This window comes from Myxine glutinosa, chromosome 7, assembly GCF_964187855.1.
Source record: "Myxine glutinosa chromosome 7, kmMyxGlut1.1, whole genome shotgun sequence".
In the NCBI taxonomy this organism is placed as follows: Eukaryota; Metazoa; Chordata; class Myxini; order Myxiniformes; family Myxinidae; genus Myxine; species Myxine glutinosa.
The window spans coordinates 41398042-41686399 of record NC_136267.1 but is presented as its reverse complement, the minus strand read 5'-3'; the positions used below and the strand labels follow the sequence as shown (position 1 = coordinate 41686399).

Below are 288358 nucleotides of genomic sequence, written 5' to 3'. Positions count from 1 at the left end.
CCCTTGCCACACAAACTTGTATTTCTGTCCCTGCCTACCCTTCACCATTCTCACACCACTTCCCTTCCATCTCGTCTCTTGCACACAACATATGTCCACTCTTCTTCTGACCAATACTTCCACCACTTCTCCTGATCTCCCTGTCATTGTCCCTACATTCCATGTCCCAAACCTCAGAAACCGATCTCCACTTCGGGCTGTACCCTGCCCACATGTAGTTGTAATTGTCATGGTTCTCTTTTTGAGGCAATGTTTTTTTATGGCCGGATGCCCTTCCTGACGCCAACCCTCTTAGTCGCCTCCTACGACACGCAGGGATACGGCGTACCTATTCTTATCCAGGGTACACACTGGGAAACGTTTAAAACATGGAAATCCTGGGGGGGGGGAGGGGGGGGGATCACCGCTGCGGTTTAAACATATTGTAACGAATGTGGAAACGTTACAATGTGAACGTTACAAAAGTATGGTAACATCCTCGTAATGTAAATAATGGTCGCAGCCGTCCTCCTAGTTAATTCCATGAAACTTACACGCAGGTCACGATATATCTTTTAAATAGTGTATTTCCTTATTCCATGTAGGCTAAATATGTGTTTCCCACTAGATTGACTTTGCATTGTATCAAACAAAATAAGCGTAGGCCCTTCCAATTTCCCCAAACATCTCCGCTCTCCAAAGTTCCTTTCAAAAGGGGAGTTGTTTTCAATCCCGCAGGCCGCCATTGCCCATGTGCTTTGAGTCGGAGAAGAAAGGCGTGTCTCCACCTCGTCATAAGAGGGAAGGAGTGAACCAGCCCTAACAGCCAATCAGCACCGCGGTGAGCGACCCGGTAGGCGTGCCCTCGGAGCCGGCGGCTTGATTTCGCCCGAGGTGATAAAAGCAACTGTAAGGGACTGCTTTAGGAGATGACCTGGGAGATGAGCAAAGAGGCTGCACCAAGAGGAGCGGTGAGATGCGAAACGCTCCAAGCCAAAGAGGAGAGGTACTCGGCAAGGAAACCAGCTTTGGAGAGACGCGCTGAAAGGAGGGAGACGGCTCCACCACAAGAAGAGGAGCAGGTGTGCCGAACCAGCGCGTGACGTCTACCGCAGCGGATACGCGACGGAGGGTTTTCCCGCCAAAACCGCGAGGAATTGCGAGCTGCTGCCTCCCGACTTTGCCTCCCTCTCAAGCAATCCACCTCAAGCCCTACCTGCCTGCAATATCCCCTGTGTAAGTGTGAACGTCCTGTCCTGCTCGTTGTCTTGGGGTTAAGTAAAAATGAATAGTGTAAGTTAACGATGCGCTGTGTTACTGCTTCTTCCATCCATTGCTTGTGTGTGTATAATAAATCTGTTCTTCCTCCGTATTCTTCTTCTTCTTTTTCATTCTCTTTCGGTCGCTTTAGAGGTTTCCCGATTGAATATCTGTGGGGCGATCTGGTCAACGTCGGGTGAAATCGGGTTCTAATCGGGGAGTAACTGTTCGGACGCGGTTAAATACACCACCGCTCGGTCAATATAACATCTAAAGCCGCGTCGGTAACAATATTTAAATAAATATTTCAACAAAACCATGAAAACAATCTGGGAAAAGTCTCTAAGTGAGAACGTGGATTTGAGAAAGCAGGAGCAGAGGTGAAAGAACAAACGAGAATATAGGGGGTGGGGCACAAGTCGAGACGAGGAGGCCGCACGAGACACCAGGCCGCACGAGGCCCAGACAAAGAAACGACTAATTACACACAAATTTGCAACAACTACAAAACCAAAACCAAATAGAAACACACAATAACACATACACAACAAAATACGCAGCGGAAATTTGACAAAGAAACGAACGGGAAAACACTCAAACTTTGATGCCGTGGAGAGATCAAAGCAAGCCCCGTCGCTCGAGGGACCGGAAGCGGAAGCTTTTTGGCTTATAAGGAAGCCAATATATACAGGGACAGGGGACAGATGAAACATTTCTTAATGACGTGAACACGTGATCACGAACAACGTGGTCAAAGAACGAACGAACAAATAAGAACGAAACGGATAAGAACAGAAAAGGGAATATTTGTTTTGGGGTTTGTTTGTTTTTTTGAGTTGGGATGAAAACAGAGACAGAGACCGAACGTGGAACGTGAAAAATAGAGACCGAAAGGAATTGCGAGCGCAATCGAAGAAACCACTGAGACAGAAACAAAGCATCAAGCCAAGGTCAGACACGGTAGCCTCCTCCTACTAGTCCTACACTTGGCGTCAGAATATGCGACACGAACTGTACCGACGATTCTGTACACAGGTATGAAAAACCAACACCAAGAATACTATTAGAGACACACCAATAGTTACATACACACCGAAAGAAAGATAAAGTTTCGACCTGTGGTAAAGCCGGTATTACGACAAAAACACAATTGTGAAAAGTTACTTATTAACTTCGAAAGCGTGCGCGCATGCACAGCTTTGAAGAGACGTGACGTCACGTGACTTCCCAAGACGAGAAGAGACGTGAAGAGACTTTGAAGAGATTTAAAACGTTAGACAAGTGGTCGATGTTCGGGGAAGTTAGGGGGAGAAGAGAAAATCTAAGAAATAAGCAATACAGCGAAGGAAAGAACTTAAATTCGCAGAACACCTATGGGGGTAGGGAAGCCGAGATAAACTAGGCCGCGGACGTGGTGAGACAGAAAACGATTAAATTATACAAAAGTTTGCAAGAATTGCAAATCAACAGCAACTGGAAAACACCCTGCAACACATGCACAATAAAAAACGAGTAGAAATTGAGGAATACACGAATGGAAAAAATTATTTAACTTTTGCTGCCGTCCAGAGGTCGAACACGCTTCCTTGCTCCAGGGACCGGAAACGGAAGTCCCGTTTTGTGAAGTGAAGATTAAATGTGAAGTATGGTCTCCTTCCCAGTTTTAGTATGCATTGAGGCAGATAGAGTAAGGGTAGGCCTCATTGAAGCCTGGAATGCCATGTCATGGGCCTAGGGCAAGTCTAGCAGGCCCGAGGGAGGATCTGGAGGGCGTGGCTGATAAGTAGCAAACAGCCAATGGGAGCTAAAGGGGAGTGGCCAATAACGGCGGCCAATTAGAGCTAAGGGGAGTGACTGATGAGGGGCTGTCACGACCCGTGACCCCCAGCGGCTAGTGGTGGCCCGTGGAACATTCTAGTGGGGCTCCGGGGGCTATAAAACCTGGCCCGGACCCCCGAACTCTCTCTCTGTCCCGGGATTCTGAACGCGCTCTCTGCCCTGACGACCTCTGCCTGGACTCCCTGCACGTGCGCTTTGCCTCGCTGGCTTTGGGACACGCTCCGTAGATTCCCGTTACGTGCACGACTGAGATCAACGTCCCTGCCGCGAACATCCACGGGGGGAAACGCCCAACGAGCCATCCAGGCGAACTGCACAAAGCGGCCGCGCTTTGTGCGCATCCCCCTCTTCCTCCCCTTCCCCGAACGAGTCTGAGGGCCCTTGTCTGGGAAAAGGAAGTAAGGTGGTTAAGATTCTCCTCTGTGTCCCTTTTCTATCACCATTGTACATTTGTGAATAAATCCTGTGGTTTGTTTCCAACTTGGCCGTTTTCGTCCCTTCACCATTGGCCTCGCATTGCACGAGTTAAAACCGCATTGCACGGAACAAACAGACATACATATATATATACTAGCTGAGGTACCCGGCTTCGCCCGGGTTGAATAAGAATAATACAAATATATGATGAAAAGAACATGCATATTTTAGAGCAATATCACAGTACATTTCCTACATGACGTTTTGTCAATTTTCAATTTCTCAAAACCTCTTGGTATACAACATTTCTGGTTTTCTTACTTGGTGCCAAGACATAAAGATTGCTTGGTTTTCCAACCCTCGAGCAGCCCACGTACAGCTGGCCATGGGAAGTACCCGGCATTGCCGGGCGGGGGAAGGGAGGGGAGGAGGAAGGGGAGGGGAGGGGAACGGGGGGGGAGGGGAGGAGAGGGTGGGGAGGGGAGAAGAGGGGGGGAGAAGAGAAGAGGGGGGGAGGGGAGATGAGGAGGGAGGGGGAGGAGAGGGGAGAAGAGGAGGGAGGAGGGAGGTGAGGGGGGAGGGGGAGGGGAGGGGGGAATGGAGGGGAAGGGGGAGGGGGTGAGGGGGGAGGGGGGAGGGGAGGGGGAGGGGAGGGGGGAGGGGAGTGGGAGGGGGGAGGAGATGGAGAGGGGGGAGGGGATGGAGAGGGGGGAGGGGAGGGGGGAGGGGGGCTTCGCCCGGGTTGAATAAGAATAATACAAATATATGATGAAAAGAACACGTATATTTTAGAGCAATATCACAGTACATTTCCTACATGACGTTTTGTCAATTTTTAATTTCTCAAAACCTCTTGGTATACAACATTTCTGGTTTTCTTACTTGGTGCCAAGACAAAGATTGCTTGGTTTTCCAACCCTCGAGCAGCCCACGTTCAGCTGGCCATGGGAAGTACCCAGCATTGCCGAGCGGGGGAAGGGAGGGGAGGAGGAAGGGGAGGGGAGGGGAACGGGGGGGAGGGGAGAAGAGGGGGGAGGGGAGTGGAGGGGGGGAGGGGAGAAGAGGAGGGAGGGGAGGAGGAGAGGGGAGAAGAGGAGGGAGGGGGAGGAGGCGAGGGGAGGGGGAGTGGAGGGGGAGGGGGGAACGGCTAGCTTGGCAAGCGATAGCAGGATTTTTACTTTTATTTTTACCTCAATGAGGGCTATATATATATAGTCCGTGCTTGGAGCCTTCAAGTTCAACATAAAGTTTTTTTAGGAAAAATAATGCAGATGTATAACAATCCACCAATGCAAGTTCAGAAATGAATGCAGATCCTTTACTTTGCGATACAAACGCAATTCCCGCCATTTCCACTCACGATCAAGGCCTCCACAGTGACCACGCCTCTTCTTCCTCCTACTTCGTCTCACTTATTTCACTCAAAATGCACGAAATTCTGCCGCATGAAATTATGCAGAGGCCTCGTCGGGATATAAGGTAGATAAGGATGGCGTTGTAACAGAAGAATCAAAATTAAAGTGGAAGAACATAAGGAAATGGGAGCTATTCTGGACCCACAGCCAAACCCGACAAACCATTGCAATACACCCCGAACGTCTAGCGCTGCCACAAACTACACCATGGAATTGCAGCTGGCACGGTTTTTTTAAACCATTGATATTAAAATAAAACGTAGCCTAAAACCACTGGGATTTTATGCTGATTCCGAATCTGTGTCTAAAACTTTTCTCCGATGTGTAGTTCTTGAGTTATAAGCGGACATCCAGACAGACACACACACAGACACTCCTCCTTTATATATAGAGATATATATATATATATATATATATATACATACATACATATATACATACATACATACACACACACACACACAAGTGAAAAAAAATGTATGCTAAATTAAAAAGGCAATGTATGGATGACAAACTACAGTCTAACAAAGGTCATAAACAAGATAGGGATGATGTTGGTTTAGAGAGTAGCTAACAGTATTGCCATCACATAATCCCTACATCACTGCCTCATTTACATTTCATCAATTACTGCTTCAAACTTCTACAAACATTTCACTGGTTACCACAGTACTTGGTTACTCTTGTAGTGTAGCCACATACTAAGACTCTACAAATTAGCAGCCCAAGTACAATGTTATAATATCAGTACATGGTCATCAACTTCTTACAAACTGCATGGATATCTCTAATAACAGCATTCTATTATAATTATCTGCATTTTTGATTGGTTACTCTAAGTTGATAAAAAAGAAAAGTAGGAAAGACAACTAAAGCTGCAAGAAGTCCCTGAAATGATATGAGCTTCTAATACTTTTAGCTAGAGGATAACCCCCACTCAAGCAGGGAAAATGGCCTTAAAATGCCTGTCGTTGTTGTGTGTAATATTTTTAACTCGGCGTAGCCCTCGACAAGTCTGGAGGCAGTGATGTAGGGATTATGTGATGGCAATACTGTTAGCTACTCTCTAAACCAACATCATCCCTATATTGTTTAGGACCTTTTTAGACTGTAGTTTGTCATCCCTACATTGCCTTTTTAATTTAACATAAATTTTTTTATTCACTTGTTTCTGTAATTTTTTACAATGTGGAATAACACAATGGTATATGGTACTCAGAGGGTACCCAATCTTGGAGCAAAAGTGCCAAGATACCTTAGTCAGCAATGTCAAACACTGCTCATGTGTTCTTATATTGTCTTACGTAACCCTGACTGTATCTTGCAGCTCTGTCTTATTGCTCGTTTCTCAAAGAGTAATGTCTTCATCCAGCCTCAGGCCACACAATGACCTGCACTTAGAAATGCCCAAAATAACTGATCTGGTTTCCCTTTAACCAATAGGGTGGGGACAGAGGGAAGGGGCGGAGCCTATATCAATTAATTGACCATTGGCCACTTCAGGCGATGCAGTATGCCAAAACAAAGATGAAAGGAACACTAAATGTCAGTTCAAATATTTATTAAACTAGGGGACCTGTTGGTCCATTGGACCAAATTTTAATTGGGGACTTTTTGATCTTTGGATACTTTTGGGTCTTTGGGGACTTTGGGGACTTTTGAGTCATCAGGGTCATCTGGGTCTTTTTGGTCCTCGGGGACTTTTGGGTCATTTGAGTTTTTTGGGAATTCAGGGACTTTTGGTTCATCGGGACTTTTTGGTCATCTGGGTCTTCGGGGACTTTTGGGTCATCAGACACTTTTTGGGTCCTTGGGGACTTTTTGGTGATCTGGGTGTTTTGGGTCCACAAGGGACTTTTGGGTCCTTGGGGACTTTTGGGTCATGTGGGTCTTTTGGGTCATCAAGGACTTTTGGGTGATTTGGGCCATCGGGGACTTTTGGGTGATTTGGGTCATCGGGGACTTTTGGGTGATTTGGGTCATCGGGGACTTTTGGGGGATTTGGGTCCTCAGGGACTTTTGGGTCATATGGGTCTTTTGGGTCCTCGGGGGTCTTTTGGGTCAAGTGTTAAAGGGTCTGCCAAGGTCTAAGGGATCAAAAGGCACATTTGAATAGTACGTAATTCATTAATAGACGTGAAAAAGTATGACATACATACACGCACGCACGCACGCACGCACACACACACACACACACACACACACACACACACACACACACACACACACACACACACACACACACACACACACTTATAGGAGATTCAATTTGAGTGGATTCCTTGTTCGGGCTGTTTTATACGACGGCATAAGTGACACACCGACGTAACGAATCTGGCGCCAAGAAACCGTGAATCGAGAAGGTTTATTGATCACGTGATGCTTTTTACCTTGACCTGCGGCTAGAGGGTTCGTGATCATGTGTCCCGTGTGCGGTGTGTAGCACTGGTACCTCGCTATTATTTTATTTTCATAAATGCAACAATGAAGAACAAGGCATTTCCCGAGACATGATATTTCTGCTGATATTATTTGATGCCACATAACATTATCACGCATAATGCCAACACTGAGGCAAATATGTCTAGCGGCTCCGCCCCATCAAGCTGATTGACAGTCATAGCCACGCCTACCCCAGTCCTATTCTTTTACATAGGAATGTAGTTTTCCGTAATTTTCGTGGAATCCTTTCAAGCTACGAGAATTATAATACCAAAGGATGTTGCAGGAAGTAAAACTCTGTCGAATGGTAGCAGAATCATTGCCATTGATAGAGGCAGCTCGGAAGATTATTATCATTATTATTATTATTATTATTATGAACAAGAAGATTAATTCCCGGGTTTGAGCGATCTCGTTATTTTGCTTTATTTTGCTTTTGCCTTGGTCTGGAGACCATGGCCTACCTGGACAATCAGCTGAACAGACCAGGTAGGCTCTCATATGTAGCCTAAGCGAGTTTTTTAAGATACTCCAACTTTAGTTATGTATGTAGCAGATGGGAGCGACATTTTTTTCCGCGCCATCCCTACATAGAGTACTGCCGTACTCTCTGATGCATATATATATATATATATATATATATGTATGTATGTATGTATGTATGTATGCATGAATGTATGTATGTATGTATGTATGTATGTAGTATACACACACTTATATGCACACGAGACATCAAATTTATGTGATTGGGAATATTCATTATACTAAACAAGCACAGCCAACCAAAAAATAAAAATAAAACCAACTCTCAGATTTTTGCTGTGAACTGCAAGAGCAGGATTAGCCTCAGGCAATGTTTCGCTTGTGATCCAGAAGCCATGTCAAGCCAAAGCGAACCATCTGGCATGCACGACCATTTTATAGGGCCACTCTCGACCTACTTGCAGTCGCGCACGGAAACATGGAACCCATATTTTTTGTTGTTGAAACAAAAAGGCCACATTATCATCATTGGGTTACTGCTCATTGTAATAATAATAATAATAATAATAATAATAATAATAATAGTGTTGTAATGATGTGCGTGGGTGGTCAAGCCCCTCCCCTTTTCCGATTGACATACTACCGATTGAACATCTGTGACAACAAAAGCAAAAAAAAAAAAGTTATTTTCTTTACGTGTCCGAGTTTCCTCATAATAGGGCATTCTTTTTATTATTTTTTTGAGCAAAAGCTTATTTATAAATGCTAAGTGATTATTTCATAACTGTACAGAATATAAACTTGCAAAAGGCAATGCAATTAAAGACTATAAAAGAAACCATGACATCACTAACCTTCTCTCACTGAGCCAGTGTGGTTAGCCAATTGATTCTCATTGTAAGAAGTATATTGTGGGAAGCCTTTTGTGTGCGACCAAAAGCCACGTGTTGGCTTGCACTGAGCTTTATTAGTGTTTATCAGTTGGTTGGATATTTCTCGGGCCAAGTTGCGATCAGGGAAAACGGGCCGCTGCTCCAGCAAACTCTCCACTACACGTACAGCTTTGTGTAAGGCTGCATTTTTCATATCTGGAAGTTTTCCTGTTTCCCTCAGAGTCATCCTCTCACCACCTGACAACAATACAAGAGTAGACAATGAAGCTTTGGTTTCTTGGATTTGTCAAGTCTTACATCTCATCCAGTTAAAGTTTAAATACAAAGCTACATATGTTGGTCAATCCTTCACACTAATCTCACCTTCGGAAATTTTTATCTCTTACATAAATAAATCTTGGAATTTTTAAAGAAAATAAAGTTTTCCAAAAACCATTGAATTTATGAGTGCGAACAATTTTTTTTAACCAGTTTTTAAATTTCCACATTGCCTTTGCATCCATGTCTTTACAAAAGCAGGGAAAGGAAGGGAAAAAGAAATAATTACCTCTGCCATTGTCAATGGTTAACACCTCATCCGTTAAACTGCTGCAAATCTCTCTCTTGGTTTCCTCTGCCTGATAGTCTGAAGATCCCTGTTCTTCATCATCCATCAACTTGCTCTTCTCATAATTAGGCACCTCATTCTCAGTGTCTTCACTTCCAGAATCAAATAGTGTTTTCCACTTGTTTTGATGACTATTCACTCCAACTCCAACGCATTTGTATTTGCACAACTTTTCTTGCTTTAAGCATTTGTTTTTCTTCTTCATCACTCTTCTCCTGTCTAGCTTTTTCCTTTGAATTAGCTTTGCCTCTTTATGGTCGTGCTTAGTGGTGAGAGCTGCAGGATCTGAACTAGAGGTGGAATTTTGGGAGGAACTCTGCCTTTTCACAGGAGGCATATTTAAAAATCTGTAATTTTCACTGTCCATTGCTTTATGACGATGCATAATAGCCAGGTTTGAAAGATCCATCGGTGAATCAATTCGCTCCACGATCACCTTGCAAAGAAAAACAGAAACAAAACAAAGTTATGCAGGCAATCAAATATCATGGGGAAAATATTTCAGGGAATCATTCACTTTTGTGACCACCGTATTAAAAACCACCTTTAGAGGCCATTTTTCCCCGCAAAGCAGGGGTTGGCCTTTTTCGGGAACCATGGTTGTTGTTGTTTTTTGGTCCCCTTTTTGAAGCAATGTTTTACGGCCGGATGCCCTTCCTGCCACCAACCCTTTTTGTCGCCTTTTACGACAAACAGGGAATTACCAGTGAACTGGTTCTCAATTTGCCGACCTCAGAAGGATGACAGGCTGAGTCAACCCCCCTGGTGTAAATTCAGCGATCGACCGGGATTCGAACCCAGGATCCTAGGATCCTAAGCCGGCACCCTAGCCGCTAGCCCAACACCACCGTATTATAAATATATAAATAACCACCTTTAGAGGCCATTTTTCCCCGCAAAGCGGGGGTTGGCCTTTTTCAGGAACCGTGGTTGTTGTCGTTTTTCGGTCCCCTACCATATTGCAACTACATAATATCCTTACATGTTGTCAATAAATATATTTAAATAAATCTGTGAAACTCGTCAAGAGCATACTGTGCACAAAAGAGAGAAATATGAAGAAAGAAAAAAAACAACGAAAATCGAGTTATTTTGTGTTAGATTTTACCCAATCACAGCGCATGCCTTATGCACAATCCCCGCTGCAACTCTTCCAGTAACCAATTACGCATCTTGTTACATTTACGTGACACTGCACAATATGGGGACCCACATGTCGTCCATGTCATCTATGTCATCCAAGGCCGATGATTGTGAAGGAAAATCTTTGAGATTTTGCTATATGCACACAGTGGACATGCATGGGAAAGTTCTTTCTTTATCCGAGAAAGGTTTTAGAAAATTTTAGAAAATAGAAAATTCTCCGAGAAAGAGTGTGCCCTGCTTTGGAAATAATTAGATGGGAGGCCAGAAAGTAAGATCGCCGTGCAAGCAGACAGCCTCGAATTTGATCGGGTCAGTGCTGTTCGTCAAACAACATCTGGTAATCACAACCGGAATAAAGTGAAAATGGAAGCGGAAACACTAAGGTAGAATTTGTGATTCGGGGCTATCCACATGTATTGCAATGTTTTAATGATTGTCTTCATCTACTACCAAGCCCAATAAATAAATATGATACTTTGTTTGATTACAATAAATTATATTTAATGTAGAAAATATTACCCTTTTTCTCATTCTAGAAAACGGCAAGGTCGGGCCGGCTATCACACAGACTGCTAATTTTGAGAAAACACCCTCTGAAACAGAAAACCCCTATTGTTATTACCTTCGCCAGAGGAGAGGGTATTGTATTTGAGTCCGTTTGTTACTTGGCAAAAAAAATGTTTTTTTGACAAGTATGTTCATCACTCCGGTTTGTGTGTTTGTTTGTGTTTGTTTGTCTATCCGCTCACTTATACTTGCCTACAAGTCACAATTTTAAACCGATCTTCACGAAAATTCACCAAATGGTAGAGTTCGTGGTTCGACAAAATCCTATATATTTTTGAGGTCAAAAGGTCAACATTGACCATAGGTCAACCACTTTTTTTCAAGTTTCTAAAATCCTCAATTTTCATCCGATTAACTTGGAATTTGAATGGGATTTTCATATCAGCAAACTGAATTCAACCACCAACTATTTTTGACATCAACATAGGCCAAAAGGTGAACATAGGCCAAAGGTCAACAATTTCAAATTTCAAAAATCCTCAATTTTCATCTGGTTGACTTGAAAACTGAATAGGATTTGCATATCAGCTTACTGAAACCAACCACCAACTATTTTTGAGGTCAACATAGGCCAGAAGGTCAACATAGGCCAAATTTCTAAAATTGTCAATTTTCATCAGATCAACTTAAAACTTTGAAGACGATTTGCACATTAGGTCACTGAATTCAACCACTAATTATTTTTGAGGTCAAAAGGATGCTCTACTGAGTGCCATTCTACTTTGTTCTGTTTTGCCAAGTGTCGCTCTATGAGTGATTTTTCATTTATCTGTCTGTTTGTCTGTTTGTTTGTCCGCACAGAATAAATATGATTTTCTCTGCAACTGTTGGTCCGATTGACAGAAATTTTTCATCACGATGAAATTTTTTGAGCATCATCCAGGGATAAATTGGTGGAGAGAAAAAAAATGATGACGTCATCAGTCACGTGGTTTGGTCGCCATATTTGTTTTAACACAAAAGCCTTAAAAACGAATGAAAACAAGTCCTGGCGAGGGTCTGCAATCTCTGATTGCTCTTTCTAGTTATTTGTTTGTTTGTTTTGTTTTGTTTTTTTGCCCTTGTATTTTACTTATCGAGGGATATTTAACAGGGTTTTAGGGATAATCGCTCTTTAGCTCAAGTCTACGTACTTTTACACTGAACTGGTAACCTTTTTTAGTCTCATTTGTTTGAAGCTACAATTTTAAAGTATAAGAATTTCTTCAAATCAGCGGTACCAGAAGATGGTTCCATTTGATTTGTGATAGGTCAATACATGTTTGTTTTTGTTTTTTAATGAGTGGAAGACAGGTCACAAACGTGATGTAATAGTCAATAGTTTGAATTCTGGATATACATGAATTGTAATTAGGGCAAACATTACTACTGGTTTGAGTATTATTTTCCTCAAAGTGTTTTCAATCTACAGTTTAACCAATGCATGTACATCGTGTATTTCTGTAATTAGCAGCGACAGAAGCTATGTTACTAGCATTCTCAGTGATACTTAGTTTTCTTCCTTTTGTCATGTTATTTTTTTTATTTTTTTTGTAATAATGCTTGTACATGTGTTGTACTGCCTTTAAATTTCGTTACGATTATAAATTTTTAAGTTTGTCATCTTACAAAATCAAGTTTGATTTAATGTGTGTCAGACAGGTTAATACAAAATAGAGCAACAGTGTCTGATATTAGTCAGCAAGTAATGGAGTTTATACTTTGTACCATGATCTAATGCAGTTGCTTTGTTAAATTATTTTTTTCAATGCTCTATTGCCTAATGATAGATCAGGTAATTACACAAGTAAATATCCCTTGCAGGCATACATGATCATCCCTCTGATCATCATGTACACTTGTAAATAAACTTCTAAACTAAACTTTCTAAACTTCTGAGCATTTCCAAACTTGTCGAAGCCAAAGTTAGAGCACATCGATATTCTGAAAAACAATGAAATTTCACATGTGGTCGGGGAGAAAACCCTTCGATTAGTAAATTATATTTTTCGTATAATCATATTTCAAGACGGTGTAATGCTGGGAAAAATCTCCACTACATGTACTATGTTGTACGTAATGAATTAAGCATTAACTTTAATAGAGCAGATTACCCCAGTACGTCAGTGATCACATCTATAGGAACACCACAAGATTGGCTTTTAAATAAAAAATTAGACACGGAAAAAAATTGTGGGGGATTAGTGTTCTATTTTCTCACTCCTTAACCTGAAATCATGACTATCAACGCATCCCTCGGACAGGATGTAAAGCAATATGTCTTCTTAGATCATAGCCAATATGCTTGCGATAATATATTTGGGGTTTCATACTCAGGTTGTACTTTATTTGAGCAGTAATTCCTTGAAAACAGTCATTCCTAATTGTACATGTCCTCTCTGGGACACAAGAAGGTGACAAACGCAAATTATGAAATTTAAAATTGTGAATACTAATTAATGTGAAAGTTTTATCCTTGACGACTTTGTGTGCTTATTCACTCTATTTTTCTTCACCTGTCATCCAAATTTCATGTAGTTGCCAGTTGGTGGTTGCAAATTTCAAGAAATAGAGCTCTTAATGCTTATTGCATTGCAGTCTAACTATAAGAAAGCTGTTGATAGTGTCCCACATTCGTGGATGATAATACCGGTGTGTACCCCGGTTTAGAATAGGTACACCGTATCCCTGCGTATCGTAAGAGGCGACTAAAAAGGGTTGGCGTCACGAAGGGCATCCGGCCATAAAAAAAAATGCTTCACAGTCAACCATTGACCCATAAATCAGAACCCATAATCGAGCATGTGATGTTTCGCAGCCAATCATCAACCAATAAAGCTTAGTGTTGGCTTAACGGTCCAGGTGGCTGGTTTAATATCTTAGGGTCACGAGTTCAAGCCCCAGTCATGCCGATGAAATAACACAAGGTGAGTAGACTCAGCCTGTCATTCTTCTGAGGTTGGCAAAATGAGTACCAGCTTAATGGTAACAGGGGCACTGCATCAGCAGCACAGCCACACTTCCAGAAAATGATTCAACCAGCAGCCACAGGCTGCATACGAAACAACATCGATCGATAGAGAGTACAAAGAATATGCATTTGCCTCTTAGCTGTGTCGCCAAGGTTTGAATCCTGACCCAGCTATAAACTGTCACCCCGCTGTTTCGCAGGCAACTTCTTTTGTCAAATAGCACAACCATTTACATTCTACCATGTGCTCTGCTAATGGATCACTGCAAAAAACGCAGGACCACAATGTCTCAATCAATTGCAGCTTGTTGCCTCATTTGTACAACTACCGCATATTAATGTCAACCACTAGAAATTTTGATGTCTCTTGAACCAAACAATTGAGAATGCAGAAATCTGTGATATTGTACCTTCTTGGCCTCATTGTTGCTGTGATTGGCCACACAACTTGATTTCCCTGCCGCACATGCTTTCCAATCCTTGGGCATTGACAGCGAACTTCTGGAAATGATCTGTGATTTCTTTACATTTCGGAATATGCCCGGGAGCCGGGTCAATCTGTTCTGTGTAATGCAACAGCTGTTGTCACTCATATTTGCTTTATTCACAGGGATTTTATGGTCAATCTCTTTGAGAGAGAACAGGTCCTTGGGCGGCCCACGTTTGCTTCGGGAAGATGATGCAACCTGCGATGCAAGAATATATAGCAAGATTTGTCATCATTCCCACTTTTCTCAACAGGAAATAAACAGATAATAATGATTCTTTAAACAATCACATTTTAAGGTAGTTGGTGCTGATAAACCTCACATGTAAAATGTCACACTTTCAATGAGAGCAAGTCAAAATGTTTTTCCCCTGACCAAGAAGACAAACTCGGCACAAATGTTAATGCTTGACAGTGTAATTGACAGACATCATCCCTTTCTCTTGGGTAGGTAGGTTTCCTCATCCATTATTTAATTGGAATAGAAACCACTTCTGTCTTCCACATCGCCCCACCCTATCCCATCTTCCCCATCACCTCACCCCTCCCAGCTTCCCCTTTACCCTGCCACAGACACCTGCTCCCTCTTAAGCAGAGATCCATCCCACCTTGTCTTCAGTTATCATACCCTTCCTCCCACCCATGATACACTGAGTTTGCGGTGAGGCATTTGCCTTGAATCAACTTGCCTTCTCTTCCTGGAAAGCAAGTCCGACCAAAGGAAATCTCAGACTACTCCACAAGGTCTGCAACTAGTGTATGTTCACTCTAAGGAGAGCCAGAAAACATCTGTCCAATTCTCAATAATCAACTTTCAAACACGTCTCCCTCCTCTAAAACCTGGTGGCACTAAATTAAGTCGATCTCTGGATTATGCTCCCCCTCGATCCCTCCCCTCACTTCAAATGGCACCACAGCAGACTCCACCCGTGATATCCGAATGTCTCAATTCTGCATTTGCATCCAAATATTTTGCCCCTAACCCCTTGCTCTCTGTACACACCCTACCCACTCACACCAAAATAATCCTGGAGTCTGTGGCTTTTGCACTGAATAAGGAGGAGAGGTTTGTGGCAACATTTGACTCTGATTCTGCAACTGGACCAGACGGCATCAGTCCACAGGTCCAAAACTCCTGCTCTGCTGCTCTATCACACCTTCTCTCTATTCTCTTCACCCTCTCTTTTGCTCAAGGTCATCTGCCTTCTGCTTAAAAATCAGCCAACATTACCTCTACACAAAAAGGGTGCAAAAACAGAACCTTTTAACTGCAGACCAATCAACCTGCTCCCAATCATCAACATGGTCATGGAATCCATCATCACTCCTGATATTAAATCCTTTGTCTTCTCCAATGGCTTGATCTCTGATCATCAATTTGGATTCAGACCAGGGCATTCTACTTTGGACATGCTGCTTCTGCGGTCTCAACAATGGATGGAGGTCCTCAACACCAAACAGTAAATCAGAGCCGTCTCGCTTGACATATCTCATGCCTTCGATACGGTCTGGCACCCCGCCCTGCTCACCAAACTCTCCTCTTATGGTATTTATGGAAATCTCCAAGCATGGCTCGTGGACCTCCTCTCCTGTCGTCGTGAACGTGTGGCTCTAAATGGAATTCTCTTACGTCCTCTTCCTCTCAAGGCTGGAGTTCCTCAAGGCAGTGTTCTGGGCCTTTGCTTTTTCTGGTTTTCATTAATGGTCTCTCCGACTCTCTGGAAAATTATTTCCATCTCTTTGCTGATGACTCCACCCTCTGCCGCTCCATATCTGCACCCTCAGATCGACAGGCAGCAGCCTCTTCACTCTCTGCAGACCTGGACAAAATCGCAAATTGGTCAAACAAGTGGAACAGGTCTTTCAATCCTGACAAATCTTACACTCTATGTCTCTCCATAAAGACCATCTGGAAAACCCTCCCATCTACATTCTCAACAATCCTCTCAAAGAAGTTCTGTCACTCAAGCTTTTGGGTTTCACTATCTGCCGTTATCTTTCCTGGGAAAACCACAATTCCAAACTGGCCTCCAATGTGAGTTGCCCACTGGGCATCCTCCGTCATGCGAAGTCCTTTCTTGGCACACCTCAACTCCTCACCACATATAAAGTTTTCATCCACAGCTTGATGGAATACTGCTCCCCTCTCTGGGCTGGTGCTCCAGCCTCACACCTAGCTCGGCTTCATGCTGTAGAAATCAAGGCTTTTAGAATCATTGGTATCTCCCACGATGAAGCTGATTCTGAAGGTCTTTCACTCTCTCACCGCAGGCAGGTTGGTGTTCTTTCTGTCTTCTACAGACTCCTCTCCGGCCTAGCTCCCCCTGCTCTGCCTGTGCTCTCTCCCCCAAATATTCCTGCAGGATGCACAAGATCTGCCAGCAACCCTCTTCTGCTCACCTTCACTCTTTCATTCCTTTTTTCGCACCTCTGGAACAAACTCCAACACTCTCTTCAATCCCACTCCTTCCTCAAGGTCTTCAAAACAGCTGTTCACCACCATCTCTCATCTTCCCCCATCCAAAACCATTTCCGTTTTCTTTCCTGAAAGTCCTAGTAGTCGTAGTAGTGTCCATCTTGTTTATCCCATGTACCCCACTCCAGCCCTACCTGGTCTCCACTGTTGTGCTTCCCTCTCTCCCCCTCTTGTCTCCCGCTCCCTGTATTATATGTTATATGTCTCCCGCTCTTACACAGGCCCTGACTTAGTATCCAAATATATATATTGTCATGTGACTGCTCTCAGTTAGCATGAGGAGAGTCACGGAAGGCAATCGAGCATTACTCCTGGGCGTTCAGTTCAAATGAGGACTTTATATATCTGTGCCGGAGGAAGAAAGGGAAGGGAAAACTGAAGCTTACCTGTGGTCCCGCCGGCGATTCCCGAACCTGCAGAAATAACTCAAACAAAAACGGGTTTAAAATGTACAAGGAAAATAACAAAAGGATTTATTAAAAGAAAATACCGACAACAAGAGAAACGCGATGCTGAAACTAAAGTCCTAAACGAGATGTCCCCCACACCAGACTTGAACACAGACGAAGGGAAGAATAAACTGGAAAATAATGGGGTGTGTGTGTGCACTTAGCTCTGATCACTGGTGGGATCTCATCAGGGTCTGCGAACGGGTCCGGAGATCCATGCGCGGGAACACGCCCAGTAGGCCTCGATGGTTTGCCCTTGTTCACCAGACCTCGATGCGCCCTGCCGCGTTCCAACGACCAGCAGCGCTCATCCATGCGGAGAACCGCAGTTCTCGGGCTGCGGCTCTTCCTGCTGCCTCTGCACGTCTCCCGATGGTGTCTCTGAACACGGTCGGTCCGACCGCTTCCTAGAACCAGTCGCCCACGCACAATCGCTCGTGAGGTCCGGAATGTGAACAGGCACAAGAGCGCGAGGGAGAAAAAGCAAGGGTGCAAGAGGTCGTCGAGGGCAAGATGAAGGCGTGAAGGGCAAAAGGCAAGAGAGAAAATGTCGGTCCGAGAGTTCTTTTAGCTCCCCCCTCTGACGTCATCAGCGCTTCTTTTCCAATCTCCGCAGGCCAACACCACCGGCCCAGCTCTTCACCAATCAGCGCCGCTTCTTGCTCGCCCTTCTCTCTGCCAATCAGTGAGAGCCTTCTTACTCCGCCCTGGCCAATCACGGCTCCTCAGGGCGTGTCTTCGGCCTGCTCGACCTCGATGTGTGCTTCACAATGGTGTAATTAGCGGCATCGCTCAATGTCCTGGCTTCCTGGTGGTTTTTATTGTTATTTAGTGTGGTTTAATGGCCATTCTAACTGGTGTCCAGGGTGCGGTGCCAAAAAGGATAAAGGATAGATCACTGAGGTTTGACAAACAGGGGAATTAACATAATCCCTACAACTAGTTAACACAAGGGCCATCCTCATATGTCCACAATTATTCAATCTTACGCAACAACTGGCTAAACAAAACTTTACATCAAAAATTACAAAATTGACAAACATCAGATTTGGAATGCCTCTAATCTTTGGAAGTTTCACTTTAGTTTCCCTTTCAGTAAACAATGACCTGGATGTCTTCCTCCTCAACAGAACCAGTATCTGCTTGGCTCCGGTTTGTTGTGTTGTACAGAGAGATTCTTCTAAAACATTGGTCCCTCTTTCTGCGGGACTGGCACCGCTTAAGTTTATTCTTATTCAGCATCTTGTGACACAGGGCCATACCAGGCTCATCAGATTTCTTGTTGCGCACATCCACCTGCTTGATGGGGGTTGAGCGAAAAAGAAAAGGTCAAGGAAAAGTTGCTCAAGTTGTAAAGTGATGTATCCTGCCTTATTATATATTTCATGACATAAACTTTAACCTGCTAAAAGTACAATAACTTGCATCCAAACAAAGAGAGAAATATCATTCCTTTGGCAGTGTGTGCTGTGTATTTATTGTGATGCTTTGAAAACTTTGTTAATTACTTTTTTGCCTTTGGCATTTCATCATCATCAGTCTCATTATCATGTGCTTTCAGGATACAGGGTTTGATGCTGGGAGCTCAGTGGCTGGATATCAAGAGCCATATTTGTGACTCCAGCTGAGTTATGAGTGGTGTTCAATAGGTTCTCGCAATAATCCAAGCTGTCAACCTTTTCATTATTTAAAATATATATATATAGTTTCCCTTGACTTCCATGGATTTGTCTTTCAAACCATCATACTAAAATACGCAATCTGGTGTCTTTCTGTCTAACGCTTTTCGATCATGATACATTCGGTCGTTACTTATCCAATCACAACCAAACTTGACAGGAGGACTAAGGGTCACACAATGTTGTTGTTGCATGTTGAGGTGTATATCCATGTTAAGTTAGCTTTATCGTGGCATTTTTCCAAGGATGCTTCTAATAACAAAACTAATGACAATAGCATAATATTAATGTTATTACAAAACTAGAGCAATGCGATTGTGTCACCAATATGCCTCCGTGTAGTCCCTGCCCATGACAATGGGTAGATGCCCTCGTTCACTGTCCTAAAAATAAACAAGTTTCATTTAAATCCTTTTAGCTGTTTTCAAGTATCCCATTTTTACCAGACAGGATAGATTTCACATCGATTGGTGAAGCTGTTTCAGAGATGGGATTTTTTTTAATTATCGGCTTTCAAGCTAATATGACTGCCAAACCACGTGACATATGACATGAAAATGTACACTCTGCATATGTATGGGTAGGAATTCACATTTGTAAAGTTTTGTGTTGATCGGATAAGGTTTGTTTTTCTATCCAAGATGGCTGCCAAATAACGCAATCTACGACGTCATCATTTTCAAACTATATGTAACAATGATATTAGATGACATTTTAAAAAATTTGTATCAATAGGGTAAGCGGTTTCAGAGATATAATTATTTAATACATTCCTTCAATCCAATATGGTTGCCACACTATGTGACCAATGACGTTTTGGTGATTAACTTTTAATGTGATTCGTGATCAACGTGACTTTCGCCATGACTGGTCAATGACACACGTAAAGTTTCGAGTCAATCAATTTGGTGGTTTGGTAGAAGATGTTTTTTTAAGGTTTTAAGTTAAATACAATATGGCTGCCAACCAATGTGACCTATGATGCCATAAATTTAATATTTCAATACCAATGGGTCATAGATCATATGCATGCAATTTCAGTTTTTTAGGATAAGGCATTCGATTAAAACATTTTTAGCTGGTATACCACTTCACCTATGATGTCATCATTATCATGCTTTTGTTCCTCATTTGGAATACTTGACTATGTGCCAAGTTTCAAATTTTTCCATTCAGCGGTTTCCGATAATTTTTTCTTTATTTATTTATTTGCGTTCAATCCAAGATGGCTGACGTACGCACCTGATCGAAGATCTACTGCAGTTCCTCCCCCCTCCCGAGGACACACATACAGAAGTAAATTTTATTGTCGGGAACTTGGAATGGTGAGGCAGGGTCTGATATTTTCAATGAACTGATCTCACATAAGTGATGGCAACAATTATTTCCAATACCACCCCAAAGACACCACTCATGAGCGCGTGTTATTCCATGTAAATATGGAGGTTTCATTTCACTCGTTTGGCCACATCTTGGTTGGTTTAGTCAATTCTTCGTCATTGGCCATGTGGGTGGGACTTCAAATGTTGACATGGATAAAATAGTCACTGGGGGGGGGGGGGGGGGGTTGATCAGTTCCAGGTTGTATGTTATGGAAGGTGAGGGGTTTGAGATGAGGCACCTGCTCAACAACGCAGTCCAATAAAGCAACCAATAAGAGACCTCAGGTGAGGTCAGGTGAGGTCAATCAGGTGAGGCTAGATGAAGATCTTTTAACCTGCTCGTTTACAGGTTGAAGATCCTTCCTGTTATCACCTTTCACAAAGTGCAAAACCTTTGGTGGTTGGGTCTTTGTTGCTATATTTCTGACACCAAAACCTCCTCAGGTGCAGTATCTTCTCTATTGGCCTACCTTTATTATCAAACAATATCATGCCATCTTTTATTTAATTTCCGATTCTTTCGGGTTCTATTTGTATATTTTTATGGTAAATTACATAAAGAATGGCTGCACTGTGTCGTGTTGGCAATTCGTTCACAGATTTGCAATGAGATTGGTTGAGGTTTCACGTAACCTGCCAATGAGCAGAAATAATAGTCAGGTTCACTATGTTTTTTCGTTCAAAATTTTGGTAGATTAGCAAAACTATACATTTTTGGAATATTCAGAGCATGAGGAATCCAAAAATTAATGTTTACATTTGCGTAGACACCTTTGCGAAAATGACACTCAGGACAGTGATGAAGATCTGTAAAAGCATATTCCTGAACGGTATAGACCTCGTAGATCCTGTGTATAGGACTTATAGTTCAATCTGATACTACCTATAACTTCCTATAACAGCCTATAACTTCAAAGGACTTGCAATATCATGTATTATGTAATACAGTTATATCACAAATATAAAGACAATGGTTTTCAATTACCTTTGTTTGTTGCTTTTCTATAATCCTGAGCACTATTTTGAAGCCTTTATTGGATTCCTTGACCCAGAAAACATAGGATTAGCATATTTAATTAAGTCTCTAGGGTGACTGGAAGCCGAGATCGCGCAAAATATGTATTTTATGGCGGCCATTTTCAAAATCCAAAATGGCGGCCATGCAGGTGTCTGTGCAAATGCAAACATTGATTTTCAGATTCTCCATGCTCTGAAGATTCCAAAAATGTACAGATTTGCTAATCCCAAAATTTTGAAAGAAATTATATTTGTTAACATAGTGAACCTGACTATCTTCATCAGTCATCACTGTCCTGAGGGTCATTTTCGCAAAGGTGTCTACGCAAATGTAAACATTAATTTTTGGATTCCTCATGCTCTGAATATTCCAAAAATGTATAGTTTTGCTAATCTACCAAAATTTTGAACGAAATTATATTTGTTAACATAGTGAACCTGACTATAACGACAAATTATGGATTCATGGGGTACGAGATCACATTCTCTATAGTATAAGTCTACACTATCATAGGCAAGGCCCAATAAATATGCCTGGGCCTCCTAACAACTCGGCCCCTCATGGACACCACAATTATATTAACAATATCGATCATAATAAGCATCGACCTATTCGTACTGACTGACTACTGTGGAACAAATGAGGAAGGCCATTTTTACCTCCAAACAGACAATTTAATGCATTATTATTTTATAACTATAATAATCAAGCAAGCGGTATTTGTAATCAAAATAAATAATTAATAGTAATTTGATTAATAGTGCCGTATTCAAGATCCAGGAGAAACGAGACGTACCTCTGCTTCAATATGGAATAATAACGCCGTCACGTGATGTAACAAGCGCTGCTTTCAGAACCTGTATTTCCGGTTACAAAAGTGTCCCTTGGATCTATTTTTTATTTAACATCAATAAACTCTGTATTAATATTAATTAAATGTAGTTATGATTTAATGGTAAAATAGCTGTTCGCCAGTTGGAAAAAAATTCCTCTTGTGAGCAACCAAACGTACCAATACACCACCCAAGTACTGTTGAAATTTTTATAACTGCAAAACTGAAAAACAAATCCAATCAATACAAATAATTTGATAAATGAATGTAATCAATTTTAATGATGAAAATAAATTACATGTTGGTGGCTCAATGTAATTCCCTCATTTGCATATTCGTCACTGCTTTGACAGGATATGTGTGAGAGGGAGCGCACTGGTCTTGAACTTTGTGGTATGAGTTCACGGAGGTATATAATAAACCTGGAGAGCCAATGATGGCTGTCAGCTGAAGCTAGCGGAAGTTGCTTGGCGGCCATATTGGGAAGCCGATTGTGTCTGCGTCCGTGTTTGATCTCACAATCAGCTGATCTCACAATTTCTGATTCATTTTGGATGCTTACCGACTGTAAGGAGTCTTATTTGTGAACGCGCTGTTTCAAAATGCCACAGTGTGTTGCATTTGACTGCACAAATACCTCAGGGAAGGCCTCCACATGCACATTTCACAAGTAAGTGACAAACCGCGATCGCGGGTGTTCTGCTTTTTCAGTTTTTGGCGTGGTCACGGTGGTGGGGCTAGGTAATTAAGTTTCAATGAAGTTTGAACACTGTGTTTGAATTTGATGATGTTAGACCACGCGCAGGGTGTGCAATACGACACAGATCTCAAATATAACTGTATTGTGTATTCACTAGGGCTATGTGAGTATGTCAGACTGATGTCTGATTGACTCATTCATTGATTCAGATTGAAGTATCGAGATTGACTCGTCAGCTCGTGATCATTGTCAAGTGATTTAATTTGTGATGAGCTTAACTTAATTGTCCAGTCTACTACTGTCAGGGTTTCCATGCCCTCCTGTGTCACTCGTGAGCAGAAAGAGCAAATGGGGGTTACTTGTGGAAGGTACGAAAGTCCGACACATGGCAAACATTAGCAGATGAAGTTGTATTTAACTATACATATGAAACTCAAAATATTATTTTGATATGGAGTCGTTTTGACTCAGATGTTTTGACTGCCCTCTGAGGTTTTGACCCGCAACCACATTTTGTGACCACAACGTATTTTGTTTCAAGGTTTCCAAAGGATAAGGACTTGTGCTCCCGATGGACATCTGCCCTGAGAAGGGAGTCCTTCTACCCCACCCCAGGCACCACAGTTCTGTGCAGTGATCACTTCAATGAGAGTGACTTCGACAGGACTGGTCAAACCGTCCGACTGAAGCCGAAGTACTCGAAGTACTCGATGCATGTCACATGCTTAAACTTGCAAGAAACTGTCTTGGATCCATGAAAATGATGGAGGATGGCAACAAAAAAGTCATCGCGTGGAAATACATCCAGGCACTCTTTGATCTGCAGAAGAGGGAAGGCTTGCGTCTGGGAAATAAGCTCTCCCGGAAACGCATCGAGTGGAAGAGCAATGTCATGAAGGTGGACACAGTAGTCTAGTAGGAAGACTAGGTCCCCCTGCACCCCCCGGAGATATACTTCTAATCAGTGTTTCTAGATTGGAAACAATGTGTAGAAAATGACTAGCTATGGCCCCAAGCTGAAAAAATGTCCCACATACCATTTTTATGCAAATTACTGCTGCCATTATCAAAAAAACGATTTTTGACATATCTCAGCCAATATTGCAGATAATTGAAAAATGAAGGTGTCTAGACCCATGTTTTGAAGGGCATAGATCATGATAGAACTATTCATAACATGATTACATGTGTCTATGGTATACTAGTATGCATATTAATGCTGTAATTACAAAATAATCAGTTTTACAAATGATAAGGATACGTTAATACTGCAGATAACTTAACATGGTACATAAGGGGTCTAAACCCAGGTATTTTCAAGGTTAAATGTCAACAAGATGCTCCTGAGTCTTGCATAGGGGCGGGACATTGGCAGTAACATTGGTACCACTCAACTTTTCTTCCCACCATTGACTTTGTATTGCGAGAGATTTTCACTTGCTTATTTAAAGGTTTCTCACCCAGCCCACGTAAAATCTACCAACTCCTGCTGTTAACTCCCAAACATATTTTTTTATGTTATCCAATCACAGTGCAGAAATGACAGACTAGAGATCCAAATTAGTGCTGCTATAGCTGCCATTTTACATTTCCATCCATGTAACATGCGCGCTCGCGCGCTCGTATCAATTGGTAATGTCGCGCGCTCGTATCAATTGGTAACGTTGATGTTATTGAATACCTCAGTTGAAAGTTCAGTCTTCCATTCCATCTGTGTGTTGTTCTTGGTATTCATCCTCCAATCTAGCCAGGTAAGATGCTAACTATAATGTTACTCACACTCTTGACTTCAGTTTCTGCATGAAATCATAAACAGGCAGAATAACAGCTGAGCCAGCTAGCACCATGTTAGCTAACGTTAAAGCTAGCCTCATCTATGTACAGTATGTTCCTAATGTCGGTGTAACTTAAACTTTTGTTAATGCCAAACATGAGACATATCTGTTGACTTCTGTATATGAATTGAACCAGAAAGAGGCACGACAGCTGAGCTAGCTACAGTAACTTAGCACAATGTTTCATTGGCCTAGATAGCTAACGTTAGTGTGGAAGAATTTAGATGTTTTAGCTATTAGCACTTTTGATGCCACTAAACATGGTTTAGTCAGCTAAAAAGTACCCTAGTGTAGAACATGACTCAGAACCTCTGTTACCTCACTGAAAACTCAGAGCCTCCTTTCACAGGCACTTTTAACATCATTCGTGATTTCTTATTTGTCATTTAACAGTGATGGTAGACATCGACAGCAAGCATGCCCAAAAGAAAACGGAGTGTAGAACCTGCAGCCCAAAGCTCTCCTCCTACATGCATCCTTCATGTACCATCCATGTCTGATCATGGGGATTTCACGCCCCTCCGTAAAATTAAAGGATCTGCTTCAGAAAAACTGCAACTGCTTCAAAAGATCCGGGATAGACGTCTCAACCAACCGCATGACTCCCCATGTCGTATGCAATCAGTATGTGATCAGATCCCGGCAACTCTTCCTGATGACCTAGAAAGAGTAGGATATCACAGCAAGTGTTATAAGCACTTTGTCCGCCACTTTCATCGTCTGGGAGATGATACAGAACCAGGGCCATCAACCTCATCATGGCATCACTCTCCTCGTAAACCAGGAGGTTCTGCTGAACCCATCTTCCCGCCAGAGTGTATATTTTGTGAGAAAGTTGAGACCAAAGATGCTCATCGCAATACTGAGAGGCCTACAACCTTCCCATCCTTTAAAAACAAAGAAAATGCATGGGAGCAAATCGAAACACGGGCTGAGAAAATGGGTCTCTATCGACTCCATCGAAAGGTGAAAAACAAAGACCTCTTTGCATGTGAGGCCAAACACCATCCGTCATGTTTTAAAGCTTTCCGCACAGCATTCTACAACTATGAGCGTGCGATTCACAGAGCCGAAGCACCAAAGGAGCAGGCTTGCATGTCAGCCGCCCATGAAAAGGCATTCAACTCAGTACTGGAACACATTCAAACCCAGGTCATCCAGCAGAATAAAGTTCTACAGCTTTCTTCCTTGCGCTTGCTCTATGTCGAGGAACTGAAACTGAATGGATATGAGAACTCAAATTATCGGTCAGAGAAACTACTGAAACGCCTACAGAATGACCCAATCAAGGAGCATATCCACTTCACGAAGGTTGATCATGACAAATGTGATGTCATTTCTTTCTGGCTTGTGCACAGCTCAAACATAACAGTTTCCAATGCTCTCGCACGAGCATTCACACTCGGAAGCACAAACAAGAACCAAAATGTTGCCCTCCAACTTCGCCAGGGTATTCTACAGGCTTTCAGAGAGTGTAAAGACCAACCATGGCCACCAACAGCTGAAGACATGGAGCTCAATCCTGAAGACATCCTACCTCCAGACCTTGTCCGCTTTCTCAGCGTGCTAATGACTGGCAAGCATCGAAGAAGCATCGCCAACTTGTCAACGTCTCTGAGCTGGCAGAATCCCTGGGAGAGGACTACTGTGCCACTCTCCTGGGGTACTATGTGTTCAGCGGAGAAGACTGCACCAGTGCCTTCAAAGGGAAGGGAAAAGTCGGGCCCTTGAAAAAGCTGGAGAAGAATCCCAGGTTTCACAGGGCATTCGGTGAACTGGGTGACAACTGGGATGCCAACCCTGAGGTGGAGAGGCAGTTAGAAAAATTCACCTGTGTGATGTACGGCCAGAGTCGCGAGTCATCAGTGGACATTGTCCGTGCCAAGCTGCTACGAAAAATGGTGGGAGAGGACAAGACCCTCACATCCAAGTCCAAGGTTGATCTGGCTCGCCTTCCTCCATGCCAGTCTGCCCTGAAGCCGCACATCCAGCGTGTGAACCACCGCGTAGCATTGTACAAAAGAGCCGATCAACCTATCATCGAAAAGCCAAAACCTTATGAGGAGCAAGGATGGATAAGGACTGATGAAGGACTGTTGAAACCAATGTGGTCCAGTGGTCCCATCCTACCAACCTCACTGGTGGATCTTCTGAACACAGGAGAGCACGAAGAGGAGGAGGAAGAGGAAGGAGAAGAAGAGTTTGACTCTGACGATTTCGATGAAAATGATGATGACTGACTCAGTGTAGAATCACTAATGCTAATGATGTTTATCTAAAACAAGCAAGAGAAGAGTGGTCACATTGAGTGCTAGGACTATTTTGACAGTTGTAATATTTAGAAAAATAAAACTTTGTGTTAACGTCTGTGTAGACGGACCTTAATATGAGTCTATTATTTCGTAAAACTGTGATTATTTTGTAAATAAAGCACTAATTAGCATACTAGTATACCATAGACACATGTAATCATGTTATGAATAGTTCTATCATGATCTATGCCCTTCAAAACATGGGTCTAGACACCTTCATTTTTCAATTATCTGCAATATTGGCTGAGATATGTCAAAAATCGTTTTTTTGATAATGGCAGCAGTAATTTGCATAAAAATGGTATGTGGGACATTTTTTCAGCTTGGGGCCATAGCTAGTCATTTTCTACACATTTTTTCCAATCTAGAAACACTGATTAGAAGTATATCTCCGGGGGGTGCAGGGGGACCTAGTCTTCCTACTAGACTACAGCTGCTCAGACATTGAGCACTAGTGTGGCAGATGCAATTCGGTTTTGCAGGGACACTTTGCAACTATCAGAATTTCAGGGCAGTGAGGCTACCTGCCAATACATTGAAACATTGGACAAACTGTTTGACATTCTAAATTCTCGCAATCCATTGGCACGAAACTACAAGGCACCACTCATGACATCACGAGAAGGACTTTTCCTGCCATTCCTGGATACTGCCTACAGTTACTTGTCCAACATCAAAAACATGAATGGTCAAGTTATGACCAATACGCGTTTGAAAACCCCCTTCATTGGTTTCATGATCTGCATAGAGAGTGTCACAATTTTGTATTTCACATATGTCAAACCTGCCTCATCTCCCCTGCGATACCTGCTTACGTACAAAATGAGCCAAGACCACATTGAACTTTTCTTTGGAGCGGTCCGCATTGCATGTGGAAGTGGGAATAACCCAACGGCCCGGCAGTTTGTTGCCGCATATAAGCGCCTCTTGATGCGACATGACATCAAGTCTGCAAGTGGGTTGCCCTTTGTCTGATATGGCGAGTTCACCAACACTTCATGTAAATATTTAAACTGTAAAAGATGTGTTGCATGAGATGTCTATATCTCCGCTCCATTATTCATGTAACAATTACCATGTCCTGTTGAACGTTCCATTGCAACATGTAAGTCTTGTATGTTATGAATAGCAAAAACTTCCGAAACCCAAGAATTGTGTGGGTTAACTACATGACAGCGTTTCATGTCATTTATGTGACTGGTTTCTAGCATCTCGGTAATAGAAACATACACATCTTAGTTACAATATAATGACTGAATTAAGTAACATCATATAACATGACAACAAATCAGATCTTTATATTGAGGAACATTATAGAACAAGCCAAAGAATGGCAAACGACGATGTACCTCAATTTTATAGATTTCTAGAAAGCTTTCGACTCCTTGCCCAGAGAAAGTCTGGGTCATAATGAAGAAATACAGCATACCTGGAAAATTAGTGAACCTTGTAAAAGCCCTTTACCAAGACTTTCAATGTGCGGTCGTCGACCAAGGTGAAACAACAGAATGGTTCAAGGTGAAGACAGGAGTTAAACAGGGGTGTAACATGTCAGGATTCTTATTCCTACTAGTGGGTGATTGGGTCATGAGAAGGACGATAAAGAACACCGAGCGGTAATTTTGGGCACTTTTTTTTCAAACAAGCTCTAAACCATTGGATTCCCCAGGAAAAATGCGTCTAGAATCAACTTCAAACTTAATGAACACCATTTCCTTAAAGAACGGGATTCTGAGCCCGAATATCAGTTCAAATATTAGTATTCTATATTAATTAAATAGTCGGCGGTCCTAAAATTCGCTCCAGCTGCATCATCAGTGCGCCACGCCTTTGCTTTGACAGGCTTTGTTTACAAAACAATCGGCTTCCCAATATGGCCGCCAGACTATTTCCGGTGGCTTCACGGCGGCTAATGCTGCGAGGTGGCCAATTGGCTCTCCATATTATATACCTCCGTGTATGAGTTACATTCACTGATCACTGGACTAACTGTATGGGAAGGTTTACATTGCATGGTCGAGCGATTGCGACGCCAGGCGGCGGCCATATTGGGACACCCAAAAAGTGACCCTACTGCTACTTAGGTTACACGACAGCTATTCCTTTTGTAATGGTCGTTAAGAATGATCTTATTAACATGATTCAAAACCTCTCTGTAGCGACCGGCTGTTTTGCACGCAATGCCTTTCATGATTAAAGTGTGACTAGTGGGCGGAGCTGAGTTTGGAAATCACCCAGTTGGGCGGAGTTTCATCTGGAGCTTTCTGTGTCTGTGACATGATGCTGCCACAATATTTGAGCCATGCGGTTTTGAGTCGATAGGATTTTTCCAGCCACCTGGGCCCTGTGCACCTGGTGATCTTTGCACCTCCATATTTGTTAATCCTTTATTGTTTTCACCCTCCACATTATTGTCTCTGTTTGATCGTATTCTGGGTGGCGGTTGATCCCTGAATTTTGACGTGCAAAACGGTTCTCACTATTTAAGGTGCATAACGGTTCCTCTTGTGCTGTATTGGCCAGACCTAATGGCGGCACCTCACTCGCACAGCCGGACGAACACACCCCGAGTGCAACAGACGTGGCGGCCCACAGAAGGAAAGATGTCCTGCAGCAAAGGTCAACTACACCAACATACAGACAATGGAAAGAAAGATTGATCACCAATGGAGGAAAACCAAGCGAATCCTTGACAATCTTCAAGATGCCACCAACAACGAAAACCTGATCCAAATAGACCCTACCGATGCCCGTACGATGCTCCAAGCATAATCAGACACCCATTCTGAATTAAAAGACCTGTATGCTCAACCACAGACTGGTGAAGATCAGGAAAATGCCTTTCACACCAAGAAGACCTATCTTGGGAACAGTAACTACGTCAATGGTGTCATCACTTAGGCGTTGGATAAGATGTACTCCATTGCTCGAGAAACCAGATCAAGTATCTCTAGACAATCAGCATTCTCCACACGGAGCCACCAGTCATCGGATACTCCGAGCCCAACAAAACAGCAGCTGGGGAGAAAGCAGGCTCCGACGCATTCTGGCAGCCCGAACAAGAAGAAAGGTGTGGTGTCCTCCGGACCTTACCCCAACAATCAGCTAACGATCAGGTAGCACAGTTTTGCGACATGACCATCACTGCTGTTCAACCTTCACTGACCAGCCAACTCCAAATTCGGCCCCATCCTTTGAGGAGCAGCAGACAACAATTCAGACTCGTGAATAGTATACTCAAAAAGTCATCGTCATCTCCTCCCCATGACGTCATCAGACAAGTCTAAGGCTGAATCAGAGATTTCTCCCATTTATATAACAGGCGAAATCACTGACACCATTGCTCGCCAGTACCAGCCAACACACGAACCAGATGTCTACGACGGTGACCTGATGATGGCCCAACCCTGGCGCTGTTCCTTCTAGACCATGGTCAACCAGGTTCGGGAGCCCGTTATGCAGAGACTCACCTTCCTTGCGAAATACACCAAATACAAAATGGGACGGCTCATCGACCGATTTCGACACCACTACATTTCCGATCCCAAGAACGCCTACGAAGAAGCTTGGAAGGAGCTTGAACAGATGTTTGAGAACAAGGATTACGACTCAAGTAATTGAGAAACTCACTCATTTCCCAAAGTTCAAGGCGGATGAAAACTGCATGCTTCTGGAACTTGCAAATCTGTGCACAGACACAGTTGCACAAATGGATGATTTACCTGGCTTCAACATCCTCAACACACATTCTACACCTGATTCTAGAAAAGATACTGACTCATATCCACATTAATTTGAGAAAGCAAACATCAACATACAAAATAATAAATGGCATCTACCTGTCAATCACCATACTCACCAAATTATTGAGAGAGAAGGCCATACTCCATAATCACCCCAAATTATACCTATCTAAGCATCAGAATTCTCAAATGAAAGAAAAGTGTAGAACGCAAAGAAACTTCAATTTTCCCCTTTGTGTCTAGGCAATGTCTACACCTATGAATTTGGAACCGTGACGACCAATCACAAGACAAGCTGGGTCATCATCTCATTAAGCAGGAAACCCACTCGAGAGAGAAAGGACTTCCTCAAAACCACAGGTCTCTGCTCCAAGTGTGGTGACAACTGCATATTTAAGGACTGAAACACTGAAATGCAGTGCAAGACATACAAAAGCAAAGAGCACACCTCCTTCATGCATGAAATTCCAAGACGAGATGGCAGGAAGACCCAGAATGAAAACTTGAGGGAAACTCCAAAACCACGGAGGCGAACACAAAATTGACCAGGTATTTGACATGTCTCTTAGCACGATCTGGTTACAAAATTGTCCAATGCAAGATCTATTACTAAGATCGCCCCTCAAACTCTGTCTTCGGGTATGTGGTACTTGCCAACCAGTCTAATACCTGCCTGGCAGATCCGGAACTATTTGATTCACCAAATCTCCCTTGTCCGATATTACCTGTTGACCTGTCCATATGCAGCGGACATAGAGTCAAGGGAGAAGGAAGACGTGCAAATGTATTGATAGTGGAGGCCCAATATGGGAAAAGGGAATAAGTCCCGATGATCATCAATAATCCTCACATCCTCGGTGATATGAGCGAGATCCAATCGCCGGACCAATGTTTACAGTTTCCCCACCTCAGATCATTGGCGGTCAATGTTCCAGAGCCGGGGGAGGTCGTCAACATCATCCTCTTCATCGAGAGAAACTGTCAAAGTCCGGAACCAATCAAAGTAAGAGAATCATGAAATGGACCAAGAGGAACACCATGGGCCCATCGCACAGATCTTGATTGGGCCATCTCTGGCCAGGTCTGCATGAGTGGGGCAGAAAGTAAAGCTCACACCTCCGTTAACCGCATCATCCTTTAATCACACCATGACACATCACAACCCAAAATATGTGAAAATCACATCTATGTGAAAGAGATTCTCTCTACACCTCGCCAGAACAATGCGACCACAAATACATCTAAGGGTGGAAAGCACGGAAAGAGCAGAGGGTGCAAGACCAGAAAGGATGTGGTGGAAGACAGAGAGACCACAGACCTGTCTGCAATGGCGAATTGATAGGCCCATAGACTCAGCTTCAGTGCGGGAGATCCCAATGATATTGAAAGCTTTGGTTTCTGCAGTGTCAAGCTGAGAAAGATGTGAGGCAGGGGAGCCAAGGGAGAGCAGTACTCCATGAAGCTGCAGATGAATGCCTTGTAGGGAGATAAAGGTTCAGGTGTGCCAAGGAAAGACTTTGCATGATGGAGGATGCCCAATTGGTGACTGCCTTTGCAGGCTAAATTAGAAATGTGGTTAGTCCAAGACAGATCATGGCTGATACTAGTGATAGTGAGACGCAAGAGTTTGAATGACTGAACTTCCTCAAGAGTATTGTTCAGAAAGTAGATGGGGGGAATAAGTGGGGAGTTGCCAGAAAGCTCTTTCAGAGAGAGACAGAGAGTGTGGGATTTGTTAGGATTGAAAGATCTATTCCAAGTGTTTGACCAGCTTGTGACATTTTCAAGGTCTGAAGAGAGAGGGAAGAGGCTGCAGCCTACCTGTCTGAAGGATGAGGGATGAAAAAATAGAAGTAACAATAAGAATACAAAAAAAAAATGAAATACACGTTTTAATAATACTATCAGAGTACCCACCCTCTGGGTGGCTGGAGATTTTGCACTACTTGCTGAAAAAAGTACAGTATAGTCTGTATATTGTGAGATGACTCTTGATGTTTGTGTGGTGTGTTTAAAGGGTGTAAAGGTCTTAAGGACCGAATAGGTTGAAGGGATACAAAGAGTCTATAATGGTTCTAATTGGTATATTCCAATAGTGGTTGGTTCTAAGGAGTTTAAAGGGGTGTAAAGGTCTACTGCTACAGTATCTAAATTCTCAAGGGGTCTGAAGATCCATAAGGGTCAAAGTGGTCTATTCTTAAAACAGGTGTCTGCTTCTAAACAGTCCATTGGTTGTAGTATCGTTTTGAATCCGAATATGGCGCCATTTTTGCTAACATAACCCCCCAGCCATTTTGCTAACATAACATAACCCCCAATCGCTTGCTCCGTTTGCCGAGTGGCTTGCAAAGCGGTGGATACGGAAGGACTGGCTTGGCAAGCGGTCGCGATCTGCTTGCTCATGGAATACCTCTGGTAAATAGTCTCTAATTGGTGGTCTTCTTTTGGGGTTTTTCCTGTCAGCGCAACCCACTCACACTTGCAGACCTGCGCAGGAAAGTGCTAGATTTTGTGTTGTTGCAACGGTTTAACTTACGAATTTCGTCACATACTACTGGCCACTTATATCAACATGTCGTACAACTATTTTGACAATCTTCCAAGCGAAGCTAAAGAGAGATACGAGACCAAATTATCGGCAATTGGCCTTGCATTTTGTCCGTACCGGTTACCGGCAAGTGCGTGGATCAACGACCCGACGGCCTGGCCGGATGTTCAGTTCGCGGATGTGTACATGTACATCACGAGCACACCAGGTATGGAATGTGTTATCTGCTAATAATATTTCAATTTATTGCAAAAAAGACCTTTACATTCTTTATAAAGAGTTTAAGTAGTTCAGCTCATACTTGGCAAAAGAAAATCATGATCTTGTAGCGGTTGCCGCTGAGCATACACAATCGCCTTACACCTGCCGAAGACGCAACCAGGGAGCGATCACTGTACCGGGCTCGCCCAGGCCACCCGGACATGCCCAGACTCGCCTTTCCCAGGCATGCCCGGACTCGCCTTTCCCGGGCATGCCCAGACTCGCCTTTCCCGGGCTCGCCCAGGCCGCCCGGGGACGCCCAGTCTCGCCTTTCCCGGGCATGCCCAGACTCGCCTTTCCTGGGCTCGCCTAGGCCGCCCGGGCACGCCCAGTCTCGCCTTTCCCGGGCACGCCCAGACTCGCCTTTCCCGGGCATGTCCAGACTCGCCTTTCCCGAGCTCGCCCAGGCCGCCCGGGCACGCCCAGTCTCGCCTTTCCCGGGCAAACGCTCCAGCATGACGTGTTTGATTGCATATATATATATTGCTGCCCGATAAACGGGCTTTTCAGAGTACCCGAGTTTTGGTTTTCCTCAATAAAGAAACTCGGATGATTTCCCGTCTTTTGTCGCGTCAATCCTTTCGACTCGCGTAGGAGCACAGCTCCTTCAATCTAAAAATGAAATTAATTTGTTAATTTTGTGTAACTTTCTGTCATGTTATGTGTGCAGTTTGTTCCTGTGACATGTAATGTATTCCAGACTGAGTCTGTGCAGATCTGTGTGCGAGTATGATTCGGTCTAGTAATGTTGAGAAGATTGTCAAACCGGTATTTGGGGGAGGGGGCGGTTGAGGGGATATAGCTGTCCTACCAAAGGCTAGACTTCGTACTCTTTTCCTGAAAGACTTGCCCAAATGTTACTCTAATGTTCTCTCCAATCCAGGCGTGTACACACATCAAGCGATGAAGGCTTATGTCACTGGAGGCCCATCGGTACTTCACTGCTGGCTTCATGCAGACAGTACATCATGTCAAGTCTGCAACAGGGTTGATTATCTTGAAAGCTGATGTACATCCATCACAGCGGGCTAATGACCCTTCACATCGCCCATGGCTAGCCACAAACAGTGATGGAGTAGTGCAAGCTGCCCACTGCACTTGCATGGCTGGGTAAGTTTAAAAATAAAACTATTAATTTTAACTTCAGTTAGTATTTTCATTACATTGTAGCGGTTGCCGCTGAGCATACACAATCGCCTTACACCTGCCGAAGACGCAACCAGGGAGCGATCACTGTACCGGGCTCGCCCAGGCCGCCCGGACATGCCCAGACGTGCCTTTCCCGGGCATGCCCGGACTCGCCTTTCCCGGCATGCCCAGACTCGCCTTTCCCGGGCTCGCCCAGACCGCCCGGGCACGCCCAGTCTCGCCTTTCCCGGGCATGCCCAGACTCGCCTTTCCCGGACTCGCCCGGGGACGCCCAGTCTCGCCTTTCCCGGGCATGCCCAGACTCGCCTTTGCCGGGCTCGCCCAGGCCGCCCGGGCACGCCCGGTCTCGCCTTTCCCGGGCATGTCCAGACTCGCCTTTCCCGGGCTCGCCCAGGCCGCCCGGGCACGCCCAGTCTCGCCTTTCCTGGGCAAACGCTCCGGCATGACGTGTTTGATTGCATATATATATTGCTGCCCGATAAACGGGCTTTTCAGAGTGCCCGAGTTTTGGTTTTGCTCAACAAAGAAACTCGGCCGAATTCCCGTCTTTTGTCGCGTCAATCCTTTCGACTCGCGTAGGAGCACAGCTCCTTCACTGGTGACCCCAGACATGGACACGGCAGTTACCCTTAAACTGCCTACATTCTGGGAGGCTCACGCGGCGGTTTGGTTCACCCAGGCGGACTCCCAGTTTGCCCTGCGAGGCATTACCGCCGACGACACCCGCTTCCACCATGTGGTAGCGGCACTCGGCTCCGCCACCGCGGCCCGCGCCCTGGGCCTCCTCCAGCACCCGCCAGCGGCTGACAAGTATGGCGCGATCAAGACGCTCCTCCTTGACGCATTCGCCCTCTCACCGGCAGAACGCGCACGACACCTGCTTGACCTGCCCGAGCTCGGCGACACGCACCCGTCCCAGCGAATGGACTACATGCTCTCGCTGCTCGGTGAGCACTCCCCGGAGTTTCTTTTCCGGGAGCTGTTCCTCCACCAGCTGCCTAGCCAGGTACGCTTCGCCCTGGCAGGCACGCAGATCACGGTGCCCCGCGCCCTCGCCAGGGAAGCCGACAAGATCTCCTCGGCAGGCCAGCACATCGGGGCGGCTACCTGGAGCCCGCCGCCGTCCGAGGCGATGCCCATGGCGCCCGAGCGCCCGGTGCGGTTGGAGGCCGAACTGCCGGTGCAACTGGTGGCCGCCACGCCGCGCCGACCGCTTCCAACACGACTGCCGGGGCCTCCACCTGACCAGGCGTGGTGTTATTACCACGCCAGGTTCGGACAAAAGGCTCGGACATGCCGACCCCCGTGCACTTTCGGCAAGTCGGGAAATCGCCGGGCCGGCATTCATTACCAGCCATGAGCGCCGGCCACTTGGGCAACTTGCTTTTCATCAAGGACAAAGCGTCCGGGCGGCGTTTTCTTTGTGACACCGGCGCCCAACTGAGCGTCATACCCGCCTCCGAGCAGGACAGGCAGACCGCCGTTTGCGGCCCCTCCTTGGTCGCTGCCAACGGATCGGCCATCTGCACCTTCGGCCCGCGCAACGTCACCCTCTGCTTAGGCAGCCAGCACTTTAATTGGACCTTTGTGACGGCAAGCGTGCCCATGGCTTTGCTAGGCGCCGACTTCCTCTGCGCGCACGGGCTGCTGGTCGACGTCAAACGGCGTCGTCTTGTCAACGCCGAGACTTTCAGCTCCCTGGCATGCACGATGAGCAGCTCCGCGCCGACCGAACTAGCATGCACCCTCCCGGCGGCGAACCAGTTCACTCGCCTGCTCGCAGAGTTCCCGGGCCTCACACGGCCGACGTTTTCGGCCGTCGCAGTGAGACATGGTATCGAGCACCACATACCAACTACGGGCCCGCCGGTCTACGCCAGAGCCCGCTGCCTCGACACGGCCAAGCTCGTCGTGGCAAAGGCCGAGTTCGACGCGTTGGAGCACCTCGGCATCGTGCGGCGCTCCGATAGCGTGTGGGCCTCGCCACTGCACATCGTGCCGAAGCCGGGGGGCGGCTGGCGCCCATGTGGCGACTACCGCCGCCTCAACGACGTTACCACCCCCGACAGGTATCCGGTCCCGCACATCCAGGACTTTTCCGCCCGTTTGGCGGGGCGGGTCATTTTCTCGAAAATTGACTTAATACGGGGATACCACCAGGTACGTGTCAGGCTGGCCGGCGTCCCAAAAACGGCCGTCATCACACCGTTCGGCCTGTTCGAATTCCTGAGGATGCCGTTTGGCCTCAAGAACGTGGCCCAGGCGTTCCAGCGCTTGATGGATGGCGTGCTGCGTGACCTGCCGTTCCTCTTCATCTACGTGGACGACATCCTCGTCGCCAGCACGTCCCGGGCCGAGCACCTCCTCCACCTCCGAACACTGTTCGGGCGCCTCAGCGAGCACGGCTTTATCGTCAACCCGGCCAAATGCCACTTCGGCACGACGGCCATTGACTTTTTGGGCCACTACATCACCAGGAACGGGACCGTGCCGCTGCCAACCAAGGTCGAGGCCATCACTGAGTTCCCGCGTCCCCGCTCCATCAAGGCCCCGCAGGAGTTCCTCGGCATGGTGAATTTTTACCACCGTTTCGTGCCCCGCGCTGCTCAGCTCATGCGGCCCCTTTACGAAGCCCTCCGGGGCAAGCCGGCCAAGCATGACGTCGTCTGGTCCGCAACTATGGACGTGGCATTCACAGCTGCAAAGCTGGCCCTCGCCGACGCAACGCTGCTTGCTCACCCGGTGCTCGACGCTCCCATCGCCCTCACCACGGACGCCTCCGACTATGCGGTGGGCGCCGTACATGAACAATGGGTGAACGGGGTTTGGCAGCCACTCGCTTTTTTTAGCCGGCAACTCTGGCCGAACGAGCTAAAATATAGTACATTTGACCGCGAGCTCCTCGGTCTATACCTGGCCGTTCGCCATTTCCGCCACCTCCTGGAGGGCCGCCCGTTCACGGCTTTCGTCGACCACAAGCCATTGGTTTACGCGATGGCCAAAGTCACGGAGCCGTGGTCGGCCCGCCAGCAGCGCCACCTCTCCGCCGTGTCGGAGTTTACCACGGACATCCGGCACGTCGCCGGAAAAGACAACGCCGTGGCCGACTGTCTTTCTTGGGCCAGCGTGAACGCGGTCCACCTCGGCGTGGACTTCGCGCTTATGGCGGCCGACCAGACCACCGACACCACGGTGCACGCCCTCCGGGCGGCGGACACGGGGCTCCGCCTGGCCGACGTCCCCTTCGCGGACACTGTCCTGCTCTGCGTCGTCTCCCAAGGCCAGCCTCGCCCCGTCGTGCCTGTTATCTGGCAGCGCCGCGTTTTCGCCTCCCTCCACGGCCTTTCCCACCCGGGCCGGAAAGCTTCCCAGAAGCTGGTGTCGGCGCGTTTCGTCTGGCACGGACTTCGACGGGACGTCCGCGATTGGGCCAACGCCTGCACGGCCTGCCAGCGGGCCAAGGTCCACCGCCACACCTAGGCCCCGCTGGCACCTTTCACCGTGCCCGAACGGCGTTTCGACCACGTCAACGTGGACCTGGTGGACCCCCTTCCCCCATCACAAGGTTTCACACACCTGCTCACCATGGTGGACAGGACCACCAGGTGGCCGGAGGCCATTCCCCTCGTTTCCACCACCACCGCCGACGTGGCGCAGGCTTTCATCGCCACCTGGGTCGCCCGTTTCGGCGCACCGGTGGACATCTCTTCGGACCGCAGTCCGCAGTTCACCTCCGAGCTGTGGGGCGCGGTCGCCCGCAACCTGGGGGTCAAGCTCCACCGTACCACGGCCTACCACCCCCAAGCCAATGGGTTGTGCGAGCGTTTTCACTGCTCCATGAAGGCCGCGCTCATGGCCGGCCTTCAGGACGGCAGTTGGGCCGACCGGCTGCCGTGGGTCCTTTTGGGCCTCCGCACGGACCCCAAGGAGGACCTCCAGGCATCCACCGCCGAGCTCGTCTACGGCCAGCCGCTACGCGTCCCGGGCGAGTTCGTGCCCGACGCTACCAGTCCCTGGTCCGCAGCTCGCCAGCGCTCGGACCTGCAGGAGGCCGCCCGACGGTTTGCCCCCGTGCCAACTTCCCGCCATGGTGGCCCCCAGTCCTACGTCCCCCCAGCGCTTCGCACAGCGGAGTACGTTTTTGTGCATCATGACGCACACCGGGGGCCACTCCGGCCGCCGTACGTCGGGCCCTTCCGGGTCCTGCGACGGGACGACAAGTCTTTCGTCGTCAACGTCGGCAGCAGGTCGGACTGGATTTCGGTGGACCGCCTCAAGCCGGCGCACGTGGACGTCGACCAACCACCACGGTTGGCCCTTCCCTCCGCGGCGAGGCCGCCCCCCGTCCACGGTTCCCCCCGCTCGACCACCCACCACCACACCGGACCCCCCCCCCCCCCCCCCCCACGACCCTCCAGGGGTCGCTTCGGCCGGGTCATCAGGACCCCCCTTAAATTGACCCTGCCGGTGCAAGTCGATTCTGGGGGGCACGTGTAGCAGTTGCCGCTGAGCATACACAATCGCCTTACACCTGCCGAAGACGCAACCAGGGAGCGATCACTGTACCGGGCTCGCCCAGGCTGCCCGGACATGCCCAGACGCGCCTTTCCCGGGCATGCCCGGACTCGCCTTTCCCGGGCTCGCCCAGGCCGCCCGGGCACGCCCGGTCTCGCCTTTCCCGGGCATGCCCAGACTTGCCTTTCCCGGGCTCACCCAGGCCGCCCGGGCACGCCCGGTCTCGCCTTTCCCGGGCATGTCCAGACTCGCCTTTCCCAGGCTCGCCCAGGCCGCCCAGTCTCGCCTTTCCCGGGCATGCCCAGACTCGCCTTTCCCGGGCTCGCCCAGGCCGCCCAGGCACGCCCGGTCTCGCCTTTCCCGGGCATGTCCAGACTCGCCTTTCCCGGGCTCGCCCAGGCCGCCCGAGCACACCCAGTCTCGCCTTTCCCGGGCAAATGCTCCGGCATGACGTGTTTGATTGCATATATATATTGCTGCCCGATAAACGGGCTTTTCAGAGTACCCGAGTTTTGGTTTTGCTCAATAAAGAAACTCGGACGAATTCCCGTCTTTTGTCGCGTCAATCCTTTCGACTCGCGTAGGAGCACAGCTCCTTCAACATCACAGCTACTGAAAATATCACTTTCTATCAAGACTATAGTATTTCATATTCATATCATTTACAATAAATTGGGCCATGTAAGTACTTAATATAATTTTATTTTGTCTCTCCCCTCCAGGCTTGGCGAGTCCTGTTCACACGTTGCTGCCTTGCTCTTCAAGGTGGAGGCAGCAGTTCGTTTAGGGCTGACATCAGTGGCCTGTACAAGCAAGCCGTGTGAGTGGAATAATTACCACACGGATAAGGTTCAGCCAGCTCCAATCCATAACATTGGTTTCTACAACCAGGATGCTATCAAAAAAGTGGATTTGAAAAAAAGAAAGAGACGGCCCACATCACATATGACTCAGCCTTCTGTAGATGAACAGCAGAGTTTCCTTAAACTACTCAGCACCAACGAATGCCCTCCTGTTGCCCTTTCACTATTCTCGTCAACTTCAGCTGCGTTCGAGTCTCAACGGATTCTACCACCAACACCGCATCTGCCATTGACATTGTGGTCACATTACAAAGAGACTAACAAACAACTACATTCTGCAGAACTGAAAAGAAAATGTGAGGAACCAGCGACATCTTTGGCAGTGAACAGAAGCGAATCTGAATTTTTGGAACAGAAAACTCGACTCCAGGCAAAGACCACCATCTGGCATGAACACCGAGCTGGTCATATCACTGCCTCTTCTGCTCATACCATCCTACACACTAACCAGGACAGCCCAGCTCCATCCGCCATCCTCAGATTGACAAAAAATCGAATCCTTCAGAGATACATTCAGCCCCCCTCATTTATGGCCGCAAAAAGGAACCCGAGGTATTCCAGTTAGCGGGTCAACTCCTCGGACAATATCATGAAAACTGTGAACTCTCGCACTGCGGGATGGTGATATGCGAGGACAAGCCATGGTTATCAGCATCGGTTGATGGCATTGTTAAGTGCTCCTGTCATGGGACAAGGATTTTAGAAATCAAGTGCCCGTATTCAGCAAGGGACAAAGAAGCAGAGGAATTTGTTTATGACAAGGCATCCTACATGTATGGTGGACACTTGAAAGAGGAACACCAGTACTACACACAAGTTCAGCTAGAAATATATGTTCACAATGTGCAGGCCTGTGAGTTTGTTGTGTATGTGAAAGACTCTCTTCTGCATCAGACAATATTGTTCGCAATGATATGTTCCTCAGCAAAATTCTGCCAACGCTTGAAGGATTCTGGAAACGTCACATCACACATGAACTCCTCACAAGATGTGTAGAACATGCAAATGCACAAGTTAAGCGTGATGAACGGATATATTGCTATTGCAGGAAGAAGTGGGATGGAGTTTCTGTTCTAGTTGGATGTGATGGGAAGTCTTGCCCGTTTGAGTGGGTACACTTGAATTGCATACGTCCAGCTAAGAGGACAGCACCGAAAGGCACATGGTACTGTAAGAAATGCTGCCACGAAAAGGAAATCCCCGCGAGGGGGGCAGAGGTCCCACCAAGTCGACGTGGACAGCTATCGACTTCCTGGGGCACCGCATCACCAGGCACAGGGCCATTCCTTTACCGGCCAAGGTGGAGGCGGTCAGGAGTTTCCCGCACCCCCGCACGATCAAGGGGCTCCAGGAATTCCTGGGCATGGTGAATTTTTATCACCGCTTTGTGCCCCGCGTCGCCCAGCTCCTGCGCCCCCTGCACGAGGCCCTCCGGGGGAAGCCGGGCAAAGGTGATATCACCTGGACGGAGCAGATGGACGCGGCTTTTGCGGGCGCGAAGCTGGCCTTGGCCAACGCCACCATGCTGGCGCACCCGAAGCCCGATGCACCAATCGCCCTCACCACCGACGCGTCGGACTACGCGGTAGGCGCGGTGCACGAGCAGTGGGTGAATGGTGCTTGGCAGCCACTGGCGTTTTTTAGCCGGCAGCTCCGCCCGCACGAACGCCGGTACAGCACCTTCGACCGCAAGCTTCTCGGGCTCCACCTAGCGGTCCGACACTTCCGCCATCTTCTCGAGGGCCACCCGTTCACGGCCTTCGTCGATCACAAGCCCCTTGTTTTCGCGATGGCCAAGGTCGCCGAGCCGTGGTCGGCCCGGCAGCAGCGTCACCTCTCTGCCGTGTCCGAATACATGATGGACATCCGACACGTCGCGGGTAAGGACAACCCGGTTGCGGATTGCCTTTCCCGGTCCGTCGCACACGTGGTCCACCTCGGGATCGACTATGCCCGGATGGCGGCGGACCAGACCGCCGACCCCGACATCCAGGCCTTTCCGACCGCCGTCACGGGCCTCCGCGTCACCGAGGTACCGTTCGACGTCGCGGGCACTGCCCTTTTGTGCGACGTCTCCCTCGGCCGGCCTCGCCCCATCGTGCCCGCTGGCTGGCAGCGCCCGGTTTTTGACGCCATCCACGGCCTGTCCCACCCGGGCACGAAGGCCTCCCAGAAGCTGGTCGCGGCAAAGTTCGTCTGGCGTGGCCTCCGGAAGAACGTCCGCGAGTGGGCCAGAACATGCCTCGCGTGCCAGTGCGCAAAGGTCCACCGCCACAACCAGGCCCCGTTGGCCCCGTTTACGGTGCCCGAACGTCGGTTCGACCATATCCACGTCGACTTGGTGGGACCTCTGCCCCCCTCGCGGGGTTTCACCCACCTCCTCACCGTGGTGGACCACACCACCCGGTGGCCGGAGGCCGTGCCATTGGCGGCGACGGCTGTGGCTGATGTCGCGCAAGCTTTCATCGACACTTGGTTTGCCCGGTTCGGCGCCCCCTCGGACATCTCGTCCGACCGTGGCCCCCAGTTCACCTCGGAGCTCTGGGGAGCGGTGGCGCAAGGGCTCGGCGTCAAGCTGCACCGCACCACGGCCTACCACCCCCAGGCCAACTGCTTGTGCGAGCGCTGCCATCGCTCGATGAAGGTCGCGCTCCGGGCCAGCCTCCGTGACAGCAGCTGGGCCAACAAGGTCCCCTGGGTCCTGCTGGGCCTCCGGACGGCGCCCAAGGACGATCTGCGCGCGTCCTCGGCGGAGCTGGTTTTCGGACAACCGCTGCGGGTACCGGGCGAATTCATCCCCGACTCCACGGCACCTTGGTCCGCGACGCAACAGCGCTCCGCTCTTCAGGAGACCGCCAGGAGGTTTGCCCCGGTGCCAACGGCGCACCACGGTTGCCCGCCCTCACACATCGCCCCGGAGCTTCGCACGGCGGAGTACGTTTTTGTCCGGCACGACGCCCACCGGGCACCGCTGCGGCCCCCGTACGACGGGCCCTTCCACGTGCTGGAGACCGGGGACAAGCATTTCACCGTGGACATCGGCGGTACTCCAGATCGCATCTCTGTGGACCGCGTCAAGCCGGCCCACCTCGACCTGGACCACCCCCTGCAAGCAGCTCTGCCTCAGCGTCGAGGCCGTCCCCCGGCGGGTGGACCCCCGGCATGCCCCACCCCCGCTGTCCCGCCACCCCCCAGCCCTGCACGCATCGCCAGAGGGCGTTTCGGCCGGGTCATCCGACTTCCCCGCAAGCTCACCCTTCAGTTGCGCGGGAATTCTGGGGGGACTCGTGTGGCGGACACAATGCCGGCGGATCATAATTCCGCGCACCAGTGGGTGACGCGAGTGACCGGGCGTGGAAGCAAGGCTCGGGCCACGCCCGGAGCAAAGGAGTCATGAGGCTTAGGGGTTTAACTGAAATACATGCCCCGCTTTTTCGGCCGACCGGCCATGCCCGAGGGCAAGGCGTGGCCTCGGGATATATACGCGGGCTCGAAAGTCGAGCCCGCCCAGTGCTTACGTGCGAGCCTTGAATAAAGTGTTTGGTTTTGTTCAACCCGTGGTGGCTTACCTTCTTGGCAAATGAGCTGTGTGTGCATAGCACCACACTATTGAAGTGCGGTGCTATGCGCATGACTTGTTTGCCAAGAAGATAAGCAACAACGCGGGTAACCAAAAAGAGTCTTTATTCCAAAGCTCAACTGTAGCACTGAGGTGCTCGGGGCTGCGCGCCCCGTGTATATCCCGAGGCCACGCCTACCCCTCGGGCGTGGCCGACACCCTCTTGGTGCGCGGAATGATGTCACCGCGCCAGCGAGCCATCGTGCCCGCCACACGCGCCCCCCCCCCCCCCCCCCAGAATTCCCACGCACCTGAAGGGTCAGTTTGCGGGGCAAATGGATGACCCAGCCGAAGCGACCTCTGGCAGCTGGCGGCGTCTGGGATGCCGGGATGTCATCTGGGATGCCTCCGGCGGCACCTGGGATGGGTGCAGGACCGGGGGGGGGGGGTGCGTGCCGGCAGGGCTGGGCAGTGCCGGAGGTCCGCCCGTCGGGGGCCGAGCCACCGGCGGGGGGTGGTCCAGGTCGAGGTGGGCCGGCTTGAGGCGGTCCACGGAAACGCGGTCAGGAGTAACGCCGATGTCGAGGGTGAAGTGTTTCGCCCCGGTCTCCAGCACGCGGAAGGGCCCGTCGTACGGGGGCCGCAGCGGTGTCCAGTGGGCGTCGTGGCGGATGAACACGTACTCCGCCGTGCGAAGCTCCGGGGCGACGTGCGTTGGCGGGCACCCGTGGTGCGCCGTCGGCACCGGGGCGAACCTCCGGGCGGTCTCCTGCAGTGCGGAGCGCTGCTGCGCCGTGGACCATGGTGCCGTGGAGTGGGGGAGGAACTCGCCCGGCACCCGCAGCGGTTGTCCGAAGACCAACTCCGCCGCGGATGCGCGCAGGTCGTCCTTGGGCGCCGTCCGGATGCCCAGCAGGACCCAGGGGAGCCAGTCGACCCAGCCGCCGTCGCAGAGGGTGGCCCGGAGCGCGGCCTTCAAGGAGCGGTGGAAGCGCTCGCACAGGCCGTTGGCCTGGGGGTGGTAGGCCGTGGTGCGGTGCAGCTGGACGCCGAGCTCCTGTGCGACCGCCCCCCAGAGCTCCGAGGTGAACTGGGGGCCGCGGTCGGACGAGATGTCCGAGGGGGCGCCGATCCGGGCAACCCAGGTGGCGATGAACGCCTGCGCGACGTCCGCCGCCGTCGTCGCCGCCAAAGGCACGACCTCCGGCCACCGGGTGGTGCGGTCCACCATGGTGAGGACGTGGGTGAAACCCCGCGAGGGGGGCAGAGGTCCCACCAAGTCCACGTGAACGTGGTTGAACCGATGTTCGGGCACCGTGAACGGGGCCAACGGGGCCTGGGTGTGGCGGTGCACCTTCGCGCGCTGGCACGCGAGGCACGTCCTGGTCCAATCGCGGACGGCCTTCCGGAGGCCATGCCAGACGAACTTGTCGGCGACCAGCCTCTGGGAGGCCTTCGTGCCCGGGTGGGACAGGCCGTGGATGGCGTCAAAAACCCGGCGCTGCCAGCCCGTGGGCACGATGGGGCGAGGCCGCCCGAGGGAGACGTCGCACAAGAGGGCCGTGCCCGCGCCGTCGAACGGCACCTCGGTGACGCGGAGGCCCGTGACGGCGGTCCGCAAGGCCTGGACGTCGGGGTCGGCGGTCTGGTCCGCCACCATCCGGGCATAGTCGATCCCGAGGTGGACCGCGTGGGCAACGGACCAGGAAAGGCAATCTGCCACCGGGTTGTCCTTTCCCGCAACGTGCCGGATGTCCGTCGTGTACTCGGACACGGCCGAGAGGTGACGCTGCTGCCGGGCCGACCATGGCTCGGTGACCTTGGCTATCGCGAAGACCAGGGGCTTGTGGTCGACGAAGGCCATGAACGAACGGCCCTCGAGCAGATGGCGGAAGTGCCGGACCGCCAGGTGGAGCCCGAGCAACTCGCGGTCAAAGGTGCTGTACCGGCGTTCGTGCAGACGAAGCTGCTGGCTGAAAAACGCCAGCGGTTGCCAAGCACCACGCACCCATTGCTCGTGCACCGCGCCCACCGCGTAGTCCGACGTGTCGATGGTGAGGGCGATCGGTGCATCGAGCGCCGGGTGCGCGAGCATGGTGGCGTTAGCCAAGGCGAGCTTCGCGCCCGCGAACGCCGCATCCATCTGCTCGGTCCAAACAACGTCACCTTTGCCCGGCTTCCGCCGGAGGGCCTCGGGCAGGGGGCGCAGAAGCTCGGCGACGCGGGGCAGGAAACGGTGGTAAAAGTTCACCATGCCCAGGAACTCCTGGAGCCCCCTGATCGTGCGGGGGCGCGGAAACCCCTTGACCGTCTCCACCTTTGCCGGTAAGGGGGTGGCCCTGTGCCTGGTGACGCGGTGCCCCAAAAAGTCGATTTCGGCGACGCTGAACCGGCACTTGGCGGGGTTTACGATCAGGCCATGCTGGCCCAGGCGTTCGAAGAGCGTGCGGAGGTGGCGGAGGTGCTCTTCGCCGGACACGCTTGCGACGAGGATGTCGTCCAGGTAGACATAAACGCAATCCAAGTCGCGCAGGACGCTGTCCATCAACCGTTGGAACGCCTGAGCCACATTCTTCAACCCGAAGGGCATCCGAAGAAACTCGAAGAGGCCGAATGGTGTAATGACGGCCGTCTTTGGTATGTCTTTCCGGCCTGACGGGGGACCTGGAGGTATCCGCGGATGAGGTCCACCTTAGAAAAGAAGGACATTTTCACCAACCGGGCGGAAAAGTCCTGAATGTGAGGGACCGGGTAGCGGTCGGGGGTGGTGGCATTGTTGAGGCGGCGGTAGTCCTAGCACGGCCGCCATCCCCCGCCGGGCTTCGGCACGATGTGCAGTGGCGACGCCCAAGTGCTCTTGGAGCGCCGTTCGATGCCCAGCCGCTCCAGCGTAGCGAACTCCGTCTTCGCCACCGCGAGCTTCGTCGGCTCGAGGCGGCGTGCCCGGGCGTAGACCGGTGGCCCGACGGTGGGGATGTGATGTTCCACCCCATGCTTGACGGCCACCGCCGAGAAGGTGGGCCGCGTGAGGGCCGGGAAGCTGGTGAACTCGTCCGCTGCCGGAAGCGTACAGACGAACCTCGCCGGGACCGAACCGCTCAGCAAGCCGCTTGGCGAGCCACTCGGTGAGCCGCTCAGGGAGCTGCCCAACGAACTGCTCAGCGCACAAGCAAGCGAGCTGAAGGTTTCGGCCTGGACGAGGCGTCTGTGCTTCACGTCCACCAACAACCCATTTGCACATAGGAAGTCCGCACCGAGCAATGCCATGGGCACGCTGGCGGTTACGAACGTCCATTGAAAGCGTTGCCGTCCGAACCGCAGGGAGAGGCAGCGCTTCCCGAATGTGCGTATGGGTGTACCGTTGGCTGCAAGCAACGCGGGGCCCCGGCCCGCGGTTCGCTTGTCGGATGTGGAGGCGGGGATAACGCTCACCTGTGCGCCTGTGTCGCAGAGGAAGCAACGCCCGGACAAGGTGTCCGTGACAAAAAGGAGGCTGCCAGAAAGGCCGACGCTCAAAGCCGCTACCGAGCGCCGGCCCGGGCGTTTCCCGAATTGCCAAACGAGCACAGCGGGCAACAATTCCTAGCCTTGTGGCCAAACCTGGCGTGGACATGGCACCAGGTTTGCGGCGGAGGCGGAGGCCGCGGTTTTCACGGTGGTGGTGGGCGGGCGTGGCGGCGGCCACGAGGTGTGCATCGGCATCAGCCTCGGGATCCACGAGGTGTGCAGCAGCATCAGCCTCGGGATCCGCGACGGCCGCACCGACTCTCGCCCGCGTGTCACAAGCCACCAAAAACTTGTCGGCCTCGACGGCCAGAGCGCGGGGTTCCTTTATTTTGGAACCGGCCAACACGAGGCGTACCTGTGCCGGTAGCTGACGTAGAAAGAGCGTCCGGAATTAAAAAATCCGGGGCTTTTTCACCCAGCAGCGACAACATGTAGTCCATCCGGACCGATGGTCATGTGTCACCGAGTTCGGGAAGGTCCAGGAGGCGGTCGGCCCGTTCGCACTCCGTGAGGCCGAACGTGGCGATGAGGAGACGCTTGAGCGCCTCGTACCTGTGGTCGGCCGGTGGGTTCCGCAGGACGGACACGACTCGGGCGGCTGTGCCGGGCCCGAGGGCGGCGATGACGTGGTAATAACTTGTCTCATCCGCCGTTACGCCTCGAAGTTGGAACTGTGCCTCGGCCTGCACGAACCATACCTCGGCCTGAGCTTCCCAAAACTCAGGGAGCTTCACCGCGACCGCGTTGTTTGACATTGGCGCGTTCTGTTGGTCATCGGCGGTTGAACCAGCGTCGAGGTCACCAGTGAAGCGCGGTTCTATGCGCACGACTTGTTTGCCAAGAAGATAAGCAACAACGCGGGTAACCAAAAAGAGTCTTTATTCCAAAGCTCAACTATAGCACTGAGGTGCTCGGGGCTGCGCGCCCCGTGTATATCCCGAGGCCACGCCTACCCCTCGGGCGTGGCCGACACCCTCTTGGTGCGCGGAAATATGTCACCGCGCCAGCGAGCCATCGTGTCCGCCACAATATCTTCATTCTCACAGCTGATCGCGGCCAACCACCGGTCTCTTCTCTCTGGACTGCGAAGTCGTTTTGGGATTTCAAAGAAAGATCGTTTCTTATCTCTCGACAGACTGTGATTATGGCAGCCAAACGCTATACAGTTTCGAGGCATTTTAACTCTATAACAACTGATGAAGACGCATAGGATATGTACAACAAACTGACATATTCTCCGGAAAAAGAACATCCGAAAAAATAGCAAACCGTTCATAAATTCAGTGAAAGCTGCAACGCAACATAAGTAACTGTTGTGTGTATCGCGCATGTATACACATGTACGCACGCATTGCTACGCGTGTTTGCTTTCATCGGCCCTTCGGTTGTCAGGTGTCAGAGGGTGAAAGTACCCGGATGTACTTTCATACCTGGTGTGCTCGTGAGGTACATGTACACATCCGCGAACTGAACATCCGGCCAGGCCGTCGGGTCGTTGATCCACGCACTTGCCGGTAACCGATACGGACAAATTGCAAGGCATTGCCGATAATTTGGTCTCGTATCTCTCTTTAGCTTCGCTTGGAAGATTGTCAAAATAGTTGTAAGACATGCTGATATAAGTGGCCAGTAGTATGTGACGAAAGTCGTAAGTTAAACCGTTGCAACAACACAAAATCTGGCACTTTCCCGCGCAAGTCTGCAAACACAAAGCACACACACTGCAAGCGCGCGGCGTGATTGTTTTCATCGCTCTAGGGCACGTGACGCCGTTACTAAGCGGAGGTGATGTCACTCCGCCCCCACCCATTGCAGGAACTCTCCCAAAACGTCGTAGTTTAAGAAACGTCTTCTTAGATTGTTGAGCGATATTAGAAGTAGGCTATTTAATTAGGTGCATACATCGACAAAAATATAAATTTGTCCTACCAAAAGAAATTTCGGCACAATAGTAAATTAATGAAAAATATGCGAAGGAAAATACAGCCGCGAACTACTCCATCATATTAAAAGTATATACCGTACAAATTAAAAAAAGTGAATAGATAGATATTCGGCGACTATTAAAGCAGAATAGATAGGCGATTACATTATATCTGCAAATTGAAGGTGCTTTACATAGAAGAAACAAAGAATGAGTGTTGAAGGAACCTTCAGATCATTGCAATGAAAATGCCTCCCTCGATCGCTTTTCTACAATCTATATTCATTTCCTCAATTCATTTCCCTTATTTTGTTTATCTTGTTTTGTGCCTCGGTGATCGGTCCAGTGCCTGTCCCGCTCGAACCTTGCTGGCCCTGCCATGGGATGGGTCGTTACTCCTCCGTGAGACCGGTTGTTTGGATCCATATCCTGCTCTTTTCCATCATCGCGGGCTCCGTGCTCGGACATGCTAACCGTCCGTATTTGAACGAATTTCGTGCATTCGTGGCGAAGTACAACAAGACGTATCGCGACGATGCAGAATGGCGCGAACGTTTCGCGATCTTCCAGGAAAACCTGTCCAACGCGCAAGCTCAACGAGTCGTGGACCGAGGTACGGCCGAATATGGCGTCACAAAGTTCAGCGACATGACGGACGTTGAATTTCGGTTGAAGTATCTGAACCCGGCTCTGAAGCACCGCCCGACTCGGAGAACTCCTTCCGAGCCGCCGACCATTGGCCCTCAGCCGCCATCTTTCGACTGGAGAGCCTTTGGTGCCGTGACCAGAGTGAAGGACCAGGGAGAATGCGGCTCTTGCTGGGCTTTCTCCGCCGTGGGGAACGTCGAAGGACAATGGTTTCTCAAGCAGAAGCGGCTCCTGTCCCTATCCGAGCAGGAACTTGTGGACTGTGATAAAACAGACTTTGCATGTGCCGGTGGTTATCCCAGCTCGGCGTACGAGGCCATCATCTCCTTGGGTGGACTCATGGTGGACATCGATTATCCATACAAGGGGCACGAACAGTTGGGTTGTGCCTTCTCCAAGGCCAAAGCCAAGGCTTACATCAACAGCTCGGTGAACCTCCCTTCTGATGAAGACCAAATAGCTGCATGGTTGGTGAAGAATGGACCCGTCTCCATCGCTCTCAATGCCATGGCCATGATGTTCTACACCCGTGGGATCTCGTATCCCTACAAGGTGTTCTGCCTTCCTTGGGACCTCAATCATGCCGTTTTGATTGTGGGTTATGGTGTGGAAAAAGGTGTTCCATTTTGGATCATAAAGAACAGCTGGGGTGTTGACTGGGGGGAAGATGGATATTACAGGGTCTATAGAGGGGCTGGCGTCTGCGGTCTCAACCTCCTTTGTACGTCGGCTGCTGTTGTCCACTGATCTTCAATTGTTCAACTACCGCAGGTGGCGGTTCAATCGCACTCTTCCCTCCATGGCTTTGAGCACCATCTCATGTCATCCCCCATCTCTACCCTTGATCTTTTCTACCCACAATTACTGCCTCCTAACCCTACCCTCTTACTTGCAGATTACTGCGTTTCTCCCTGTGTTCGTTACTTCCTTCACCGATAGTGTCCAACTATGGCCCGACTACCCCACCGCCACCGCGTTCCCTTGTTAACCTCTCCGTTCCCTCACTCTTCCTTGAGCCTCAGTTTTGTACACAATAAGGTCTAGTTTGTCAAGTACATACTTTCATAATTTCCCATTGCCAAGGTCATACATGTAAATGATGTATTTTGCACACATTTTTGTATTGTATACTACATTAAACTGGACAAACAGGTGGTCTTTCTGTTGTCTATTTAATAGGGAAGGCAACATGGACGAACTCGATAATTCAAGTTTGGTGTATTGTGTACATAATTACCAGCTACCTCAGGGAGTACCTGTTTTTACCAACCTCAGGGAGTTACGTCCCTGCTTCATGCGAGTCCCGGGCTCAGCTAGCTCCGGCTGACAGTACCTGGTATTGGCCCCTTGTCCAGGGTAACGGACCGCCACTGCCTTGTGGTGGAAGCCTCTCTGGACTGAGGCTATGAGAAGGACACTCAAATATCAAACCGCACCTGTAGGTCAGCCTGGGCAGCGCTACATCGTGGATAAATGTGCCCATGAAAGTCAGTGGTGGCACCAATTTAGGCATCACTGCGCAACATCTGCTGGCAGCTGTGTCCACCTTGGACATCAAGGGCAGCCGTCATCATACCGACGTGGCCAGTCTGATGCACCTATGCGCATCAGACTTTACGTTGCATTTACTGCACCTGCAGCCAACGATGCTCATAGGAATGGATAGTGGAGAGGGATAGCGCACACCTCTAATCACTTTAATGACTTCTCTGTGCAGGTTTTTCCTGTCATTGGCATCACCAACAAAGAGAAGAGATTCGTCTAAAGTGACGACTCACACCATCATTCACATAGGTGGCAAGTTGGAGGCGACGAAAACCGGGTTGGTAGAAGATGAAAGCAGTTATTTATTTATTATTTTTTTTAGCAGAAGTGGTTCAAAATGCTATTCGAGAGATTTTCAGTGACCCAAACTACACCAGAATACTGAGATAGCCGTTTATTGACGAGGAATGATAAGGTGGTTCCAAGTAAGACAACTTCAAAAAAAAGTTCAAACGCTATGATTGTGGAGACAAGATGTTCACAAGAAAGTTTGGGTGTACACAAAGGGTGTACAAATTCAATCCTTTTTGCATACTAGCACTTCACTGAGCTGCAAGATGGGCGAGAGTCGAGTCCCTGTATCATATGTGTATGGAGAGAGTCCCGACAACTCGCTATATCACAGTCCACAAAGGTGCACACTGAAGAGTGCATGATTTGAGGTGTACAGAGTGAGAGTAGAACAAACACAGGTAGAGAAAGAATAGAGACATTTGAAGAAGAAAATTGAAAGAGAAAAATGGAGGTACACCATCCTCGCTGAATGCGCACATGGCACACCATCAAGAGAGTAGAGAATTAGAAAAGATGTTGCTCTTTAACAGCCACCATTATACCACCTTGTGGGGTCGGCCGGGGGAAGCTTTAGCTTGGCCCAAGTCTTTCACGAACTGGCCTGGCCAGGCCTGATGTTGGCCTAGTTAGGGCAGGAATTTGTAATTTGGTCATGGTGCCGGAGATACTCACCTACTCTTTGCGAAGGACACCATGGGATCTTTAATGTACACCAACCCATGCCGGCAGACAGTTTAACGTCCATCCGAGGGACGGACAGCACACACAATGATGAATCAACCTGCCTGTGAAACACTGGGTCACCTCCAAACTTCTGATCCCTACTCCCCTCTGTTTTACCAGCCGATTGCTCTGAAACTCGATGCAGCCATTCCACTCGATGGCACGATCGATGAAGCTTCTATTTTTTTTTTTCAATTTCGAATCAAGGGCCCCCCCCCCCCCCCAGGGGGAATTACCCCCTCCCCTTCTCCCAGGGTCGGCGTCATGTGGGGGGCATTCGCGGGCCATGCCCCCCCAAATGAGTTATTGTGCCCCCCCCCCCCCCCCCCCCCCACCTGCAGGCCAAGCCAAACTTTGCGTTTTATTAATTAATTTATATTTATCATATTAAAAGTGAAAATCTTTTCGCTAAATGAAATGAAATAAAAACAAAAATAAGAAAATAAAAACACACCCTGTTGGTCATGTTTGCATCAGGTCACATTTGAGGAAGTAGCGTGCTCATTGACGAGGAGTTTAATAAGGTGTGGGACATGGCCACGGCTGCCAGCGCATCACTGAGACCCGCGATCCCCAAACGGAGACGCAAAGCGAACACGAATATGGATGAGTATGTCGTTATGGGAACGACAGGACACAGGGATGATGACGATAACACAGAACTTCAGAGACTGCACCACAACACCATTGATTCAGTGCTTGGAGAGATGGATCACAGATTCAGCGAGCGGAACTCACACTTGGCTCGTGCACTTGTTGCACTGAATCCAGAAAGTGATACATTTATTGATGTAAAGACTGTGAAGCATATTATGGACCTGTCACGATCGCCTATAATTGAGGCAGAGTACGAAGTTGCTAAACAGTTTTTCAGCTCACAAAAACAATCACAGCCAATCGAGGGGGATTGGACTACACGGCACATCCTCTCGGAGTACCACGCACATCTGATCGGAATGCCCAGTGTACTGACTGCTTTCAAACATGCCTCAACATTTGGCGCCTCCACAGCAATGTGCGACAATTCATTCTCCACTCTGAGAAACGTATTTTCGGACCACAGACACGCAATGCTCCACAAAAGAAAGGCCCAGTTTGTTCAGCTCGCGTTTGAGAGCGACCCGAAAATGCACACCTGAGTGGAAGGACGCCATTCTTAGGAGGTTCAGCACCAACACTCGCCACCTGCAACTCTTGTAAAGGTAAGCCATGCGTTTCATTCACTTTATGATGCCAGCCTTGGCTTTCATGATTATTACGCAAAATGTTGAATGATTTTTGGGTCTGTCTGCATTTATTCGGTAAGAGTGGAGAAAAATAGTCTATTTCAAATGATGGTCCAATGACGCGCACAGTGCAGTGAGTGAAAGAGTGAGAGAAAGAAAGAGTGAAAGAGTGAAAGCGTGAGAGACAAAGACGTGGCTTGCACTAAGGCTATATTTTGTGCAGTGTGGGGGCACAGTGCAGTGTGTGTGTGTGTGTGTGTGTGTGTGTGTGTGTGTGTGTGTGTGTGTGTGTGTGTGTGTGTGTGTGTGTGTGTGTGTATATGTGTGTGAGAGAGAGACTTTACAGCATGTTTTTAAATAATTGTAACTGGGTTGGTGTGTTGATTGTTGACGACAAACTTATTATCAAGCATTTACATCATAGATGGAGTTCTCCAACGGCAGTTTGTGCCCCCCCCCCCCCCCCGTGGTTATCCTAATGCCCCCCGATTAGATTTGTTCTGACGCCGACTCTGCCTCCCCCCCCCAAATTTCAGATCCCTAGTTGTTCCTCATTTACCAACTGATGGTTCTGAAACCTGATACAGACATTCCACTCGATGGTCCACAGGATTGCCCGGTCTTGGATTTTTCGATTTCCGATCATGGGGGCTTCCAAGGGGGTTTCCCAACTATCAGGGACGCCTCTTCGCGGGTCCCCTCCAATGCAGTCGGGGGCCAAATCCCCCCATTCTTCCCTGCTGCCCAAATTTGTCAGGGCAACGCGGTCATGGTCAGAGTGCCAATCTGTCCCCATGAAGCAGCCCTTTCTTTCTTGTCTCTCTCCTCCTCTTTTTCTCTTTCTCTCTCCCTCCTCTTTCTCTCTTTCTCTCTCCCTCCTCTTTCTCTCTTTCTCTCTCCCTCCTCTTTCTCTCTTTCTCTCTTTCTCTCTCCCTCCTCTTTCTCTCTTTCTCTCTCCCTCCTCTTTCTCTCTCCCTCCTCTTTCTCTCTCCCTCCTCTTTCTCTCTCCCTCCTCTTTCTCTCTCCCTCCTCTTTTTCTCTTTCTCTCTCCCTCCTCTTTCTCTCTTTCTCTCTTTCTCTCTCCCTCCTCTTTCTCTCTTTCTCTCTCCCTCCTCTTTCTCTCTCCCTCCTCTTTCTCTCTCCCTCCTCTTTCTCTCTCCCTCCTCTTTCTCTCTCCCTCCTCTTTCTCTCTTTCTCTCTCCCTCCTCTTTCTCTATTTCTCTCTCCCTCCTCTTTCTCTATTTCTCTCTCCCTCCTCTTTCTCTCTTTCTCTCTCCCTCCTCTTTCTCTCTTTCTCTCTCCCTCCTCTTGCTCTCTCTCTCTCTTTCTCTCTCCCTCCTCTTTCTCTCTTTCTCTCTCCCTCCTCTTTCTCTCTTTCTCTCTCCCTCCTCTTTCTCTCTCCCTCCTCTTTCTCTCTCCCTCCTCTTTCTCTCTCCCTCCTCTTTCTCTCTTTCTCTCTCCCTCCTCTTTCTCTCTTTCTCTCTCCCTCCTCTTTCTCTCTCCCTCCTCTTTCTCTCTCCCTCCTCTTTCTCTCTCCCTCCTCTTTCTCTCTTTCTCTCTCCCTCCTCTTTCTCTCTTTCTCTCTCCCTCCTCTTTCTCTCCTTCTCTCTCCCTCCTCTTTCTCTCTCCCTCCTCTTTCTCTCTCCCTCCTCTTTCTCTCTTTCTCTCTCCCTCCTCTTTCTCTCTCTCCTCCTCTTTCTCTCTTTCTCTCTCCCTCCTCTTTCTCTCTTTCTCTCTCCCTCCTCTTTCTCTCTTTCTCTCTCCCTCCTCTTTCTCTCTTTCTCCCTCCCTCCTCTTTCTCTCTCCCTCCTCTTTCTCTCTCCCTCGTCTTTCTCTCTCCCTCCTCTTTCTCTCTTTCTATCTCCCCCCTCTTTCTCTCTCTCCCCTCTTTCTCTCTTTCTCTCTTTCTCTCTTCCCCCTCTTTCTCTCTTTCTCTCTCCCCCCTCTTTCTCTCTCCCTCCTCTATCTCTCTCTGACCCTCTTTCTCTCCCCCCCCCCCCCCTCTTTATCTCTCCCTCCTCTTTCTCTCTTTCTCTCTCTGCCCCTTTTTCTCTCTCCCCCCTCTTTCTCTCTCTCCTCTCTTTATCTCTTTCTCTAACTCTGTCGTGGCCCTGACTTTGTGAATGTGGGGGTACACCATCCTGGATGCGGGGGAAAGCTGTGTCTCTCCTGGAAGATCGATCAACTATCTCCATACCGCGGCCTTGTTTGAGAGAACTGTCCAGGGCTATACAACAACAACAACAACAACAACAACAACAACAACAACAACTAGAACAGCACTCAGTGGAGCGCAAACCTCCGCCAGGCTGAACAGTTTATGTTTTATACCCCACTGATAGGCCGGATCTGCATTCGGACCTAAACCAAAATCGAATCGGCTTGTTCTTGTTACCAAATCAACTCATCCACCAGGTTTAGTCATAACTCGTCCATAACTTTAAAAAAATATATTATATATCGCTTTTCGCCCGATCTCTCAAAGGTGAAGAATCACTTAAAATTAAATAATTCTCGTATCCGAATCCATATTCAGATCTTCACCAAAATCGAATCGATTAGTCCTCGTCACACACCCAACCTGTCCACCAAGTTTCGTCCAAATCCGTCCACAATTTTTTGAGATATCCTGCTATGTATCGGTTTTAACTCGATCACTCAATGGTGAAGAATCACTTTAAAAATTATAGTAGCCGGATCCGAATCCGGATCTTCACCAAAATGTAATAATTTCGTCCTTGTCACATATGCTACATATCTGCCAAATTTCGTCCGAATCCGTCCACAACTTTTTGAATTATTTTGTTCACAGACAGACAGACAAACAGGGGTGAAAACATTACCTCATTCTACCTTCAGTGGCACAGGTAATAACAACCACAACTACAACCTCAAGACATGACCGTCAGCCCACTCGGGGCTATATTATTACAGGTTAATCTCTTCGAGAATCGAGATTATGTGACCTAAAAATAGAAAGAGCTTGAGAAGATTGATTGAGTGATTGAGTGCTCTGCTTGAAGGCAGGTGTTTGGCTGCTTAGCAAGGGTTATAGGTCGTTTGCCGTTGCCTTCCCATCAATTGGTCAGGGCAGGAATTTGGAATTTATTCAGCATGCCGGTGATAGCTCGCCTACTTTTGGCGAAGGACACCATAGGATCTTTAACCACCACCAATTAATGATACCAGATGGGACACCCGGCTTAAATTCCACCCGAGGGACGACACACACACACACACACACACACACACACACACACACACACACACACACACAGACACACACACACACAAACACACACAGACACACACACAGACACACACACAAACACACACACACACACACACACACAAACACACACACAGACACACACACACACATACACACACACACTGATGAATCACCCTTGCCTGCCAGTGTCTTGTCTGTATCTATCCTTGCCTTGTGAGCTGTGCGCAGTGACGTGTATGTTATGCCCCGCCCAGTGTGCATGTCATTAGCACTGTCGCTCTTTCACTTTATCAAACTTTCCCCCCTAAATCTAAGATGACAATTACATTGTTGTTTTAGTTCATTATTCTGTTAATGCAACATAATCTATGTCCACAAAGTAAATTCAGAGGTCGTGAGAGAAAAGGAAAACGAAATGAAGATCAGCAGAGAAATGCAACAATTAGATAAAAAGATGAAGAGATGAAAGGCAAAAGTGATGGAAATATACAGATAGAAAAAGATGGAAATGAACACGAGGGATGAGTGGGGATTGAATAAATAGGGCCTAATTATAAGGAGAAAAAATAATAACAATCGAATTGAGCTAAAACTACATTTAAATTGTATTTGGCAATCAAGGAAAAGGTCTTTCTGCCATGTTGATGTTTTTTTAATCATATTTTATCATATATCAACACCATACAATGTCATATTCAATATTTACTCACAGAATGGAACCAACCGATTCGTGGGGAATGGAAACAAAATGGCGTACGCGGCCCACGTGACCAGCATTTTCCGGACACGCCATGTCGGGGCTCCACATACAGAGACTCCAGCTGATGGTTATGTACATTCGTCTCTAAGCTGTTTAGCCTGGGTTCGAATCCCGACCTCAGCTATAAACTGTCATCCCGGTGTTTCACAGGTCGTTCGCAGGTAAGGTGATGATTCATCATTGTGCGTGCCGTCCGTCGGATGGAGGTTAAGCTGGCCGTCCCTTCTGCCGACCTTAGTTGGTGGACGTTAACGATCCCACGGTGTCCATCGTAAAAAGAAGGCGAGTTATCGCCGGCACCCTGTACAAGTTACCAATTCCTGTCGTAAGTACTGCTGCGAAGGAAAAGGCAAACCACCCACAGTGAGTATAACTCTTACTAAGAATCTGCTTCGGCAGCACCGCCGCTCTGTATCACAGTGTACGGTACCGTACAGGTACATCAGAATCAGAGGACTTCACTTCCTCACCTGGATATTCCATATTGCCTGTATGGACTACAGGGAGTCCATAAATTACCGGAATAATTAAATAAATCAATTGGGATACAACGACTCGGTTTGATTGATGCACGTGATGTGAAGGAACGTTAAACAAAAAATATTTTTTTTGCGTTTTCAGATGTTACCTGTCACCTGTCACGCGTGACGTCACAGTTCCTGCAAATGGCGTCCCCACGAGAAAGAACAGTGTTGCCAGGTTGGTTTATAGAGACCAAATGATGACAAATGCTACATGATGAACTTCACAATATATCGGTAAATGTATAAAAACAATCACAATCGAATCCTACCATTCGAAATACTCGGAAGGTATCAATAAATGTCACATTGAGAAGTCCAAGAGGAAATTTGAAATCGCATCCCGATGAGGATTGATTTGGGGGTGATGGCAATATGGTGGATGTGAAGAAGTGTTAAGGGAGGGTCACCAGACTCACCAAGGTGCCCTTGCCTTTGTTTGGGTTGAGCTCATGATGCCAGGCACACAGCAATTGGAACAGAGTGGTACCTTGCGTATCGGCTAGAGGTCGCAACAGGTGAATCCTTGCGGGGGCAATGGAAGCGAAACATTGTGCTTTTGAAATGGTTCCTACTTCCCGTCCAATCCGGGTTTTGACGATACCGTACTAGAACGGGTCCACGGTTTTCAGCAACAAAACGGGCCAAACCCGCGCGGACGTAGTGCGTCACTTTCCAGTTGCCACCCTAGTTGTATGCGGTTGCACTGGCTATGTGCAGCTGCACTGTACTTCTGGTTCTGGACAACCGAAACTTGGCCTCGTTCTCGTATTTTTAATACTAGGGCATGCCCGTACTAATGTACTATATATATGCCCGTACTATATATCTATCTAAAATTATATCCCCCCCCTCTATTTACATGAAATGGTTTGGTCCATTCGCAACGCCAAAGCGAACGGCGAATGGCTTGCGAGTACAGTGACAATCCCCCCCCCTCTATTTACATGAAATGGTTTCGTCCATTCGCAACGACCACAGAACCCCCCCCCCCCCCTCTATTTACATGGAATGGTTTGGTCCATTCGCAACGCCGGCACACGCGATCGTTCGCTGCTCTCTGATTGGTTGAATCGTTTTTTGGACATAGCTCGGTAAGTAATTGTCCGATTAATATGAAACCTTGAAAAGGCACATCCTCGGGTCCCCAGCAATATACCTGGCAAGTTAAAAGTATATCGGACCCGTGGTTGTCGAGAAACAGCGGTCACAGACAAACGTACAAACGTACAAACGTACAGACAGAGATTACTGGAATTATAGATAGATTACCCCCGCCACCCAAGATGGACGGAGGTTGTGTTTTCACCCTTGTTTGTCTCTGTCTGTGAGCAGGATATCTGAACTGAAGAAGTTATCGATGGATTTGGATGAAACTTGATGGATGAGTTGCTCAGATGACAAGAACAAGCCAATTACACTTTGGTTCACGTCCGATGCAGATCCGGCCTATCAGTGGGATACAACAACAACAACAACAACAGGCATTTAAAGGCCATTTTCCCTGCTATAGTCTCAAACTCTTGGGTCTCATTCTCAGACATAATCTTTCTTGGACAAACCACATTTCCAAAGTTGGCCTCCAAAGCCAGTCGCCGACTGGGCACCCTTCATCATGCAAAGGCCTTCCTTGGCACACCTGAACTCCTCACCACCTACAAATCCTTAATCCGCAGCTTGAAGGAGTACTGCTCTCCCCGCCTGGCTGACTCCCTAGCCTCACATCTTGCTCAGCTTGACGCCATGGAAACAAAGAACTTCACAATCATTGGAATCTCCCACGATGAAGCTGACTCTATGGGCCTATCACTTTCCCATCACAGACAGGTCGGTGGTCTCTCTGTCTTCCATCACCTCCTTTTTGGTCTTACATCCTTTGCTCTTTTAGTGCCTTGTCCACATCCCCTTCCTCCCAAAGGTTTCTGCGGGGCACACATGATCCACCAGCAACCCCCTTCTGGTGAAACTCCCTAAATCCAGAATCACTCCTCACCTCCGCTCATTTGTTCCTCTTTTCCCCCACCTTTTCCCTCTCCATATCAACACTACTTTTTCAAATTCGGACTTAGTACTGCTAGTTCCCTTTGAACAATGCAGTGCATTTTGTCATCACTTCCAAAACAACTTGCTCACATAAATCTCAAAAGAGAAAACAACATCAATGAAGTCACCGAATATGACAGGACTTGGTACCCGAGCATGAACACAGGATATCCAAATGTCGATAGCACAATTGTCATGCTGAAGCGACCTACTCCAGTCACATCAGCACTGCTGGCAAAGCCTCAAGGTTAGGAATGTGCTGGAAGTTGTTTGACATTTTGATAAAAGTACGGGTTATATAGCTTTTTTGCGCTTTTCCATTGAATTTGATGATCACGGATGCGTGCCATGAATCCAGTTGTCATCATGATATCTAAGCAAGGCACTGCAATGTGCACCCCCACTCTGGGATTTGATCAGAGCAAAGGGCTCATGTCGACCCACTCTGCTCAAAAAGGAATATTTAACTTCTACCAGTGAATCTACAAACAGGATAGCCGGCTTAACACATCCCTGAAAGGGACAGCGCCAATGAAAAATCAGGGTGATGTTTTGTCATCGGATCCTGTACTTTTAGTAAAAACAGAGACAAGACAACTCCAAGATGGGTACCCTGCTGCGTCTGAGCTACCCTGACAGCTCTTTGTATGCTGTGTAATATAGAACATTTATGAATTGTACACCGCTCCCTCCCTGTTCCATTTCCAGGCGCTGCATAATGTCATCGCCGGGCACCGAAGGTGGCCCGGCGATGACGAGCGCCGAAAGGGAGTACTCAGTTTTCACTCTGTTTGTTTTCTTGGGTGTTTGTTTGTTTGTCTGGGCGATATCTCCAAAATTTGGGAAAAATAGTGAACAAGTTATTTGGCAAAAACGGCATTTTTATTTTTGATTAATCAATCAATTGATTAATTACTTAATTATTATCGATTTATTAAGTACTTATTTATTTTCTTTCTCATCTGGCCAATATCTCAGGAACCTTTTGAGCTAGGACGCTGATATTTGGACATGACAATGACCAAGTGATTTGGCTGTAAAGGCTATTTTTAATTTGTTGATTAAATAAATTAATCGATTAATTATATAATTTTTCGATTAATTATTTCATTAGTTTTCAAAAAGGTACAGATTCAGATTAAATAGTGGTGGTTTAGGTATGCTATTAGCCAATTGATTAAGAAATTAATTATTTTACGATTACGATATATTTATTTTAATTACACAATTAATCAATCAATTCATGTACACCGCTCCCTCCCAATTCCGTCTCTATGTGCTGCATGGCGGAGTCGCTGGACGCCAAACGCGCCCCTTCAATGCCGCGCTATAGGATATGTTATTTATTTATTTGGCAAATAAGTAAAGTTGTACTTTAAATGTAACTCTACTTGTTTCCTCTTTATTTTTGCTTTTCCTCTTTAAATTCAGCATTTGTATACCTATTACCGCTTGACATGAGTGCTCGTGACCCGAATCCGCATGAGATCTCATGTACGAGAAAGTTTCAATTGCGCGCATGTTATTTTGCTCTGAGTTATCGTTAGATACCAGGAAATGACCATCGTGTTATTCCTCAAGGGGTCAATGCTCTCCGTGTCCTGAACTCTGTTGCATGCAGTCAACCTCCCTTCTGAACGTGCATGGCCTTCATGAAATGATCTTCAGCTTCTTCAATTCCTAACTGGAAATCTTCAATGACAAATCACAGGACAATTTGCCAAAATTATAACATAGAATACACATTGGAAATGAAGTTGTGCGAACGAAAGGTACAAAAGGCAAATACCATTGTATGGAATGTCACTTTTCAGAGAATAGTAGAGATATGATCGAGTGGAATCTTCATCGCAACAGCAAAGCAATGCCATGTGCAGAATGCTTTGGGACAATTGTCAGTTTTCCTTCCTTCTGAAAATGTTCAAAAATATTTTTTTCCTTTGAGGTAAGACTCACGGAGAAGCTTGATATCAGTGCGCTTTGATACGAATTGCAAGGACATTGAACCAGGGTTCCGAGCAACGTGAGCCCGCAGTTCACGTGCGAACGTGAAACTGGGCAACCTGGGTCAAGCACGAATGTTATATCCATTGTTCCCAGTGGGATAAACTTTTCTTCCCATGAATTTTCAATGGGAACAATAGAGTGCAGGGAATGTGGACTCTGGGAATTGCCTTTGACCCGTTTGCCTGGCAGGACAATGGCCCGTCCCAGCGATATGCCTCATGTGTATCGAGGGAGGAGGGTTCCTATATAAAAGGCTGGCCAGGGAGCCTGATGATCCTCACAAATATCGTGTTTAACCTTCTGGGCAACGTCAATGTGCAAATTGGGACAGTTATAAACTGTTTGGATTCACCTCAATGTACAAGTCATCAGGCAGGTAAATAAGATTCAGGTGCTTTTTACAATGACTGTAATTGTCATAATTTCAAATTAATTGTATATACAGTATATGTACAGTCACGTGAAAAAGTAAGTAAAGTAAGTAAAGTTTTGTAAAGTTTTGACTGACCAAGTTTTGACCAAGTAAAGTTTTGACTTTTTCAACATATTTCAACATACAGCTTTTTGATCTTCATTTCAACAATATTGATAGATAAAGGTGATATGATATAACAAATATCACGAAACATTTACATTTTGTAGTCCATTGTATAATTTATATAAACATGAATGCAAATTTCGCATGTGGAAAAAGTAAGTACACCCCTACATTTATCACTACTTCAAATACCTAAAATTAGAATCAGGTGCACAAGCTCAGGTGCAAATGATTAGAACATCGTTAGAGAGGATCTTGGAGGAACATGTCTTATTTAAACCTCAGACATTTAGTTTGGTTTGCTCTTTGTTGTTGAAGTGTGCGGCGTCACCATGCCTCGATCAAAAGAGCTCTCTGAAGCCTCAGAAAGAAGGTTATAGATGCATACGAGTCTGGGAAGGGATTTAAAAAGATCTCCAAACAATTTGAAATCAATCATTCGACTGTCCGGAAGATCATCTACAAGTGGAGAAGATTCCAAACAACTGCCAACTTGTTCAGGCCAGGCCGCCCCAGCAAGTTCAGCCCGAGAGCAAACCGCAAGATGCTGAAAGAAGTCTCTAAGAACCCCAGAATGTCATCACGGGACCTACAGGTAGCTCAAGTAGTATTCCATCAAGCTGCGGATGAAAGCTTTGTATGTGGTATGTGGATGTCCTCAGAGGTGCCAAGGAAGGACTTCGCACGATGGAGGATGCCCAATCGGCGACTGGCTTTGGAGGCTACCTTGGAAATGTGGTTTTCCCAGGAAAGATCATGGCAGATAGTGAGACCCAAAAGACTGAGTAACAGAACTTCTTTGAGAGGATTGTTGAGAAGGTAGATGCGAGGGTTTTCCAGACAGTCTTTTTGGAGAGACATACTGAGAGTGAGATTTGTCAGGATTGAATGACATGTTCTACATGTTGAACCAGTTTGTGATTTTGTCCATGTCTGCAGAGAGTAAAGAGGCTGCTGCCTGCCGATCTGAGGGTTGGGATATGGAGCGGCAGAGAGTGGAGTTATCAGCAAAAAGATAAAGAGGATTTTCCAGAGTCAGAGAGATCATTGATGAAGATTAGGAAAAGCCACACTTTGACTATGTCAGGAGAGGAAATCCGCAAGCCATGCAAGGAGATTTCCATGGATACCATAGGAGGAGAGTTTAGTAAGCAGGGTGGGGTGCCAGACAGTATTGAAGGCACAAAACAGGTCAAGGGAGACAGCTCTGATTTTCAGCAGATTTGGTTTGGGTTGTTGTGTTGGTATGTGGGTTGTCCTTGTGAACAAGGTTGAGATGACCTCCTCCTGGACCATGTGCCCCATCTATGCTGACTATAAAGTTGTTGTGAAATGTTAGTGTTTTGGTGGGAGGTGTAAGTTTGGTTTCCTGAATTAAGAATACTAGGGCATGCCCGTACGTGGGTGCCCGTTCCTTGCCAAAAAAAAAAAAAAACGCTACCCGTACGCTCTACCCCGCCCGTACGCCCGTACGCCCGTAAACAAAAAAAACAACGCTCTTCGCTTCCGCCCTTCGCTCTGACTGAATTGGGAGAAATAATGCGCATAAGAAATCGAGAAATTATTATTTTCTCCGGAAGAAATCGAATTACGAACCGTAATGGCGCACGCGCTCGGCTCAGCTCGCTCTCACATCGGCCATGCCTACGCAACAAAGCGTTCTGTGATTGGCTGCCGGAAGTGAAGTCTTCACTGTCCGGAAGGTCGCAAATCGCAGTTACGATGAATCGCAAATTAGTTTTAATTAGTTTTAAAACATAGTTTAACGGCAACATAGTTTTCCAACGTGAAATAAATGAATACGCTCTCAAATGTGCCGTCCGAGGCAGAGTCTGTTCGCCACGTTCGGCACACGTGATAGCTCGCTGCTCTCTGATTGGTTGAATCGTTTTTTGGACATAGCTCGGTAACTACTTCTCCGATTAATATGAAACCTTGAAAAGGCACATCCTCGGGTCCCCAGCAATATACCTGGCAAGTTTCAAGTATATCGGACCGGTAGTTGTCGAGAAACAGCGGTCACAGACAAACATACAAACATACATACATACATACATACATACATACATACATACAAACATACACACAGAGATTACTGGAATTATAGACTTCTTTAGGAAGTGATCGAGTTCAGTTGTTTTCCTGGAGATACTGTTGATATTTCATTTCAGTGTATTAAAGCTATGCTTGTGAGAGTTGTTTTGTTGTTGTTGAATGTGTTGCGTATGGTTGGGGAATGGGGGTGGAGAGGGAATGTGCGGGTCATGTTTGTTGTGTGGGGTGATTGGCAGCATGTTGAGTTCCTATTCTCGTGTGAGATTGTTGTGAGATTGGAGCATGTTAGGTCAGGTGGAGCCATTCGTGGCAGCTGTTGGAATGGACATAGTTGCACCTTCTGGTTATGAGTCTGTTGCATTTGAGGTAGGTTTACATGGGCCGAGAGTTCTGTTTGGCACCGCTTGCTATGTCAGAATATGTTTGCCATGTGAGCGGAAGCTTCGTTTTCTTCTTCAATGGCCAAAATTATTCCCATTTCTTGTGGGGTTGACCGGGTGAAGCTTTTGGCTAAAGTCTTTCTCAAACTGGCTGGCTAGGCCTGACCTGAAGTAGTTAGGGTGGGAATTTGTAATTTGTTCAAGGTTCTGGTGAAAGCTCGTCTACTCTTCGTGAAGGACACCTTGGGATCTTCAACATCCACCAACTAATGCCAGCAGGCAGGACGCCCAGTTGAATGCGCCATCCGAGGGACGGAACACACATTGATGCAACACCGGGTTGACAGTTTATAGCTTGGCCGAGATTTGAACCCAGGCTACTTTCCTTAGATCAGCCTGGCTTGGGATCCTAGGATCCTGGGTTTGAATTCCAGTCAATCGCTGAATTAATGCCAGGGGGGTTGACTCAACCTGTCATCCTTCCGAGGTCGGCAAATTGACTACCAGTTCACTGATAATTCCCTGTGTGTCACAAGAGGTGACTAACATGGTTGGCAGCAGGAAGGGCATCCGGCCATAAAACATTGCTTCAAAAAGGGGACCATGGTGCCCGAAAAAGGCCAACCCCCACTCTGCGGGGAAAAATGGTCTCTAAAGATGGTCTAAAGGTGGGATACTTTCCTTAGATGCAGTGTGAGATACCTCTAGGCCACCCTGCCAGCCCTCATGTGGGCAGAAGTTCAACACTAACATAATATAACATGTTTAGTGGGGTCACCCGTGGGAATCCCACGGGCATGGACGTGTGTGACATTTCGACATATTGAGTTAGATGCTGCACATTCATTTTTACAAAATGGTTACTGGCAATTCATCAGATCCAGAAATAGTGTAATGAACACAATTTATTTATTTCACATAATATGTGACCCCTCACTCCTCTCCACCTGACACTCTCCTCTCTCCTCTCTCCACCCTCACACCTCTCCAATCCCACTCCTCCTCACACTCCTATCTAATACCTCCTCACACTCCTCTCCAATACCTCCTCACACTCCTCTCCAATACCTCCTCACACTCCTCTCCAATACCTCCACACTCCTCTCCAACCCCTCACACTCCTCTCCAACCCCTCACACTCCTCTCCAACCCCTCACACTCCTCTCCAACCCCTCACACTCCTTTCCAACCCCTCACACACCTCTCCAACCCCTCACACTCCTCCCAAAACCCCTCACACTCCTCTCCAATTCCTCACACTCCTCTCCAATCCCTTGCACTCCTCTCCAATCCCTCACACTCCTCTCCAATCCCTTATACTCCCCTCCAATCGCTCCTCACTCGCCTCTCCAATCGTGCCTCACTCTCCTCTCCAATCGCTCCTCACTCTCCTCTCCAATCATGCCTCACTCGCCTCTCCAATCTCTCCTCACTCTCCTCTCCAATTGGCCCTCACTCTCCAACCCCTCTCCAATACCTCCTCACACTCCTCTCCAATACCTCCTCACACTCCTCTCCAATTCCTCCTCAAACTCCTCTCCAATACCTCCTCACACTCCTCTCTAATACCTCCTCACACTCCTCTCCAATACCTCCTCACACTCCTCTCAAAAATACCTCATCACACTCCTCTCCAATACCTCCTCGCACTCCTCTCCAATCGCGCCTCACTCGCCTTTCCAATCGCACCTCACTCACCTCTCCAATCGCTCGTCACTCGCCTCTCCAATCGCTCCTCACTCTCCTCTCCAATCGGCTTTTTCCCGTCTCGTTTCTCTCGTTTTTCTCCCGTCTCATTCGTTTTCTTGCTGCATCCTGTTCAAGTCTGCATTCTTCATCGATCATCTCATTCATTTTGGAAATGGAAGTTTCCACGCAACGTATGAATTGTCACGATCCTCAAGAGGAAGTGTCTCGTAATTATCAAATGACAAATGGCAAGTAAATTACATTGTGAAAATTAAAGATTTCAAATAAACCTATTTAAAGTGTATGCGCACATAAATAATAAAAAAAACGAAGAAATATCTCTCAGTAATTTCCTGAAACATATTTTACTTCCGGATAATAATGTTGAATGAAATAAGAAAGAACGAAGATATATATGTCGTTTTTGTGACGACTGTCATCAAAAGTAAAAGTAATATATCGTAACGGAAAATAAAAAGCGAATTTTTAATATATGTCGACATTTTCCCCAAATGTTATTTTAGGCGCTGTATTTTCGTGTATCATCGTGGCGCGATTTTTATAAATATATCTGGGCAATTTCCCATGTGTGCGTGAATGTGCTCAATTATTTCTGACATCGAGTCTAAAACCATCGATAAAAATTAAATCAGATGGTGAATTCGAGATAAAATCGTGAGGGTGACTCAATGAATGGGCTTTATTTTACAGGCCTTTGAGAAATCATTTCGTTCTATAAACGGAAACTTTCTTGGGATTCTCTTCCCGTTTTTTTCAACCGAGTCTAAAACTATGTTAGCGACTGTTAAAAATGAAATGATATATCGAATTAGAGTTTAAATAAACCTGTGTGAGAGAGAAAGACAGCACGGGCCTAACTAAACAGGCCTCAAAGCTATTCGAGTTAATAAAATGGTGGATATTTGTTTACATGAAGCCTTTCCAAGAATGGGTGGAGTGGAGCTACTCTGTAAACGGAGTAACCCACACCCCCGGACAGACAGACAGACAGACAGACAGAATCACCGTAGCCTATTATAATATAGATAATTGCGCAAGAGGAGCATTTGCGACTTTCTCTGCAGTCAGTGTTGATGTGTACCATGGATTCTGTTCACAGGTTCGCCAACAAGCATCACGCCATGCAAGACACCTCGGTGAAGCTGAAGAGCATCAGAATAATCAAGGATAACAAACCAAACTACGACAGAAATGGGTTCTCCAATGGTAATGGTTCCCCTGATTTGTGGGCGGTTCTCTTCACTTTTTGTTGGTTTATAAACGATTTACAACGATTTGTTTGGTCTTTTGCAGACACTGAAGTCATCACTGAGTAAGTGAGACATTGATCCATCTCTCTTCTGCTGAAAGTTTTCATCATCATAAGCAAACTTTTGCAATATAAATGATGGCAATTGTGACTTGAGAGCATTCCACAGGGCCAAGTGAAGGCATTCCAGCATTTCATCATGCCGGTCAAGTTCCTAAACCACATGTTGTAATATTTACCTCCACCACCGAATGTGGACGGAGGTTATGTTTTCACGTCTGTCTGTCTGTATGTTTGTTTGTCTGTGATCAGGTTATCTCAAAAAGTTCTGGACGGGTTCGGATAACATTTGGTGGATAGGTTTGGTGTGTGAGAAGGACGAATTGATTAGATTTTGGTGAAGATCCGGAACCGGATACGATACATTTTTTTTTTCAGTCATTCTTCACCATTGACTGACAGGGCCATAATGACATGTAACGTTTGTAAGGTTCATGGAAGAGCAGTCGAACACACAAATCGCTCAATACCATGCAGGCAGAGACAGCAGACAGCACATGCCTTGATATCAGACAAACAGAGCTGTTGACCTTGGGGGAAGTAACCTCCTGATGCACTATGGGTGCCGGCCACGTACTCTTGTGGCGGAGCTTTTCCCTCTGCAGTCAGCAGGTCACTTTTAGGGGTAAATCTCCCTCTGCAAGAATGCCACCCCATGGCGATTATCCATACTCTATCCTCTAAATGCTGAACCTAAAGCGAGGAAGCAACACCATTTAAAAAATCTTTGGTATGACTAAACTCAGGCGCTGAAATTCCAGACTCAGAGTAGACGCTCGGACCAGAATTGCACACAATAATAATAATAATTCATTTATTTTGTATAGCGCTTTTCATGAAGCCCAAAGGCGCTTTGACAGAGTGCAAAACATAATGCATAACAAAACATGAAAACAACAATTGCAAAAAGACAAGAATCAATAGGGAAATATTTAAAGCAAAAGGAGGGAGAAGGAGAAGTGATAGTCAGGGGTTAAATGCTGTGGGTTGAATGTTGAATGCAGTGCTGAACAGGTGGGTCTTTAGTGATGTTTTGAATGTGGTGAGTGAGGAGGAGTCTCTGATGGTGTGAGGTAGTGAGTTCCAGAGGGTGGGAGCAGCGATGGAGAAGGCCCTGTCCCCCCAGGATCTGAATTTGGTCCGGATGGGGGGGGGGGGGGTCAGGAGGTTGGTACCAGCAGAGCGGAGGTTGCGGGTGGGAGTGTGTCTGGAGAGGAGGTCAGTCAGGTAGGATGGGGCCAGGTTATGGAGGGCTTTGTTGGTCAAGAGGAGGATTTTGTACTGGATTCTCTGGGGGATGGAGAGCCAGTGAAGCTTGTAAAGGACGGAGGTGATGTGGTCACGGGTCCGGGAATGGGTGATTAGACGGATCAGGCCTAGATGTGAAAGAGATAAGTGCCCACTTCGGAACTAGTCCTTGACTTTGGACACTCGTTGGTTGTAATTTTCTTCGTTTCCTACCAAAAAGTCAAAACTTGGCCCTCCCAAGGCACCAACTATCCCCATTCATTTTTTTGGATTTCCTTTTTGAAGAACGAGTTAATTTATCAACGCCCACCTGTTTTCAGTGTTCACTTTTGCCACAATGTTCAGGTCACATGTGAGTGTCATTATCGGGCGACGTTTCTGGCTGGTGCTTCTGTGACATTTTTGGGGACTGGGGCATTGAATTTGATTTGTAAATGAATCAATAGATTACTCTGCACATGTTGTTATGCCTCTACAGGTACTGTTGTTTTGACATTGGTGCGTTGCATCCTGAAACTAGAATGGTACTTGGTAGAGTGCATACCTCTGCCAGGCTGAATAGTTTACGTTTTGTATCCCACTGATAGGCCGGATCTGGATTAGAACCTGAACCAAAATCGAATGAGCTTGTTCTTGTCACCTCACCAACTCATCCAAGTTTTGTCATAATCCGTCCACAACTTTTTTGAGATATCATGCTCACAGACAGACAGGTGTGAAAACATAACCTCAGTCCACCTTTGTTGGCGGAGGTAATAAGATGGCTAGGGCCATTGTGTGTCACCTTTGCACAACTTGTGCTCAATTTTGCCATTTCCTTAAAGTCCTTTGTATAGTATCCTTGATCTTGGGCATATCATTGATCTATTTCTACATTCCCATGATATAACTTTGTCCAACTTGTACTTGTAATCAGTCTTGTCATTTTTAAGGTCCTTTGTGTGGTGTCCTTGATCTTGGGCATATCCTTAATTCCTTCTACATTCCAATGAAACTGCCTCCTTCTTAGCTACACTAGTGCTTGACAAGATGGTGCACAGGTAGCCGACTTGTGTTATACCTTCCTAGTGAGAGTTGCATCACAAACAGTGTCGTTCCTAAGATAGGCGGTAAATGCTAACATTATCTAGTTGACGATAAATAAGCCCAGCCTGTGCTTTGTCAAAGAGTAGGCGAGTTTCCGCAGGAACCCTGAAAGAAATTACAAATTCCTTCTCAAAACAGCGACAGTCGTATGTTTGGCTAGCCACTTCGTGAAAGTCTTGAGACAAAACCTCCCACACGGCCGACTGCTTGATAAGGTTGTTTTTTTTTAATTGAAATTCGCTCTACACAAGGCTGAGATCCGCTAAATGTGTAGGGCTTCAAAATAAAAGGAAAAATGAAGAAAAGAAGCATGATCAAAGATGAAGTATGTAGATATTTTTGTTCTTCTTGAAAGAAAATGGATCATAAGATGTAGTGAAGCAAGTGACCGGCAAAGAATTCCAAATTGATGCAACATGGGAAAAAAGCTACTTGCGTAGCTCTTTGTTAAGCACCTGGAATCCACCTTTAGAGGCCATTTTCCCCAACAGAGCAGGGGTTGGCCTTTTTTGGGCACCTTGGTCCCCTTTTTGAAGCAATGTTTTATGGCCAGATGCCCTTCCTACCGCCAACCCTGTTAGTTGCCTTTTGTGACACACAGGGAATTACCAGTGAACTGGTACTCAATTTGCCGACCCCGGAAGGATGACAGGCTGAGTCAACCCCCTGGTGTTAATTCAGCGATCGACCGGGATTCAGAACCCAGGATCATAGGATCCCAAGCCGCACCCTAACCACTAAGCCAACACCAGGCTCTTTGTTAAACACCTCGGTATAATAATAATAATAATAATAATAATAATAATAATAATAATAAATCCTTATGGTCCTCTATTCTGGGAAATTATTCTTTGGTGACGCCGTAAGTTGACCATCATTAAAACATAAAACACAAAGGAAATAAGAAAACGAAATAAAAAGATATAAAATATTTTAAAAAACAAAAAAATGGAAGATGGACTAAACAGCAAAATGGCTAGGAATTTGAATTTACCATTTGAATTGCACATGGTACAAATGACTTTTTGAAAATGTTCTTCTTCATCCTTACACGAAAGCGTCTCCCTGATAGCAGTTTTTCAAAAAGTCCGTTCAAGAAATGACTTTCATTGGTACACACCTGCACCGCCTTCCTTAAAGACTCCAGACTGGTTGAAGGCCCACCTACTTTAAATGCCAGTGTAATGACCTTTCTCAATCGTGACTTATTCCGCACATTAGGATAACTGTACCAGGAAATCAAATTCAATGACAAAACACTGATCAGTAAGGAATTTGTCAACATCCGCATCACACGTGAGCTAACGCCAAATGAATTCAACTTCCTCAGAAGACACAATCTTTGCATTGATTTCTTGTACACAGCATCAGTATTTCCATCAAAAATTAACTTGTTACAAATAAAGGTGCCCAGGTATTTAATTTTGCTAACAATTTCCACCTTATCACCATTTATGGTTTCAGGCTCATGATTGTGACCTTTCCAAAAGTCCAAAATAATCTCTTTCGTTTTGTCCACATTCAGAGTAAGACGAAAGTCCCCTCACCTCTTGTTCAATGTGTCAATCTCATCGAGGTACGATACAAAGGATGATTGATCGGAAAGACAGCCAACAATGGCGATATCTTAATAAATAATAAATTTACTTAATAACTTAATAAATTTACATAATAAATTTACATTTAATAAATTTAATTACTTAATACTTAATACTTAATAAAATAAATAATTATTTTAAATACTTAATAAATAAATAAGCATACTTAATAAATTTACAAACTTCGTTAAGAGCCACACATCCATTGGTGTACAAACTGAACAGTAGAGGTGACAATACACAGCCTTGTGAAGCACCAGTGTTCAACATTGATAATTTTGATAAGCTACCATTCACCCTCACCTGCTGAGGACGGTCTCGTAAAAAACTTTCCACCCAGAGTATGATATGGGGGTTCAGGCACAGGTCACTCAACACCTTCAGAAGGGTAAATGGCTGCATCGTGTTAAAGGCTGACGAGAAATCAATAAATAACACACGAACATAGGTTCCATTCTGGTCAAGGTGACTTGTGATTAGATGAAGTAAGCTGAGCCAGGCATCTTCAACACCTCGTCTTGCTTTGTATGCAAATTGTACAGGATCCAGTTTAGGAGTTACATCTGATGCTATAAGCTTCACCATCAATTTCTCCATACATTTACACAAGATAGAGGTAAGTGCAACAGGTCTATAATCATTGAGCTGCCTTGGGTGAACCTTTTTTGGCACGGGAATAATCATAATGATGGACTTTTCTAACAAATAGGAACAGTAACTGAAAGTAGCCAAAAGTAACTGAAACAATTTAGTAAAAACATTACTAAGTTATAAACAGAACTGTTTCAGAATACAAGACTTAATGCCATCTGGACCACAAGCCTACCTTTTACTCAACGCCCTAAAACACCTCACGACATCAGGTTCACAAATTACCGGCATGGAACACGCTCGGGTATCTAGATCCTCACAGAGAGCTTCACATTTTACTCGGTTTCCTGGAACATCAAATCTCGAGTAAAAGTCACTCAATTCGTCCACAAATTTGGAATCGGGAATATTAGTGGGCAATCTACCATGAAATCTACCATGAAAAATCTACCAATCTACCATATTAGTATGGCCAGAGTGTATAGGTATGAAGTGGTAGCAAAACGAGTTCCTGACAGAAGGTATCAGGTTGAAAAGGGCAGTAGAGCAATTACCATGAATATACACTACATGGCCAAAAGTATTTGGGCACTCAAACATCACACCCATGTGTGCTCGTCGAATATCTCATTCCAAAATCATGGGCATCAATATGGTGTTGGTCACCCCCCCCCCCCCCCTTTGCTGCGATAACAGCCTCCACTCTTCTGGGAACACTTTCCACAAGATGCTGGAACATTACTGTGGGGATTTGCTTCCTTTCAGCCACACGAGCATTATTGAGGTCGGGCACAGATGTTGGGCGATTAGGCCTTGCTCGCAGTCGGCGTTCCAATTCATCCCAAAGGTGTTCGATGGGGTTGAGGTCAGGGCTCTGTGCAGGCCAGTCAAGTTCTTTCACATCGATCTCGACAAACCATTTCTGTATGGACCTCCCTTTGTGCACGGTGGCATTGTCATGCTGAAACAGGAAAGGGCCTTCCCCAAACTGTTGCCACAAAGTTGGAAGCGCACAATCGTCTAGAATGTCAGTGTATGCTGTAGCGTTAAGATTTCCCTTCACTGGAACTCTGGGCCTCGCCCGAACCATGAAAAACAGCCCCAGACACTTGAAGAATTCAAGAATGATGTTGAAGAATTCCTCCTCCAACTTGATGAATTCCTCCTCAACCTTCAACTTGATGTTGAAGATTTCCTCCTTCAACAAACTTTACAGTTGGCATCATGCATTTATTATTTATTTTTTTTGTGTACAAGACCGAGCCTCGTGAAAGAGCTAACATCAATCACAAAAAAGACAAACGGACACACAAAACATCCAATAAAGGGAGCGGGAGACAAAGTGGGGGAGAGAGAGGGAAGCACACAAGTACAACAGCAGAGAACAGGGACATCGGGAGATCCGTGGGAGGGAGAGGGCTTGAGGGGAGGAGGCATGGGAAGGCAGGTGGGGGGGAGGGGTGGGAAATGTATAAAACACATGGACACTACTAGAACTTCCAGGCAAGAAAGAAGTCGGGATTTAAAATAAATAAATAAAAGTGGATCTGGGGTGAATTAACGGGGGTAGAAGAGATCAAGGTTTTGGATGGGGGAAGACAAGAGATGGTGGTGAACAGCTGTTTTAAAGACCTGAAGGGAGGAGTGGGATTGAAGAGAGTGAGGGAGTTCGTTCCAGAGGCGGGAAGAAAGAGGAATGAATGAGTGAAGGTGAGCAGAGAGTCTTGATTTTGGCAATTTCACCAGAAGGGGGTTACTGGCAGATCTTGTGCGATCTGTAGGAATATGTGGGGGACAGAGCACAGATAGAGCTGGGGGAGCTAGGCCAGATGGGAGTCGGTAGAAGAGAGAAAGACCACCTACCTGCCTGCGGTGAGTGAGTAAATGGCCTTCAGAGTTAGCTTCATCGCGGGAGATTCCAATGATTCTGAAAGCCTTTGTTTCAACAGCATGAAGACAAGCTAGGTGTCAGGTAGGAGCACCAGCCCAGAGGGGGGAACAGTATTCCATTGAGCTGCAGACGAAAGCCTTGTATGTGGTGAGGAGCTCAGGTGTGCCAAGGAAGGACTTCGCACGACGGAGGTTGTCCAGTTGGCGACTGGCTTTGGAGGCCAGATTGGAAATGTGGATTTCCCAGGAAAGATCATAGCAGATAGTGAGACCCAAAAGCTTGAGTGACAGAACTTCTTGGAGAGGATTGTTGAGAAAGTAGATGGGAGGGTGGTCCAGTCGGTCTTTTCGGAGAGACATAGTAAGAGCGTGAGATTTGTCAGGATTGAAAGACATGTTCCACTTGTTTGACCAGTCTGTGATTTTGTCATCAGCAAAGAGAGAGGATTTTCAAGAGAGTCAGAGAGATCATTGATGAAGACCAGAAAAACTGTTGCAGGAGATCACGGCGAGGTCACCTCTTTTCGAAGCTGTTCCATGCGCTCACGCTTTCGAAGCTAAGTGATCCTTCTCAATTGTGTTTTTGTCGAGACTGTATCTATCTTTCGGTGTATGTACCTATAGCGTATCTTTTGGAAAATTTTCGGTGCTAATTTTTCGTACATGTCTACACAATCGTCGGTTAATGCGTATCGAGTATTCTGAGGCCTTGTAGTAGTACTCGTAGGCTTGGCTACCGTACCGTCTCCGACCTTGTGGTTTTGTTTTTCTCTCAGCGATTCGTCGAATGCGCTGCATTTATTTTCGTTCTCTGTTTCGTCCCAGTGGTTCACCCCATACCTCCTTGTTTAATATCTCTACTCAAAAAAAAAAACAACCCCAAAAAATATTTCCTTCCTAGGTCTTATTCGTTTATTTGTTGTTCTTTTTTGTTCGTTCGTTCTTCGTTCGCGATCACGAGGTTAGAAATGTATAATCTCTCCCCTGAACAACTATTTTCTCTCATATATTATAACACCCTTTTCTTCTTTTCCTACAAAAGGATGCTTTCGTCTTGCTCACCAAATCTATTCATTCCAAAAAATATATATAATACCATCTCTTACAGTTCCTCCTTTCTACATTCCCTAAACTATCCAGAACTCCACCCCTCCTTCAGTGTCCTCAAACGTATTTTTGACTCGAAGGTCTCAAACTCATTTTGCAAAAAATGTTCGTTTCCCATGAATCGTACACTTTTCAAAATCCAATCTCACCCCTCCCCTCCAAATCCTCCCCATCACCCATCCCTTTCAAATCTCCCCCCTTGCCCCTTCCCTCCCCTCCCTCCTAAACTCCCCCCACACCCCTCCCCTCCGAGACTCTCCCTCGCTCCTCCCCTCCTAGACTCCCCTCTCACCCCTCCTCCTCAAAGCATCCTCCCTGCTTCTTCCCCCTTCCAACTTTCACCTTCATCTCCCCCAACCTTCTGCCTCGCTCTTCCCCCTCCTCAAATAACACCTCACTGTGCCTCACCCAATCTCCATCAAACCTTGTGTCCACCCCATTCTTCCCTTTCTCCAAGCTATTCTGAAATCTCTGAAATCTCTGACACACCTTCAACAGCTCTCCCTTCCTCTTCCTCCTCTTCCACATCTTACCCTACCCCTCCCCCCCCCCCCCCCTGTTCTGGACCCAATGCTCCCCCTTCCTCTTCATTAACGGTATGGACCTCAAACATCCGGGGCCTTTGCTCAAACTTGACTGATCTCTCCATACAGGTTGCTTCTGACAAACCAGATGTGATCTGCTTAACAGAAACTTTCCTCCTTCATGATGTCTCTGATGCCTTGGTATCTCTCCCAGGTTAATCCCTCCTCCGGTATGATAGACCTGAGCCTCGTCCTGGAGGTGGGGTTGCTATCTTTATAAAAAAACTCTCTTCCTCACTCGCCCTCCACTGCCCTCTCTCCACCTCACCCCCAGGAATACCTTTGGCTACGGCTTCCCCTTCGCTCCCACCTTTTGTTCATATGTGTGTTGTACCGTCCACCAAACAGAGATGACTCCATCTACATCTCGCTGTCTGATAATATGGACCAACTTCTATCTACCCATCCCAACTCTCTCTTCCTCATATGTGGTGATTTCAATTGTCACCATGCTAGTTGGCTGGGTGTGGGTACCTCTCTCACCAGCCATGGCTCTTCAGCAAAGGACTTCTGCGACTCACTGGGACTGACACAATCTGTCAATTTCCCGACCCGGATCTCAGTCAACGGAGCATCTTCTCTTCTGGATTTGGTTATGACAAACTTCCCTGAAAATGTCTGCTGCTCTTCTTCTGCTCCAATCGGCTCATCTGATCATGTGCTTGTCAAAGTGGACATCTCTCTGACCATTCTCAGAGAGCCTCCTCAGCGTCGACGAGTCTGGCATTTCACTCAGGCCAACTGGCACGGTCTTCAAGCAGCCATCAATCATCTGGACTGGTCTCCCATCTCTACCGCCTCTGACATCAACTCATCCTGGGAATTCTTTCAAAGTAAATTGCTCTCTCTCATGCACAGATTCATCCCATCTCGTCTTCAGTTGTCATACCCTTCCTCCCGTCCATGGTACACGGCATCTTGTGGTGAGGCTGTTGCCCTGAAACAACTTGCTTTCATCTCCTGGAAAGCAAATCCAACGGAAGGAAATCTCATTTCCTTTCACAAAGCCCGAAACAAGTGTGTGTCCACCCTCAGGAGAGCCAGGAAACAATATCTCACCGTTCTCAAGACCGAACTCTCTTATCTGTCTCCCTCTTCCAAATCCTGGTGGCATCTGGTCAAATCTGTTTCTGGTGTTTGTTCCCCCTCCATCCCCTCCCTCACCTCAAACAGATCCCAGCAGGCTTAACGGCTGACTCCGCACGTGAAAAAGCTGAATGCCTCAACTCTGTGTTTGCCTCTAAATCTTGTGTCCCAAACCCATCCCTCTCTGTACCCACCGTACCCAGTCATACCCAGCTGCTCCTGGACTCTGTGTCCTTTCCTCCTGACAAGGTAGAAAAGTTTCTGTCAACCGTCGACTCTGATTCTGCAACTGGTCCTGACGGCATCAGCCCACGGGTCCTAAAATCATGTTCTTCCGCTCTTTCACTCCCTCTTTCTGTTCTCTTCACCCTCTCTTTTGCTCAAGGCCATCTGCCATCTGCTTGGAAATCAGCCAATATCACCGCTTTGCACAAAAAAGGTGCAAAAACAGATCCCAGCAACTACAGACCAATCAGCCTTCTCCCAATTATCAGCAAAGTCATGGAATCCATCATTGCTTCAGATATGAAATCTTTCCTCTTCTCCAATGGCTTGATCTCTGATCATCAATTTGGTTTCAGACCTGGTCACTCTACTCTGGACATGCTGCTTCTGCTTTCTCAACAATGGATGGAGGTCCTCAACACCAAACAGGAAATTAGAGCCGTCTCCCTTGACATTTCACGTGCCTTCGATACGGTCTGGCACCCTGCTCTGCTCACCAATCTCTCCTCCTTTGGTATCCATGGAAATCTCCACGCATGGCTGGCGGACTTCCTCTCTGGTCGTAGTCAACGTGTGGCCCTGAATGGGTTTCTCTCATCTCCTCTACCTGTTCAGGCTGAAGTTCCCCAAGGTAGTGTTCTGGGCCCTGTGCTTTTTCTGGTCTTCATCAATGATCTCTCTGACTCTCTTGAAAATCCTCTCTATCTCTTTGCTGACGACTCTACTCTCTGTCGCTCCATTCCTCATCCCTCAGATCGGCAGTCTGCAGCCTCCTCACTCTCTGCAGACCTGGACAAAATCACAGACTGGGCAAACAAATGGAACATGTCTTTCAATCCTGATAAATCTCACACTCTTACGATGTCTCTCCGAAAAGACCGACTGGAAAACCCTCCCATCCACTTTCTGAATAATCCTCTCCAAGAAGTTCTGTCACTCAAGCTTTTGGGTCTCACTATTTGCCATGATCTTTCCTGGGAAAACCACATTTCAAATCTGGCCTCCAAAGCCAGTCGCCGACTGGGCATCCTCCGTCGTGCGAAGTCCTTCCTTGGCACACCTGAGCTCCTCACCACATACAAGGCTTTCATCCGCAGCTCTATGGAATACTGCTCTCCCCTCTGGTCTGGTGCTCCTGCCTCACACCTAGCCCATCTTCACGCTGTTGAAACCAAAGCGTTCAGAATCATTGGAATCTCCCGCGATGAAGCTAACTCCAAGGGCCTTTCACTCATTCACCGCAGGCAGGTTGGTGGTGTTGGAGAATTATTAACAATTACTGGTGTTATGTTAGTAAAACTTCAAGAGACTCGGTTTAGCAAAATCAATGGTTTATTCACTTTAGAGAATTTGTTGTATACTAAGCCGAGATCTTTAATGAGTCGGTTCCAGAGTTTGTTGACGCTTGTTTGGTCGGTCTTGGTTGAAGCTCGGTCTGTTGTTGACCAGTCTCCAGTTGGTTGATCAGTTCAACTGGTCTTCAGTTTTCACTCCTCTTCAGTTCATTCTCCCAGTCCACTCTGCTCTCCTCGCAACTTTCTCCTGGTTTTAAAGCCCCAAACTCCTTTGATGTTGCAGAGCATGCAGGGTGTTCCTTATCCAAAAAACCTTATATGGCTTTCTTGGCCAGCAAATACTTATTTCTGTTCAAGAGGTCAAATACTCTGACCTGCAGAAGAAGAATTTGCAGCGTGTGCGCAGTGCCCTGAACAGAGGCTATTAATGATCGACAGGTGGCGGTCCAAGAGCGTTACACATTCTTGTCTGAAATTAACTCTCCTGACCACATGTTAATGCTAGTTCTATGCTCTTTTGCTCATTCGTAAAGTAAAACATAATTCCACTTTAAACAAGATTACATTGATATATATTCTAACAATATTGTCAATATGAATATTTAATCCCTGACAATCCCCAGTTTTTCTTTTATGTTTATATTAACCATTAATCTAAACATTACCACATTAAATATTCATACCACTAATCTGGTAATTCAATTTCCTAAGGCATACACCGTCATTCTGGAAGAATTTTGATCATAATACATTTCCTTGTTCATTGACTCTTTCTATGTTGATAATTCAATTCAACTCATTTGCATAAAGATCACAAAACATTTCACCTTCACCAAAACGCAATAATTTCAGTTCATCAAAATAATAAAGCATCTGCAACATTTGGCAAAATATTTGCCTTTAATCAAATATTGACTTTCTTTGTTTGAAAAAGGGGCGGATCACTTGTGTTTGGAATTTCAGCATAAAACATTTTTCTCCTGTTGTCTTCATCACACCTTCACTATTTGCATAGGATTTTCTGCTGTTGTGATAGCTGGGCAGAGTCAAAGACTGACCCTGCTCTCCATGCAGCATCCTTGCCACTCTTGCTGTGAGCCATAGTAGATTTGAACAAGGCCTCCATCCAGTTGTAGTCGACTTGCCTCCTCACTAATCGTGAGCATGGAGCAAGTATTGATGTGATGTTGATTTGTCAACAAGATGTGGAGCAGGGATGCCGGATGCATCCGCAATGATGATGTTGGGACCATGGTACTCAGTTGTCCATGGTCCATACCAGGAGCACACAGCAGAATCGTGCACAGCTGTTGTGAAGGAAAAGGCAGTCGTTCGCTTGCAGCTCCATGCTGGCTCCCCAGAAGTTGGTGAAGTAATGACACACGTCACCGTATCCCGTAAACGTTGCAGATGCTGATGCTGCTGATGATGCTGATGCTGATGCTGATGCTGATGCTGATGTGATGACTGTTCGAGGTATTTGAACACAAGTAAGTGATCGCCCTTTTCCATATGTTGCAGTGTGACCCAGACAAATGGTCACATAATTTTCCCTTGGTGAAGGTAAACATCCATCTTCCAAAGGAGCATTTCTTCATCATTCTTTGAGAAAGAGGGTGTATGCCAAGATTAACTTCATTTTCACAAATTTTCTTTTTCCAAACTTCTTCCCAGATGTCGTTATCACTCCATTTGGGATGTGGTCTTGTCTTTCCTTTACTTAGCCACATTTATATCTGCTCTCCGCACAGATTGAATCAGATGGGGTGCATTGTAACATGAAATCACTATATTTTATAACAACTTCACACGAATAATATTCAAATCAGACATGTGTTTTACACTACTAAAACTAAGAATAGCATCCACAATTACTTTCAGGTTCATATAATTCAAAAAATTAAACACATGCAGGTGTTGTAACTCAACTCAAAGAAAATAAATGCATTAATAATGATTATATGATTTAAATCACAAACAGGAATATCTAATTCCCAACAATTCTTGCAAACAAACAAACTATGCCTAATGTGTTATTAGCATAGTCCTCCCCGCTTTTTTTTTTTTTTTTTAACAGTGTTACTTGTGGTGATATGAGTTCATCGATCGTGTAAAACGGACATAGTGCACAACAAGTTGTTATGCCCTCATTTATGTCAATGACATTCAACATTATATACCAAACTAACAAACTTCTTAAAATGTGACTAAAGAAAAATCCCTTAATATGTAACATAAATCTGATTATTTGCCTTATTCTGATGCCCCTATTTCCCGGGGTCCATATTTATTTCTATTGTTATCAACTTCCTATGATCTGTGAATTCGTTCCAAAATACCACAACCATAGGTTTTAACAAAGCTCTACCATACTATTTCCAAGTTGAACTCAAAATACTAGTAAAACAATCAATTCAAAGAATTAACTTCAAAGGGTCAGCAAATTCATTCTATAACCAGATCTAATTTTCCCATCCAATAGTTTGCCTTGACACATGTCATATTATAACATTTTGATAAACCTTCAGAAATGTTGCCCATCGCAACAACTTCCCTTTTACAAATAGCCATGTGTAAATTACGTATTGAACGACAATTTTCTCTCAATGTGTTTGGCCTAAATGGCCGCAAAAGTGGCTGCCAACATGCAGTACCTTTTTTATCTACCAAGTAAGTGCGCGTCGACATAAGACCTCTACCAAATGTTGTTTGTAAAAACAAATCTGGGATTTCTAATTACATGGATGCACACTCTCAGGACATTGCAGGCTGCTGTTATCAATCCATTACGATAAAATAATTTCTTTACCCACAATCAAATAAGTAACACAAATTTTGGATATTATCCCTATCACATTCATTTATAAATTCATTTGGTTCGAATTCTCTCTTCTCCCACTGCTATAAGGAAGAGCAGTAGCTCTTATAAGTCTTTGTAATATCTCATTAAATTTACCCAGCATTGAAGAATTTATTTACTATCCATTTCCCTTCTGTTTACCAGTAACTTTGTTTAAACTGCATAACTTAATTTGATAAATCCCATGTGTACAGCTACCACTTATTGAAACCCCTACTTTTGTAGAAAATATCCAAATACGTGGTTGTATACTCCCTTAAAAGTTGTTCCTCCATTTTTCTATGCAACTTAGTGAAGACTACTGACACCAGTATGCCAATATAGGTGTGGCAGATTAACAAAATATGTTGCAGGTACACGTAACATCGTGTTCTGAGTGTAAAAAAAACATAACAAACAAAAAAACATCTGAGTGTAAAAAACATAACAGCGCGTTCACGTCTGCCCCTTGGTTTTAAGATTCACAATGCATTTCGTTGTAAAACTCACAATAGTTCAATTCAACAAAATTGTCTTTACTATCTGCCCATATCATCTATGCCTAAGACACATCCATACATACAGCACAATTTATATGCTGATAAAAGTCAAGTTTATATTTGTCAAAAATCTGTGAGCAGAGTACTCTGGAAAGTCAATGTAAGACCTCTTCCAAATTTGACTAATTTTGTACTCCCTCATTTTTTTATGAAGCTCATATCCATAAATAGCTGTTATTTTCATATGAATTCTATCAAAAATGGAATCCCAAGATTACTCACAATTTTACTATTAATTAATGGCTCCTCATAACCCAGCACATCAAATCCGTATATTCCATCGCCCTTGACAAAAGAGATAATGTTCATAATCAAATTATATTCCTATTTTATTTTACGAATTTTCTGACTATTCTTATAAGATTGACACACAAAACAAAAAACATTGACACACAAACATACACAAACCCAAGCATTATGTATATTTGCTTGCATTTGAACCATCATTAACAGATCAAGATGGGTGTCAATTGCATTTCAATTTTGTAAAATTTATCCTTTAATTTTAGAAACGCTAATACACAAATAGACAAAAAGTTTATTTTTTTTAGAAAACCCCTATAATGTCACATTGAAAGTACCCTTTTCGGTCCCACAATAATTTATCCAAATTTTACAACACCAACAAATTACCAACAAATTTTTTGTTTTACCAACAAATTGTACAACACCTCTATTGACATGGCAGTCGACCACTGACCTATCAGCATGCAAAAAAATAGTCCAAAATGCCCACTTGCTGATCATGTGATGCTCGTCACTTGGTTTCCAAAAAATTTTGCAAAGCAATGTTCCACACTTTGGTAATTGTTTTGTTGTAAAAAATTGTTTTGCCCAAAATACTCCCTAAAACCACATTTATAATTGGCAAATATGAGGCTCCCAGAATGAACTCTAATTCTGGATCTTTTAATTCGTGTTCCAAAAAAATCCAATTTTGGCATTTAATCAATTAATTATTAATCCGCTAATAAGCAAAAGTAAAATTCATTCTTGCTCCGAAAAAAATTTTGAGACAAGAAGCAGGAACAATTATTCATGTTGGGACTATTCAGCACTATTCATGTTTTAATTTGGCTGCCTGAAGATGTCAAAAAACCTCTCTGTTTCCAGAGAGCACCATAATCATGAACAACCCCATGTGCGTACCTGGAGTCTGTATAAATGATGACTCTCTGGCTTTCTGCTAAACAACAGGCTCTAGTTAATGCATAAAGTTCTGCCTGTTGAGCTGAGTAGGTGTTTGGTAATTTTCCGCTCTCCCATGTCTCAACATCCGTGCATACTGCATATCCCGTCAATAGTGAACCATCCAATGCTCTTGATGATGATCCATCAACATACAGTACCAGATCTGCATCTGGGATGGGAATGTCCTTCAAATTAATGCGAGGCACTAGTGCATGTGCCAATACCTCCGCACAATCATGGGGCTCACCATCATCCTCTGTTGGTAACATAGATGCTGGGTTCAGCGTTGGACAACGCTGAATGGTAAGGTTTGATGGCGTTAATAACCCTAGTTCATATGTTGTAGCCCTTGATGCTGAAAGGTGCTGTGTTCCTGCCTTCAGCAAACCATCGCCACCGCATGCTCAACAAGAAGAATTAAGGGGCACCCCAGGACTATTGTAGCTGTGGCTTCTACTGCATATGACGCTGCTGCCACTGCTCGCAAGCACAGTGGAAACCCTCGTGCTACTGAATCCAATCTAGTGCTGTGATATGCTACGGGGCGCAGTTTTCCCCCATGTTTTTTTTGAGCCAACACCGATTGGGCATATCCTCCTTTCTCATGTGAATAGAGAAAGAAATTTTTGTCATAATCTGGCAGTCCTAAAGCAGGAGCCGATGCTAAGGCATCTTTCAATGTCGTAAAGGCTTGTTCAGCTTCCGGGGTCCATTTCAAAGGATTTGGACTGTTTGGTAAGCTGATGTCCAACGGGGGGCGAGTCAGTACTGCGTAATCAGCAATCCATTGATGGCAAAACCCCGTTGTCCCCAGAAAAGATTTCATCTGCTTGACAGTTTTAGGTTTTGGAAGTGTCCTGATCACTTTTACACGTTCAGGGCACAATCGTCCCGTGTCGCCTTACAAAATATGTCCTAAATATTTCACCTCTTCCTTACAGAACTGCAACTTATCTCTCGAGGCCTTATGGCCTTTGTCTGCCAACGCTGTCAGTAACACAACAGTGTCCTGCTCACATGCTTCCTTTGAAGTCGAGCATATGAGAAGGTCATCAACATATTGTACCATCACTGAACCCCCAGGAAATTCAACATCGCTGAGGTCTTCATGTAGAGCACGTGAAAACAAAGTTGGGCTCTCCGTGTACCCTTGTGGTAACACAGTCCAGGTAAACTGTAAATTTTCGTACGTGAATGCGAAAAGATAACGCGAATCCTCATGAATGGGTACACTAAAGAACGCTGAACATAAGTCCACCACAGAATAAAACTTCGTGTTGCATGGAATACTTGACAGTACAGTGATCGGGTTAGGGACCACTGGATAGGCTGGGATGACACAATCATTAATTGCTCGAAGATCTTGAACAAATCTCCAAGTAGTCTTGCCTGGCTTCTTCACAGGTAAAATAGGAGTGTTGCACATGCTCACAGTGCGAACTATAACTCCCTGTTCCACCAATGATCGAATCACTGGTGCAATACCAGCTTTTGCCTCTGGTCTCAATGGATATTGACGCTTTCTAGGCAATGGCTTAGAATCATCTACTGTGATCCTTACAGGTGCAATACTCTTGATTCGTCCCACATCATTTGGATGCGTTGTCCACAAGCATATTGGTATTTGATCGAGTGGGTCCTGGTCACCGTCAGCGTCAGAGCTGAGTAGGTATACCCCAATATCGTCAGTATCATTCGATTCAACAATCATGTTGAAGGTTGTAGAAAGCACCTGCTGTCCGAGCTGCCAACAAAATCCATCTCCATCTAAGTCATAGAGTGGGGCGCTTTGAATTTCGCCCATGTATCCCCTGTTGTTACACTCTTTCAGAGTTGCAATCATTATTCCAACATCTTTTGCTTCGTACCCTTGTGCCACCGCTAAGGTGACGTGTGGGGTTGTTGTTTCGGGTTGATTCCACAGGAGTTGTTGGTCTGGCGTCAAAGACACTGACATCCCAACTCCCTGTCGTCCCACCCACAATGACGTCAGATGTATATCATACTTGGTGTGCAGGTATTTAAAAACCCGCTCTGCATAGGACCCCTCTTCTCCTGTAGCATCATAACATGTTGTACAGTGAAGATCAGTTTGCCATGTCAGAAAGTCCATCAAAAAATTATCTAACCATTCCTGTACTTCGGGCATTTCATCCTTCAGTGTCATAAAACTAACACACAAAAGTTCCGCCATGATTGTATCATCGATATCCCATCGATGTGTTATTGGTCTTGTCAGGCCATCTAGTACCTTAGAAATAAAGTCGTGGGAGTGTTCTGGCATTTCTAGATACACTCCGTTTTCATTACAGATGACGGTGCAATTCAATTTACACAATAAATCTCTTCCCATCAAATTTACTGGAACGCCAGATGCCACAAGAAAGGCATGTTGTACAGTCAATGGACCAAATTGGACACGCAATTCTTCCGTGACTGGCGTATGTATGGGAACTCCTGACACTCCAACCACCTTCGTATAGTATTTTGACAATGGTATATCGGGAAAATCTGCTTGTCGTAACGTGGAACGCGTAGCTCCCGTATCGACGAGAAAGGGTGCCTTGCGTCCACCTACTGTCAAATTAACACTTGGTTCCTGTGCAGCCGACCATGAGATTAAAGGAAGCGCTGCCACTTGGTCATTGTGGTCTAGTCAACAGGGTGTGGCAGACCATTTAGTCTGCTGAGGTCCTCCCTGAATTGGGGCATTCCTCAATAGAACCCTATTTGTTGATGGAGGCGGTGGTAACTGGTAGTATCCCTGTTCTTGGTTGTTCTTCCGAAATTGTCTTTGATATGGGCATCGCCTTATCCAATGTCCCATTTCTCCACAATTGAAACATCGGCGTTTATCATTGGCTGGTCTGTCCACCTGTGCACTTGTATTTCTAGGCTGTATCTCCAGATCCCTGAGTTGCCACTGCAATCTCTGGTTCTCTCCTGAAACACGAAAAAATTCTCTGTACCGTCCTTTTTGGGGAGACAAATGGGAATCAGATGGGACAACTGTCACTTTTATTCCTATGTTCGAGGGCAGTTGTGCATTTATGTCCTCCAATGTATCCTGCATCGTTTTTATTTTAAGTTCTAGGTCCAATATACGTCCTTGCTGTGCCCTATTCCTGGATTCCATATCCCAATAATGGAATGCAAGCCAGTCTACTGTTAAATTATGTCGCTTCCTGGCTTTCAATTCTTGTCCTAATCTCTCCAATCGACTTCGCTCAAATGTACCATCTCTTGGAAACTCCTTATCATGTCTCTTTGTCCACAAATACCAATTTTCAACCTCACTAATAGCCTCTTCACCATATCGGTCGTACATATAATATGCACAAGTACCTTTTTTTGGAATATCTGGTTGTCCTTGTGTATTCTTACAAGCTGCATTCCCCATTCTGCCTGTATATGAATAACACTCAGTATTTACTCAATGTAACAGATAACTACCAAGACTACACCTCGGACTACACCTGTACCCACTAACAACTGTGTGTACTGCAAAAATCTCAGAAGTTTGTTCCACCTTATACAAAGTAGCGTTGAATGCGTTGTTGTCTAGCTTATTCCTATAAGCTCCACTCTGTGGTTTTCCAGGAAGTATCTCTCCACCTGTCCACTTGATGACTGCAGGTGATTTCCAGAGAGTCCCCCTGCCCTGTGGCTTTTCCCACACCCCAATCTCACCGATCAGTGTTGCAGATGAGTCTGGATCAGTAAGTCCTGTTAAGGGGGGGTCAAACAAAATAACCACATAATATAACAAATAACCACTAGACTCACCACCTCGCTCATCATTCCAGGTTGTCTGCACATTGATGTTTTGCAAATGTCTCAAAGCTTCTTTCCTGAGACCGCACTTTTTATTCATCCATCAATTGACTTGTTTAAATTAAATTTAAATAAAATCAGATCAGATTAAATTAATCAGATCAATTGGATCAGAATCAGAATCAATTCAAATATGCAATTTCAATCAATTCACCAACATTTATCAATAAAATCCGAGTAATAATACATAATAAAATATCATAAATGATAATATCAAAATTCAAATATCAAATCATCATTGAACTTATCATTGAAAATATCAAAATATCAAATATCAAACTAGCAAAATTCACATTTATCAGTCTGATAACTCTATATCTATGCCTGTTCCCAACGTAGGCAAAACAGTTCCGTCCGCTGGCGGAGGTATTTGATCATGGACGTCACTTTCGACCCATACCTTCCGTCAATTGACAAATAACCGTTCTGCCTCTGGATCATATCTGACATATTTGTTCAATCCTGTGTGGTCATTATATCACAAATTAAAGCTGAACAACCACTGAAGGCAACTCAACCCTTCATTTGTGAAACAATCAGCGAAAATTGATCCAACAGATATGAGCCAGTCCATTGGGCAATGTCGCACATGTCACGTGCCACATGTCACACGTGTCACATGTGATGTGTCACCCACCATGTCGCACTTTGAAAGAGACTCAAAGTTCTTGACAATTAAAATGGTGTAATATTCCTGAAATGTGTACCAATGAATGGCAATCAATTTATAATATTTATCAATGGAATCCAATCATACCGAAATTTCGACACTCCAATAAACTTTGTAACTTGTAATACATCATTAATCCTGCAGGGCTATAAAGCTATCCTTAAAGTCCATGCAATCGATTTACATCAAAACCCAATGATGACATGCCTGATAATCATAGCAATTTTCATGATTGTAAAATCATGACCATTGTAAATCATTGTAATTATAAATTGTAAATATAAATTTACCATAATTGTACAAAATTTGAGAATGAACATCAATAATACTCAACAATATGACAATCATGATGACAATGATGAATCTCATCAACAATGAGAGAAAACAATGAGAATGAGAAACAATGAGAGAAATGAGAAAACAATGAGAACTATGAAAGGTGAAAACAGGTAAAAGAAGAAGCAAAAGAGGAGGAAAGGAGGAGGAAAGAGGGGAGGAAAAGGGTGGGGAAGGGAGAAGGGGAAGTGGCAGAATGCCAAGGGAGGAATGAGGCTGGGGGAGGGATGGGGCTTAAGGGTATCAATACTATGCGAAATACGACACTCATTGTATTTTTCTAAAAATAACTGTGTATGATTGGCTGCACTTATTCTCCCTTACAAGGCTGTGAAAAGTTATATGATGGATACTATTGTCCCTCTCAACCTTGGTGCAAATCATACACTCATCTGTGTATTATTTTAACGATGTAAACTGTGTCGTACCATTTCTTTAGCACTATGGGGCCATGGTTTGAGGGGGGGGGGGGGGGGGGGGGAGGAAGAGAGGTGAGGATAAAGGGCACATACCCATACACACAAAAACACATAAAGCCACATAATGAGGTGATATGCTAAATCAACATGGGATCCAATGGGATATGGGATCAACAATCCTGTACATGCCTCATACAATCAGTAATATAACATGATTTGGAGAGGATGGATAATGGTAGAATGAAGTTAGGGTTAGGATTGGGTTGGGGTCAACAAATTCATGTACATGTAAATTCATTCATGTATAAACAGATCACAATATATTTCATCATTGGTTTCCCTCCATTTAATTGCCTTGTCAAATGTCATAGTATCTTATAGCAATAAATTCCCTTTTTTAAATCTTAAAAGACAGATGAAATATAAAATGATCAAAGGTACATTTGATGGTTCTATTTTTTAGAGATTACGGATCACAGTAGCATGGGATTGGCTCTCATTAAATTTCATCTTGATTGAAGGATTTTTAGCTGTGGTCCAAGATGGCCGCCGCCATAAAAATCCTAAAAATATATATATATTTTTTCTAATCAGGATGTAAATATACAGATAAAAGTAAGTTTGGAGAGAAAACAGGAAGGGGGAAGGGATACAGAAGGGAAGAAAAAATGGGGGGTTTGGATAGGGGGGGGGGGCGGAAGGAGGGAGGGGGAAAGGGCGAGGGAAGGTTGGGGGGTGTAGGGCAAGAAAAGTGAAAAAGGTTACATTTAAAAAATCGCTTCTCATCCTATATGTAGAAGTTTGGGCTAGGGCCAACAACACCAAACGGTTGCCATGGGCAACCTGCCTGCACGCATTCCACTGGCAGGATACAATTACCGGCATCAGTGTGTGCCAATCTTACTTGGAGATGACACGGAAAACTTTTTTTTTTAAAATTACATTGCATTGCAAACATTACATTACATTACATTACAGTAGAAATTAAAAATTACATTACTGTCCTACATGGGAAAAATGAATTGATGGTGCACTTCATCAAGTCATCCCTGTCAGAACATCATAATTCATAAGATTACAATTTCTTGTGTTCGTAAGAGCACATTTGGCCAATCACACACATAAATGTGCATAAAATGCAGACGTGCGTCCAAACCGCTTCGAATTAACTCTTATGAAGGTACAAAAACCCATATTTGTGCCACAATGGAATTTTTTTTTTATGACTTAAAATCGAGCCAGTCGATTTTACCATTATTTGGCTTACTGTACAGACGCTGTATAAAATCGCTTTTTACAAAACCCGCTAATATGATTATAAATCAAATAGTGTCCATTCTGCAATCTGCTCGTGTGTGTGGTCACAACCAAGCAGGATCTCAACCATTATTTTAACGGGAAAATCGACACACTTATAAGTCGTTTGATCACGAAAACGAGCAGATATTTAATGCAGACTATTAAACTGGAAATCATTTTGAAGATATTTACAAAATTGACGTTCTATTTCATGAATTCATGACGTTCCTGAAATGAACAAGAAATATACAAAATCCATATTTCAGTTGTACATGACAAGACGAATGCAGCACCTGTTGGCTAACGCCCGGGGTTCGTTAGTGGTTCTTTGCAATCGTCTCATTAAACTCGTAAAATGTACCGAAAAAAAATTCAAATTACAGAAAAAAAAAATAATTGATTATTAATTTTTAAAAATTTTTTTATCGTCATGACTTCTGAAATTTTAAAACAAATCCTTCATGAAAGCACAGCACCTTTTCTAAAGACACCAAGCTTTAGTGGATATTTGTGACAGTTCATGGCACCATCCCTCAAAAATGCGTATACATAAATTTTGGAAGAAAAAAATTGGCATGATTTCTGAAACCTGTTAAAGGCCTCGTGTTTTTTCCTTCCACACATCAACAAACGTACACAAAACTCAAACACTGAACTATTTTCACAGATTAACATCAGACTACACAGATAACAAACAAAAGCTTACCTGGGCAGTTGAGTCCCTACGGGCCACCACTTGTTGGAGAATTATTAACAATTACTGGTGTTATGTTAGTAAAACTTCAAGAGACTCGGTTTAGCAAAATCAATGGTTTATTCACTTTAGAGAATTTGTTGTATACTAAGCCGAGATCTTTAATGAGTCGGTTCCAGAGTTTGTTGACGCTTGTTTGGTCGGTCTTGGTTGAAGCTCGGTCTGTTGTTGACCAGTCTCCAGTTGGTTGATCAGTTCAACTGGTCTTCAGTTTTCACTCCTCTTCAGTTCATTCTCCCAGTCCACTCTGCTCTCCTCGCAACTTTCTCCTGGTTTTAAAGCCCCAAACTCCTTTGATGTTGCAGAGCATGCAGGGTGTTCCTTATCCAAAAAACCTTATATGGCTTTCTTGGCCAGCAAATACTTATTTCTGTTCAAGAGGTCAAATACTCTGACCTGCAGAAGAAGAATTTGCAGCGTGTGCGCAGTGCCCTGAACAGAGGCTATTAATGATCGACAGGTGGCGGTCCAAGAGCGTTACACATTCTTGTCTGAAATTAACTCTCCTGACCACATGTTAATGCTAGTTCTATGCTCTTTTGCTCATTCGTAAAGTAAAACATAATTCCACTTTAAACAAGATTACATTGATATATATTCTAACAATATTGTCAATATGAATATTTAATCCCTGACAGTGGTCTTTCCGTCTTCTACCGACTCCTCTCTGGCCTTGCCCCCCCAGCCCTCTCTGGGCTCTGTCCCCCAAATATTCCTACAGGTCGCACAAGATCTGCCTGCAACCCTCTTATGGTTAAACTGCCAAAATCAAGACTTTCTGCTCACCTTCACTCCTTCATGCCTCTTTTCTCCCGCCTCTGGAACAAACTCCCTCACTCTCTTCAATCCCACTCCACCCTCCAGGTCTTTAAAACAGCTGTTCACCACCATCTTTTATCCTCCCCCATCCAAAACCTTGATCTTTTCTACCCCCGCTAATTTCGGTCCCCTTGTGTTTTATAGTTCTCCCACCCCCCCCCCCCCCCCTTCCCACGCCTCCTGCCCCCAAGCCCTCTCCCTCCCACACTTCTCCCTGCTCTCAAATGTTGTTCTTGTCTTCCACTCCCTCTTTTTGTATATTTTGTTTGTCTGGTTCATTTGTTTGTGAAATAAATGTTAGCTCTTTCACGAGCCTCGATTCAGTATACAAAAAAAAAAAAAAAGCACAGGGCCCAGAACACTGCCTTGGGGGAACTCCAGCCTGAACAGGAAGGGGAGATGAGAGAAACCCATTCAGGGCCACACGTTGACTATGACTAAAGAGGACAAGCCATGTGTGGAGATTTCCATGGATACCATAGGAGGAGAGTTTGGAGATATCTGTAAAACAAATCAAATTGACATTCGGGCAGGTAGGATTCTCCTGGCATCTGCCAAACCCAGATTCGTCCATTGGACTGCCAGATGGTGGAGCGTGATTCATCACTCCAGAGAACGCGTTTCCACTGCTCCAGAATCCAATGGCGGTGAGCTTTACAACACACCACCCGACGCTTGGCATTGCGCACGGTGATCTTAGGATTGTGTGCGGCTGCTCGGCCATGGAAACCCATTTCATGAAGCTCCCGACGAACAGTTGTTGTGCTGACGTTGCTTCTAGAGGCAGTTTGGAACTTGGTAGTGAGTGTTGCAACCGAGGACAGACGATTTTTACGCATTACGTGCTTCAGCACTTGGCAGTCCCTTTCTGTGAGCTTGTGTGGCCTACCACTTTGCGGCTGAGCTGTTGTTGCTCCTAGACGTTTCCACTTCACAATAACAGCACTTACAGTTGACCGGGACAGCTCTCGCAGGGCAGAAATTCGACGAACTGACTTGTTGGAAAGGTGGCATCCTATGACGGTGCCACGTTGAAAGTCACTGAGCTCTTCAGTACGGCCCATTCTACTGCCAATGTTTGTCTATGGAGATTGCATGGCTGTGTGCTTGATTATATATACCTGTCAGCAATGGATGTGGCTGAAACAGCCGAATCTACTAATTAGAAGGGGTGTCCGTGTACTTTTGGCCATTAATATATCTGTAAAACAAACTTAGAGTCGCATCAGACTTACAATATGAAAGTGCTTGTAGAGATGAGCCGAGCTCTACTCTAATCAAATTGACTACATGCTTCTGGAGCCTGTCTAACAAGGACAGATGACAGACTGGTGTTCCAACACAAATGCGGCAACAATGCCCCATAAGGGGGCATATAGTTGTCTTGTACAAATAGAGGATAGCATCCGGAGGTGGATATTTCTGGCCTCAATAGAGATAACCAACTCACATAAAAGCACTCTGCAACTACTGTCAATACCATAAAAGCACCCTGTCAGTCTGTAAACACTTCAAACTTCTCTGAAACCGCTGATTGGATTGCAACCAAATTTGGCACAAATTATATTTGTCATGTTCTGACTGAAGTTTGTTCACGTCATTAAAAAAATGGGTTCTAAGGCGGTTTACTGGGGTCAAAGTGGATTCAGGTTGGACCCCGCCCCCTCCCCCCAAAAAATAGGAATTTGCTTTTTCCTTTGAAACTACATACACTATTTTGATGAAACCTGACCACAGCCTTCATCACCGGTGATGTACCAAAGTTTGCTCACGGCATTAAAAAAATCTGCCCCTTTAGGGGTCTACAGGGGTTGTTGTCCCCCCCCCCCCCGCCCCCCCAAATAGGTGTTTGCTTGCTTCTCAGAAACTACACATGCAGTTTTGATGAAACTTCACTACAACCTTCATCATCCGTGATGTACCAAAGTTTGTTCACGGCATTAAAAAAATCTGCCCCTTTGGGGGTCTAAAGGGGGTTTTCCCCCCCAAAATAGGTATTTGCTTTCTTCTTAGAAACTACACACACAATTTCGATGAAACCTGACCACAACCTTCACCACCCGTAATGTGCCAATGTTTGTTCACGGCATTAAAAAAAATCTGCCCCTTTGGGGTCTCCGGGGGGTTGCCCCCCAAAATAGGTATTTGCTTTCTTCTCATAAACGACACACACAATTTCGATGAAACCTGACAACAACCTTCACCATCTGTGATGTACCAAAGTATGTTCACGGCAATAAAAAAAAATTGCCCCTTAAGGGGTTGCCCCCCAATATAGGTATTTGCTTTCTTCTCAGAAACTACACACGCAATTTCGATGAAAGTTCACCGCAACCTTAATCACCCATGATGTAGCAATGTTTGTTCAAGGCATTAGAAAAATTGGGGCCATAGGAGGTTTATGGGGTTGGCCCCCAAAATAGGTATTTTTAATGCCCCCCAAAATATGTATTTTTTAATGCCCCCCAAAATAGGTATTTTTTTCTTTGTTTGTTTAAAGTCTTATGATTATGTTAATATGATCCTACATGCTGCCCTGTCTTCTAGCAACAATTGAAATTGGTTTATAATACCATTAGTCGGTGCAGTATACTGTTTATTCTACCAGGTGAGCACCAGGGGTATTGCCCCTATGTTTAAATATGCTTGTTGGTAGTTTATCTTGTAGTTTTTTTCCTTAATGTTTCAACTGCTTCAGTTACCGGATATGAATTTTAAACTGCAAAGTTCCTCCAACTCTAATGTGGCAATACTCAGGACATTCTCCCAAGCCCTCTCCCTCCCACACTTCTCCCTGCTCTCAAATGTTGTGGTTGTGTGCTTCCCCTTCTCTCCCCATCTTGTCTTCCGCTCCCTCTTTTTATATATTTTGTTTGTCCGGTTGATTTGTTTGTGAAATAAATGTTAGCTCTTTCACGAGCCTCGAATCAGTATCCAAAAAAAAAAAAAAATTCTCCCACCAACCCTACATTTTGGTCGAACCCTGACTTTTCTAGACTTTGCAATGCTTTGACCCTTAATTGAAAAGAAGCATCCTTTTTGTCAATCTTCTTCATTTTATTACCTCCGCCACTGAGGGTGGACGGAGGTTATGGTTTCACGTCTGTTTGTCTGTGAGCAGGATATCTCAAAAAGTTGGGGACGGATTTGGTCGAAATTTGGTGGAGAGGTTTGTTATGTGACGAGGAAGAAATGATTAGATTTTGGTGGAGATCCGGATCTGAGGATTTTGTTTTGTGATTCTTCACTATTGAGAGATAGGGCAAAAAAACTATATACCGTATAGCACGATATTTCAAAAAGTTGTGGATGGATTTGGATGAAACATGGTGGATGAGTTGGTTAGGTGACAAGAACAAGCCAATTAGATTTTGGTTCAGGTCTGGAACCAGATATGGCCTATCAGTGGGATAAACAAAAATGGAGACTGTTCAGCTTGAAGGAAGTATGTGCCGGAAGTATCCACTGAGTGCCTGTTCTAGTTTATTTGTATTTTTGCGTTTGGACCACAATACTGATCTTACCAACCAGACGTGAATCATTAGCAGTGTTCTAAACTTTCAATGCACATATATAAATAATACGCAGCATTCTGGTCTTGGAATCATGGCGTCCACCCTTGTTCGTGCTTTCTTAGCAGTTCTGACAACCCTGAGCCTGAAACAAAAGAGAAAAGCACCAAGCTAGTCGGATTCTTCCAGCTGGTGAGTGCTAAACACCTGCAGCAAAGTTGTCACCTTTCACCACCTGCTTACTTCAATGTGTGAATTCAAACGTTTATCAGAGGGTTGGTATATTCAAGACCTTTTAGTAAATTTTTGTTTGTATAATCCTCCCCTTGCAGTCATGTAATGTCTTTCCCTTTCCAACAAACATGGATTTGTTAGGCAGGCAGTTAATAATTTATATTGATGATGAAATATTTAAGTTGTGCACGTTCTTTTGCCCGCAGTTTCGCTTCGCCAGTACGGCCGATGTTTTCCTGATGATCTTGGGTAGCTTGGGAGCCATCGTGCATGGCATGTGCTTCCCGCTCATGCTGCTGGTGTTCCGCAGCATGACCGACACTTTCATCATTTACGAAATAGAGCAGCAAGAGCTGAGTGATCCGGACAAATTTTGCAGGAACAACACCATCGTCTGGGGCAACGGATCGATTGTCGAGGATGGCAAGGAATGCGGGTGGGCAATCTCGCATGGGCATTGTGTGCCCTTTCAAACAAACATTGAGTTGCTTGTAGAATGTGATAAAAAGGGTTCAATGCTATGAATGGGTAAATTATTTATGGTAGTTGACAATTATATCTGAGAGATGTTGAGAGCTGCTGTTGGCTCCATGGTACTTCACCAGGGGAGCATGTATTTAAGCTTTCCCCCTATATAGGATAGGGGGGAGGCTTATATCTGTTGTAGGGTTTGATCCAGCAATTAATGCCCCCATTTTTAATGGCACGACAGGGTCTTTTAAAATTCTAGGAGTACTAAACCACCATTTAGGATTTGGGCGGTTTTGTTTCCTTTTTTTTGACCAATTTGATGTATCTCGGTGCCGGGTGGGAAATTTTGCATTAATAAGTGGGAATAAAAGTAGGTGGGGTCAACATAATTTTTTGACCTTGACCTAATTTGTTAGGTCATGACCTAATTATAGACATTGTAGCATTTTTATGCCTCCGCCCACGAAGGTGGCTGGAGGCATTATGTCTTCGGGTTGTCTGTCTGTCCGTCTGTCCGTACGGGCTGAACCTCGTTTTTCTCAGCAACCACATGTCCAATTGAGACGAAACTTTCAAGGTAGGAGTGACACCCATGCAGAATGTTTTTATGATAATTGTGACGTCACGGGTCACATGGTATGGCGGCCATTTTGGATTAAACGCAAATAATTTAAAAAATTATCTGAAACCGTTGAATGGAAAAATTTGAAACTTGGCACATTGTCATGTACTCCCTATGGTGAGCAAAAGCATGATAATGGTGACAACATAGGTGAAGTGGTATACCAGCCAAAAATGTTTTAATTTAATTCCTTATCCTAAAAATCTGAAATTGCATGCACATGATCTATGACTCATTTTTATTGGAATATTAAATTTATGACATCATAGGTCACATGATTTGGCAGCCATATTGGATTTAACGTAAAACCTTTAAAAAAACATCTTCTCCCAAACTACCAAATCGATTGACTCGAAACTTTATGTGTGTCATTGACTGGGCATGGCAATTAAAAGATGATCACAAAAACATCATTGGTCACATGGTGTGGCAGCCATATTGGATTGAAGGAAAATATTAAATAATTATATCTCTGAAACCACTTCACCTATCAATGTGAAACCCGTCATGGCTGGTGAAAATGTGATACTTGAAAACAGCTAATGGGATTTAAATCAAACTTGTTTATTTTTAGGATGGTGAACGAGGGCATCTACCTGTTGTGGGACTATGTGGAGGCATATTGGCGACACAGTCGCATTGCTCTAGTTCTCCATAACTTGACTAAGGATTGTCCAATCGGAGCGAAATTGCCCTTTTTAGATAGCCTAAAGTGAGCTGCATTTATGCTTCATCTTTATGGGTTAAAGATCAAGGTCAAATAGTGGTCTGAAAAAAGAATGCGTTTTTTTTTTTGTTATCCCTCAATTTTGCTGATGTGGAATCTTAAAGACCGCTTTGCCTTCCAATATGTTCTTGCATCGTAATAGCGGACCTCCATTGAGGTTGTTCACTGGATATTTGATTAGCGTTCCTGACCTACTTTGTTTGGATTGTGGCCTAATTTACAAAAACACTTTTTTGACCATAACTTGATCATAACTGATCAACCGGGCAAGAAGGACATCTACTGTGAAGCATGGTGGTGGCAGTATCATGCTATGGGGATGCTTTTCAGTGGGCAGGGACTGGGAGACTTGTAAGGATAGAGGGAACAATGAATGAATCCAAATATAGGGAAATGCTTGAGGAGAACCTGCTTCAGAGTGCAAAAGACCTCAGAAGATTTACATTCCAACAGGCCAATGACCCAAAGCAAACAGCCAAAGCAACACTGGAATGGTTTCAGACCAAGAACGTGAATGTCCTTGAGTGGCCCAGCCAGAGCCCAGATTTTAATCCCATTGAGAATCTGTGGAAAGACTTGCAGATTTCTGTTCAAAAATGCTCCCCATCCAACTTGACAGAGTTTGAACAAATCTGCAATGAAAAATGAGAGAAACTCCCAAAATCCAAATGTGCAAAGCTGATCCAGACATACCCAAGAAGACTCGAAGCTGTAATCACTGCCAAAGGCACTTCTATGAAGTATTGACTCAGGAGGTGAATAATTATGTAAATTAGATATTTCTGTATTTCATTTTCAATCATTTTGTAAAAGATTCTCCAAAAATATTTCCACTTTGATATTATGGGGTATTATGTGTCTATCAGTGAAAAAAAAATCTCAATTCAATCCATGTCAAATGCAGGCTGTAACGCAACAAAATGTAAATAAAAGTCATAGGGGGTGAATACTTTCTGAAGGCACTGTTATTGCATTGATTCCTTGAAGAAATCACAACTGTTTGTTCATCTCCATTTGTTCTTCTTTTCTCTCATCTGCGGAATTACCTCTTTGCCCAATTCAGCTTCTGTGTTCGTAGTCACATTTCCAGTGAAGTGCTCTCTCCTGTGTAATTTTTTCCTGCTATCCTAAATCACATCTGCATGGGTTGATCCATTAGACCTCACCTTGTTTATTTATAAATTCACGAGCAAGGTACCTCTGCTATGCACAGGTGGGAGCCCAAATGCAAGCAAGACAATGTGGAAATGGTGAATGCCAAACCATGAATCAATAAATTCCACATCCCTGTGACACCTTCAGTAGAACCACGGGCATGGACAGCCGGTTTGTGGATGGCTTGGGCAAAAAACGACAAATGCCAAATCATGAACCAATAAATTCCACATTCCTGTGACACCTTCAGTCGAACGTCAGGCATGTACGGTCGTCGTCTCAATATGTGGTCAATGACGAATCCGCGAATGTCACAGGTGGAAACCTTCACATAATTTCCTGATTCTTCTTTAAACTCAATGTCTCTATATTTTCATTCCAAACAGTATCATTCCGATCACAAATTAATGTTATACCATTAATATAACAAAATACAACGTTACAAACACTCAGGAGGTAATCAAATATAAATGCTGTTCTAAGGTGATAACCAATAATCTGCTGGCTAGCAAGGGCGGATATGTAACAACTCTACGGATGGAATCTCAAAATCGTAATTGTATCGAGATATTATTCAACTAGCGAATGTTTCCACATGCAGTAAATAGTGAAAATGTGAATGCCGAACCCATGATTGTGTTTACTCCGGATAGGGAGCAGTTTTGTAAAGATTGAAACTCAAAATCATAATTGTATTGAGGAATTTATGAAACCTTCCACCCACCTTAGGACACCCGCTGGGACCCCAAAAAGTTCCGCAGAAGGGTTGGCGGGGCTAGCCCCAAAACTGAGGGAGCAGAGTAGTTCGGAGATGAACGCTCAGACAATCCTGCTTTATAATATAGATTATCGATTATAATCGATTTATCGATTCGATTATATCGATTATCGATTATAATCGATTATAATTATCCAGCGTTATTTTGATAGGTTGTATCTATAACACCTGTTTACAGACCACAACCACAACCAACCACAGAGAAACATGGCAGAAGTTATACTTTCAAATTACAATCAAAAATGAAATCAAAATTGAGACAAATATAGATCAACACGATGACTGGTACTTTAGAAATCGAATCTGATTTGATAGTATTGGTGTCTCATGTATTTCAGGAAAGTGAACATTGAAGCAGAACTTTCCACCTTTTCTTTATACTACGTTGGTATTGGCTGCATCGTGTTGGTCGTCGGATACATGCAGGTATGTCCAACTGAATGTCTGTCTTCAAAGGGCAACTCACATATTACGTATGCAAAAATTGTGGTAATCCCCCTCCACCTTTCCCCCAAATCTAAGCATAATCATATCATGCTCAGGCATAGCCGATCCAGTCCCCTTCTTTCCTCACAATGATATCATAGACGTTTAGGTGGTCAATTGCATAAGTAATAATCACATAGAGGTTTATACACCCCTTTTGAAGATAATGAACTGCCTTATCAAGTAAATAAAAAACGAGCTTTGTCCTTTGTCAACCCGCGTTCACCGCGCAGGGGTTTTAATCCGCCATTTTTGTTTTGGCCAAATTATAATGCCTTGCCTTGGAACCACGATGACCTCTCACGGACTAATTAAATAATATAATCAAAATCTGTCTTTGTATTTGAGGATCAGTGCTGGTGCACTAAATACTGTAAGTGTCAAAGTCTGGAGTAAAGTCTGAAAATTTAAGAAACGAGTATACCCACTCACTATGGGTGTACCAGGAGGTCGTTATTTTCCTTATTATTAATGCCAATTTTTATTACAATTACTTATCTTAGTTCAGATCATTCAAAAGATCAGACACTAGTGCACCATTCTAAATTCTCGACAATAAAATGTACTTCCGTGAGGGTGTTGGGGGTGGGGGTGGGGGGCAGGGGGGAGCAGGGGATGGGGGGCAGGGGTGTGTGGAATATTGCAAGTCACAAAACCCCTTGTGGAGTTGAGATATTGTTTCATAATATCATTAATATTATGCTATTATCATAAGTGTTGTTACTATTGTAATGAGAAGCGGCTTTGGAAAAACACCATGAAAAACACCTTGGAAGAACTCCATGGAAGCGGCAGGAAGGGTCGTGTTATTAACCCTTGTGGAGTATATAGACTACAGTAGGTCTTTGATCAGGTGCATTCGTCAATGTGATAAGCATAGACTGAAAACTGGATTCCTCCATATTTCTTTCAGTTTAGTGTTAAACAGCATTAGCGACTGTTTAAAAAGGTATTCATATTTGTTTGTGGTTTATAATATTTTTACTTTTGGTTGGGTGCTCCCACGAAAACAGCATGATAAGCTGTTTATAAACGTTAACACACCGTTTGACCAAGAGGGAAACACCCCATAGGGAGGAGGATATTATCAATATATTGTATAATGGAGCAAGTGTTTGTATGTATGTACAGTCGTGGTAAAAAATATTGTCACCCTTGCACTTTATTCAAATAACTCACAATTTTCTCTAAAAATAAGTTGAAATTGACAAAAGTATTTTGGTCTCCACAATTCCTTATTTCACTGTTAATATTACAGAACCTATGTTTTTGATTCAGAACTTAATATATCCTTGTAAATCAGAGAAGAAAAAGAAATGGCATTGACAAAATTATTGACACCCTACACGTAATATTTGGTAGCACAGCCTTTGGACAAAATAACTGCAGTCAAGCGCTTCCTATAGCCATGCATGAGCTTCCTAAACCTCTCTACTGGCAGTTTGGCCACTCTTCTTGTGTAAAGTGCTTCAGCTCTTCCAGATTTGAAGGGTGCCTTCCCCCAACTGCTGTGTTCAGATCTCCCCACAGGTGTTAAAGGGGATTTAGATCTGGACTTATTGCTGGCCACTTCAGAACAGTCCAGTGTTTTGTCCTGAACCATTCCTGGGTGCTTTTTGAAGTGTGTTTTGAGTCATTATCCTGCTGCAAGACCCATGACCTTCGACGGAGACCAGTTTTCTGACACTGGATTGAACATTGCGCTCTAAAAGGCCATGGTAATGTCCTGATTTCATGATGCCATGCACTCATTCAAGGCACCCAGTGCCAGAGGCAGCACAGCAATCCCAAAACATCACTGAACCTCCTCCATGTTTGACTGTAGGAAAGGTGTTCTTTTCTTTGAAGGATTCATTTTGTTTTCTGTAAACAGAGATAATGTGCTTCGCCAAAAAGCTCTAATTTGGTCTCACCTGTCCACATGACATTCTCTCAGAAGGATTTTGGCTTGTTCATGTGTGTTTTGGAAAACTGCAGTCGGGCTTTCTTATGTATCTCTCTCTCAGCAGTGGGGTCCTCCTGGGTCTCCTGCCATAGAACCCCCTTTCACTGAGTTGGCAACGGATGGTGCAAGTTGAAACTGTCATACCTTGTGTCTGAAAGTCAGCTTGAATCTGCTTGGCGGTTGATCGAGGTACTTTCTCCACCATTCAAACAATCCTTCGCTGCAATCTTCGATCAAGTTTTCTCTTGCGGTCATGTTCAGGGCGGTTGGCTACAGTGCCATGGGCCTTAAACTTCCTGATCACATTGCGTACGGTGGACAAAGGAACATCAAGATCTCTGGAGATGGACTTGTTGCCTTGATTATGTTAGTTGTTGTTCTAAGTGCACTGCAGTCCATGCTTGGCTACAATCTTGTGTCTGACCTCCTCAGACAATTATTTGGTTTTCTTTCTTTTCTCAATGCTCATTGCAGTACACACAGTGACACAAAACAGCAGAATGACTCCTTTTCTCTCTTCAAACTGGTTCAATGAGTGATTTTTATATTGCAGGTGCCTGCAACTCACCACAGGTGAGTTCAAATCCAAAGTAAAGGAGAATCACCTGGTTTAAATCTCATAATTTCTCACAACTTCGAAAAGGTGCCAATAATATTGTCCGGGCAATTTTAGGATTTCTGTGTGGAATAAGCCAAGATTTAATGATTTTTTCAGGTTTTTTTTGTTTTGTTCAACTGCAAACCAAAGAAATACATATATGTGGATACCAAATTATTTTTTAAATTTCAACAATTTTCTGGAAGAAACACAACAACAACTACAACAACAACAACAACAACAGGCATTTTAAGGCCATTTTCCCTGCAAGAGCGGGGGTTAGCTGGAAGAAATGAAATGAAAATGAAAAAAAAGAAATTTTCTGGAAGAAATGGTGCATTATTTGAAAACAGTGCAAGGGTGCCAATATTTTTGGCCACGACTGTATATACTATATATATATATATATGTATATTGTTACAGTCCGGGGTTCGGGTTTACTACGAGGGGGTAAACCTCCGTTTCCTCCCGAACTTACCGGACCTGTGGCTGCCACGCACGAATAACTTCGTACTTCGGCAGGTTGCGAATCTGCAACTACGAACGGCAATTGGACCATCACATGATAGCTTACCTGTACCACGTGACAGTTAAAAAAAGTACCCGCCGGCGTACCAAATTAGACGGCTGAGCGAAAATGCGAATTCCATTACAGCCGATTATTAACCTGGGCGCAAGCAATGGCGGACCAATGGAAGAAAAGACATTCATGGACAGAGCGAAAGGAAATGTTTAGCGATTTGATTTATTTACAACTATTTACAATGTAATTATTTCACCGTGCAGCACGAGTAGGTAATGGCAATCCCAGCACAAACATGAGCAGGTAGCCCCAGCGCAAAGGCAGGCGAGGTCATGCACACGTGCACCGAGAGGGAGTCCGGCAGCCAGCAGAGAACAATGAACACGTGCTGAATGAACAAAGTCCAAAGCGAAGAGGAGTGGCAATAAAACGTGTTCAGCCACAAGGTCCAGTGTGAAAGAGAGTCATGCAGGCATGTGGTAGGTCAACAATCCAGACCCAATAGTGGAGCACACATGCTCAGTGAAAACGGCAGAGAGAGACCCAAGCCCAAGAGAGCGAATGCACGTGTGCTGAGTGACAAAGTCCAGGCCCCACAGAGCGAATGCATGTGTACTGAGTGACAAAGTCCAGGCCCAAGAGAGGGCAACAATGTGTTGAGTGTCACCAGCAGAGAGAGACAGGCCCAGCATCTCCAACAACGTGTTCAATTCTCTCTTTGTTCACCCTCGCCGAGGGTGGTGGGGGGGGATCTTGGAGGTGTCCTGGCTCCTTATTGGTGGAGCCCGTTACTCCACCCCACAAGCTCCCCCAAAGTGACTCAGGCCCTGATTGGTTGGTTTCTGAGCCTGGACACCATAGTGTGCCTTTGAGCCTGGTGCATTGCCTGGTAAATTATCCCTTATGAGAGGACGACCTATCTTTCCTTTCCCCAATGCATAAAGCCATACGAACCCGAAATAAGGGGAAGGGACTAAGATAATGGTCTGCTATGAAATAATATTCTAAGGGACCTGTATGGTGGTTGCCATTACTTTTTAGTGGTTTCCCAAAACCACAACAATATATTTATATACCTATATATATACTTATACAGACTTGGCATTTAATATGGAATATTTTATTTTTCTTGACTTGGGTTTACTTTCTTAACTCAGTATATCAATCTCGTGAGTTTCTTTTACACTTTGGTGATTTATTTGTTAAAAGAACCATGTCACTGATTGTCTGTCGCAGCAAGAAGTCAACAACAGGATTATATCACAGGTGGCGTGGCAAATTGTACGGACAGGTGCATTTGATGATTGGCTTCACAGTCGGGTATACAAGGGTTGTTGCGTTCTGTATTAGTGGAAAACAACTGCTGCACGTCTCCAAAAGTTATTGCCACTTCCTCTGGAGATGTTCCGTCAACTCGACAATGCTGTTTGTCATGGAGTGGTGGCTTTACAAAATTATGGCATGAAACAGCGTGCTATTGCTCGGCAGTATGGCATCACTCAAGGTCAGGTGTCAAAGATCCTGAAACGAAATGCTCAGAGGGGTGTCCCTACTCCAATACAGAGGCCAGGACGTCCCCGCAGAACCACAAGGCGGGATGATCGCCAGCTGCACCGGTTAGTCAGCAATGGCCGTACCAAGTCAGCGAATCGGCTTAGGGCTGAGTGGCAGCAACTGACAAATGTGCCTGTATCCAGAAGGCTAGTCAACCAACGACTGGTTCAAGCAGGCGCAGACAAGTGAATGAAGCCTACAACAAAGATTGTATAGTGCCAAGAGTCCAAGCTGGAGGTGGTGGGGTGACCGTTTGGGCTGCTTTTCATGCAGGGGGCAAAACTGACCTGGTTGTTCTGAATGGAAACCTGAACCAGTTCAAGTACAGGTCAATTCTGGAAGAAACATTGCTTCCATTTGCTCATGCAGCCTTTCGAGGAAACTTTGTCTTCCAAGATGACAATGCACGGCCTCATCATGCTCGCATGATCCAACACTTTCTTGCGGAACGTGGTGTAGAGCATATGGAGTGGCCTGCCATGTCCCCGGATATGAATCCGATAGAGAACTTGTGGGCAGAATTAACGCGTCAAATCGACCACTTGGACCAGCAGCCGACCTCTGTGCGTGAATTGCAGCAGGCTATTGTAACTGCATGGCAAGTGATTCCTGTCCAAACCTTGGCAAATCTCGTGAACAGCATGCCTCAATGTGTACGTGCTCTCCTGAATGCTCGTGGGGGTTACACGAAGTACTGAACTGTAATTTTACTGTCCGTAATCCCAGTCGTCATTTAACTTTTGTTTTTGTTAAAAAAAAATTTGGCTAATGTGCAAAATAAAGAGATACTTCTGGAAAACGTACAGAAGTTTAACAGAGTACTGTCCATGAATTGAGTTCGATATCAGTTTACATCACTTTCAAGGATCAATTTATTTGCTTCGAAATGTCAAATGTGGTTTTTGTTTCTTTTAAAGGTCACATTAACAAAATATAGAATAATTTCAACATAATTCCAATGAACTTTTGGTTCTAAGGCATCTTGAAAAGTAAGTTCACCCCCACAAAAAAAAAAATATATATATACATATATATACATATATATATATAGACAAATATATATATATATATATATATATATATACACATATATATATATATATATATATATATATATATATATATATATATATATATATATATATATATATATATATACACATATATATATATATATATATATATATATATATATATATATATATATATATATATATATATATATACAGTATATATATATATATATATATATATATATATATATATATATATATATATATATATATATATATATATATATATATAAATATATACATATATACTTTCATATTTTAGAGCCCTGTCATTGGAACACAGTCTCACTTTCACTGCCTGTTTTAAGAAAGAAGATGCCTGCGGAGACCCAGGAATTTCTATATCTGTATATATATTGTTACGGTCCGCGGATTAGGATGTTATTTTTACCGAGCGGAGGTATAACCGCGGCCGAACTGTTCTTCCCCGATTCACCCGATTTACCAAAACGGTGGCCGTATCGCGCCACAGCTACTCAATCTGGAAAACTCTAAAGCGACCGAATGCAAAGAGGAAGAAGACGTACAGAAGAGTAACTGGGTTTATTATTATTTACACACATAAGCAAAAAGAAAGCAGTCACGTTTATTTACAGGGGACATGAGACGCAGGTGACACAGTGCAAATTACTAGCTTATACTGACTTAGTTTACTACCCAGGACAGAACAAACAAAACAAACTCACGTAGGCAAAATGGGGAACTTGCAGGCAGGAATGGCTGGAAAGGATGAGCAGGTGGGATCACAGGGCACAGCGAGCGGGTCCACTCCGGGCGGGAAGCGGGGGGGCCGGCGGCTCCTTGTAATCCGCTTTACAGCGCACACCGTCAGGGCTTCACGCGGCTGGTTGAAACGGGGCTGCACTCCTCTGCTGTATCTCTCGTGTAGCTTGCTTCGTAAAAGCTCCTCGGCTTTCTCTTGGACCCTTCCTTTTCGTGTACCTCTCCACGCAGCTCAGCTCAGCCTTTCTCTCACTTCTCTCCAGCCCATCTCCTCGGGGGACACCCCGCGGCGGGTTATATAGGCCCCGCCCCTCAACCTTTGCGAACCTCCCCCCAAACGCTCTTCCTCCGCCCTCTCAAACCAAACCCCTCGTGCTCGGTTGGTTGTTCGGGGCTGGCTCACTCCTCCCCTCTATGACGAGGTGGAGACACGCCCTTCTTTCCCAACCCTGCCTCGTGGCCAATGGCGGTTGAAGAAAACCGCCCAAAATGCAGTTGGCCATTGAAATGAAATGAAAGGGGATCTACTCTTATTTCCCTTGGTGCAATGGAGTATTTAAATTAATGGGAGACGCAGCCTTACCCTAAGACACATAATAAGATATAAGCTACTGAACAAGGGTTTTATCGTGTCCTGCAATGTGGTGTTTATGGAATAACTACCGAGACGCCCTTTGACCTTCACACTACGGAGGTATTTACAAGGAATCATTACATTTTACAGAGGGTGATATTTACAACAATTTACTATACAATACAACACAATAACAAAACACAATCCTCATATCCGCAACACTGCACCCTCCTCCTCTTAGGCACGTCCCGGGCCTACAACTTTAATTTAGTGTTACACGTAGGTGTAGTTCCCTCTACTTTTAACCTGACCCTGAGTGCGACAGTTTTAAAACATAAAAAAATGTGTCCCGCTGCTCCATTGCACCCTGCCTAACAGACTCACGCCCACAGTTAACCGAATTGCGGAATGGTCTTCAAACTACACACTGACGGTGGGGAGCTTATTTACAGTTGACACTACTTTTATTTACAAAACTAACCCAGGACCTGTGATTGTTCTTTCTGGGGGGGAGACAGTCTGCTCTGCATCGACGCACCAGGAAAGCACTCAAAACGCACCAACACACCCTCAAGCACCAATCGGTGCAGTCACCACAGTTCATCAGTGTTCATGAATAATCAAAATAAACCAACAACCCCTAACCCTGCAGGTGGTCTCTTGCTCTTCGGCTCCCTCTGCTGGCTATTATTATTTCTCTTCCAGATGTTGTCTTTTTCCTTTGCTGGCGGCCTATTTGTAATGAAGTAAAATGCACCCAACGTGTCCCTTTTATTTTCTTTATTTATGGCCCACAGGGCCGACTAGTGTGGTTCACCTGTGGGGCATCGGTGCCCTGTGGCCAAGGTCCGCCAGCAAGATTCCGGGCCCTCATGGCCGGTTCCAGCAGAGGGGCCATGCCCCAACCCATGGGGTCCATAAGTGGTGCTCGGCCACTGACATGTGGTCCATAATGTGGTGCATCGATGCAGACAGCTGGTTCTGGGAGTTCCGGGCGCACAATGGCCGACTCACGCACGCTCCCCTCGGCGCCCAATGGCGCACAGGTCATGTGGGAGACAAAAGGGGGACAAGACAAATGAGCGAGGGGTAAGGTCACAAGGGTACACATCAAACAAGGCAATGCAAGGCGAAATGTGTAAGGAGGGCGAAGTGAGAAAGCTCGTCCCTACCGTACGTCACCCCCCTGTCACCTACACTACCCTTGCCCTTACCCCATATGTACAAAATCTACACATTACAAATTCGTCGCTACTGTCACGTCTTCCCCATATTTCCCCTACACCAAATTCGTCTCCACAATCCCTCTATCCAAAATTTGCCATCACCAAATTCATCATCAATCCTCATAAGGAGGAAGAGATGGAACACAAAGCACAATGTCTCACCCACGTCATGATGCGTCTCACAATCCAAAACATTTGCACCAAAAATAATAAAACATGGCATGGTGTGGAGGTACGTCATCCCAGGTGAGTGGATGCAGATGGTGCGAGGAGATTTTCATCCTAACTACTTTCTAAATGACTTTAACACATGTTACACTACCCGGCGTCTCTCCCTGCCAATCCATTGGCCAACTTACACTATGGGTTCTAAAAACCAATTCCCATTGACCAAACTGTGGTGCTTCTCAATTTGGGGTCTCACTCCCCCGATTCATCTCCCGGTGCCCTTGCACAATTTCTGGGCTGTGACGTGTAGCTCTCCCAGCAGGTCTACCCACCTGCACACCTCCACCACTGTAGTTGCCACCCGAGCTTACCTAGCTCCTCACCCTAACCTAACTAACTGGGGAAGGCCCCTCCTGGCTCTGTCACCCCACTCGGTGCCCTCTGGCACTGGGCTACCCGGGTCCGTCCTCCGGATCCTCGGGCCCCATCCACAACAACTCTACCGGCTCCCAGAGCCCACCTGCGGCCTCACCTGGCCGACATCCTCACAGTGGTGGAGTGCCCAAACCAACTACACACACTAACAGGCTACACGCCCAGCCATTTCCACAACACTAATGCACCCATCCAAATACCATTCTCTCACCCGCACCACAGATGCCAATATCCAACCACAATTTACCTATACCCTCTACCTAACACTTACACTACCCGCCCCGGGTATTCATGATGGGGGTCCATCCTTCCCCCATTCACACCTTCGCACCATCCACTCCACTCCATAGTTTCCACCATACTCACTCCACGACCATCCATTCCAATACTCCAGATATTCCACACTACCATCTATTCCATACAACCATTCTCCATACACCTGTTGGTGCACACCTGTGCACTCACACCTGGTGCCACCTGCACCCTCCTTCCTTCCTGGACCATTTGGTCAACACCACATGCAATCACCACTACTCCCTCATACACTGCTCCATACACCTGTTCAGTTGCACACCTGTGCAATCACACCTGTTCTTCACACACTTTTCACAATACACTTCTGAATTCACCTCCAACACTCACACGGCATCATCTAAACTACCTGTTGCCCTGCTAACTTAGTGCTCCCCGTCTTCCCTTTAAACTAAGCACATACCACGTCATTATCATCCACTCTAATCTACCTGCGTCCCCACTACAGGTGTCATTGTCACTAACTAACCTTAACGTTACCTAATGTCAATCTCTAGATCCCTACACACGATATATCCTAACCCACCCGGGCTAGTTTTCACTGCCATAAACCCCATAATTCTAGTGCTCCTTTGCCCCCCGCTGTGAGGGATGGTGGATTGGCCATCCCATCACATGGGGCATCTCTTACTATAAATTTTGCTTACCAAATTCCAACAAATCAAAAATTTGCCAATCATCTGCCAATCACTGTACCATTACCAATCATCACTCTGCCAATCCTTTGCTAATCATCAAATTTTGTTTTTCTAATTTCGGGGCCAAAACACTATCTTCGTCATCACAGTCTACTTACTAATGCCTCTCGGTGCGCCAATTTACTTCCAGAGCTCGGCTTCGTAAAGCCGAGCAATGAATGCGGGTTGTTTGGTGCCAGCGGCTGGATACGTCCCGCATTCGGTGCAGGGACGGGGCTTACCCGGGCCGAGATCCCACGCACCATCTCGGCACAGAGCCGTCCAATGGCCCGATCTCGACCTGCCGGAACTTCTCAACAAAAAGGGGTCGCCATGACAACCCTTCCTATCGGGCTGCCCGCTCCGCCTAGTGGAGCACGGACGCGGCCGTTCAAAGCGATGCCCAGCGTGGATCGCGTACGGCGGTCCTTTCGAACCCGCCGTGGTTCGGATCCCCACTGGTCCTCGCGGCATGCGAAACCCGGCACGCACCGAGGGCCCGATTCGGATAAATGTCGTTCTAACCGCTAACCCGGTTACCGTCGATGCCTCACCTGCATGCTTACACGCATACGCTACCCCTTTCTTGCTCATACATCCAGCTGTTCCCATGCTCCTCGTCGTACCTTCTCTTACACACCTCGGTACACTCATTCCGCTCACAGACTTGGTCACACACCTGACCACCGAACACCTTTGCACACACTCGTCGCTTGCACACCTCACCAACACACCTCTTTGCGCTCCCTTCTCGGTCACCTCCTCTGTGACAATCACAGGTGTGCTCTCACTCGCACAACCAACCACGTGCCTCACTACCAACTCAAGTGTGCATTCCCACACACGCTCTACCATTCCAGGTGTGCTTCCTTCCATTCCAGGTGTACATCCTCTCTCACCTGTCACAACCAACTCACGCTCCGTGTCACTCTCACTACTTTCACCACCACTCTTGACAGCGCACTCACCCTTACTCTCGACAGCACACTCTTTCCTCATGCACCTGTCCGTTGCACACCTTTCTCGCGCACCCTCTTGCGCACACTCTCCCGTTACATCCTCTGTAACACTCACCACAGGCGTGCATTCTCCCTTACTCTTGACAGCACACTCTTTCCCCATGCACCTGTCCGTTACACACCTTTCTCGCGCACTCTCTTGCGCACACTCTCCCGTTACTTCCCTCCGTAACACTCACCACAGGCGTGCATTCTCCCTTACTCTTGACAGCGCACTCTTTCCCCATGCACCCGTCCGTTACACACCTTTCTCACGCACACTCTTGTGCACACTCTCCCGTTACATCCTCTGTAACACTCACCACAGGCGTGCATGCTTCCGTTACATCCTCTGTAACACTCCTCACTACGCGCTTCCATGTGCTCCCTCGCACACGCGCTACGACCGACTCACTCTCGACAGCACACTCACTCCTCGGCGCGCACTTTTTCCTCACACACCCTAGAGTCAGACTTTCTCGCACACCTCCTTTTACGCACACCAGACCTGTCGCACACTTCACCAACGGCCTCTCACGAACACCCGGGTCCGAAGCAACCCCCAAGCCGACTGAAGCTCCCCTCACATCATATACATTTCCACGTATATCGCCACTCACCTTGGCACCTCGTCTCCGCACCTCCTTCGCCACCTGCAAACTCTTTATTTGGTTAGTGAGCACACCATTATGAGTTGAGCACCGACCTTGTACATATTCCATCACCTCCTCCCGTATTTCTCTCTTAGTTTCTGTCCGTCCCTTCTTAATTTCACTCACCTCTTCTTCCACTTCCTCTAATTTTTGCTTCACCTCTTTTATTTCCCGGTACGTCTCCTCAAGTTCGTCCTCTACGGCTGTCTTGACCGCCTCTATGTGCGTCCTCACCTCTCGGTCCTTCGTCTCCATTACTTCTGTCACCTCTTCCAACTTCTTCGTCAACCCCTCATGTACCATCTGACATTCCTTCTGTGTTGCTATTAATTCGTTTTTAATGTCTTTTTGTGTCGCTTTTAACCCCCCGATTATTGCAGTGTTCTTTTCCACTTGGTCCACTAGTTCCTTTTGTCCCACTGTGAGCTGTTCTACTCCCCTCGTCAGACCCTCTATTCCCCCTTGTAACCTCGCCGTATTATTCCTCCTCTTTCTCCATACGCTTTTCACCTCGCTTTACCTCCTCGCGTACCCCCGAGACCTCCTCACTTACACCTCGTCGTATCTCCTCTTTCATCTCCTCTCTCTCTTTTGTAGATGCTGCCCTCATCTGTCCCAATTCATCCCTCTGAGCATCCAGTTTGGTTTCTACCCCGATTTTCACCTCCTCTATCTGCTCTCCCATTTGTTTAATTTCTCGGGCGGATTGCTCCCCTATCTCCCGCAATTTGTCTTCCATCCTATTTTCTAACCCCATTAACCCGTTTTTCACCCCCTCTAACTGATTCTCCTGGGCAGCCATTCTATTTTCCACCCCCGTTAACCCATGTTTCACCCCTTCTATCCCATTGTCTAACCCCTCAAATTTCTTGTCTAATCCCTTAAAATTATTGTCTAGCCCCTCAAATTTAGCTTCTAGCCGTTCCCCCATTTCTCCCATTTTGCCCCTCATTTCGCCCCCCAATCGCTCGCTATCAGCCCTCGCTTCGTCCCTCATTACCCCCATACTGTTTTTCAAACCTCCAATTTGGTCTCCCATTTTGGCTTCTAGCCTGTCCATAAGGGCCCCCATTTGTAACATAAAAAGGTCCGAATCCCCCAGCGGCGCTGCTACGGTCACGGGCGCGGCTAGATTTGGTGCCGCTGTAACCGCTTGCGCAAAGGCGCCATTTTGCGCGCCTGAAACCTCGTGCGCGAGAGCGCCATTTTGTGCACCTGATACCCCCTCAACCACATCCTCCATATACATTTCCCCGAGGTCCTGGGTCGATTCCACCCCGTCTATCTCTCCCACCGGCATCCCGTCGCCTTGACCAGCAATGGCGCGATTTCAAAATTCGGGTTTTCCTTTAAAAACAAAACAATTTCCAGCAGCTTGTAATTTTGAGCGCGTTAAGTGCGCTTCGGGCCTCGTATCTCACTCCCCGACACCAATTTACTTTCTAACCAGATTCACCCGATTTACCCAAACGTTGGCTGTATCGCGCCACAGCTACTCAATCTGGAAAACTCTAAAGCGACCGAATGCAAAGAGGAAGAAGACGTACAGAAGAGTAACTGGGTTTATTATTATTTACACACATAAGCAAAAAGAAAGCAGTCACGTTTATTTACAGGGGACATGAGACGCAGGTGACACAGTGCAAATTACTAGCTTATACTGACTTAGTTTACTACCCAGGACAGAACAAACAAAACAAACTCACGTAGGCAAAATGGGGAACTTGCAGGCAGGAATGGCTGGAAAGGATGAGCAGGTGGGATCACAGGGCACAGCGAGCGGGTCCACTCCGGGCGGGAAGCGGGGGGGCCGGCGGCTCCTTGTAATCCGCTTTACAGCGCACACCGTCAGGGCTTCACGCGGCTGGTTGAAACGGGGCTGCACTCCTCTGCTGTATCTCTCGTGTAGCTTGCTTCGTAAAAGCTCCTCGGCTTTCTCTTGGACCCTTCCTTTTCATGTACCTCTCCACGCAGCTCAGCTCAGCCTTTCTCTCACTTCTCTCCAGCCCATCTCCTCGGGGGACACCCCGCGGCGGGTTATATAGGCCCCGCCCCTCAACCTTTGCGAACCTCCCCCCAAACGCTCTTCCTCCGCCCTCTCAAACCAAACCCCTCGTGCTCGGTTGGTTGTTCGGGGCTGGCTCACTCCTCCCCTCTATGACGAGGTGGAGACACGCCCTTCTTTACCAACCCTGCCTCGTGGCCAATGGCGGTTGAAGAAAACCGCCCAAAATGCAGTTGGCCATTGAAATGAAATGAAAGGGGATCTACTCTTATTTCCCTTGGTGCAATGGAGTATTTAAATTAATGGGAGACGCAGCCTTACCCTAAGACACATAATAAGATATAAGCTACTGAACAAGGGTTTTATCGTGTCCTGCAATGTGGTGTTTATGGAATAACTACCGAGACGCCCTTTGACCTTCACACTACGGAGGTATTTACAAGGAATCATTACATTTTACAGAGGGTGATATTTACAACAATTTACTATACAATACAACACAATAACAAAACACAATCCTCATATCCGCAACAATATATATACAGATATAGAAATTTCTGGGTCTCCGCAGGCATCTTCTTTCTTAAAACAGGCAGTGAAAGTGAGACTGTGTTCCAATGACAGGGCTCTAAAATATGAAAGTTGAAGGACACAATTGCATTTCGACTGTAAGCACACTATGAGAGCTCACCATACTTTACAGAAATTTCTCTCACCCCTAGCTCTGCTTCACGCTGTTGAAACCAAACCTTTCAGAATCATTGGTATCTCCCGCGATGAAGCTGATTCTGAGGGTCTTTCACTCTCTCACCACAGGCAGGTTGGTGGTCTTTCTGTCTTCTACCGACTCCACTCCAGCCTAGCTCCCCCTGCTCTGTCCCCCAAATATTCCTACAGGTCGCACAAGATCTGCCAGAAACCCTCTTCTGGTGAAACTGCCAAAATAAAGATTCTCTGCTCACCTTCACTCTTTCATTCCTCTTTTTTCCCGCCTCTGGAACAAGCTCCCTCACTCTCTTCAATCCCACTCCTCCCTCCAGGTCTTTAAAACAGCTGTTCACCACCATCTCTTATCTTCCCCCATCCAAAACCTTGATCTCTTCTACCCCCGTTAAAACACCCCAAATCCACCTCTTTCAATCTCCAACTTCTTTTGTGACATTCCTAGTAGTGTTCATTTGCTTTATACCGTGTGCCCTTCCCCCTACCACAGATCTACTGACGTCCCTGTTCTCTCCTGTTGTTGTGCTTGTGTGCTTCCCTCTCTCTCCCCCTCTTGTCTTGCACTCCCTTTATTGTATGCTTTATGTGTCTGAGCATGTTTTCGTGTTTAATACGTTAGCTCTTATACGAGCCTCGATTCTGTTTTCACAAAAAAAAAAAAATCTGATCAAATCCTCTTCGGCTTTTCATCGGATATCATGAGAAGTCACAGGAGATTTCTGTGAAGGATATTACCTTGTGGTGAGTGATGGAAGACAATATGTGAAGATTATAGGAATGATGAAGCAGGCAAGAGTGGATGAAGAGGGACCAGAAAGGTATTTGAAGTTACTGGTGTGTTAATCGACACTTGCATTGCTGTGTGCTTTTTCTTCCTACAATGTAATGCCATGTAAGATGTTGTACTGGCCAAAAGACCCAGTTTATCTCTGAGCTTGATAAATCATACTTGAAGGTGGGTGCACCTATCTACCTTTACAGTTCAGCAACAAGGTGATAATCTGTTACAGCTAAGTTACCTTTTTAGTTCTGTACATTTCATATTGTGAGGGTGGTTCTGGGGCAGCAAGTTGGTGCTCATAGAGAGCTACCTTCAACATTATAACAGGATTCATTCATTGTTCTAAGAATTGTGCTCTAAAGATCATCTTGTGGAATATACCTGTTCTTGTCAATGTGGCACACATTTAAATCACACTTGCTGGTGGTCCCAGGTGTCATCTCACAATAGCAAACAGCATTATGAGAAGTCATGAGTAAAGGACAAAATATTTTGAATTGAGTCATGAGAATCTTTGGTTTTCTTTTGCAGATATGCTTCTGGGTGCTATCCGCAGCAAAACAGATCCGTCGCATCCGGCAGGCATACTTCCGTAGCATCATGAGAATGGAGATTGGCTGGTTTGATGTCAACTCCGTGGGTGAAATAAACAGTCGCATCTCAGAGTGAGACGCCATTCCTTTTTAATCCCACACCTTGAAGTTCCAAATCAACCTTTTACGTCGCTCTCGAACCCTCACACTCTGCTCTGATATCTGAAAAAACGTTTAGTTATCTCAATGTTTTACTACCTCTCATTGCAGTGACATTAACAAGATTAACAACGCCATCTCGGACAATTGTGGAATCTTCATCCAACGCTTCACCACATTCGTCACCGGATTCCTCATTGGCTTCCTTAATGGTTGGAAGCTCACACTCGTTATCCTGGCTGTCAGTCCTGCCCTTGGCTTTGGAGCAGGTCTTATGGGGATGGTGAGTGAAGAAGAGCTGTTAGATAAGGGGCAAATCAAAGAGTAGACAATCAAGTGTCCATCCAAGGGACGACAAACACATTGATGCTTCGGCCTGCCTGTATAAAAACCAGGATAACAGTTTATACCTAGGTAGGCATTCAAACCCTAGCTAGATAGCTCAGAGTTGAGTACGCATACTCCTAAAGCCTAGACTGTCCTGCCAGAGACACCGAAAACATGCTCTGTCCTCTTGCAATGGAGTGTCAATTAATGGAAGACAAATCCTTAGCCTAATACACAGAATAAGGAAATAACTACCAACAAGGAGGAAATCTATGATTGGCTAACGTGACTGTTTATGAAATAACTACGGAACGACCTTTGACCTTTATACACAGACTGGAGGCAGGAGGGTCCAGAATAAAGCAATAAAAAAAAAAACACAATCCTCATATCCACAACAATATTATCAAATCAGCGAATCCTCGTAATCTGTTAGCTTCTGGATTCGGCAGAAGCTCTGCAACAATCGTCTTTCAAAATCATAATTTTATTCAGGAATTTATGAAACCTCCTCCCTACCTTACGACATCTTCTGGGACACCAAAACGTTCCACAGAAGGTTTGGCGGGTCTAGCCCCAAAACTGAGGGAGCAGTTTCGGGATGGACGGACGGATACTCCTGTTTAGTAATATAGATATATAACTTTAACAAGAATGATGAAAATTACAATTCATTGCGGCTCTGTATCCTAGTTTGTGGCCAAGATGACGGGACGGGAGCTGAAGGCCTACGCCAAGGCGGGCTCTGTTGCTGAAGAGGTTATTTCCTCGATACGCACTGTTGCAGCATTTGGGGGAGAGAAGAAAGAGGAGGAAAGGTATGGAAGTTGAGATGTGACTTTTTGGCGAATCAGCCCTCACGGATTTGTTCAAGCAAAACAGCGAATTACCAAACATAATGGTTCACAAGTTAGGGGAGTTAGTATAACCAGATTTTTAAATTACGCATTACTTATTAGATTACTGGAAATAAATAAATGTGATCCATTATGATTACCCCTGTTGATACCTGTGATCTAGTTTTATAGGAAAATCTACCTCCTATTTTTCAAACATTAGGCCACACCTAATGCATCCTAAAAAAACATTTTAGCCTTCCTCATGGCTTCCTGACAGCAACAACAACAACAACAACAACAGGCATGTTAAAGGCCATTTTCCCTGCAAGAGCAGATATGGCTGAGAGCTGGGCCTTTCTCTCTCTCTCTCTCTCTCTCTCTCTCTCTCTCTCTCTCTCTCTCTCTCTCTCTCTCTCTCTCTCTCTCTCTCTCTCTCTCTCTCTCTCTCTCTCTCTCTCTCTCTCTCTCTCTCTCTCTCTCTCTCTCTCTCTCTCTCTCTCTCTCTCTTTCTCAATCACTTCCCCCCCCCTCTTCCTGTTCATTCATTCCCTTTGCTTTTTGTGTCCGACAGTGACCCCACTGTCAGGACGAACATGTTTAGCTCATTTAAACCAACATGTCTTTTAGCATTTCCATGGTTACTGTAAGCCTCACGGTCTTAAGGACATTAACAGCTATCTTAACTTTGTTCTGGTTGTTTAGTAAAAAATCTTCTTCCCAATTCACCACTTGCTTCACCATCTCAGGAATAATCATCATCATCATCATCATCATGTACCTTGTCCTAGACCTAGACAGAGCGTTGGTTCTGCTGAAGCAGTTATAAGGTTAAAATCCTGGTCAGGTCACCACTCTGACTCAGGAGGTCAGGGCAGGAATTTTGAATTTGTTCAGTGTGCTGGCGAGAGCTTGCTTACTCTTTGCGATGGACACCGTGGGATCTTTAACGTCCACCAACGAATGCTGGCAGATGGAATTTCCAGTCGTCCATTCGAGGGAAGGTACACACATTGATGAATCCCCCTGCCTGTGAAACAGGGATGACAGTTTATACCTGGGTCGGATTGAAACTCAGGCTAGACAGCTGAGAGGAGAGTGTGCGTATGTACTTACAGGGTGAGTCACAAGGCCTAGGACACGGTTTTATCTGCTTACACAAGATTTGTTTGTACGGTGTACCAGGGTGAGCCATAAGCCCCAGGACTAATAATGACATATTACAGTAATAACAGTAATACATAGTAACAGTAATAACTAGAACGGCACTCAGAAGAGAGCATACCTCCGCCTGGTGAACAGTTTACGTTTTGTATCTCTAAGTAGACCAGAAAATCACAATACAGAATCAGATTTCATCAAAATCAATCACAGGAATCACCATAGGTCCAGTCTTCCATACCCTGATCTACCCCTCGTTTTTTGCCAGATCACTCAATGGTGAAGAATCACTTTAAAAATTCTACTAGCCGGATCCGGATCCGGATCTTCACCAAAATTGAATCGATTCTTCCTTGTCACACACACAACCGGTCCAACAAGTTTCGTCCAAATCCATCCATAACTTTTTGAGATATCCTGCTATGTATCATTTTTGGCCCGATCTCCCAATGGTGAAGAATCACTTAACAAATTCTAGTAGCCGGATCCGAATCCAGATCTTCTCCAAAATCTAATCATTTCGTCCTTGTCACAAACACTACCTCTCTCCCAAATTTCGTTCGAATCCGTCCACAACTTTTTGAGATATCCTGCTATATATCGTTTTTGGCCCTCTCTCTCAATGGTGAAAAATCATTTAAAAAATTAAATAATTCTCATATCCGAATCCATATTCATATCTTCACCAAAATTGAATCGAATCGTCCTTGTCACATACCCAACCGGTCAACCAAGTTTCGTCCAAATCCGTCCACAACTTTTTGAGATATCCTGCTATGTATCATTTTTGGCCCTATCTCCCAATGGTGAAGAATCACTGAACAAATTCTAGTAGCCGGATCCGAATCCGGATCTTCACCAAAATCTAATCATTTCGTCCTTGTCACAAACACTACCTACCTCTCTCCCAAATTTCGTCCGAATTTTCTTCTGAAACAACTTTTTGAGATATTTTTTTCACAAACAAACAAACAGACAAACAGACAAACAGACAGGGGTGAAAACATAACCTCCATCCACCTTTGGTGGCGGAGGTAATAACATATTACAGTAATAACAGTAATACATCGTAACAGTAATAATAATATATTACAGTAATCAACAATTACAATAGCTCCTTAGACATCGAGTGCATCCGTAATTCCGTATGACGTCCGCCAACGTCCAACAGTCCCGTACTGTCTCGTACTGTCTCGTACTGTCCCGTACTGTCCCATACTGCCCCGTACTGTCGCGTACTGTCCCGTACTGTCCCGTACTGTCCCGTATCTTGTTCAATTGAGCATATTTGGTGTCATTTCGCCAGTTTGTATAAGCCTAACATTTGTTGGCTGTTATTGGAATTTGAACAGCAATTACTAGTGATGTAGTAGGAAGTAAGTAGTAGGGTAGCACATGTTTGTTGTTGAAAATCGAATATAAACATGTCTTTTGCATATTTTAAAATGTGTGAAATGTACTGCAGTCATAAAGATTGTTTTTGCCTTTCTTTTTCATTTTGCTGTTTAATTCCCTTTCCATCACCCACACAGATATGACAGTAATTTGGTGTTTGCACAGCAGTGGGGGGTACGTAAAGGTATGATCTTGGGGTTCTTCCAAGGATACATGTGGCTCATCATCTTCATGTGCTACGCACTTGCTTTCTGGTACGGCTCCAGCCTCGTCATCGCCGAAGAATATTCCCCTGGAACTTTGCTCCAGGTACGTTTATCCCAAACAGGAAATAATTCCATCGTGATTTTTTTTTTTCAATAATTATTTTGAATCACGTATTTTTATTGATGCATGCTCCGGGGTCAAGACCGTCCGCAGGTCGTTGTCAGCTGACCACTCCCAAGAAGGGTGTATGTTACCAGAGGTGTGTAGGTCAGCCAGGAACTTCACAACTGTGTTTGGCATGTAGACATTTTATTAGAATGTGGCTGTTATGTAGACATCCTTTGTCATGGAGGGTATGTTGTCAGGGCATAACCCTGAAACTAACTTGGCAAGTCTCTGACCTCTGGTACCATACACCCTTATGGTAACTTCTGGTAACATGGCAAGTCTAACACCACCATCTCTTGTCTTCCCCCATTCAAAACCTTGATCTTTTCTACCTCTGTTAATTCACCCCAGATCCACAAATTTTGAAATTCCGACTTCTTTCCTGAAAGTCCTAGCAATGTCCATGTGTTTTATACCTCCCCCACCCCCTTTCCATCGCCCCAAGCCCTCTCCCTCCCACAGATCTCCCAATGTCCCTGCTCTCAAATGTTGTACTTGTGTGCTGCCCTCTCTCCCCCCATCTTGTCTCCCGCTCCATTTATTATATGTTTTATGTGTCCCTTTTTTTTTTTGTGATTAATGTTAGCTCTTACACGAGCCTCGATCTTATATACAAAAAAAAAGTCTTCATTGGGTCATAGATGACAGGGACAGTTTAGAAAGTTTTGATATTAATGAGTTTTGTATTGGACTTCATCGTGCCTTAGCGCAGCTGTGCACTTCTTGTGGGCCTCATTGAATGAAGTGAGGTTGTCAACAGTCTGGTTTGTTCTCCACATGGATAATGCAAGTTGTTTATTGACAACGTTCTTCTTAAATGCTCGGTGTACCATAGCCTGGGAAAATAACCGGGAAAGAGGACTGTGGAGCTTAAGATACGAGAAATGTTCAGATTTGTGTTGGTGTTCCATACTTTCAGGATGCATTTCTCATTTGTATAAATCATGGTCTGAAAAATTAAGTTGTCCTCCTCCTGGAGAAAAGTGCTTTTAACAATCATAATCATCATCATAAGTCTGATGATTAACATTTTATGGAAATCCTAGGTTTTCTTTGGTGTCCTGGTGGGAGCTATCAACCTTGGTCAAGCTTCACCCTGCCTTGAGGCTTTTGCAACAGGACGTGGAGCTGCCACACCTGTGTTCAATACCATTGACAGGGTGAGCTCCGTTCTGATCCACTTCAACACAATATTCCGGTCACTGTTTCTCTTCTACGCCCTTCCTTTGCCAACTCCATTCCCATTTCCTTTGTCTTTCTGCATCCTCCCCACCCCCTAACTCCATCCCTTCCAAATATGTTGACAACAATTTTTTGCCAGCATAGGTTGGTTCATTCATGTACCATGCTCCATACAGATGTCCCATGCTCTGCCAAATCCCTTTTCTTGTCTAGGGTTGCAATCCTGGATGGGTCGCCACTCCAACACAGATTCGTTGGTGGACATTATATTGTTTGCCAGCATTGGTGGTGGACGGCATTGTTTTTGCTGGTATTGGCCGGAATTATACTGTAGCGTGGAATGGGGGGATCCTTAGCTAGACTGTGGAAAGTGTAGTATGGTCCGTGTGTTTCAAGTATGTGAGATAGCCATGTAACAGGGACCTGTCAGAGTAAGTGGTTTGTTACACGTGATTCTGAGCGGGCAGCGTATGTAATTTACAGACAGGCAAGACAGAGTAATTTTGTATGTGTAAACACCTCTTGTTTGTGGGTAGGGCTATATGAGGTCTTCCCATGACAGAGGTATTCATGTCATATGTGTGCTACAAGGCCGTCATGATCTGTCTGACCATTGTGTGCCAGCCACGGCAGTGTAATGTGCTGTAGGGCTGTGAAGATAAGATTCGGCATTTATTTTTATTGGGGCCACCCACCATGGGCATGACAGCCCAGGAAAGGACTCCACCCAGGAGGAAGAGAAGGCCACGTGTGTAAGGAGAACGAGCAAGTGGTACACAGAAGAGTTTGAGAGGAGACATTATCGTGGTTCTCTCTGAGGGAGTATGGGATTGATCCAAGCTTGGATCACCCTGTGTTATTGGAAAGAAGAATAAATACCTCAGAAATAGAGCAACAGGAGACTCTACGTGCGCAGAGTGAAAAGAAGCGTGTTGAGGAGGACAAAGACAGACCTGGAGAGAATACGGAGGGCAGACCAGGATGCCTCGTCTGGAAAGGACAAAGAGAACCATGACGCCTGGTTGAGTTGTTGATTGTCACTGCACTCACTAGGACTCCTCGTGACTGCTTCAGCAGCCCTAGTCTGGAAAGGACAAAGAGGACCATGAGGCCTGGTTGAGTTGTTGATCGTCACTGCACTCACTCGGACTCCTCGTGACATCTTCAGCAGCCCTAGTCTGGAAAGGAAAAAGAGGACCATGAGGCCTGGTTGAGTTGTTGATTGTCACTGCACTCACTAGGACTCCTCGTGACTGCTTCAGCAGCCCTAGTCTGGAAAGGACAAAGAGGACCATGAGGCCTGGTTGAGTTGTTGATCATCACTGCACTCACTATGACTCCTCGTGACTGCTTCAGCAGCCCTAGTCTGGAAAGGCAAAGAGGACCATGAGGCCTGGTTGAGTTGTTGATCGTCACTGCACTCACTAGGGCTCCTCGTGACTGCTTCAGCAGCCCTAGTCTGGAAAGGACAAAGAGGACCACGAGGCCTGGTTGAGTTGTTGATCGTCACTGCACTCACTCGGACTCCTCGTGACTGCTTCAGCAGCCCTAGTCTGGAAAGGAAAAAGAGGACCATGAGGCCTGGTTGAGTTGTTGATCGTCACTGCACTCACTAGGGCTCCTCGTGACTGCTTCAGCAGCCCTAGTCTGGAAAGGACAAAGAGGACCATGAGGCTTGGTTCAGTTGTTGATCGTCACTGCACTCAGTCGGACTCCTCGTGACTGCTTCAGCAGCCCTAGTCTGGAAAGGACAGAGAGGACCACGAGGCCTGGTTCAGTTGTTGATCGTCACTGCACTCACTAGGGCTCCTCGTGACTGCTTCAACAGCCCTAGTCTGGAAAGGACAAAGAGGACCATGAGGCTGGTTGAGGAGATTATCGTCACTGCACTCACTCGGACTCCTCGTGACTGCTTCAGCAACCCTAGTCTGGAAAGGAAAAAGAGGACCATGAGGCCTGGTTGAGTTGTTGATCGTCACTGCACTCACTAGGACTCCTCGTGAATGCTTCAGCAGCCCTAGTCTGGAAAGGACAAAGAGGACCATGAGGCTGGTTGAGGAGATTATCGTCACTGATGCTCCTTGTGGCTGGTTCACTTCATCGTGCTCTGTTTTGGGTTTCTTCTTTGGACTGGACTGACTTCATAACTGGTTCTTGTCATTTTTGGACTGAACTTGTCACTGGCTCTCGTCATTTCACACCTGGTTTCCAAATGTATCTGCATTAGGTCCTGTGTCCACCCTACACATCATAGACAAAGGGAAGTCCCACCTGCATTCTTATCTTGTTGTAAAAGTTTGTTCTGTGGCACCTCGAGTGGGTTAGGATTTGCACTTTATTTCTTATTATTATATACTTGCAGGAGTAGTCGGCGTTTCTGGGGGGGGGGGATGGAGTGGAAGGGAGTGGAAAGGGGAGGGGTGCGAGAGGTGAGGGGAGAGGGAGGGGAAAGATATACTACATATACATATTTCGGGGGAGGGGGCTGGCTTTGACAGGCCCCTCCGTTTTGGGGGAGGGGTGATGAGAAGGAGAAAAAATTTACCCGTGCAAAGAGTGCTTTAACCTCAGTGTTGCCCGGGTAAAAAAAGGAAATTGTAATACCCTCTAACCTCAGTGTTTCCCAGGTAAAAAAGAAAATTGTAATACCCTCTGCCACCAACACCAGGTGGCGCTACACGGTACACATTTACATAGAGAATTTACGCCCCTCTCCCGGTCCCCCACATGCCCACATGAGGCCGCTGCCACATAGCCTATGTTACCCCCCAGACAAAGTTGTATTTGTATTTGTACGCTGAGTAAAGTATATGTGTTTATAGCTGGAGTACCAGCATTGCTCAAGCAAAAAATAAACATTAACATATTTGAAATGAGGGCAAATATAATGGAAAAGCATTTATATTCAAATCACAACCCATCACAAATGTCAAATCGTCATTTTACCTTTTCGTTGAATATGTGCTGGTGAAACGTTCATCACGTTTCTGAGTTACGTTTGATGAAGTTCAGGAAGAAGAAGAAGCCTTACTACCAACTTCGACTGCTTCCGGAGACGGGAATTGTTTTATTTGTGTTCAAATGTCTGGTAATTATTTTGTATTTATTTATGCGAATGTGTACTTGTGTATAACTGTCATTAATCAAAAATGCGTTGGCACTTTCGAGCAATGTTTTTTTAATCCAAAAAAAACACATTTTTTTCCCCTGTTTAAAAAAAAAAATTTTGGCCTAAAATACTCCCAAGCACTCACTGATGAACCTTTGATTTCTGGCATTCAGCCACTCACTGATGTTCAGCCATTTCTGAGAAAAATGGTGACACAGACCAACGGCTCTCTTATGTAGTAGATACGTTCACTCAGATGTGACAATACTTTATATATTGCTGGTATTAGTTGATGGACAAGACAATACATGCTGGCTAAATTTATATTTATAATTTATGATTTATTGGACAGCCTTTAGGGCCAACGGCAAACAAGCTAAAAAGTTCCTTTTATTAGAGTAAACTTAAGGCCACTCAGGTAATATATTTAAGATGAGAATAGACGGATATGGCTTTAATTAAGCGCCAGAGGCTTTCCTCGTTGAATTCTGTACTCGGTGTGATGTCCATTTATTAAATCAAGTCCTTTTTATGAAATTATCAGACACTGTCACCAGGTGCGATGATTTTCTTTTTAAGAGCTTAAAATGACACACTCGCCTCTGAGATGTCCAGCCTGGGTTTGAATCTCAACCCAGCTATAAACTGTCATTCCGGTGTTTCACAGGCAGGGCGAAGCATCAATGTGTGTGCCGTCCCTCAGATGGACGTCAAACTGGGTGTCACATCTTCCAGAATTAGTCGGTGGACGTTTTAAATATCCCAAACCTAATTCGTCGAACGTCAGGCTGGACCAGCCAGTAGACTTGAGTTAAACACTTTCACTGGCCAACCCATAATGCTGTTTTTTGTTTTTTTGTTTTTTGTATACATAATCGAGGCTCGTGAAAGAGCGAACTAACATTTATCACACAAACAAATCAAACAGACAACCAAACAAAGTGTATAAAAAGGGGAGCGGGAGACAAGATGGGGAGAGAAGGGCAAGCACATAAACACAACATTTGTGAGGGAAATCGGGAATGTGTGGGAGGGAGAGGGCTTGGGGGGAGGCGGCGTGGGAAGGGGGGGGGGGGTGGGAGAAGTATAAACACAAGGACACCAAGGACTTCCAGGAAAGAAGTTGGTATTTCAAAAAAGAGGATTTGGGGTGAAATTAGCGGGGGTAGAACAGATCAAGGTTTTGGAAGGGGGAAGATAAGAGATGGTGGTGAACAGCTGTTTTAAAGACCTGGAGGGAGGAGTGGGATTGAAGGGAGTGGGGGAGTTTGCTCCAGAGGCGGGAGAAAAGAGGAATGAAAGAGTGAAGGTGAGCAGAGAGTCTTGATTTTGGCAGTTTAACCATAAGAGGGTTGCAGGCAGATCTTGTGCGACCTTTAGGAATATTTGGGGGACAGAGCCCAGAGAGAGCTGGAGGAGCAAAGCCGGAGAGGAGTCGGTAGAAGACAGAAAGACCACCAACCTGCCTGCGGAGAGTAAGTGAAAGGCCCTCGCAGGTAGCTTCATCACGGGAGATTCCAATGATTCTGACCGCTTTGGTTTCAACAGCGTGAAGACGAGCTAGGTGTGAGGCAGGAGCACCAGCCCAGAGGGGAGAGCAGTATTCCATTGAGCTGCGGATGAAAGCCTTGTATGTGGTGAGGAGCTCAGGTGTGCCAAGGAAGGACTTCGCACGACGGAGGATGCCCAGTGGGCGACTGGCTTTGGAGGCCAGATTTGAAATGTGGTTTTCCCAGGAAAGATCATGGCAGATAGTGGGACCCAAAAGCTTGAGTGACAGAACTTCTTGGAGAGGATTATTCAGAAAGTGGATGGGAGGGTTGTCCAGTCGGTCTTTTCGGAGAGACATCGTAAGAGAGTGAGATTTGTCAGGATTGAAAGACATGTTCCACTTGTTTGCCCAGTCAGTGATTTTGTCCAGGTCTGCAGAGAGTGAGGAGGCTGCAGACTGCCGATCTGAGGGACGAGGAATGGAGCGGCAGAGTGTGGAGTCATCAGCAAAGAGATAGAGAGGATTTTCAAGAGAGTCGGACAGATCATTGATGAAGACCAGAAAAGCACAGGGCCCAGAACACTGCCTTGGGGAACTCCAGCCTGAACAGGAAGAGGAGATGAGAGAAACCCATTCAGGGCCACACGTTGACTACGACTAGAGAGGAGGTCCGCCAGCCATGCGTGGAGATTTCCATGGATACCAAAGGAGGAGAGTTTGGTGAGCAGAGCGGGGTGCCAGACCGTATCGAAGGCACGTGATATATCGAGGGAGACAGCTCTAATTTCCTGTTTGGCATTGAGGACCTCCATCCATTGTTGAGACAGCAGAAGCAGCATGTCCAGAGTAGAGTGACCTGGGGAAACCAAATTGATGATCAGAGATCAAGCCATTGGAGAAGAGGAAAGATTTCATATCCGAAGCAATGATGGATTCCATGACTTTGCTGATAATTGGGAGAAGGCTGATTGGTCTGTAGTTACTAGGATCTGTTTTTGCACCTTTTTGTGTAAAGCGGTGATGTTGGCTGATTTCCAAGCAGATGGCAGTTGACTTTGAGCAAAAGAGAGGGTGAAGAGAACAAGAAACTGTTAAACAAAAACAAGCTGTTAAAGAAAAAGAAAACTTAAAATGTCATCGTCCTCGTCAGACGTCTAAGGTGGCCGGGGCAAAGAGAGCATGTGCATTCACAAAAGATTTTTAGGGAAGTTAATCAGAAACATTTGGAAATTCTTTCAATAAATAAATAAACAAGAAGACGTCATGCGGAGCACGATACTTGCAAAATCCGCCCCCAACCCCAAGAAAAAAAATTCCATTGATACAGCAAATTGTCCATTTCATCAAGATTAAAATTGACAATCTTGATCAAAGCTCGGGTCAACAGGAAGAAAAGTGACGATTTTTCAGATGAAAAATGATGATTTTGGAAGGTTGACCTTGAGTTGACCTTTGACCTCAAAATTAGTTAGTTTCCCTATTTAGTGACCCAATGTGCAAATGGTGTTCAATTTTCAAGTCAATCGGATGAAAATTGAGGGTTTTTTAAACTTGGCCTATGTTGACCTTTTGGCCTATGTTGACCTCAAAAATAGTTGGTGGCTGAATTCAGTGACCATATATTTAAATCCTCTTAGAATTTCAAGTCAATCAAATGAAAATTAGTGATTTTAGAAATTCGGCCTATGTTGACCTTTTGGCCTATGTTTACCGAAAATATAATTTGTGGTTGAATTCAGTGACCAGATATGCAAGTCCTCTTCACATTTCAAGTCAATTGGATGAAAATTGAGGATTTTAGAAATTTGGCCTATGTTGACCTCAAAAAAATACTTGGTGGTTGAATTCAGTGACCAGATATGCAAGTCCTCTTCAAATTTCAAGTCAATTGGATGAAAATTGAGGATTTTAGAAATTTGGCCTATATTGACCTTTTTGGCCGATGTTGACCTCAAATATACTTGGTGGTTGAATTCAGTGACCAGATATGCAAGTCATCTTCAAATTTCAAGTCAATTGGATGAATATTGAGGATTTTAGAAATTTGGCCTATGTTGACCTTTTGGCCGATGTTGATCTCAAAAATACTTGGTGGTTGAATTCAGTGACCAGATATGCAAGTCCTCTTCAAATTTCAAGTCAATCGGATGAAAATTGAGGATTTTAGAAATTTGGCAAAGTTGGTGACCTTTGGCCTATGTTGACCTTTTGGCCTATGTTTACCTAAAATATAATTTGTGGTTGAATTCAGTGACCAGATATGCAAGTCCTCTTTAAATTTCAAGTCAATCGAATGAAAATTGAGGATTTTAGAAATTTGGCCTATGTTGACCTTTTGGCCTATGTTGACCTCAAATATACTTGGTGGTTGAATTGAGTGACCAGATATGCAAGTCCTCTTCAAATTTCAAGTCAATCGGATGAAAATCGAAGATTTAAGAAATTTGGCAAAGTTGGTGACCTTTGGCCTATGTTGACCTTTTGGCCTTTTGACCCCAATAACAATAGGCTTCTCAACGATATATAGCATGATATTTCAAAAATTCAAATCTCAATTCAAATCTCAACAACAACAACCACGGTTCCCGAAAAAGGCCAACCCCCGCTTAGCGGGGGAAAATGGCCTCTAAAGGTGGTTATATAATAGGAGTCTAAAGTTTGAATGACATGATGTGACGTGTACAGAGCATTCTTTCTCTCCCTAAAATTGTCAACATTAATACTTAATTAATATTTGCTTTCTTTGTTTTAATCTAGAGCTAAACCATGGAGCAGGCTGCGTCTTTAAGTTCCGGTATGACACTGAGTGTGATGAGAAGACATCGCTCTCAGAGACTACTGGTGTGGCACGAATAGAAACGATCATCAATGCGAGCAAAGTTTATGGGGACACCTTGCATGTAGAACTTGAAACATAGCTTGCTGAAAATGAGAACTTGAAGACCATTTGGACAGAGGACGATCGGTTTAGAATTGTGACCTGTAGGCCGATGACAAATAAACAGACAGACAGACAGACAGACAGACAGAGAACCACAAACGCAACCGACCAATATACTTGAAAAATCTTCGATTTTGCAAGTAATAAATAATTGGTAAAGGGGGAACTTGATGGGAATTGTATAATCATGTGAAATGCAGTCTTTAAGTGAGATTCCAAAGTGATCCCCCTGCTATGCTTCCTATTAACTGTGAGTGTCATGTCTTTACCATGCCCACTCTTTCAGAGATCATTAATTGATCCCATGTCAGAAAATGGCTACAAGTTGGAGAAGGTGAAGGGAGACATTGAGTTACAAAACGTGACTTTCAGTTACCCAACAAGAACAGAAATTGATGTGAGGGCACCGCCAATGTGTTGTCTGGCTAATGAATCATCATTTAGTTCCTTCTGCTATGGCTTCTTCTACTAATCCCTTCCACATTGTACATTTTCTTCACCCACTGTGTGACGTTTCCTCAAGTTTCATTATCACTTGGAGAACCTCTCTTGAATGTTAAACCACTTTTATTCTCTTTCTTATGTCTGTTCCCACTGTTCCTCTTCCCTTTTTGGGCCATTTCACACAACAGGCTCTTGATAACATGAATGTGATTGCAAAGGCTGGGGAGAACACTGCTTTTGTGGGGTCAAGTGGGGCAGGCAAGAGCACGGTCGTCCAGCTCATCCAGCGGTTTTATGATCCACAGAAGGGCATGGTATGAGATATTGTACCTGCTTGTTAACCAACCTTACTACTGCTTTTTACCTCCGCCACCAAAGGTGGACAGAGGTTGTGTTTTCACCCCTGTCTGTTTGTTTGTGAACAGGATACCTCAAAAAGTTGCGGACGGATGCGGATGAAATTTGGTGGACTCGTTGGGTGTGTGACAAAGTATAAATGATTCCATTTTGGTCAGGATCCCAATCTGGAACCGGATACCATTAGTTTTTAATTTTGAAAGTGATTCTTCACCATTGAGAGATGGGGCCAAATACGATATATAGCATGATATTTCAAAAAGTTGTGGACGAGATATGACAAAACTTGGTGGATGAGTTGCTTAGGTGACAAGAACAAGCCGATTTGATTTTTATATAGGGCGTGGCGGAGGTATACGTTCTACCGAGTGCCTGTCTGACCTCCTCGTGTTCCTGTTTTCACTAGTAATGAAGTTTATTTTTCTTGGCTACTGAGTTAACTGCTGTTGATGTTTTTTCTTTCACTTATCCTTTTTCCTATTATGTCTCTTCTCTTGCACTCTAATATATGTGATGCACTGCTTGCTTAAAGTCCTGGAGGGAAGCGAGACAGAACAGCCTCTTCTGGTAAGCAGTTTTATAGCCAGGAGAAACGAGGAATACAATAGATTTAAAAAAAAATTAAAATAATACCTCTCAAAAAATGCTTATGACCTCTTATCGTATAGTCAGCCTGGATTTTGGGAGTTCAACCAGGACGGGGTTACTGTAAGCATGAGTGCATCCTGGAGTAGATAGGAATGGTCAGAGGAATGAGAGATCAATGTTGGAAAATACAGTGGAAAGCAGAGACCACTGACCTAGCTGCAATGTGACAGAAACGGTCCTTGTGCTTTGGCCTCATCATGGGAGATTTCAATAATTCTGAGCTTTATATTCCAAAGACTCCAGGAGAGGCAGATGTGAAGCTGCTGCATCAGCCCAAAGCAGAGAGCAGCACTCTGTTGAGCTATTGACGAAGCCATAGACGGAGTAGCTCTGATTTCCCAAGGAAAGACTTGGACTGACAGAGACCCAGTCTGTGGTTGGCTTTGGAGGAGAATTGTGCTATGTGGTTGGCCCAGAAAATTTAATGACTGATGGTAACACCAAGAAGTTCAAGAGATTGAACTTATTCTAGTGGATGACCAAGGAAATACAGACTTGGCATTTAATATGGAATATTTTTTTTTTCTTGACTTGGGTTTAGTTTCTTAACTCAGTATATCAATCTAGTGAGTTTCTTTTACACTTTGGTGATTTATTTGTTAAAAGAACCATGTCACTGATTGTCTGTCGCAGCAAGAAGTCAACAACAGGATTATATCACAGGTGGCGTGGGGCAAAATGTACGGACAGGTACATTTGACGATTGGCTTCACAGTCGGGTATACAAGGGTTGTTGTGTTCTGTATTAGTGGAAAACAACTGCTGCACGTCTCCAAAGGTTATTGCCGCTTCCTCTGGAGATGGTCCGTCAACTCGACAATGCTGTTTGTCATGGAGTGGTGGCTTTACGAAATTACGGCATGGAACAGCATGCTATTGCTCGGCAGTATGGCATCACTGAAGGTCAGGTGTCAAAGATCCTGAAACGAAATGCTCAGAAGGGTGTCCCTACTCCAATACCGAGGCCAGGACGTCCCTGCAGAACCACAAGGAGGGATGATCGCCAGCTGCACCGGTTAGTCCGCAATGGCCGTACCAAGTCAGCTAATCGGCTTGGGGCTGAGTGGCAGCAACTGGCAAATGTGCCTGTATCCAGAAGGCTATTCAACCAACGACTGGTTCAAGCAGGCTATCGTGCCAGGCGTCCCCTGAGAAAGTTACGCCTGACCAGACAACACCGCCAGCGCCGATTGCAGTGGGCCAGAGAGCACCGTCAATGGTAGCCAGGACACTGGAATCACGTGATCTACAGTGACGAGTCTAGATTTCTGGTCTATCGTCAAGATGGCCGCGTCCGATTGCGCAGACAAGTGCATGAAGCCTACAACAAAGATTGTTTAGTGCCAAGAGTCCAAGCTGGAGGTGGTGGGGTGACCGTTTGGGCTGCTTTTCATGCAGGGGGCAAAACTGACCTGGTTGTTCTGAATGGAAACCTGAACCAGTTCAAGTACAGGGCCATTCTGGAAGAAACATTGCTTCCATTTGCTCGTGCAGCCTTTCGAGGAAACTTTGTCTTCCACGATGACAATGCATGGCCTCATCGTGCTCGCATGATCCAACACTTTCTTGCTGACCGTGGTGTCGAGCATATGGAGTGGCCTGCCATGTCCCCGGATATGAATCCGAAAGAGAACTTGTGGGCAGAATTAACGCATCAAATCGACCACTTGGACCATCAGCCGACCTCTGTGCGTGAATTGCAGCAGACTATGGTCACTGCATGGCAAGCGATTCCTGTCCAAACCTTGGCAAATCTCGTGAACAGCATGCCTCAACGTGTACGTGCTCTCCTGAATGCTCGTGGGGGTTACACGAAGTACTGAACTGTAATTTTACTGTCCGTAATCCCAGTCGTAATTTAACTTTTGTTTTTGTTAAAAAAAAAATTGGCTAATGTGCAAAATACAGAGATACTTCTGGAAAACGTACAGAAGTTTAACACAGTACTGTCCATGAATTGAGTTCGATATCAGTTTACATCACTTTCAAGGATCAATTTATTTGTTTCGAAATGTAAAATGTGGTTTTTGTTTCTTTTAAAGGTCACATTAACAAAATCTAGAATAATTTCAACATAATTCCAATGAACTTTTGGTTCTAAGACATCTTGAAAAGTAAGTTCACCCCCAGAAAAAAAAAATTCCATATTAAATGCCAAGTCTGTATATAGGTGGGTTTGTTTCACGATTCTTTCAAAATGATAGGGTGAGACACTGACATGTTCCAGGATTGAGGTTCCATTTATCTGACCAGAATCTAATGATTTCCAGATCAGCAGAAAGTGTGCAGCTGTTGTCTGCTTAGCAGTAGGATGGAGTACTGCATGACACAATGAATGTGTGGAGTTATTTGAATAAAGGAAGAGAGTGTTTTCCAGAGCATGGGAAAGGTGGTTAATATAGAAGCGGACCAAGACTGGGTCCATTACACTGCCTTGGAGAACTCCAGCCTCCACACGGATAGGGGAGGAGAGGGTTCCATTGATGGCACTTTTTTTTTTTTTTTTGTATACTGAATCGAGGCTCGTGAAAGAGCTAACATTTACTTCACAAACAAATCAACCAGACAAACAAAACACACAAAAAGCGGGAGCGGAAAACAAGATGGGGAGAGAAGGTGAAGCACACAAACACAACATTTGAGAGCAGGGAGATGTGTGGAAGTAGAGGGCATGGGAAGGGGGGGTGGAGGAGGGAGGAGGGAGGGCTTGGGGGGAGGAGGCATGGGAAGGGGGGGGGGGTGGAGGGAGAAGTATAAAACACAAGGACACCAATGACTTCCACACATCTCACTGCTCAATGTATTCATTGACTGCAAGAGTGGAGGAAGTCAGAAATCCATGAATGAAGGTGGCCTTCTAAACCACATGCAGAGAGCTTGGCAAACAAAGTAGGATGTCAGACCGTGTTGAATGCCTGAGATATGTCCAGGGAGTCCTGAGCTCTTGATTGAGATTTAGGGCCGCCAATCATTGAGGAAGGAGCAGCAGCATGTATACATTTGAGTGACCAGGACAGAATTCAAACTGGTGGTTGGAGACCAGCGCCAGTAAAAGGTAAACGCCTCTCCTTCTTTTCAAGCGACTGTCCCATCAAACACTTTCAGGCTTTTTTATAACATCAGCATTTAATCACCACACTTTATCGGATGACGAGGCATGAGGCAACAGTACACCAAGATGAACAAGACACCAGAACCGCCGGGCCGCGCATGCGCAAATAGTGATGATGCATGTGCCTACGTCACCAACAGTAATCACATCTATATAATAATAGCGTAAGGACTCGACTTTGTTATCCCTTTTACGCCGCACCCAGTGACCCGATGCCCATGGCACTAAAGGATTTACGATCTACGAACCGCACTCTTTGTTTATCATGTACAGCCATACTCGAAAAATCTGAATTAGCTGACGTTTGGGGCCCAAAAGCATCCGATTATCGGCCGATACGATGCCATCTTACAACGCCATCGTATTGGCGTCTGCTGGGCGAAGGCGAAGCAAGCCGTCCGCTGATTGGACAGGCGAAGGCGAAAGCAAACCGTCCACTAAGTGGACAATCCAGAGCATGCATTTGTGCCGGTGTCGGCGATCGTTGTTCATATACGCACTCTTCATTCTCATCTTTCTTCCTAACTCTTACTCGGACAAGCAAATCCCCTATGCCATCCATAATGGTACACTCTATCCATACACCACATCCTCCCTTCCGTGGATGTTCCACGGGTTTCGGCTAGTTAACATATAATGGCGCATGTTGTTTGAAAATAGGAAAGACTTGACATCAGAAGCAATGATGGATTCCATTACTTTGCTCATAATTGGAAGTATAATGTCACTAGCCTATAGTTGGTAGTACCATTACCGCTTAATTATTATTAACGTTATCATTACCGTTAATCAGCCAACATGACCGCTTTACATTAAAAATGTGCAAAAACAGATCCTTGCAACTACAGACCAATCAGCCTGCTCCCAATTATCAGCAAAGTCATGGAATCCATCATTGCTTCGGATATCAAATCCTTCCTCTTCTGCAATGGCTTGATCTCTGATCATCAATTTGCATTCAGACCAGGTCACTCTACTCTGGACATGCTGCTGTCTCAACCATGGATGGAGGTCCTCAATGTCAAACAGGAAATTAGAGCTGTCTCCCTTGACATATCATATCATGTGCCTTTGATACGGTCTGGCACCCAGCTCTGCTCACCAAACTCTCCTCCTATGGTATCCATGGAAATCTCCACGCATGGCTTGCAGACTTCCTCTCTGGCCATAGTCAACGTGTGGCCCTGAATGGATTTCTCTCATCTCCCCCTTCCTGTTCAGGCTGGAGTTCCCCAAGGCAGTGTTCTGGGCCCTGTGGTTTTTCTGGTCTTCATCAATGATCTCTCCGACTCTCTGGAAAATCCTCACTATCTCTTTGCTGATGACTCCACTCTCTACCGCTCCATTCCTCATCCCTCAAATCGGCAGTCTGCAGCCTCCTCACTCTCTGCAGACCTGGACAAAATCACAGACTGGTCAAACAAGTGGAACATGTCTTTCAATCCTGACAAATCTCACACACTTACTATGCCTCTCTGAAAAGACCGACTGGACAACCCTCCCATCTACTTTCTGAACAATCCTCTCCAAGAAGTTCTGTCACTCAAGCTTTTGGGTCTCACTATCTGCCATGATCTTTCCTGGGAAAACCACATTTCCAAGCTGGCCTCCAACGTCAGTCGCCAACCCGGCATCCTCCGTCGTGCGAAGTCCTTCCTTGGCCCACCTGAGCTCCTCACCAAATACACGGCTTTCATCCGCAGCTCAATGGAATACTGCTCTCCCCTCTGGGCTGGTGCTCCTGCCTCACACCTAGATCGGCTCCACACAGTTGAAACCAAAGCTTTCAGAATCATTGGAATCTCCTGCGATGAAGCTAACTCCGAGGGCCTTTCACTCACTCACCGCAGGCAGGTTGGTGGTCTTTCTGTCTTCTACCGACTCCTCTCCGACCTAGCTCCCCCAGCTCTGTCTGTGCTCGGTCCCCCAAAAATTCCTACAGGTCGCACAAGATCTGCCAGCAACCCTCTTATCGTTAAACTGCCAAAATCAAGGCTTTCTGCTCACGTTCACTCTTTCATTCCTCTTTTCTTCCACCTCTGGAACAAACTCGTTGAATCTCTTCCATCCCATTCCTCCCTCCAGGTCTTTAAAGCAGCTGCTCACCACCATCGCTTATCTTCCCCCATCCAAAACCATGATCTTTTCTACCCCCATTAATTCACCCCAGATCCACTTTATTTGAAATTCCGACTTCTTTCCTGGAAGTCCTGGCTGTGTCCATGTTATTTTTACCTCTCCCACCCCCACCCCCCTTCCCACGCCTCCTACCCTCAAGCCCTCTCCCTCCCACAGATCTCCCGATGTCCCTGCCCTCAAATGTTGTACTCGTGTGCTTCCCCCCTCTCTCCCCATTTTGTCCCCACTTCCTTTATTTTGTCTTATGTGTCCGTTTGTTTCTTTGTCATTAATGTTAGCTCTTACACGAACCTCGATCTTGTGTACAAAAAAAAACAAAAAGAAAACTGTATCTGTTTTTGCACCCTTCTTGTGGATGGGAGTGATGTTTGCTGACTTCTATGCAGAGGGAATTTGGAAAAAAAGCGAAGTTTGAATAGGGCAGATGGGTGTGGAGGGGGATGGGGGTGGGGGTGCAAGAATGGGCAGAGCAGTATTTTAGAACATGTGGACTGATACTATCGAGTCACATCTCCAAAGCAATCTCTGGTGAGAAGGACGGAGTCAGTTAGACAGTGGACTCTGTGTCCCTTTACCCAAAATCAAGGTACTGTGGTGTACACGAAAGCCAACTGGCGTTGTGACATCATTCCGCGCACCAAGTGTGCGGCGGCCACGCCCAAGGGGTAGGCGTGGCCTCAGGATATACACCGGGCGCGCAGCCCGGAGCGCGCCAGTGCTACAGTGACCTCTTTGGAATAAAGAACGATAAACTTACAGCGTTGTCCGCTTCCTCCTTGGTAGCAAATCACGCGCGTAGCACCGCGTGCTTTATTGGTGACCTCCGACATTCGAGTCAGCCGTCGCTGACTACCCGAAACCACCGCAACAATGGCTACCAACGCGGTCTCCGTCAAGCTCCCCGAATTCTGGGAGTCACAAGCCGAAGTTTGGTTCCTGCAGGCGGAAGCCCAGTTCCGACTTCGAGGCATCACAGTGGACGAGACCATGTACTGCCACGTGGTCGCCGCCCTCGGGCCCGGCACGGCCACCCGCATCGTATCAGTCCTAACGGATCCACCTGCTGACGGCAAGTACGAGGCGGTCGAGCTCTCCTCCTCGCCACGTTCGGCCTTACGGTGGACGCACAGGCCGATCGCCTCTTGGACCTCCCCGAGATCGGGGACATGCGACCGTCGGTCCGTATGGACCATATGCTGGCGCTCATGGGCGACGAAACCCCGAACACTCTATTCCGGGCGTTGTTTCAACGCCAGCTGCCAGCACGAGTCCGCCTCGCTTTGGCTGGTTCCGCGTTAACGGAACCCCGTGCGCTCGCTGCTGAGGCTGACAAATACGACGGCGGCAGACGTCGCGCAGGCGTTCATCGCCACCTGGGTCGCCCGTTTTGGCGCCCCCTCGAACATCTCGTCCGACCGCGGCCCCCAGTTCACCTCGGAGCTCTGGGCCGCGGTCGCGTGGGGGCTCGGGGTCCAGCTGCACCGAACCACGGCCTACCACCCCCAGGCCAACGGCCTGTGCGAGCGATCCCACCGCTCGTTGAAGGCCACGCTCCGGGCCACCCTCCGCGACGGCGGCTGGGTCGACAGGCTCCCCTGGGTCCTGCTGGGCCTCCGGACGGCGCCCAAGGAGGACCTGCGCGCATCCGCGGTGGAGTTGGTCTTTGGACAACCGCTGCGGGTGCCGGGCGAGTTCCTCCCCGACCCCACGGCACCTTGGTCCACGGCGCAGGAGTGTTCTGCGCTGCAGGAGACCGCCCGGAGGTTCGCCCCAGTGCCGACGGCGCACCACGGGCACCCTCCTACACATGTCGCCCCGGAGCTTCGCACCGCGGAGTACGTCTTCGTCCGGCACGATGCCCACCGGACACCACTGCGGCCCCCGTACGACGGGCCTTTCCGCGTGCTGGAGACCGGGGTGAAACATTTCACCCTGGACATCGGCGGCACTCCTGACCGGGTCTCCATAGACCGCCTCAAGCCGGCCCACCTCGACGTGGACCACCCACCGCCGGTGGCTCGGTCCCCGCATTGGGGCCGCCCCCCTGCGGGCGGACCCCCGGCACCGCCCAGCACCGCAGGCACGCCGCCCCCGGTCCGGCACCCATCCCGGGTACAGCAGGGGGCATCCCACCTGGCATCCCTGCACCCCGGACGCCGCCAGTCGCCAGAGGGCGATTCGGCCGGGTCATCCGTTTGCCCCGCAAACTGGCCCTCCAGGTGCGCGGGAATTCTGGGGGGGCGCGTGTGGCGTACACGAAAGCCCACTGGCGTGGTGACATAATTCCGCGCACCAAGTGTGCGGCGGCCACGCCCGAGGGGTAGGCGTGGCCTCAGGATATACACCGGGCGCGCAGCCCGGAGCACGCCAGTGCTACAGTGACCTCTTTGGAATAAAGAACTATAAACTTACTGCGTTGTCCGCTTCCTCCTTGGTAGCAAGTCACGCGCGTAGCACCGCGTGCTTTAGTACTATCCCGCTACCCAAAGGCAGCGCCCATTACCCAAAAGCAAGGCCCATCACCCCAAAAGCAGGGCCCATTACCCAAAATCAAGGCCCATTAGGCCTATGTACATGTCTTGATTAGTGGGAGTTGAAAGCCAGCATGCAGTTGAAAAAATATAACCTTGCTTTTGTCATGAAACAAAATGTTAAGTTAGTTGTGCTACATTTTTCCTGATTTTGCGTTCTTTGTATTCTTTTAATTTGTCTACTTTTCTTTAATATAGGGAGAGCGGGGTGGGAATTGTTCACCATTCTGATGAAGGTGCAGCCTGGTCTTCATCTTTCATCCTTATGTCTTATTAGAATACACACAGTGCCTTCAGAAAGTATTCATATCCCTTGACTTTTTACACATTTTGTTGGGTTACAGCCTGAATTAAAAATGGATTAAACTGAGATTTGTTTTCTCACTGATCTATACATAATACCCCATAATGTCAAAGTGGAATTTATTATATAGAAATTTTTACAAGATAATTAAAAATGAAAAGCTGAAATGTTTTGAGTCATTGAGTATTCAACCCCTTTGCTTTTACACTCCAAATTGAGCTCAGGTGCATCTAGTTTCCTTTGATCATCCTCGAGATGTTTCTACAACTTGATGGGAGTCCACCTGTGGCCAATTCAATTGATTGGACATGATTTACAAAAAAAACACACCTTTCTATATAAGGTCCCACAGTTGACAGTACATGTCAGAGCAGAAACTCTACCTTGAAGTTCAAGGAATTGTCCGTAAAACTCCGAAATATAATTGTGAGGAGGCACTGGCACAGATATATTTCTAGAGTGTTGAAAGTTCCCAAGAGCACAGTGAGCTCCATCATTCAGAAATGGAATGAATATGGAACTACCCAGACTCTTCCTAGAGCTGACCGTCTGACCAAACTAAGCAACCGGGCAAGAAGGACATCGACTGTGAAGCATGGTGGTGGAAGTATAATGTTATGGGGATTATTTTCAGTGGCAGGGACTGTGAGACTTGTAAGGATAGAGGGAACAATGAATGGAGCCAAATACAGGCAAATCCTTTAGGAGAACCTCCTTCAGAGTACAAAAGATCTTAGACTGCGGTGAAGATTTATGTTCCAACAGGACAAGGACCCCAAGCATACAGCCAAAGCAACACTGGAATGGCTTCAGAACAAGAACGTGAAAGTCCTTGAGTGGCCCAGCTAAAGCCCAGACTTGAATCCCATTGAGAATCTGTAGAAAGACTTTAAGATTGCTCTTCACCGACGCTCCTCGTCCAACTTGACAGAACTTGAGCAAATCTGCAAGGAAGCATGAGAGAAACTCCCCAAATCCAGATTTACAAAGCTGATGTAGACATAACCAAGAAGACTCAAAGCTGTAAACGCTGCCAAAGGCACTTGTACAAACTATTAACTTAGAGGGTTGAATACTTATGTAAATTAGATATTTATGTCTTTCTTTTTTTTTTATTTTGTAAATAATTTAGAAATAAAAAATTTCACTTTGACATTACGAGGTACTAGCGAGGTACCAAAAGCAAACAAACAATGCAGAAATGGCGAATGCTAAACCATGAACCAATACATTTCACATTCCTGTGCCACCTTCTGTCGAACGTCAGACATGGACAGTAGGTTTGTGAAGGACTTTCACAAAAAACGTACCCAGTCTGAATGTTGCTGTATCCAGTCAATGGCAAAACTGCAAATGGGGAATCCGCGAATGTCACGGATGGAAACCCCTTACATCATTTCCTTATTATGCTTTAAACTCAATCTCTCTATATTTTTTATTCCAAACAGCATCATTCCAATCACAAATGAATACTATAGTGTTAATATATCAAAATTTAATGTTAAATCACGATTGTATTGAGATAATCAGACTAAAATAAGCAATTTGGTGTCTGTCTGTCTGATGATTTTTTTGACCGCAATACATTTGATCGTTACTTATCCAATCTCAACCAAACTTGACAGGATGACTGAGGGTTACACAATGAAGGTTGTAGCCCATTCATTTCCCCCCTCCCCAAGGGGTTTTTCTCCCCCAAGCGGGTTTTCCCCACCATTGCCGCTAATGGAGCTGCGTGTTGAGGTGTATATCGATGTTAAGTTAGCTTTATCGTGGCGTTTTTCCAAGGCCGCTTCTAATAACAAAACAAATGATAATAGCATAATATTAATGTTATTACAAAAAGAATTAATACTAATAATGTCCAACCTCCACAAGGGGTTTTTTCCCTCCTTGAACAAAAGTCGTGTCAACGTTTATAAATAGTTTATCATGGCGTTTTTGTGGGAGCAATGGCCTCAACCAGATGTAAAAAATATTATCAACCATAAGCACATACTAGTACCCGACTGCAAAGCCGCAATGAGCCGGCGAAGCCAAAGCCTCTTGCCACTATTTTACCCATCACGATGACATCAGTAGGTTAGGTAGTTGATAGTAGGTCGGTGTAGGTACCGTACCTGGTAAGACTTGGTAAAAGAGAAGAGCAGACAGTCCTCCCCAATACCTACATACAATAAATGTCACAAGAAGCTTAAGGAAGGAACTATATGATGTGCTAGCTTAAGGCCTATTTTAAGAAATTTTAACTGGGCTTAACATACGTTTTCACAGTATGTGTGTAGTCTTCTAACTTCAGTCGCTGTCAGGGCTGGTTCTCTCCGGGCACTGCGGCTTCCTCCACCAGAAGAAGTTAGCTTGCAGTAAGATCAGTGCTGACAGATCAGACGATAGCGCCGTTTCAACGGCAATGTGTGACTGTCGACGTCGTTAATCAAACCGAGCTTTCTTTCTTTATGTAAAGCACTTATACCGTATTTCTGGCCGTGAAAAACTATCCCCGACGGCCACGAGATTTCTAAAAAATAATTCTTCGTCAATTTTAGAATATTTGATGCCGTTTTCACCCTCCGAAATGCGTAATAATCTTTTAAAAAATATTTTTTCAAATGCTCGAATCTCATTGGTTCCGGTGTTTGGTGACGATTTTCGTTGAAGATAACGAGGTTGGTCTTAACGTATTTTAATTACAAATTAGAGGTTCATTAGATTGTGAATCAAAGAACGACGGGTGAAACAAACTCCTATTGAACTTTTTCGCAATTGTTTTATGCAAACTTCCGCATCCGGTTGATGGCGGGGTTGGCGGCCTCCATTGCGTGATTTGGTTTTAGAAATATTTTTTCAAATGCTCGAATATCATTGGTTCCGGTGTTTGGTGACGCTTTTCGTTGAAGATAACCAGGCCTGTGCGGGCCGAGGTTGGTCTTAAAGTATTTTAATAATAAATTAAAGGTGCATAAGATTGTGAATCAAACAAAGATGGGTGAAAGAAACTCCTATTGAACGTTTTCAATTTGTTATGCATACTTCCGCATCCACAAGATGGCGGCCTCCATTGCGCTTCGGAATTCTCAAGCCAAGGCATAATCTGGTTTTCGACATAATACGTACGCGTTTATTGACAACACCGGCTTCGCCGGCTATGATTAGCTTTTTAAACAGTCGCTAATGCTTTTTATAACAATAAACAAAGAAATCTGGAGGAATCCGGGCATCACTCAATGCTCATCATGTTGCCGAACGCACCCGATTGTAGATCTACTGTAGTCTATATATACCCCACATGGATTAATAACACGGTCCTTCCTGCCACGAATGTGGAGTTCTTCGAAGGCATTTTGTGTGGTGTTTTTCCAAAGCCGCTTCTCATTACAAAGGTAATAACAACACTTATGATAATGGCGTACCGTAATATTAATGATATATTTTGAATGACATGATCTAACATGTTATAATGTCATGCACGGTCTAATCCTTTCAATAACCTGATCTACCATGTTGAAGGAGCCGGGGCTCCCACGTCGATCGGAAGAATGGACGCGACAAAAAGCTAGAATTCATCTGAGTTGCTTTAATGAAATCAAACACTCAGGCACTCTGAAAAACCGTTTATCAGTCAGCAATATATATCTATTCCGCCAGGGGGTTTGCCCAGGCCCGGCGCCAGGGGGCGTGGCCCAGCGTCCTGGCTGCGGCCTTGCAAGTTGAGGGCGAGCCTGCCCGGGCATGCCCGGGCATGCCCGGGCGTCCCGACTGAGGCCTGGCAAGTTGAGCGCGGGCCTGGGCGTCCTGGACGAGCCCGGCATGGTGATCGCTCCGCGTCCTTGATAGGTGCAAGGCGATTGTGAAAACTCAGCGGCAGCCGCTACACACGTCCCCCCAGAATCGACTTGCACCGGCAGGGTCAATTTGAGGGGGGTCCTGATGACCCGGCCGAAGCGACCCCTGGCGGGTCGTGGGAGGGGGTCCGGTGAGGTGGTGGGCGGTCGAGTGGGGGGCACCGTGGACGGGGGACGGCCTCGCCGCGGCGGAAGGGCCACCCGTGGTGGGTGGTCGACGTCCACGTGCGCCGGCTTGAGGCGGTCCACAGCAATCCGGTCCGACCTGCCGCCGATGTCGATGACGAACGACTTGTCGTCCCGTCGCAGCACCCGGAAGGGCCCGTCGTACGGCGGCTGGAGTGGCCACCGATGTGCGTCGTGACGCACAAAAACATACTCCGCTGTGCGGAGTGCTGGGGGCACGTAGGACTGGGGGTCACCGTGGTGGGATGTTGGCACGGGGGCAAACCGTCGGGCGGCCTCCTGGAGGTCCGAGCGCTGGTGAGCTGCGTACCAGGGACTGGTAGCGTCGGGCACAAATTCGCCCGGGACGCGTAGCACCTGGCCATAGACAAGCTCGGCGGTGGATGCCTGGAGGTCCTCCTTGGGGGCCGTGCGAAGGCCCAAAAGGACCCACGGCAGCCGGTCGGCCCACCCGACGTCTTGAAGGCCGGCCATGAGCGCGGCCTTCATGGAGCGGTGGAATCGCTCGCACAACCCGTTTGCTTGGGGGTGGTAGGCCGTAGTACGGTGGAGCTTGATCCCCAGGTTGCGGGCGACCGCGCCCCACAGCTCGGAGGTGAACTGTGGACCGCGGTCTGACGAGATGTCCGCCGGTGCGCCGAAGCGGGCGACCCAGGTGGCGATGAAAGCCTGCGCCACGTCGGCGGTGGTGGTGGAGACGAGGGGAACGGCCTCCGGCCACCTGGTGGTCCTGTCCACCATGGTGAGCAGGTGTGTGAACCCCCGTGACGGGGGGAGGGGGCCCACCAGATCCACGTTGACGTGGTCGAAACGTCGTTCGGGCACGGTGAAAGGTGCCAGCGGGGCCTGGGTGTGTCGGTGGACCTTGGCCCGTTGGCAGGCCGTGCAGGCGCTGGTCCAATCGCGGACGTCTCGACGAAGGCCGTGCCAGACGAAACGCGCCGACACCAGCTTCTGGGAAGCTTTCCGGCCCGGGTGGGAAAGGCCGTGGAGGGAGGCGAAGATGCGGCGTTGCCAGGCGACGGGCACGATGGGGCGAGGCTGGCCTTGGGAGACGTCGCAGAGCAGGACAGTGTCCGCGCAGGGGATGTCGGCCAGGCGGAGGCCCGTGTCCGCCGCCCGGAGGGCTTGCACCGTGGTGTCGGTGGTTTGGTCCGCCGCCATAAGCGCAAAATCCACGCCCAGGTGGACCGCGTTCGCGCTGGCCCGGGAAAGACAGTCGGCCATGGCGTTGTTTTTGCCGGCGACGTGCCGGATGTCCGTGGTAAACTCCGACACGGCGGAGAGGTGGCGCTGTTGGCGGGCCGACCATGGCTCCGTGACCTTGGCCATGGCGTAAACCAACGGCTTGTGGTCGACGAACGCCGTGAAAGGTCGGCCCTCCAGGAGGTGGCGGAAATGGCGGACGGCCAGGTGTAGACCGAGGAGCTCCCGGTCAAACGTGCTGTATTTGAGCTCGTTCGGCCGGAGCTGCCGGCTGAAAAAAACGAGTGGCTGCCAAACCCCGTTCACCCATTGCTCATGTACGGCGCCCACCGCGTAGTCGGAGGCATCCGTGGTGAGGGCGATGGGAGCGTTGAGCACCGGGTGAGCGAGCAGTGTTGCGTCGGCGAGGGCCCGCTTTGAGCCTTGGAAGGCCGCATCCATTGCTGCGGACCAGGCGATGTCGTGCTTGGCCGGCATGCCCCGGAGGGCTTCGTAGAGGGGCCGCATGAGCTGAGCAGCGCGGGGCACGAAGCGGTGATAAAAATTCACCATTCCCAGGAATTCCTGCAGGGCCTTTATGGTGCGGGGACGCGGGAACGTGGTGATGGCCTCGACCTTGGTTGGCAGCGGCACGGCCCCGTTCTTGGTGATGTGATGGCCCAAAAAATCAACGGCCGTCGTGCCGAAGTGGCATTTGGCCGGGTTGACGATGAGGCCGTGCTCGCTGAGGCGCTCGAACAGTGTCCGGAGGTGGAGGAGGTGCTCGGCCCGGGACGTGCTGGCGACGAGGATGTCGTCCAGGTAAACGAAAAGGAACGGCAGGTCACGCAGCACGCCGTCCATCAAGCGCTGGAACGCCTGAGCCGCGTTCTTGAGACCAAACGGCATCCGCAAGAATTCGAATAAGCCGAACGGCGTGATGACTGCCGTTTTAGGGACGTCGGCCGCCCTGACAGGTACCTGGTGATATCCCCGTATGAGGTCAATTTTCGAAAAAATGACCCGTCCCGCCAGACGGGCGGAGAAGTCTTGGATATGCGGGATCGGGTACCTGTCGGGGGTGGTAGCGTCATTGAGACGGCGGTAGTCGCCACACGGGCGCCATCCACCCCCCGGCTTTGGCACGATGTGCAGTGGCGAGGCCCACGCGCTATCGGAGCGCCGCATGATGCCGAGGTGCTCCAACGCGTCGAATTCGGCCTTCGCTACGGCGAGCTTGGCTGGGTCGAGGCGGCGGGCCCTGGCGTAGACCGGCGGGCCCGTGGTTGGTATGTGGTGCTCGATCCCATGCCGTACTGCGACGGCCGAAAACGTCGGCCACGTGAGGGCCGGGAACTCCGTGAGCAGGCGAGCAAACTCGTTCGCCGCCGGGACGGCGCATGCCAGCTCGGTCGGCGCGGAGCTGCTCAATGTGCATACCAGGGAGCTGAAGGTTTCAGCGTTGATTAAACGACGCCGTTGGACGTCCACCAGCAGTCCGTGTGCGCAGAGGAAGTCGGCGCCTAGCAGAGCCACGGGCACGTTGGCGGTTACAAACGTCCAAGCAAAGCGTTGGCCGCCGAAGCAGAGGGTGACGTTGCGCGGGCCGAAGGTGCGGATAGTCGATCCGTTGGCCGCAACTAAGGAGGGGCCGCAAACCGCGGATTGCCTGTCCTGGTCAGAGGCGGGTATGACGCTCAGTTGGGCGCCGGTGTCGCACAGGAAGCGCCGTCCGGACGCTTTATCCGTGATGAACAGTAAGTTGCCCGTGTGGCCGTCGCTCATGGCTGGTAATGAACGCCGGCCCGGCCGTTTCCCGGCCTGCCGAAGGTGCACGGGGGTCGGCATGTCCGGGCCTTCTGTCCGAACCTGGCATGATAGTAACACCACGCTTGGTCAGGTGGAGGCCTCGGTCGTCGTGCCGGAGGTGGTCGGCTCGGTAGAGCGGCCGCCAATGGCGTCGGCAGTTCGGCCGTCGACCGTGCCGGGTGCTCGGGTGCCCTGGGTGTTGCGTCGGACGGCGGTGGGTCCCATGTCGCCGCTACGATGCGCTGTCCTGCGGCGGAGATCTTGTCGGCTTCTCTGGCAAGGGCCCGGGGATCTGTGATCGTCGTGCTTGCCAGGGCGAGGCGTACCGGGTTAGGCAGCTGACGGAAGAACAGCTCCCGGAACAGGAATGCCGGAGAGTGCTCGCCGAGCAGTGAAAGCATGTAGTCCATGCGCTCGGAAGGGCGCGTGTCGCCGAGCTCAGGCAGATCGAGCAGGCGCCGTGCGCGTTCCGCCGATGGGAGGGCGAAAGCATCGAGGAGCAGCTTCTTAATCGCGCCGTATTTGTCAGCGGCTGGCGGGCTTTCGAGGAGGCTCAGGGCGCGGGCCGCGGTAACCGACCCGAGCGCAGCTACCACATGGTGGAAGCGGGTGTCGTCGGCCGTGATGCCTCGCAGGGCGAACAGGGACTCCGCCTGTGCGAACCAAACCGCCGCGTGAGCCTCCCAGAAGGTAGGCAGTTTAAGGGCGACTGCCGTGTCCATGTCGATAGGTCACCAATGAAGGAGCCGGGGCTCCCACGTCGATCGGAAGAATGGACGCGACAAAAAGCTAGAATTCATCTGAGTTGCTTTAATGAAATCAAACACTCAGGCACTCTGAAAAACCGTTTATCAGTCAGCAATATATATCTATTCCGCCAGGGGGTTTGCCCAGGCCCGGCGCCAGGGGGCGTGGCCCAGCGTCCTGGCTGCGGCCTGGCAAGTTGAGGGCGAGGCTGCCCGGGCATGCCCGGGCATGCCCGGGCGTCCCGACTGAGGCCTGGCAAGTTGAGCGCGGGCCTGGGCGTCCTGGACGAGCCCGGCATGGTGATCGCTCCGCGTCCTTGATAGGTGCAAGGCGATTGTGAAAACTCAGCGGCAGCCGCTACAATGTTATAATATCATGCATGTTCTGATCCTTTCAATACGCTGATCTAACATGTTATAATATCATGCATGTTATGATCCTTTCAATGACCGGATCCAACATATTGGAAAAGTAATAATAATTGGAAATAATAAAAAGTATAATAACATGACACCCCCTGCCACTCCCATAGTGAGCGGGTGTACTAGTCATACTAAAATACGCAATTTGGTGTCTGTCTGTCTCACGATTTTTGACCTCGGTACATTCCGTCGTTATTTATCCAATCTCAACCAAACTTGACAGGATGATTAAGGGTCACACAATGAAGGTGCTAGCGCATTCATTTGCCTCTTTCCCCAAGGGGATTTTCTCCACCAATGAGGTTGTGTGTTGAGGTGTATATCCATGTTAAGATAGCTGTATCGTGACGTTTTTCCAAGGACGCTTCCAATAACAAAAGCAAATATTAATGTTATTACAAAAAAAAATTAATACTGTAGCGGTTGCCGCTGAGAATACACAATCGCCTTACACATGCCGAAGACGCAACCAGGGAGCGATCACCGTACCGAGCTCGCCCAGGCCGCCCGGACATGCCCAGACGCGCCTTTCCCGGGCATGCCTGGACTCGCCTTTCCCGGGCTCGCCCGGGCACGCCCGGTCTCGTCTTTCCCGGGCATGCCCAGACTCGCCTTTCCCGGGCTCGCCCAGGCCGCCCGGGCACGCCCGCTCTCGCCCAGGCCGCCCGGGCACGCCCGGTCTCGCCTTTCCCGGGCATGTCCAGACTCGCCTTTCCCGGGCTCGCCCAGACCGCCTGGGGACGCCCAGTCTCGCCTTTCCCGGGCATGCCCAGACTCGCCTTTCCCGAGCTCGCCCGGGCACGCCCGGTCTCGCCTTTCCCGGGCATGTCCAGACTTGCCTTTCCCGGGCTCGCCCAGGCCGCCCGGGCACGCCCAGTCTCGCCTTTCCCGGGCAAACGCTCCGGCATGACGTGTTTAATTGCATATATGTATTGCTGCCCGATAAACGGGCTTTTCAGAGTACCCGAGTTTTGGTTTTGTTCAATAAAGAAACTCGGACGAATTCCCGTCTTTTGTCGCGTCAATCCTTTCAACTCACGTAGGAGCACAGCTCCTTCACTGGTGACCCCCGACATGGACACGTCAGTTGCCCTTAAACTGCCTACCTTCTGGGAGGCTCACGCGGCGGTTTGGTTCGCCCAGGCGGACTCCCAGTTTGCCCTGCGAGGCATTACCGCCGACGACACCCGCTTCCACCATGTGGTAGCGGCACTCGGCTCCGCCACCGCAGCCCGCGCCCTGGGCCTCCTCCAGCACCCGCCAGCCGCTGACAAGTATGGCGCGATCAAGATGCTCCTCCTCGATGCATTCGCCCTCTCACCGGCAGAACGCGCACGACGCCTGCTCGACCAGCCCGAGCTCGGCGACACGCGCCCGTCCGAGCGAATGGACTACATGCTTTCGCTGCTCGGTGAGCACTCCCCGGATTTTCTTTTCCGAGAGCTGTTCCTCCGCCAGCTGCCTAGCCAGGTACGCCTCGCCCTGGCAGGCACGCAGATCACGGATCCCCGCGCCCTCGCCAGGGAAGCCGACAAGATCTCCTCGGCAGGCGAGCACATCGGGGCAGCTACCTGGAGCCCGCCGCCGTCCGAGGCGATGCCCATGGCGCCCGAGCGCCAGGTGCGGTTGGAGGCCGAACTGCCGGTGCAACTGGCGGCCGCCACGCTGCGCCGACCACTCCCAACACGACGGCCGGGGCCGCCACCTGACCAGGCGTGGTGTTATTACCACGTCAGGTTCGGACACAAGGCTTGGACATGCCGACCCCCGTGCACTTTCGGCAAGTCGGGAAATGGCCGGGCCAGCGTTCATTACCAGCCATGAGCGCCGGCCACTCGGGCAACTTGCTTTTTATCAAGGACAAAGCGTCCGGGCGGCGCTTCCTTTGTGACACCGGCGCCCAACTGAGCGTCATACCCGCCTCCGAGCAGGACAGGCAGATCGCCGTTTGCAGCCCCTCCTTGGTCGCTGCCAAAGGATCGGCCATCCGCACCTTCGGCCCGTGCAACGTCACCCTCTGCTTCGGCAACCAGCGCTTTAACTTGACCTTTGTGACGGCGAGCGTGCCCATGGCTTTGCTGGGCGCCGACTTCCTCTGCGCACATGGGCTGCTGGTCAACGTCAAACGGCGTCGCCTTGTCAACGCCGAGACTTTCAGCTCCTTGGCATGCACGATGAGCAGCTCCGCGCCGACCGAACTAGCATGCGCCCTCCCGGCGGCAAACGAGTTCGCTCGCCTGCTCGCAGAGTTCCCGGCCCTCACACGGCCGACGTTTTCGGCCGTCGCAGTGAGACATGGTATCGAGCACCACATACCAACTACGGGCCCGCCGGTCTACGCCAGAGCCCGCCGCCTCGACCCGGCCAAGCTCGCCGTGGCAAAAGCCGAGTTCGACGCGTTGGAGCACCTCGGCATCGTGCGGCGCTCCGATAGTGCGTGGGCCTCGCCACTACACATCGTGCCGAAGCTGGGGGGCGGCTGGCGCCCATGTGGTGACTACCGCCGCCTCAACAATGTTACCACCCCCGACAGGTATCCGGTCCCGCACATCCAAGACTTTTCCGCCCGTTTGGTGGGGTGGGTCATTTTCTCGAAAGTTGACCTAATACGGGGATACCACCAGGTACCTGTCAGGCCGGCGGACGTCCCTAAAACGGCCGTCATCACGCCGTTCGGCCTGTTCGAATTCTTGAGAATGCCATTTGGCCTCAAGAACGCGGCCCAGGTGTTCCAACGCTTGATGGACGGCGTGCTGCGCGACCTGCCGTTCCTCTTCATCTACCTGGATGACATCCTCGTCGCCAGCACGTCCCGGGCCGAGCACCTCCTCCACCTCCGAACACTGTTCGAGCACCTCAGCGAGCATGGCTTAATCGTCAACCCGGCCAAATGCCACTTCGGCACGACGGCCGTTGACTTTTTGGGCCACCACATCACCAGAAACGGGGCCGTGCCGCTACCAACCAAGGTCGAGGCCATCACCGAGTTCCCGCGTCCCCGCTCCATCAAGGCCCTGCAGGAGTTCCTCGGCATGGTGAATTTCTACCACCGTTTCGTGCCCCGCGCTGCTCAGCTCATGCGGCCCCTTTACGAAGCCCTCCGGGGCAAGCCGGCCAAGCATGACGTCGTCTGGTCCGCAGCCATGGACGCGGCATTCACAGGCGCAAAGCTGGCCCTCGCCGACGCAACGCTGCTGGCTCACCTCACCCGGTGCTCGACGCTCTAATCGCCCTCCCTACGGACGCCACCGACTACGCGGTGGGCACCGTACACGAACAATAGGTGAACGGGGTTTGGCAGCCACTCGCTTTTTTTAGCCGGCAACTCCGGCCGAACGAGCTAACATATAGCACATTTAACCGTGAGCTCCCCGGTCTGTACCTGGCCGTTCGCCATTTCCGCCACCTCCTGGAGGGCCGCCCGTTCACGGCTTTCGTCAACCACAAGCCATTGGTTTACGCGATGGACAAAGTCACGGAGCCGTGGTCGGCCCGCCAGCAGCGCCACCTCTCCGCCATGTCAGAATTTACCATGGACATCCGACACGTCGCCGGAAAAGACAACACCGTGGCCGACTGTCTTTCTCGGGCCAGCGCGAACGCAGTCCACCTCGGCGTGGACTTCGCGCTAATGGCGGCCGACCAGACCACCGACACCATGGTGCAAGCCCTCCGGACGGCGGACACGGGCCTCCGCCTGGCCGACGTCCCCTTCGCGGACACTGTCCTGCTCTGCGACGTCTCCCAAGGCCAGCCTCGCCCCGTCGTGCCCGTTACCTGGCAGCGCCGCGTTTTCGCCTCCCTCCACGGCCTTTCCCACCCAGGCCGGAAAGCTTCCCAGAAGCTGGTTTCGGCGCGTTTCGTCTGGCACGGACTTCGACGGGACGTCCGCGATTGGGCCAACGCCTGCACGGCCTGCCAGCGGGCCAAGGTCCACCGCCACACCCAGGCCCCGCTGGCACCTTTCACCATGCCCGAACGGCGTTTCGACCACGTCAACGTGGACCTGGTGGGCCCCCTTCCCCCATCACGAGGTTTCACACACCTGCTCACCATGGTGGACAGGACCACCAGGTGGCCGGAGGCCGTTCCCCTCGTTTCCACCACCACCACCGACGTGGCGCAGGCTTCATCGCCACCTGGGTCGCCCGATTCAGCGCACCGGCGGACATCTCTTCGGACCGCGGTCCGCAGTTCACCTCCGAGCTGTGGGGCGCGGTCGCCCGCAACCTGGGGGTCAAGCTCCACCATACCACGGCCTACCACCCCCAAGCCAATGGGTTGTGCGAGCGTTTTCACCGCTCTATGAAGGCCGTGCTCATGGCCGGCCTTCAGGACGGCGGTTGGGCCAACCGGCTGCCGTGGGTCCTTTTGGGCCTCCGCACGGCCCCCAAGGAGGACCTCTAGGCATCCACCACCGAGCTCGTCTACGGCCAGCCGCTACGCGTCCGGGGCGAGTTCGTGCCCGACGCTACCAGTCCCTGGTCCGCAGCTCGCCAGCGCTCGGACCTCCAGGAGGCCGCCCGACGGTTTGCCCCCGTGCCAACGTCCCGCCACGGTGGCCCCCAGTCCTACGTCCCACCAGCGCTTCGCACAGCGGAGTACGTTTTTGTGCGTCATGACGCACACTGGGGGCCACTCCGGCCGCCGTACGACGGGCCCTTCCGGGTCCTGCGACGGGACGACAAGTCTTTCGTCATTGACGTCGGTGGCAGGTCGGACCAGATTTCGGTGGACCGCCTCAAGCCGGCGCACGTGGACGTTGACCAACCACCACGGTTGGCCCTTCCTCCGCGGCGAGGCCGCCCCCCGTCCACGGTTCCCCCCGCTCGACCACCCACCACCACACCGGACCCCCCCCCCCCCCACGACCCTCCAGGGGTCGCTTCGGCCGGGTCATCAGGACCCCCCTTAAATTGACCCTGCCGGTGCAAGTCGATTCTGGGGGGGTGCGTGTAGCGGTTGCCGCTGAGAATACACAATCGCCTTACACCTGCCGAAGACGCAACCAGGGAGCGATCACTGTACCGGGCTCGCCCAGGCCGCCCGGACATGCCCAGACGCGCCTTTCCCGGGCATGCCCGGACTCACCTTTCCCGGGCATGTCCAGACTCGCCTTTCCCGGGCTCGGCCAGACTGCCCGGGGACGCCCAGTCTCGCCTTTCCCGGGCTCGCCCAGGCCGCCCGGGCACGCCCGGTCTCGCCTTTCCCGGGCATGTCCAGACTTGCCTTTCCCGGGCAAACGCTCCGGCATGACGTGTTTGATTGCATATATATATATATATTGCTGCCCGATAAACGGGCTTTTCAGAGTACCCGAGTTTTGGTTTTGTTCAATAAAGAAACTCGGACGAATTCCCGTCTTTTGTCGCGTCAATCCTTTCAACTCGCTTAGGAGCACAGCTCCTTCAATACTAATAATATCCCACCTCCCCAAGGAGTGGTTCCTCATTGAACAAACACCGTGTTAATGTTTTTAAATAGGTTATTGAGCCGTTTTCGTGGGAGCACCGGCCCCTACCAGAGTAAAAAGACTATACACTACAAACACATAGTATTACCTTTTTAAACAGTCGCTAATGCTGTTTAACATGAAACTTAAAGACATTTGGAGGAATCCCGACATCCGTGAGGCAAACTTTACTTACGGAACTGAGCGAAGATCGCCTGTAATCTACTTATACACCACACAAGGGTTAATACCATGACCCTTCCTGCTGCTAACGTGGTGGCCTTTTGAAACAGTCGCTACTGCTGTATAACACGAAACTGAAATGGAGGAAACCTGGGTTGTGTTCAATTACCAAGCAGCTATCTAGCGCTTGCCAAACCAGCCGTTCCTCAACGGTTTTGAATGGAGTGCTTGCTCAAATGCTTAAGCCTGTCGTCATCTTCTGCTTTCAGCTCAATATCTCTGTATTTTTATACCAAACAGCATCATTCCAATCACAAATTAATGCTATAGTATTGGTATATCAAACTATAATGTTAAATCACGATTGTATTTCGATACAGTATTATCAAATCAGCGAATCGTCGTCATCTGGTTCACTTCCGGATCGGCAGCAGCTCTGTAACGATCTTATTTCAAAATTATAATTTTATTGAGGAATTTATGAAACCTCTTATCTACCTTATGACATCCGCTGGGACCCCAAAACGTTCCACAGAAGGTTTGGCGGGGCAAGCCCCAAAACTAAGGGAGTAGTTTTGGGACGGACGGACAGACGGACAGACAGACAGACAGACAGACATTCCTGTTTTATCAAATAGATTATGTGTAGATCAGTGACAAAAAATCTCAATATAATCCATTTTAATATTTAGGCTGTAACACAACAAAATGTGAAAAAAATCAAGAGGCGTGAATACTTTCTGAAGGCACTGTACTTAAACCTCTGGCCTTTACTTCTTTTTCACACAACTTATTTCAATAAATATGCCTACCTGCAGATTACCTTCCCTAAAACAAATATGCAATTGTAATGTCTGGCCTACCTCCATCTTCTGCTGACTCTCTGTCCCCAACAGGTAACTTTAGATGGTCATGACATACGAGGCTTGAACACCTCTTGGCTTCGCTCACTAATGGGAGTCGTAGAACAAGAACCTGTCTTGTTTGCCACCACCATCGCTGAGAACATACGCTATGGCCAGCCTGATATCTCCATGGAGGCCATTGAACGTGCAGCACGTGAAGCCAATGCTTACAACTTCATCATGGCCCTGCCACAGGTTCAGAAAGGTCCTTCTTCATAAATCAAAAGCTACACATTAGGATTACCATTCTAATGAGCTTTGCACATATAACACGTATATGTAGGAGGTTGAAGAGACAGCATGTATTTTTATAGGAGCATATGCGGACGTAAATTGACAGTGCTCAAATTAACACATTACATGGTATTTTGATTCTGTGGGTCTACTTTTACAGATCATCTATCATTATGCATACAAATATAGTTGTACACATAGCGGGCCTTTCAATTGTCATACTTTTTTTTCAATTGTCATACTTTTTTTTGCAATTGTCATACTTTTTTTTGCAATTGTCATACCTTTCAACTTTTTCAAATTGCCATATAGCTTCATCACCTTCCCTTGTTCTATTGACGCTGACACATTGCACAATGCTTTTCATCACAATGCGGATGTGTATGAGTCAACATTAATCTTAATAATAATATGCTTGTTCGTCCGTGTGTGTGTCTGTCTGTAACATTGCATTCCACCCATTGGTTGGACAGTTTGTTTGACTCCACCCACTATTTATGTTTGACTGGTGGGGAGGGTGTTTGAAGGTTTGGAACGGGGAGTGGATTGACACCTCAGGGTTTGGAGGCAGAAGTTGAGGACTTGGGGTTTATGATGGGGAAGACGGGGGAGAGTTGAGGACTTTAAGTCCTATTCTAGATTATGTGGAATTTCCACGGGTCCTTGCTGGTCTCTATATAATGGAGCAAGTGTAGTTATGTCCAGCTGCTCTAGACAGAACCATTTGCACTAAACAGAATATTCTGAATGTGTAAGTTCCACTTCAAATCTATTGTAATAGTAACCCCGCTCGGATTATAAGATGGTGAACTTCCTCAAGTGGTGCTGCTTGCAAAGTCAACTGTGGTATCTGGAGTGGGCTTTTCATTTTTAAAAAAAGAAGATCTTGCATGTGGGAATATGTTTCAACATTCAATTTCACGTTATTATAGTTTGATAAATTGTGAGTCATTGAGGACATCTTGCATAACCGTTACTGGTTGCCTGCCCTGGTATTTTCAACTATTGTCATATCATCTACATACTTAAGAACCAAGGTAATTTATGCCACTTGTTCCACCTGAGCGATTGCATCATTGCATAGGGAACCAAAAAGCATAGGGGGCCAAACTAGGTACCTTGAGGTACACCACCCATATCTTGCTGCCTGACAAGGAACCCTTATATCATACAATCTGACTTACTTGGTTCAAGAAACTACAGATCCAAGGAATTAGAGCCGGTCTTGCATTTACATCTAATAATGTATTCACTACAACATTTTGACTTATGTACGACTTAGTTTCCTGAGTTCAACAATAAGAGCTTTCTATGATGCAACTTGGATGGGCACAAACGTTTTCTTAAATCTGACCTTTAACTGTGTAACTGCAAAACAATTGGAACCCTAACCCGTACCATCTAAAACAGATAACTCCAAAGCCACCTTTGCCTTTACCACCATCACCTTTGCCCTTTGTATCCACCGAACTGAGCAGAGGTTTGATACAGAAGTTGGTGAGGGTGGGGGTCACATGAGCGGTGGTCAGAAGCAGAGGATCTCGATCGCACGAGCGCTCGTGCGCAATCCACGCATCCTCCTCCTGGACCAGGCCACTTCGGCCTTGGACAATGAGAGTGAAGCCATTGTACAGGTGGCATTGGACAAGGTACGCCCTATCCACGGTCGTCAAGGACAGTGCGATGACTGGTCAAATTGTTTAATAATGAATCCTGTGCCTTTGTGAAATATTACCGGAGCAGATTTTTCATTTATTTTGTTGAAACATTTTCAGTGCCTTCAGAAAGTATTCCCACCCCTTGACTTTTTCACATTTTGTTGTGTAACAGCCTGAATTTAAAATAGATTAAATTTAAATATTTTGTCACTGATCTACACATAATCTATATATATAAAACACAGTTTGTGTGTGTGTAATGTTACCGATAGACTCCTAAACGGAGAGGCTCATGTGCTTGATATTTGGCATAGGCATGGCCATTGAGCCTGGGAAGAACATGGCCGACCTAAAAAAAAAAAATTCATAATATTTTTTTACCATATTTTTACCTCAGCGCATTTCAGCGAGGAATATTATGCACGGAATCTGACCAGTGGCAGAGCAGCGCGCTGATTCGCTCAGAGCGATCACGTGATGTTCCTTGCCGCCATTAACTCAGTTACGCATTCACATGTATTTCAGAGCGAAAAGCGATTGCGTTTTTTCACATTTCAGCGAGGAACATTGCCATTCACACCACATAGGTTTTTTTTTCTTTCATCTTTACGAGATCCATATTTTTTATTCATATTTACCTCAGCGCATTTCAGCGAGGAATATTATACACGGAATCTGATCAGGTGGCAGAGCAGCGCGCTGATTCGCTCAGAGCAATCACGTGATGCTCCTTGCCGCCATAAACTCACAGTTACGCGTTCGCACGTAATTCACACGTTCAAAACAAAATAGATCCGTGAAGCGAGGTGGTCGAGTCGTACTAACCAAGATGGCGACACGGCGGCTTCACTTTTCACGGAGTATGAGCGTTCTATATATTTTCAATTCAGTGCGCCCGACTCGCTCAGGTACTTGATTTGTGGCATAGACATGGCCATTGGGCCTTCACGGTGTAATTTGTGCGAGGCTTTTGTCCGAGTGAGCTTGAGTCGAGAGGGCGAATGTACGGGTTGGGAATGTACGGGTCTCCCTTCCCCCGCCCGGCAACGCCGGTACTGGAGGGCGTCACAGGATCGGTGAGTCTCCAAAATCCGCTTCGTGCTGTTGCGAAGATGCAGGACGATGTCGCGATTGTTGTGCTGCTCTCCGACCATGAGAACTGCAACGTCATTGTTGACTGGCCCTCCCCTTCCCTCCCCCTTCCTCCTCCCCCCCTCCGTCCTCCCCTCCCCCTCCATTCCCCCTCCACCCTACCCCCTCCCCTTCTCCCCTCCCCCTCCCTTTTCCCCCTCCCCCTTCCCCCTACCCCTTCCCCCTACCCCTTCCCCCCTTCCCCCCTTCCCCCTCCCCCTCCCCCCTCCCCTCTCCTCCCCCCCCTCCCCTCCCCCTCCTCCTCCCCCCTCTTCTCCCTCACGTTTATACACGGAATGCCGGGTACTTCCCCCCCCCCTCTTCTCCCCTCCCCCCCTCTCCTCCCCTCCCCCTCGTTCCCCCCCCCTCCTCTTCCCCCGTTCCCCTCCCCTCCCCCGCCCGGCAATGCCGGGTACTTCTGCTAGTACCCCATAAAGTCGGTGTCTTTTTTTTAAAAAAAAAACATTTTTATTTTACAAATTAATTAAAAAATGAATAGCTGAAATGTCTTGAGTCTATAAGTATTCCGTAAAATATGTAAATAAAATGTGTAATAGGAGAACTGTCTTGAGTCAATACGTATTGAGTTAATAAGTATACAGTGCATTCAGAAAGTATTCAGACCCCTTCACTTTTTTCACATTTTGTTATGTTGCAGCCTTATGCTGAAATCGTTTAAATTAATTTTTTCCCTCATCAATCTACACTCAATATCCCATAATGACAAAGTGAAAACAGGATTTCAGAAAGTTTTTCAAATTTATTGAAAAGAAAAAACTAAAATATCACATTTACATAAGTATTCAGACCCTTTGCTATGACACTTGAAATTTAGCTCAGGTGCCTCCCATTTCTCTTGATCATCTTTGAGATGTTTCTACACCTTGATTGGAGTCTACCTGTGGTAAATTCAATTGATTGGACATGATTTGGAAAGGCACACACCTGTCTATATAAGGTCTCACAGCTGACAATGCATATCAGAGCAAAAACCAAGCCATGAGGTCGAAGGAACTGCCTGCAGAGCTCAGAGACAGGATTGTGTCGAGGCACAGATCTGGGGAAGCCTACAAAAAAAATTCTCTGCTGCATTGAAGGTTCCCAAGAGCACAGTGGCCTCCATAATTCTTAAATGGAAGAAGTTTGGAACAACCAGGACTCTTCCTCGAGCTGGCCGCCCTGCCAAACTCAGCAATCGGGGGAGAAGGGCCTTGGTAAGAAAGGTGACCAAGAACCCGATGGTCACTCTGACTGAGCTCCAGAGATCCTGTGTGGAGATGGGAGAAATTTCCAGAAGGACAACCATCACTGGAACACTCCACCGATCTGGGCTTTATGGCAGAGTGGCCAGACAGAAGCCTCTCCTCAGTGAAAGACACATGAAAGCCCACAGAATCTTGTTTCTCACAGTCTGAGAGTCCTTTAGGTGCTTTTTTGCAAACTCCCAGCGGGCTTTCATGCTTTCATCTATTGCAGTTTGTGGAAATGGCCGCTGAGCACCCATGTAAATGGAACCCAACCCACACGAGATGTGACGAGACTTAATTTACCCACTCCACCAGTAATGCCGGCTCCAGAGGAGTTTCAGAATTATATCATTCATTATTTTTGTTATTATTATGAATAAGTAAAAACATTTTTGGAAGTTCAAGGTTTTACTCTGGCACTTGCGTTTTCCGTGATCCTTACATTTCAGGTCCGTCAGGGTCGAACGACCATCTCTGTTTCGCATAGACTCTCCACGGTTCGAACTGCTGATGTCATTGTGGGCTTTAATCGAGGACGTGCTGTGGAGAGAGGAACTCACAATGAACTTATTAGTAGAAAGGGTGTCTACTTTACATTGGTAACGTTGCAGAGCCAAGGAGACACAGAGTTAAACGACGATGCCAGCACTCCAGGTGTGTACATTGAGCATTATGAATCTATAATACATTAAAGGGACACAATCTTGACATTTTTAGAAGACATATGTTTGAGATTATATCCTTCACCCATTAGCATCTCCCTCCTCTCGCCCCAACCCCTCCCCCCCCCCGCCTCCCCACCCCCCACCCCCGTGTATTCACGTTACATCACGGATGCACAACTCCAAATGTGTTTACCTAGAGTAAATTTATGATCCAAAATAGCACATACGCATTTCTTGGAAATTTTGCATTACAAAATATTTTGTTTCTAGAGATATAGTTTCAGAATTGTTTATAAAATATGTCGAATTGCAAGACTAAAAATGCTGAATCCACGAATATCATGGGTGGATATATATACATACATATACACACATGGGAGCGTACGCTGGATCACCACGTCGCTGCGTCCTTGGATGACTCCTCAGCACCATCCCGACACACCACTTTGTGTGCTAATGGGTGGATACCCTCGCATCATTTCCTCACTTTGCTTTAAACTCAATCACTCTACATCTTCCTTTCATATAGCATCATTCCAATCACAAATTAATACTATAGCATTAATATAACAAAATACAATGTTAAAAACACTCTTGAGATAAACTGATATTGACTGATCTGATGCAATTACCTATATATACGAATCTACCAAGGAGAAAGGGCAGATATGAAACACTTCGTACAAATCGAAAGTCAACATCATAATTGTAATGTGAAATTTATGAAACTTCCCCCCACCTTAGGATGGATAAAAGCGGCGTCATTCGGGTAGAAACTCAAAATCATAATTGTATTGAGGAATTTATGAAACCTCCCACCAACATTAGGACATCTGCTGGGACCCAAAAATTTTCCATAGAAGATTTGGTGGAGCAAGCCCCAAAACTTAGGGAACAGTTTTGGGAAGGACAGACGGAAAGACAGACTTCATGTTTTATAATATAGATAACTACTTGAGGACAGGCTCTGACCTTGGCTCACATGGGCCTGACTTCAAATCAACATGTAACTCTTGACCATGTCTAGTCCAGTGCACTCCGCCAACAATGGCACAATACTAGCTCGTAGGCTGGGAGGACAGCTCTGGAAGCTGAAGACCAAGAAGCCGAAAGCAATAATATCCCAATCAATCAATGGCTACTTTTGTTTTAAGCGGTGAATCTGCTTCAATATTCGGCTATGTCCTTCCTTCCATCTGTCCATCCATTGAACCATGAAAGGGTTCTAAAGTGCAATTCTAGAGGGTTCTAAAGGGAGATTCTAAAGGGTTCTGAAGGGCAATTCTAATGAGTTATAAAGAGTAATTCCAAGGAGTTCTAATGGGTTTCGTTCGTTTCTAGGCCTTGCTTATTTTATATTAACAAGACCAAAAGTCTAACAGCGGGATAGCCGGGCTTGTAAAATATTATAAACCACAAACACATATGATTAGCTTTTTAAACAATCGCTAATGCTGCTTATAATATGAAACAAAGAAATTTGGAGGAATCCAGACATCCATGAGGTAAGCTTTACTTGCAGAACTGAGCGAAGATCTACTGTAATCTATGTACCCCACAAGGGTTGGGGGTTAGCTCATTTACCAAGCAGCTAGCTAGCGCTTGCCAAGCCAGCCATTCCTAATGGTTTTGAATGGAGTGCTTGCTCGAATGCTTAAACCACTTGGCGATCTTTCCACAAGCAACTTGGTAAATGAACATACCCAATGTTCTTGAGACCCGACCATAGATCGACTGTAATCTATATACCCCAAAGAAGAATGACCCTTCCTGCCACTCCCGTAGTGAGCGGGTGTACTCGTAAATTTAAATGTCGGTGGAGTCAGCCGTCATAACGACATCATAAACGTAATGACGTAACAGACACAAAAATGCCGCTACTTTAATATATAGAAGATGATATATTTTAACCTCCCTGTCACGTGACCAGATCCTCAGCTCTGATTGGTATACGTTTGTGGGGACATACATACATACATACAGACGGACAAATACTGTTCTAGACGGCTTTGCCCGATGGGCTACACTGTAAAAATGCCAAACTCAACCACTTCCTTCGGACAAGGGTGCGATTTATTATTACTTAATGGTAGAGGAAGGCAAAGAACCCTCTTGATCATATATCTTTATGGGAATGAAATGGTTTGTTGCAAAAATAATGGAAAAAAAAACATTTCAAGTTGACTGACCGGTGGCGGGCCCGTAGCAGTACCGCTGTACTATACTCGCTGAATATATATATATATATAACATGGGGTAGTATGTACAGGGTGTTTCAAAAAAAGTGGACTATTTGAACATTTTATTGTAGGAAAATTAAAAAAGGTAGCAAGTAGAGTGATACATTGGTGGAAAACATACAACATGCCATTTTCAAATCACTCATTATTCTGCTTGTAATTGGCATTTTCAATGTGTGTTCTGCCTCTGTTCAAACAGGCTTTGATCCTGACTCCGAAATTCTCCACAAATCGTCTGCAAGTGGCTGGAGTGGTAGCCTGCTGGTAGTCCTCCACCTCCTGCTTCAGGCCAGTCAGGGTTTGAAGTTTGTTTGTGTAAACTTGACCTTTGGCAGCACCCCAAAAGAAAAAAATCCCATGGATTCAAATCCGGGTCTGTGGTGTAATCTGTGTGGCAGATTTGTCACACGCTCATGTCATAGCAGATTTGTCACAAGTCTGTGTGGCACACACTCATGCGCTGTGCGCAGGCTGATGACACGATTTCCAAAGAGCTGGTGGAGCAAGTCGATGGTTTCACCTGCAATGTGCGGTGGGGCACTGTCCTGCATGAACCATGCAAGTCTGAATTAGTCTAGTAGGAAGACTAGGTCCCCCTGCACCCCCCGGAGATATACTTCTAATCAGTGTTTCTAGATTGGAAAAAATGTGTAGAAAATGACTAGCTATGGCCCCAAGCTGAAAAAATGTCCCACATACCATTTTTATGCAAATTACTGCTGCAAATTTTATGCAAAATTATGCAAATTTTATGCAAATTTTTGATGAGGAGTAGAGTTGAGGGGTCTTTGAGGGCTTCATCGAGGTGCTCTCGGTTGCAAGACTGGGTCATTCTGAGAAGCACAGCAGGGTCAGAGATCATGATGTTCTCCTCCTCAGTGAATCTCTCCATCAACAGCCTCTCCATTGCCTCACACACTGTTTTGAGGCAAAAGAGGGACTTTGCGTAGGCCTTTCCACTGAGAACACCTTTGAGAGATCCACTTGTTACTAGTTGTGCCTCAAAGAGAATCTCTGCATATCCAGAACCACGCATCTTGTGTCCAGTGAGCATCCCGATGTAGTTCATGGATGTGTGGAAGGGTCCAATCGTTACTACATGACTAGCAAATTCATTTGGCCAGCGCCAGATGATGGGAAGGGCTTTCATGCAGACACCCAGATCAAATGTATTCAGGACCCATCTCTGACCCACCTCAGCAGTTGCTGCCTCGGAACGCTTCAGTAGCTCACGAACAACTGCGTTGTCTGTGATCGGTTGGTGGATAGGCGTGCAGTAGTCGACTGTTGATTTGCTGGGTGGGGGAGAACCAGTTGCAGAGGTGAAACCCCCTAGCCCAGGCACAGGCTGCAGGCCATTGCCATGCCATGCAGGCACCAGGCACAGACCGATCACAGACAACGCAGTTGTTCGTGAGCTACTGAAGCGTTCCGAGGCAGCAACTGCTGAGGTGGGTCAGAGATGGGTCCTGAATACATTTGATCTGGGTGTCTGCATGAAAGCCCTTCCCATCATCTGGCGCTGGCCAAATGAATTTGCTAGTCATGTAGTAACGATTGGACCCTTCCACACATCCATGAACTACATCGGGATGCTCACTGGACACAAGATGCGTGGTTCTGGATATGCAGAGATTCTCTTTGAGGCACAACTAGTAACAAGTGGATCTCTCAAAGGTGTTCTCAGTGGAAAGGCCTACGCAAAGTCCCTCTTTTGCCTCAAAACAGTGTGTGAGGCAATGGAGAGGCTGTTGATGGAGAGATTCACTGAGGAGGAGAACATCATGATCTCTGACCCTGCTGTGCTTCTCAGAATGACCCAGTCTTGCAACCGAGAGCACCTCGATGAAGCCCTCAAAGACCCCTCAACTCTACTCCTCATCAAAAATTTGCATAAAATTTGCATAATTTTGCATAAAATTTGCAGCAGTAATTTGCATAAAAATGGTATGTGGGACATTTTTTCAGCTTGGGGCCATAGCTAGTCATTTTCTACACATTTTTTCCAATCTAGAAACACTGATTAGAAGTATATCTCCGGGGGGTGCAGGGGGACCTAGTCTTCCTACTAGACTAAATTGGTTTGGAGACAGTAGTTGAGCAAGAGCATTGTGGAACTGGCGTAAGACATCACGGTACCGCTCACCCTTGACTGTGACTGTCTTACCAATGGCGTCCTCGAACCAATACAGTCCCAGCATACCCCATCTGCCATTCAATGCACAGAAGCAAGTGGAATTGGACCCTTGAGAGACATCTCACACACCTCCTCAGGAGGCTCAGCACCCCAGAAGATGTTGTTGATAGCCTCATTCGAATGGAAGTGTGCTTCATCACTGAACCACAAAGAGTTGATCCAATTTGGGTACCTTTCCATTCGGTCACTGAACCAATCACACATTGTTACTCATCTTGCCATGTCATTCAGAGGTAGTTTATGACTTACAGGTATGATGTAGGGGTAGAGTTTGAGTTCAGAATTGAGAATGCGCCACACATATGAGGCGGAGATCGCCAGTTCTCGGGAATGCTGAGGGTGGGATTTCTTTGGACTTTCGATAGCAGAATCTCTCAAGATCAATGTTCCTTTGGTCCTTGGTAGCAATTGATGGGCGGCCACTGTTGCCTTTTTTAATTTTACACGCTTCCCTGTGCTTGGAAGTGCTCCACAAACCACTGAATGCTCCCATTGGAGGGTCCATCACAGGTGTGAACATTGTAATACTGACAGTATCGTTGGCACACCTGCACGTCGGATTTTGTCTCAAACTACAAAGTCACAATTTTCACTTTTTGTTCCACTGTGAACACCATAGTTGACATAGGGATCTACTGACTACTTGTTAGAAATGGCAAAACCACCACCACCACCATAACCTGCAAGAGAGAAGGGTATAGCATTAAAAAAGACAGAATATCAGGCTGCTCAAATAGTCCACTTTTTGAAATACCCTGTACATTACTAGTGGACTGTGTCTACGCATCTAGTGACATCGACAAAGTTGCAAAGGATAATATTATGGGGAAAAAAGAGTTAAAACAAAGTGTCTTATCTGTCTTTGTATTTGAACATTATGTCTCTGAACCATAGAGGGTCGTGATAGGGGGCAATGTATAGGATTTGTGGCTGCAAAATTGTTGGTACTGCATCATGTTGCAGCAACTTCCGAGGTTTGTTTCCCAAGTAGTGAGCCTGTTGATCAAATATGTTCGTAGTGGTCTTCACAAACAATTGGATATTTTGAATGAACATACATTTTGCTGTTGAATTTGGTTGTTCCTCGGGTTTTCAACCACAAAGAACAACGTTGACAATCTTTTTTTTATGGGTCAGGGATGTAAAAAGCAACTTCTGTGGGCAAATTCCTCGACGATTCAAACAGTTAAAAGCTTGGCACATCGGCATCTTTAACGCTAGAATAACCTGTGATGAAACGCAGACGCCAGACATACGCATCCATCAATTGAGTTGTGCACCCCTGACGCCACGCAAGTAGCTCATTTGTATCACGTAAGTGAAAATAGTCCAATTTTAAAAAAAAAACGATTATCCGGCTTATAATTCTCCACATTTTTTTTGTGTGTTAATGGGTCAGCGATGTCATCCTCTTAAACATATATCTTCTTTAAAAATGTCAAGTTTGTGTCCCTTGAAACCCTCTTACAATAAAGGTAGCATGTAGGAATAGTGAATTTCGATTGTTAGGCTGACCGACTGTTTGGACCGAGCTGAGATTGTGGATCTTCTGATGTAGACCCACGGCCACGGTTGTGGGTCCATCGTTTGGAGAGGTTCTGCACTGAAAAGGTTGAAACCTCCAGGTAATGTTCTGAGCAGTCGGAAAATCTATGAAATGCTTAAAAGTTTATAGAGCTTTACTTTGGTTAGAAAACTATTTTGATGTTTGCATTTCAAATAAGTTAAGCAAAGGGTGTGTTGAATTATTATCATTTACAACATTCCTTAAATGTTAATATAATGCTTTAGAAATGGCTGTTTACTGTTCAATAAATGGTCATAGATTTGTGAGAAGGAAACTTGTGAAAAAAGGTGTGTTTGGGGCACGGGTTGTGAGAGGTCTGCATGTGTGTGTCTGAGGGAAGGGGAGAGGTGTGTATATGTGTATGTCTGGTGGAAAGGGGTAGATGCATGCGGTGGTGGACACGAGGTGTGTGTGTGTGTGTGTGTGTGTGTGTGTGTGTGTGTGTGTGTGTGTGTGTGTGTGTGTGTGTGTGTGTGTGTATTAGTCTAGTTGGTAGAGGGGGTTAGCGTGCACCCCTGGAAATCAATTTCTAATGGGCGTTTTTATATTGGAAAGAATGCGTAGAAACGATTTGCTATGTTAAAAAGTTGTCCGGATGTCCCACGTGCCATTTTTATGCAAATTAAGCCGCCATTATGGATAAATCTGTTATTCACCATATCTCCGCCAATATTACAGATAACTGAAAGAAAAAGGTGTCTAGACCAATATTTTGAGGGTCAGAGATCATTATAAGACCAGTCTTGAAGTGACCACATGTGTCCTTGGCATGTAAAATATGCAAATTAGTGCCACCATTACCTTACATTACCTTACTTACATTTGAGGGCTTCATCGAGGTTCTCTCGGTTGCAAGACTGGGTCATGTCGAGAATTGCAGCAGGGTCATCGATGGTGATGTTCTCCTCCTCGGCGAATCGCTCCATCAAAAGCCTTTCTATTGCTTCGCACACGGTTTTGAGGCAAAATAGGGACTTGGCGTATGCCTTTCCACTGAGAACACCTTTGAGACATCCACTTGTCACCAGCTGCGCCTCAAACAGAATCTCTGTGTATCCAGAACCCTTCATTTTATGGCCTGTGAGCATGCCGATATAGTTCATGGACGTGTGAAAGGGTCCGATCATGATCACATGATTGGCAAATTCATCTGGCCAACGCCAGATGATGGGTGGTGCTTTCATACAAACTCCCAGATCGAATGTATTTAGGACCCACTTCTGACCCACCTCAGCTGTGGCAACCTCCGAGTGCTTCAATAGTTCACGAACGACTGTGTTGTCAGTTATTGGTTGATGGATAGGTGTAAAGTAGTCCACTTTTGATTTTCTGGGTGGGGGAGTTCCAGTTGCAGAAATGAATCCCCCTAGTTCAGGCATGGGCTGCATGCCACTGCTTCCAATATACCTGCTGAAGAGCCAGACATAGTACTCTTGCATATTAGTAGTATAGACTGCGTCATTCTCTACAGGGGGTGTGAATGATGAGCCATCGGGAAACGTTGGCCCGATACGAGTGAAGTGCAAGGGTGGGAGAGTTTCTGGTGTATCAACTTTCAGCTACGCTGTTGCGACTTGTCCATTTTAGGCAGCGTTCGGACATTGGGGCTCTGGGTCCCAGGCTTGACCTCCTGCACCATGATTCCCCCAGCACTGTTGACAATGTTGCTGCCGTGCACATTCGTAGTGATTTTATTCAAGTTGTCCCACTCACAATGAAATACCACGTTGCCCTCTCCCATCACGATTTGGGGCGTCAGATAGGTTGAGACTTTATCTAGGGCCTTGGCCAGGGCGGTTTCCATCTCTAAACCAAAATCGTAGGTCTCTGAGTGGCCAAGCCTGTACAATATCTTGGTGAGCTGCTTGCTACGGAACAAGTGCCTGACAGTCACACAGAAAAGCATGTGTTTTGGTAACTTCCATTTTCCCTCTGACACTGCATGGCACATGTCTTGCCTGATGGAGAATACCAGGCACTTCATCTTTTCGCTCGTCTCCATATCTTCCTTGCCGGACATAACCATGCTGAGGAACCGGACGAGGTCTGAAGGTAGAAGCTCATCAGAACTGAGCTCCATGTTGGCGGCCCACGGTAGGCTTTGGGACTCTCTGAAAGCCTGTAGAATATTACCACGAAGAAGGAGAGCGGCGTTTTGGTATTTGTCTGTGCTTCCGAGAGTGTAAGCTCGTGCAAGAGCATCAATAACAGAGATATTCGAACTGTACACGAGCCAGAATGAAATGGCATCAAATTTGTCATGATCGACCTTCATGAAGGAGACATGATCCTTGATTGGGTCATTCTGTAGGCGTTTCAGTAGTTTCTCAGAGCGATAGTTCTCGTTCTCGTACCCATTCCGTTTCAGTTCTTCAATATATAGCAAGCGCAAGGAAGATAGCCGTTGGACCTCATTCTGCTGGACGACATGAGTTTGAATGTGCTCCCATACCGAGACGAGTGCCTTCTCATGGGCGGCTGACATGTGAGCGTGTTCAGTGTACTTTGGTTCTTTTGCTCTGTTAATCCCGCGCTCGTAGTTAGCGAATGATATGCGGAAGGATCTCAAGCATGATGGATGGTGTTTGGCCTCAACAGCAAAGAGGTCTGTGCTTTTCACCAGTCGATGGAGTCGAAATAGACCCATTTTCTCGGCCCGTGATTCGATTTGCTCCCATGCATTTTCTTTGTTCTTCCAAGATGAGAAGTTTTCAGCTCCTCCGTTTTGCGATCAACACCTTTGATCTCTACTTTCTCACAGAAAATGCACTCTGGTGGGAAGACGGATCCATCGGAATGTTTACGGGGGAATGCAATAGCGAGGTTGATGCTTCTGGTTCGATCTCATCTCCCAGAAGATGCAGGTTGCCAGTAAAACGCTGATAACACTGACGGTGATACCCAGTACTTTCCAGGTCATCGGGGAGAGTTGCGGGGATCTGGTCGCACACTGATTGCATACGATAGGGGGACTCATGTGACTGGCGGAGACGTCGGTCCCGGATCCTATGAAGGTGCTGTAGTTTTTCACTTGCAGTTCCTTTGATTTTACTCAGGGTTGTAAAAGGGCCATGATCAGACATGGACAGCACATGAAGCATGCATGTAGGTGTTTTGCGGGTGCTTTGGGGGACTGCAAGATCGGCACTCCCATCACGTTTTCGTTTGGGCATGATGGCTTATGTCCACTTCTACCACAACTGTTACTCTGGAATGAGAAAGAGTAGGCCTTGTCACCAATAATAAGACGACCATAAAAATTAACATTTTAAAATAACACTATTTGTGAAATTACATGCGTTTCCATCAATAACCCTCAAACACCCTATGTGTTTGATGGCGGCACTAATTTGCATATTTTACATGCCAAGGACACGTTGAAGGAGCGGTGCTCCAACGCGAATCGAAAGGATTTGACGCGACCAAAGACGGAAATTCATCCGAGTTGCTTTATTGCATGTATCACACTCGGGTACTCTGAAAAGCCCGTTTATCGGGCAGCAATATATATACACATATATGCCGGAGCGTTTTCCCGGGAAAAGCGAGACCGGGCATGCCTGGGTGTCAAGGGCGAGTCCTGGAAAGGCGAGTCTGGACATGCCCGGGCGTCCTGGACGTGGCCTGGCAAGTCGAGGCTGGGCGTGCCCGGGCGCTCTGGGCGAGCCCTGGAAAGGCGAGAGCGGGCATGCCCGGACGCTCTGGGCGAGCCCTGGAAAGGCGAGTCTGGACATGCCCGGGTGTCCTGGACGCGGCCTGGCAAGTCGAGGCTGGGCATGCCCGGGCGCTCGGAAAGGCAAGAGCGGGCATGCCCGGGAAAGACGAGACCGGGCGTGCCCGGGAGGTTCGGGCGTGCCCGGGAACAGCGAGTCCGGGCATGCCTGGGAGAGGCGCGTCTGGGCCCGTCCGGACGAGCCCGGCATGGCGATTGCGCCCTGGCCGCGTCCTGGCAGGTACAAGGCGATTGTGTACATCCAGCGGGAACCGCTACAACGTGGTCACTTCAAGACTGGTCTTATAATGATCTTTGACCCTCAAAATATGGGTCTAGACACCTTGTTTTTCAGTTATCTGTAATATTGGCGGAGATATGGTGAATAACAGATTTATCCATAATGGCGGCTTAATTTGCATAAAAATGGCACGTGGGACACCCTGACAACTTTTTAACATAGCAAATCGGTTTCTACACATTTTTTCCAATATAAAAATGTCCTTTGGAAATTGATTTCCAGGGGTGCACGCTAACCCCCTCCACCCTACTATATATGTTAATATGGGTGACTTGTTCTTTTCATTCCTTTACGAGTTAATAAAAATGTTATCGATATCTGCATGATAACATGCTTTTATTGTGCCTTGCAGCAACGAAGCAAGAGATCGAGGATGCTGCAAAGATTCTACTTCGTGAACGAAGTTTGCGGTCCAAACAGCGGTGAGGCGTATTCGATCAGAAAATATTTGCATTTGTTCATAGTAACAGGTTGTGCACTTTTATCGTTTACACACTTATATCAATGTCATGAAAAACGATAATGTAAATACTAATAAATAATATAAATAACAATAATAAAATAACAAGAAGACGTCATGCAGAGCAGGATACTTGCAAAATCCACCCCTTCCCCCCCAAAAAAGCTGTCATGAATACATCAAATTGTCCATTTCATTAAGATTAAGATTGACGATCTTGATCAAAGCTCGGGTCAATCGGACTAAAATTGATGATTTTTCAGATGAAAATTGATGATATTCGAAGTTGGACTTTGAGTTGACCTTTGACCTTTTGCCATTAGAGAGTTGGTTTCCCAAATCAGCAATACACTATGTAATTGCTGTTTAATTTTCCAAGTTAATAGGATCAAAATGTATGATTTTTCAGATGAAAATTTATGATTTTAGAAGTTTGACCTTGAGTTGACCTTTGACCTTTTGACCTTAAAAGTAGTTGGTTTCTCAATTCTCTGAGGCACTGTGCAATTGCTATTTAATTTTCAAGTCCATCGGATGAAAAGTGATGGTTTTTCAGATGAAAATTGATGATTTTGGAAGTTTGACCTTGAGTTGACCTTTGACATTTTGATGTCAAAAATAGTTGTTTTCCCTATTTAGTTAATGGATATGCAAATGCTGTTCTATTATCAAGTCAATCGGATGAAAATTGATGGTTTTTCAGATTAAAATGGATGCTTTTTGATGTTTGATTATGCCTGGTGTTGGCTTAGCGGTTAGGGTGCCGGCTTGGGATCCTAGAATCCTGAATTCGAATCACGGTCGATCGCTGAATTAACGCCAGGGGGGTTGACTCAGCCTGTCATCCTTCCGAGCTTGGCAAATTGAGTACCAGCTTGCTGGGATGAATGATCCCGGTGTGTACCCCGATTTAGAGCAGGTACACCGTATCCCTGCGCTAAAGGGTAAGAGGCGACTAAGGGTTGGTGTCAGGAAGGGCATCCGGCCATACAAACATTGCCTCAAGAAGGGAACTATGATTGTCATGGGGCCCACAAGGCTAACCCCCACTCTAGCGGGGAAAAATGGCCTTAAAACGATCATTCATTCATAAATTTTCATTTTTGATGTTTGATCCTAAGGTTACCTTTGACCTTTTAACCTAAAAAATAGTTGGTTTCACAATTTAGTGACATTATACAAATGCTGTTCAATTTTCAAGTCAATTGGATGAAAAATGGCGATTTTAGAAATTTCAAAATTTGAACTTTAAGAGAGTAATACTAGAAGTGTTCTTCCAAAAGGGACTTGATGTACTGACTACGATAATGTTCGTGCAATGTGCACATGATCAACAGCCTATTTATATAATGTGTTATCAAGATTAAACATTATTTAATAAAAACCATTGTACAGTACTGTATATGCAATCAACATTGGGGTGAGCATGAAATATGAAACGATTTTTTGGATTTGACCCCCGGTTCATGCCCAAGGTTCTGCGTCGGAGTGGCGACCAGTCCAGGATTGTGCCCAATAGCCTAGGAAACTGCTCCGGCAGCCCTATGTATCTGAAGATGTGGTCTTCTTCATACCCCAGTGGTTGGGGACTTGGGGTCACAGGGCTCAAAATGGAAGATTTTTTAAATCTCAAAATATGATATTGGGTCATTCTTATTATTATTCACAACCTTATATGACTACTTGGCCTATTTCGAGACAATTACAACTAGCAAGGATAACATACTAAGTTGTGAACATCACCGATGTCCGTGAATGACCAGGAAAAGGCATCATACAGGATCACAGTCCTTGGGCACAGGATCGCTACGCCAGCGATCACGCTCACATTCCCAACTGTCCAGCTCTGCTCTCGACGGTGCAATGGTGTTGGCAGCATCATCCGCAATCCCACTCACCTTGCAGGATCAGGCGGATGAAAAGGTAACCGGGGTGACAACCTGGACTGCAGAACATTTCTGATCGCGGACGATCACTGTTATTCCCTTTATACATCTATTTTCAATTGCTTGCTCTGATATTTTTTTTCCCTTTTATTTGTTTTTCATCTAATCATCTAACCGTTACAGTCAGCAGGCATGTGACTATACACTATACAGTCACGTGAAAAAGTAAGTACACCCCACGTAAAGTTTTGACTTTTTCAACATATTTCAACATACAGATATTTGATCTTCATTTCAACAATATTGATAGATAAAGGTGATATAATATAACAAATATCATGAAACATTTACATTTTGTAATCCATTCTATAATTTAAATAAACATAAATGCAAATTTCGCATGTGGAAAAAGTAAGTACACCCTTGGCTCGAATAGGTGGTATTGCCCCCTTTGGCAGAAACAACCTCAAGTAGGCGTTTCTTATAACTGTCTACCAGTCTCTGACATCGACTGGGAGAAATTTCTGCCCACTCCTCCATGCAGAATTCTTTCAGCTGTGTGATGTTTGAGGGGTTTCTTGCATGCACAGCTCGTTTCAAATCCCCCCACAACATATCGATGGGATTTATATCCGGGCTTTGACTTGGCCATTCCAGAATCCTCCATTTCTTTCTTTTCAGCCATTCATTGGTGGATTTACTGGTATGTTTAGGGTCATTGTCATGTTGCAATGTCCACCTTCGGTTGAGCTTCAACTTTCCGACAGATGGCCTCACATTATCCTCAAGCACCCTCTGGTACAATGAAGAATTCATAGTGGATTCTATGATGGTGAGCTGCCCAGGCCCTGATGCAGCAAAGCTCCCCCAAACCATAATATTTCCACCACCATGCTTTACAGTTGGTATCAGGTTCTTGTGGTCAAATGCTGTCTTTGGTTTTCGCCAAACATGTCTTCTGGTACTGTGGCCAAATAGCTCTACCTTTGACTCATCTGTCCAGAGCACATTGTTCCAGAAGTGCTGGTCTTTGCCTAGGTGTTCATTGGCAAACTTTAATCTTGCCCTGATGTTCTTTCTGGACAGCAAAGGTTTCCTCCTGGCACACCTCCCATGTAGATCAAATTTGTGCAGCTTCTTTCTAATGGTAGACTCGTGCACTTTGACATCAACAGTGGCAAGAGCTACCTGTAGGTCCCGTGATGACATTCTGGGGTTCTTAGAGACTTCTTTCAGCATCTTGCGGTCTGCTCTCGGGCTGAACTTGCTGGGGCGGCCTGGCCTGAACAAGTTGGCAGTTGTTTGGAATCTTATCCACTTGTAGATGATCTTCCAGACAGTCGAATGATTGATTTCAAATTGTTTGGAGATCTTTTTAAATCCCTTCCCAGACTTGTAGGCATCTATAACTTTCTTTCTGAAGGCCTCAGAGAGCTCTTTTGATCTAGGCATGGTGATGCCGCACACTTCAACAACAAAGAGCAAACCAAACATAATGTCTGAGGTTTAAGTAAGACAGGTTCCTCCAACATCCTCTCTAATGATGTTCTAATCATTTGCACCTGAGCTGGTGCACCTCATTCTAATTTTAGGTATTTGAAGTAGTGATAAATGTCGGGGTGTACTTACTTTTTCCACATGCGAACTTTGCATTTATGTTTATTTAAATTATACAATGGACTACAAAATGTAAATGTTTCATGATATTTGTTATATTATATCACCTTTATCTGTCAATATTGTTGAAATGAAGATGAAATATCTGTATGTTGAAATATGTTGAAAAAGTCAAAACTTTACATGGGGTGTACTTACTTTTTCACGTGACTGTAAAATCACAAAATCTCACCTATTGAATTTTTTTTCTTAATATGCTTGTATTTTTTTTTTTCTTTTATAACAGCAGATTTTGGATGTCATAATCTACATATTGTATATCCTAGCATATAAGACCCGTTGCTTGGCTGTCGGGAACACCAATCTTTGCGTAATTGAAAAAAGAGGTTGTTGTTGTTTGGTGTTAAAAAATACATTAAATGAAATAAATGGGGGAAAATGTATGATTTGGATTCGTGGAGATTCGTGGAGATTTGGAATCAATGTGGTAGATAAAACGTCTTTGTAGGGAGAGGGATAAAGTGATTATGTTTACTTACTGAGGGTGGTTTCATTGAAATCCGATCTCAAGTTAACAAAGAAGGATTTCTGGGAGATCCTGCTCTCCTTGCAGGGATAACCAACGTCACGTGTTGGCATTTGCAGTTTTGACACGCGTGTCCATGTACCCATAAAAAAAAAATTTGGATTACAAACATTCCCGGGAGTTACCTGAATCCACCGTAGTTGGATTTATTGAAATCCATTAACCCGTTCTCAAGTTATAACACGACAAACTCTAAAAGGTAATGCTAAAGGGTTTTGTTTGTTTCTCGGCTTTGCCTATTTCATATTCGAAATTCCAAACTGAACCATTTCCTTCGGACACAGTTGGGATTTTTATTATTCTCCATGCCATCCAATCAACCCATCCCTCTTTACATCAAGACAATGTTCAAGCCTTTTTGTGGCTGTCCTGTCGAATATGTCTATCTGCTGTCCAAAATTTTCACTGAAGGAACTCTTGCATTTACTCCTTGCATTACCAACTCCATTAGAATGTTCATATGTTGAATCAAAGTAAAGTTGAGGTGGCATGGAGAGGATGCTATTGCCATATTAATAACAACAGTTGTACTAAATTAAGGTCCTATTGTGTATCTCACTCATGATGGTAGATGCAATGAATCGCTCTTATAATTTATATCGCCACTTGTTCTATCAGGAGATGGTGGTGACAGAAGTTCAAGATGACGAAGAGGAGGAATATGTACCCCCTGCGTCGATGATTCGTATTCTCAAATACAACTCACCTGAGTGGTCTTACATGTTGATCGGAGCCTTCGGTGCAGCAATAAATGGAGGGATCAACCCCACCTTTGCCGTCCTCTTCAGTGAAATCCTTGGGGTCAGTTCCGATGAAAGTATTGTACCAACATCAAGCAAAGTCAACCGTATATCATCCAATCTGAGGCGGAAAGACAATCTGTGACATGACATCAACTCGTGTATATGATGCTTCCTAAAAATATTAAAATAATGGCAAAGTCAGATTTTCCAGAACGTTTGGACAGACAAACGCATCTAGCTACTCCAATCAGTTTGCAGGAAGAGATCATGTCACTGCGGTTCTTATTTCTGACCGATTTGGTTTATGTCCTCCTGCTTCTTCTTTCATATGTAGCACATGACTGTGGTAAGTCATCATTTGCTATGAGCATGGCTGGGTCACTCATGCACTGCCCCCTGTAGGTTTGAGCAGGAATTTGGCGCTAGCTCGTCTGATCTTCATGAAGGAAACCTTAGGATCTTTAACATCCACCAACTAATGCTGGAAGATAAGATGCCCAATATTCTCTGCAGAGTTTCATAATTGTGTAAATGGATCTTCTATAGAATGTGTAATTAAATATAAAGAACACCCATTCTTTGCAGTTTTATAATTATTTAAATGGATCTTCGATAGAATATTTAATTAATTATATAGAACACCCATTCTCTGCAGTTTTATAATTATTTAGATGGATCTTCTATAATCTATAGAATATTTAATGAAATATATAGAACACCCATTCTCTGCAGTTTTATAATTATTTAAATTGATCTTCTATAGAACGTGTAATTAATTATACTGAACACTCATTCCCTGCAGTTTAATAATTATTTAAATGGGTCATCGATAGAATATTTAATTAATTATATAGAACACACATTTTCCGCAGTATTATTATTATTAAAATTGATCTTCCATAGAACGTGTAATTATTTATATAGAACACTCATTCCCTGCAGTTTAATAATTATTTAAATGGATCTTCTATAGAATATTTAATTAATTATATAGAACACACATTCTCCGCAGTTTTATTATTATTAAAATTGTTCTTCCATAGAACGTGTAATTATTTATATAGAATACTCATTCCCTGCAGTTTAATAATTATTTAAATGGATCATCTATAGAATATTTAATTAATTATATAGAACACACATTCTCTGCAGTTTTATTATTATTAAAATTTATCTTCCATAGAACGTGTAATTAATTATACTGAACACTCATTCCCTGCAGTTTAATAATTATTTAAATGAATCTTCTATAGAATATTTAATTAATTATATAGAACACACATTCTCTGCAGTTTTATTATTATTTAGATGGATCTTCTATAATCTATAGAATATTTAATTAATTATATGGAACACCCATTCTCTGCAGGTTTATAATTATTTATATGGATCTTCTATAATCTATAGAATATTTAATTCATTATATACAACACCCATTCTCTGCAATTTTATACTTATTTAAATTGATGTTCTATAGAATGTGTAATTAATTATATAGAACACTCATTCCCTGCAGTTTAATAATTATTTAAATGGATCATCTATAGAATATTTAATTAATTATATAGAACATACATTCTCTGCAGTTTTATTATTATTTAAATTGATCTTCTATAGAACGTGTAATTAATTATATAGAACACCCATTCTCTGCAGTTTTATAATTATTTAAATGGATCTTCTCTAGAATATTTAATCTATATATATAAAACACAGTTTGTGTGTGTGTGTGTGTGTGTGTGTGTGTGTGTGTGTGTGTGTGTGTGTGTGTGTGTGTGTGTGTGTGTGTGTGTGTAATGTTACCGATAGACTCCTAAACGGAGAGGCTCACGTGCTTGATATTTGGCATAGACATGGCCATTGAGCCTGGGAAGAACAGGGCTGACCTAAAAAAAAAAAATTCATAATATTTTTTTACCATATTTTTGCCTCAGCGCATTTCAGCGAGGAATATTTAATACACGGAATCTGAGCCGGTGGCAGAGCAGCGCGCTGATTTGCTCAGAGCGATCACGTGATGTTCCTTACCGCCATAAACTCACAGTTACGCGTTCGCACGTAATTCAGAGCGAAAAGCGATTGCGTTTTGTCACATTTCAGCGAGGAACATTGCCATTCACACCACATAGGGTTTTTTTTCTTTCATCTTTAGATCCATATTTTTTTTCAGCGAGGAATATTATACACGGATTCTGAGCCGGTGACAGAGAAGCGCGCTGATTTGCTCAGAGCGATCACATGATGTTCCTTGCCGCCATAAACTCACAGCAAGTAGCATAGATTTTAGCATGATTAGCATTTAGCATGATTTAGCATGATTTAGCATAGATAGTAGCATGTTTCACATAGATTTTTTTCAGCGAGGAATATTATACACGGAATCTGAGCCGGTGGCAGAGCAGCGCGCTGATTCGATCAGAGTGATCACGTGATGTTCCATCCCGCCGCCAGACCATCTATATATATAAAACACAGTTTGTGTGTGTGTGTGTGTGTGTGTGTGTGTAATGTTACCGATAGATTCCTAAACGGAGAGGCTCACGTGCTTGATATTTGGCATAGACATGGCCATTGAGCCTGGGAAGAACATGGCCGACCTAAAAAAAATTATTTCAGAATATTTTTTTACCATATTTTTACCTCAGTGCATTTCAGCGAGGAATATTTAATACACGGATTCTGAGCCGGTGGCAGAGCAGCGCGCTGATTCGCTCAGAGCGATCACGTGATGTTCCTTGCCGCCATAAACTCACAGTTACGCGTTCGCACGTAATTCAGAGCGAAAAGCGATTGCGTTTTTTCACATTTTAGCGAGGAACATTGCCATTCACACCACATCGGTTTTTTTTTCTTTCATATTTAGATCCATATTTTTTTTCAGCGAGGAATATTATACACGGAATCTGAGCCGGTGGCAGAGCAGCGCGCTGATTCGCTCAGAGCGATCACGTGATGTTCCATTCCCGCCGCCAGACAATTGAACATAAAACACAGTTTGTGTGTGTGTAATGTAATGTTACCTCCCCTCCCCTCCCCGCCTCCGTCCTCCCCTCCCCCCTCCATCCTCCCTTTCCCCCCTCTCCCTCCCCTCCCCCCTCTGCCCTCCCCTCCCCCTCCATCCTCCCTTCCCCCCCTTCCCCTTCCCCCTCCACCCTACCCCCTCCCCTTTCCCCCTCCCCTTTCCCCCTCCCCTTTCCCCCTCCCCTTCCCCCCTTCTCCTCCCCCTTCCCCACTTACCCTCCCCCTCCCCCTCCCCTTCCCCCACTTCCCCCTCCCCTCCCCCTCCTCCCTCTCCTCCCCCCTCCCCTCCCCTCCCTCTCTTCCCCCTCCCCTCCCCCTCCTGACCCCCTCCCCCTTTCTCCCCTCCCCCTCCCCCTCCCTCCCCCTCCTCTCCCCTCCCCCCTCTTCCTCCCCCTCCCTCCCCCTCCTCTCCCCTCCCCCCCTCTTCCTCCCCCTCTCCTCCTCCTCCTCCTCCCCTTCCCCCACCTCCCCCCTCCCCCCCTCCCCCTCCATCCCTTTCCCCCTCCCCCCTCTCCCTCCCCTCCCCCTCCGTCCTCCCCTCCCCCCTACATCACGTGATGTTCCATCCCCGCCGCCAGACCATCTATATATATAAAATACAGTTTGTGTGTGTGTGTGTGTGTGTGTGTGTGTGTGTGTGTGTGTGTGTGTGTGTGTGTGTGTGTGTAATGTTACCGATAGATTCCTAAACGGAGAGGCTCACGTGCTTGATATTTGGCATAGACATGGCCATTGAGCCTGGGAAGAACATGGCCGACCCCAAAAAAATTTTCATAATATTTTTTTACCATATTTTTACCTCAGCGCATTTCAGCAAGGAATATTTAATACATGGAATCTGAGCTGGTGGCAGAGCAGCGCGCTGATTCGCTCAGAGCGATCACGTGATGTTCCTTGCCGCCATAAACTCACAGTTACGCGTTTGCACGTAATTCAGAGCGAAAAGCGATTGCGTTTTTTCACATTTCAGCGAGGAACATTGCCATTCACACCACATAGGTTTTTTTTTCTTTCATCTTTAGATCCATATTTTTTTATCAGCGAGGAATATTATACACGGAATCTGAGCCGGTGGCAGAGAAGCGTGCTGATTTGCTCAGAGCGATCACGTGATGTTCCTTGCCGCCATAAACTCACAGCAAGTAGCATAGATTTTAGCATGATTTAGCATGATTTAGCATAGATAGTAGCATGTTTCACATAGATTTTTTTTCAGCGAGGAATATTATACACGGAATCTGAGCCGGTGGCAGAGCAGCGCGCTGATTCGCTCAGAGCGATCACGTGATGTTCCATCCCCGCCGCCAGACCATTGAACATAAAACACAGTTTATGTGTGTGTAATGTATTGTTACCTCCCCTCCCCTCCCCCCTCCGACCTCCCCTCCCCCCTCCATCCTCCCCTTCCCCCCCCTTCCCCTTCCCCCTCCCTTCCCCCTCCACCCTACCCCTCCCCTTTCCCCCTCCCCTTTCCCCCTCCCTTCCCCCCTTCCCCTCCCCCTTCCCCACTTACCCTCCCACTCCCCTTCCCCCACCTCCACTCCCCTCCTCCTCCTCCCCCTCCTTTCCCCCTCCCCCTCCCCATCCTGGCATGGTGACATCCCCCTCCCCCTCCCCATCCTGGCATCCTCCCCATCCTGGCAGCTCACTGGCATGGTGACATCATTCTGCGCACCAAGTGGGCGGCGGCCACGCCGAGGGGTAGGCGTGGCCTCAGGATATACACTGGGCGCGCAGCCCGGAGCGCGCCAGTGCTACAGTGACCTCTTTTAATAAAGAACATTAAACTTACCGCGTTGTCCGCTTCCTCCTTGGTAGCAAGTCGCGCCCGTAGCACCGCGCACTTCATTGGTGACCTCCGACATTCGAGTCAGCCGTCGCTGACAACCCGAAACCGCCGCAACAATGGCTACCAACGCGGTCTCCATCAAGCTCCCCGAATTCTGGGAGTCACAAGCCAAAGTTTGGTTCCTGCAGGCAGAAGCCCAGTTCCGACTTCGAGGCATCATGGTGGACGAGACCATGTACTGCCACGTGGTCGCCGCCCTCGGGCCCGGCACGGCCACCCGCGTCGTATCGGTCCTAAGGGATCCACCTGCCGACGGCAAGTACGAGGCGGTCAAGCGTCTCCTCCTCGACACGTTCGGCCTTACGGTGGACGCACGGGCCGATCGCCTCTTGGACCTCCCCGAGATCGGGGACACGCGACCGTCGGTCCGTATGGATCATATGCTGGCGCTCATGGGCGACGAAACCCCGAACGCTCTATTCCGGGCGTTATTTCGACGCTAGCTGCCAGCACGAGTCCGCCTCGCTTTGGCCGGTTCCGCGTTAACGGAACCCCGTGCGCTCGCTGCCAAGGCCGACAAATACTACGCGGCTTTGGACACGCAGGCGAGTCTTGGTGTGGTCGCCGCTCCCGAGGCTCCCGAGGCTTTCCCTGATGCACCGCACCTCGTGTCCGCCGCCACGCCCCGCCCACCACCACCGCCACCGCCGCGAAGAAAACCACGGCCTCCGACGCCGCAGCCGCCCATCTGGTGTTTCTTCCACGCCAAGTTCGGCCACGAGGCTCGGCAGTGTCGCCCGCCGTGCTCATTCGGCAGGTCGGGAAACGGGCGAGCCGACGCTCGGTAGCAACTGTGAGCGTCGGCAATTCAAACAGCCTTCTGTACATAACGGACACCTTGTCCGGGCGCCGTTACCTGTGCGACACGGGAGTGCAGGTGAGTGTCGTTCCTGCCAGTACGTCTGACAAGCAAACCGCGGGCCGAGGTCCCGCGCTGCTTGCGGCCAATGGTACGTCTATACGCACGTACGGAAAACGCTGTCTCTCCCTGCGGTTCGGAGGGCAGGTTTTCCATTGGTCGTTCGTTACGGCCGACGTGCCCATGGCACTGTTCGGCGCGGACTTCTTATGTGCTAATGGATTACTGGTCGATGTAAAGCGCAGAAGAGTTGTCCAGGCTGAGACATTCAGCTCGCTCACGTGCGCGCTGCCCGGCTCGTTGAGCAGCTCACAGAGCGGCTCATCGAGCGGCTCGCCGAGCGGCTTGCTGAGCGGTTCGGTTCCGGCCAGGTTGATCTGTACACTTCCGGCAGCGGACGAATTCACCCGCCTCCTCACGGGTTTCCCGGCCCTCACGCAGCCGACCTTCTTGGCGGGGACCGTCAAGCACGGGGTGGAACACCACATCCCCACCGCCGGGCCACCAGTCTACGCCCGGGCACGCCGCCTCGAGCCGACGAAGCTCGCGGTAGCGAAAGTGGATTTCGCCACGCTGGAGCGGCTCGGCATCATGTGCGGCGCTCCGAGAGCGCGTGGGCGTCGCCGCTCCACATCGTGCCCAAGCCCGGCGGGGGATGGCGACCGTGTGGGGACTACCGGCGCCTCAACGACGCCACCACCCCCGACCGCTACCCCATCCCCCACATACAGGACTTCTCCGCCCGGTTCGCGGGCATGTCCTTCTTTTCAAAGGTGGACCTCGTGCGCGGCTACCATCAGGTTCCTGTCAGGCCGGAGGACATCCCGAAGACGGCTGTCATCACGCCATTCGGGCTTTTCGAATTTCTTCGGATGCCCTTCGGTTTGAAAAATGCGGCTCAGGCGTTCCAGCGCCTAATGGACAGCGTCTTGCGCGGCTTGGATTTTTTGTATGTCTACCTGCATGACATCCTCGTCGCCAACGCATCCCGCGAAGAGCACCTTCATCACCTCCGCACGCTCTTCGAACGCCTGGGCCAGCATGGCCTCATCGTGAACCCCACCAAGTGCCGGTTCGGCGTCACCAGCATCGACTTTTTGGGGCACCGCGTCACCAGGCACGGGGCCGTCCCCCTACCGGCCAAGGTGGAGGCGGTGAAGGGGTTTCCGCACCCCCGCACGATCAAGGGGCTCCAGGAGTTCCTGGGCATGGTAAACTTTTACCATCGGTTCCTGCCCCGCATCGCCCAGCTCCTGCGCCCCTTACACGAGGCCCTTCGAGGGAAGCCGGGCAAAGGTGACGTTACCTGGACCGGGCAGATAGACGCAGCGTTCTCGGGCGCGAAGCTTGCCTTGGCCAACGCCACCATGCTCGCGCACCCGATGCACCGATCGCCCTCACCTCCGACGCCTCGGACTACGCGGTGGGCGCGGTGTACGAGCAATGGGTGCGTGGTGCCTGGCAACCGCTGGCGTTCTTCAGCCGGCAGCTTCGCCCGCCCGAACGCCGGTAGAGTACCTTCGACCGCGAGTTGCTTGGGCTTCACCTGGCGGTCAGGCACTTCCGCCATCTGCTCGAGGGCCGTGCGTTCACGGCCTTCGTCGACCACAAGCCGCTGGTTTTCGCGATGGGCAAGGTCGCCGAGCCGTGGTCGGCCCGGCAACAGCGTCACCTCACGGCCGTGTCCGAGTACACGACGGACATCCGGCACGTCACGGGAAAGGACAACCCGGTGGCCGATTGCCTTTCCCGGGCCGTCGCCCACGCAGTCCACCTTGGCATCGACTATGCCCGGATGGTGGCGGACCAGGCCGCCGACCCTGGGGTCCAGGCCCTGCGGACCACCGTCACGGGCCTCCGCGTCACCGAGGTGCCCTTCGACGGCGCGGGCACGGCCCTCGTTTGCGACGTCTCACTCGGGTGGCCTCGCCCCATCGTGCCCGCAGGCTGGCAGCGCCAGGTTTTTGACGCCATCCACGGCCTGTCCCACCCGGGCACGAAGGCCTCCCAGAGGTTGGTCGCCGGCAAGTCTGTCTGGCATGGCCTCCGGAAGGCCGTCCGCGGCTGGACCAGGACGTGCCTCGCGTGCCAGCGCGCAAAGGTGCACCGACACACCCAGGCCCCCTTGGCCCCGTTTACGGTGCCGGAACGTCGGTTCGACCACGTTCACGTGGACCTGGTGGGACCTCTGCCCCCCTCGCGGGGTTTCACCCATGTCCTCACCATGGTGGACCGCACCACCCGGTGGCCGGAGACCGTGCCTTTGGCGACGACGACGGCGGCGGACGTTGCACAGGCGTTCATCGCCACCTGGGTCGCCCAGTTCGGCGCCCCCTCGGACATCTCGTCCGACCGCGGCCCCCAGTTCACCTCGGAGCTCTGGGGGGCGGTCGTGCGCGGCCTCGGGGTCCAGCTGCACCGAACCACGGCCTACCACCCCCAGGCCAATGGCCTGTGCGAGCGCTTCCACCGCTCCTTGAAGGCCGCGCTTCGGGCCACCCTCCGCGACGGCGGCTGGGTCGACAGGCTCCCCTTGGTCCTGCTGGGCCTCCGGACGGCGCCCAAGGATGACCTGTGTGCCTCCGCGGCGGAGTTGGTTTTTGGACAACCGCTGCGGGTGCCGGGCGAGTTCCTCCCCGACCCCACGGCACCATGGTCCGCGGCGCAGGAGCGTTCTGCGCTGCAGGAGACCGCCCGGAGGTTCGCCCCGGTGCCGACGGCGCACCACGGGCACCCTCCTACACACGTCGCCCCGGAGCTTCGCACCGCGGAGTACGTCTTCGTCCGGCACGACGCCCACCGGACGCCACTGCGGCCCCCGTACGACGGGCCTTTCCACGTGCTAGAGACCGGGGTGAAACATTTCACCCTGGACATCGGCGGCACTCCTGACCGGGTCTCCATAGACCGCCTCAAGCCGGCCCACCTCGACGTGGACCACCCACCGCCGGTGGCTCGGCTCCCGCGTCGGGGCCGCCCCCCTGCGGGCGGACCCCCGGCACCGCCCAGCACCGCAGGCACGCCGCCCCCCAGTCCGGCACCCATCCCGGGTACAGCCGGGGGCATCCCACCTTGCATCCCTGCACCCCGGACGCCGCCGGTCGCCAGAGGGCGCTTCGGCCGGGTCATCCGTTTGCCCCGCAAACTGGCCCTCCAGGTGCGCGGGAATTCTGGGGTGGCGCGTGTGGCGGACACGGAAGCTCACTGGCATGGTGACATCATTCTGCGCACCAAGTGGGTGGCGGCCACGCCGAGGGGTAGGCGTGGCCTCAGGATATACACTGGGCGCGCAGCCCGGAGCGCGCCAGTGCTACAATGACCTCTTTTAATAAAGAACATTAAACTTACCGCGTTGTCCGCTTCCTCCTTGGTAGCAAGTCGCGCGCGTAGCACTGCGCACTTCAATATGACTGTTTATAGTCGGGTCAAGATTCAAAACCAGGATAGACAGGCCAGAGGCAAGTGTGTGTACCTCTGAGCTATTATGTACACACACACACAATATTGTGGTCTAAGTGCACCATATTGTCTGCTCCTTAAGCTTGGATACGAGGCTCAAAATCCCATACACTCGCATGATTTGTCCATTATCTCATAATTAATGTTTAAGTATACTAATATATCCTAATATCCTTGTCTTGGACATAAAGCAAAATCTCATCGATGAACCTTAGTTAAGGTAGGAAACAAAACTGAGGTTAATTTCGGTTTTGAAATTTCTACCATTTCACGTTCACCTTTCTGGCTTTGGTCGTATCACTTCAGATCGGGCAATGTGTGCAGGCCTTAACAATGCATGACAAAAGGATTTTCTCTTTACAAAAATATTCAGACTTAAAAAAACACGATTTAAATTACATTGGTATCTGGAAATTCACACAACTGGGAATAAATGTGCAACACGAGTTGGAAATGACATATAAAATGTCTAGAGCACACCTGTGCGAAGTTTTGCTGGCATAGGACACCATTCATGCCTGGAAGGGGGCGGGGGTGGAGATAGAGTGGGAGGGTGGGTGGGGTCGGGAAGGATGGACCTCGTCACTTCCGCTCACACGTATGTGGCATCCAGGTTGTGCTCGATAAGTTGTGCTTTGGTCGTATCACCTCGGATCAGGCGATGTGTGCCGGCATTAATGAAGTTCAGCTGTTTGTTTGTTTTTTGCTCAACGTACACGTGTATTCTCCATTAGCTTTTTACTCAATGATTCGCATCGTTATTAAATTATTTAAAGCAGACAAAGGGCTAGCTCTGATCAGGACTAGGCCAAGATTCTTTGAGCAAAATCCACAACAACTGTACACCATGATTTTCCTTCCATCACCAGGCTTTTTTCCAATTGCCCTTCACAGCACTGATTAAACCCTCTGTGGCGGACACGATGGCTCGCTGGTGCAGTGACATCATTCCGCGCACCAAGAGGGTGTCGGCCACGCCCGAGGGGTAGGCGTGGCCTCGGGATATACACGGGGCGCGCAGCCCCGAGCACGTCAGTGCTATAGTTGAGCTTTGGAATAAAGACTCTTTTTGGTTACCCGCGTTGTTGCTTATCTTCTTGGCAAACAAGTCGTGCGCATAGCACCGCACTTCACTGGTGACCTCGACGCTGGTTCAGCCGCCGCTGACCAACAGAACGCGCCATGTCAAACAACGCGGTCGCGGTGAAGCTCCCTGAGGTTTGGGCAGCTCAGGCCGAGGTATGGTTCATGCAGGCCGAGGCACAGTTCCAACTTCGAGGCGTAACGGCGGATGAGACGCGTTATTACCACGTCATCGCCGCCCTCGGGCCCGGCACAGCCGCCCGAGTCGTGTCTGTCCTGCGGAACCCACTGGCCGACCGCAGGTACGAGGCGCTGAAGCGTCTCCTCATCGCCACCTTCGGCCTCACAGAGTGCGAACGGGCCGACCGCCTCCTGGACCTTCCCGAACTCGGCGACACACGACCATCGGTCCGGATGGACTACATGCTGTCGCTGCTGGGTGACAAAGCCCCGGATTTTTTTATTCCGGGCGCTCTTTCTACGCCAGCTACCGGCACAGGTACGCCTCGCGTTGGCCGGTTCCAAAATAAAGGAACCCCGCGCTCTGGCCGTCCAGGCCGACACGTTTTTCACGGCTTGTGACACGCGGGCGAGAGTCGGTGCAACCATCGCGGATCCCGAGGCTGATGCTGCTGCACACCTCATGGATCCCGAGGCTGATGCCGATGCACACCTCGAGGCCGCCGCCACGCCCCGCCCATCACCGCGAAAGCCGCGGCCTCCGCCTCCGCCGCAAACCTGGTACCGTTTCCACACCAGGTTTGGCCACAAGGCTAGGAATTGTTGCCCGCCGTGCTCGTTTGGCAAGTCGGGAAACGCCCGGGCCGGCGCTCGGTAGCGGCTTTGAGCGTCGGCCTTTCCGGCAGCCTCCTTTTTGTCACGGACACCTTGTCCGGGCATCGCTTCCTCTGCGACACAGGCGCACAGGTGAGCGTTATCCCCGCCTCCACGTCCGACAAGCGAACCGCGGGCCGGGGCCCCGCGTTGCTTGCAGCCAACGGTACACCCATACGCACATTCGGGAAGCGCTGCCTCTCCCTGCGGTTCGGAGGGCAACGCTTTCAATGGACGTTCGTAACCGCCAGCGTGCCCATGGCATTGCTCGGTGCGGACTTCCTATGTGCAAATGGGTTGTTGGTGGACGTGAAGCACAGACGCCTCGTCCAGGCCGAAACGTTCAGCTCGCTTGCTTGCGCGCTGAGCCGCACTTCACCTCTATCTTTCCTCCTGATACAACAACATGCATTTTAAGGCCATTTTCCCTGCTTTTTTGGGGGGGTTAACCTTGCGCTCCCCATGACAATCTTCCCCATTTTTCTCTATTTTCTGCATCTCCCCTTGTTAACCCCCTTTCCCGCATTTCTTCTGCCACCATCTTTAGCCAAGTCTTTCTCGGTCTTCCCCGTCTTCTACTTCCTTCTACATTCATTTCCATCACACTTCTCAACCAGTCACTTTCATCCTTCCTCAACACATGACCAAACCATCTCAACCTGTTCCTCTTCACAGCATCAATCACAGGCTCTATTCCCATCATCTTTCGCAATTCATCATTTGTCCTCCTCTCTCTCTCTCAACGATACTCCGCACATCCACCGAACCATTCACATTTCCACCCTTTCCAGCCTTCGTTGCTGCTCTACGTTCATTATCCATGTCTTGTTCCCATAAATCATAACACTTCTCACACATGCAGCATACACCTTTCCCTTCAGCTTCAATGACACTCCCCTCCTCATCAGCACGCCACTCAGTTCCCGAAACTTCTTCCATGCACATCTCACTCTAGCAACTGTTGCCGAGTCCGATCCACCTTCTCCATTCAACATGTCTCCTTGCTAGCAAAATGTTTCAAAATGTCCTCCTGATGTATTGGAGTATTGCCATTGATCGATTTACATGCATGCTTCCCCACAGACATTCACATTACCGACAGAAACAGAGCAGAACATGATGGTGGGCAAGTTGTGCAGCCTTTTTGTCATCATCGCTGCGGTTGCTTTCGTCACTAACTTCCTGCAGGTCAGTCCACTCACTCTGCTCCTGCATTACATTACAACTGTTGATCTATGGGGGGGGCAGGGGGGGTGAAAAAAGATCTCCTCACGCTTTGCAGAATGGTGTGGAGGCTTCTCCCTTAAAAGGTATAAATTACCTTTGCTCTATGTGCCTTGAAAAGACAATGCTGGACACCTTTCGTCATGCAGACAAGGTGTGCGTCATCGACATGGTGGTTCTGTGTTGCAATGTGCAGGGCTACATGTTCAGCAAATCTGGTGAACTGCTTACTCGCCGGCTGCGCCGCATTGGGTTTGCTTCGATGTTGAGACAGGAGATCAGCTGGTTCGATAATCCTCACAACAGTGCGGGCGCCCTGTCAACCCGCCTCGCTACGGATGCCTCACAAGTTAAAGGGGTGAGTTAGACCGTGTTCAGAATCCACAGGGAAAAGAAAATTCAGTGATATTTATACAAATATACAGGACGCAACTTGTGATAGCTTTTACCAGATGTTGAAATCTATCAATTAATCAATCAATCAATCAATCAATTCGGTTTTATTAGAATAAAAGAAAAAATGTACATGACTGTAGTTCAAGGACTAATAATGTCAAGTTTACAATATAAATAATTTCACATAGTAAGAAATACATTATACAAACAGAAAAAGAAAACAATTATCTATTTGCATTGGTGAATCAATCAAAACAGAAGAAATTCATTTAAAAGGTTGAAATGCTTTGGTCAATATATGAATGTCAATAATTACATTCAAAATATCTAAATATTTGTATTAAATAAGCTACACTGACTTTAAAATGGTTTAATATATAACACTAGCAGAAGTACCCGGCATTGTCGGGCGGGGGAGGGGGAAGGGGAAGGGAGGGGAACGGGGGGAGAGCGAGCCCCTTGGTAAAGCGAGCGATTTTTTTTTTCATAGCGTCATAGCGTCATAGCGTCATAACGTTCATAGCGTCATATCGTTCATAGCGTCATAGCGTCATAGCGATTTTTTTCATAGCGTCATAACGTTCATAGCGTCATATCGTTCATAGCGTCATAGCGTCATAGCGATTTTTTTTTTCATAGCGTCATAACGTTCATAGCGTCATATCGTTCATAGCGTCATAGCGATTTTTTTTTTTCATAGCGTCATAGCGTCATAGCGTTTCATAGCTTCATAGCATCATCACGTGATCGCTCTGAGCGAATCAGCGCCCACCTGCTCTGATTCCGTGCGCTGAAATGCGCTGAGGTAAATATGAATAAAAAATATGGATCGTCAAATATTTTGAGTTCGGCCATGTTCGTCCCAGGCTCAATGGCCATGTCTATGCCAAATATCAAGCACGTAAGCCTCTCCGTTTAGGAGTCTATCGGTAACATTACACACACACACACACACACACACACACACACACACACACACACACACACACACACACACAAACTGTGTTTTATATATATAGAAGATTACCACAATTAAATATTCGATCAATTAATCAAAGTATTTCAAATTATGCGTCTTATTTCAGTTATGCAGGAAAAATGTATTTACTTTTTGTCAAATAGCACATGCTGTTAATAAAAATTTTAATCTTTCGACAATATTACAGAAATTCGGAAAATCAACAAAACAAAAGAAAATAAATTAATTTAGAAATTTAAAATGCATTAATCATGGCAAAGTCAGATTCTTCATAACGTTTGGGCAGACAAACGCATCTCGCTACTCCAATCAGTTTGCAGGAAGAGATCATGTCACTGCGGTTCTTATTTCTGACCAATTTGGTTTATGTCCTCCTGCTTCTTCTTTATAATCTTCTAGAAGTTCTTCTTCTATATAATAAGATCCAATGTCTGTGTGTCAGTTTTGCATCTCCTCCCAAAGCACTGGTCACACAAAGTTGAAAATGGCACCACATTAATGAATCACCAAGGAAGCGGACAGTGCAGCGTCAAGAACAATTTCACTTGGACAAAAACATTTTCATTATTCGCATCGGAATGCCCAGGCAAAACAAGCTTGAACTATCCTTTGTGGCCTCTGTGTGGCTTTTCCTTTGTGTGGCTTTTGTGTGGCTTGGCAACAAGTTGCCGGATGCTGCTAATTGGCTGTGGGAGGCTAGGGGCACTGTGATTGGCTCCTGGCAAGTGCGTCAATGCACCCTTACCGCATCGGTTTCCCTGTTCTTATAATTTCAAAATAAAAAATATTATAGCTACAAACAACGCAACAAGAAGTGAGCCTGGGGCCCTTGGGCTTGCTAGCGGCATAGTAATTTTTGATGGAATGACCTGGACATGCGTTCTGACTTTTGCTCAATAACGTTAATGGTTTGGAGATATACACATGTAGACCTTCTCCCAGAATTGTCCTTTTGGTCTTCCTGGGTTTTTCTCTCTTTTAATTCCATTCCATTCATCAGTCAGTTAATTCCCCTATCTGTTTCCTCAATTCCCACACAATTTATTCCCAATATTCTTTGTTCTCCAGGAATGCTCTTTTAACTTTTGGCCATACGTCTTTTCCATTCTAATTTTTTGTCTTTCCTTTTGTTTTCTCATGTGCATTTCAATGCCTCCGCCCCCGAAGGTGGCCAGAGGCATTATTTTTTCGGTTTGTCTGTCCGTCCGTCCATACGTACGTCCATCCGTCTGTACGGGCTAAACCTCGTTTTTTCTCATCAACTACATGTCCGATTGAGACGAAACTTTCAGGGTAGGAGTGACACCCATACAGAATGTTTTATGATAATTGTGACGTCATACATCACGTGGTATGGCAGCCATCTTGGATTATTAAATTTAATTTAATAATCATCTTGGATCTTCGGTTAAACGCAAATTATTAAAAAATTATTTCTCGGAAACCGCTGAATGGAAAAATTTGAAACTTGCCATATTGTCAAGTACTCCCTATGGTGAGCAAAAGCATGATAATGGTGACAACATAGGTGAAGTGGTATACCAGACAAAAATGTTTTTATCAAATTCCTTATCCTAAAAATCTGAAATTGCGTGCACATGATCTATGAACCATTTGTATTGAAATATTAAACGTATGACATCATAGGTCACAGGGTTTGGCAGCCATATTGGATTTAAACTACAACCTTAAAAAAACATCTTCTCCCAAACCACGAAATCGATTGACTCGAAACTTTACGTGTGTCATTGAGGAGGCATGGCGATTAAAAGTTGATCACGAAAACATCTTTGGTCACATGGTGTGGCAGCCATATTGGATTGAAGGAAAATATGAAATAATTATATATCTGAAACCGCTTACCCTATTGATGCGAAATTTAACAAATATCATCTAACACCATTGTTGCGTGGTGTTGGCTTAGCGGTTAGGGTGCCGTTCTTGGGATCCTCGGATCCTGGGTTCGAATCCCGATCGATCACTGAATTAACGCCAGGGGGGTTGACTCAGCCTGTCATCCTTCCGAGGTCGGCAAATTGAGTACCAGCTTGCTGGGATGAATGATCCCGGTGTGTACCCCAGTTTAGAATAGGTACACCGTATCCCTGCGCATAGTAAGAGGCGACCAAGGGTTGGCGTCAGGAAGGGCATCCGGCCATAAAAACATTGCCTCAAACAGGGAACCATGATTGTCATGGGGCCCGCAAGGCTAACCTCCGCTTTAGCGGGGAAAATGGCCTTAAAACGATCATTCATTAATTCATACCATTGTTGCATATCGTTTGAAAATGATGTCATAGGTCATGTGGTTTGGTAGTCATCCTGGATAGAAAAACGAACCTTATCTGATCAATACAAAACTTCACCAACATGATCCCCTACCCATACATATGCAGAGTGTACATTTTTTAAGGTCATGTGTCATGCCGTGTAGCAGCCATATTAGCTTGAATGCTGATATTCAAAAAAAATCCCTTCTCTGAAACCGCTTCACCGGTCGATGTGAAACCTGTCATGGCTGGTGAAAATGTGAGATTTGAAAACAGCTGAAGGGACTTCAATCTTGTTTATTTTTAGGACATTGAACGAGGGCATCTACCCATTGTCACAGGCAGGGACTGACTATGTGGAGGCATATTGGCGACATAGTTGTATTGCTCTAGTTTTTGTATGTAATGTCAAGGCATTTGTATGTGTGTTGCGCTCACAGCTCCCCTTGGCTTACACTCCCACACACTGTAGGATGCCGAGCAGGGTGGATTTAGGGGCAGGTTGACTAGACAACTGCCTGGAGGGGCTCGTTAGCTTTACCTTATTTATCCTCATAACTCTTCCTTTATTTAAAAAAAAACAAAAACTAATCTTGTAAATCTATAATTATGTGATGGAGATGTTGAAGATTTCTGCCAATTGCTCCTCTCCTCCACCAGTTCATTCTCCCTTCCACCCCAATGCCCTGGTTGTTTCGAGTATTTTCATTTGTTGGTCAAATTAGAAACACTTGACACCTTGAAAAGAGACAAATGATAAAATACTGTTACATGTATGCACCTTCACATATGATACCTGGGTTTCACCCCCAAGATAACTAAATTGTCTGATTGATCGAATCGACCGTGGGCTGGAGACGTGTAACCAACCGACCCTCTCGCCACATTTAACTATCATCACGTCATAACACTGCTCTCTCCGCTCGAATGGTAGGAACAAGATGACGCACACACGTTACTGATTAATAATTTAATTAATAACAATAATGCAGACAATGGAATGATCACAATAAGCATGCTAAACACAAAAGCAAAGTTACAATTAAGGAATATCAGGACGAAGTAGACGAGGCATGAATCTGACTGGAGCCACGACAGAAGACGAGCATAAAACACGCACTTATCCATAACTCAAAGAAAGTACTTCTGAGCAATGGTCACAGATGCGTACTTGACAGAGGGCTTTATGAGGAATGGCAGAGCTGTGATGCAAAGTAACAAAGCAGAATTGAGGGTAAAGGAGACGAACGGAGGTGATTACGTTGACGAACTTCCACGGCCACGCTCATGGCGTAACGAGCTCCTTGACAGATGCTTTTGCCAGTTACTATTGCGCTCACAGCTCCCCTTGGCTTACACTCCCACACACTGTACGATGCCGAGCAGGGTGGATTTAGGGGCAGGTTGACTAGACAACTGCCTGGACGCGCCGGGCTGGAGGGGGCGCTGCCTACCTGGCTCGGCATGCGCCTTCCACAAAGCTAAAACAAGGAAATGTGATGCAGGAGGAGGCCATGAGGCTCATCATGCTTGCGCTACACCAACACCAGATTAAATAAATCTGTGAAGTCAACGACTTAATTTCTTTGGGGGTATGGGGATGAGAAAAGTGTGGCAGACTCAAGGGTATCATCAGGACCAGGGGTTTTTAAACGGCACTCAGTAGACTACACGCCTGCGCAAGACTGAACAGTTTACGTTTTGTACCCCACTGATAGGCTGGATCTGCTGTCCCGAACCAAAGTCGAATCGATTCGTCCTTGTAACACACCAAACATGTCCACCAAGTTTTTTTCCGAATCCGTCCATAACTTCTTGAAATATCTTGCTTACAGACAACCGTACAGACAAGCAGGGGTGAAAACGTAACCTCCACCCATCTTCGGTTGTGGAGATAACAAACTCCTCTTTTTTTTCTTTTTTCTTTTTTTTTCCTACAGGTCGCACAAGATCTGCCTGCAACCCTCTTGTGGTTAAACTGCCAAAATCAAGACTCTCTGCTCACCTTCACTCCTTCATTCCTCTTTTCTCCCGCCTCTGGAACAAACTCCCTCACTCCCTTCAATCCCACTCCTCCCTCCAGGTCTTTAAAACAGCTGTTCACCACCATCTCTTATCTTCCCCCATCGAAAACCTTGATCTTTCTCCTAACTTTTTTGTGCGTGGGATTGAGGGTGAGGGGGTCGCATCCGTCCCCTTTTCCAGTTCCACTTCCTAAATGCAAAACCTTCCTCCCTACACCATTCTTCAAGCCATAGGTTGGCATACATCGCTCTGCTCATAATTTCTATTCCATTTCCTAATCTTGGGCAAATACCAGAAAACATTACCTCCCAACCCTTTGCATTCAACACTCACCCAATATCCTATACCTATTTTTCCAATCTTCCGAGTAAACTTTCCCGACATTATTTGTTCATAGGTGTACCACAACCGACGTCTTCCTGCCGTGACCCGATACAATGTAATTTAACCTTCCTTCAAGGTCTCTTGACTCCTGCTTCTTCGAAACTGCATAGACCTCTATGTCTACTATCCTTCCTGCAGAATGAAGAATCCACATATTTAAATGTTTAATCGCCCACAAAGACTGCCTCCCTGGCCTCATTGCTACCTAACTCTATTGCTGCACTCTCACCACCGCCTGCACTTACTACTGCCTCACCCCTGCCTAGCCTTGCTACGCCCTCATAAGGTATACAAAAGTTGAACAAATGGAGAGGGGGTGCCGAAGACGCCCCTTTTCTGGGGCGTCATTTGATCTAGGGTTGGCCCTTGTGTTGAGTGTGTGCCTGGCTACTCTGGCACTCCCCCACATTCCAACCGACTCTGTGTTGAGCCGACTCAGAGCTCCATGTGGTACTGCTGTGGGACTTTTGTGCACCTTTACCGAACTGAAACGTGAACCTTGCCAAACAGAACTGACACACTCTCCTTAACTGGGGAATGCTTCTTGGCACTCTGCCATAAATACTGCAGCTGGGGCTGAGTCATTTACCCCCTCTAACTCCCAGTGCCATCATCGTGGGCCATGCTGCCTGATAATGATGATCTAAGTGGGGAGGGGTGGAAATGACAGGGAATAATAAGAAAAGGAGTTTGAGGTGGTTACTATAATAATGATATAGGTAGGGGTGAAGGGGGGGGGGGGGCAATGTCTGAAATAATATCTAATACCGTATATCCAAATATCACTAAAAGTAAATAAATAAAATTTAGATTTTTAGCCGCGTCGCAGACGCTGCTCATAGAGTGCCCTCTGCTGTTGTTGTTGTTACCACTGCTTCTTCATCTTCTTCTTGTTGTTGTTGTTCTTGCAGAGAAGACAAAACCTCAAAGCTCCACCATTCTGGGAACCATAGCTCCACCCATTTTGGGAGAGGCTTCATATAAACAAATATCCACCATTTTATTAACTCGCATAGCTTTGAGGCCTGTTTTGTAGGCCCGTGGTGTCTTCCTCTCTCACACAGTTTTCTTTCAAATCAAATTCGATATATCATTTCATTTTTCACAGTCGCTAACATAGTTTTAGACTCGGTTGAAAAAAAACGGGAAGAAAATCCAATGAAAGTTGCCCTTTATAGAACGAAATGAATTCTCAAAGGCCTGTAACTTCAAGTCCATTGAGATTTTTTTTTTTTTATCGCGGCATGCTCAGTCATACACCGCCCGAAATAAGAGACGGGAAAATGCCGAGATATATATATTTTGTTTAAATCGTGGCATGCTCAGTCATACACCGCCCGAAATAACAGACGGGAAAGTGCCGAGATATCTATCTATCTATAATTCCAGTAATCTCTGTATGTGTGTTTGTTTGTTTGTTTGTTTGTTTGTCTGTGACCGCTGTTTCTCGACAACCACGGGTCCGATATACTTTAAACTTGCCAGGTATATTGCTGGGGACCCGAGGATGTGCCTTTTCAAGGTTTCATATTAATCGGACAATTACTTACCGAGCTATGTCCAAAAAACGATTCAACCAATCAGAGAGCAGTGAGCTATCGCGTGTGCCGAACGTGGCGAACACACTCTGCCTCGGACGGCACATTTGAGAGCGTATTCATTTATTTCACGTTGGCAAACTATGTTGCCGCTATGTTGGCGTTAAACTATGTTTTAAAACTAATTAAAACTACTTTGCGATTCATCGTAACTGTGATTCGTAACTGCCGTTCGCTTTGGCTTTGCGAATGGACCAAACCATTTCATGTAAATAGAGGGGGGGGGATTGTCACCGTACTCGCAAGCCGTTCGCTTTGGACCAAACCATTTCATGTAAATAGAGGGGGGGGGGGGATATAATTTTAGATATAGATATAGTACGGGCATGCCCTAGTCTATCTATAATTCCACTAATCTCTGTGTGTATGTTTGTATGTATGTTTGTATGTATGTTTGTCTGTGACCGCTGTTTCTCGACAACTACCGGTCCGATATACTTGAAACTTGCCAGGTATATTGCTGGGGACCCGAGGATGTGCCTTTTCAAGGTTTTAAATTAATCGCAGAAGTAGTTACCGAGCTATGTCCAAAAAACGATTCAACCAATCAGAGAGCAGCGAGCTATCACGTGTGCCGAACGTGGCGAACAGACTCTGCCTCGGATGGCACATTTGAGAGCGTATTCATTTATTTCCCGTCGGCAAACTATGTTGGCGCTATGTTGGCGTTAAACGATGTTTTAAAACTAATTAAAACTAATTTGCGATTCTTTCGCTTTCCTGCGATATGCGACCTTCCGGAGCTCCTGTGAGAGCGTGCGCCATTACGGATAGTACGGGTACGGGCATGCCATATGTTGGCGTTAAACTATGTTTTAAAACTAATTAAAACCATTTCATGTAAATAGAGGGGGGGGGATTGTCACTGTACTCGCAAGCCGTTCGCCGTTCGCTTTGGCGTTGCGAATGAACCAAAACATTTCATGGACCAAACCATTTCATGTAAAGCGTTCGCCGTTCGCTTTGGCGTTGCGAATGGACCAAAACATTTCATGTAAATAGAGGGGGGGGATATAATTTTAGATATATATATAGTACGGGCATGCCCTAGTATTAAAAATTCGTCCATTTGATGACAATCGTCACGATGAAATATTTAATTTATACGTCGTCACAATAATGTGGAGAGAGGAGCATAGCTTCGTTCACGTGTCGCCACATACGGGAAATTGCCGAGATATATATATATTTTAAATCGCGGCATGGTCAGTCATACACCGCCTGAAATAACAGACGGGAAAATGCCGAGATATATTAAAAATTCGTCCATTTGATGACAATCGTCACGATGAAATATTTAATTTATACGTCGTCACAATAATGTGGAGAGAGGAGCATAGCTTCGTTCACGTGTCGCCACACACGGGAAATTGCCGAGATATATATTTTTTCAATCGCGGCATGGTCAGTCATACACCGCCTGAAATAACAGACGGGAAAATGCCGAGATATATTAAAAATTCGTCGCCACACACGGGAAATTGCCGAGATATATTTTCACTTTGCACAAAAATAACATCAAGTAATCGAATCAATAGGAATGTCCTGTGCTTATAACATCGACGTTATAGGCACAGCTGCATCTAGGCATTGTGTAACATTGACGCGACTTTTGTTTTAATTAAAACTTTTTGTACTTGTTTTTTTTAGAAATATCACTAAATATCACTGAAGATATTCAAATTGATTTCAGCCTTCAAGCTTAATAAGCAAGAATAGCCCTTGGTACATAGTATTGTGAAAACAATATTAGGTTTGCAAATGCAAAATAAATTGTAAATGCTGAATTATCCAGTGATATTGAATTGCCACAGGCAACTGGTGCCCAGATCGGAATGATTGTCAATTCAATGGCGAACGTGGGCATGGCCCTCACAATCGCCTTCATCTTCAGCTGGAAGCTCAGCCTTGTTGTCATGTGCTTCTTGCCATTGCTCGCGTTTTCTGGAGCCTTGCAGGCCCGGATGCTCATGGGCTTTGCGAGTCAGGACCGTGGTGCTCTGGAGAACGCTGGCAAGGTAAGACGTGTCGCTACACTTTCATGACTTCCACTGTTTTCCTTTGTTTCTTCCAAACGGCGTTGTTATTTATTTCGGTAGGTTGTAACAACTCGTAAGTGGTTGTTACCTCCGCCAATGAAGATGAATGGAGGTTATGTTTTCACCCCTGTTTGTCTGTTTGTCTATTTGTTATTTGCAAAATCGAAGATTTTTCAAGTATATTGGTCGGTTGCGTTTGTGGTTGTCTGTCTGTTTGTCTGTTTGTCACCGGCCTACAGGTCACAATTTTCAACCGATCTTCACGAAACCTCACCAAATGGTAGAGTTGGCCATAAGCAAGAAGCCTATTGTTTTTGGGGTCAAAAGGTCAAAAGGTCAACATAGGCCAAAGGTCACCAACTTTGCCAAATTTCTAAAATCCTCAATTTTCATCCAATTGACTTGAAATTTGAAGAGGACTTGCATATCTGGTCACTGAATTCAACCACCAAGTATATTTGAGGTCAACATAGGCTAAAAGGTCAACATAGGCCGAATTTCGAAAATCCTCAATTTTCATCCGATTGACTGGAAATTTGAAGAGCATTTGCATATCTGGTCACTGAATTCAACCACCAGCTATTTTTGAGGTCAACATAAGCCAAAAGACCAATATAGGCCAAGTTTCTAAAATCCTCAATTTTCATCCGATTGACTTGAAATTTGAACCGCATTTTCGCATTAAGTCACTAAATAGGGAAACTAACTATTTTTGAGGTCAAAAGGTCAATGGTCAACTCAAGGTCAACCTTCCAAAATCATCATTTTTAATCTGAAAAATCGTCACTTTTTTTCCTATTGAGCCGAGCTTTGATCAAGATTGTCTATTTTAATCTTGATGAAGTGGACAATTTGCTGTATCAATGGAATTTATTTCTTGGGGGTGGGGGGCAGATTTTGCAAGTATCGTGCTCTGCATGACGTTTTCTTGTTACTTGCAAAATCGAATATTTTTCAAGTATATTGGTCGGTTGCATTTGTGGTTCTATCTGTCTGTCTGTTTATTACTTGGTTTAAAAAAAAATTTTTTGCAAGTATGTTGATCACCCCTGTTTGTGTGTTTGTTTGTGTGTTTGTCTGTCCGCTCACTTATACTTGCCTACACGTCACAATTTGAAACCGATCTTCACGAAACTTCACCAAATGGTAGATTCCATGGTCCGATAAAATCCTATATATTTTGAGGTCCAAAGGTCAAAAGGTCAACATAGGCCAAAGGTCAACCACTTTTTTTCAAATTTCTAAAAGCCTCAATTTTCATCTGATTGACTTGAAATTTGAATAGCATATACATATCGGCTAACGGAATTTAACCACAAACTATTTTTGAGATCAACATAGGCCAAAAGGTCAACATAGGCCAAAGGTCCACAACCATTTCAAATTTCTAAAATCCTCAATTTTTGTCCGATTGACTTGAAATTTGAATAGGATTTACATATTGGCTAACTGAATTCAACCACCAACTATTTTTGAGATCAGCTTAGGCCAAAAGGTCAACATAGGCCAAAGGTCAGCCACTTTTTTCGAATTTCTAAAATCCTCAACTTTCATCCGATTGACTTGAAATTTGAATAGGATTTACATATCGGCTTACTGAATTCAACCACCAACTATTTTTTTAGATCAGCGTAGGCCAAAAGGTCAACATAGGTCAAAGGTCAACAACAATTTCAAAATTTAAAAATCCTCAATTTTCATCTCGTTGACTTGAACTTTGATTGGGATTTTCATAGCAAACTGAATTCAACCACAAACTGTTTTTGATATCAACATAGGCCAAAAGGTCAACATAGGCCAAAGGTCAACCACTTTTTATCAAATTTCTAAAATCCTCAATTTTCAGCCGATTGACTTGAAATTTGAATCGGATTTACATATCCGCAAATTGAATTCAACCACCAACTATTTTTGAGATCAGCATAGGCCAAAAGGTCAATATAGGCCAAAGGTCGACAACAATTTCAAATTTCTAAAATCCTTAATTTTCATCCGATTCACTTGAAATTTGAATTGGATTTACATATCAGCTAACTAAATTCAACCAACAACTATTTTTGAGATCGGCATTGGCCAAAGGGTCAAAATAGGCCAAAGGTCTATAAAGAAGAATAGGTATACACACGAGCCTCTGAGTTATCTAGCCTCGGTTTTTTTTAACCCCGACAAAGCTATAAACTGTCATCCTGGTGTTTTACAGACAGGGTGAGGCATCAATATGTGTGCCACCCTCGCCACCCTCTACCCCCCTCCCCACCCCCCAGATGGACGGTAAACTTGGTGTCGTGCCTGCTAGCATTTTTTGGTGGACGTTAAAGATCCTAATGGTGTCTCAAACTTTCCAGTTGTTCCAAGCATCCCCTCTGTAAATTTAACGTTACTCTTCCATGAGCCTTGCTCTTCCAGAAAAAAATGTTTGGAAAACTTCATAAAGCACCTTTCCTTGATATTTCCTTGACCTTTCCTTAATAAAGCACCTTTCAAGATTGTTTAAGAAGACAATTGTCTATGCAGGTGGTCAATGAAGGTGTGGTAAACATCCGCACAGTGGCAAGTCTTGGGAAGGAAGAGCATTTTGCTGACCGCTATGATGAGCAGCTGCTTGGGCCTTACCAATCAGCTAAGAAGAAGGCCAGGGTCTATGGCATTACTTTTAGCTTCTCGCAGAGTATCATCTTCTTTGCCTATGCCGCCTCCTACCGCTTTGGTGGCTTCCTCGTTGCAAACGATGGCTTGCACTTCACAATCGTATTCAGGTATGATATTTTACACATACGAGTGGCTCATTCTTACACACTGCAAGCAACTACTCGGGGGCATCCTACGTGAAGACAAAATAAATATACGTTTTATACCTTGAATGAAGTGGATAGAGAGAGCTTATTATATTTGATGAAATGGATTGTTGTTTGCATTCTGTAAACAGATAAAAAAAACACTCAAGTAAATCAAGAATTCGTGATTAGTTAGAATGAGCACTTTATTTAAAAGTTTACAGCTAAAATAATTTTAAATTTAAATACGGCAAAGGTTATAAAATGCGAGGCGGAAGAGGAGCGTGTTAACTTTGCCAAGCAACCACTTTGTAGGTTCCATTGTCTTTGGCCACGTGACCCGCCAAGTGCAAAGCAATTCTGCACCGACCAACTTTTATTTACGGATATTTATCCCCACGCTTTTTGAAAAAAAAGAAAAGGAAGATATTGTAATCAGCTCCATCTATCTATCTATCTGTTTCACTCCGTCCGTTTGTATGTCCGTCACGCTATCTCCGCTTTAACGGTTGTGCAGAAATTCACCAAACTTGGTAGTTATGATCACCACATGGCAAGAAGGTGCAAGAGCAGTATCATTTTTGGCCCTGCCCCATGGGCGGGGTCAAAAGGTCACATACTGAAAAATTCATTAACGGGCACATTGTTAAACATTGTCAAAGTGAAACTTTGTCAATGCAATCAACATTGTGATACGTATAGATTATGTAACGATTTTTTGGATTTTGATCCCAGGTTCATGCCCCAGGAGGTGGGGACTTAAAGTCATAGGGGTCAAGATGTGGGGAAAATTAACTCAAAATTTGACATTGGGTCATTCCTGGTGGAACCTTTTGTCATCTTTCAACTTTGCTTTCGGTAGGAAGCATAAAGATTTGCGATGGCGTGCTATCGGCTTCACTCTAGTTTAGTTTATGGACTTTTTCCGACTGTTTTGTGATTTTTCCTACGATATTGGCTTCAAGCATCATCAGAAATTTCAGCTTTCTAGGCCACCGAAACGTTTACATCAGTGAGTCAGCGAGTGGGTGGTTAGAAAGAGCTTTATATATTGGATTTTTAGCCGCGTCGCAGACGCTGCTAATAGAGTGCCCTCTGCTGTTGTTGTTGTTCTTCTTGTTCTTCTTCTTCTTGTTCTTGTTCTTGCAGAGAAGACAAAACCTCAAAGCTCCACCCATTCTGGGAACCATAGCTCCACACATTTTGGAAGAGGCTTCATATAAACAAATATCCACCATTTTATTCACTCGCATAGCTTTGAGGCCTGTTTTGTAGGCCCGTGGTGTCTTCCTCTCTCACACAGTTTTATTTCAAATCAAATTCGATATATCATTCCATTTTTCACAGTCGCTAACATAGTTTTAGACTCGGTTGAAAAAAAAACGGGAAGAAAATCCGATGAAAGTTGCCCTTTATAGAACGAAATGAATTCTCAAAGGCCTGTAACTTCAAATCCATTGAGATATTTTTATTTTAAATCGCGGCATGCTCAGTCATACACCGCCCGAAATAAGAGACGGGAAAATGCCGAGATATATATATTTTGTTTAAATCGCGGCATGGTCAGTCATACACCGCCAGAAATAACAGACGGGAAAATGCCGAGATATATTAAAAATTCGTCCATTTGATGACAATCGTCACGATGAAATATTTAATTTATACGTCGTCACAATAATGTGGAGAGAGGAGCATAGCTTCGTTCACGTGTCGCTACACACGAGAAATTGCCGAGATATATTTTTTTACAATCACGGCATGGTCAGTCATACACTGCCTGAAATAACAGACGGGAAAATGCCGAGATATATTAAAATTCGTCCATTTGATGACAATCGTCACGATGAAATATCTAATTTATACGTCGTCACAATAATGTGGAGAGAGGAGCATAGCTTCGTTCACGTGTCGCCACACACGGGAAATTGCCGAGATATATATTTTTTTAATCGCGGCATGGTCAGTCATACACCGCCTGAAATAACAGACGGGAAAATGCCGAGATATATTAAAAATTCGTCGCCACACACGGGAAATTGCCGAGATATATTTTCACTTTGCACAAAAATAACATCAAGTAATCGAATCAATAGGAATGTCCTGTGCCTATAACATCGACGTTATAGGCACAGCTGCATCTAGGCATTGTGTAACATCGACGTGGCTTTTGTTTTAATTAAAACTTTTTGTACTTGTTAATCTATGAAATGATGCCTGAGAGATACAGTAAATGCTACTCAATAATGAAGGATATGTTGTTTGTAAAAAATCATTTCTATATGTTTGAAAATCTTCATTTATATATGGTGGGTTTGGAGGCCTATACTCTTGATCGAGGTTCGAGGCAATTCCAATAAGTCGTGAATGTTTTCTGTGGTGAAGCATCACTTATATCACATTTTGCTAAAAATAATTTTGCTGTTTTGTATTTCTTGTGTTACAAGTATTTTCTTTGGGGGCACAGGGTTCTGTTAAAATTAAAAAGATGCCTTGGCCAGGATGTTTAATAAAATGGACATAAACTACCATGATGCTAAATATACGGTATGTCTCTAGGATTTTTTAGCGGAAGATAAGATCACCACAGATCCATTGATTTTGGTTTGATTTTCAGAATGTTTACTGTGGAATGACTATAATGTTTGGTGAAAAGAATGACACATTGGCTGATGTCATAACCCAGGGCATAGTTGATTACTAATGAAGTAAAGATGAAAATAATGAAAAAATGCAAAAAAAATCGGGGGCGCTTTTGCATAAAAATGATTCTAAATCATTTGGAAAGGTTTTGTAAATGTATTTCTCAACTTGATGTTGTCAACACATGTGTTCTGTGTATCTGGGATGCATTTATTGACAGCCTACACAACCCACTGAGGATTTTAAGGAAAAAAAACATCTTTCACATTTTTTGGTCAAAAGATAAAGGCTGCATATACAAAAATGGGCACAAATTTTTTTCGCAAGGTTTCCGGCAGAGCAGACCTCTCATTCGGTGGACGTTAATGTCCAAGTTAATAGAAAAAACACAAACAAAAAGTATAGCATGCCATGTCAGGTCCAACCCATTTTATTGAGCTTTTGAGCCTGTGGATCCCAGACTATTAAACAACAAAATTTAATTAAAAAGGCTCTATCTTCTGAACTCAGTGTTTTCCTTCCACCGTCCAAGGGTCTTCTCAGCAATGGTGTTCAGTGGAACAGCACTAGGCCGTGCCTCCTCTTATGCTCCTGACTATGCCAAATCCCGCATCTCTGCGGGCAGACTCTTCCAGCTGTTTGACCGCACATCAGCAATAGACTCCACCAGTAAGAAAGGAGATGTGTGGGTGAGTTATCTGCTCCTTAAAAACCTGTCAAAGCAAATCATCTACATAATGATACTGAGATTTAGTCATGTATTGGTTTTTTTTGATGTGTTCAAGTTGTTGACTATCAGCTCAACTACAGTTTTATCATGTTTGGCAGAGGTGACTATAGTGGGGAGGGCAGAGGTTTTCAACCAAAGGCAGCAGTGTTAAAGTTCTGGGTTCTGGAAATCTAATACCACAAGAATTACAATGTCATAATTGAAATTTTAATCCCAAATGGATCACTTTTGATCACTGATCACAGTTGACCTTGAAGATGTGGGGAATGAGCCTGTCCTGCTTGGTCTTGTAAATATGTATGTACCAGTTTACACTTCCTGGATGACTCTTAAAGGCCCTGAGAGCAACTTGTGATGGACACCAAATTTCTGCTTATAGAAGGCAGATGCGTCCACATCCCCATAACCAAAAAATAAATGAAAAGTTTATTATTTACTTTTCTGAGTGTCAGAAAAGTGGGGTATGCTTACACATTGTAAGCAATAACGCACCTTGCTTTGTACATAGGCACATCATAAATAGAAGCTTTATGATCATAGGCAAGCATCCCCGACCTCCTACTAGATCTAAATGTCGGTTTTTATTTCACAGTTTACAGTCATATAAATTTCAATTTTCAAATGCTAGATATCCATTGATGTTTTTATCTCACAGTTTACAGTTATATAAATTTCGATTTTCAAATGCTAGATATCAATTGATGTTTTTATCTCACAGTTTAGAGTTATATAAATTACAATTATCAATTGGTAAATATCAATTGAGGTTTTTATTTCACAGTTTACAGTTATATAAATTACAGTTTTCAAATGCTAGATATCCATTGAGGTTTTTATTTCACAGTTTACAGTTATATAAATTACAATTATCAAATGCTAGATATCCATTGAGGTTTCTATTTCACAGTTTCCAGTTATATAAATTACAATTATCAAATGCTAGATATCCATTGAGGTTTTTTATTTCACAGTTTACAGTTATATAAATTACAATTATCAAATGCTAGATATCAATTGAGGTTTTTATTTCACAGTTTACAGTTATATAAATTACAATTATCAAATGCTAGATATCAATTGATGTTTTTATTTCACAGTTTACAGTTATAGAACTTACAATTTTCAAATGCTAGATATCCATTGAGGTTTTTATTTCACAGTTTACAGTTATATAAATTACAATTATCAAATGCTAGATATCCATTGAGGTTTTTATTTGACAGTTTACAATTATATATATATATATGTATGTATGTATATACATACATACATACATATATTGTTGCGGTTTTGTGGTTTTATAATAAAGGTTAATTTCCCCTCCTAGTTAGTTACACTACAACATGTATCCTCGTTTAAGCTCAGTTATTTCTTCGTAAATGTAAGTGTAGTCCTTTCCTGTGTTAGTTTTGCGTTGAGTAGGATAATGAGAATTAGGTGTCCTTATGGCGCTTTGGGTGGTTTTTGGCGCTGAAATACCAGGAGGCAGGCCTGAACAAGTCGACCGAGGTCGAAGGAAGGCGGAGGAGGAGCCGTCGGTAAGCGCGAGCCGCCAATCAGGGCTCGAGGGGAGTGACTTACCACTGCGGCAAAAGGCGGGGTTTGGAACATTCGAGTCGGGCTAGGGTGGGCAATATAACCCTGTGCCCAGAGCCCCCCAAGTGAGTCAGTTATGAGTTCGGAGCAAGAGATGAGACCCCAGAGGAGACGCGCTGAGTTAGTTCGGAGTTGAGTTCAGAAGGAGATGCGTATAATCCCGTTGTACACGAACTTGCCCTGCTCCCCGCGCTCTGCGCAGTATTAATCGCGCTGAAAAGACAACCCGTGCCGGGCCACAGGCACGCGATATTTCCTCCTGCCTGCCTTTGCCTGATACGCGCCGCAAGGATTTTCCCACCTGCCTGCCTTCGCCAGGAGACGTGCTGTGACCGCCAGAGGGCCACGACCGGTGAGCTGTTCCTGGAGCGACCGAAGCAGGCGCGTTCGGCGCACAAACATTCCTCTTCCATTTCCCCATGTGAGTGATCGGGCCCGTGTCTGGGAAATAAGTTAAGATTGATTAAGTCTGCCCTGTGGCCCTTTCCTTTCCTTCAAATCATTGTAACTAGTGTAAATAAACCCTGTTATTCCTTCTGATTAAACCGCTTTTTTCTCTTCCACCATTGGTCTCGCGTGGTACGATTAAGATCGCTCTGATCGGGTTCTATAGAAAGGTAACAGTACGAGTCACGTGGTACGCCATCCGCTCGGGTGTACTCAATCACGCGTGATTCGTGCAAGACTCGATCCCCGCTTCCGCTGCGGCGTGGGTACTCAAGGTACGTGCGAAATTGTCCCGAAACCCTTTTCCCCGTCTGCCCGGAAGTGGCGACTCGGTCTCGCGGTTTGGAAGACCCAAGGAGAAAAAGGGGCTTAATCTCCCCTTTGTAAGGGAATGGGCTTTGAAAAACCGCAACAATTTGGTAGTCAGGAGTGGGATTTGAACCCTAAAAAAATTTTGGACACCAAATTGTACATATTGGCTGCAACAATTTGGTGTCAGTGGAGTGGGATTTGAACCCTAAAAACTTTTTTTGGACGAAATGTCTCCAAATTACGAGCGAACGAAATTTAGTTTTTACAATTTTACAATTTAGAACGAAATCAAATTATATTCGTACCATGGATGGCCAAGGCGGACGAATGCCGGTGGGGGTAGATGAAGAGGAAGAATTGATGACCCAGGGCCAACAGGGACAGTTGGTAGTGGAGGAAGCAGAAAAGGGTGCGGCAGCTGGTAACGAAAATGGCGGCACCTCGCACGTGGCGGCGAAGGCCAAACCCGTTGTGCAAGTGAGTTTTAAAGACATGCAATTATTCATGACTCAAGTGTTAGCGCTCATAAAAGAATGGGGTGAAGACATGAGTGAAAGATTTGATAGGATGGAGGAGGCGAGATGTGAGAAGAATAAAATGAGTACTCGGATGGACACCATGGGGGAGGACATTGGCGCAGGTTGAGCGGGAAGGTCGCAGTGGTACGTGACGAGGTGACCCGATGTGAGGGATGCATGGGGAGCGAGGTAGAGCGAAGGACAGCTAAGTTGACCGGGGCTATGGAAATCGCGACGCGAGGTGTAGAAAAAGCGCCTGTCGTCGCATTGGAAAATGAAATTTTGAGGGCGCCGGCGAGGGTTGAGTTGGAAAAGAAAATTTCATGGGTGACGACAATTGTCGTGATAGGAAAATACATAATTGAAACTGAAGAGACGGGGGAGCCAGAGAATAAATCGCGGAGGAAGAAATGGAATCTGCACAAAGTTTGTATTTGCACCGTGATGCCGGGCTTGCTAACTCAATAAAAAGTTTGCAGGTGCTGCCGGGGAAGGAGGACCCCGAGGTGAGTGGAAAAAATGGCGCGAATGTGTTTGGCGGGAACGGGTTTTTGGCGCGCTTGGGAGAGAGATGAGACCCGGGCGTTCGCGGAAGATCCATTGTGCGGTGTACGAGGGCGACTGGCACGGAGTATGAGAGGGCGTGCGTGGAGCGCGAGTGTGTGAGAGAAGAGTGTGTTACGGAGTGTGTAACAGGAGAGTGCACACCTGGGGGTGTGGAAAGAGAGTGTGCGATGGCCGAGGAGAGTGAGCGAGAATGCACAACGAAGTGTGTGGAAGGTGCGAGTGCGCTTGAGTGGTGCGCACCAGAGAGTACGAGTACGGAGTACGAGGGAGAATGCACACCAGAATGAGTGCAGGAAAAGTGTGTACTGAAGTGTGTGAAAGGCGTGAGTGTGCCTAGGTGTGTAGGTACGAGTACGGAGTGTGAGGGAGAATGCACACGAGAGAATGTAGAAGGAGACTGTGCAGTAACGGAGTGTGTGGGAGGCGCGGGGCGCCTGGGTGTGCGAGTGCGGAGTGGGTCGCGAGTAGTGAGGATGCGGCTCAAGCATCGACACCGACCGGGGTGGCGTTTAGCGGGACGGATAGCAGACGCAAGCCCCCGGTGAGTTGTGTGCTGTAGGGGCCGGAGGGAATCCGTGCCGCGTCGGTCTCACAAGGACCGGTGTGCACGCTTCGTGCCGGCCCCCGCACTGTATGGTTGGTGCCGTGCCGTGGTGGCAAAGGCAATCGGCAAGGTTCAAGGGGAGGTAGGAGTTTTCGGAGCCGCGCACCCTGCCGGGTGCAGTGCTCCGACCGTGGCCGGTTGGGTCACCGTGCGTGGGACCGCGAGGCCCCGCGCCGGGATGGAGCCCTGCACCTCGGCCCATCCATACCTCCCCCCTTGGATCGAAAATGCCGGACGGACACCACCTACAGGCGACCAACCACCCGAATGGATCGCTTGGCCCCTCGAGGTCGAGCCGTGACAGGATACATCCACATGGAGAGGCTCGAGTGTAGTGGACTGACGAGAGTAGTGTACCCCACATGGGGGAATGGTGGTGCCACCATTCCTCACACAGGGCCCATGAGCATTAGTTTAGGGGGATGGCAGTGATAGGCACATGGGGGTGCCAGCAATGGTTGCCTCCATGGGGCACCGAAGCTAGCCGAGGGAGGGCTAGGATAATGTTTGGGAATTAGCAGACTGTAGGGACAAGATTTAAGTAGTGACATCTGTACTATAGAGCAGACGTAGGTGGCTTAGGTGGATGATAAAGAAAAGGGAGTGCATAGTTTAAAGGGATGACGGGGAAGCACAAGTTTTAGGGGAAGTAGTTAGATAGATGATGCTGTATGTGTGAGGAATTGTGTGTTGGAAAATAAGTGGAATTGTGTTTGAGGTGTGTGAGCACAAAAGGTGTGCGAGACAAAAGGTTTGTGAGATCAATGGTGTGCGAATAAGTCATGTGGAATGCTTGGTGTGGAATAAAAGGTGTGGAATGCATGGTGCGAAGGACTGAATGGGGGGAGGTGGAACCCATTCGCGAAAGCCCGCGGGGGTAGTGTAAAGCCAGGTAGAGGGTATAGGCAAAATTGTATGGATATTGACACCTGTGGTGCGGGTAGTAGCAAGAAGTGCTTTGGAGGGTGCATGAGTATGTGGAATGGCTGGGCATGTGGCTTAATTGGTACGTGTGGTTATTGGGGCATTCCGCCACTGGTAGTTTGTTGGCCAGGTGAGGCCGCAGGTAGGCTCTGGGAGTCGGTTAGTTGTAGTGTTGAGTGGGGCCCAAGGATCCAAGGGAAGGATCCGGGTTGCCCGATGCCAAAGTGGGCACAGAAGGGGTAAGCGCCAGGAAGGGCCTTCCCCAGTTAGGGTAGTTGTGAGTTGTTGAGTGGGGCCCGAGGATCCCAGGAGAGGACCCGGGTTGCCCAATGCCAAGGTGGGCATCAGGGGGTAAAGTGCCAGGAGGGGCCTTCCCCAGTTTAGGTAGTCGCAGGAGCAGGTAAGCTCGGGTGGCGACTTCAGTAGCGGAGGTGCGCAGGTAGGTAGACCTGCTGGTAGGGCCACACGACCCAGCCCCGAAATTGTGTGAGGGCACAGTATGAAAATTTGTGGGAGTGAGACCCAAATTTTGGAGGGCACCAGGTGGGCAATGGGAATTTGGGTTCTTAGAACCACATAGTTTAAAAAGGCCGATTGGCAGGGTACGACCCCGGGTAGGTTAAAAGTAAATGTCAGTAGTGTAGTTAGGATGAGAAATCCCTTCGCACCATCCACAGCCAATCACCAAGGAGTACGAGCTCCACACCAGGGCTCTGTAGGCCGTTTGAGTTGTAAGACGCATCATGATGTAATGGGACATTGTGTTTGTTCCATTCCTTCCTTCCTGGGAGGAATTGGGAGACGAATTCGGAGATAGAGGGGGATATGGGAGACAAGACGTAGAGATGGATTGTAAATACAAGGAGGGCTAGGGTAGTGTAGCCGATGGTGGGGGGTACGAACGGATAGGGATGAGCCTGCTCTGCTCGCTCTTCCACGTCCCTCGCACCGCATTACCTTGTGTTCTATGTGCCACTGTGTGCTTTCCGCTTTGCTTGTTGTGCCTTGTCTCTCCCCCACCCCAGGACCATTTTGGAGGTGGAACTGTGCAGCACCATCGACCTGTGCAGCATCCCTTCTGCACATTGCTACATCTGTGCAGCTGAAATGCGCAGCACTTTGCTGCCATATCCTTTTGCTGCAAACCTTGTTGCACCTGGGCAGCACTTTGCTGCCAAACCCTTTGCTGCATCTTGTTATACTCATGGACCACAAGCCTTGTGGCCTTGCACCTCTGCTGTGCAGCATTTAGCTGCAAAATCATCTATCACCTTCGGACCACTTGTTGAGTGGCATTAATGCCACGCATTCGGACCACATGAGAGTGGCCCCGCCTGGCAAAAAAAAGAAGAAAATGAAATAAAAGCATTTTTGTGGATTTCATTATGGTGTGCTAGGCATGAGAAGATGTCTAAGTTTAGATAGCCCTGAAGATTAAAATGGCCTTTATACCGGTCCGGGAGCTAGCCGGTTTGATATATGCACACAGAAGAAGCAAGATGCAAGAAGCAAGCAGCAAGTGTCATGATTTTGAGTATGTTTTTGCTGTGCTTTCTCTCCCCTCCAATCTTCTCTTCCAAAAAGGACAGGTCCTGCTCCTGGGTCATAGAATTGTAAATAAAATTAAGTTCTGTGCTTGTAAATATAAGAATGCTGCCCACCGGCTATGTGTTTAGTTTGAAATTCCGGAAATACTCGGGTAGTTGTGGGTATGAATCTGTTATGAAGCTGCTCAACGCAATGGGAGGGACATATCTAGTGTTTTAAAACTGTCGCACACACGGGTCAGATTAAATGTTAGGGGGAACCACACCTATGTGTCACATGTAAAAGTAAAGTTAATTTTGCATGTCATTCTCTAACCGGTCGTTCCATTGGTGGTTCCGATTTGGGGACGAGTCTGACGAGGGAGGGGTGTAGTGTTGCAGGTTTGTGGTTTTATAATAAAGGTTAATTTCCCCTCCTAGTTAGTTACACTACAACATGTAGCTGTGTTTAAGCTCAGTTATTTCTTAGTAAATGTAAGCGTAGTCCTTTCCTGTGTTAGTTTTGCATTGAGTAGGATAATGAGAATTAGGTGTCCTTATGGCGCTTTGGGTGGTTTTTGGCGCTGAAATACCACGAGGCAGGCCTGAACAAGTCGACCGAGGCCGAAAGAAGGCGGAGGAGGAGCCGTCGGTAAGCGCGAGCCGCCAATCAGGGCTCGAGGGGAGTGACTTACCGCTGCGGCAAAAGGCGGGGTTTGGAACATTCGAGTCAGGCTAGGGCGGGGCAATATAACCCTGTGCCCAGAGCCCCCCAAGTGAGTCAGTTATGAGTTCGGAGCGAGAGATGAGACCCCAGAGGAGACATGCTGAGTTAGTTCGGAGTTGAGTTCAGAAGGAGATGCGCATAATCCCGTTGTACACGAACTTGCCCTGCTCCCCGTGCTCTGCGCAGTATTAATCGCGCTGAAAAGACAACCCGCGCCGCGCCACAGGCGCGCGATATTTCCGCCTGCCTGCCTTTGCCTGATACGCGCCGCAAGGATTTTCCCGCCTGCCTGCCTTCGCCGGGAGACGTGCTGTGACCGCCAGAGGGCCATGACCGGGTGAGCTGTTCCTGAAGCGACCGAAGCAGCCGTGTTCGGCACACGAACAATCCTCTTCCATTTCCCCGTGTGATTGATTGGGCCGTGTCTGGGAAATAAGTTAAGATTGATTAAAGTCTGCCCTGTGTCCCTTTCCTTTCCTTCAAATCATTGTAACTAGTGTAAATAAACCCTGGTATTCCTTCTGATTCGACCGCTTTTGTCTCTTCCACCATTTGTCTCGCGTGGTACGAATAAGATCGCTCTGATCGGGTTCTATAGAAAGGTAACAGCATGAGTCACGTGGTACGCCATCCGCTCGGGTGTACTCAATCAGCGTGGTTCGTGCGAGACTCGATCCCCGCTTCTGCTGCGGCGTGGGTACTCAAGGTACGTGCGAAATTGTCCCGAAACCCTTTTCCACGTCTGCCCGGATGTGGCGACTCGGTCTCGTAGTTTGGAAGACCCAAGGAGAAAAAGGGGCTTAATCTCCCCTTTGTAAGGGAACGGGCTTCGAAAAACCGCAACATTATATTACAATTTTAAAATGCTAGATATCTATTGAGGTTTTTATTTCACAGTTTACAGTTTTATAAATTACTATTTTCAAATGCTAGATATCGATTGAGGTTTTTTTTTGTTTGTTTGTCTTTTTTATTGACGCGTTTACGGTTTTTATGTAAATTTTCATTTATGGTTGCTTTCCGACTGTTGTGTGATTTTTTTCCCGGTGTATCGGCTTCAATGTCCGATGGCACGCAAGATTTCAGCTTTAGACGTCACCCGGAAGGTACCAAACATTAATAACTGTCAGTCAGTAAGTTAGTCATCAATGAGTGGTCAGAATAAGCTTTATATATTAGATGCAACCAATGTATCCATACTTTAAGGTGTCACAATTATTCCAAACAAGTTGGGTCACTCGATCAAGATCAGGTTACTTAGACTGCAGTATAACATTAATACAAGAAGATTGTTGTTTGCACCTGTATCAAAGATTAACTAGCAACACAGTAATGATAGGCGAAATGGCCTCCTCGTTTCCTTTTTTATGGTGTACAGGTAGTATTTCTATTTTCCATTTCCTTGTTTATGGTAGTAATTTTGCATTCGTGTTGGTAGTACCCAGGGTCAGGTCATGGGCCCAAAAATGCCCCACCCCATGTGAGGGGGGTGGAGACCACTTACGATTTTCACCTGTACACATGCCACAGTGCATGTGGTTTACTGACCCCTGCTGCAGACAGGGTGGGACTATTAGCCACGGCACAAACTATTTGCCTCAGCAACCCAACTACCCACTCCAGGCTTCTCCCAAAGGGAGTGGGTGTTTCTACTCGTAGTATATATAAATAAGATGGGTGATAAGTGAAAACGGATAACTAACCTGTAATTGAAGCACATTAAAGGAGAACTGACACTGCTGTCGCAGGACGACTTCAAAGGACGTGTGGAGTTTGCGGCTTGTACATTTACCTATCCTTCGCGGAAGGATGTGCAGGTGCTTAACGGCCTTTCTCTGAAGGTGAATCCTGGACAGACACTGGCACTTGTGGGGAGTAGTGGCTGCGGAAAAAGCACAAGCGTTCAGCTGCTTGAACGCTTCTATGACCCAAAGGATGGCACGGTGGTATGTTTTCAATCACTCGCGTTCTGGCTATATGCTGTATATGATGTATTCATCACAAGAAAATGCTATCTGGACAAATTATCCTTGCGAATCACTTCAATTCTCACCGACGTCCCCAACAAATACAGTAACACTTATTTGGTATTTCCTTGGCTTTCTTGTGTAAAGCTTTCATTTGCTGAGGAACCTGTTACCTGCCTTGACACTGCGACATACCAATTCATTTTACTAACCTCTTATATCACTGGTATGCAGTAGTATTTCTGTGGTACACTTTGAACATATAATTGTGTTCGACTTGACTGATTCCCTCATCTGTCTTGAGTGAGTCAAGGACTAAAACTTAATTTCAGTAAAATAGGGACGATTCCTGGATTTGTGCTAACATTTTGGAAGTTGCATTTGAGTTTGTTGAGTTATTCAAGTTTGTAATGCCATTTTGATCAGGTCCAAAAAAATTAACGCTTATTTCCTTTCTTTTTGTCGATAGTTTGTGGATGGCCGTGACACACAGAGGGTGAACGTGGCTTTCCTGCGTTCAAAGATTGGCGTCGTCTCTCAAGAACCCGTGCTCTTTGATACCAACATCGCTGAGAACATCCGCTATGGTGCCAACTTCCGGAACATCACAATGTCCGATATCGTGGAAGCATCCAAGGCTGCTCAATTACATGAATTTGTTATGGGCCTTCCAGAAGTGAGCATCGCATTAATGCTGACAAATAATCTCAATGGGTGATGTGTGGCTACAGCAATCACGACTGCCACATCTTATGTGGGACAAGATACTAGCAGGGCCTGATATATTCCACCAATACACGGGTCCAGTGACAGCTTCCTTTTGGAACTTGCACAGATTGGACGAACAGGGCAGACAGTGAGCACAATGACCAACAGTATAGGAGGGATGGTGTGTGTGTGTGTGTGTGTGTGTGTGTGTGTGTGTGTGTGTAATGTTACCGATAGACTCCTAAACGGAGAGGCTTACATGCTTGATATTTGACACAGACATGGCCATTGAGCCTGGGACGAACATGGCCGAACCGTGCTGGCTGGGAGATATGGTTTATTTAAGGTAAGATGTGAATGATTTAATGACATTAATATATTATGGAGAGTGTAAGGAAAGTTATAAATATATGATAATACAATAAATCCTATTGCGAGTAAAGTTGGAATAAGTGATGTTGCATTGATGAGTTGACTGACTGCCTGGACGCAACTGAGGTTGTGGATCGACTGATGTACCATCTTTTGATGTGGATCCATGATCGAGGTTGTGGATCTACTGATGTACTATCTTTTGATGTGGATCCATGATCGAGGTTGTGGATCTACTGATGTACCATCTATTGATGTGGATCCATTATCGAGGTTGTGGATCTACTGATGTACCATCTATTAATGTGGATCCATGATCGAGGTTGTGGATCTACTGATGTACCATCTATTAATGTGGATCCATGATCGAGGTTGTGGATCTACTGATGTACCATCTATTGATGTGGATCCATGATCGAGGTTGTGGATCTACTGATGTACCATCTATTGATGTGGATCCATGATCGAGGTTGTGGATCTACTGATGTATCATCGATTGATGTGGATCCATGATCGAGGTTGTGGATCTCCTGATTTTCCATCTATTGATGTGGATCCATGATCGAGGTTGTGGATCCGCCGTTTGGAGAGCTCCTGGGCTGAAAGGATCGAAACCTCGAGGAAGAACGGTGCCCAGCTTATGATCCGTGCAGTCGGGAAACGAGTCAATTGCCTACGGGTTAAGGTTCTTGCTTTAGGCAAGGGAACTATGTTTTGAGGTTTACAATTTAAATAAAGCTGAATATGGGATGTTGTGAAATTAACATCATTTACAGCAATCCTTGAAATTATTTATATTTAAGTTTGGGAACAACCGATACTGTACAATTAATTAAATGATTTTTAAAATAAGAATTAAATAAGAAAAATAAGAATTGAAAATCATAAGAGATAGAATTGTGAGGAACAAAAATAAAAAAACAAGATCTATGTGTGTGTGTGTGTGTGTATGTGTGTGTGTGTGAGTGTGAGTGTGTGTATGTGTGTAAGGAAGTATACTTAGACACACACAAAGAGATGTCAGGGTAGCCTAGAGATGCGTCCATTCGCCTCTGAGCTGTCCAGCCTGGGTTTGGGTTTGAATCTGTTAATTAAACAAAAATATAACTCTGAAGGTCAAACAACTCTGTGTTCGATTCTTGTAAAAAGAGGTTGTGGTGCACATTTGAAAGGTTGTCGTACAGATGTCCCCAAAGCATGAGAAATTGGATCAGATTCAATTAAAGGTACACCAAAGACAATTCTCAGGTTCGTTAAATGTTCTAACATGATGATGTCAACAGTTGTCTCAGACAGAGCACTTGGAAAGAATGGATTCTGTTTGCCATCACTGCTCCTCAACAATCTTCTGCACATTTACAGGGCTACGACACAAATGTAGGAGACAAAGGTGCACAGTTGTCTCGTGGAGAGAAGCAACGTGTTGCAATCGCTCGTGCGATCATTCGAAATCCAAAGATCCTGTTGCTGGACGAAGCCACCTCTGCATTGGACACTGAGAGTGAAAAGGTGATAAAGAGGATACGTCTCCACTAAATGATTCTCTTCATCATTTACTTGTGAACATAAATATTCCTTTAATTATTGTAATATTTGTATATTGTCATGTACCGTATTGTTATGTTTATTACATGTGACACCGAATATCTTGTGCGCAGGATATCTCAAAAAGTTATGGATTGATTTGGACAAAACTTGGTGTGTGACGAGAACAATTAGATATTGGTGAACATTCAGATAGTGGAATTTTTAAAGTGATTCTTTACTATTGATGGATAGAGCCAAAAACTATACATAGCACTGTATTTCAAAAGGTTATCGAAGGAATTGGACGAAACTTGGTGGACAGGTTGCGTGTGCAACAAGGACAAAATGTTTAAATTTTGGTGAAGCTATGGATCCAGATACGAGAATTTTTAAAGTGATTCTTCACCATTGAGAGAAAGGCCCAAAAACGATATAGAGCACGATATTTCAAACGTTTAATGGACTGATTTGGATGAACCTAAGTGGAGAGGTTGGATGTGTGACAAGGACGAATTTATTCGATTTTGGTGAAAATGCGGCCAATCAGCAGAATGGATACAAAACGATTCGGCCTATCAGTGGGATGGTGTTGGCCTAGCGGTTAGGGTGCTGGCTTGGGATCCGAGGATCCTGGGTTCATAATCCCGGTTGATCACTGAATTAACACCAGGGGGGTTTACTCAGCCTGTCGTCCCTCTGAGGTCGGCAAATTGAGTCCCAGTTCACTGGTAACTAGAATCCGGGCACTCGGTAGAGCGCATACCTTCGCCGCAGCTACTGTTCTGTACTTGGCATGGGAGTGTATGCGATGTGAAACTTTATGTGAAATGCGATCGAGTTAAAAATAGTCAGAATTTGAGCAAATCTGTTTCATTCGTTTGTTAATATGCCTCATCTCTTGACAAATCTGCAATTATAATTTTATTTGACGTTCAAATTAACCCGGGAGATTGCGTTATAGTGATGACGTCCTGGATGGACATCTTCTTCTTCAGTCGCGCATAACTTTGAGTGAAATACGATCGAGTTAAAAATAGTCAGAATTTGAGCAAATCTGTTTCATTCGTTTGTTAATATGCCTCATCTATTGTCAAATCTGCAATTATAATTTTTTTTGAGGTTGAAATGATCGCGGGAGATCGCGTTATAGTGATGACGTCCTGGATGGACATCTTCTTCTTCAGTCGCTCATAACTTTGAGTGAAATACGATCGAGTTAAAAATAGTCAGAATTTGAGCAAATCTGTTTCCCAAAATCTAATCAAATGTGTCCCGTATAATAACCAATCATCCCACCAAATTTCATGCAATTCGGTTGAATACTTTTTGAGTTATGCGATTAACATACACACACACAGACATACTAATAAATACACAGCGATCAAAACATAACCTTCCGCTTTTGCGAAGGTAATTACTCCCGCCAGGGAGTAATGCATCCGCTCGTGTCCGTGTGTGCGTGTGTTCGTGTGCTCGTGTGTTTGTGAACAAGAAATCTGGAAAAGTTCTGAACAGATTTGGATGAAAGTTGGTGGGATGATTGCACTTGGGATAAGGAAGAATTGATTAGTTTTTGGTGAAGCTCAGAATATTATTCCGAATCCAGGAAGTTTTTTTGGGAATTTTTTTTCTGTTTTCCTTTAAAAACCATTTTCTCTGCAATATTTGGACCGATTGAGAGCAAATTTTTTACCATAGGAGGGACTCGGTCTGCAGAATATTTTAATGGTAATTATGACGTCACAGGTCACATGGTTCGGCCGCCATATTGTTTTGAGTGAAAAACACTAAAATCCCATTTTCTCCAAAACGCCTGAACAGATCGAGGCCAAACTTTGCAGGTATAATCGCATACCGATGACGAACAAAAAAGTCAGCGAGCATGACGTCATGCATCGCATGGTTTCAGAGTTATGACGTTTTTAAGCACAAACATTTAAAACCTAGCTCCTTCCTCATTTGTGATCAAATCGAGGGGAAACTTCACAAATCTGTTCAGCATACCAGTCTACTAAAATGCCCTTTTGGAATTTGCGATAGGTCACGTGGTTCGGCAGATATCGTTAATTAAACACAAATAATAAAAACATTTATATCTCGTGAACCACTTCATTGATCGACGTGAAACTTCATACTGTAGTAGAATTCATGAAGAGTAACAAGTGTGCAAAATGAAGATGATTGGATGTACGGTCTGGAAGCTGGAAGTTGTTATTGCATGAAGAAAAAGAGTCTTCGACTGTGGACGATTAATTATTTATCACATGTACAGACTTGCAGGCATCGTTTGACACAATACAATGTCCCGGGTTAATTTGAACCTCAAATAAAATTATAATTCCAGATTTGTCAATGGCTGAGGTATATTAACAAACGAATAAAACAGATTTGGCAAAATTCGAACTTTTTTTTAAAAAGATCACATATTCACCCAGGGTTGTGAGAGGCTGAAGAAGAAGAAACCTCGCATGGGCTTCCCAGACCAAAAAATAATTCTGGCTCTGCGATTTTCAGGTTTATTTATCTATATATCTACACATCTGGGCAGTGTCTGCTGTCACTGAACTATTCCCTGAAACTTTTGTTTCCGTGGTTGTGAAGTGTTTTTAATAACGTGGTGGTGGTTTTGAATCATGTGGTGGCGAGGTATTTTGAATTATGTGATGGTGAGGTGTAAAATGACGTGGTGGTGAGGTGTTTTTAAATCACGTGGCTGTGAGGTGTTTTTAATTAACATTGTGATATGAAAATAGTTTTCATATTTGTTGTAAATGTAGTTTAAACTCGTGGTTATGCGTTAGAGCGGTGTATTTTTTTTAGCAGCGTCGTCTTCAATGTTCATTTTTTTTTTTCTAATAAAGACATATTCTGTCATTTTAAAACCACCAAAGTGTGTATTAGGTTTCCCCGTTTCATAAAATATATCGTTTGATACGTATAATGCTTTAAAACTGTTTGTTTTTTTTTTAACCTCAGAAGAGATATCAACATTTACCTCAGCGAATGTCAATCGCGGTGTCAGTATTTGATGAACTTATAAAGATGTAGGTGACTTATAAGTGTGACAAGCATGTGCATGGGATTCTTCCCAGAAGAATGAGTGGTCGCATTAGCCTGTACGACTTAAAATGAGCGAGTTTTGTCTTCACGTTTGGGCCAGTTTTACATGTTGTATCCCTAAGGAATGAAACGAACGTTTTTCTGGCTTACAATTTTATTTGAAGTCACACATGCCTCAAAATACACTCACTTATATAGAATTGAACGCTGAATCCGAAAATGTAAGTGAAATTGCAGGTTTTTTTTACATTATCTTCTATATATTCTAAATATATATCTGTGCAGTGTCTGTCTTGTCTTGTGTTGTCACTGAACTCCTCCCTCAAACTTTTGTGAAATCGTACTATTCCAACTTGACCCACGGTGGGAGTATGCGCTCTACTGAGTGGCGTTCTAGTTCCCTGTGTGTCGCAAGATGCGACTAACAGGGTTGGCGGCAGGAAGGGCATCCGGCCATAAAACATTGCTTCAAAAATGGGACCATGGTGCCCGAAAAAGGCCAACCCCTGCTCTGCGGGGAAAAATGGCCTCTAAAGGTGGTTCAGTGGGATGGATACAAAACGTAAACTGTTCAGCTGCTGGTGGTGTGTGCTTTACCGTGTTTTTCTAGTTTTTCCCAAAACAGTCTGCAGCATTACTTTATTCTGACCTCAGTGATGAATGAGTGAAGCCCAAGTAAAAGTAGTTAATATACCAGTATGAGTATAACTACATAAACAAAGTTTGAATTACCAAGTTGTTTCTTTTCACCCTGTGCCCTGTCTGCAGACAGTGCAGTCGGCATTAGACCATGCACGACGAGGTCGGACTTGTATCGTCATCGCGCACCGGCTCTCGACCATACAGAATGCCGATATCATTGCAGTCATCTCCCAGGGCGAGGTGATCGAGCAGGGCTCACACAAACAGCTCATGGCTAAACATGGGGCTTACTACAGTCTTGTTACGACAGGAGCCCCGATCACCTAGTATCCTCACCGCCAAAAGAACACGTCTCAGTCATGGATCCCATTGTGCCTTATGAAAGTAATAACGCATTGTCGAGGACTACTGCCTGCTACTTTTGTGTTGGTGTGGTGATGGTCTTCTCATCCCACAACATCTAGCAGGTGATAAACAAAGATATAACCATAGTTGTTGTTGTTATTGTTCTTTGCCGATTCCCCAGCTGTGTGTTGATTCACGTCTGCGAAAAAACAAGATAGCTGGAATAGCAAGATGTTCGTGATATTTTTATCTTCATAAAAATTCACAACTTCTTTGAAGCATATGCTTTGTATTGCCTCCTTGGGGTGAGGTGGTTTGGGGGGGGGGGGGGGCGAGAGAGGGAGAGAGACTTTGACTTTTAAACTCTTTTTATTATAAAAGTATAAAACAAGAGTACCACCAAAAGCAATTCATCCAGGAAAATCAGTAAAATCATAGCAATCCCGGAAGGAAAAAACAATCGGTGCACTGCAAACCAAGCGACAGAAAAGGTGCAAATACCAAAAAAAACACGAGGAGAAAATCTAGGCATAATTTCTAAACTAGGCATAATTTTATATGTACAAATTTACAATCGCATCTGCAACCCTGAGGAGAGACTTAAGAAAGAAAGAGTAGGTCAAGACATGGGGGGGGGGGGGGGGGAAACGCCGGCAAGGAGAAGCATGGAACAGTGTATAAGAAACACCTGCACTGTATTATACAGAAATTAACAATTTGTTATCTTGGACCTCACAAATCCCTCCAACACACCAGGTCGCAACAAAATTTGCAAGGTCGTTTGCAGTTTGGACACAGCCAAATTCAAGCTTGAGCCTTGCTGACACCAACGAACTAAAAAACACCATAATACTGCATTCCTGCATGGGTCTGCCGCCCAGCTTCGCCTTCCGCGACAGGTATACGGCCAGTTTAGCGGTAGCGGTTAGGAACCCGAATACAATAGATGTGGTTCCCTTTTTGGGAGGAAAGCCAAAGATGTAAGCTTTCAAAGAAAAGGTAACCTGCAATCTATGGGAAATAAAATTTAACCAATGAAACAAAGGAGAAAGTCTTTCACAATTAATGAAAGCATGAAACAAATCTTCCCTCACCGGACAAAAGGGGCAACAGCCGGAAATGGGGGGAAAAAAACGAATGACAGCATTGGAAGGAACAATCCAGTGGGCCAAACGCCACTGAAGGTCACCTGTTCTTTTAGAAATAAGTCCAGCATACATTGTATCCCATAAAGGCTCAGAGGGGGGACCGGGAGGCAAGAGTCCTTTCCACCGGGTAACCCCAGCTAGAGGTGGGTCCCCAAGAAGAAGTTTCACACAAGACCTATAAATACTCTTGCTGCTCATAACATGGAAGGGGGGTGACCCTGTGCTCATGTGGGGGAGCTCGTTTGGGGTAAAAGCGACACCTAATTTTGGGACTGTGGGCTCAACCTCTGCGTCCTGCGTCCAATGTAAGCCTAGCTGTTGGCCCCTTCGGATCACCGCTCTTAGTATGTTCCCGATTTGCCTCCTGGACCGAACACCTGTTAGGTCCGCCAGCTCGTTCGCAGGCTTCCATCCCTGTCCAGAGTCGTGCCGGAGATGACACACTTTCAGGATGTTGGCCACCATAAAATGCTGGCAGAAGTCGCGACTCCTCGGGATATCGGGGAAAAGTGGGTTGAAAAATAAAGGCTCGTGTGCATACATGTTTGTGCCATACGAGTCTGTTTGGCGACTTATCGAAACGCCCTGCCAGGCATTCAAGAGGCTCTGATAAAAGACTGGGAGCAGAGATGTATCGACGTGTTGAAGGTTGGTCAGGAAAAGTTCCTGTCCGTATCCGAGCCTCCCAGCTCGTTGAAGAATGGAGCAGGCTAAGGGCTTTCCTGGTAGGTGTTCTGCATAAAGCAAGCGTTGGATGGAGCGGAGCCGGAAGGCCAACAGGCGGCATTTCACATCGACTAGGCCATGACCACCCTCGGCCGAGGGACAACATATGGCGCTGGGTCGAAGCCAGTGGTAGCCTCCCCAAAAAAAATCCACCAGTTTCCTCTGGATAGCTTGGAGCAAAACCTCCGGTGGTTGCAGGCAGATGAACCGGTGCCACAAAAGGGTAGTGACGAGGTTGTTGACAACTAGCGCGCGACCCTTATAGGAAAGGTGGGGTAGAGCTCTTTTCCATCGGCTCAAACGCCCATCTACCTGGTCAATGATCCTGTCCCAATTGTTCTGGGCATACTGAGGAGGACCGAGGAAGATGCCCAAATACTTGATGCCATCGTTTGCCCACACTAGCTCTGCAGGAAGGGGAGGTGGTGGTAATAACGGTGGCATAGGTAAGTCATTTTTTGGAAAGGGGATCCACAGAGCCTTGCTTTTCCCCCAATTACACCTTAATGATGAGGCATGGTTGAAGTCCGACAAACACTTAGCCATGGCGTCACTGTCGCATTTTCTTTTTATAATGACACAAAGGTCGTCGGCATAAGCTGACAGGGTCAAAGGTGGGTGTCTTGGAGAAAGGACAAGTCCAGGGATATCCTTTCTGAGGGCGATTAAGAGGGGCTCCAAGGCGAGGGCAAATAATAGACCTGAAAGTGGACAACCTTGCCTTACCCCTCTCTGAACCTTTATGGGTGGGCAAAATTCGTTGTTAACTTTGATCAAGCTGGAGATGTTTGCATATAACAAAGCTATGTAGGCTCTAAAATTAGTGCCAAGCCCGCAAGCTTGTAACACATGACACAAAAACTCATGATCAATGCTATCAAAGGCCTTTGCAAGGTCAAGAAACACCAATCCAAAATCCTCTTTGACACATTTACCAGTTAACAAATCTCTGACTAGGAATATGTTGTCATAGATGGATCTGCCAGGGATGCCGCAACTTTGATCAGGTGACACCAGGTCCCCAATAACTGTCTTCAACCGGTTCGCAAGGACCTTGGAAAACAGTTTGTAATCCGTGCACAACAAAGAGATCGGACGCCAGTTTGACAGGTGTCGGAGATCGCCAGTCTTGGGTAGCAGGCAGAGTACTGCTCTTCTAAAACTGAGCGGTAATTCTCTGGATAAAAGAGATGCATCCAGAACATTGAGCAGCTCTGGGCCCAAAATGTCCCGGAATGCCGAAAGAAATTCGGCCGGTAGGCCATCGATGCCAGGGGCTTTTCCCGACTCCATCTCAGCGAGTGCACCGGTTAGCTCTGGAAGGGTAATTGGAGCATCCAGGTCCAGACGTTGGGCCTCAGCCACGGAAGGAAGATGAGAGGTCAAAACATTCATCATTTCGTGAGAAACTGTTTTGGCCTTGAAAAGTTCAGAAAAGAAATCGATTACATTTAATCTTATATCACTCGGATTTGTTAGGATGTTCCCCCCTGGGTCCAAAACCGAAGATATAAGTCGTGCTGGTTTCTCTACAGTTTCTAGGTGAAAGAAAGCCTTAGTTGGGGTATCTGAAACCTTTATATTTTGTATTCTTAGCCGAACTAGTGTGCCCGCTGCTTTTTCATGGATCAAATCCCTTAATTGGGCCTTCTTCTCGAGTAGCAACCGATAGTTCACTGGATTGCTCTCATTGGCCAACTTGCTCTCTAACCTTAAGATGTCTGCTTCCAAGCAAGCCATCGTGATATGTTTTACATTGGTACAGTGCAAATTAAATTGTTGACAAAATACTCGAATTTGGGCCTTTAGGTTATCCCACCAGAGACTAATTGAGGAGAAAGAAGATTTTTTTAGTACTCATTTCAGCCCAGAAATCACGAAAGGAGTCTGTAAATAAACTATCTTCTAAAAGTTTAACGTTAAACTTCCAGTAACTATTTCTGCATGTGGGTCGAGGAAAAGAAAGATCTAAGGTTACCATATGGTGGTCTGAAAACAATGACGGAAAACAACCTGAAGAGGCCACGACGTTCCTAAAGGGTACATTAATGTACCAGGGGTCGAGTCTTGCCGAAGACACCCGGCCATTGGCACATCGACACCAGGTAAACTGGACTATGTTGGGGTGATGCAATCGCCAAACATCCAGTAGACCGGCTGTCTTAAAGAAACGGGATAGGTCCGCATGGGACTCGGGGTGGGGTTCTGCAGAGTTTCTATCCTTCGAAGGGTCAAAGGTGCAATTAAAGTCACCACCAATGCACACACATTGGTCGAGATCAACTGATTTCAGGTGGTTTACCATGGAGGTGAAAAAGGCCTTTCGGTCCCTGCTCTCACTAGGTGCGTACACATTGAAAATGGTACAGCGGAAGTTTTGATGTGCAAGCTGAAGGGAAATAAGCCGGCCTTTTATGACTTCCTGAAAATGACAAGACTCAAAAGCTAGACCTGGCTTTAGAAAAAACCCAACCCCAGCAGATGAGGCTGACAGATTGCTAAAATAGCATTGCCCTTTGAAAGTTTGGCACCAGTCATGTTCCACGTTAGGTGTGATGTGGGTCTCTTGTAGTAAAAGAACATTTGCCTTTTTACGGTCAAACAAGTTTTTGACTTGGGCCTGACGGAGGTGACTTGCACCCCCACCATTCATGTTTAAGGTCGCAAAGGAAATGTTTTTCATTCCGTGGTAATGAAATCGCCCTGTGCTTGGGAACACTCCGTACCTGCTCGGGTAACAAACTTTCTTAACCTGTGGAATTGAGATTTCGTCAGGTCAAAATCCTCACGCGCTTTGATTATTGACTTTGCGGTGCAAATGAATGCAGCCAAGTCAGGGAAATAGTCTTTAATGACAATGTTGCGGTGACGATACGTTTCGTTAAGGAAGGTAAGAATGAGTTGAGGGGATACCTGCGAGTGACCTGTCATCGCTTGTGACAGCGCGGTTGCCTCAATGTCATCTTCGGACTCAGACACGTCAGATAACATGTCGTCAGGATCTGGGGTATTACCCGCTGCCCCCGCGGTCTTGTCTGGAGGCACCTTCACAAGTTTCCCAAGGTGTTCCCGAGAGCACTCGTTAACACTTTGGTGGATATTTGTATCTGGGGTCGGAGCTTGGGTTTGAGATCCCAGCAAACTCAGATTTACCGGCCCCGTTTGTACAATGGGAACGTTTATTGAATGCTTAGTCTGCTCGGTATTTAAAGGGGGGACAAGCGGAAAAACATTTCCCAGCTCGGAAATGGTAATACTTTCACTGGAGGTTTCGCACTCGGAAACTTCCAGGTGAGAGGTACAAATTTTATTTTTCGGCTCATTTACATAATGAGACTCACTGGTGTCATTGACAACGGTATTCATGTACTCAGTTAGTGAGGGAATGTCAGAGGGACACTCGGACACATGTGCACCGGAAATGGTGCCGCCCATGACAGCCTTCTTTGCAGCACCAGCGAAAATGCCTGGCGCTGGTGCTCTTCGCTTTTTAGCATACACTATGGATTCTTCGTTCATGGGTTCGGGAAAGGGGGCAATGCTAGTTGTGTCAGTCACATCGGTGGGTGTCATCACATTGGAATCGGAAAGCACCGGTGTGACAGACGACTCAGTCGGGGTGTCAGAAGGTACGGTCGGGGTGTCAGAAGGTACGGTCGGGGTGTCAGAAGGTACGGTCGGGGTGTCAGAAGGTACGGTCGGGGTGTCAGAAGGTACGGTCGGGGTGTCAGAAGGTACGGTCGGGGTGTCAGAGGGTACGGTCGGGGGGTCAAAGGGTACGGTCGGGGTGTCAGAAAGTACGGTCGGGGTGTCAGAAGGTATGGTCGGGGTGTCAGAAGGTACGGTCGGGGTGTCAGAAGGTACGGTCGGGGTGTCAGAAGGTACGGTCGGGGTGTCAGAAGGTACGGTCGGGGTGTCAGAAGGTACGGTCGGGGTGTCAGAGGGTACGGTCGGGGGGTCAAAGGGTACGGTCGGGGTGTCAGAAAGTACGGTCGGGGTGTCAGAAGGTATGGTCGGGGTGTCAGAAGGTACGGTCGGGGTGTCAGAAGGTACGGTCGGGGCGTCCGAAGGTGCGGTCGGGGTGTCAGAGGGTACGGTCCGGGTGACGGAAGGTACGGTAGGGGTGACAGGAGATACGGTCCGGGTGTCAGCGAGCATGGTCGGGGTGTCAGAAGGCGCGGTGGAGGGATTGGCCTTTTTACAAACCTTTTCGTTATGTCCCGGTTCACCACACTTCGGACAAGAGGCCCTAGGACAGAATCTTTTAACGTGTCCGAATTCTCCACAATTAAAGCAAGTTAAGGAGGCTGAGGAAGCATACATGTGGTATTCCCGATCATCCAACGATACTTTAAAGGATATATTTAAACCTGTATCGGCTCCGCGATCCGGGAGAATCATGTACACCTGCCTCCTAAAGCTCATTACGTGTTTAACACGATCGCTGCGACACCCGAGCGGAATCATTGAGATTCGGGAAACAATTTTACCATAACGAGACAGGACGGATAGGAGTTTCTCGCCTGGCATGAACGGTGGAACGTTGGATATTGTTATCTTGGTAGCTGGCGTATCCATAGGGGATACCGTAATATAATGACCGCCTTTTATGGTTAGACCGGTACTAACGACGTCATGAACGAGTTTTTCTTCTGACACGAAGACAACAAATTTCTGGTTCATTCGTGATGCCGCACGAACATTACCGTCTCCTATGATGGATCCCACGGCAAGGATGATGTCCTCAGCCGGAGCTCCTTCAGGCGGAACACATGCGAATGCATGCTTACGCGTTAAATTTTCGAACGCCTCGTAACGAGAGCGTGTATTCGCCATACCAGCGAAATCCCCCCCCCCCCCCCTCCCTTGTCCGAATCGGACAAGAAGGTATCAAACCTAAATAATCGGACTAAAGTAAATAATAAACGTGCATTATAAGCACAAAAATGGCTTACAAAGCGTCGTCAAAGCCAGTAGGCCGCACCCAAAATGGGCTCGCTCTCAATCCTCTCTCTCTCGAAGACAAGGGTGCAGAACGGATGAAAACAAATGCCGAAGCACACAGGATGGAAAAGGAGAGGGAGGGGGGACAGGGGAGGGGGGAAAACTCACAACGGACTCACTAAAACACCGTGCAGTTGCTCACAGCCGCCATGACGCTACACCCAACGCACCGACAGCCGATAGGTGGCGAGAGAGAGAGAGAGAGACAGAGACAGAGACAGAGAGAGAGAGAGAGAGAGAGAGAGAGACTTTGACTTTTGTGTCCTTTTATTATAAACAATGTAAAGCCATTTCACAAGCAGTTGTAAAAAAAAACACATTCACAAAGCAGTTGTAAAAAAAAACACAGCAACCAGTTTAAAGAAATTGCATAAGGATCATGAAGACACCACAAAAAGAGCAAAGGGTATTTAAAAGAAACCAGCAAATATACAAAAAATATATATTTTACAAACCAAAGGGGAAGACACAAACAAAACCACAACCAATTTTAAAGGAAATGTTCATGCAAGAGCTATAAATACATCAAGAGCAAATTAAGCGAAAAACTAAGAGAGAGAGAGAGAAATGTATTCAAGGACACAGGAAGAAACATATATGCAAGCAATCAGTTCCAAAGAAAAAAAGTCAAATCAATCAGGAATTATAAAGTAATTACCACTTTTGAATCATCGACTGAGCACAGAACATTGCCAATACACCACTTTCTCTCAAAAAGTTGGACGTTTCCATTACTGACAAAGAAATCAAATTCGAGCTTGAGTCGTGTTGAGACAAACCCTTTAAAAATAGAAATAGCATCAGAGCCATAGCCGTTATCTATTTTAATTTTCCGAGATTTATATATCGCATATTTTGCAACAGCAACCAAAAAATTGAGAAGAACACCCACATCTCTACATGTGGGCCTGAAAGACACACCAAATATAAACATATGCATATTGAAAGGGAAGGACAATTGGTGAAAAAGATATTCAAGGAACAAGAAAAGCGATGTCAGTCTACGACACTGTACATAAGCATGAAACAAATCCTCCTTCTGGTCACAGAAAGGACAAGTTTCCGGCAGTGAGCTGTTAATACGGTGGACAAAAATATTGGAGGGAAGCGCCCAGTGTGCTAACCTCCATTGTATGTCCGCTAACACACCATGTATTGGTAAGGTGTACATGTGAGGCCAAAGGGGGGTAGAGGGAGACCCCAACCCTAACCGCTCTGACCACAAAGCTACTCGTGTTCTCCCAGAGAGGGGTACATTCTTATTTTGTCGAGAGAGATCACGGATTCCAATCTTAGTTACAAGATGAAAAGGGGGGGTATGTTCAATCTCCGGCTGAAGAGAAGACGAAAGGAGCACTTTGATTTCAGGGAAACCTAACCGAAAGTCCTTAATGTTACCAACACCTTCCCAGCCGATGTTTAGCTGTCTAAATTTTCTCATGACTATACGTACAACTTGGTCTACAAGTCGGACAGACCGAGATCCAACTGAGGTTGCCACCAAACCAGCAGGTTTCCACTTAACTCCAGATGAATCTCTCAGATCACATACTTTGTTAATCCCTCCTTGGATAAAAATTTTAATCAGGGCATGGCTATGAGGGATACCAGGAAAAAAGTTATTGAAGAAAAGGGGTTCTTGAAGGAACATTCGACAATTATAGCCCTCAAGGAAGCGGTGGACGTCAAACCTTTTCCAAGTGCCCAATAAACTCTGATAGAATCTCGGAAGAGAGGCAAAATTTATATGCTCGAGGTCTATCAAAAGAAGCTGCCGATCATATCTCAGTCTACCAGCCTGTTGTAACAGAAAAAATGCAAAGGGCCGCCAGGGCAGCTGTTCAGCGAACAGTAGTCTCTGCAGAGACTGCAGCCGAAAGGCCACAACCCGACCAGAGATATCAACAATGCCCTGGCTACCTTCCTTCCGGGGGTAGTACAATATCTCAGGCCTCAGCCAATGGTAGCCACTCCAAAAGAAGTTTACTAGCATTCGCTGAGTAGCCATAATTAGTTGGTTTGATGGCTGTAAAGCAATAATTCTGTGCCATAATTTTGTTGCAACCAGATTGTTTATGACAAGGGTACGGCCTCGATAGGAGATGGACCTCAGCAGTCCTTCCCATGCTGTCAATCTGTGCATAATTTGCTCCAACACTCCTTCCCAATTTTTCATTTCTGTTTCACGATTACCGATATGCACTCCAAGATATTTAACCCCGTCCGTTCTCCAGACCAGGTTGTGTGGGAGTGAGGGTGGTGATACACAAGAGAGATTGCCTTTGCCACACCATAATGCTGTACTTTTATTCCAATTGATCCCACCGGAAGAGGCTGCAGATAAATCTCGCATACAACGTTGCAAAGCAGAGACATCATTGGAGCTTCTAATCAAAACACAGACATCATCAGCATAAGCCGTCTGCACAAATTCTGCTCCTTCTATACTTCTCATTCCCTGAGGTATTTGCTGTCTAATAGACCGAAGGAGTGGTTCAAGGGCGACTATATATAAAAGCCCAGAGAGGGGGCAACCTTGGCGAATACCCCGTTGGAAAGGAAAGGGAGAGCATAACCTATTGTTGATCTTCATCATACATTGAGTATTAGTATACAGGAGTTTCACATAAGAGGTGAAAGTTTCACCAAACCCCATTCCTTTCAGGACAGAAAAAAGGTACTTGTGGTCAACACGATCGAAGGCCTTAGTTTGATCAAGAAACAGCAACCCAAAATCGTCACGCAGGAACTTATTGCATGAAATAATATCTCTTATCAAAAAAATATTATCATAAATAGATTTTCCAGGCACACAGTAGGTCTGGTCCGGGTGTATAACTGAACTGATCACAGTCTTCATACGATTAGCAAGTACTTTAGAGAAAATCTTGTAATCAACACACAATAAGGAGACAGGTCGCCAGTTATCAACCAGTTGAAGATTCCCAGCTTTTGGTAGCAAACAAACGACTGCTCGTCTACAAGACATTGGAAGTTCTCCGACACGTATGCTTTCATCGAGTACATCGAGTAAGTCAGGTCCCACAAGGGCCCAGAAGGTCTGGTAGAATTCTGTGGGCAGGCCATCTATTCCAGAAGCTTTCCCATCTTTCAGGCTCCGCACAGCTGCTTCAAGTTCATCAGCCGAAATTGGGGAATCGAGCATGCATCGCTCATCCTCCTCGACACTCGGAAGCCCAGCAGTTAACTCTCGTATCACCTCATTGTCCACGTTCTGAGGAGAATACAAGTTAGAATAGAACCCTTTCAGAGTACACCTGATCGCCTGCTGAGAGGTCACCAGCGACCCATTGGGAGTGAGTAAAGTATGAATTTGTTGTGACCTTTTGAGGGAAGACTCTAACTTAAAGAACTCTTTGTTTGGCATGTCCAGAGTTAAATAGCTCATTCGCATTCGGACCAAGGCACCCATCGCCCGTTGCCGTACCGCTTCCTCCAGCACTGCTTTCTTTGCCCATATTAGTTGGTCACGTGCACCTCTCCCAACCTCGTCAACATTCTGTTCTAACGATATAATTTCAGATTTTAACTGATCGATTGATATTGATTGGATTTTGGTGGTGTATGCACTATATTGTTGACAGAAATTCTTAATTTGGGATTTTGCAATGTCCCACCACAGCCGGAGACTATCATACTCAGGTCTGGAGGAGCGAATTTTCTCCCACACGACGTGAAAGGCCTCATTAAATTCCTTGTCATGTAAGAGACGAGTATTCAAAGACCAGTAAGCACTACCACCGGGTGGAAAGGGTAACTTAAAGGACATTGAAATTAAACTGTGGTCTGTGAATCCAGTTGGTAAAATTTTGGAGACAGACACCACATTCAACATTGGCTTGTTCACATAGAATCTGTCCAGCCTTGCCATTGACATAATACCATCATTGCATCTACACCATGTATAACAGCGTGAGAGTGGGTGTTGTGATCTCCACACATCCTTAAACCGAAAGATGTTGATGGTGTCCTCTAGAGCTTTCGTAGAGGCAACATGAGGCTCATGACCATTCCTATCAATTGACGGACAAATTGTGCAATTAAAATCTCCCGCGATACAGATAAAGGCTGTTGGGTCCAGAGTTTTTACAAAATCCCGCAGAGTGGAAAAGAAAATTTTCCTCTCCATTGGGTCACACGGTGCATAAACATTCACTACGATAATCTTTTGGGTATTATAAAGAAAATCTACGGAGATCAAATGCCCTTTATAGATTTCTTTAAATGAAACCTGTTGAGCACAAATCTTGTGACTTAGGCAAATGGCAACACCGGCCCGAGGTGTAGGGAACCCACTTAGCCACCATTGCCCTTTAAAAAGTTTCCCCCAATCGGCTACTTGAGCACTAGTAGCGTGGGTCTCTTGTAAGAGAATAATGTCAGCCTTTTCTTTCCCAACCGCTTGAATGGTTTGCACCCTCCGTAAGGGGGCACGACCCCCATTTATATTTAAGGATACAACATTTAGTTCCATGGTTGATTCTTCTAGGGGGTGAAGTCCTCTTCCTCAATTAATTCCTTGTTTGCCTTCGTGATGGATTTCCTCAGCCGCTGAAATTCAGGTTCGGAGATTTCCACATGCTCACTCCTTTGCAGCAAAGGTTTTGCGGCTGCAAGGAAGGCCTGGATATTAGGAAAATGATCCTTAATTCGTACATGCCTTTGTCTGAAAGTTTCCTTCAAAAATCTGACAATATTTTCTTTTGAGATCTCCAAAGGCTGCTCTTCCTCCTGAGGGGGGGGGGGGGGGGGGGGGAGCCCTGTCAACCATTGCCACTGGTTCCTCATGGCCGATCAGTGTCTCTGTAGTTAGAATTCCCTCCGTGACGCTAGTAACGAGTTCCTCCTGAACCTGTACAGAAACACCTGTTCCATCCCCATCTACCTTAGGTTTTTCATCCTCTTCATCCTCATGCATCATTGCAATGGGGGGGGAGGAGTCGTTATTAGTAGTAATGGGTATTTTGCATTCCCCATTAGAATTGATATGGTCATCAGTAGGCTGTTCGGTTTCGCAGGTTGATTTACAACCTTCAGGAAAAAGTTCCCCTTCATCCTGAGCAGGTGGTATCATGTCAGCCATAGTTTCACCACCTTGCTGATCTTCATGTGAAGGACTGTCTGAATCGTTTAAACTGCTTCCTGTCTGCACCACCAACACTTTAACACCTTTGTCCTCATTCCTCGCACTTACAAGTGACCGTTTCAAATTTTTCCGAGACGCCGCATCTAAAATCTGCTGCTCCTCACAAAACATTCCCTCTACAGGTAGAGGCTTCTCCCTTATTGCTGACTCATCGGTTGCACGATGGCCAGCTGTACTGGATGACTCATCACTTACACGAAGCACATCCGTATGGGTCTCATCAACACCACTCTTAGCCGTACCTTGATGGTCCGATGTAGATTCCGCACTGAAGGCGAAACATCTATAGAATCATCCGTAGTGGTCACGGGGGGAGGTGGTCCGGCTGCTGTGGCATACGTTTTCTCCCATCAGGACAATACTGCGAGTGTGTCCATGTACACCACACCCGTAACAAATCAACCTCTCCGTTGCCGCAAAAATCCTGTGCTCACGTTTTGACGACTTAAAAACGAGAGAGACATTCAATTGCGTCAAACCATCCTTCAAAACAACATAACAAAACCGTCTAAACGTTTCGATATGCTTAAGCTTCCCGTCTGTGGTGCGAATGGAGGCTTGGATAATTCTCGACACCACAGTACCGTACTGACCGAGCTTCTGAAGAATTTCTCATTAGACAGCGTCGGTAGAACGTTTGATAGTATTACCTTCGAGGCCGGAGTGTTCCATGGCGAAACCGAACAAACTGGTCATTGCCCAAGGTGAGTCCGTTCTGCACGACGATGCGTGCGAAACGGACACTGTGAAACGAAAACAACCACCTTGTGGTGCATTCGGGACGCTGCCCGTATGTTCTCACAACCGATCAATCCTCCGATTGCGAGGAGCGTCTCCCTCCAGCGAGACATCTTCCGGTGGGACAAAACACATGCCGTGTTCATCTGTTAACCCCCTCATCGGCGTCACGACCAGCATTACTTCGACAATTCTTGCTAGCCATTTGAAGTAACTAAAACGAAAAAAAATAACCAATAAATGGTACAAAGGTTTATAAAGCCTAAATAAATGCAAAAAAATAAACAACAACAACAATAACTGGGAAATAAATAAATCCCGTTAACCACCTAAAGCGGATAACTTTAACCGCGCTGTCTCTCCCTCACTCGCTCAGTCGACAAGACGATAGAAAGGGACACCGACACTCGGACAGCAGAAAGGACCAAAAGGAAAAAAGCAACACGAGACACAGCACGTACCGCCAGTGACTGAGCAACAGACCTGGCAATCGCACGTGCGTGCTGAGAGAGAGAGAGAGAGAGAGAGAGGAGAGAGAGAGAGAGAGAGAGAGAGAGAGGAGAGGAGAGAGAGAGAGAGGAGAGAGAGAGAGAGAGAGTAGAGAGAGAGAGAGAGAGAGAGAGAGAGAGAGAGAGAGAGAGGAGAGAGAGAGAGAGAGAGAGAGAGAGAGAGAGAGAAGAGAGAGAGAGAGGGAGAGGAGAGAGAGAAGGAGAGAGAGAGAGAGAGGATAGAAGGAGAGAGAGAGAGAGACTGACTTGACTTTTGTGCCCTTTTATTATAAAAATAGAAGCAATTCCACAAAGCGGTTGTAAGCAAAGCAACCAGTTTAAAGAAACATTTCGTAAGGATCATGAATTCACCAAAAGGAGCAAAGGATATTTAAAGGAAACCAGCAAGTATAAAAATTTTACAAACCAAAGGTGACAGACACAAACAAAAAAACCACAAACAATTTCAAAGGAAATGCTCATGCAAGAGCTATGACCACATCAAGAGCAAAATTAAGCGTTTAATTAAATTAAGGCGAAACATTGAGAGAGGGAGAGAGAGGGAGAGAGAGAGAGAGAGAGAGGAGAGAGAGAGAGAGGGGAGAGGAGAGAGGAGAGAGAGAGAGAGAGAGAGAGAGAGAGAGAGAGAGAGAGAGAGATATACACACTATTGATATTGAAAAATATAGCAGTGTTCATGTTACGTGGGAAAAATAAAATTGGGGGACAAAGGAAGGTATTTTTTTTTAATTTTTAAGATTTAAAAAATGTGGTTAAATTGTAGATTCCAAGAGCAAATTCATCATGATATTTTTACTTGGTTACATCATTAATTATAATAATTGCTCGTGTTTTATATATTTCACTGTTGTGACCTCTAAATCCAATATGGCTGCCTACGTTTTGCCAAGACACTGTTTTCTCGGCCTACACTGTGAAATACGGCTCCAATGCGATGTTTTAAAGATGATAATACATTAAAGAAATGCATGTAAAACATTTACAAACGAGAGAGTTCATAGAAAACCATAGACCACTCTGTATGTGAGAAACAAGTACATGGCGGGGTCTACGAGCGGCAGAATTTATTGGTCGTTATGACGTAAAGTGCCGTAATATTTTGTCCAAGTACTGCTAAACGGAATGGTTTTGAAAGTGCCAAAAAGATGATTTGTGTTCTACAGTGTTCAAGTACACTATATAATTCAATTGAAATAAAATATAGATTTTAGTGGTCATAGAAAATAATTTTTTTGGAAGTTTACCGCCGTTGATGCAGTGTCTTTTACACCACCTTATTTAACACATTACATTAGTTCTTCATGCCTGTTGTTTGTCTCCTTTATGACGTCCCTAAAAACAGTAGGTTTGCTGTTTCAAATGGTTTTCAATTTTGTTTGACTGCCAGACAGGCAGGCAGAGTAAAAAATGTATCTCAATCCTCTCTACGCATGTGCAATGGAGATAAAAGTATCGCCAAAGCACTGCTAAATTATAAGTTTGTTTTCCAATTCATGTTCCGATTCGTGTTCAAAATATAACATTCAATTGATATCAAGTTGTTCCTCAAACATAAAGTGACATTTGTAGACAGAAGGATATACAGAAGGATAGACAGAAGTGAAACAATAGCTTAACACCCATTTTCACTGTTAGGTAATGTTTATGGTACCACGACCATTCGACCAATTGCCTCAGTAGCTCGTCAATGGCCATAAAAAGCTCGCTCCCAATCCTTGGAAAACCTCATCCATCGAGACAAAATAGGATAAATCTGTGCTTATTGGAGAGTAGCCTTTCACAAGGAACTTACGTTTCAATGCAAGAGGAGGCCACTGGGCCCTTAAAGTCTGCCCAATCATGCTAACATCTTAGTGTTCTCTCATCCGCCAATACTTCCAGATACATTCGCCAATACTTTCACAAGGAACTTGCGTTTCAATGCAAGAGGAGGCCACTAGGCCCTTAAAGCCTGCCCAATCATGCTAACATCTTAGTGTTCTCATATCTGCCAATACTTCCAGATACACTACATGGCCAAAAGTATGCGGACACCACTTCTAATTAGTGGATTCGGCTGTTTCAGCCACACCCATTGCTGACAGGTATATATAATCATGCACACAACTATGCAATCTCCATAGACAAACATTAGCAATAGAATGGGCCATACTGAAGAGCTCAGTGACTTTCAATGTGACACCCGTCATAGGATGCCACGTTTCCAACAAGTCAGTTGATCAAAATTCTGCCCTGCTAGAGCTGCCCCGGTAAACTGTAAGTACTGTTATTATGAAGTGGAAACGTCTAGGAGCAACAACAGCTCAGCCGCAAAGTGGTAGGCCACACAAGCTCACAGAACTAGACTACCGAGTGCGGAAGCACGTAGCGCGTAAAAATCATCTGTCCTCAGTTGCAACACTCACTGCCGAGTTCCAAACTGCCTCTGGAAGCAATGTCAGCACAACAACTGTTTGTTGGGAGCTTCATGAAATGGGTTTCCATGGCTGAGCAGCCACACACAATCCTAAGATCACCATTATCTTGATCACCATAACCATAATCTTGTGTCCCAAACCCATCCCTCTCTGTACCCACCATACCCAGTCGTACCCAGCTGCTCCTGGACTCCGTGTCCTTTCCTCCTGACAAGGTGGAAAAGTTTCTGTCAACCCTCGACTCTGATTCTGCAACTGGACCTGACGGCATCAGCCCACTGGTCCTAAAATCCTGTTCTTCCACTCTTTCACTCCCTCTCTCTGTTCTCTTCACCCTCTCTTTTGCTCAAGGTCAACTGCCATCTGCTTGGAAATCAGCCAACATCACCGCTTTGCACAAAAAATGTGCAAAAACAGATCCTAGCAACTACAGACCAATCAGCCTTCTCCCAATTATCAGCAAAGTCATGGAATCCATCATTGCTTCGGATATGAAATCTTTCCTCTTCTCCAATGGCTTGATCTCTGATCATTAATTTGGTTTCAGACCAGGTCACTCTACTCTGGACATGCTGCTTCTGCTGTCTCAACAATGGATGGAGGTCCTCAATGCCAAACAGGAAATTAGAGCTGTCTCCCTCGACATATCACGTGCCTTCGATAAGGTCTGGCACCCCGCTTGCTCTGCTCACCAAACTCTCCTCCTTTGGTATCTATGGAAATCTCCACGCATGGCTGGCGGACTTCCTTTCTAGTCTTAGTCAAAGTGTGGCCCTGAATGGGTTTCTCTCATCTCCTCTTCCTGTTCAGGCTGGAGTTCCCCAAGGCAGTGTTCTGGGCCCTGTGCTTTTTCTGGTCTTCATCAATGATCTCTCTGACTCTCTTGAGAATCCTCTCTATCTCTTTGCTGATGACTCCACTCTCTGCCGCTCCATTCCTCATCCCTCAGATCGGCAGTCTGCAGCCTCCTCACTCTGAAGACCTGGACAAAATCACAGACTGGGCAAACAAGTGGAACATGTCTTTCAATCCTGACAAATCTTACACTCTTACGATGTCTCTCCGAAAAGACCGACTGGACAACCCTCCCATATACTTTCTGAATAATCCTCTCCAAGAAGTTCTGTCACTCAAGCTTTTGGGTCTCACTATCTGCCATGATCTTTCCTGGGAAAACCACATTTCCAAGCTGGCCTCCAAAGCCAGTCGCTGACTGGGCATCCTCCGTTGTGCGAAGTCCTTCCTTGGCACACCTGAGCTCCTCACCACATACAAGGCTTTCATCCGCAGCTCAATGGAGTACTGCTCTCCCCTCTGGGCTGGTGCTCCTGCCTCACACCTAGCTCGTCTTCACGCTGTTGAAACCAAAGCATTCAGAATCATTGGAATCTCCCGCGATGACGCTATCTCCGAGGGCCTTTCACTTAATCACCGCAGGCAGGTTGGTGGTCTTTCCGTCTTCTACCGACTCCTCTCCGGCCTTGCTCCCCCAGCTCTCTCTGGGCTCTGTCCCCCAAATATTCCTGCAGGTCGCACAAGATCTGCCTGCAACCCTCTTATGGTTAAACTGACAAAATCAAGACTCTCTGGGCACCTTCACTCCTTCATTGCTCTTTTCTCCCGCCTCTGGAACAAACACCCTCACTCTCTTCAATCCCACTCCTCCCTCCAGGTCTCTAAAACGGCTGTTCACCACCATCTCTTATCTTCCCAATCCAAAACCTTGATCTTTTCTACCCCCGCTAACTTCACCCCAAATCCACTTTTTTGAGGTGACTTTTGACTTCTTTCCTGGACGTCCTTGGTGTCCTTGCGTTTTATACCTATCCTGCGTCCCCCCAGGCCCTCTCCCTCCAAAAACATCTTCCGATGTCCCTGCTCCCAAATGTTGTGTTTGTGTGCTTCCTCCCCTTCTCTCCCCATCTTGTCGACCGCTCCCCTTTTTATATACTTTGTTTGCTTGTTTGTTTGATTTGTTTGTTTGAAAAATGTTAGCTCTTTCACGAGCCTCGACTCTGTATACAAAAAAAAAAAGAAAAAAAAAGTGTAATGCCAAGCGTCGGGTGGAGTGGTGTAAAGCTTGCTGCCATTGGACTCTGGAGCAGTGGAAACGCGTTCTCTGGAGTGATGAATCCCGCTTCACCATCTGGCAGTCCGACGGACTAATCTGGGTTTGGTGGATGCCAGGAATTTTTCGAATTTTCTACAAATGTATTGAGAGTGAAATACTGGAATATCTAATTTATATAAGTACTAGCAGAAGTACCCGGCGTTGCCGGCGGGGGTGGGGGAGGGGCAGGGGGAGGGACAGGGAGAGGGCATGGGGGAAGGGGGGAAGGGGAGGAGAGGGGACGGGAGGGGGGGAGGAGGCAGGAGAGGTAGGGGAGTGGCTCACGTTTCTGAGTGAATGTGGCTCACGTTTCTGAGTGAATGTGGCTCACGTTTCTGAGTTAAGTGTGATGACGATCAGGAAGAAGAAGAAGCCATACTACCAAATTCGTACACTTCCGGAATTGTTTGATTTATTTGTATTCAAATGTCTGGTAATGTTTTGTATTTATTTATGCGAATGTGCACTTGTATATAACTGTCATTCATTTAAAAAGGCTTCGGCACTATCGAGCGATTTTTTTTTAACTCCTAAAAAACGAACTTTTTTAATTAATTTTTTTTTTAACTCCCAAAAAACGAACTTTAAAATAAAAAATTTTTTTGGCCTAAAACACTCCCAGGCACTCACTGATGAACCTCTGAAAGTTTGATGAAGATTTGTTCTGCCATCCCTGAATAAAACGTGGACACAAAAACTGGACACACACACAGACAACTCAGTATATATCTATATTATAATAGCCGTAGATGATTCTGTCTGTCTGTCTGTCTGTCTATCTGTTGGGTGTCTGTCCGGGGTGTGGCTTACTCGGTTTGCAGAGTAGCTCCACCCATAGCTCCACCCATTCTGGGAGTGGCTATAAACAAATATCCACCATTTTATTAACTCGCATAGCTTTGAGTCCTGTTTTGTAGGCCCGTGGTGTCTTGCTCTCCCCCAGTTTTATTTCAAATCAAATTCGATAAATCATTTCATTTTTCACAGTCGCTAACATAGTTTTAGACTCGGTTGAAAAAAAACGGGAAGAAAATCCGATGAAAGTTGCCGTTTATTCTCAATTCTGAATTCTCAAAGGCCTGTAACTTCAAGGCCATTGAGTCTCTCTCACGCCTTTATCTCCAATCTAACTCACCATATGATTTCATTTTTATCGATGGTTTTACTTTTAGACTCGGTGTCAGCAATAATTGAGAACAATCCACACACGCGGGAAAATGCAGAGATATATTTTTTAAAATCGCGTCATGGTGTATCATACACCGCCCAACATGACACCGCCGGCAATGTGTCGATATATATTAAAAATTCGCTTTTGCTTTTCCGTTATGATATATTACTATTTCGTTTGATGATAGTCGTCACAAAAACGTCAACAATGATGCCGACATATATTTCTTCGTTTTTATTTCATTCAACATATTAGCCGGAAGTAAAATATGTTTCAGGAAATTACCGAGAGATATTTCTTCGTTTTTTTTATTAGTTATGTGCGCATACACTTTAAATAGGTTTATTTGAAATCTTTAATTTTCCACAAACATTCCAATTAAATTCGATATATCATTTCATTTTTCACAGTCGCTAACATAGTTTTAGACTCGGTTGAAAAAAAACGAGAAGAAAATCCGATGAAAGTTGCCGTTTATAGAACGAAATGAATTCTCAAATGCCTGTAACTTCAAGGCCATTGAGTCTCTCTCACGCCTTTATCTCCAATCTAACTCACCATATGATTTCATTTTTATCGATGGTTTTAGAGTCGGTGTCAGCAATAATTGAGAACATTCCACACACGCGGGAAAATGCAGATATATTTTTTAAAATCGCGTCATGGTGTATCATACACCGCCTAACATGACACCGACGGCAACGTGTCGATACATATTAAAAATTCGATATATCATTTCATTTTTCACAGTCGCTAACATAGTTTTCGACTCGGTTGAAAAAAAACGGGAAGGAAATCCAATGAAAGTTGCCGTTTATAGAACGAAATGAATTCTCAAACGCCTGTAACTTCAACTTCAAGGCCATTGAGTCTCTCTCACGCCTTTATCTCCAATCTAACTCACCATATGATTTCATTTTTATCGATGGTTTTGGACTCGGTGTCAGCAATAATTGAGAACATTCCACACACGCGGGAAAATGCAGAGATATATTTTTAAAAATCGCGTCATGGTGTATCATACACCGCCCAACATGACACCGACGGCAACGTGTCGATATATATTAAAAATTCGCTTTTGCTTTTCCGTTAAGATATATTACTTTTTCGTTTGATGACAGTCGTCACAAAAACGTCAACAATGATGCCGACATATATTTCTTCGTTTTTATTTAATTCAACATTATTAGCCGGAAGTAAAATATGTTTCAGGAAATTACCGAGAGATATTTCTTCGTTTTTTAAAATTAGTTATGTGCGAATACACTTTAAATAGGTTTATTTGAAATCTTTAATTTTCCACAATATAATTTACTTGCCATTTATCATTTGATGATTACGAGACAAATTCCTCTTGAGGATCGTGACAATTCATGCGCTGCGTGGAAACTTCTATTTCCAAAATGAATGAGACGATCGATGAAGAACGCAGACTTGAACAGGATGCAGCAAGAAAACGAATGAGACGGGCGAACGAGTCCATCGACGAACGTCAATGCAAACTTGCGGGGTCAGCCGTGGGAATCCCACGGGCATGGATGTGTGTGACATTTCGACATATTGAGTTAGATGCTGCACATTCATTTTTACAAAATGGTTACTGGCAAGTCATCAGATCCAGAAATGGTGTAAAAACCACCGTTTAGAGGCCATTTTTCCCCGCAAAGCGGGGGTTGGCCTTTTCGGGGACCGTGGTAGTTGTTGTTTTTTTGTCCCCTTTTTGAAGCAATGTTTTACGGCCGGATGCCCTTCCTGACGCCAACCCTTTTTGCCGCCTTCAACGACAAACAGGGAATTACCAGTGAACTGGTACTCAATTAGCCGACCTCGGAAGGATGACAGGCTGAGTCAACCCCCCTGGCATTAATTCGGCGATCGACCGAGATTCGAACCCAGGATCCTAAGCCGGCACCCTAGCCGCTAGCCCAACACCAGAAATGGTGTCATGAACACAATTTATTTACGCACAAGCACAAAAGCAAGACGGGCCGATTTCCGATTCCGACGGGCCGACGGGCGAGACGGGCCGATTTCCGATTCCGACGGGCCGATTTGGAGCAAGAAAAAGAACGAGACGGGAGAAAAAGGAGAGAAACGAGACGGGGAAAGCCGATTGGAGAGGCGAGTGAGGCGCGATTGGAGAGGAGTGTGAGGCGCGATTGGAGAGGAGTGTGAGGCACGATTGGAGAGGAGTGTGAGGCGTGATTGGAGAGGAGTGTGAGGCACGATTGGAGAGGAGTGATTGGAGGGGAGTGTGAGGCACGATTGGAGAGGAGTGTGAGGCACGATTGGAGAGGAGTGTGAGGCGCGATTGGAGAGGAGTGTGAGGCGCGATTGGAGAGGAGTGTGAGGCGCGATTGGAGAGGCGTGTGAAGGATTGCAGAGGAGAGGAGTGTGAGGGATTGGAGAGGTGAGGGATTGGAAAGGAGAGGGATGTGAGGGTTTGGAGAGGAGAGGAGTGCTAGGTGGAGAGAGGAGAGTGTCAGGTGGAGACAGGAGAGTGTCAGGTGGAGACAGGAGAGTGTCAGGTGGAGAGGAGTGAGGGGTCACATATTATGTGAAATAACTAAATTCACACCATTTCTGGATCTGATGACTTGCCAGTAACCATTTTGTAAAAATGAATGTGCAGCATATAACTCAATATGTCGAAATGTCACACACATCCATGCCCGTGGGATTCCCACGGGTGACCCCGCTAGTATATATATATTATATATATTCAAAAATTGATCCAGACATCTATTCTCTTTCAAATATTCAAACCGACAGAGGTAGTTATGTATCACAGCATCTGTAGAATTTTCACCCTTTTACTCAACCCCGTTTCGCTGTTATTTGGTGGAGCAAAAAGTCAACTGAGCTTTATAGATATTTAGATTGAGCCCCCTGTGTCAATACTTTGAAGAAGCGCCTTTGGCAGCGATTACAGCTTCGTGTCTTCTTGGGTATGTCTGTATCAGTTTTGCACATCTGGATTTGGGGAGTTTCTCCCATTCTTCCTTGCAGATTTGCTCAAGCTCTGTCAAGTTGGTTGGGGAGCGACGGTGAACAGTAATCTTAAAGTCGTTCCACATATTCTCAATGGGATTAAAGTCTGGGCTTTGATTAGGTCACTCAAGGACTTTTCACGTTATTGTTCTGGAGCAATTCCAGTGTTGCTTTTGACTATGCTTGGTGTCATTGTCCCGTTGAAACACAAATATTCGCTGCAGTCTTGTCTTTTACACTCCAAAGCAGGTTTGTTTGTTTTTTTTAATGGGATATTTATGGGATATTTTATGGGATAACGTGAGCTTCACAAAGCCAGTAGGATACTCGAGGTGGAGGCTACACAAAGAAAACAAAAGCAGAACAACCAGCCCCTTGGATTGAAACAAGACAAATGTATAAAGTTGTCTTCACAGATCAAGGTTCTCCTCAAGGATTTGCCTGTATTTGGCTCTATTCATTGTTCCCTCTGTCCTTAACAGTCTCCCGGTCTCTAATTATGAAAAGTATCCCCATAGCATGATGCTTCCACCACCATCTTTCATGGTAGAGATGGTGTTAGATGGGTGATGAGTTGGGCTCGGATTCCGCCAGACGTACAGCTTTAAATTCAGGCCAAAGAGTTCAATTTTCATCTCATCAGATCACAGAATATTTAGCCTCATGCTCTCAGTCTCGCATACTTTATAGCACACGGCGTTGTTGATATTTTATAGGTTTCCAAAAAAAGTTTATAATTCTTCACAAAAAGCATTTTAAAATAAATTAATAAAGTTAATCAGGATTAAAAAAGAGGTCCTCAATGCCAAACAGAAAATCAGAGCTGTCTCCCTTGACATATCACGTGCCTTTGATACGGTCTGGCACCCCGCTCTGCTCACCAAGCTCTCCTCCGATGGTATCCATGGAAATCTCCACGCATGGCTTGCGGTCTTCCTCCCTGGTCGTAGTCAACATGTGGCCCTGAATGGATTTCTCTCATCTCCCCTTCCTGTTCAGGCTGGAGCTCCTCAATGTAATGTTCTGGGCTCTGTGCTTTTTTCTGATCTTCATTAATGATCTCTCAGACTCTCTGGAAAATCCTCTCTATCTCTTTGCTGATGACTCCACTCTCTGCCGCTCCATTCCTCATCCCTCAGATCGGCAGTCTGCAGCCTCCTCACTCTCTGCAGACCTGGACAAAATCACAGACTGGGCAAACAAGTGGAACATGTCTTTCAATCCTGATAAATCTTACACTCTCACTAGGGCTTTTCGAAAAGATCGACTGGAAAACCCTCCCATCTACTTTCTGAACAATCCTCTCCAAGAAGTTCTGTCACTGAAGCTTTTGGGTCTCACTATCTGCCATGATCTTTCCTGGGAAAACCACATTTCCAAGCTAGCCTCCAAAGCCAGTCGCCGACTGGGCATCCTCCGTCGTGCGAAGTCCTTCCTTGGCACACCTGAGCTCCTCACCACATACAAGGCTTTCATCCGCAGCTCAATGGAATACTGTTCTCCCCTCTGTACTGGTGCTCCGTCCTCACACCTAGCTCCGCTTCACGCTGTTGAAACCAAAGCTTTCAGAATCATTGGAATCTCCCGCGATGAAGCTAACTCCGAGGGCCTTTCACTTACTCACCGCAGACAGGTTGTGGGCTTTCTGTCTTCCACCGACTCCTCTCCGGCCTTGCTCCCCCAGCTCTCTCTGTGCTCTGTCCCCCAAATATTCCTACAAGTCGCACAAGATCTGCCAGCAACCCCCTTATGGTTAAACTGCCAAAATAAAGACTCTCTATTCACCTTCACTTTCATTCCTCTTTTCTTCTGCCTCTGGAACAAACTCCCTCACTCTCTTCAATCCCACTCCTCCCTCCAGGTCTTTAAAACAGCTGTTCACCACCATCTCTTGTCTTCCCCCATCCAAAACCTTGATCTTTTCTACACCAGTTAATTCACCCCAGATCCACTTTTCTGAAATACCGACTTCTTTCCTGGAAGTCCTAGCTGTGTCCATGTTTTTTATACCTCTCCCACCCTCCTCCCCCATTCCCACGCCTCCTCCCCCCAAGCCCTCACCCTCCCACAGATCTCCCGATGGCCCTGCTCTCAAATGTTGTACTTCTGTGCTTCCCTCTCTCTCCCCATCTTGTCTCCCGCTCTCTTTATCTTATGTTTTATATGTCAGTTTGTCTTTTTGTGATTAATGTTAGCTCTTGCACGAGCCTCGATGTTGTATACAAAACAAAAAAAAAGTCATGTGTGTTTTTTTATTCATTTTATTTTGCTCAAAAAGCACATGGGTCACTACAAGGCTTGATAGAGCCCAAACCTCCGCCAGGCTAAACAGTTTGCGTCTTGTATGCCACTGTTAGGTCAGATCTGGATTCGGACATGAATCAAAATGTAATGAGTTTGTTCTTGTCAACTACCCAACTCATCCACCAAGTTTTGCTAGAAGCCGTCCACAACCTTTTGAGATATTGTGCTCTATTTCGTGTTTGGCCCTATCTCTCAATGGTGAAGAAACACTTTAAAATTTTCAGGACCAGTTCCGGATCAGATCTTTACCAAAATCTAATAATTTTGTCCTGGTCACACACTGAACCTGTCCACAACGTTTCATCCGAATTCCTCCCCATTACGTTTTGAGATATCCAGTTCACAAACAGACGGAGAAAAAAACATAACCTCCTTCCACCTCCGGTGGCAGATGTAATGACAGATAGTGTTGCAGCCTTGCCAGGTAAATGAAGGCCTGGCGTTTCAAGGTCGAAACCTCTGATGTCACTGTAGCTTACGATGATGTCACTAGCTGATTTTATTATTATGACATCACTGCACGTTCAGATAGTGCTTGGGTGCGATTGTACGAGTAACGGTGTTTAGTTCTGTTGGAAACAATTGCTGTGTTGGAGAACATGGTGGAGGCTCAAAGAATTCTCTGGAGCTCTTGCTCGATGCACTTGAACAAAGACGGCCCTGTTTCATGACATCATCATTCCGCACACACTTCGCCAAAGGGAGATTCATGCACTTTTACATCATATGGAGCTTTCTAATGTCACCAAACAAGAATTAAACCCATCAACGAATGGTAACACCACAAGGGAAGGCTGCACCACAAAGAGATTTGGTGGAAATGCCTCATTCACCAATCAACTACAAACGACATCTACTTTGATGAGCCCAATTATTCCCTCTTTCTTGTGGTGTGAGTTGGCCAGATTATTTTGTCCGAAGATTCTCAGGAACCGGCCGGAAAGGCCTGACATTAGACCCCCCCCCCCCCCCCATGTATCTGCAGGGAACAAGCAATCCACCATCAACCTCTTCTCGTGAAACTCAAAATCCAGGATCACTGCTCACCTCCACTCCTTTGTTCCTCTTTCCCACCCTCCCCCACCTGTGGAACCAGCTTCCACATTGTCTTCAATCTCATTCTTCCCTCCATGTCTTCCAGACAGCTCTTTAGCCTCCATCTCAGATCATCCCCCACCCGAAACCATTAACTTTTCTACCTTCGTTAAATCACACCCACTCCCACAACTTCTGCGTCGCTGGAATTCTCCCTCACTCACTCATTGCCACATCGCTTGTTTCTGTCTCCGTCTATTTTGTCCTTCGACCCTGCTGTTGCGTCTTTTGGTATGTTACATTCCGATCCGTTGTGTTTTAGCTCTTCCATGAGCCTGAACTTTATAAAGAAGTAGTAACCGTAGTTCATTGGCATTCTATGAAGACCTTTTTGACAATGTATACAAATATATATATATATATAAATAAATAAAAAAACAACCTGTCATTGTGCTGGTTTAATGACCATATGTTGATAACCAATGACACCCAAGAGGTCGATAAGCCAACACGTATCACCTCTCTGGGATAATGATCTACAAGAGGTGGAAAATAAAGTTTCTCAACACTTTGTCAACCAAGAACCGTAAATCATCAAACAAATGATAAAGAAATGAACAAAAGGAAACAAACACCTGTTGTTACTTCCTCCCCGACGCATAGATAGTTCCAACTATAATCACATTTACAATTGAATTGCTCATCTCAGCTTGTCAAATGAAAGCCTTGGGAGTGACTGCGTTCAAGCATGAGAATTTGTGCTCGTTAGTTCAGCGTTTGTGTACATCAAAGGGGATAAACGAAACTAGCGTTGGACGGACGATCAATCAAAAGCGGAAAAAAAGAAGAAGAAAAAAAGAGAAACTGACAAAGGAAGAGAATTTTCATGGGAATACAAATTGTTTTCATGGGCAGATGTCGGGGAGGGTGGACTTATCTCGTGCATCCTCAGTTAATCATCGTTTGGCAATGGAAACCGCTTTGGAAATTGGAAAACTGCAATGGAAACTTTTTTTCCCGATTTTCCAAATGGAAAATGCTCTAAAGTAAAGAAAACGGACAAATTTGTACTTGAATGAGTTTATTTAAATACATTCTATATTATATATACACATTACCGTTTATCCACCAAACCCACATAATCCCCAATCAATCCCTCAAATCCTTTCCCTCCACCAACCACGAGCAAGACGTGTAGTCTTAAGTGCAGAGTTTGGATCACCATTCGTACATATCGTGCCTTCCGAGAGGTCAACAAGCAATGATTGGAGAAGAACCACGAGATCACATATAGCTACAAGGTGCAGCAGATAAAATAAAAGTTAAAATTATACATCTCAAATGAAAAGTGAAGATCTTCCAACACGTTAAAAAAAAAAAAAGTGTATGGGGGGGGGGGGGGGGTTTGAGGAGAACCAGTCTGACAAAGGGCCCGGTCGGCTAAAACCACCTCAATTGTTCTCTGCAATTTCCTCAGTTGTCTGAAAATAAGAAAAAATAAAGAATAAGAAATACGTACATTAGCATGGGAGACATGTACAAAGAAAACGTTAAAGCAGACATTTACATTTCAGGTCACAATATGTGAAACACGAGATGCCTGATGATCACGGAAAGAAAAACGTCGTTATTCTGCCAGCCTTATGTCACAAATGCACGATTATCTGGGTCAAACCAAAGTGATGTTGCAACAAATTGCTTTCAAATGTGCCCCCAAAAATCAAATAAACTGATGCCATCCGCTATCAACTTTGACTTTGTCCCGTAGCCCAGCCTTCACCTTGCTCTGTACTGCCAACCTGATTGCCCAGCAAATGTTTATGCATACATACTTGGGTATTTGGCATTGACAGGGCAAAAAAATAAAATAAACCCCTTCGTTAACTTTTCATTTTTCATCTTTTTTTAATTTATTTAATCTATTTAGTCCCCTTCCAATCCCCCACCTTCCCAATCAAACTCCATGCATATTTAATCATTACAATATTAAATAGTCCACAATGATTAAAAGCAAAAGTTAAAGAGCAATCAGAGATAGCAGACCCATGCCAGGACATGTTTGTGTGGTATGTTTTGCGTGGTGTTTGAGCTTCTGTGTTTGTTTGGTTTATTGATGACGTCGACTTATGTTCAATCGACTATGACTGCCGAACCACGTGACCATTGACTTCATCAATTTAATTCTCCCCTACAATTTTTGTGTACAAAAAATTCAAATTGATTGGATGAAGCGTTCTACTTGTCTAATTTTGACGTCAAAATGAAGGCAATGACGACATAATCATGAATATATGTTGTTCCCCAGTACTTGACAATGAGCCATGTTTCAATTTATTCCATGGAGCAGTTTCAGAGATAGAGATGCCAAATTTTTCAGTTTTCACAAGATTGCACACATCACATGATCTATGACATCATAATTATAATTTTTTAAAAATTGAACAGGACGAGGCGCTCCTATGGTGAAAATTTCTTCGCAATCAGTCCAACGGTTGCAGAGAAAAGCATACTCACGTTATGTGCCAACAAAAACCAGACAGTCAAACAAACAAATCCAAATGCAATACCCTCCCTCTGGCGAGGGTAAGAGCGCTTACTATCCACAACTACCGGTACTTACGAAGGGAGTCCGCTCGCCAAACTTGCTGTGAAAGGTCATCTTGACAGGATATCTGTGACCCGAGCGTTGATCGAAGCAACAGCACTGGTCAAAGGGTGGGCTGTATAGATGCAAAGTCACAGCTGACTCTGAGTGGCTGAGATTCTCAACCTGGTGGAGTCCAATGGAATCTACACAGATGGGCGAGGTGGTAAAGGGTATTGTCACGTTGCCCCCACCATGACAAAAACAGCATGCCTACGTTGGACCTCCGCAAGCCTTTCTAATGTCAACGCAAAGATTTGAGGTGACACTGTCGGTCTCAACGTTGCACCACCCTTCTAGATATACCTCAAATTACAATGGATGATCCAAATGCATTGGTCCTCCCCCATTTCCCCCCCCCCCCCCCCCTTTGTAACAGAATCGAGGCTCCTCCAGTATCCATGGCTCCTGGGGAGCAAACACATTGAACACGAAAACATGCACAGACACATAAAACATTCAATGAACGGAGTGGGAGACAAGAGGGTGAGAGGGAAGCACACAAGCACAACAACAGAAGATAACAGGGACGTCGGTAGATCTGTGGAAGGGAGCAGGCTGGGAGGAGGAGGGATGGGAACACGGTATAAAGCAAACTAACACTTCTAAGAATTTCAGGAAAGAAGTTGGGGATTGAAAGAGGTGGATTTGGGGTGTTTTAACAGGGGTAGAAAATATCAAGGTTTTGGATGGGGGTGAAGAGATGGTGGTGAACAGCTGTTTTAAAGACCAGGAGGGAGGAGTGGGATTGAAGGGAGTGGGGGAGTTTGTTCCAGAGGCGGGAGAAAAGAGGAATGAAGGAGTGAAGGTGAGCAGAGTCTTGATTTTGGCAGTTTATCCATAAGAGGGTTGCAGGCAGATCTTGTGCATCCTGAAGGAATATTTGGGGGGGACAGAGTACAGAGAGAGCTGGGGGAGCAAGGCCGGAGAGGAGTCGGTAGAAGACAAAAAGACCACCAACCTGCCTGTGGCGAGAGAGAAAGGCCCTCGGAATCAGCTTCATCACGGGAGATTCCAATGATTCTGAATGGTTTGGTTTCAACTGCGTGAATAGCTTCCCGTCGGAGAGGCACATCAGCCATCTGAGGGTACGTTTCCACTACTAAAATTGGTCACCGCTTTCTCGCTCGTTCATCGAGCGGTATTCGGAAGAATGTGACTCCCATCAAATGCTCCAGGCAACAGGGCCTGCCATTCCCATGCTGTGGAGTGGGAACTGTTTACAATCCTTGATATTCATCACGAACACACACCGGAATGATAATCGGTGGTGGAAAGCAAGTGAGCTGCAACAGTCAGGGAGAATATTTTGAAGAACATACATAGGGAAGGTTGAGTTGAAGCATAGCTTGGATAAAAGTGGTTATTCCTGAATGGTGCAAGGATTTTGATGCAGACTCGCATTGTAGAGATCACGTGTTGGCATCAGTGTTAATCGATTTTTTTATTATTATTATTATAATAATAATACAAGATGGCTACAGGCCTTTCATATTCTGATGAGCTAATCATAGAGGCGATTTCATAAATGAAAGGCCGAAGGCTAAGGGCCCCAAGTTAGAGATATTCCACGAGCATCGACGTCAGCCCATTGGCAGCTCCATGAAAGGGAATTTTCCAAATGCATCAGAGGTGGTTGCAAGGAAGCACTTCAATGGCTAAGGTCGAAATGCTCACTCAATGCCAGTGGCTCGCCTTATATTACGTTGATTTGTAAGCCAACCCTGGAAAGGAATGCGCAAGATGGCATTAGTCGACGGATTAGAACGAGACGCCTACCTCGCCGTTATGCAGGAGTCGACGCAGAAACCCAGACCTCCGGGTAATTTGTCAAATGGCATTTACAAGACTGAAATAAAACCCAAAACCTCAAAAGAGAAAAGCTTTCGAGAGATCACGTCCGGAGCATTCAACCACAAAAAGACCGAGGATGCGTATGCACTACATCACCGAGGGATATTCATGATAACCTACCACCAAGTTCTTAACTCGTCAGTTTAGCCCAGTAGAACAACGTTGTGGTTTATGAAGACTTTTTAAAGTGGAAAGAGGTAGACGATCTTGAATGTGTTCGTAATAGGAATTGGAAGAAAGGGGCAGAGGAAGGGGGAGAGAGGTATCCTGATATGCTCTGCCAAGAGGAATCTTAATTGGGATTGGCCTGTTTGCCAGGCTCATCAGATCCCATTCATTGCTCATGATGCTGGCCACCCATGCCCCCAGCAAGTGTTACATACAAAAGATGCTGCTGCTGCTGCTGCTGGTGTGCCATATTCAAACACAGGATAGGGGTGGAGTGGGGGCGTGGTGGTTGAGGACCCGGGGTGGCAGGAGGGGGTTGAGGACCCGGGGTGGCAGGAGGAGGAGTGGGTTGAGGACCCAGGATGGCTGGAGCAGGAGTGGGTTGAGAACGCGGGGTGGCAGGAGGGAGAGTGGGTTGAGGACCCGGGGTGGCAGGAGGGAGAGTGGGTTGAGGACCCGGGGTGGCAGGAGGGAGAGTGGGTTGAGGACCCGGGGTGGCAGGAGGGAGAGTGGGTTGAGGACCCGGGGTGGCCGGAGGGGGAGTGGGTTGAGGACATGTGCAAAGGGGACGATTGCAACAAATTTCCTTTACCGTTTATGTAGGTGACTTGACCACTGTCGTACAACAATTCAGCTTTCTTGTTCAGCTGTTGCTTGTGGTTGCTCTTTGTTGGCCAGTTATACAAGGTCTCTTTCATCTGGCCCTGCAAGATCTTTACGAAGCAGTGCGAGTTTGTGTGGTCGTGGATAGAGCTGGAAAGATAAGGCAAAGGATTACGGAGTGACATTGTGATACGAGACACACCCATCATTGGAAGGGTTCAGCTCGAGTTCGGATATACCACGCACCTTGTACCTGATTTAGGAAAAGGTATACGTTTCATTTATCTACAACGGCTCGCTCGCATTTCAAGTGTGAAATAGATTACAAAACACCTCTCCCACAACTACTGCTCTAAATTAGTTTTAGCATTGTAAGAACATGCCCAGCCACTTTCACCAAACTGAGTCGTACATTTTAGTCGTCTATTTATTACATAAGCAAATAGTGGAATTCTTAAGCTCTCTCATTCGTCTCTTCCCTTCCCTCCCATCTTTGCCTCATTTTTATGTTTCTCGATTCATGTCTCATTTTTTTTTTGGTCGATTTGATGGGCTGAAGGTGAGTATGGAGAAGACCGAGGTGATGTGGGTTGGGCCGCAGAGAAACGAAATGAATATTAGGATAGGCGATAGAGGGGAAGGAGATCAGACAGGGAAATAGGTTCAAGTATCTTAGGGGGATCAGTGATCAGCGATGGTAAGTCAGAGGCAGAGGTGCGGAGAAGGATTCAGGTGGGTGCAAATGCGTGGAGGGTGGTGGAAGGTGTAATGGCAGACAAAGATTGCAAGGAGATTGAAAGGGAATGTTCTGATGTTGTGCGTTATGCCTGCCTACCTTTACGGTCTGGAAACGGTGGCACTGAGATGGGCTGGGCATTTGATGTGGATTGTGGGGGAGGAGAATGGCAAATACGGTGGATAGGTTGAGGGAACAAGGTAGGATTGTGTGAGGAGGGATTTCAGTAAGGTGGAGGTGGTTGGAGAGTGTAGTTGGCCGAGGGCAGAGGGGAGTGGAGGAGTAACGTGGTCAAGGCAGGGCAGGTGCTTGGTGCCACCGGAACGCACCCCTTATAAAGGGAAGAGAAGGTGTACCACCGTACTCTTTACAGAGCGTTTGCGCTGCCTACGCAGTTTCTTGGCAAGAGTTTATATTGGGTGGTTTGCCATTGCCTTCCCACATTGTTTGTCCGTGCTCCATCCTTGCACGCACCATTTTTAAGCCTTTGGTACAACTCGGCCGGGGTTTGAACCACCGACCTCCTAGATTCAGAGGGGACACCAACCATTACCCCATAGAATCGGGTTCCACCTTCCATAAAAATTTCATAAACAGCCGGTTCCTTCCCAGATAAACCATGGCCGTCAAAACGAGTGTGTGGGTCCAGTCATCCTCACCTGCCATGACCTTCTCCCCAGCAAAGGATCATCAGGTTAAACTTCCCATTTCCTGCATCCACAAGATTCCTTGTGTACCTAAAGCACGACATCGTTATTAGAGGCACAATTTAATTAAGCAGTTAATATCGAGCAAAAATAACGCACAATCACTGCACCTGTACCTATATATAGGTGTGTATACATATCGGATCAAACGTACCTGTAACTGTCAAACTTGGCAAAGCGCATCCATTCATCCGGGTTGCTTTTGTAAGCATAGAGCAGGGATTTCACTTCATCGATATCCACCTTGTCGTCATCAAAGAGGACGTGCAACGATCGGATGAGCTCATCGAGGGTCTGAGGCTTGCGCACGAAACCATTCATTTCGGAGGGCGGATGTCCGGCCTGCTTTGATTTCTTTCCCTCGGATATCCTTCTGCCGCCACTCGCCCGTTGATCAGATTCGAACGCAGTCACGATGTGGATGTGGGATTGTGGGTTTGTAACCCTTTATCTGCAAGCCCGGGGGCGTGGTCTCGGAGAGGACCAATCAGAACAAATGGGAACCTCCCTCCGCCTCCATCCCTCCCACTTGCTTTGATCGGTGCAACTTACTCGTCAGGTAACACAATTCAGGTCTCGTGGAGATGTGTTCCGTTGCTAAGCAGCTTGCTATCGCTTGCCAAGCCAGCCGTTGCTTAGCAACCGTTTCGTGGGCGTGGTTAAAATCAAGCGAGTGCTCGTGGAACACAGCCCAGGCCAAATTATGGTAACTGAATAACGAATGAATGATTGAATGAATAAATAAACCAGCTGTGTCAGCGTTCGCCATGCATTAGTCAGGTGAAGGAATTATGATTTCTCTGAAAGAAACGGAAACACGTGAGGTTGTTTTTATCGGTGATACACTGTACTGCATTTGGATGATGATGGAGGAGCAAAGGAAGACGCCACGAGGATTAAGGATGAGACAAGAGAAAGAAAAGAGGTTTGGGAGGTGGTAAAATAAATATGTAGGGGAAGGGAAGGAGCCAGGAGGTAAGGAGCGTACACAAAATACCTGGCGCTTTGGGCTGGGCTTGAGGAGGTGTTTCCCGGTGCGTGCCGCTCGACGTGCGTGACGTCAACAAGCAACACGACACTTTCAAAATGACGTATGAATGCTCATGAGGCCTTTCACGCTGCGTGTGCATTTGCACTTGCAGTGACCTGCTTCTGCTCGTCTGGACACTTTTAACCTGCCGTTACTGGGGCAACATGTTTATTTTGGTTCACGAGTTATCAAGTGACCACTATATTCGTCATGTGTGTGCGTCTGTCTGTGTGTCTGTCCGCAGCATAACTACCCGATGATATCATCCGTTCTTGATGAAACTTGGGTGGGAGGTTCATATCATGATCTAGTTGTGTCCTGCCTAGAGTGGGCGTATTGTGCCCATTGTGGGTGGAGCCACGCCCGAAAAAGATGTCTTTTTAGGGGGTAATCGAGTTCAAGCTACATCCTCTCCGAGGGGTTTGGTGGAATCTGACCACTGATCTCTATACTAACTGGATTGGAGGCTCGACGCCAAATCAACGCTAATCGGTCCATTCGCTGTGAAGTCGCCGGAAGTAGATTCGTCGCCATATTGGTTCCCCCAGAAAATCTGTGACTGCCTTCATCGGCTTTGTGGCGAGTATGGAAAGCATGAGAAAATTGTTCTCAGAACTTGTTCACAGTGCGGATACCCCCATGAAGTATCTACTGATGTACAAATTCAGTCAAGACCATCTGGAACTTTTCTTCGCAGCGGTACGTTGATGTGGAGGATTTAACAACAATCCTATGGCTCGTCAATTTCAGTCGACCTACAAGTGTCTCCTAATGCTTCAGTCACATTTGGCTCGGCGGCCGTAGGGTCTAAAAAATCTACGGCCACTAGCAATTATAGGGCGACCGCAGTATTTCCACGGTCACACAATGTAGCAGTCACATATGTTTTTATTTTTCGGGTAGCCGCACGGGGTATTTAGAAATTGTGGAGACCGAAAACGTGGGGGTGCCGTACGGTCTTTGATTTGATGTCGCACGGTGTCCTTAGGGCATCCCTGCGGCGGCCATAGAATTTTCAAGGCAGACGCAAGGTAGCCTCAAGGTGCCCGCAAGGCGACCGCAGGGGGGCCCTAAGGTGAACGTGCGGCCAGACGGACGGTAACGAGTGGGTATATATACCAGTTCTTTTTCATATGTATAACAGCACTTACAGTTGTCATGGCTACGGCTTGTCGAATTGCTACGGCCAACCTAGAAATGAAAAAAGTTATAACTCCGCGCTATAATTCCACGGCGACCCCTACGGCCTGTAAAAGATAGCCATACGCCCTAGGGCCACCCTGAGGCCACCTCAGAAACTCTGCGGCCGCCGCACGTTTCTGTCAATTTAGGGGGGGTACGGCCGCCGTATCCTAGCCGTAGAGCAAATGTGACTGAGGAGTAATGCGACATCATGTAAAAAATGGTACTGGAAACTGTTCCCTCTTCGATCATCACACTGACATTCTTCCAGTTCAGAACATTACACAATCGACAATCAACATTGCACGCAAATATGACATCATCGACAGACAACCATCACAAGATGACCATGACTACACGCGTGTCAACGCCAAACTTCGAAACAGTTTCTCAATACAAAGAAGCGGCTGTTAGCTACATCGCTGGCTACGTAGTTCGCATGATGAAGAAGAGAATCGACTGCGTGTCTTGTGCGATAGCACTTACTACTTCAGATGGTAGTTGCCATAATTTCTTGAGGACGAAAGACCACGGGGGGCTCCAGAAAATGGGAATCTTCCTCGAGGATCCGGAATTTCAGCTGCAGTATCCACGGCTGTTATGAGCAATACTGTTCATATGGACTTATTTCCTGAACTGCACTCACACCAGTTTGAAACTGCAGTGGAAGATAATCATATTCACAACCTCGTGAAGATAGCAGCTTCTTGTTATTGTCGAATCAAACTCTTTCATCTTGGGAAAAAGGAGACGGAAGCCATCACCGGAGAGAAAGTCAGGAAGCAGATGTCCAAACTGATTTTGCTCAAGCACCAGTGACATTATATAACACACATGATACAGTGTACACGTTGCTATTTTATATTCTGTAATTATAATTTATCATAATTTGGCAATATTCTGACATGTCTTGGTGGAGAATAACAAAAATATTTACTATGACCATCATGTTTCTCTGCCCAGAAGTATAACTCAGAAGTTTGTTTTCACTATACTCTTCTGATTCTGATTCTTTGATAAATGGATGCAATTTATTTTCAATGGTGCTCACTTCAGTAAGAATATTGTGCCATGTGGAATGAAAAAACAAAACAAAACAAAACCAACACTTGACCACAAATATGGTATACAAGTATTCACATACCAATTTATTTTGCAGATCCATTGATCAGCCATGAAAAAGTAAACGCAGTCCTATTTTCCTATTCTTTAAATTTTTAAAGAATATTTAATTACTATTAATATTTAATATTAATATTATTTAATATTTAATTTAATTTATTTAATTCTATTTTATTATTTAATATTTAATATTATTATTTATTATCAGAATATTTAATTTATTTAATATTTAATTAGAGGGAATTTAAAGAATTTAATATTTAATTATCAGCATATTTCCTACGAAAATTCCACCTTCCAACTTTATTTTATTCCATTCCGAATTGATTTTAATCCGTTCCAGGGTTGAAAAAGCATCATTACAGGATTGATGAAATGCCATCGTACGCTGCTTACGGTTATAAAAACCGCAGCGGTTGATATGAATGAAGAAGAGGAATCACATTACATCGGAAAATGACATTCGTTTTGGGGAATCGTGGGGGAGCAAAGATGGCTTCAAAAAATGAGCTTCCCTTCCTATCCAGTTAGTATAGAGATCAGTGAATCTGACAGCGGTTTCAGTATTGGGTTAGGCCAATGTCATGTGTCTAGCCCCACGGATTTTTAATATATTGTAGCGGCTACCGCTGGGTTTTCACAATCGCCTTGCACCTATCAAGGACGCGGAGCGATCACCATGCCGGGCTCGTCCAGGACGCCCGGGCAGGCTCGCCCTCAACTTGCCAGGCCGCAGCCAGGACGCTGGGCCACGCCCCCTCTCGCCTTTCCTGGGCAAACGCTCCGGGATAATATGTATATATATTGCTGTCCGATAAACGGGCTTTTCAGAGTGCCTGAGTGTTTGGTTTGATTAAAGCAACTCGGATGAATTCCAGCTTTTTGTCGCGTCCATTCTTCCGATCGACGTGGGAGCCCCAGCTCCTTCAATATATATATTTTTCATTTCATTTCATTTTTCACCGAATTTTCGGTATTGTGTAGCTAACTAACCTCATAACTGATTATACATTATTTTCTCTCATTTCAAGGTCAGCAACCTTCGTTTTGACATTTCCGGGCCTGTTTCAGTTACATTCCGTCCTTTGTCATTGAATACCGCTCGCTTGTGAACCATCGTCGTCTCCAGACTTGTTTTTATTATTTTTTTGTATACAGAATCGAGGCTCGTGCAAGAGCTAACACAATGAACATGAAAACATACACAGACACAGACACATAAAACATACAATGAAGGTAGTGGCAGACAAGAGGGGAGAGAGGGAAGTACACAAGCACAACAACAGAAGATAACAGGGACGTCGGTAGATCTGTGGAAGGGGGAGGGCTGGGGGAGGAGGGTACACGGTATAAAGCAAATGAACACTAGGAATTTCAGCAAAGAAGTTGGGGATTGAAAGAGGTGGATTTGGGGTGTTTTAACAGGGGTGGAAAAGATCAAGGTTTTGGATGAGGAAAGATATGAGATGGTGGTGAACAGCTGTTTTAAAGCCCTGGAGGGAGGAGAGGGATTGAAGGATTGAAGAGAGTGAGGGAGTTTGTTCCAGAGGCAGGAGAAAAGAGGAATGAAAGAGTGAAGGTGAACAGAGAGTCTTGATTTTGGCAGTTTAATCAGGAGAGGGTTGCTGGCAGATCTTGTGCATCCTGCAGGAATATTTGGGGAACAGAGCACAGACAGAGCAGGGGGAGCAAGGCCGGAGAGGAGTCGGTAGAAGAGAAATATCTGGAGGTGAAAATCTGTAGGTGAAATAGTCTTTTTAACATAATTTTCAGCATTTAAATGAAAGTCACAATTTAAAAATATCAGTGGATATCAAGAAACCAAGAAATATCCATGGATGAGGCTGATAGGTGGTTGAGTTCCTATCATTTCCTGTTTTTTTTGGTTTTTTTAATTAATATTATTTTTTATACAAGGTGCGTGTGGAAGAACTAAGACACAGAACAAAACATAACGGACACAACATAATGAAGGCAACAGCAGGAGAAATGGAAAACACCAATAGCAGGGCAGAGGGAGAAAGTCGACAGAGATGGATGAGCAGGGGATGCAGGTAACGATGAGTGGTAGGGGAGAAAGCAAGGTTACATAAACAAAGTTTTGGGAGGGGTGGGGTCAGGGGTGGTTTAACAGGTGCAGAAAAGACCATTAGTGGGGTGCCCGGACACTCAGTCATTTCAAATTGATGCAAAAGTTTCGTTTTCAGTACCAATTTGAAGGTAAGGGCCGAAGAACAATTTTGGTTCGAGTGTCAAGCACTCATATAAAAAAATTGGGGGGGATTTTGGAGGATTTTTTTCATCACGAACCTTCCCCATACCATACCAACCTGCGTTGTCATCCGAAGGGTCCCTCAACTCTTGTACCAAGTCAGATTTGTGGGTATACATCGTGGAAGCCAGTACGAGTAGCGCCATTTCTGTCGACGAGGAGCTAGTTGCGCCAGATGTTTACGACTTCATTGTTATTGACGGTGGAGTACTGATACACTCACTTCCTGGTACAACTGTCCAAGGAAACACCTTTGATTCATATTTCGACAAGGTATTCTGCCCAAGAGTTCGCCACGAGTTGAAAAGATCGACAAGGGTAGACATTGTCTGGGACCAGTATCGTGCAATGACAATCAAAGGAGGCACAAGGGAAAAACGAGGAACAGGCACCTGACAACGCGTATCTGGTACTACCAAAATCCCAGGAAATTGGCAGAAGTTTCTGGCGAATGTTGATAACAAGAAGGAACTGTTCTCATTCCTGTCAAAAAATATAACAGAAGGACAGTTCCCAGATGACAAGGATGTCTACATCACTGCAGGTGATCAAGTCCACCATGTTGGAAACAGTCCACCATTGGATCAATGCAACCATGAGGAAGCTGACACTCGTGTCCTAGTACATCTCCTCCACGCCCTCCAAATATCTTCACGTGGGATGGTTCATACTGGAGACACAGATGTTGTCGTAATCATTCTGAGTAATTTCCATCACATCAAGCCTCTGAATCCGGCCGCAGAAATCTGGATCTCCTTCAAAGACAACCAGAATGGTCTCCCTGAACACTATCGCCACAAACCTGGGCATGACAACGTGCAAAGCCATGGCCCTCTTCCACGCATTCACTGGATCAGACAGCACGTCTTCCTTCAAGTTTAAGGGTAAGCGATACTGCTGCAAGTTGATGCACGAAGTGCCATCCCTCATGGAGGAATTTGCAACTATCGTCGACACTCCATTCCAAACATCGCCAAGGCTGAAAGAATGGCAACGAACTTTGTCTGTAGGCTGTACTCCAATGAGTCAAACAAGGACAATGACATTGACCTCGTCCGAATGAGGGTGTCCTCACAGAAGACTAGGGCCGTGGAGAGAATTCCCCCAACGAGCTTTGGATCAACATCTCAAAAGGAGTGTCTTCCAAGCGAGCATCTGGACAACAGGCTAAATGTCCATGATGCCCGTCAACAACCCCACTAATCATGGGTGGAAGGAAGAGGACAACAAGCTGCTTCCCATTTGGACCTCGCTGCCCCTCGCCAAGGATGTATTCCACCTGGATGTGAAGTGCACTTGCACAAGTACCTGCGCTCTGTGCAAGTGCATGAGGGCAAAGTTGAAGTGCACACGTCTGTGCAAGTGCAAATGCGAGAAGTCGCTGGACCAGAACAATTTCCAATACTGACATGTATACATGGTCGATTTGTTAGCCACTTTCTTATTAAAACTATTGTTCAAGGAGTTATTCAAGCAATTGTCTAAGCAGTTACTCACCACCATATTGTAGCACAGTTAAAAGATCAATAAAAATGTCACTATATCATTGGTCCGAGTATAATTGTCCAGTTAATTTTTTTTAAACATGTTTCAACCAATTTTTTCACAAGTCATCCAAAACTTTTTCAAATATCATGATATATATCGCTTTTAGCCCAATCACTCAATAGTGAAGAATCATTAAAAAAAAAAAAAAAAAAAAAAACTATTGTATTGTAGTTTTTCATCACATCAAGCCTTCAAAGGCATTCAAATAATCACCAAAATCAAATCAATTAGTCCTTTTCACCCACCCAACCCGTCCACCTAGTTCGTCCGAATCCATCCAGAACTTTTTGAAACATCCTTCCATGTCTTTTTTATCCCTATCTCTCAATGGTGAAGAATTACTTGAAAATTCTCCAATCCGGATTTGAATGTTCACCAAAATTGTCAATTCTTCCATATCACACACCCAACCTATCCACCATATTTCAAATGAATCCGTTCACAACTTTTTGAGATGTCTTGTTCACCAACTAACAAAGAGACAAACAAACAGGGGTGAAAACATAACCCCCATCCACCTTCGGTGGCAGAGGTAAAATACCTTATACCCTTATAAAATACACAAATTTACGAGTAAGTTTACCTTTGTGTCAAAACTAGCAATAAGCAACAACCTCACGGTTATAAACTTCAACCGCAAAATGGAAAACTTGTTTTATGAAGATTAAAATCTGTCAACATCTTGGGCAATGCACCTGACATACAGAGACTTGTTTATGCCCCTTGACTTTTTCACATTTTGTTGTGTTACAGCCCGAACTTAAAATGGATTAAATCGGGATTAAATTAAACTTTAAATGGATCAACTTCAGCCTGGACTCAATTGATATTTGTTGTCGGTGATCTACACATAATACCGCATGTCATGGTGGAATTTTTAAACAGACATTTTCACAAAATAATTAACCATGAAAAGCTGAAATGTCTTGAGTCAATCAGTATTCAATTATTTTGCTATGACACTCCAAATTGAGCTCAGGTACATCCAATTTCCTTTGATCATCCTTGAGATGTCTCAACTTCATTGGGGTCCACCTGTGGCCAATTTGAATGGACACGATTTAGAAAGAAACAGCTTTCTATATAAGATCCCACAGTTGACAGTGCATGTCAGAGCAGAAACCCGATCATGAAGTACAAGGAAACGTCTGTAGAACTCCGAGATATAATTGTGAGGAGGCAGAGATCTGGGGAAGGATATTAAACAATTTCTAGAATGTTGAAAGTTCTCAAGCACACAGGAGCTCCCTTATTACCCTGCGCTCGCGAAGCGAAACGCGGGGTTAAGCATTCAGCCTCTCCTCAGTGAAAGACACATGAAAGCCGCTTGGAGTTTGCAAAAGAGCACCTAAAGGACTCTCAGACTGTGAGAAACAAGATTCTGTGGGCTTTCATGTGTCTTTCACTGAGGAGAGGCTTCCGTCTGGCCACTCTGCTATAAATCCCAGATCGGTGGAGTGTTGCAGTGATGGTTGTCCTTCTGGAAGTTTCTCCCATCTCCACACAGGATCTCTGGAGCTCAGCCAGTGACCCTCGGGTTCTTGGTCACCTCTCTTACCAAGGCCCTTCTCCCCCAATTGCTCAGTTTGGCCGGGCGGCCTGCTCTAGGAAGAGTCCTGGTTGTTCCAAACTTCTTCTATTTAAGAATTATGGAGGCCACTGTGCTCTTGGGAACCTTCAATGCAGCAGAATTTTTTTTGTAGGCTTCCCCAGATCTGTGCCTCGACACAATCCTGTCTCTGAGCTCTGCAGGCAGTTCCTTCGACCTCATGGCTTGGTTTTTGCTCCGATATGCATCGTCAGCTGTGAGACCTTATATAGACAGGTGTGTGCCTTTCTAAATCATGTCCAATCAATTGAATTTACCACAGGTGGACTCCAATCAAGGTGTAGAAACATCTCAAAGATGATCAAGAGAAATGGGAGGCACCTGAGCTAAATTTCAAGTGTCATAGCAAAGGGTATGAATACTTATGTAAATGTGATATTTCAGTTTTTTCTTTTTAATAAATTTGCAAAACTTTCTAAAATCCTGTTTTCTCTTTGTCATTATGGGGTATTGAGTGTAGATCGATGAGGGAAAAAATGAATTTAAACGATTTCAGCATAAGGCTGCAACATAACAAAATGTGAAAAAGTGAAGGGGTCTGAATACTTTCTGAATGCACCTCCGCCAGGTGAACAGTTTACGTTTTGTATCCCAGAGTAGACCAGAAAATCACAATACAGAATCACATTTAATCAAAATCATCCGTCCACAACTTTTTGAGATATCCTGCTATATATCGTTTTGGCCCTATCTCCTAATGGTGAAGAATCACTTTAAAATTTTAATAATTCTTCATACCGAATCCATATTCAGATCTTCACCAAAATCGAATCGATCAGTCCTTGTCTGTATTCAATTACAGTACTGTATTTAAATATTGAGACTAACAATTACATTGCAATACTTTTACTGCAGAGTTCTCCTTTCATGCCATCTTGTTCGCTCTTTTTTTTCTTTCTTTTTTTTTTTTTTGTATACAAGATCGAGGCTCGTGAAAGAGCTAACATTGATCACACAAAAAAGACAAACCGACACACAAAACACAAAAAACAAGGGGAGCGGCAGACAAGATGGGGAGAGAGGGGGAAGGACACAAAAGAGAGGGGGAAGAGGGGGAAGGACACAAACACAACATTTGAGAGCAGGGACATCGGGAGGACTTGGGGGGAGGTGGGAGAGGAATAAAACATATGAACACTGCAAGGACTCTGGGGTGAATTACCGGGGGTAGAAAAGATCAAGGTTTTCGATGGGGGAAGATAAGAGATGGTGGTGAACAGCTGTTTTAAAGACCTGGAGGGAGGAGTGGGATTGAAGGGAGTGGGGGAGTTTGTTCCAGAGGCGGGAGAAAAGGGGAATGAAAGAGTGAAGGTGAGCAGAGAGCCTAGACTTTGGCAGTTTAACCATAAGAGGGTTGCAGGCAGATCTTGTGCGACCTGAAGGAATATTGGGGGGACAGAGCACAGAGAGAGCTGGGGGAGCAAGGCCGGAGAGGAGTCGGTAGAAGACAGAAAGACCACCAACCTGCCTGCGGTGAGTGAGTGAAAGGCCCTCGGTGTTGACTACATCACAGGAGATTCCAATGATTCTGAAAGCTTTGGCCTCAACAGCGTGAAGCCGAGCAAGGTGTGAGGCAGGAGCACCAGCCCAGAGGGGGGAACAGTATTCCATTGAGCTGCGGATGAAAGCCTTGTATGTGGTGAGGAGCTCAGGTGTGCCAAGGAAGGACTTCGCACGACGGAGGATGCCCAGTCGGCGACTGGCTTTGGAGGCCAGCTTGGAAATGTGGTTTTCCCAAGAAAGATCATGGCAGATAGTGAGACCCAAAAGCTTGAGCGACAGAACTTCTTGGAGAGGATTGTTGAGAAAGTAGATGGGAGGGTTGTCCAGTCGGTCCTTTCGGAGAGACATTGTAAGAGTGTGAGATTTGTCAGGATTGAAAGACATGTTCCACTTGTTTGACCAGTCTGTGATTTTGTCCAGGTCTGCAGAGAGTGAGGAGGCTGCAGACTGCCGATCTGAGGGATGAGGAATGGAGCGACAGAGAGTAGAGTCGTCAGCAAGGAGATAGAGAGGATTTTCAAGAGAGTCAGAGAGATCATTGATGAAGACCAGAAAAAGCACAGGGCCCAGAACGCTACCTTGGGGAACTCCAGCCTGAACAGGAAGAGGAGATGAGAGAAACCCATTCAGGGCCACACGTTGACTACGACCAGAGAGGAAGTCCGCCAGCCATGCGTGGAGATTTCCATGGATACCAAAGGAGGAGAGTTTGGTGAGCAGAGCAGGGTGCCAGACCGTATCGAAGGCACGTGAAATGTCAAGGGAGACAGCTCTAATTTCCTGTTTGGCGTTGAGGACCTCCATCCATTGTTGAGAAAGCAGAAGCAGCATGTCCAGAGTAGAGTGACCAGGTCTGAAACCAAATTGATGATCAGAGATCAAGCCATTGGAGAAGAGGAAAGATTTAATATCTGAAGCAATGATGGATTCCATGACTTTGCTGATAATTGGGAGAAGGCTGATTGGTCTGTAGTTGCTGGGATCTGTTTTTGCACCTTTTTTGTGCAAACCGGTGATGTTGGCTGATTTCCAAGCAGATGGCAGATGACCTTGAGCAAAAGAGAGGGTGAAGAGAACAGAAAGAGGGAGTGAAAGAGCAGAAGAACATGATTTTAGGACCCGTGGGCTGATGCCGTCAGGACCAGTTGCAGAATCAGAGTCGAGGGTTGACAGAAACTTTTCCACCTTGTCAGGAGGAAAGGACACAGAGTCCAGGAGCAGCTGGGTACGACTGGGTACGGTGGGTACAGAGAGGGATGGGTTTGGGACACAAGATTTAGAGGCAAACACAGAGTTGAGGCATTCAGCTTTTTCACGTGCGGAGTCAGCCGTTAAGCCGTTTGAGGTGAGGGAGGGGATGGAGGGGGAACAAACACCAGAAACAGATTTGACCAGACGCCACCAGGATTTGGAAGAGGGAGACAGATAAGAGAGTTCGGTCTTGAGAATGTTGAGATATTGTTTCCTGGCTCTCCTGAGGGTGGACACACACTTGTTTCGGGCTTTGTGAAAGGAAATGAGATTTCCTTCCGTTGGATTTGCTTTCCAGGAGACGAAAGCAAGCTGTTTCAGGGCAACAGCCTCACCACAAGATTCCGTGTACCATGGACGGGAGGAAGGGTATGACAACTGAAGACGAGATGGTATAAATCTGTGCATGAGAGAGAGCAATTTACTTTGAAAGAATTCCCAGGATGAGTTGATGTCAGAGGCGGTAGAGATGGGAGACCAGTCCAGATGATTGATGGCTGCTTGAAGACCGTGCCAGTTGGCCTGAGTGAAATGCCAGACTCGTCGACGCTGAGGAGGCTCTCTGAGAATGGTCAGAGAGATGTCCACTTTGACAAGCACATGATCAGATGAGCCGATTGGAGCAGAAGAAGAGCAGCAGACATTTTCAGGGAAGTTTGTCATAACCAAATCCAGAAGAGAAGATGCTCCGTTGACTGAGATCCGGGTCGGGAAATTGACAGATTGTGTCAGTCCCAGTGAGTCGCAGAAGTCCTTTGCTGAAGAGCCATGGCTGGTGAGAGAGGTACCCACACCCAGCCAACTGGCATGGTGACAATTGAAATCACCACATATGAGGAAGAGAGAGTTGGGATGGGTAGATAGAAGTTGGTCCATATTATCAGACAGTGAGATGTAGATGGAGTCATCGCTGTTTGGTGGACGGTACAACACACATATGAACAAAAGGTGGGAGCGAAGGGGAAGCCGTAGCCAAAGGTATTCCTGGGGGTGAGGTGGAGAGAGGGCAGTGGAGGGCGAGTGAGGAAGAGAGTTTTTTATAAAGATAGCAACCCCACCTCCAGGACGAGGCTCAGGTCTATCATACCGGAGGAGGGAGTAACCTGGGAGAGATACCAAGGCATCAGAGACATCAATTGCATTCCTGTTCTCAAGCAAAATAAAGTCGGACAGTGAAAAAAAAAATTGCGAGCAGTTTATTTTTTGCATTATGGCAAATAATTCCACAAAAATCGAGTGAAATCTTGTATAAAATGCCACTTGTATACCTGAACTTGAAGGTAACTTGCTTGGGAAGCAAGATGGGTCCCTGGAGACAACATGACGCAAATGGAGCAAACACACAGCTGGATCGCTGGCTCGCTCGGTGTGTGTGTGTGTGTGTGTATATATATATACATATATATTTATATATATATATATATATATATATATATATATATATATATATATATATATATATATATATGTATATATGTATATACATACGGACCACGGATAAGATGTTAATTTGCTGAGCGGATGGCGCCGCGGCCCGAACCGTTTACCAAGACTAGACCCGATCCTGAAATGTTGGCCAAATCGTGCCACAGATATATATTCAATGAGGGAAAAGACAAAGACGACACGGATGTGAAGAAGAGGAAGACGAAGGCAAAAAGGTTTGAAATACGATTATTATTTATTACTATTTACAGGACCAAAAGAAACCAAGGAAGAAGGAAGGATAATAAAATAAAGACAGAAAGAGGGACAGACCAGAAGGACACAGTGAAAATTCTAGCTTACCTATTACAGTCTTAATTAATACCCTGGACAGAACAAACAAAAGACGGACTCACACGAATGGGGAATTTGCAGGCAGGAATGGAAGGACTGGAATGGTTTGGGACGGCAGAGAAGGGGAGGAAGGCACGGAGCTGGCTGGAGCTTGATCCCTCACGGGACGTCGGGCGGGACCTCGACGGCCACCGATGCTACCGCAATCTGGCCCCCGCGTCGCAGCAGGTCGAAACAGCGTGGTCTCAAAGCTGGTGGTGGTGGACTCCAAGCTGGTGGTGGTGGACTCCAAGCTGGTGGTGGTGGACTCTAAGCTCATCTGCCGTCTCTGGCGCACTTCTGGTTTCGCACTTCTTGACTTGGGCTCCTCTGCTGTCTCTGGCGCACTTCTGGTTTCGCACTTCTGGACTTGGACTCCTCTGCCGTCTCTGGCGCACTTCTGGTTTCGCACTTGTGGACTTGGACTCCTCTGCCGTCTCTGGCGCCCTTCTCCTTTCGCACTTCTTGGTGCAACTCTTTCTTTGCACTTCTTGGTGCAACTCTTTCTTTGCACTTCTGGACTTGGACTCCTCTGCGTCTCTGGCGCACTTCTGGTTTCGCACTTCTGGACTTGGACTCCTCTGCCGTCTCTGGCGCACTTCTGGTTTCGCACTTCTGTCAGAGGCTTCCCCCGCGCTTCTTATAACGCCCGCGGGCGATTAAGCCGCCGGCCTCTAGAACACACCCATCGGTGAGCTCGCCTCGGCCCTGATTGGTCGGCACGGGCCCTCTGGCTCCACCCTTGATGACGATGGGCGGGCACGCCCAGGATTCGGCAGCTCCTCCCCCTTCTTCTCCAAGCCTACCTCGTGGCTAATGGAGTCGCGGTGAAAACCGCCCAATAGCTGTGGCGAATGCAGTTGGCAATTGAGGCTTTATTAAATGGAAATGAAAGGGGATCTATCTATTTGAATTCGGTGCAATGGAGTGTCAATTAATGGAAGACACGGCCTTAACCTACATAGAATAAGGAAATAAACTACCAACAAGGAGGAAATCTATTATTGGCTAATCGTGATTGTATATGACCTAACTACGGGACGCCCTTTGACCTTTATACACAACTGGAGGCAGGAGGGTCCACAATAAAGCAATAAAAAACACAAAAAAACACTCATATCCACAACAATATATTGTTACAGACGCGGTTGTGGATGTTAGTTTACCGAGCGGTTTGGTATGGCCGCGTCTGCACAGTTTACCCGATTATACTCGAACGTTGGCCGAGTCACGCTACGCTAAATCAATTGAGGAAAAGGACACAACGGCTGGGTTAAAATGACACGACACCAAGGGTACAGTTCTCAAGACCTCCGGAGGAGGTTATAATATATCGGAACGTTAGATTACACCGACCAGAGGTACAGCATAGTAAGGTGGGCACTTAAACACGGTCTTATATTAGCCCCGACAGACCACAGATAAACAGGACAAAACTGACTCACACAGGGATTGATGGCAAGGAGGGGCAGGTAGTTGATAGCTCAAGGTGCACCTTGGCTCAGGGGCAGGATCCACACGGTCCGGTCCAGAGATGCGGGAGGTCTCTCTCAGCGTCAGCGTTGGAAGGTGACGTTCTTTCTCCAAGCTGGGGGCGCATCTCACGTCACGTCCGGTAAGTGGCTGCGTATATCCGGCGGGGAGTGACACGCCCTCGGCTCGTTAGCTCCGCCCCAGATGGAATCGGCCCGTTGCTTCTTATTGGGTGCGGGGGTTACCGGGCTCCGCCCTTGACGAGGAGCTGACAGCCAGCCCCTTCGTGGTAACCCCGTGGGCGCACATGGCAATGGCGGCTAACCAAGCCGGTGTGAGGACGCACACTCCCCGCACCGCGGCCGCGCCGCCCCCGCTGTGGTTGTAGTTGTTGTTGTTGTTATTGTTTCATGGGGAAGATGGGAGGAGGTATGGGGAGGTCCTAAACTCACTACTGGTGCCATACAATCACATTCTGGTGCAACGAAGAGTCAGAATTAATGGAAACGAGTCCTTAACTGACATAGACTAAGAATAACTAGCAAGATGTCCGAAAGTTGTCTACGTGAGATGCGGTGGACCTGGGCACGACATTTAATGGGGGAAGAAGGGGAAGGTCGGTTCTACAGAGTGTTGTTTACAGACAATGGGACTAGGGAATGGGGGATTGGGGATAGTTGGGGAGTATTGGGGAAATAGGGGAATATTTACAAGCGGATATGGAGGCCAAATCCCATATCCGCAACATTGCACCCTTCTCTACCCTCGGGGCGTCCCGACCCGATAAATTTTTACCTATTTTAGTGTGGCACTCAGATGTAGTTCCCTCTACTATTAACTCTACCCTGAGTGCGACAGTTTTACAGATATTCACAAATGAGTAAATATGTCCCCCTGCGACGTTGCACCCTTCTCCTCACAGAAACACACCCACAGGATAACCGAATCGCGGAAAGAATTCGCAAACTAAACATACAGCCGGTAGGGAGCATTATTTACATAAGACTACGCTGATATTTACACTACGATCCAGGACCTGTTTTTGGAGGAACACATGCAGATGTTATGCATAGAGAGAGCACGCATGCCAGCATCGATACACCAACCCACGAGTGCTCTGTGGCCTTACGGCCTTTAATAATGTGCAGAGCACCCCTTCCAAACACCAAAAGCACCACCCCAAGCACCAATCGGTGCAGTCACCATTGTTCATTAAAATAAAAACAACCCCTAACCCTGCAGGTGTCTCTTGCCCTTCGTGTGGTGCACTTGGCCTTCTTGCTTCCCTAGAACTAAAGAAAGGCGCCAACCGCGTCCATTTCTTTATTGTGGCCGTCAAGGGGGCCAACTATTAGTGGTTCACCTGTTTGGCATAGGTGCCACGTTGACCCAGAGGTCCATCAATGGGTGGTGCTTGGCCGCAAAAGAACTGCGGTCCATTGTGGGTGGCCACCAAAATTGCGGTCCATATGGTGTATCGATCCAGGCAGCAAGCAGCGAAAGTGCAGGCCCACAACTGCGGAGCCAGCACCTCTCTCTCCTCTCTCTCTGCCCCAAAGCCAGATCCTCGGAGGTGGGAGACAAAAGAAGAAGACAAGTGAGTAAGGTGGTAAGGGCGCAAAAGTGCACGCAATACAAGATGATGCACACTGGGGGCACATGGGAACCAGGTGAGACAGGTACGTTCCTACCGTACGCCCCCCCCCCCACCAGGTAACTTACATGGCCCCTCCCTTACCCCTTACTGTATCCACAAAACACAACACTACCCATAAACATCTACTTTACAAATCAACAAACGTCCCTACTGTCTTCCCCGTTCCTCCCATATACCAAATTCGTCTTCTCTCCCTCCTAACCAATCAAATTTGCCATTTTCAACTCAACATCATAATTTGCCATTTCCAATTCATCATCAGTCCCTCCTAGGGAGGGAGAGATGGAATCACCCCAATGTCTCATCCACGTCGTGATGCGTCTCACAAATCCTCACAGCAATTCTCATTTCCTGCAACAGAACAAAGAAAACACAGGTGTGGAGTCATCATCATCACCACAGGTAAGTGGCTGCGTATGGTGCGACAGGTTCATCAATCCTAACTATTTCCTAAATGACTTTAACAACTTTACATTACCCGGGGGCTTTCCCTGCCAATCCATTGGCCAACTTACACTATGGGTTCTAAAAACCAATTCCCATTGACCAAACTGTGGTGCTTTTCAATTTGGGGTCTCACTCCCCCGATTCATCTCCCGGTGCCCTCGCACAATTTCTGGGCTGTGGCGTGTACCTCTCCCAGCGGGTCTACCCACCTGCACACCTCCACCACTGCAGTTGCCTCCGAGCTTACCTGCTCCTTACCCTAACCTAACTACCTGGGGAAGGCCCTCTGGCGCTCTCCCCACTCGGTGCCCTCTCTGGCACTGGGCTACCCGGGTCCGTCCTCCGGATCCTCGGGCCCCATCCACAACTACCGGCTCCCAGAGCCCACCTGCGGCCTCACCTGGCCGACATCCTCACAGTGGTGGAGTGCCCAACCAACTACACACACTAACAGGCTACACGCCCAGCCATTTCCACAACACTAATGCACCCATCCACAATACCATTCTGCACCCGCACCACAAATGCCAATATCCAACCACAATTTACCTATACCCTCTACCTAACACTTACACTACCCGCCCCGGGTACTCGTGAAAGGGGTCCACTCTTCCCCCATCCACACCTTCACACCATGCACACCACTCCGTACCACTTACTCCAACTCTCTCCACACACCTGTACTTGCACACCTGTGCTCTCACTCTTGGTGCCGCCTGCACCCTTCTCTCCCCAAGCGCATTCGCGCTGATCCACACACTCACTACTCACACACTGCTCCACACTGCTCCACACACCTGTCCAGTTGCACACCTGTGCAATCACACCTGTTCAATTCTCACACAGCATCATCTCATCTAACTACTCCCCTCTGAAACTTGCGCTTCCCAGTCGTCCCTTTAAACTATTGCGCTCCCTCGTCATTATCATCCATACTAATCTACCTGCGTCCCCACTACAGGTATCAGTCACTAACTAACCTTAACGTTACCTAATGTCATCTTCGCTAGATCCCTACACACAATATAACCTAACCCACCCAGGCTAGTTTTCACTGCCATACACCCCATAAGCTATTGCGCATTTGCCCCCACCATGGGAAGGGTGGCAGGGATGCCATCCCACCACATCAGGCATCTCCCACTACCAATTTGGCACATCAAATTTCAACAAATCAAAAATTTGCCGATCACTACTCATCATCTGCCAATCACTACTGCCAATCCCTTGCCAATCATCAAATTTTGTTTTTTTTCTAATTTTGGGGCCAAAACACTAACCTCATCACACAGTCTACTCACTAATGCCTCTCGGTGCGCCAATTCCTGTCCAAAGCCCGGCTTCGTAAAGCCGAGCAATGAATGCGGGTTGCTTGGTGCCAGCGGCTGGATACGTCCCGCATTCGGTGCAGGGAAGGAGGTTTACCCGGGCCGAGATCCCACGCACCATCTCGGCACGGAGCCATCCAATGTCCCGATCTCGACCTGCCGGCACGTCTCAACAAAACGTGGTCGCCATGACGACCCTTCCTATCCAGCTGCCCGCTCCACCTAGTGGAGCCTGGACGCGGCCGTTCCACGCGAGGCCCGGCACGCACCCAGGGCCCGATTCGGCTATAAGTCGTTCTAACCGCTGCTCCGTTTAACGTCGATGCTTCACCTGCATGCTTACACCCCGCAGCCCGTTCCTTGCTCACACATCCAGCCGTTCCCATGCTCCTCGTACCTTTCCTTACACACCCAGGTACACCCATTCCACTCACAGCCTTGGTCACACACCTGACCACCGAACACTTTGGCACACATTCGTTGGTCGCACACCTCACCAACACACCTCTTCGCGCCCCCTCCTCGGTCACCTCCTCTGTGACAATCACAGGTGTGCTCTCATTCGCACACCCAACCACGTGCCTCACTACCAATTCCAGCGTGCATTCCCACTCATGCTCTACCATTCCAGGTGTGCTTCCTTTCTCACCTGTCACAATCAACTCACGCTCCGTGTCACTCTTACTACTCTCACCTCCACTCTTGACAGCGCACTCACCCTTACTCTCGACAGCGCACTTTTTCCCCATGCACCTGTCCGTCACACACCTTTCTCGCGCACACTCTTGCGCCCACTCTCCCGTCACACCCTCTGTAACACTTACCACCGGCGTGCATTCTTCCTTGCCTTTGACAGCGCACTCTTTCCCCATGCACCTGTCCGTCACACACCTTTCTCGCGCACACTCTCCCGTCACACCCTCTGTAACACTTACCACACCGCGCTTCCATGTGCTCCCTCGCACACGCGCTACGACCGACTCACTCTCGCCAGCACCCTCACTCCTTGGCACGCACTTTTTCCTCACACACCCCAGAGTCGGACTTTCTCGCACACCTCCTTTTTCGCACACCAGACCTGTCGCACACTTCACCAACGGCCTCTCACGAACACCCGGGTCCATCTCGACCCCCAAGCTTCTTAAATCCCCTGGCGCATCATACGCACGACCATATTGGTCACCACTTACACCGGGTCCTCTTCCTCTTCGCTTCTCCTACATCACCTGCGAATCCCTCATCCGGTTAATGAGCACATCATCACGATCCGAACACAGACTTCGGACCAATTCTTTTATCTCCTCTTTTATCTCTTCCTTATCCCCTCTCCGTCGCTTCTTAATTTCGCTCACCCCTTCTTCCACTTCTTCTAATTTCTGCTTCACCTCTTTTATTCCCCGGTACGTCTCATCAAGCTCGTCCTCTAAGGCTACCTTGACCGTTTCCATGTGCGTCCTCACCTGCCGGTCCGTCGTCTCCATTACCTCTATCACCTCGTCCAACCTCGTTGTCAGTCCCTCACGTACCATCTGACATTCCCTCTTCGTCGCTATCAAGTCATCTTTTAGTTCTTTCTGTGTCGCCTTTAACCCTCCTAATACCGCAGTGTTCCTTTGAACCTGCTCCGTTAGTCCTTTTTGTCCCTCCGTCAGCTGTTCCACCTCCTGCGTCAGGTCCTCTATGCCCCCTTGCAATTTTACAGTCCCCTTTCTCACCTCCTTCTCCATGTGCTCCTTACAGTGCCTCACCTCCTCGCGCACTCCTCCGACCTCCTCACTCACTCCTCTTCTGATCTCCTCTCCCATCACTTGCATCTCCTGCCCAGATGCCACCCTCATCTGCTCCATTTCCTCCCTATGAGCATCCAGTTTGGTCTCTACCCCCATTCTGACCCCCTCTATCTGCTGCCCCATTTGTTTAACTTCCCTTTCCGCTTAGTCCCTCATGTCCCTCAATTTGCCTTCCATCCTGTTTTCTAACCCCTCTAACCCCTCTTGCATCCCTTCCATTTGATTCTCTTGAGCGGCCATTCTGTTTTCTACCCCCATTAACCCATGTTTTAATCCCTCACCGGTACCCCTCGCTTCGTCCCTCATTACCCCCATTTGGCCCTCCAATCGCTCACTATCAGCCCTCGCTTCGTCCCTTATTCGCTCACTATCAGCCCTCGCTTCGTCCCTCATTGCTCCAATTTGGTCTCCCAGCCCCCTGTTCTCTTCCATGAGGGCCCGCATTTGCAGCATGAATAGGCCCCAATCCATCGGCGGCGCTACCACAGTCGCGGGCGCGGTCGCCGTGGCCATGTGCGAGGCGCCATTTCGCGCGCCCGCCCCCTCGTGCGTGACGACGCTATTTTGCGAATCTGCTACCCTCACTGCTTCGCTCTCCTCTTGTCCCTCATTTTGGTCCTGGATCGACCCTGCCTCACTCTCCCCCACCGGAACCCAGCCGTCTTGGTCTGCCATAGCGCGACTTTCAAAATTCGGGTTTTTTTTTTTTTTTCGTAAAACACAATTAAATTTCGTTGTTATCATTTCGAGCGCGGGAAACGCGCTCCGGATCGAATTCCACTTCCCGACACCAAAATGTTACCCTAATGGTACAATTGGTGTCCCAAAATTTGGGCCTAACTGAATTTAGTCCCAGGTCCGAATTCCACTCCTCGACACCAAATGTTACAGACGCGGTTGTGGATGTTAGTTTACCGAGCGGTTTGGTATGGCCGCGTCTGCACAGTTTACCCGATTATACTCGAACGTTGGCCGAGTCGCGCTACGCTAAATCAATTGAGGAAAAGGACACAACGGCTGGGTTAAAATGACACGACACCAAGGGTACAGTTCTCAAGACCTCCGGAGGAGGTTATAATATATCGGAACGTTAGATTACACCGACCAGAGGTACAGCATAGTAAGGTGGGCACTTAAACACGGTCTTATATTAGCCCCGACAGACCACAGATAAACAGGACAAAACTGACTCACACAGGGATTGATGGCAAGGAGGGGCAGGTAGTTGATAGCTCAAGGTGCACCTTGGCTCAGGGGCAGGATCCACACGGTCCGGTCCAGAGATGCGGGAGGTCTCTCTCAGCGTCAGCGTTGGAAGGTGACGTTCTTTCTCCAAGCTGGGGGCGCATCTCACGTCACGTCCGGTAAGTGGCTGCGTATATCCGGCGGGGAGTGACACGCCCTCGGCTCGTTAGCTCCGCCCCAGATGGAATCGGCCCGTTGCTTCTTATTGGGTGCGGGGGTTACCGGGCTCCGCCCTTGACGAGGAGCTGACAGCCAGCCCCTTCGTGGTAACCCCGTGGGCGCACATGGCAATGGCGGCTAACCAAGCCGGTGTGAGGACGCACACTCCCCGCACCGCAGCCGCGCCGCCCCCGCTGTGGTTGTAGTTGTTGTTGTTGTTATTGTTTCATGGGGAAGATGGGAGGAGGTATGGGGAGGTCCTAAACTCACTACTGGTGCCATACAATCACATTCTGGTGCAACGAAGAGTCAGAATTAATGGAAACGAGTCCTTAACTGACATAGACTCAGAATAACTAGCAAGATGTCCGAAAGTTGTCTACGTGAGATGCGGTGGACCTGGGCACGACATTTAATGGGGGAAGAAGGGGAAGGTCGGTTCTACAGAGTGTTGTTTACAGACAATGGGACTAGGGAATGGGGGATTGGGGATAGTTGGGGAGTATTGGGGAAATAGGGGAATATTTACAAGCGGATATGGAGGCCAAATCCCATATCCGCAACAATATATATGTTCAAAACACACCTGGTCACAAGTGGTGCCGCACTGACCGGGTCCTCAGTCGAGGTCCTCAGCATCATCCCGTTTCGGCCCTTCAACCTCGATACGGTCAGCTAAGGTGGACCAGCAGTGGCACATACACATCCACATGCACATGCAGGAACCACACCTGGATGCATACATACCCCCACCCCCAGCCAGTGCGAACGCAGACAACAGCAACACCTCCACATCCAGAATCCACAGCACCAAACAAACATGGTGGAACACTCAAACACCCACCCTTATACCCTTCAACACTCACCAACAAAACACACCAGATCATCCATACACACACATACACACACAACACCAACCAACCACCTACACTTACAACATACACCACTCAACATACAAAAAAACACACACTCATGCAAAAATTAATTCATGCAAAAACACACACCGTCACCCAGTCACTCACTCACTCACACAAAATAATAAATAATAATAGTACCAAAAAAAACAAAAAAAAAAAAAAAAAAACCACAACCAACCACCTACCCTTACCAACATGCACCACTCATGCAAACATGCAAAACCATTCATGCAAAACCACACCTACTCATGACCCACTCCTGCAACATACACACACACACCACCATTTATATTCCGTAACCTCAACCTACACCATTTGACGTGCCTCCAATGTCAGTTTATTTTTTATATTATGGCAAATAATTCCACAAAAATCGAGTTAAATCTTGTATAAAATGCCACTTGAATACATGAACTTGAGGGTAACTTGCTTGGTGGTAACTTGCTTATACACACACACACACACACACACACATATATATATATATATATATATATATATTGTTACGGATCTCAACGTCTGCCTTTTTTTTTTCCCCCTTAAGAAGGGGGGATTAATCCCCTTGTGTGCGACTGACCGACGTGAGTCCTGAAGTTGCCCAGCTCCCTACGGAGAGGCAGGTGAGCAACCTCGTTCGCGACCGCGGACAAGATGTTAATTGCCGAGCGGATTAGCAGCCGCGGCACAAACCATTAGCAAGTAACTAGACCCGATTCTGAAACGTTGGCCAAATCGTGCCACAGGTATCCAATGGGGAAATCACTAAAACGAAACGGATGTAAAGGAAAGAAGGCAGAGTAAGGAGGAACAGGAATTTATTACTAACTATTATGTACACAATCAAAAGTAACCAAGGAGAAGGAAAGATACGAAAATAAAGACAGAAGGATGGAAGGATCAGAAGACACAGTGCAAATACTAATTTATCTAAACAGGCTTAACTTATACCCCAGACAACACAGACGATGGACAACAATCAGACTTACACGGGGAATAATGATAGGAACGAATGGCTGGAAGGGGAGGAAGGTTCAGTTGGAGCTTGCTCCCGCACGGGACGTCGGGCTCAATCTTGACGGCCACCGATGCCACCGATCCCACAGCAATTGGTTCCCGCGTAGCAGCGGGTCGAAGCTGCGTGTCACAGGGGGGGCCGGACTACGGTGGTCTCAAAGCTGCGGTTGGTTCATTCAACTTTCGCAGTGCTCACTCCTCCACTGAACTCGACTTTGTTGCTCCTCCTCCACTGAACTCTCAACAACAACCACTCTGCTGCTCCTCCTCCACTGAACTCAACTCGCTCCCGGTGGACTGCCGTGGGAGGCTCCGGGTGACGGGTTATATATCGCCACACCCTGGAACGTTCGCGAAACTCCCTGATCGTTCTCTCTCCGCCCTCTCAAGCCAAACCCCTCGTGCTTGGTTGGTTGATCGGGGCTGGATCACTCCTCCTTCCGATGACGAGGGCCGGAGACACGCCTTTCTTCTCCGAGCTGACCGCGTGCGTAATGGAGTTTTGGGGTGAAGAAAACCGCCCAATGCAGTTGGCAATGCGGTTGGAAATGGAGCCTTTGGGAATGGAGGCTTTGGGAATGGAGGCTTTGGGAATGGAGGCTTTGGGGAATTTGAAAAGGGAACTATCTTATGTCATTTGGTGCAATGCAGAGTCAACTAGTGGGAAACAGAGCCTTAAACTACATAGAATAAGAAATAACTATTTAGAAGGGTATATGATGGCCTACGTGCTTGCGATGGAGTAACTAAGAGGACGACCTTTGACCTTTACACACAACGGAGGTATTTACAAGGAATCATTACACTACTTAGAGAGGAGATATTTACACAAAAAAACACACAGGATTCTCAAATCCGCAACACTGCACCCTCATCCTCCAGGATGTCCCCGGGCCTATAAAACTTTAACTTAGTGTGACACGTAGGTGTAGTTCCCTCTACATTTAAACTGACCCTGAGTGTGACAGTTTTAAAACACAAATAAGTATGTCCCTCTGCTGCATTGCACCCTGCCTAACAGATTTACGCCCACAGGATAACCGAATTGCGGAATGGTTTTTAAACTAAACATGAACGGTGGGGAGCATTATTTACAAGTGACGTTGGACTATTTACAAAACGCAACCCAGGACCTGTGATTGTTCTTTTGGGGGGGGGGGGGGAACAGCCTGCGCTACATCGACGCACCAGCACCAACAAAGAGCACCATAAAGCACCATAAAGCCCCATACAGCACCATAAACGCACCAGAGTGCACAGTCACCACAGTTCAAACAAAAGTAAACAAACCCCTGTTGGTGTCTTGTTTTTCGGCTCCCTCTGCTGGCCAATGTTCTTCCAGATGTTGTCTTTCTTCGTCTTCTTGCTGGTGGCCTATTTGGACATAAAAAGCACAAAACGTGTCCACTTTTTATTTATGGCCCACAGGGGCCGACTAGGGGTGGTGCACCTGTGTGGCATAGGTGCCACGTCACCGAGGTCCGCAAGCAAGATCCTGGGCCATCGTGGCCGATTCCAGCAGAGGGGCCATGCCCCAACCCGTGGGGTCCATGAGTGGTGCTCAGCCACAGACATGTGGTCCATAAGTGGTGCATCGATGCAGGCAGCTGGTTGCGGGGGTTCGGGCACACAATGGTGGACTCCCGCACGCTCCCCTCGGTGCCCAGAGAGCACGATCCATGGGTCGGGGAAGGAAGACAGAGAGGGCAGGTTAGCGAGGGGTAAGGTCACAAGGGTACACATCAATAAAGGCAATGCAAGGTGAGGTGTGCCTGGAGACCGAGTGGAGAAAAGCTCGTCCCTATCGTACGTCACCCCACCCGTCATCTGTTCTACCCTTGCCACTTACCCCCGTATGTACAAAAATCTACACCCTTACCAATAGTCCGTGGGCTGAGTAGGGTTTACATGCACCCCCCCCCCCCCCACAACTTAACTTCCCGGGTATGTCCATGAACCCCCCACCTTAGGGGTTAGGAAAAACCATGTTAACAGAAAAAAAACTCATTCCCAATGTACCTCCCACGCATATTTTGATGTTACCCCCCCTGTGTCAGTGATTTCTGAAAATTAGGGGTAGGCGAAATTCAAATGGCCATAACTTTTTACCTAGTCATCCTATGGTTGCATATGACCCCTCAAAATGTTTGTCCTGGGACACTCTTTACAATGATATGTGTTATATGCAAATGAGATCACTAATGAGGTCACCAGAGGTCAAACTATGAGGGAATGAGTTTTTTTTCTGTTAACATGGTTTTTCCTAACCCCTAGGGTGGGGGGTACATGGACATACCCGGGAAGTTAAGTTGTGGGGGGACTACAATTCGTCACTACTGTCTCGTCTTCCCCATATTTCCCCTAATACCAAATTCATCACCACAATCCCTCTAATCCAAAATTTGCCATCACCAATTCATCATCAATCGTCACAAGGAGGGAGAGATGGAACATCAGTACAATGTCACACCCACATCATGATGCGTCTCACAATCCAAACATTTGCACAAAAAAATAACAACAAACCATGGCATGGTGTGGAGCACCGTCGTTACCTCAGGTGAGTGGATGCAGATGGTGCAAGGAGATTTCAATCCTAACTATCCTCTTAAATGACATTAACACACTTTACACTACCCAGGGTCTTTCCCTGCCAATCCATTGGCAATGTTACTCTATGCGGTTTTAAGAACCAAATTCCCATTGATCAAACTGTGGTGCTTCCTCAATTTGGGGTCTCACTCCCCCGATTCAACTCCCTGTGCCTTTGCACAATTTCAGGACTGGGTCGTGTGGCTCTCCCAGCAGGTCTACCCACCTGCACACCTCCACCACTGCAGTTGCCTCCGAGCTTACCTGCTCCTTCCCTAACCTATCTAACTGGGGAAGGCCCTCTGGCGCTCTCCCCACTCGGTGCCCTCTCGGCACTGGGCTACCCGGGTCTGTCCTACGGATCCTCGGGCCCCATCCACAACTCTTAACGGCTCCCAGAGCCCACCTGCGGCCTCACCTGGCCGACATCCTAACAGTGGCGGAGTGCCCATTTAACTACACACACTAACAGGCCACACGCCCAGCCATTTCCACGACACTAATGGACCCATCCAAACACCATTCTTCCACACGCACCACAGATGCCAATATCCAACCACAATTTACCTACTCCCTCTACCTAACTCTTACACTACCCTCCCCGGGTATTCGTGATGGGGTCCATCCTCCCCATACACACCTTCGCACCATCCACTCCACTCCACATTTTTCACCATACTCACTCCACACCATCCATTCCATACTCCATATATTCCATACTCCATGTATTCCACACAACCATTCTCCAAACACCCGTTCACTTGCACACCTGTGCAATCACACCTGGTGCTTCCTGCACCCTCCTTCCTCCCAGGCTTCTTCATTCAATACAATACACTCACCCACAATTGTTCCTCATGCACTGCTCCATACACTTCCACGCTCAGTACAACTCACAATCACCTCACACTTTTCACAATACACTTCCGAATACACTTTCAATTCTCAACACACGGCATCATCTGATCTACCTCGTGCCCTGCTAAAACTCACGCTTCCCCGTCGCCCCTTACATTATTGCGCTCCCTCGTCATTATCATCCATTCTAACCTCTCTATGTCCCCGACTACCTGTCCAATGTCGCTACTTACCTCTACCGTTACATATGGTCAATCTTCTCTAGATCCCTATCATTTTATCTTAACCCTCCCGCGGCGAGCTTACACTGCCATAAACCCCATAGCTAGCGCTCATGTGCCCCATTTATGTGAGTGGATGTCAGAGTTGCCATCCCACCACATCGGGCATGTCCCACCACCAATTTTGCCAACAAATTCCAATCAATCAAAATTTGCCAATCCCTGCCAATCAATCTACCAATCAATCTGCCAATCAAATTTTGCCAATCACAAATTCCCTATCCCTACCAAATGTCCTTTAACTCGAGCCTCAGTGCGTCTTTACATTTTCAAAGCCCGGCTTCGCGGAGCCGAGCAATGAATGCGGGTGGCTTGTTGCCGGCGGTTGGATTCGTCCGGCATTCGGTGCAGGGAAGGGGGCTTACTCGGGCCGAGATTCCACGCACCATCTCGGCACGGAGCCGTCTGATGGCCCGATCTCGCCCTGCCGGAACGCCTCGACCACAAGGGGTCGCTGTGCCGACCCTTCCTACCGGGCCGCCCGCTCCACTTAGCGGAGCACGGACGCGACCGTTTAGAGCAGGGGCGGGCAACCTTTTCAGAGTGAGGGCCAGATGAGACTTTTGGAAGGAGATCGCGGGCCGGAGTGAAAAACGAAATCTCAGAATTACTATATTTTGTTTACATGAATAGATTGTACAAAAATTGCATTGAACACTCTACAAATCAATGAGACTGCTGGTGCTGTTTGCCATGAAGAAGTATTTCCATGTCTGGCTCGATGGTTGAGGTAGACAACAGAAGAATGTCATTGAGGTGGCGGTCCGAGAGTTGGGAGCGAAGGTGAGACTTCGTGTACTTCATTTTCGAGAAGAGCTGTTCACAGCAGTAGGTGCTGCCGAACATGGCCACAATGCGTTGGACATGGGCAATGTATTTTTGAAAATTGTTAGAAGGGAGAACGGTGTCGCGGAAGAAGGACAATGGAGAAGAGGTGCGGAACTTCGCCTTCATTTCATCGTTGCACTGCAGCTCCACCAACTCCATCTGTAAGGAGGCAGGGGCGTCTTCCACGGGGAAGTCAAAGGGAGCAGTGAAAAGCTTGAAGTCCGCAGCCAGCACCCTGACTCCTGCAAAACGGGAAGCAAATTCCTCACGTAGAGAGTTGACGACACTAACGCAAGTGCCCAGGTCCACATCGTCAGGGGCACATGCAGCAAGGCGAGGAAAATGCACAAACTGACCAGAAGCCAATTGAGCCTCCCACAAGCGCAGTTTAACCTCGAAGGCAGTGATGTGCGCGTACATGTCTGTCACGAGAATGTCTTTGCCTTGCAGCTTTATGTTGAGGGTGTTCAGGTGCGCCGTGATGTCCGTGAGCAGGGCCAGGCGAGCTAGCCACCGCGGATCAGAGAATTGATCAGCGTGGGGAAGGTTCTTCTGACGTAGAAAGGTGGCAATCTCCTGCTGTAGGTCGCACACCCGAGACAGCATGGCCCCACGACTCAGCCAGCGTACCTCACAGAAGTAGAGCAGGTCGTTGTAGTGCACGTTCACCTCGTCCATCAGTGCCTGGAACTGACGATGGTTAAGGCTGCGGGAGAGGATGGAGTTGACGACCTTCACCACGACAGACATGACACCAACGAGGTTGGCAGACTTAGCGCACAGGGACTCTTGGTGGATGATGCAGTGCATCTTGTTAATGGGCTGAGTGTATCCGGCGGCTGCACAGTGACGCACTAGCAGCGAAGCGGCGCCCTTCTTCTCACCAACCATCGCCGGGGCACCGTCGGTCGTCACACACACAAGACGGGAGAGGTCCAGGGAGTGCTGATCAACACACAGAAGCACGGCGTCGCAGATGTCTTTCCCAGTGGTGGTGTCGCGCAGCGGGACAAGCTGGAGGAATTCCTCACACACTTGAAAGTCAGCGGTGACGCCACGGATGAAAACGGACAGCTGGGCCGTGTCCTTTGTGTCGGTGCTCTCATCCAGAGCGAGGGAAAAGGCGACGAAATTTGAGCTGCGTGTTTTGAGTGAGTCGTGCACGTTTTCCGACATATCCTCGATGCGGCGACGAACGGTGCGGGACGAAAGGCTCACGTTCTCAAAGGCGGAACGCTGCTCTGGACAGACGGAGTCCACTACAGCGAGGAGGCATTCCTTGATGAAGTCCCCATCCGCGAATGGCTTCATTCGGCGAGCAAGGATGCGGGAGACTTCATAACTGGCGCGCGTCACCTTTTCGGCCTCAGTATTCTGCTTGCGGAAGAGTGAAGTTTGTTTCTCCAAGTTGCCTGATAGTCTAACCATGGCGTCCTTCCTTTCGGTGGCAGACACCGACGCGAAGTTTGACGAGCGGTGCTCTGTCTCCCAGTGGCGGCGCACGTTGTACTCTTTTAGGACAGCCAAAGTCTTCAAGCATATGAGGCACTGGGCCTGTCCAAAGCGCTCGATGAAGAAGTACTTCTCCCACTCAGGGTTGAAGATCCGACGCTCGAGGTCCACTTTCCTCTTCTTAACACGCTGGGTCGCAGACATGATGAGCTGAAAAGGAAGAAAATTAGGTATATCAGCAATGAATAAATGATGTAACAGCAAGCAATCTGGGGCACAAAAAATCTCGGAAGACGAATTGTACAGATGAATGTATTTATTTTGCGCGCACGTGGCCAACGCTGAATATGACACAGTTTCACCGTAAAACTGAAATACAGGAAATGAATCAGTCTGCATACTTTTTTTTTTAAAGAGTTCGTTTTCCTTTTAAACAAAAGTTCGTCAATTTCGTTTTCCTTTTAAACAAAAGTTCGTCAATTTCTTTTTTCTTTTACAAACAGAAAGTTCGTTATATATTTTTTTTCTTTACAAATAGAAAGTTCGTTATATTTTTATTTTTACAAATAAAAAGGGAGAATAAAATTATTTAAACGCAGCAAATGAAAGATAATAACATGTTCTAACAAACAAAACAAAGCAAATTGAAAGAAAGTGAAAATTGAAATAGGTTTAGAGAACTCTGCGTCGCTTACCTCTTCGTTGCAAGTTATTTGTCCCAGACACCAACGTTTGTCGCAAGCTGACTGAATCGGAAGGACGTCCGTATCACATGCCGGCTGATTTGAAAAGACCGCCTATCAGCAAGCAGGCGGTGTCTAGGCAAGACAGTTCCCCGTGCGCATGTCTTCCGGAAGAGGACGGTGCTGAAGACAAAATGTCCCTTTCTTGAATTCAGACCGGCTAAATATAAACTCTTACATTTACAAATGATATGAGTTTTACTGGGAGGTCCGCGGGCCGGATTGCAATAATAAAGCCTAGCAGGGTGGCGGGCTGGACGCTAAGCCTTCGCGGGCCGGATGTGGCCCGCGGGCCGGGGGTTGCCCGCCCCTGGTTTAGAGCGAGGCCCGGCGTTGATCCCGCACGGCGGTTCTTTTGAAACCACTGTGGTTACGATCCCCGCTGGTTCCCGCTGCACACAAAGCCCGGCACAAACCGAGGGCTCGCTTCGGCTAAAAGTCGACTTAACCGTTGGTCCGTTTAACGTCGATGCTTCACTTGCATGCTGACACCCGCGTTCCGTTCCTTATTCGCACATCCAAGTGTCTCCATACACTCCGTCATTGCACCTTCTCTTACACACCCCCCAGGTACACTCATTACGCTCACAGCCTTCGTCACACACCTGACCACAGCACACCTCGGCACACACTCGTCGTTCGCACACATCAACACACCTCTTTGCGCCCACTCCTCGGTCACATCCTCTGACAACCACGGGGTGCACTCTTCCGTACACCCAATCACGTGCTTCACTACCAACTCAAGCGTGCATTCCCACATGCGCTCGACCATTCCAGGTGTGCATCCTTTCATTCCAGGTGTACATCCTTCCATTCCAGGTGTGCATCCTCTCTCACCTGCTACAACCAACTCGTGCTCCGTGTCACTCTCACTACTCTCACCACCACACTTGGTCACGCATTCACCCTTACTCTCGACCGCGCACTCTGTTATCATGCACCCGTCCGTTACACACCTTTCTCGTGCATCCTCTTGTGCACACTCTCCCGTTACGTCCTCCGTAACACTCACCACAGGTGTGCACTCTTCCGTTACATCCCCTGTAACACTCCACATCACGCGCTTCCATGTGCCCCCCCCCCCCCGCACCTGCGCCACGACCAACTCACCCTTGACAGCACTCACTCCTCGGCGCGCACTTTTTCCTCACACACCCCATAGTCGGACATCCTCACACACCTCCTCCTTCACACTCTGTACCTGTCGCACACCTTACCAGCGGCCTCTCACGAACACCCGGGTCTAAACCAACACCCAAGCTGACTGAATCTCCCCTCACACCATATACATTTCCGAGTATATCGCCACTCACCTCGGCACCTCGTCTTCGCTCCTCCTCCGCCACCTGCAAACTCTTTATTTGGTTAGTAAGCACATCATCACGATTTGAGCACAGACCTTGCACCAATTCCATCACCTCCTCCTTTATCTCTCTCTTAGTTTCCCTCCATCTCTTCTTAATTTCACTCACCCCCTCTTCCACATCCTCTAATTTTTGCTTCACCTCTTTTATTTCCTGGTGCGCCCCCTCAATTTCGTCCTCTAAGGCCACCTTGATCGTTTCTATGTGCGTCCTCACCTCCCGTTCTTTCGTCTCCATTGCCTCTGTCACCTCGTCCAACCTCTTTGTCAACCCCTCATGTACCATCTGACATTCCCTCTTCATCGCTATAAGTTCCTTTTTTATTTCTTTCTGCGTCGCCTTTAACCCCCCGATTATCGCAGTGTTCTTCTCCACTTGCTCCACTAATTCCTTTTGTCCCACCGTCAGCTGTTCTACTCCCCTCGTCAGATCCTCTATGCCCCCCTGTAATGCCCCCGATTCCACTTATGCCGATTGGCCCCGATTAGCCCCGATCTCCAGGTCGGGAGCGATCGGGACACTTTGGAAAAAAACTGGTCATCTACGCTGTATCTACGTCCTAAGTACGCTCCGATTACGATCACTACGCTGTAACCACGCTCATCGTGGGTAGATCGGGTCCCTGAAGACCCGATCGAAGCCGTTTAGAGCCGCTGTGTTCCCGCTCGCGTACGCTGTAACCACGCTGCATTCGCGATTGCCGCCGCTCTGACACGATGCATTCCCGATCGCCGCCGATCTAAAACTGATCCAACGCCGATGCTGCCGATCTATTGCCGTTTCAACTACGTCATTCCCGACCAAACCGATCTAACTACGCTCTATTCCCGTCTTTAAGCCGACTAAAAAGCAGATTTCAGGTCCCGATCCGTATAAATAGGGCCCGATTTGCTTGCCGATCATCAGTATCGTCGAAGACAGCCATGGATCAACATCAGAGAAATGGCCGTCTGCAGCTCGCTCTACTTCTCCAACAATATGCAATTAATGAAAGAAGAGCTGCTCAAGTGAGAAGAAGAATGAGAAGAAGAAGAAGAGCCCCTCAGTTCTGGGTCCGGCCATGGTTGACAGAAGAAAGAAGATTGCAGTTTGGGCACTACGACCGCTTGATGAATGAACTGAGGCTGGAAGACATCAACTCTTTCCAGAACTTTGAGAGGATGCCACCTGCTCTCTTTGATGAAATCCTCCACAGAATCACCCCCAGGATTGAGAAAGAAGATACCAGGCTGAGAAAGGCCCTACAACCTGGAATGAAGCTCGCCATCACCCTGAGGCATCTGGCTACAGGAGACCTCTACCCAACTCTCTCCTACGACTTCAGGGTCAGCAGAAACACCATCGTCAAGTTCATTCCGGAGGTGTGTCAAGCCATCGTTGCAGAGTTCAAAGAAGAAATGGTGAAGTGCCCTACCACCCCAGAAGAATGGACAGAAGTCGCTGATGATTTCGAAAGTAAATGGAACATCCCTCATGTGCTCGGAGCTCTTGATGGCAAACACGTCGCCCTCAGATGCGCACCCAACTCAGGCAGCGTCTACCACAACTACAAGGGCTTCTTCTCGATCGTGTTGATGGCACTGGTGGACGCCGACTATAAGTTATTGTGGGTGGATGTTGGTGGAATGGGACACATGTCAGATGCTCAGATTTTGAATGCTTCGGAGCTCAAAGAGTGCATAGAGAATGAAACCATTGGATTCCCCGACCCCCTGGCCATGCGGAACGATGATGAAGAGATTCCATTCTTCATCCTTGGAGATGATGCCTTTGCTCTACGCACCTACTTGATGAAACCCTATGCCAGACGTGGACTCTCTCCTGAACAACTCGTCTACAACTACCGCATCTCAAGGGGTCGACGAGTGGTGGAGAACGCCTTTGGCATCTTGGCAAACCGTTGGCAATGCTTGCTCAAGACACTACAACAGTATCCTGAGGTGGTGCGTGACCTGGTCGAAACTGCTATCTGTCTGCACAACATGCTCCGCATCCGGTTTCCAAGTATTCAGCATGCCGAGGTGGACCAGGAGGATTATCGACACAACATCATCCCTGGTGAATGGAGAGATCAAGCCAACATGTTAGAGGTGGAGCAGGCAGTTCGAGGTAACAGGGACAGTGTAGAGGCCAAGCGTCAGAGGGAGGTACTGAGACTCTATTTTAACAGCCCTGCTGGTGCAGTTCCATGGCAGGAGAGGATGGTGAGACATCATTAGAAACACTATGGGAAGGAGTTGGAAGACATTTTGGAGGACATTGTTGTATTGTTATGTATTGCATCGATAATGATTTCTATTGATATTCATGTGACAATAAACATTATGAAACTTGATATTCAATGTTTGCCTTGTGTTGGTTGGAAAGGGAGAAGTTATTATTGCTGCATTGAGGGGATGAAAATGCATTGCAAAATGAAAGGTCTTCAAAATAAAAGCTAAAAATTTGACAGGTTTTTGCTGGGTAGAGGGGATCAAAGTTTGCATTCACTTAATTAAAAGGTCATAAAATTAAAAGCGGTAAAATTGATCATTAATAATATTTGTTTAACTTGTACCGCTTTTAATTTTAGACCATGGGGTTATTGGGCAATGCAATTTGTCTCATGCAGTTATCAATTCCACTTAACAACGTTGACAAAAATTGTCATGTCGAAATACTTGATCGGGTGAGGCTGATGCAATCCGGACAGATTTATATACAGCGGCTTTGATCGGCATTGGAGTGGGACGGATAGGTAACGATCATCGTCGAAACGGCACAAGATAATCCTCCCGCTGCAACGACGCTGTAATCACGATCAAGCCGTTCTAACTACGATCAAGCCGTTCTAACTACGATCATTCCGATGGACTACGTTGCATTCACGCTGTAATCACGATCAGTCCCGCTATTTCAGATCGGGATGGAAATTTTAAACATGTTAAAAAAATCGCCCCGATCTATTTTTTTGTCCCGATCGACAAAGATCGAAGACGTTCCGTTTACGATCATGCCGATTGATCCCGTTCCAAATAGGATCGTTCCCGTTGTGCAGATCGGGGTCGATCGGCATAAGTGGAATGGGGGTATAACCTAGCCGTACTATTTCTCACCTCTTTCTCCATACGCTCCTCACCTCGCTTTACCTCCTCGCGTACCCCCGCGACCTCCTCGCCCACACCTCGTCTGATCTCCTCCCCCATTTCCCCCATCTCCTTGGTAGATGCTGCCCTCATCTGTTCCAAATCATTCCTCTGGGCATCCAATTTGGTTTCTAACCCGATTTTCACCTCCTCTATCTGATCTCCCATTTGTTTAATTTCCCGGGCGGATTGCTCCCCTATTTCCCTCAATTTGCCTTCCATAGTGTTTTCTAACCCCGTTAACCCATTCTTCACCCCTTCCATCTGGTTCTCCTGGGCAGCCATTCTATTTTCCAACCCCGTTAACCCCTCCTTCATTTCCCCCATTTGATTACTCATGTCCTCCAGTTGTCCCCCTAATTTACCTTCTAGCCCTTCCAACCTGTTGTCTAACCCTTCAAATATATTGTCTAACCCCTCAAATTTGGCTTCTAGCCCCCTGATTTTGCCGTCGAGACCCCAGATTTGGCTTCCCATATCATTCCTCAATTCCCCTATTTGATTTTCTAATCCCCCAAATTTACTGTCTAAACCCTCAAATTTAGCTTCTAGCCCCCCTATTTGATTTTCTAATCGCTCCCCCATTCTGTTTTCCAATCCTACCATTTGGTTTCCCAGCCCCCTGTTGCTTTCCCTCTCCTCATCCGCCTTGGCCATGAAGGCCTGCATTTGCAGCATGAATAGACCCCAGTCCATTGGCGGCGCTGCTACGGTCACGGGCGCGGCGACATTTGGTGCCGCTGCAACCCCGTGCGCGAGGGCGCCATCCTGTGCGCCCGAAACCTCTGCAACCACATCCTCACTGCTCTCCTCCTCCATCATTACTCCCACCTCCTCCCTGGGGTCCTGGGTTGATTCTAACCCCTCTTCTAACTCACCCACCAGCATCCGATCGCCTTGACTATCCATGGCACGATTTTAAATTTAGGATCTTATAAATAAAATTTTTATACCACTCGTAATTTGAGTGCGCTAATCGCACTTCAGGTCCGAATCCCGCTCCTGACACCTGTTACGTGGTCCTCCCGGTGACTACCTGGTCTCGGTGACCCCCGGACCGTGAGAGGAACTCCGCCAGAAAGATCTATTATGTATGCGCTTTCGTAACGCAATCAATATGAATTTCAATCAATAAGAAACCCCACACCAAGGATCCGGAATAATCAAGGATATATTCCCCGAGCAATCAACAACCATCAACAATCCGCAATCAATATTATAAAGATGTAAACTCATCTACAATAACTCTAAGATGGCCATCTTATACATTCCTCACGTGAGCCCCACTCCCGACTCCCTCCATGGTCAATGTCTCTCTCAATGTCTCCGTACTCCTGTAGTTCGATCCCCGCACGTGGGCGGTTGAATGGACCCTTCCTGACGTGCTTCCACCGGGCACGTCCCGTACTGGGAACAACGGCTGCAGCGCACACTTCCTGGCCAAGCCAAGCGGGTAAAGCAAAGTGGGCAAAGCAACACGTGGCTTGCCCAGCGCGCGAGGCCCAAGGTGCGACCCGTACACGGCCTTGAACTGTGCCGGACGCTTGGTTTCGTGCACGAACCCACGGTGACTTGACGTGTCAAAGGGTAGTTACACGTCCCGGTAACTCCTCTCGCCAGACGGGCTTTTAAACGCCGATTCTGTGACGTTGCTCAATAGCGATACCGCTCGCGTCCGAGCTCGGCGAGGAAGAAGAAGAATCGTCGCTTCTCCAGGACCTCGTGCCTTTTCTTCTTCCGTTTCCGGTCTCCTTTTTCTCAGAAGGGCTCCTGACCCTTTAATCACAACAACCTTTAATCGACTACACATTGATAAGCAAAGACCTGAATAGTAATTCACATACATTCACATAAATATGTAACACACCAAATGTTATGGATCTCAACGTCGGCCTTTTTTCCCCCCCTTAAGAAGGGGGGATTAATCCCCTTGTGTGCGACTGACCGACGTGAGTCCTGAAGTTGCCCAGCTCCCTCCGGAGAGGCAGGTGAGCAACCTCGTTCGCGACCGCGGACAAGATGTTAATTGCCGAGCGGATTAGCAGCCGCGGCACGAACCATTAGCAAGTAACTAGACCTGATTCTGAAACGTTGGCCAAATCGTGCCACAGGTATCCAATGGGGAAATCACTAAAATGAAACGGATGTAAAGGAAAGAAGGCAGAGTAAGGAGGAACAGGAATTTATTACTAACTATTATGTACACAATCAAAAGTAACCAAGGAGAAGGAAAGATACGAAAATAAAGACAGAAGGATGGAAGGATCAGAAGACACAGTGCAAATACTAACTTATCTAAACAGGCTTAACTTATACCCCAGACAACACAGAAGACGGACGACAATCAGACTTACATGGGGAATGATGATAGGAACGAATGGCTGGAAGGGGAGGAAGGTTCAGTTGGAGCTTGCTCCCGCACGGGACGTCGGGCTCGAACTTGACGGCCACCGATCCCACAGCAATTGGTTCCCACGTAGCAGCGGGTCAAAGCTGCGTGTCACAGGGGGGGCCGGACTACGGTGGTCTCAAGGCTGCGGTTGGTTCATTCAACTTTCGCAGTGCTCACTCCTCCACTGAACTCGACTTTGTTGCTCCTCCTCCACTGAACTCAACTCGCTCCCGGTGGACTGCCGTGGGAGGCTCCGGGCAACGGGTTATATATCGCCACACCCTGGAACATTCGCGAAACTCCCCGATCGTTCTCTCTCCGCCCTCTCAAGCCAGCCCCTCGTGCTTGGTTGGTTGATCGGGGCTGGCTCACTCCTTCTTCCGATGACGAGGGCCGGAGACACGCCTTTCTTCTCCGAGCTGACTGCGTGCGTAATGGAGTTTTGGGGGTGAAGAAAACCGCCCAATGCAATTGGCAATGCGGTTGGAAATGGAGGCTTTGGGAATGGAGGCTTTGGGGAATTTGAAAAGGGAACTATCTTATGTCATTTGGTGCAATGCAGAGTCAACTAGTGGGAAACAGAGCCTTAAACTACATAGAATAAGAAATAACTATTTAGAAGGGTGTATGATGGCCTACGTGCTTGCGATGGAGTAACTAAGAGGACGACCTTTGACCTTTACACACAACAGAGGTATTTACAAGGAATCATTACACTACTTAGAGGGTGATATTTACACAAAAAAAAACACAGGATTCTCAAATCCACAACAATATATATATATATATATATATATATATATATATATATATATATATATATATATATATATATATATATATATATATATATATATATATATATATATAGTTATGGTTCTACGCCGCCCTTCTTCCCCTTACCAAGGGGGGGATTAGTCCCCTTGTTCTTTCTGGGCTTGGCGGAATCGAGGCTTGACACGTCCCTTCCGGGCAAACGCAGAGTAGGGTCTCGGGACCAATTCTCGCTCGTGCCTAATTCCCTGTGCCGCCCTGGAAGCGAGGAAGCAAGCCTCGCACGAGCCACGTGTGGTTTGAGTACGCCGAGCAGATTGGGTACCACGTGGTTCGTGCAGTCTTAGTTAGTGGAACGCGATTTGAGCTGTTCTATTCGTACCACGCTTAGCCAATGAAGAAACCACAGGAACGATCGAATGGAAGAAAGGAAGAACACAGGTTTAATTATTCCCACACGTATTTACAATGATCGGGGACACAGAGCAACCTTAGTCAATCTTATCTTATCCCCTGGACTCAGGCCCGGCACACACTCACACAGGGAATTGCAGATGGGTATATGTTCCCCCAACGCGTCGACGTGGTCGTCCAGAGATGGTCCCCATCCGGCTCTCCACGGTCCCAGCACGTCCCGCGAAGATGGTAGCAGGCGATGGCAGGAACCTTGTAGCGCGTCTCCCGAACAAGGCAGATAACGAGGTGGAACGGCAAAGGGCAGGACTCTCAGCGCGGCTCGTGATTACACAGCCGTTTTCCTCACTCGCGCGACAATGCACTGTATAGCGATAGGCCTCAAACTCAACCGAGCGTCACGTATTAATAGCACGTCTTCTGGTTCATGCGCGTCGGGCTTCGCCCGCGTATCTTGTACAGCTCTCGGCCGCTCACAACTCCTCTTCCTCGATCCTTCCAGGCTGGCCAGTGCGCGCGAGTTCTTTGCTCATCGTCTTTCGCTGCGAGTCCTCCGCTTCAGTCCTTTTGAGGGCTTTGTGCAGCGGGTTATATAGCTACACCCCCGAACATTCTGGAACCCCCTCGAACCTTCTCACCACACCCTGTGACGCAACGCCGCCACCACCACATCCGAGCCCTGATTGGCGGCTCGTGTTTACCGTCAGCGCTTCTGCCGCTCCGCCTCGGCTCCGCCCCGACCTTGAGGCTAGGGTAGCTGGAAAGTCGGTGGAAGTAGGGCCTATTCTCCTGGCTCTACTCAACGCAGAACTAACAATGGAAAAGGACTAAGCTTACAAATACTAATACATAACTATACTATCGCGAGGCTACATGTTGCTTGTGTGACTAACTATGAGAGGGAAATTTTAACCTTTATTAAAGTCACTGAACAAACTCAAAACCGCAATATATATATATATATATATATATATATATATATATATATATATATATATATATATATATATATATATATATATATTGTTGTGGATCTGCCGCCGGCCTTCTCCCCTTATCAAGGGGGGATTAATCCCCTTGTCTTTACTGACCTGGCACGACCCGAGACTTATTATGTCCCTTCCGGACAGCGCCAAATAGGGTTTCGGGACCAAATTCGCTCGTACCTAAGTACTAGCGCTGCCCTGGAAGCGAGGAAATAAGCCTCGCATGAACCACGTGTGATGGTGATACGCCGAGCGGTTTGCGTACACGTGATCCACGCCGTTATAGATAATGGAACCCGATTCAAGCGGTTTTACCCATGCCACGCTGAGTCAATGGAGAAATCACAAAGATGACCGAATTCAGAAGAAAAGGAGGAACAAATAGGTTTAATTATTATGCACGTATTTACAGCTCAGGACGAAGAGACACAGGGAAGCTTAGACAGTCTTAATTCTTAATACCCAAGGACAAACGGGCCCGTCTCACTCACACTCACACGGGGATTGCAG

The 288358-nt window shown here is 46.6% G+C and overlaps 4 protein-coding genes across 11 annotated transcripts in view; 2 read left to right on the top strand and 2 right to left on the bottom strand.

The window, feature by feature from the left end:
- Positions 1–33340, bottom strand: part of LOC137431163 (uncharacterized) — a 106572-nt gene extending 73232 nt beyond the window's left edge. Inside the window, exons 1-5 of the mRNA XM_078781580.1 lie at positions 33323–33340; positions 18518–18709; positions 14409–14684; positions 9276–9771; positions 8690–8965 (exon numbers count right to left, since the gene is read on the bottom strand). Of these exons, the coding sequence (XP_078637706.1) occupies positions 8690–8965; positions 9276–9771; positions 14409–14684; positions 18518–18670 (1201 nt within the window). The 5' untranslated portion in view covers positions 18671–18709; positions 33323–33340. The remainder of the gene's footprint in view (positions 1–8689; positions 8966–9275; positions 9772–14408; positions 14685–18517; positions 18710–33322) is intronic.
- A 16215-nt stretch (positions 33341–49555) lies between these two features.
- On the top strand, positions 49556–51040 carry LOC137431162 (cathepsin F). Its single transcript, XM_068122169.2, has one exon. The coding sequence runs from the start codon at positions 49623–49625 to the stop codon at positions 50631–50633; it is 1011 nt and encodes a 336-aa protein (XP_067978270.1). The 5' UTR covers positions 49556–49622; the 3' UTR covers positions 50634–51040.
- Positions 51041–62509: 11469 nt separating this feature from the next.
- Positions 62510–216920, top strand: ABCB11 (ATP binding cassette subfamily B member 11). Of its 7 annotated transcripts, none has more exons than XM_078781566.1 (28): positions 62510–62613; positions 68020–68126; positions 68214–68232; positions 95301–95364; positions 95613–95842; positions 99498–99585; positions 115145–115278; positions 115417–115588; positions 116326–116450; positions 119162–119333; positions 120446–120559; positions 128410–128520; positions 128756–128881; positions 152381–152584; positions 154102–154272; positions 157109–157313; positions 167694–167763; positions 169565–169724; positions 172509–172691; positions 184822–184926; positions 185159–185320; positions 194429–194632; positions 197168–197409; positions 200600–200756; positions 209767–209964; positions 210455–210661; positions 212428–212574; positions 216421–216920. In XM_078781566.1, exons 1-28 carry the CDS (start codon positions 62594–62596, stop codon positions 216619–216621), a joined length of 4098 nt encoding a protein of 1365 aa, XP_078637692.1. In that variant the 5' UTR covers positions 62510–62593; the 3' UTR covers positions 216622–216920. The 7 variants fall into 7 exon arrangements, with proteins under 7 accessions (XP_078637692.1, XP_078637691.1, XP_078637693.1 ...); XM_078781565.1 differs by having other exon boundaries at positions 95298–95364; XM_078781567.1 differs by lacking the exon at positions 172509–172691 and having other exon boundaries at positions 95298–95364.
- Positions 216921–242402: 25482 nt separating this feature from the next.
- Positions 242403–249857, bottom strand: CDO1 (cysteine dioxygenase type 1). Of its 2 annotated transcripts, XM_078781563.1 has the most exons (6): positions 249669–249857; positions 248826–249471; positions 248624–248701; positions 247218–247378; positions 244580–244749; positions 242403–243440 (listed from the first exon to the last, which is right to left on the bottom strand). In XM_078781563.1, exons 2-6 carry the CDS (start codon positions 248990–248992, stop codon positions 243411–243413), a joined length of 606 nt encoding a protein of 201 aa, XP_078637689.1. In that variant the 5' UTR covers positions 248993–249471; positions 249669–249857; the 3' UTR covers positions 242403–243410. The 2 variants fall into 2 exon arrangements, with proteins under 2 accessions (XP_078637689.1, XP_078637688.1); XM_078781562.1 differs by having other exon boundaries at positions 248826–249857.
- Between the last annotated feature and the right edge of the window lie 38501 nt (positions 249858–288358).

Bases quoted from the DNA above. Each gene is read 5' to 3' on its own strand.
- ABCB11 (XM_078781565.1), top strand. From the start codon at position 62,594: ATGTACAAGTCATCAGGCAG. The intron at 95,365-95,612 runs GTGAGTGCTAAA...TTTTGCCCGCAG, and splicing joins TAGTCGGATTCTTCCAGCTG to TTTCGCTTCGCCAGTACGGC. The intron at 120,560-128,409 runs GTGAGCTCCGTT...CCACTCTTTCAG, and splicing joins TGTTCAATACCATTGACAGG to AGATCATTAATTGATCCCAT.
- LOC137431162 (XM_068122169.2), top strand. From the start codon at position 49,623: ATGGGTCGTTACTCCTCCGTGAGACCGGTTGTTTGGATCCATATCCTG.
- CDO1 (XM_078781562.1), bottom strand. From the start codon at position 248,992: ATGAATGGTTTCGTGCGCAAGCCTCAGACCCTCGATGAGCTCATCCGA. The intron at 248,702-248,825 runs GTACGTTTGATC...GTCGTGCTTTAG, and splicing joins GCCAAGTTTGACAGTTACAG to GTACACAAGGAATCTTGTGG. The intron at 243,441-244,579 runs GTAAGTACCGGT...TCTTATTTTCAG, and splicing joins TTGGCGAGCGGACTCCCTTC to ACAACTGAGGAAATTGCAGA.